The sequence below is a fragment of the Corvus moneduloides genome, chromosome 1 (genome assembly GCF_009650955.1).
Source record: "Corvus moneduloides isolate bCorMon1 chromosome 1, bCorMon1.pri, whole genome shotgun sequence".
NCBI lineage: Eukaryota > Metazoa > Chordata > Aves > Passeriformes > Corvidae > Corvus > Corvus moneduloides.
This window is the reverse complement of record NC_045476.1, coordinates 4,485,345-4,773,702: the sequence shown is the minus strand read 5'-3', so window position 1 is coordinate 4,773,702 and position 288,358 is coordinate 4,485,345. Positions and strand designations below refer to the sequence as shown.

Genomic DNA, 288,358 nt, shown 5'->3' with positions numbered 1-288,358 from the left:
CCCTTTCTCTCAGGGATTCATTACCTGGGCTGTCCCCGAGATCCTCACAGGAAAAGTTTCCAATGGAAGATTCTGAAAAAGGAAAGAGAGAAGAAAAAGAAAACCCAGAGCTGTGCTTTTCTGTCCCTCCTGTCATTGCAGGAGAGCTGAAATCTGCAGCTCCTGGCACCCAGTGGGGCAGGAAACCCCCTCAAGCCATATTTGAGACCACTGCCTAATTGATAAGTCAGTTGTGTGGGTGGGTCCAAATTGCTGCAGCATCAGAAAGTCAGAGTTGGCCCAGGTTTCTCCGACGGAGAAAGGTGGAAGTGGTTTCACCAATATGTACTGCAGCTCAGCAGAAAGTTGCCCATGGCTTTAGCACTGGTGTCTGCTGCAGATGTCTGTGTGTGCACATTTATATTGTGGCATTTATCCTGGTCTTTACTTAATTCCACAATTTTTAGTGGTGTTAAGAGTGAGGCCCTCAGCTTGAACCATCAGTTAGAGAAGAATGGGACCTTCCACTGGAAGCTGGGTCTGTCAGACAGCATTGCTAAAGTGTGTCTACATGCAGAGGTGCTCAGCTTGACTGCCTGGCTACTGCCCAGGGCTGATCAGCTCTTACTTGATGGAAATTGCTGAGAATCTGGAGCAGTAGAAGTCAAAGGCAGAAAAAAACCCCAAAACCAAAAAAGGCAAACTAACCCAAACCTCCCTTTGATTTCAGAGGGCTTTAGATCAGGGCCTTCATTGTTTCACTTCAGAATCCCCTGAGGGTGAAAGTGCATCCCACAAACCCAAACAGACTTGGGAAGGGAGTGGGTGTTGTTCCAGGCTGTCCTGGCTCTGCTTGCATTAGGGGCAGCAACGTTGCCAGAGAACAAGGGGTCAAAATGAACACGAAAATAAGAATATGCTGGAGAACAGGGCAGGGAACCATTTGCAGCAGCTCTGGCTGTGGTGATTCCACCAAATGAAATATCTCCAAGCTGTGGGTCTCATGTCTGTCCCCATGCTGCACTCCCACCAGCTCCAACAGATGAATCCTATGGCACCAAGGCTGGGATGTCAGTGGCTCTGCATTATCTTTTGCTCCCGAAGGCTGCCTTCCCATTTCTGTCCTGATGGCTTAAATTAACATCCCATTAAGCTGCTTTCATCTATAAATTGTCAGAATCTGCCTGGACTCCCTTGGTAAGGTAGGATTTGTGCCTTTGCCAGACGAGCCTGGCACATGCAACAGCCGTGAGCTGCTTGTGGGCACCGGCTTTATTAAATATTAATGGTCTCAGCTTCTCTCCAACAGCTAATAATAAAAAGGACCATTTAAGTTTATTCTGACTTAAGCGAAGAGGTTTAGATTTATTGGGAAGCTGTTCAGTGATGTTCTTTAAATGCTTAAGTCCTGTCTTCCAACAAGAATATGCATCATTTGTAATGTTAAAACACTCTAAGGCAGGTGGTGTGGTGGGGCTGGTCCCAACTCTCCCTCAGCATGGCCAGGCTCCTTCTCCAAGCAGTGGACACAGGGCTTGGGCACAGCCTGTTCCATCACAGCCTACTTGCTCTGCTCCTACACGTGGTCACTGGAAAGGCTGTAGCTATTTCTAATCACCTCTCTCCTCAGCTTGAACAAAATGGACTTTTCCAGTGAAAAAAGTCCACTTGAAATGAAAAAATAGGTTTTTTTTCTTTAATTTGGAGAAAGATTGCAATAATGAATTTGGTTGCTTGACATTTTAGTTTGCTGCGGTTAGAGGAGAAGGTAAAGTCTCTGTTCATGAGGAAAAAACCCCAAAAAGCAGTTGTTAAGCATCTCTGGATTGGAAATCCCAAAGAGTTTGGGAAAACAATTGTGAAGCAGCAAAGTCAGGCTCCATCACACCACAAATCCACCCTGACTGCTGCTCACCAGCCTGCTTATCTGCTGCCAGAAAGGTGCTTGCTTTGGCACACATTTACCTGTATGTTCAATAAATGTTCTCCTAATTCTGAGATGTGGGGAGGAATGGGCCATTCCAGGGCATTAAATTGCCTGCTGCAACCCCACAGCCCCCTCTGAGCTTCCTTGCAGGCCGAACCAAGAGCAGGATGTGACCCCGTGCACTTGCTTGCGGTCCTTTGCTACCGGAGGGGTTATTTCAAGGCTCCCCTTCACCGGCTTCAGATTCCTCTTCCCCTTTTGTACTTTCAAAAGAAAACATCTGTGAACGGCTCGTCACAACAAACCCCTGCCAGTGTCTGATCTCCTATGATAACACGCTCTAATGAGGTTATAGCTCTCCTGTCTCACAAGCGTTTCAGAGCTGCTCGGGCCGAATGAGACGGGAGGTAATTAGAGTGACATGCTTTCGTGCTCAGAGAGAATAAAGTAACACAAATTTCCTGAATGGGCAAGAGCAGTTTGGCCTCAGCTGAGGGAAATAACCAGGCAGTGATCTAATTCACTTTACTGTTAATAGATTGTTATCTGCGGAGCCCTAGTGCACACATGATAAGCTGTAAAGAAATACAGATGAAAGCCAGAGCTCCAAGGGTTGCAGAGATGCACATTCAGCCCAACGCTGGTCTCGTTGGCCTCAGCCCAGCTCCAGTTTCTGCTCATTCCTGGAGCTGGCTGAGGTGATAACACTCCAGTAGGGCTGTGCAATCAAATCTCCTCACGAACTGCAGGATCATTTGGCTCCAGCCTCAGTTTGGGAATTCCATGGTTTGCCTTGTGGAGTCTAAGGCACAGTGGGAAGAGGCAAAAACCTTCCGTGGGTTCAGGCTTTGGCTCTGGCTGCTGTGCCCGATGTGGAGGGGGCATGTGGTGTCAGCAAGCGATGCTGTGGTCCCCCAGTGAGGTCCCCCAGCTGACTGAGCACGTCTGCCTTGGTGCAGCTGCAGTCACAGCCATCCTCTGGCACAGCACCCCTTCAGTATCGTGACTGCAGGCAGAGAGCCCCCCGTGCTGGCTTTGTCTTCCACACCTCTCCCTATCACAGCCCTGAGATACACAGGGGGCTGCTCCCATGTGCTTTGGGAAGACAACACTCCCACAGTTTGTACCAGGGATGAGTTGCAGCTGGAGAACCAGGGTGAAAGTGTGTCTGTGAGTGTCCTCTACTCCACGAACAAGAAACCAGTCCTGATGTACACCAATTTGGCCAAAGCAATTTGTCTGGATTTTGTAAGCATGCCAAGCTGTTGCCAATCACATCCATGATGCTATTCCCTCTCTTCTCCCCTTGCATGGAGCTCTGCTGAGTTTATCACCCTTGTGTCCAGCCAAGCCAGCTGCCAGCACAGACACACCATGCCCTGCTTACACAACTCTCATTGCAGATCTGCATCCCAGACTTCCCTTGTCATGTATGAAACTTCCTACCCTTCCAGCTGTGGCAAGCTCAGGACATCCATGGGGACCTGGAAATTTGCTTCCAGTGCCCATGGTGAGGATGACTTTCTGCATGACCAAGGTGGTGCAGGAAGAGGATCCATTGGGGTCTGCCCAAGCGTGCAATGATGCAGAGTGTAGTGGACAAGCTGAACAAGAGCAGGAGCCTTCCTCATGGTTGTGGGTGAAGCATCACCCTCACACAGCCTTTCTTCCCATAACCTCCATACTGCCCTGGCCTTACATGTAATACACCATGTCTTTTATTCATTTTTTCTTTCCTCAGGCAAGATTGCTGTCAGCTTCCCAGGCAGGTTTGAATGTGTCAAAAAATGTAATCTCTTCAGCCAGATTCAGCCTACTTTTGGGAAGCGAGTGTACTCTGATTGCTGCTTCCCTGACAGCTTCATTAGAGCTGAGAGAACCCCAGCCCTGCCTGCCCCATCTCTCCTCAGCCAGCATCCAGCTATTAGAAAAACAACAGCACAGCTCCTTATGGTCACTCTCTTCAGCATTTCCAGGAGTTTCAGGGTCTCTCCAGGCCTCATCTCCTGCCTTGTTCTATGGAGAACCTACAGTCTTTTTTTTCCAGTTCTACCCAGTTTGATGGCAAAGCTGTGATGCAACTGTGTAGATCCCTGCTTCAGTTTTACACTCCCTGGCATCCCACTGGAGCCTCTAAACGTGCTGCACAGCAAACATGAGTATGCGCCAACCCTCCACACGCTGCTTTGCCACTTGTTCAGTACAGCAACGGGGAGCCAAGGCTGCAGACACGATAACCACTGTGGGGCTACCCAAATGTCACCAAACTTGGTCAGCTGAGGCATATCCCCAAAAGGTCCTGTGATCAGCCAGGCTATTAAGAGCACAGTCCTGGCCAAGCTCCGGCCATTGAACTCTTGACACAAGCCCAGGTTCAGGCTGGTGCTTGATCCTGGGACACATCCTTAATGGGTGGTTTGGATGCAGCCATACTGTCCTGAAGAGGAGAGTCATGTATTGACCTGTAAGCTCTGCCAGCTGCTGTCTGTGCCCATGAGCAAGCTGTTTTATTTATTTATTTATTTATTTACTTTACCTAACCCATTTTATTTAGCAGTATAGACTTAACCCTGGCCACTGTTCAACCCATCCCTAGAATCCTGCCTTTGCATTAACGCCATGCCAAGTGCATGGGGAGCAGCCTGACTTCCACTGCGAGTGCCAAGAGGGAGTGGAGGAGGCACAAACCGGCTCTCACTCAGCTCGAGAGTTTACTGAAGGCTGCAATCTTCCAATTGCTTGAAGAGCTGTCATTAGACAGTTTAAGATGGCAGATTGCTAAATTGCTTTAAGGCTGGAGCCAAGCAGCACTCAATAGGGCCCTCTTTGCTGTGAGGATACGTGTGCACAGCAGTCCTTCGGCTCGAGGGAAGAGGAAAATCATTGTTGTACCTCAGGCATCCTGCGGGGGCTGGGAAGGGGCACAACCCACCGAGGAGATAAGGGGAAGGAGATACAGGGATGGGAAGGAGAGCATGCAAGAACAGAGTCCAAAATCTCTCTGTTACTCTGTGTCTGCTCCATGGTCTTTCACATGTTTTTTTCTGTCAATCACCACCGGCACTTTCCTCCTGTGACAGAAGGAGATGATATTTGCTGTAGCTTTTCCAGACCTGGTGAGACTGACCTGGAGGAAATATCTCAGTGACCTCATCAGGGGTCAAACAAGGAGCTGGGCCAAGGGAGAGAGGCTGGGAGGGAGAGGAAGGGACTTCTTTGAACATCATCTGGTGCAAGAGAGTTTCAGGATCCACCAAGGATGAACCGCCTGCTATGAACCAAAGGAGTTTGATTCTGGAACTACATGTTACTGGCAGGGATCAGATCATCAGCTTCTCCTTAAAGCAGCCAACATGGCCAGTTCCAGTCCCTGCCCTGAAAAATTTAGTGGTGCACTTTCTCCCTGCTTGGGGCTATAGCTTTCTCAAGGGAGAGGGAAAACAGCAGCCAGCACAGCACAAACCTGCTGGCAGGAGCAATAAAGCAAAGGGGACAGCAGCAGGCTTTGGCCGCAGCCTCTTCTCCTCTGCAGGAATACAGAACCTGGATATTTTCTCCTTGACTGCATCCCTTCTTCCACTGCACCCACCCTCTGGCTGTCTCTAAATCCTCAAGTGCATTTGGACACTGTTTCCAGCCCTTGAAGAAGTGTTGGCTGGTCCCACCTCCAGTGCCAACATCTTGGAGAAGAGATACCAGATCTGCTTAGCAGTGGTGTCTAAGGGTTACTTCTCACTGGGGTCACCTGCTGTGGTTCTCACTGTTAGCACCAACTCCACTGAGCAGCCCCTACAGGACTGGGTTTTGCGGGGAAATGCTGATCTGTTCTGGGTTTGTGGCCTCTCCTGGTGGGTGTAAAGGGTGCAGCAGGTCTGTGTTCACAGGGGTCACTGCCTGCTGGGAAACACCCAGTGCTGCTGGAGCTGGTCTCACCTTTTCCAAAAGCTCTTGACAGCCATCCAAAAGCTTTGTGTCAACACAGCACTGAGTAACCAGCCAGTGATGAAACATCTGAAATGTCTCCTTAAGGCACCTGTGACACCAAATTTTGGTAGAACTGGTCAATTTGCCCATGGTCTTGCGTGTGCACTTCCAACCTGTTTGCTGCTTTAAGGAGAGACCGTTTGATCCCCTGGTCCTGAAAGGGAAAAACCACTCAGTAAAGGTGTATATGGGTCTATTTTTTCTCCCCCCAGGAATTTTCCCTTCTCCCCTAAGTGTCTCCACTTCCTCCAGGTCTCCAGACTCCCAGGTCCCTGCCAAGCACACATTCCACGGGCCCTCTGTGCGCACTTCCACCCCTGCAAAATTAAGACACGTGACCTCCATAAATCCCCATCAAAGGCCTTTATTCTTGTGCTATTCTCCTTGCTGTTGTGCACTCTGAACATGCATGTGACAGCCAGATAAAAGGCATCATTCTCGAACGAGCTAATTCAAGTTAACCACTGTAGGGAGAAGGACCCAGTAAAGCCAAAGCACTCTGGTATTTTGATGTGCAACAGGGGTTTGAGCCTCCAGCTCATTTTTAGTTTCTGAAACCTCAACTGTTAGCCAGACACTCCCCGAATGTTTGGCAGGAAGCAGAAATTGAGGAAACCTGGCTTCCTTTGCATCTGTGTCCCAGGATTTTGGTGTAGGGGAGGGAGGTTAATTTGAAAGATGAGTAGTTGAAAAGGTGAGCCTTGTTCCCACTTTGGGGCATGTATTAGGAGTTTAACCCTCGTGGGCCCTTTAGTTTTTCCTTCCTTCTCCTCAGAAAATTTAGGATACTCTGGGACACATCCTGCCGAATTTGGTTGAAATCAGCAAGCGCCTATACTCATAGATACATAACAGAGGAAACTAAAAACCTCATACTTTTAAGTTTTGAAAACTAATTTTTTTTTTGAACAATCAGGAGAAACTATGAGTTGAAAAGCCATGTCAAAATGGTCTGACACTTTTTTCTGTTCTCCTTTGTGCTTGGGTGCTTCTGGGATACATACTAGAAGTGAATCTCCAGCACCCTGAACATGAAGATGCTCTTAGTGCAAAAAAAAAAAGGAAATATATAATACCAGTTTTTTGTCCCATTCTAAATCTTAAAACACAGATGCTAGTACTGACTGCACTGTCTGACTCTTGTTAGATTGTCCACTGTGAAGGTCTGGAGTAACCACAGGAATCCCTGCAGGAAGGGACTGAGGGGATGTCCAGCCTCTCTGTGCAAGGCCCTGATTTAACTCCCTTTGAATTCCACCTGAAATGGTGTGCAGGATCCTAAGTCCTGCTGGGAGATGGCATTTATGACTCAAATTATGTCAGTGCTTTTGAAAATTACTTCCCATCAGGACTAGAGGTGCTGTGAAAAGCCAAGTGATACAAACTCCAGGCTTAGGAGACAAAACACGGTATACTTGCTGTAGCCACCAAAAGATGATGGATAGCACAGCAAACTGAGCAGGAGGAGGGTCACATTAGCAGCAGCTTCAAGGAACACCTGACACCACCCCAAGAAACCCTTGTCCCACCTTGCAGCCTGCACGGGGCAGGTGGCAGTGGAGCCCCCAAGCTCACGTTTCATTCCCCTCACATGGAGAACGTGGGGAGATTGGGAGTGACAACAGCCATGTGATTGTAACTGAGTGGGCTCTTTAGATGTTGTCCTGTTGGTAGGACCCCAGGGATCTCATTTTGTACTCCAGCTTGGTGCCCGGAGCAGCGAGTGCTGGAGATGAGAACTGCTTCCGAATAAAAATGCTGCTCCAGTACTTCTTAGTAGTTTCTCACCGGGCTTGACATTCTCATCTACTCACCGCCCCTGGCAAAGCTCTCTCGTGGTGGCTCTTCATCTCCCAGCTCCACACAGGGAAATTAAAAATCCCTATTATATTTTTCTTTAATCTAGTCCAAGCTTCAGCTGCACTGGGGGCTGTCGCCCGGGAAAGTTTACATGGATGGGGGTGCTCAGCTCACCTCCATCAGTGAGACTCCCTCTCCAGCTAAACTCCTTGAAGCACGCGAATAAAGGGGATGCAGAGAAAGAAACAAAGGAACAAAGAATAAAGGTCTCAGCAGAGAAATGCTCTGATTGCCATTGCTAAAGGGCAGAACAGGGGGGAAAGCTTGGATGTTTGCAAAGGGCAAACACATCCTTCCCGTGGATCGCTGTGGATTTGGAAGCTAGATGAAAAGGAGCTGGGGTGAGTTTGTGTCTTGGGACACCTTGGCTGCTGCCACTGCCTTGCCACAGTCACATGGTGTCTCAACTCCTTGCCTGCTTCCCATATGGGTGCCAAGCACCCAAAATGCTAGTATTTTTATAGCCCAAGCCTCAATCAAGTCCACGTTTGTGCCCTAAGAAGGTTTTTCCTGGAAGGTCTGCAGTAGCATATCTGATGTGGTTTAATCATATAAAAAGGATTTCCACATGGTTTTCCTTGGATAATGCCTGTGTCACAGTTGCCCACAGGATAAGACAATTTAACGGTTTTGTGTGATTCAGGCAATCATAAATCCCCCCAAAAGGAACATATTTGACCCATAAAAGATTTTTCTTCCAAAACTTCTTTTTTCAAAAGATTCTATCTAGAAACACCTTACTACTATACACTGTTTAACATTTTCCCAACCCAAACCGTTGTTCACACATCCTGAGTGAAAATCAGTGCACAGTTTGCAAGCTTGGCAGAGGCTGAAAACCCCAGCACAGGCTAATCCATGAATATAGACTGAATGATAAGTTACTTCAGGGAAGAGTGGCTATATTTGGGTACTTTGCTCCCCCTCTGTTATTGTCAGCCAGCTCTAGGTTCAGAGATGCTTCTGCCCTGCCTGATAAATTGAAGGACTTCACGGACATATTAACACAGCCAGACCGTAGTCAGTGAGCAGACAATTGATTATATGTCAGAAAGTCACACACTGGGCAATTTTGCTCCTAGGCTCTGCCTCCATTTCTCAAAATATATGTTACTAAGTGAAAAAATCAAAAGTGAGAGATAAGAGTCTGCATGTTTGGAAGCTGCTTGGAACAGGTTCTGTCTGTTTCCCGGTTTTGTGCAGCACTGTGTGTCTTGTTGGGATTCTGGGAGGAACAGTCGCTCAGTCAATGTCTTACAATTAAGAGGTTTTTCTCCATGAAATATAGGATTCTGCCAAAACTTAACTTTTGACTCAAAACCAAGGCTTTCAATGGTATTCTCCTATTTTTCACCAAGTCTAAGCAAACAGCTTGCTCTTTTTTTCCCCCTCTTCCCTTTCAAATCACCATTTGTAAATGTTGAGGATTTAGCTGAAAATGCTATCATTTATGTCCAAAATGTTGAAATCTTTCCCCAAGATCCTGTCACCATATGTCAGACTTCATTATTCAGAGAAAACACTCAGGTAAAGCTTGTTCCCAAGTCACCTTTTTCACTCTGTGTCATAGTGAAGCCAATGTTGCAACTTTTTTGGCAACAAAAAATTGCATTCCCAGGGAAGTAAAAAATTCGAGTGTTGAATATCAAGGCCTCTCTTGCTAAAACTGCCAGAAATAAATCATTGTTATCTGCATTTCAGTGAGGGCTGGAGGTCAATGGTGGGTTTTGGTGTCTTCTTGTGCTACACATGAACACACACCCAAGAGGCAGCACCGGCAGCAGAGAGCTCATGGGCTCGTTTGACAAGACGAAGCACTGAGGGGAAAGGGAAGCAGGGAGAGGTGGAGTGACTCAACCTGAACCACGGGCCAGGTTAGAGACAGGAGGAAAACTGGCATGGTCAGATTCCCAGCCCAGAAAAGGCAGGATCGCTCTGATGGCTGCATCAGGGGAGGAGTGGAAAAGTGAGGATGTTTTGCTCAGGTGATCACCGGGAGTACCAACCCTGCCTCTAACAGAGATCCACTCCCCTCCTCCCTGCCCTGAGGGGTCTTTTGGGCCCTGATGGCTCATCCTCCAGCATCCTCTCTGCATCTCTGTCCTCGTGCCTCTGCAGGAACCCTGCAAAGCCCTGGGTCCTGCACTAGGTAGGGCAGAACCACTCTGAAACCTGGAGCAGATTTACCGGCAGGGCATAGCAGATCATGGCAGATCTTCCCCATTACCACCAGCTGGAATGACTTGGCTTCCAAAAATCAAGTGGCACGTGCCCCATGGGGCTGTGCAATCCCACAGGAGCCCTGGGTAATGCTGCCTTGGGTTACTCTGATGAGATTTCAGCAGAAAACCTGGGTTTGGGGCTGTTCAGCACGGGAGCATCCCTTCCTTCCCACCACAGACCAGCCTTCCCTGTGCCACAGAGCACACAAAAAAAGCTCTGGCCCATCTGCTCTAGGGGCCAGTGAGCACAATCCGCCTCCTGCACCTTCCCAGGAGGAACAAAAGGCTTTTTTTCCCCAGCCTGCAGCTGCTGAACACATCAAAGAGGGGGATCAATACCTATCGACCATCGCCGTTTCCTTCAAGTGTCCTCAGCCCCTGTGATTATGTATCTGCTCTCCTTTCCCTGCCTGCTTTCCACATCAGGAATTCACCTCATTCTCCCTAAAGAGAACTCCAAAATTGGGTTTCTTAGAGCCAGTACTAATTCACAACCCAAAACAATGGTAATAGGGATAATGTTTGTCTCTGTTTTACAGTTACTGTGGAAATCCTGGCTTTGTGGATAGAAAATAACTGAAGTATTACATTAAAAATGCTCCTCTGTTTTGCATGGAAACAAAATGATCAGCACCAGCATGTGAAAGGCCTCATGCATCCCCACATGGGGTAGGGGAGATGGGGAGGGAAGAGCTCTCTCCAGATGTGGGGTATTTCCTGAATCTTTAACTCGGCAGGAATCACTGGGAATCCCAGCCTCCACCCCAGTCCTGGCTGGGCATCCCATCCTTTCCCTGTAGGCACCTGCCCTCTCTCTGCAGGCAGCTGATTTGGAGAGCTAAGGCAGTAAAACCCATCCCCAACAAGCAAATAGTTTCCCACTGGTTCATTTCCCTGAACCCACTCACCCCAGGGTGAGCTGTGCACTGGTCCCTGCAAGGCAAGGACTCAGAACTCACAGGTGGAGGCACGGGGACAAGCGGGATTTTGGAGCTGATTTGCATCGGTCTCAGCAGGACAAAATGACTCTGTAACCTTGCTGAGGGCTCAGTCCCTATGGCAAAGGGCCGTGGAGGGCATGTGCACATCTTTGCAGCCAGCAGCCCAAACCTGATGCCTGTTTGCCCTGAGTACCTGCCTGAAAATATTGTTTAACTACAAAAAGCCTTCCTCCAGCCCCATGATACCGACTGCTGAAAAACAAACAAGCAGCTGCTGGCAAAGAACGGAGGGAAAAAGAAATGGAAAGAGCAGTACTCCAAATTTGACACAGGTAGGGTCTCCGGGCCACAGGGCAGCAGAAGCAGCAGTTCATGTCTCTGCCCTCCCTTTATTTGGGATAAAACAGCTTTAGCAACAGCTGAAGAGATGCTGGGACCAGATGCCCAGTAACACCCACAGCCCATTCAGTGGAAGCCCAGCACTGGCACCCACTGGAACTTGTTGTTCACCCCTGGGAGCCAGTGCCTACCCAAAACCCTCTGGGTTTGACCTTTTTCAGCTCCTTCTCTGGAGGGAAAGCACTCGGGCACCACACAGACATGCAGGGGGTGAACAGCACGTCGGGATGCTGGTGCAAAGCAGGCATCTGTGACCAGGGCACATCTTGACTGCATCTTTTGAGATAAAAGCTTGGGTCCCCTCCTCACCCCCATCCTCCTCCCCACCCCCAGTGTTTACTGCTCTCAGAATCTGATTTAGGTGGTTTACTGTGGCTTTCATCTAAGTGCATCAGCATTTTTAAATTAGTCACAGGTGACTCACAGGGTTACAAGAATAATGTTAAATTGCCAGACATACACAGCCCATATACTTTATTACCTCATTTTTGTATCTTCTTTATGGTCTGTGATAGCAATGACCTTATAGTCTGTGGCTGAAGAGCCAGTTAAACTTGTTCTCTGTCAAAACAGTAATTAAAAAATTCCTATAGGGTAAAAGCAAACCTTTATTCTCCAGTATATTTCTCCTTCCAACAAGGCTCCTGAATGAAGCTCTGTGAGCACCAGAAGACAATGTGCACAAAAGTGTCTTCTGAACACACTTATCAGCCAGGCAGCGCTCATTCATCTGCATTAATATTTTAAATAAATATGTATTAGGCGTAACGATGTACAGCGCATGTCAGAGCCAGACACATACAGCAGTTTCCCTTTGGCCACTGAGAAAAATCTGGTCTGATTGAGAAGAAGGAAGGATAAATGTATTAAATACATTTAGCAAACAGTTGGCATTTTTCTCGCTTTTAAATGAAGATTGCAGTTTGATAGCTCCTTTTTTTTTTAATCCCTTTCTTTTTCTAATTTTGCATCAGTTCAGTTGGAGGAAAAGAGAATAAAAAGGAAGGGAAAATACAGAATCTGATGAAATTTTGGCAGTTGAGGTCATGAAAGAGATAGGAATGAAAACAAAATTTAATTATTTGTTGCGGGAGGGAGAGGTACCAATTTTGGGAGACCAACTCCAAAAAGCAGTGGAGACAACTCTGATAATATTTCACCCCACTATTCTCCCTGCTCTGATGTTATAGACATAATCCTTCCTCCTCCATCTCCTCCCAAAAAAACCCCTCAAACCCACAACTTTTCCCTTGGGAAGGTGGGTCACATCCAATTTTCCAGCACACGGACTTCACTGGGTGCCAGGTGCTTTTATTACTGGTTAGAAACAAATTCCCAGAAGCCATAGGAATGCTGGATGAATCTCATCTTTTTCTCTTCTCTCCCCTTTCAAATTCCTTTTATTGGTGTCATTTACAGGTTACTAACCAAGTTGAAACATCCAAGCTGAAAGTCCAGCCGTTAAAAAGCAGCAAGGCATTCAAAGGCTGCTTCCCGTGCAATTTTTAAAGTGCTGCACTAAGGAAATGTTCAGGAGAGTGAAGCTTTGCCTTTTATATATCCCAGCAGACTTACACTTTCTAATAGACCCATCTAAATCAACAAAGTATTCCCCAGCCGGGCCCAAGAGTCGGCGAAAATGGCTCGGAGGCAACTGATGCAGCCACAACTTTCCACTGGAAGTTAATGAACTTTTAAAAACATTTTGGAAAGTGATGTATGTGCAGGGCTCCTCGGTGTATCACAGTTAATATAATGCGTTCCTGTCCCTGGGGGAGATGCTGGCTGAGCTGTCAGCTGTGAGGTTGCTCTTCTGGAGCTTTTTCTTTATATATACAAACCTCTCTCTCTCTCTCTCTGTGTGTGTCTCTCTCCTTTTGTTTTGTGGGGGAGGCAAAAGGCAGCCAGCTCCCTCTTGTATAAATTGTGTGCTTCAAAGTATTTGAAGGGCAAATGAACAGGGGGAAGGCAAAATCCCTGGCTGCGTGAACAGAGAGTCAGGGTGCTGCCCTGGACGTCACCGGTGGTGATGAGCATCCCGAGGATGTGGCTGCACACTCACCGGCACATGAGTGCCTACATGCCTGTACCCACACATGGAAAAGGAACCTCTGGGGTTAAGGGAGCATTGCCTCATCTAAGTGGCCTCCTGCATCACAGCCCAGCGAGTCATGAACTGGGGCAGGGTGGCTGGGAAGCTGCCCAGAGGAAAAGGACCTGGGGCTGGTGAACAGCCAGCTGAGCATGAGCCAGCTGTGCCCGGGTGGCCAAGAAGGCCAATGGCACCTGGCCTGTATCAGGAATAGTGTGGCCAGCAGGGAAGTGATTCTTCCCCTGTACTTGGCACTGGTGAGGCCACAGCTCGAGTGCTGTGTTTGTTTTTGGGCCCCTCATGACAAGAAGGACATTGAGGGGCTGGAGGAAGTCCAGAGAGGGGCAACAGAGCTGGGGAAAGGTCTGGAGGACCAGGCTGATGAAAAACAGCTGATGGAGCTGGGGAGGGCTCAGCTTAGAGAAAAGGAGGCTCAGGAGGGACCTTCTCACTCTCTAGAACTCCCTGACAGGAGGGGGCAGCCGGGTGGGGTTTGACTCTCCCCCAGGGGAGGAGTGACAGGACCAGAGGAAATGGCCTTGAGTTGCACCAGGGGAGGTTTAGATTGGATATCAGGAATGATTTCTTCACTGAAAGAGTGCTCAGGCATTGGAGCAGACTGCCCAGGGAAGTGGTGGAATCACTGTCCCAGAAAGTGTTCCAAAGGCACGTGGGTGTGACACCTGGGGACAGGGTTTAGTGGTGGACACGGCAGCACTGGGGTTACAACTGGACTCGATGACCTTAGAGGTCTTTTCCAACATTAATTATTCTGTGATTTGTCCTTAAGAAACCCAAAGACTCCTATACAGGAGTCCTTCCTAGGACCCTTTAGGAGGGCCTGAAACTCATCAGGTTTACCTTACTGTGGTCCAGAAACAGCTGCCAGATGTGAAAAGAAGTAAGGAAAATGGGGGGTCACAGCCAAAGCCTCACTGGTCCATGAGGCCACCACTGCTCCAGCTCCATCCTTAAATAAGATCTCAGAGATGAGCTACAGCTGGAGAGAGCTCAGTCCATCATCCAGACAGCCCAATGGTCTGTTGCCTCCAGCCTTCGGGCACTGAGGTCTAGTTTGGGGGTGAATTTATTTGATTTCCAAATATGATCATCCATCTCTGGGTGTCTCTCTGAGCTCTTCTTCCCACCTGATTTCCCAACATGTCTGGACTCAGCACAGCTTTCTCCCAAGACTGTATTTTCCCTGTCCCAGCTCTTATTACATACCTTTTTAGCTGCTCTGAAGATTATTCTTTTTTTTTTCTTTCCCCCATGGAATTACCATGGTGAGAGCTCATCTTGAGAGGTTATCATGATGACCCTGAAGTCGTTCCTCAAGACACTGCTTTCAAACACAGAGCTGGCTCTTCTGTAAGCACAGCCTTGCATTCTTCACTCCCAGAGGGATTCCCTTCAATTTAGCTGGGCTAAAAGCATCCTGCTGAACCATGACCAGTTAAGTACACAATCCATATCTCTGAATAACCCATATCTTCCTCATTCTCTAGCCTGCAAATTTCTGTGTCATCTGTAACGCCATAAAGTGTTCCTCACCCCTATATATTCTGTATCACTGCAAAATGACCTGTACAAAGCTTTAAACAGGTGGAGCAAGACCAATCTCTGGGGAAACCACCTCAAAATAGCTCTGCTCTTTGGAGCCATGGCATTAATGGCTTTCAAAATGCAGCAGAGAGCTAGTCCACCTAATTGTTGACCCCTTGATACAGCAAAATGTACACTTTCAAAATCAAAATGTCATGGACTGTCATGGGTGATATTTCTTGAAGGATTTTTATCAACCATATCTATGCTGTGGTTTAACCCTGGCCAGCAGCTCAGCTCCATACAGCCACTCATTCCCTCACTCCCAGTGGGATGGGGGAGAGAATCAGAAGAATAAAAGTGAGAAAACTCGTGGGTTGAGACAAAGGCAGCTTAATAGGTAAAACAAAAGCAAAATAAGGAATGAATTCACTACTTCCCACTGGCAAGCAGGTGTTCAGCTAAGCCCAGGAAAGCAGGGCTCCAACATGGGACTTGGGAAGACAAATGCCATAACCCTGAATGTCCTCCTTTCCTCCTCCTTCCCCAGGTTTATCTGCTGAACATGTCACTGCATGGTCTGGAACACGCCTTGGGTCAGCTGGTGTCAGCTGTGCTGTCCATGTCCCCTCCCAACACCTTGTGCACCCCCAGTGGGGCACTCAAGGAGCAGAAAAGGCCTCAAGGCTTTGAGAGCCCTGCTCAGCAATCACGAAAACTTTGGTGTGTTATCAGCACTGTTTTCATCACAAAGCCAAAACACGTGACCATAAAAAGAATTAACTCTCTCCCAGCCCAAACCAGCACACTTCCTCCAGCCCAGCCGAGGATCACGACACAGCAGCAGCCCCCAGTTCCGAAGGAAGCTTTGCTAATATCTGGCAGGCAAACAGCAGAGTGAAATCAATAGGGGGAATTGAAGAAGATTATGGCTACAGGTCATTTGTTTACACAGCTTTGCTGCTGACCTGACTAGGGGAAAGTTAACACAAGCCTGCAGTTTGGGAAACCAGAAAATGTTCCCACGTTCAAGGAGCGCAGGAGTCAGAGCCTGTGAAAATGGACACATTGGAGGAATGTCCAGGAGAGGGATATTTTGGCTTTCCAGTGTTAACCATTTTATGCTGGGTCAGAGCACAATCCCCAAGCAAGACTTCAGCAATGAACTAGACCCTGCTTGGGGTATTCTGCTTCAAGGGAGTTTTCAATAAGAAAAAAATTCCTCTTTTTTTTCTCTTAGCGGGCCTGTGCAAATGTGAGACATTATTTAGACACAAGAATTTTAATTAAAACCTCTATCCATCCTCCTACTGCATTCACTGCACCACTGCACTCACAACATTCTCCACCTCTTCAGAATGATCACATCCTACTGTGTTTTTCAGAAGTTTACATGAAATCTGCTGTCACAAATATTTTTCTGAATATGAAACATCTGGAATGGACAAATTAGGCAGAGTTATGGAATGTCCCTTGTACAACACACTGTGCAATGTTCCAATAATCTGGGACTTGTCTGTCTCTGAAAGTCACTGGGGAAAATGCAGGGATATGTCTAAAAGCTCATCAGTGACTCAAAGAAGATAAACAAGGGCCAGGTGTCCGTGGTCTCCACCAGTACAGGAATTAGAGACCAACAAGCAAAACTAACAGGCAGATGTCTTAAACAAACACGAGGATGTGGTTCATTAACCCACGCACAGTTGGGCTGTGGAGCTCCTTGCTGCAGGATGCTGTGGATGCTAGAGAGGCACAAGGGAAAAAGGAATTCCTCAAAAAGGAATTAGGCAATTTCTCCCAGATAATCTATCAGCTACTGGAGCTAAAGACACCGTCTCAGAAAGACTCCATGCACCATACTGCTAGAGCCTTCCAGTGTCCAATGGAAATATTATATATATTTTTCCTATTTTTCAGCTTTCTTTTCCTGTTTTGTTTCCAGCTCCTTTCATCTAGATGGACTAGTCTAGCAGTCCTTAAGCATTTTTGGCCTATTTTACTGTTTGAGTTTAATTTCCCAGCAGGATTTTGGTACTCTTAGTGAAACAAATTTCGCCATCACCAAGAGAGTAGAACAAAAATCTACCTAGCGGGATAAGAAATCTCTATGGAGAAAGAGAAGGAATGATATTCCTATTGTTTCCATGAACTCATATGCCAGGGGGCACGAGCTGCTGCATAAGGCTGGAGAAATTTTACAAACTAGACACATTCCCCAAAGTCTATCAAGAGACCTGAAACACAAAGCTGCAGACACAACTCTGTGGATAAGGAACGTACTAATCCACCCATAGCCAGACATCGGGGAGGTGAAAGAGCCACTTCAGAACTCCTTTATTTCTCCTCTCTTCCCTGGGCATCTGCAGGGGACCACTGTGAAAGCCAAGATGCTGCACTGGTGGGCCCCAGATCAGAGATTTAAGCCTGCCCTTCTCCTCAGACTGGAAGAAGATGCCCCCCAAAGGGTTAAGAGTTGTTACTGAGCAGCGATGCTGTTTTGGTGCCATATGGTCCTCATCATCTCCCTGTTACCAAGGCAGCTGCAGCAGAGGCACCTGCATGCTCAGCCCCTCCTGCTACAAGTGCCCAGGGACAAACCTGAGCCTACCTGTCTGCCAGGAAACACAACACCAGGCACCCAGCGGGATAAATGTTCAACCATCACCCCATTGCCACGCCAGGGAAATCATTGCTGTCACCAGAAATTGACTGCAACTCTTCAGGCCAACTTTAGTGCTAAGAAACGTTTGTTACCCTCCTCTTAGGCTGTTCTTCTAATCCCCAGGTTTTGGGGACCAGGGAATCTTGGATAATATTTTCCCCAGTGTTTTTAAGTGAAGTTTGTGAGCAACTAGATTCTCAAAGAGGGGAACCTTGACATTTTGGTTGCTCCACTATCTCTGTGCTGCTCTCTGAAGCATCGTCACAGAAGTTCCATTCAATGGCTTCATATCTTCCAAGGAAGAGGCAAGTTACCATATTAAAAATGCTTAATTATCTCCACAGAGAATCATGTTAATATCAAATCCAGTTGTCTACTCTGGAGAGCCATGAACATCTTTGCAAGACCCCTCTAACTGTTTGTTCACTTGATGTAAAATTTCAAGTTTTTGAAGCCAGGCCCATCATCTGTAAATGGCTCATTCTCGTCCCACTTCATCCCAAGAGAACAACTGCATGGCACAGCACATCCCCTCTCCAGCAAAAGAGCTGCCTGGGCTGGGTTGAAGGTGATCCCTGGGCTGGGATGGCTTGCAGAGGTTAATAGCATAAAAAAACCCAACAGTTGCTGAGGAAATCTAGAGGTCTCAACTTGTCCACAGGAAATCCACAAGTCAGGGGGAAACAGAGGGGCAAATTCCCTGGGAAATTTCTTTATTAAGGCAACATGGCGTTGTGCATCTAGCTTTAGTCCCAGCACAGTGAGCTCTTTCATGGGGCTTGGTTTTGCTGGGAACTTTGTTAAAACCATTTTATTGGTGCTGGAGGGACTCAGGAGAAAGACTCAGGTGCCTGTGTTAGACGGTTCAGCTGGGAGGCTCTAGGCACTGGTCCTGCTCAGCCAGCACATACAGACATGCTCTTCCTGATGGTGAATCACAGCAGGAACCTGAACCAGGCTCTGGAAAGGCTCCCTCCTTGTTGCTGACCTGCCTGAGCTACACCTTGACACCCTGAGACCTTCAGAATTGCCTGGATTGTGGTTTGAGTCCTGTTCTGCAGCAATCAGAGAGAAAACCGTTCTCTGGACATTTAGGCAGGGAAGAGAACTGACCATTTTCAGCTCAAGAAAGCATTACACATCACAGGGAAACACTTCAGAAGAGATTTTGGAAATCTCAAGGTTGCCCACTGTCCTAGCCCAGTGTAATTCCATTTTCCTCTCATATAGAGGCTGATGTCTCTCCAGGAGCCCACATCACTCTGCAGCCGTATTTGCACAGGTCCAGGTCATACCTGCCAGCTCCACTTTGCCACTATGAGAGCTGCAGCTGGGCATCAATGCCAGCTTCTGGTCAAAATGCTACAAACTTTGGAGAAGGAGCCTGCTTTGGTAACCACTGAAAAGCCATAGAATGGTTTGGGTTGGAAGGGACCTTAAAGATCATCCAGTTCCAGCCCCCTGGCATGGGCAGGGATACCTTCCACTAGACCAGGTTGTTCAAAGCCCATCCAGCCTGGCTTTGAACACTCCCAGAGGTCAGGCATCCACAGTTTGCTGGGCAGCCTTTTCCTTTGTCTCACCACCCTCTGAGTAAAGAATTTCTTCCTAATATCTTATCTAACTGTGTCCTCTTTCAGTTCAAAGCCATTTCCCCTTGTTCTGCCACTCCAGGCCCTTGTCCCAAGTCCCTCTACAACTCTCTTATAGCCTCTGTAGGCACTGGAAGGGGCTCTAAGGTCTCCACGGAGCCTTCTTGTCTGCAGGCTGAACGACCCCAGCTCTCTCAGCCTGTCTTCATAGTAGAGGTGGCCCAGCCCTGTGAGCGTCTTTGTGGCTTCCTCTGGACTTGTTTGACCACGTCCATGTCATCCCTACATTGGGAACCCCAGAGCTGGATGCAGAACTTCAGAGGAGGTCTCACAAAAGGAATATGGAGAGGGAGAATAAAAATAGTGACTTCTTAGGGGCTCCTAGAGCTTGCCATTGTATGAAGAGTCTAAGTAACACAAAGTGTAATTAATGAAATCATGAGGGCACAGTTGACAGAGAGGCAGAGTGATACCTTAATGATGAAAGCTGACATTGGGTCCTTCTCTGCTTCACACCATGCTCAGGGTGAGAACAGAAGGTCACACAGCCAGTGTAGCAACAACTGCTAGGAACAGCACAGCTGTTGACTCCTGCATCCAGCTCAGGTTGTGATGCCAAAATCCATGGATGGATTCAATTGCCTTCAGAGTTTGATGTTAAAGCTGTGTCACTCTGATTTTTGCTTCAGGCTGGACACAGTTTGCCCAGGGGTTGACACAACTGAGTGTCTCCCAGATGGCCAGGTTGAACTTCTGCCTGAGTCAGGCTCCGGACTCTGGAACTGCACATCCCACTGTTCAGCTGTGGCTGCTGACAGCCTCACCGATAACAAACCAGTTCACATCAGGGCTGGGAGCTGCACACAGAGTAGAGACTGCTTCAAAGCTGTGTGGAGACCAGATCCCTGCCTCTCCTCCCAGCACTGCACCCAGCCAGGTGGGCTGGGAGACAACAACCCAGCAAGGCGCAATGAGGGTCATCCAGGATCTATCCCTTGGTGTGGAAGCATGAGCATACTGGGATCTCCCAGACTAGCTCATTTCCCCACCGTTCACCATGCTGCAGTCTTGGATCACAAAGGTCTCCTTTTTTCTCAAGGTGTCCCCAAAAGAGCAGGGACAAACCCTCCAGTCTTCACTGCTGAAAAGAAACAAGGCCCAAAGCCAGAACAGCTCTGGATCACACACTCATAGAATCACAGAACTGTTTGGGTTGGAATGGACCTTAAAGTTCATCCCGTCCCAACCCCCTCTGCCATGGGTAGGGACACCTTCCTCTAGACCAGATTGCTCAAAGCCCCATCCGACCTGGCCTTGGATACTTCCAGTGATGCCTTTTCCTGGTCTTAAAATCAAGAGGCAAACACGGTTAGAAGGGAAAAAGGGATTTTATCTTGGTATTTATTTTAAGGATCCTTAGGTGCACACATCCCGGTCAAATGCACCAAAATGCACACCACAATGCACACCCCCAAAAGATTTGGTATAACATTATAGGTGTTACTAATTACCATAGCTATCAAAAATTCCCCAATGAGAGGCTCGAGTGAGCCCCCCTCCCCAAGGAGCCTTCCCCTGGATGGTTCTATCTTAGCTTACAGAATGTGTTCTGGAGAGCACCTTGGTGTCTGGGGCACACTTATCCTTACGTACAAAACCTCTAAAATGTTGAGTCTCTCAGCTTGACAAACAAGTCCAAGAATGTAGGCAAAAAGCACTAAGAATACAGAAGTTGTAAAAAAGGTATAACAGGGGTCTAAAAGAAAAGGCAAAAAATCTTCATGGCATCACCAGGGATGGTGCATCCACAACTTCTCTGGGCAACTTGGATGTCCCAGCATGACCAGACTACCTGTAGTTGGATACCATTGCAAGCCCAGCCACACTCTCATCCCCCTTAACTGGCCAGCTTTAAACAAATAACTTGCTAGAGCTGCCCTGTGCTCCTTGAAGACCCTTTTCTTTGGCAGTGGTTGCAAACCATCCATGCCCACAGCAGAGCGGTGCAGCACAAGCTCACCCAGCACCGTGTTTTGCTCAGCACAGACATTTCCCCCTCGCTGTGGTCTCAGTGTTGGGATCAGTCGGCTCTGTGTGTGTGTTTGTGTGTCTGTGTGTGTGTTTGCACACCACTGTGGAGAAAACTTTGACCTCTGTGAACACAACTGCTGCTGCCGCTGCGGTGGCCGAGGGAGTGATTTGCTATCACTCACCACTTCAAGCACATCACCAGCAAACAAGCCTGGAAAGTGCCAGGGGCTAACAAACCACTCCAGATCCTGCAGGGAGCTCCGTTACCTTCGCAGTGCTGTGCCCCACCACTGGCTCTGTTAAATACTGCACCGAGCACTTCAGAAAAGAGGATTTTTGATGCAATCAAGTGCAGGCAACAGCAACTTGGAGGGGCAAAACAGCCAGGCTCAGCCTGACCTTTCAATCCTGGGTGACTGCAGCTGTGACTCTGGAGCAGGATGAAGCCAAATTAGTGATTTTCAGAAATGTTTTGCTGATAACAGTGATCGCTCTAAGTTGCTGAATGAATGCAGACACTGGTGCTCTGCTTCCCAGATAAAAAGTGATTAAAGTCTCCTTAAGAGCTTCTAAATCTGCTCTTCAGAAATTCCATTAAGCAATCTAATTAGCTAATTCTATTAACTGATTAGGTGATATTAATTAGTTAAGTTAGGGGGGAAATTTATAAAGCTATCGAAAGAAATACAGAAAAAGGAGGGGGACTTTCGGCCAAGAGCTTCCTTTCTTCACCCCCACAGTGCCTTAATTAGAAATTTTAATTAGCCATATGCTGGGGGTAGGGAGTCGCTAATGGACCTCTGCTCCCCCCATCCTCTCTCCTGCTAGTCATGTGTCTACTGGTAGTTCATGGTGTCCAAAGCAACTGTGGAGGTTGGAGGTTTGCATTTTGGGTATGTTTTCTTCCCTTTTAGTCCAGGCTGCACTGCAGAGTGCACCAGACTATTGACTTAGGGGATTTTAAAAAAACCAAACCAAACCTGGTGCTTAGGACAGAGCACCATGGGGACATTCTGAACATGGACCTCTGGTAGCCTCCAAAACCATTTTTCAATTTACAATAAAGGCCCTGGGAAGCTGGCAAGGCTCATCACCAGCTTTACAGGGGAAAAGCCCCAGGCTGGGAGACCCCAGGCTTTGGTTCAGACCACTGCACAGAGTCTCCTGCCAGAGCACGTGGGTGGTTTGAAACAGGGGTGAGTTAGTTTCCAGGCACGTTCCCAGAGGTCCTGGGTGAGGACTCAGTTCTGGCAGCCTTCTGCAGCACCGACCAGATTGGAAACTTGGCCACCACTGCTGCTGATACCATGATTTCAGCTCCTGATGAATACTGGCGGTGGTGCAACTGAGCTTGCAAATCCTCCCGACCTGGGAGGATGTACAGGACCTCCAAACATGCCAGAACAACTCTCACTGTACCCCAGGTACACGTGAACCCAGCATACCAGTCTATCACCAGTTCCACGCAGATCTAGCAGGGGGAGGCACGGAATCTCTCACACAGCTGCAGCGATTTCTCCTGACAGGCACCCATGGAGAAAAGGCTCAGTGTGCTCCAGGCACCTCTCTAAATGTCTGCTCTACCTCTGCTACAGTGTCCTTTCTCCAAACACCGTGATTCATGAAGGGATGGGAGTGGGTACCAGCACCACAGGGTCCCCAAACTCTCAGTGAGATGCTGAGCTAATTGCATCCCAGCCACGTAAAAAATGACTCCCACATTCATTAGCTTTAATAACCCAGGTGGGCAAGGGCAGAGGTTGATGAGCTCAATGTGAGGGGCCGGGTGAGGGTAAGGTGGCTGTGGAGAAGGTCCTGCAAGTCAGAGCCCTTGGTACTTGGATCAGGAGCTTCTCAGGACAGAGCTGTCTCATGCCTCACTTCTGCAGCGCTGTGAGAGACTCTGCTCTGGGATGAGTTCTGTCACAGAGCAAATGCAAATGAAGCCCTGGACCGTAGTGGCTCTGTTAATATTAATGCTGGCAGCGTTCCTGCTAAAAGCATCAGTGCTGCTGCCTGCTTCCTCCCGCGCCCACCCCTAGCAGGTTTCTGAATCCAAGAACTGACAGCTTTTAGTGTAAATTTTGAGGCTTTAAGCTCTCCAATTATGCCTGCACCATGCTTTCAAGTCTTCCCCAGCAACCGTCAGGTTCACAAGTTTTCAAAGGGGAAGGTGAGAATTCCTGAAATCCCAGGAGCTGGGGCAAAGCCCCCAGGGTGGTGTGACTCAGCCAGGAGCTCTGGCAATGTTACACTGCACTGCCTTGCATCCTGATGGAAAAAGGAGGTTTGTGGGTGTCCTGGCAGGGGAAGGAGCTGCCCCACAGCCTCCAGATTCCCAAACTGATCTCCTCTGCAAGACTCATCTCCTTGCATGACTTCATGGCCTCAACCAGAAATTCTTCCTGCAAAGCAGAATCTGCATCTCTCACCTGGGGTTGAAGCAAAGTGATTTTCAAGCTATGGTCCTTCTCCATCCTAAGGCCATCCTGAGACACATATCAGTATGGAGCTGGGTCTGGACTTCATTTGAAAGGTGAGGAGCCACCCCAAGTAATAAATATTGCAGAGGCTGTCTGATGAAACCAATTTCCACCAGCTATGGTTTGGTTCAAGCCAAAACAAGTGGGTTTCAAAAAATGTATGGCACAGGGGCTGTTTACTGCCTCTCCTGAGGGGATTCAGGGATTGTTCTGCTCAGATGGAGTAAGTCCACGAACACTGCTTGCTAAAATCTTGGATAAACCCCTGGTAGGAGAAGCAGTGTGCACATCCCCTGTTTCTCATTGCTTTCTTGGAGGTACCATCCGTGCCAAAACAAAGAATTCCACACCTACAAAGAATGGTCCTGTATGGCAATATACAAACTCAAAATGCACACATGCCATGGCCTTGAGAGCTCTTCCACTCTGAGATACTTCTTACCACTGAGCTGGGAATAAGAAAGTCCTAAGAGTCTCCCAGCTCCTTAAGCAGTAAGATTCCTTTCCTTCCAAGGCTCCCTACTTTCCCAAGGCCAAAGAAATAATATCAGCAGTTAAGAGCTGATTTTAATGTTGGCCTCAAACACAATGAGTACTATCAGGTACTCTGCTGCCAACCCACCAGCCTCCCAAGTGCATCCCTGGATGACCTGGGGAGCGATGCCCACCTTCAGCAACCACCCAATTCCTCCACCCTCCTGTCAGTGTAATGGCAACAATCTGGGGACAATAAGGACAAGGACAGAAGGGCTCTTGCCCTGAACAGCAAAAAGTCAGCAGTGGAGAGCTCTGGGGCTGGCCACACTGGGAGCTACGTGCACAAAAACACTGAGGAGGAAAAGGGCAAATTTCGAGCTTAGACTGTCAAAACTGGGCATCACAACTGAACTCAGCTTCATGCAGAAAGCATCGTGATGTTTATTACTGTTTTAATGCAAACTTGTTGGGTTTTGCCCTGTTTCTTTAGTCTGTGCCACAACCAGTCCACACACCCATCTAGGTCTGCTGAATCTTGCTTTTAGTTTCACAGGACAAACTCTTCCCCAGAGTTTTTGGACACAAGGAGACCCCAGATATGTTTTGTCCAGTCTGCCTCATCCTTCTTATCAAGTCTCACACAGAAATAAGTGCATTTTTTCCAGTGGTGTGTAATTCCATCATCATCCCCAGTAGAGGATGAGAAATGTCAATGGTTGAAAATGCTTTTCACATCTTTATGTCCCACTAAGAGCTGTACCATACCTGTAAAACCTCTGCTGAGAAGTGCCTCAGATTTTGCTTTCTGTGGAAGTAATGGCGGACAGCAAGGATGTGCAGCATTAAGTTTAGGTTATGGAAGGCTCTCATGTGGGAATAGACTGAATAGCTTTGAATTCTTCCTCTGAAAGGAAAGAATTCTCTGAGGATATTATATTAGAGGTTGTAAAACCATGAATAAGAAGAGAAATATTAATATTAAACAGTTGTTCATTATTTTCCGTGCCAGAGGACCCAGGAGCACACTGAAAATTTGCAATTAAGCACATTTTAGGCACAAAAGTAAGCACATTTTCCCAGTGCACATAGTCCATCCACAGAACTCATCGCTGCAGGATGGTGGCTAGGCCAAAAGTCTGTTTCAAAATTCAGCAAAATGGTGGATATACTGACCAGTGGCTACCAAAAAACCTTGGTCTGGCAGCAGCCCTCAATTTCAGGGGTCCTCTACTGCTGATGACAACAGAGGGTGGCTTTTGAGGGAGCCTGGAGAGGGGACAGGGTAGGCTCTGTGGGCATCACCACCCTCTGTTTCTCTGCCTCACCCCCTGCTCAGCCCATGCTAACTGCAGCTCAGAGTGTACTTTTGCGAGGATCCCTGGAGCAGCAGAAGTTGGTACTAAAGTTCAGCTGTAACAGGAGCTTTGTTTAGCGGTGCTGGGACCAGAAGGTCAGCAGCAGCTGCTCTGCCAGCCTTTAACGCTTTGTTCACCTCCACGCGCTCGCCTTGCAGAGTTTCCTGTTCCCCAGGCAGCGCAAGGAAGAGCCTTTTTTTATTTTGTTAGCCCTATTATCCATCAATTTTAGCTCTGTGACAACGCCGGGAGGCCGGCCTGCCTGCAGCTCTGCTGGGCTGTAATACAGTAGCCAGCAGCAGTTTTTCGCTGCTTTTTCTCAAGCAACCCCAGTGGCACCAGGAAATTTCACAGCTTGTATGTTTGCAAAGTGCTGTTCAAACGGTAGAGCTTCTCCAGAGCCACTGGGCTGCACCACTGTCAGGATGTTTAAATCAGGATAAACCAGAAGTACTTGAATGAAGTCCCACTTTGCAGGAGATCGGTGATGCAGAGGGTTCAGCTGCTATTTCCCAGTGCAGATCCCTCTTAGTTTGAATTTTCCTGAGCTTCTGCAGGGCTGGGGAGTGCATGTGTTAACCTGACAAGAGTCGGGGAGAGTTCAGAAGTGACTATAAACAAGAGGAGGAATCTCTAGGAGGCCATTATGTGGAGTGACTGGAGTGCACAATGGATATCCAAGAGTCCTGTGGCTGACAGACCCCACTCTGCACCATCCTGGCTGCACCAGGCAATACGGTGGGCATGAGACCCTTTTTCAACTCATCTATCCCTCTAAGCTGTTCTTGTCAAAGGACATGTCCTTCTCAAAGGACAGCCACATCACTGATGCCTGTTGGGGACGGCTCCAGCCTGGGATAACCCCCAGACTGTGCCTGGGAATTACCTGGGAAATGCCAGTAGGATGATGCCAAGGGCCATTTAACAGCAAGGACACTCTTGTGCTGCTGTGGGAGCCCATGCTCAGGACCTGCATCATTTACCCATCAAGAAGAAGCCAATGCACCCACCTTCCTTTCCCTAAAGGTCTCCCCCCAGACCAGCAGCACTTGCATTTCCTACAGCTCCTGAGCAGCCATCCCGTTCATGAGCTGCACCAGACCTGCCAAAGCTTCAGCCCAGCCCCCACAGCCCTGCTCCCTCCAGGGCAGCGCCATCTCCAGCCCTGGCAGCACGCCATGTCCTGCACACACGGCCAAGGCATCTCAGAGGAGATAAAACTACAGCTTCCCAAGCACTCACCCACCCTGCCAGGCCCAGAGCCACGTGCCTCCCCACTGAGCTGCTCTCTGGATCAGCTCGTCTCATAGCACAGCTCTTCAGCAGCCCCTGCCTGGCCATTCAGCTACAGTCCCTGGAGTTATGGCTTTAAATTATACCACCGTGTAATGCTGATATCCTCTGCTTCCCCAGCCTCATGGCTGAACAGTCATGACACTTTGGCCAGAAACCTCAAGGAATTCCAATTTACTCAGAAACTGGCCCCACTGTTCACCAGGGTTTGCTGGTGTGAAGCTTCTCTGTAGCTTTGCCACTTAGTGCAAGAGTGAATCAGTGCATTTAGACAAGACCATCATGATGCTGGCCATGTCACACACAGGGTTTCTCATGTCACAACCTGGCAGTACTCACTGTCATCTCATGACACAGCTCTGGGACATCTATGCTTTTTTTGTACAATGCTTCAGGACTCTTTGTGCCCACTCAGAAACGGCTTGGAGGACTTGGACAGTTCTGAATCACCAGCAGATGCTGCTTGGCAACATTCCACAGGAGCTCTTGGAGTACATGCCATGCTCAACTGGTCATCGTGTGGAGGCTGCTTCCCCAAGTCACCAGTCTTACTGCTTGTGATCACATGAGCAAAAGGCTCTCATGTGCAAGGACACTTCAGCGTTTTCATTTCTTGTCTAGATTTCTATCATGAGCATTCATCAGGCTGGACTTAGATGCCATCAGTGCATTGGAAAAAAGAGGTACATGAGAGCCTGTTCAAGGGAACAGCCCCAAATAAGCACTGCTGCCAGTCTGGAGAACCTCAAGCAGCGTGGTACAGCAACAGCCATGGGGTCCCTGTGCACCTATATCCCAGAAATCTCCATCTGCCCACAGATGAATGCAAGGAAGAAGCCTTTTATAGTTGGGTGGAAGCTGAAGCCATGGCGGGATCATGTGAAGTGTGATGAAGACATGTCTTCCACCAGCTCCAGCGTGAGTCTCTGTGGCAGTGGGAATTCAAGCTCTGACACATCACAACACACCAGACCAAACTCTCCATGGAGCTGAACAGCATTCAGCTGCACTGGAGTTATGTTGGGAGCCAGTTTTGATGTGTCATCCATGGAGGGCAGCAGGAGAAGGCAGAAGTTCTTAACTGCTTTGAACCAGACCAAGCAGCGCTGGCAATCCCTGATGTGTAATCGAGGGCCAAGCCAAGAAACCCGATCAGTGCTGGGGCCTCCAGCTGTTCTTGCACTACATAAAACCTGCTCCGTACACCTGCTCGTATAACCCAGTTCCATGTGGGGAACAGCCTCCCTGACCATCCCCAGAGATCAGCTTTGACCTGACGAGTGAAGCTGGCCAGCCCCTGTCATTGTAGCTAATATAGTTAATATTGCCTTCCCACTGCTCAGGGTTTGTTAGCACACTTCTAGCTTTTACAGTGTGAGTTTGGAGCCTTGGAGCTCTCTTCTCCTTCACTGTTCAGTGGTCAGTAAATCCACAGAGAGACGCAAGCCACGAGGAGGTGCAGACACACATTTCTGCATGGGCACTCAAGACAGGCTCTTGTAACACCATGAGTTGGGATGGGAAGGCAGCCAGGGCTGAATGCAAGGAACTTTCTCTCACTGTCCTCTAGAAACAGGCAAGGAGACACAAGCACCACTTGCAAAAGCAAGAGTGGCTTTTCAAGAAAATTTCAGGAACAATACTTATCTAGACCCAGGCAAAGGTCCCTTACATCACCTGTCATCACCACGTAGCTCTTATTAATAACAGCCCCTATCAGGACAAAGCCTGAATCCCTTCTGATTTTTGGGGTAAGCAGAAAAAGACTAAGGACCAAATGGAGGTAGATTTCTATCCCACTCTCACCTTTTCATTCTTCCTTTTCCCCGAAATTCACAGGAATGTTTCCACAGCACAGCAATATAAAAGGGAATATGATACAGCGATATCCTGTGGAGAGGCAGCTGTAAGTCAATTATGAGCTACCTTTAAGCCAAGAAAAAGTCTCTGAATTTAAGAGGAGAGACACCAATGAAGTCCTACTGTGACAGACTCTACAAATAAAAGAAAGAATATTTTTGCACAATTTCTTTTGAAAAGCACAGAAGAGCAGCACTGGGCAGGAATAAAGTTTTCTCTGTGATCCACCAAGGGACTCCAAGACTCCAGAGGAAATGTACCCTCCTCCAACAAATGACAAAGAGCCAGTCTTGAGTGCCCATGCAGTTTCCTCACTGGTTGCAGTGAAGTCAAAGCAGATGCAGTGATGGACAGAATGTCAGGGTTTGACTTAGCTACTCCATGACCTAGACATTTACAAGAGCTCTAGGAAGCTGCTCACCAGCAGAACCTTCAGCTGGTCCATTTGTTACAGGTTCTTCTCCTGCCCCCAAGGCAGGCTGGATTAAACAATATCAAGGACATCTGCTGTCTGTTGTTTTTTTTCTTTCATCCCTCCCCCAGGCAGAGACCAGTCCAGCAGGATCTCCAGCTCCCTTGCATTGTTTTGGATCTCCCTCAGGCAAAGAGGTGGAGAGGAGGCCTCCAGGTCACATCCAACAGTTCCTTTTAGCAGCCTAATTGTAAATATTTAGGACAAAAGCCTTCTGGATCTACTCAAACCGGGCTTTTGCCAGTGCAGAAAAAGACACACATGCCAGTGAGTGTTTTGTTTAACTCTGTGTCCTGGCTCTTTCCTAACTCTCCAGGTACTGAGAGGGATGGGAGGTGACCTCACGCCGAGCAAAGTCAGTCTGTGGTCTTTCCCACTGGAACCAGTGGGGAGGATCAAGCCTGAAGCCCCACAGTATCCAAACATGTGACAAGCACAATAAATGCCTTTGCCTTCTTATCATCAGTTGCAATGCACCATTTCACTTTCTTACCTGTGGTGCAGAGTCCAAGCCCTATTCCAGAACTCCAAAAGAGTTCTCCACCCAAAACCTCCAAAATTCCTAAGGGCCTGGCAGCAAGAAAAAGACCCCACATCTCCCTGCCCCAAAACTGAACTGTGACTCTTGCATTCCTGCATGCCACTTGCAAATAGGAAAAAAAAAAAAAAATCTCCTTTTTAAGAAGAAGTGGTTGCAGCTCCTTACCAGATACAGGTGAGCTGTCATGGTACAGGTTTGGATAACAGGATTGGCCTCCCTTAGCCTGAATCCAGCCTTGCACCCTCAGGATATACCATTCCTTCCAACAGGGGAAGTTAAGGCAGCAGAGAGAGGGAGCAGATCCCTGTGCATGTGCTATGTCCCTTTGACAACCAGCTTCAACCCTTCCAATAACTTCCTCCTGCTGTCTTTCCTTGGTGAAAGTAGACCTTGTACCTTGTCTGGCCCTTATCCCACTTGTTTCCCTGTCCCTGCAGCATCAAAAGACATCCCCATAAGTGCTGGCAGGGCAGTAAGAGTGCGTCTTGTTGCAGGGCAATTGATTTCGCTGTCACTGATGCAGACAGCATCACTGGGGACTGAAATGACTTCAAACCAGCTTAATTGATTAAGCAAAGCAGCTGAAATGGATATTAGGACCATGTATGGGCCAGAAGTATGAAAGGCAAAGAGCATGGCAAAGCACATGAATGCCAGCCTCCAGCTGTGCTGAAGGGAGAGGAATGACAGGAAAACAGGGAACTTTTTTCCCTCATTTCATTCAATCTCAGCTTCACAGAACTGGAGAATAATTTGGATTGTCAGGGACCTCTGGAGGTCTGCAGCTCAGTGCCCTGATCAAAGCAGGTCTGGATTCAAGGTCATCTCCAGTTTTTTAGGGCCTTGCTCCATTGAGTTTTGATTCCCTCTGAAGATGAAGACTGCTCACTCTCCCTAGGCTTCTCTTCTAGTGCTTCAGTGCTCTTATGACAAAGATGCTTTTTCTTAAGCCCAAAATGAATTTCCCCTGATGCAGCTTGTGCCCATTTCATCATCCTTTGTTGAATGTGTCTCCTCACTATCCCTCCTTTAAACACAGCAAAAAGCTGCCTTACCCCTTTTGCCTTCTCTTCTCCTGAGCTAAACATTCCCTTTGACCCAGAGTTAAACACTTTGACTTTTAAGTGAGAAAAGCAGCAGCAATGAGTGCTGGATTTTGGTGGGAGGGGTTAATGTCACCTCCCCTTCCAGCCACTCTCCACACTTAGTTTTCCAGCTGAAACTGTTCAGCAGTTTGAGGTTTGAACGTGTAAATGTGCTTCTGATGACCAAAAGTCACATTTCTCATCAAACTGAATATTCACTAGAAAAATGTACCCAAGGAAAATCACTAGAAATTGGGTTCCTTTGAAAAATTTCACCCATTCTCAGCATCCTCCCCCTCAGCTCTCTTGGGTGTTAAATATTAAAGTAAGGAGTTGCTGGCTTTGATACAGAAGTAGTAATTCTCTGCCTGAGGTATTTCCTTTCCCGGCTCTCCTCCCTTTCAACTCAGAGTGATTCGATTTTTTTTTTTTTCAATTCTGTAGTATTTGCCTATTTCCAACACCTCCCCCACGTGGCATGATGTCAAACCAGCAGCAAGCAGGCCAGCAGGAATGTGTGTTCCCATTATCTCCAGCACTAGAGTGGAAGTTTTTAAGACACAGCTGATAAAATCATCGTTCTGCAGGGCAATTGCTCAGCAGAAGTCCCTCTTGCAGGAATGTCACCGTGTGCTTCCCACAGCAAGGCAGCCAGAAGGCTCCTGCTGTTCCCAGCAGATGGTTGGAGGGTCAGCCACCACAGTGCCAGGGCTTTCTGGATGGCTCCCCTGGGATGCAGGTGAGCAGAACTATTGCTGTGTGTTTGGGAAGGAAATGCAAGACCACAGCCAAAATTGGGGAGCCCCTCAAAGCGTGTTTGGAAGGGTCACCTCTGTCAGAGCCAGCCCAATTTCCAGTTGTCCCAAGCCCTGCCCAGTTCTTGGCCTCTCTGCAGTCCTGTGAGAGAGTGAGTTCTGCAGGCCAGTTTGAAATTTCCCCCTTGGAATTTGTTTTTCCTGTACAAATTCCCTCCTCTTATTACTTTTTTTCGATATCAAAGGCTAAGAGAACAGCAGTACCTTGTCTGTCTGAGAAATGAGATAGAGGCACATGTGAAACAAATGATCCCAGAATCATTTCCTTAACCCACTAAGTCATAAATGAAAGCACTTTAGTTTCCTCTTTTACTTTTTTTTTTCAAAGAAGCCAAATCTTTTCCTGCTACAGCTCAACACAAGTGTTATTAAATCAGCCATCAGAAGATGGCCAGACTCAAGGAACCAGATTAGAGGGATACCCACAGAGGTGTTGGGGGACCCCACATTTGTTACAGGCCTAAGCTTCAACTGGCTTCAAGGAGATAAACGTGTAGTTCTGGGCTCTGCTCCCAGACCTGTGACTAAGTCTTTTCCTGTCCCCAGCAACCCAAAACTTTGTGTGCAGCTCTCACCACATCAGAACAACACTTATACCCAGCAAGGCAGAATATACACCCTTCTGCTTCAAAAATTTCAAGTAACACGCATGGAAAATTGCTTTAGGAAGGGAACTGAACATATGAAGACTCTGAACATGGTCATGGGATGCAGAGTCCAGGAAAATGTATGACCTACGAAGCTTCTGGTGTCCTACACCACTTTCCCTGATGCTGGGGACAATGGTGATCTATTTATTTCATTACAGACCTTTGCTGTGTTTTAAGCTGCTGCTAATTAGCAATGTCTGCTTCAGTTGCCACTGTAACACTGATTTAGTTCCATGCAGTTATAAGTGGACTGAAATGTTTCCATCTATAATATTTCTCTCCTGCTCACCTGCAAACAAGAAAGATAAATGCTGATCAACTTGACAGATAAACCAGACACGACTAAGGTGAATTATTTAGATCAACTAGCATTTATCAGGCAGTCATTGCATACTCCCATATTCCTGGTGTGTAGCTTTCCTGGGCTACAAAAAGAAAGTGTATGTCTTGATTTCAGAAACCTGAAATACATTTCTTGCCATAGGGATTGTTACAGGCCTTTGCAAAACAAAGATTTATATCTATAAAAAGCCCTGTTGCCACATATTTTGCAGCAAAATCTAACTGTTCAACCTGGCAGTGGAGAGTCATCTGTATTTTCAGTCAACTTCATCAGCTGCTTCTTGATCTGAGATCCTGACCCACAAGTCTCAGTCTGACTGAGAGGTGGGTGTGCAGTCCCCTCAGCAAAAATGTCCTGCATTTCCATGCCCAGCTGGACATCTTCCCTTCTTCGATGGCATCAATAACCCTGGGCAAGGCTTTCCTTGCAAACAAGACCTTTTAATGTCAGCAGCTGAGTTCCCCTGCCTGCACATGAGCTAAATGTCCAAGTTCCCAGAGTTGTGAGCAGAGATCTGGGCCTTGGTTTGGTTGTTCAGTGGACACTTGGTGTGTCTCAATGTTGTCACACACCTGCACACAGGTGGCAGGTGCAACCTTTGGGAAACTCTTCTGGGGCAGAGTTGGAGCCCATACCAGGGTCTTGAGACCACCTCAAAGACACAAAGGCACTGGGAAGGGAGTTGTGACCCTCCCCATTCCAGCCCCAGGAACACAGGGAGCGATTCCCAGGCTCAGCTGGTGCCTGTCTGTTCTAGAGAAAGCTGATTTTCTTTCCAGACTCCTCTGGCTCTGTTGAATTACTCTTCACCAGCTACAGCGGTGGAGATGCCTAGACCTCATTTGGACACACAGGTCAGACGCCAAATTCCTTTCATCTTAGTTTCGCCCCGAATTGCCTCTCGTGTGCACTGGACCACGTCACATCGCCCTCAAGTGGAGAGTGATCACAATGAGCAGCCCCAGCCAGAGATCACCCAGAGGCTGCTTTCTTTTGAGGACACTAAAAAAAGCAAGGATCTACCCAGTCCTCCAGGGCAATGTGTGCTATGAAAAAGCTGAGTTGCAAGAACACAAAGATTTCAAAAGACAGACCGAAAAAGCTACAATGGAGAAGGCCATCATTCATGCTCTCAAGCCCCCACCATAACTCAGCCACCTTGTACAGTTCCATTATGATACCATCTCACCCAACTCAACATCAAACAAAAGGTGGTAGCAAAGCCAAGACTATAATTCACCTCTCCAGGATACCCACAGTGTGCATTAATCACCAGAGAAAGTGTTTGCTTTATGGCCTGCCTCACTGTCCAACCGGCGTGCTGAGTGAGGTTGGGCCCCTCTGCTGAAATATGCAGGGTCTTGTAAAAAGGAGTCAAAATAGGAGATCAAGCTGAACTGATGTGAACAGCCTGACTTCTGGCAGCTTCTAGCGCCAGGGTGCTTGGCTTTGAAACCTCACTATTGCTCTTGGTTGGATTTTCTCCAGGTTACAACAAAAACAAAAACAAACAAAATCAAAGCAGTGATGTAAGAACAAGAGCTCTTTTATATGGAAATGTACTGACGGTGCCCACTTATGTCTAGAGGAAAATCTGAACCTATAGATGAAGGTACAGATCTTTGCAGCTCCAAGGAATGACTGGTGGTAGTGACAGGTGATTATCTCCAGTTTGGAGGCTCCGCCAGAGCACAGTACTCTGTGTGCTCTGTTTGCTTGCTGGATGGGAGAAGAATGCTGGAAACAAAATGTTATGAATCCTTCACCTGGCTCTGGAAGAAGCATTCTCCAGCAGCAGCAGCAGCAGCAGCTGACCTCCCAGGATACCCAGGAAATGCAAGGCTTGGATCTCTCCCTGGGTGTGGACCTTACGCTGTCCTCTTTCAGCTCAGTTTCTTGCCCCTTTCTTATCTCCTGTGTGGGTGGACCTGTTGCTTGAGATTCTCTTCCTCCTTGTCTCTATTCTCTTCCTCAAAGTCTGCTCCTTCATTCAGTCTCCCAGTTTATCCTGTAGACTTGATCTTCAGCCTGTAGAAATGGTTGAGCTCTCTACCCGAAGTGAGGAGCCCAGATCTGTTCCAGGTTTGTAACAAACTATTCCAGCTGCCTTGGATGTACCAAGAAAATGGTTGGGGTTGAAAGAAAGTTGCTTCTGGAACAAATCTTATCCTCTTAGACTCACAATGAGCACGTTTCCACTGCAGCATAGCCTGTGCCTAACCTTTTCCCAGATTCCCTGTCTAGTCTCAGCCTGGAGCAGCATGTGTGCAGCCCATTTTACAGCACAAGGACCTAATTACATTTTCCAGCTGCGCAGCAGACTCCCGCAAAGCAAAATAAAGCCCAGTAATGTACATTTCTTAGCTACCACTCTTGGCCCTCTTGGAAGCAGTCCATGACTCCCAGGCTGACAAGTGGTCTGAAGGATGCCTGCTCCCTTCCACTTTTACCAAGAGAGCTTTTCTGCTTTTATCCCTGTTCTTTTTATGCATCAGGCCATCCCTTTCCACCCAAGTCCACCTAGCATCTTCTCAGTTTGCTAATTGCGCTCTGGAAAGCACAAAAATGAGCCCATGCTCTGCTGCACCATATCAGCTTTGGCAGCAGTTGGTGGTTTTTGCCCTCCCCATAGCAAGATGCCCTCCTGCTCCTCCATCTCCATCCAGTGAGCCATTCCTCTGGGAAGGCACCATCTCCTGCCAATATGGAGAGAAGCACAGGCACAAAAGGGAATCCAGCAAGGTACAGTTGGTCTGGGAACCAAAGTAGCTGCTCTGAGGGTGATGAGTAGCAAGAGTGCCACCACAACGGTGCCACCACAACAATGTCACCACAACAGCCAAGACAAGGCGTGGTGGAGAAGTGAAGAAGGGGTTTAAATGCAAGAGAGAAGAGGAGCAATGCTCTCCAAGAATCCCTTGTTCATCAAAACCAAATGCAATCTTAATGAGAAATGCGTTCCCCAGGCAGTCACAGCAAGTCTGTTTAAGGGAGGTTCGTATTCTATCCCCTACAAAGTTTCATGGAGCATTTCACGGCGTGTAAGGGATCATCTAACTTTATCTCCCCCTTACTGGCTGTGAGCCAACCCCTTTTGGAGCTTGACAATGTAGATTTAGAAACAGCTCTTCATTGAAAAGGAGGCAAAGGACGTGGCCAAGAGCTGGAGGTACCAAGGCACCACAACCAGAGGTACCTCATGGCCTCCTTCCTGCAGGATGCTGGGGGTTGGGGATCTGCTCCTAGAAAATCCTGGATCTTAAGATCATTCTGCAAACCAACCTCTTTGGCAGCAGAGAAGCCTAAATGAAGGTAGAGCTGAGCTGCAGGGCCCTCTGAATGTGAGCCAGCCCAAGCATGCTGGGCATCACAGCTCTGGCCCAGCCTTGCTCAGGAAACAGAGTGGAGCGAGTACAAGTTGGATCTATCATGACCAGACCAATCTACAAATGATTACCTGGAAGGGCTTTAGACACCCTGTTTAAACCTAACCCTTTTATGGGCATCTTAGGGAAACGTAGCATGAGCTAGTCTGGCCAGTAGGTAGAGCCTGAGAATGTCAAAGGTGTGAAGTGTTTGGGGCTTTTCCTGGGGAAAAGGCTAAGAGGAACAGCTTGAGTGTCATGCAGCCAGGAAACAATTTTTTCCTTATTCAGATTAAGACAAAATGGTGTGATTGTAGCCATCTGTTTCAGCTAGATGAGGATATTTTTAATTATTTCCTAAGAAGTAAAAGAGGGATCTGATGGCCCAATTGCATTCCTGTCCCCAAGCTGGCATTCATACAATGTCCTCCACCAGCAGATGCCACAGCCTTGCACGAAATTTAGTCACAACACTTATGCCAAATTTCTAGTAGTCAATTTCCCTATTGTCCTTTAAGAAAAAAAACCAATCCAAAACCAGAAAAAACAACACTATAATTCCCTTTTGATTGTAAGGTTATACATTTCCTTGTTTTACACTGGGTTTATTTCCATTTGTGTTAGCATTTGCCTACAGCTCCTATCAGTTCCACAAGGAACTTTCCCATGCCGTATCCGCCTTGCTTTATCCTTTGTTTGCCCATTGTAGTAACTGATTACATTGTTGAGCAAAATTTGTTTTAATCTGTCACCATGAAAGCCTAATCATTTTGGGGCAGGCTGCCTGAATTTTTGTGAGTGATGATCTCATGTCCATGAATCAATGGAAGATAGGTAAGTAGAGAATTCTAAGCATCCTGAGGATGCTGAGACTGTACAAACTCAGGACACATAGGGCTGTGGCTGAGTTAGGGTCAGCACCTTAAGAAAATTCGTGGTTTATGGACTCACTATATGAAACCTGCTTTCTGCCCTAAAAGAGGGAAGCCACCCATGTAGCTTTCCCTCTGCTACCTGCAGCCTGCAGTGCCTGCCCTCCTTCAGGTGCCAGATTCTTGGTTCCCAGTGTCCAAGGGCTGGGAGCTCACCCTGGGTGGGCTCAGGCTTGGATCCCACGACTGATCACAGTGGCAACCCCCTCATTACCCAAGCCCTCTCCTCCTGCCAGCAATGACAGCAAAACTGACTGCAACTTTTCCTCCCCTGCCTTCCAGTTCTCTCCTTAATGAGCGATCGGGGCCACCCATGCAGGACTCCCTGGGTTTCCACAAGAGTCACTGGGATGTTCTCCCACTCGCTGTAGGTGTGAGCTCAGCAGCAAACCAGGCTTGCTGACTCACAGGCCCCAGGATGGCTCGTCACCAGCTCGCTCCAGATGAGTCACCACGGTGAGTCACACGCTGCATCTGCAGTGCGTATTTATGGCAGCTTTGCATTGGCCGTGTCAGCGGGGAAATTGTTTGTGTGGAGTAACCATGGGGAGGGAGGAAATGCTGAGGAGGACCGAGAAGTGAGGGATGAGGAAAAACTAACAGGGGAAAACATATTCCACCTCCACAGAGCCCCGGAGTACAAAAGGAAATACTTGCCTCTGTTGGGGTTTTTCACCCTCTCTTTTCCGTGATGTCCCGAACTGGGAGAAGCTGAAATGCTGGGAAAAGCGGCCTTGTGGTGGCACCAGCAGGGTCTGGAGCCCCTGCAAGTCTCACAGGGAAATGTGTTGGCACAGTGGGTTCCGCTCTGATGAGCTTTTCCCAAGAGATGAGCTTTAAGCAGATGCATCAAAGGTTCCAGGCAGGGTCCCCTCACCAGTGCTTTCATCTCACCCTGCACATTCGGTGATCATTTGGCTCAAAAATCATAACGAAGTGATTGCAGAGGACAGACCTCAAAACCTCCCTGCCTTGCTCTCACTGATGTTTTGTGAGAACAAGGGTCAAGAAGGCAGGAAAAGTGATGGCTGGGTCATTTGGGTCCTATCAGCTTGCAGAGAGCTCACACATGTCTTCTTCTTCCCTCCTTCAGTGTGGTTTGTACCATCCAGACCACCTTGGCAAGGAAATAAGAAATAAAAAAAAATTAAATCCCATCATCTTATTCTTTAAAGAAAGGTGAGATACCTTTCTCCAGGAATAGTTCACACCACAGGACTTTTAATAGGTTTTAAAGGATTATGACATTATTATTATTATGTGTTTTCATAAATGGTTAATCAGCCGATAGATACAGGCACCAATAAGTGTTCCCCTAGATGTGGGTTTAGTGTCTTTTAGAGATAACATTCCTATCTACAATATCACTTTACTCTGTATCAAACCACTGGATTAGTCACAGGCAGGGTCAGTTTTTCACTTTTATTATTGGTCTCAAGACCAGAAACACCTTTAAACCCAGGGGTTTTACAAGGCTGCACACCTGGCTCAATCCTGAACATTATTTGTCCACGTGCCTCAGAGAAACAACATCTCTCCCTTCAAACAAGGGGAGGGAGCTGCCCTGCTGGTTGTGACATGAACCCCAGTGAGATGGGGAAGAAAATATCCCTGCTTCTGCACAGGTTGTACCATGAATGTTCACAAGAAATAGGAATAAATTCTCTGTTTCACTGTAATATAGAGCTCAGCGTCTCCTTTCATTCACAGCAAAAGTCAGCTGAAGATGTTCTTTTGGCAAATATAGTGTGGATTTTGTGGTTTTTGGGGTTTTTTAATCACTTAAAGTCAAGAAAGCAGCAAAAGCAAGTGAACACGTTTATGGACTGATCTGTAAGGCAGGAAAAGCTGTACTTTGCACCACTGAGAACCAATGTGCACACAATGGGTAAACACACAATGAGAACAAGCAAGTTTAATTTTCTTTCCAAACAAACTAGACAAGGGAAAGATTATCCCCTCCTTGGAGCTGCCTCTGCAAAGTTTACTGCTGACTGAAACTGCTCTACCTTCCCTCTGCAATGTGTTTACCTTAGATTGCACATAAAAATTAGATATGCCAAGGTAAAAATAGCTGCACATATCTAACAGAGAGAAGATAAGGCTCCTTTTCACATCATTTTATTTAAATATACTGGTACTTTTCAAACTGCTTCGTGCTGGGACCAGTTTCCAGCCAGTCCATACAGCAGCAGCTCAGTCCCTCCAGGCAAGGAGTGAGATGTGCTGGTGGTTACCAGCTGCAGAGGTAAAAAGTGCACTCACGGTGCAGGGACCGAGTGCTGAAAGCAATTAAAGACATTTAGCAGCTCCCTGAATAGTGTGACATCTTTCCAGCCAAGGTCTGTCTCAATTCCCGTGTGGGAGGTTCCTTGCTGCTGCCGGCTAAAACTGTTTCTTCTAACACAAAACCACCTATGTAAGTGTTTCACAACCTCACAAGGCACTCAAAATCCACAAGTTAGTAAAAACTGCCCAAGGTTACTCTCCACAGCCTAGATTCTGGCATGAGAAGTATTTTTTTTTAAATTACTTTCCCAGAAGAAGTACCCTGACACGACTGACTGTCAGGTACCTTAAGGTACAGAAAACCTGCTGGAGGCTCCTTCTCAGAACCAGAAAGCCAGGAGCAAACTCTGTCTGATGAGCACTAAGAAAGGCAGGGATTAACTTGATTTTTTGGCAGAACTGAATTTACAGCTTGTCTACACGATGATGTTATTTCAAACAAACGGAGAATGTGAATTAAAGGCACGGTGGTTGTGCCAGAATGGCTCTGTGTGTGCACTCATTTTTACTTTCAAAATCCCTGCTTCTTTCTGGGAGGGACTGGGACAGAACAGCCGTGCCAGGCAGGTCTCTGGTGACATCAAAGCCTCAGGGACACATGTGTGAAGCACAGGCAATGACTTGCCCTGAGCCCTGGGAACACTGCTGGCCGTATGACAAGGTTAAGGGCCAAAGGTTGAATGGGAAGCCCAAATTCATACATGTTAGGGTTGAGCTGTGTTTGCCAAGGGATACTGCCCTGGGTCTGGGAGAAGCTGGGATATTTTGCCAGCCTGACATTAGAGCATGGAGATGAACTGATCAAACCACGTGGGAATTGAACCAGTGTTACTTTTACATTGGACCAATATAAGTATATTTTTCATTTCTTGGTCTCTAAAATTCTCTGGAGCGGGAGAGCACATCTGGAATGCTGCACAGAGGAACAACTTTCGAGTTCTTCACAAGGAGCATCCCAAGTCTTGCTTGTCTATGGTGAGCTCCTGCTGTCACATTCTCACATGTGACTGTCAGATGTAGCTGTGAGGTGCTTTTCCAGCACCAAATCATGGCATTTTTGGGCCACATGTGAATATCTTCGTGAAAACAAGTTACCATCTGATCCTCTTAAATGTTTGTGATGTCCTGGTGTGATTCTTCTCACCCAAAGCAGATGTTCAAAATAGATCAGGGGAACCCTTCCTGCAAGAAGAAGTTGCCCCATGCCATCCTGCTGTTCAGCCTGAAATAGTGTGGTCCCCCCTCACCATCAGATGACCAAGGGCAGAGAAAATTTCAGCAGATATCTGAAAAATAGCTACTAAAGCAGATCTTCAGGCCCTAAGTCTGTGATAAAGAAATCTTTGTGGTGTATTTCAAGTCCAGCTCCAGCTATCAGCTTCTGAAAATAAAGTGTATTTGGATTCAGGTTTGGATGAAAAATAGACTTAGGTCATAACCTGAATTCCTTAACGTGTATCTCACTCTGGACTTCATTTCCTACTTCTTTAAAGGTGTCTCTTGCTTGAGACTAGAGATTGAGAAAAACGCACAAAATAAAGTAAAAATTTTCCTCAAAGACTAATGTTGTTGAGATCTGGCAGAAAAATAGAAGACAGGTTTTATTTTGTCAACTGTACATAAACACAGGCATTTTATAAACAAGAAATTGATTCAATTGTTTCCAGAGGTATGAGAGCGAGCGAAAGAGCTGAGATTTAGCTATTAAAGACAATCTCAGGAGAGGGAGGGAATTAGTCTCCAGTTGAGCCAGATATTTCCCTCTCCAAAAATAAATGAATCAAAGTCATGCTCAGTCAGCCAAATTATCCAAGCAGCTGCCAGCATCCCTGGTTTCTGGGGTTTATGTGATTTTGAGAGAAGAATGCTGTATTCTCTCTAAATGGAGCTTCCTGAAGGGGGTCAGGATTGCAGAGTGTACCAGTTCGGGGGTTTTTAAATAAGATGAAGCTGGTGAGTCTTAGACCCACTCCATGCTCCAGGTGTATGGATTTGATTTGTAGCTTGCTGTCCAGCTCCCTTTGGACCCAACTCGTGCCTCACAGCTTCCTCTGTGGGTCACTCCCAAAGCCACTGCAGAACCGAGTCCCTGCCCGTGCTGGGAGCAGCTCTGCAGTGCCTCCCACTTTGCCATAGGGGGGTCCCACCCCCTGATCCCCCACTTTGCTTTCATGTGCTCTGCTCTGATTCACACAAAGTGGGCCAAGATGCACTTCATAGGGTCACGGGGCCATAAAATGCTTTGGGTTGGAAGAGATATTTAAAGGCCATCTAGTCCAACCCCCCTGCAATGAGCAGGGTTACCATCAGCTAGATCAGGTTGCTCAACCCCATCCAAACCCTGAATTTTTTCAGGGATGGAGCATCCACTACCTCTCACAGACAACCTGTGCCTGTGCCTCACCGCCTTCACTGTAAAAATTTTCTACTTTATATTTCGTCTGAATCTACCCTCCTCTAGTTTAAGACTATTGCCCCTTGTCCCCTTGTCCTATTGCTACAGTCCCTACTAAAAAGTCTGTCCCCATCAAAATGAAGTCACTTAATTAGCTTTGGGAAGGGTGCTGCCCCACACAGCTCCTTAATCCTCTCCCCATTATGTAGCAGCCACAGCAGCAAGGGCACAGATCAGCATCTGCTACACGACCTCAGCTCCCAGCTTCCCTCAGAATCTCCAGCTGGTCCCATGCAGAGCAGCCAAGAGCTGGTTTTTCACAACCTGGTCCCTGGAAATGTGTAAGTGGCTTGAAACACTTCCTTTTTCTTTCCAAATCTGTCACATGGAGTGTGGTTGCTGAGGTGAGCCAAGGGCTTGGCAGGTCCAGAGGTTCTGTGTGTCCCCTTGGACACCAGATGATGCTGGCCAGCTGGTGTAAGGGTACATGAGCTATCTTTAGCATTCCAGAGAGTGCAGAGTGCTCCCAGACACAGAGGGATGGGATGTAAGCTGAGCTCAGCATTGGAGTCCTTTTCCTGGAGCCGCCACTTTGCAGGGACTCCCAGGACTACAGCAGAGCCCAGGACTGTCACTCAGTGGGGTCATCCCCACCTATAAAAGCCACCTCCAAGCACCACTCACATGTAACAGGAGGCTGTGGAGCCCAAATTTCCCCTCTCAGCATGACAGCATCCCCTGGCTCCCTTCCCCTGCTCCCTGACTCACAGCCTGACCTCAGCACCAGGCAGGGGGCCAAGGAGGAGCCACACTTAACTCACAGCTCCCTGAAAACCTCCTTCAGGAGGGATTTCTGCTGAAGGACGGCGTGAAGCAGCTCCAGAGGCCAACCCTGCAGGAAAGGGCGGCTGGGACCCGGGGAAAGCCTGGCTGCTCGCCCTCTCCTGCTGTGCTGCATCCCGCTCTGTACCACTGCGGCTCAGGTCCCCTCTCACACGCCCTGCAATGAGCTGAGCCTTGCTCAGGCAGAGAGACACGGGCTGGCGTCGAGTGTCCACCCTGGCTCCCTCCCAAGGCTCTCCCTGATCCTATTAGTGAGTGCACAGATGGTGGCAGCAGGCCCTGCTAGCCCTGGGGACCCGCCACGGTCACCTCGGCTCCACGTGAGCCCGGCAGGGGTGGCTCGGCCAGCGGAGCGCCCTTCGCCCTCTGCGAGGGACACGGCGGGGGAACCTGCCAGAATCCATTGCCGACAGCAGCCCTGGCTGGCTTGGGCACAGCAGCATCTCCTCTCCTGGCAGTTCCAGGGCTGGGGGCAGATGGACACTGGGGGTTGCCTGTGGATGTGAGCAATTCCCGTCCGGAATGAGTGCAGGAGGAGGGAGCCGTGTCAGCACCCCTTCCCTTGTTCTGGTAGTTCCCCACAGCCTTTACAAAAAGCAGAACTGGGCAGTGAAAACTGGCAAAGATTTGTCTGAAAAGGATTGTTGGAGAATACCTCTTTATGGGTGAATATTTTATTTCTTCTGTGGCATTTCTGCACAGATACAGGGACGTGGATTTATAAATTCACTTGCAGGAAGAGGGGCTCTTCTTTGTAGCAGTCTGAGCCCCTGGAGGAAAACTTTTCCTGTGAGGAAAAGTCCCACTTCTGGGCAATCTGCACAGAGCATTTAGTCCTAGGATTTGTGCTCTGGGAATGTCTCTGTGTGTCCTGGGCTTGGTGTTCACCTGCTGTATGTCACATCCCAGTGCAACCATCTGGATCCACATCAGTGTCTGGGTCAGTGTGTGGGAGGTTTAGACCTGTTGAAATTAAAATACAAAAAAAGAGGGAGAGAGGGAGACCAAGAAAAAAAAGAACAAAATGGTTTTTATAGAAGGTTGTCTGAAATTTGGATTGCCATCAAAACCAGAATGGGAAACATGGTCAAAACTGAAGGAGACAATTTTGGTCAAGAAGGATCCTGACCCGCCTGGGCCACCAAAGAGACCTATCCCAGACTTGAAACCTGGCATGAGACTCACATATGGAGTGACAAATGCAGAAGCTTATAAGCCACGCCATATAAATAGGGAGGTCTCAGCATCTCAGCACAGGTCCTGATGAGGTGTGAACAGACTCACAGGTTGTGGGAGACAGCATATGGCCTCGCCACTTGCAGTATCAGGGCTGCAATGAGCCAAGAAGGTGGCTTCTGGTCTGGTGGCTCTTTACTGTGACAAATGGTGTCACTGAGTCCTTCAGCTGGATGCCATCTGCCCACCCTGCCTGCAAAGCTGGTCTGGAGCTTTTCAGCAGAGATGCTAAAGAGGTTAGATTTAGGAAAAGGTTCTTCACTCAGAGGGTGGATGGGCACTGAACAGGCTCCCTGGGGAGTGGGCACAGCCTCAAGGCTGCCAGAGTTCCAGGAGCATTTGGACAATGCTCCCAGGGATGCCCAGGGTAGGATTGTTGGGCTGTCTGTGCAGGGCCAGGAGTTGGACTGGGTGATTCCTGTGGGTCCCTTCCAGCTCAGGATATTCTCCGATTCTGAGGAAGTGTAATTCTAGCATTGACCCCTAGAGATATGTCCATGGACAAATGGCTGGGATTTATCTCTCTCCTGGTATATCTACACTGCTCTCAACTGAAACAAGTGGGGAAACACATGGTACTTCTGCCTCTCCCTCTGCTCCTGGCACTGCACAGCCTGCTGCTGAACCCTGGTTGGTGCTGAGCCAGGCACAAAGAACTCACTGTATTGGAGCAGTTCCAGGGTCAAGAACTCCCCTTACAGCTGTGACCACAAGCAGGTGCTCCAGAGGAGGGCAAGAGGCTTTCACAGCTTTTCCTTTCCCCCTCATCCTCACATCTGCTTGCTGTATTCACCACCATCTCCCAAAACACACACGACTACTTTGGTTTTGGTTCATGTGGTTGAACGTGGCCACGGTCCCTAACTGGGCCTGCTGGGTCAGCTACAGCACTAATGTCTGTAATGCTCAATTAGGGAATAACTTGCCCCCGGCAATCCAGCTCCTGTCTGCAGGAGACGGGGTCATGAAGAATCACCACCCATCCATTTCCTCCCGGTCTCAGGTTCCTTCAGAAGTTCAGCTGCGGAAAGTACAATTTTCCAAGATGTGAGTAGCCAGGGGCACTTACCACCAACAGCCTTGACCTAGAGAGGTTTCTCCAGAGCCACCTGGTCTCTCTGGGAAGCTCAAAAACCTCCTTCTATCGCGTTGCATCTGACAGCAACTCATAAATCAGCCGGCAGTGGCTGGCAGCCCCTTTGAGGGTCCCCGTCCGTGTTTGCGTTTGCGGTGAAGCGTGTGCAGGTGCGGAGAGCCCCGGGGGAAGGCAGCCAGCCACGGATGCAGCTGCTGGCTCCAGGGGTATCCACAGATCCCACCCTCACACGTGGGACTTGCCTGGCAGTCACGGTGGGGTGATTTCACGAGGGCTGGACTCAGCCGTGAGTTGTGCACTTTGCTGCTCAGTGAACTCCTTCCGACGTCCCCCGCAGCTGCAGCCACGCCAGGAGCGCTGGCACTGCCCCCCTCCCTGCCAGCCCGGCCTCACCTGATCCTGTCACATGCTTTTTCTGCTCCTTCCCCAGAAAAGCAACCTCTCCGTTTCAGCAGATATTCCATCTGCAACGTTTGGAGATGATTGTGTTTGGAATTGGGAACAGCGCTGCAAAGCAGAGCTGACTTCACCACCACCCCTCTTTTCCCAAATCTCTGTTCAGGAATATAGTTTGATGCAAATCTCTGGATTTTCATATTATGGAAAGAATCACAAACTAAACTATTCTGGACCAGTTATTTCTTTCTTTGAATAAACTGAAGAATTTATTTGTAGAGCTAAAAGTAAAATAAAGTGGAATAAAATAAAATTGAATAAAATAAAATGAGATAAAATAAAAAATGAAATTAAATTAAAATTAAAATTAAAATAATATATAGCAGCTAAAAGAATAAAATAAAATAAAATAAAATAAAGTAAAAGAAAAGAAAAGAAAAGAAAATAAAGTAAAATAATACACAGCACCTAAAAGAATAAAACTCTAAATCTCACCAATATCAGATCCCAGTGGATGTATTCCCATCTAGTACTAATGGATTGCATGTGGACTCAGGGCTGTACCGTCCCTTTGAAGATCATGGGAATTTTGTCATTTATTTCTGTATAAAAAATAAAATGCTGAATACTGAGCAAGAGTCTGGTTGGCTGCTGACTGAAACACTCTGTAAACTGAAATCATGCCAGGCTTTCTGTCCAAGGACTGCTGCCTCCACTGAGTCTCACACGGGTAATGTGGGTTCGGAAAAGTCCGCTGTGTTGGGAAGGGAGGGTTTGGGTATAGGCTGGCAGCTTCATTGCATTCCCTCATCTGCTGCTGGTGACAGGGATGTCAAAAAGATTGGGTGACTTTCTTCTCTGTGGCCCTACTCCATGGGGAAGTGGCTTTGGAATCTTTTCACTGCATGTGGGGAAACTGGAGACAGGGAAGAGAAATGGCAATCCAAAGAGCACATGGGAGACACCAGAACAGTGTCGGGGGCTACTCACTTTCCAGGTTGAAATTGTCTTGCTCTGGATAGAACTGATAATTCTACCACTTTGCTCATCTGACAGCTCAGGTGAAGATGACCTTGAGACATTAATGCCCAGAGTACACCCAACCAGAACTCCAGAAATCAGTGAGAAACCAAGACTCTCTACAACCTCTGGGCCACCAGATCCTTGATCCCCACCCAGTCAGTGGAAAAACCAGTTGTTGATTAGTTAAACAGTGATCTCTTCTGGCTGACATAGGGGTGCTTGCTTTAGCAGTCAGTCTGAATTGCTCTTTTCTGAACATCAGTGAGATCATTGAAAATGTCTCAAGTTCAGCCTTAGACCTCGATGATTCTTGTGCATCCCTTCCATCTGAGCACACCCTGTGATTCTGCGATCGCCTGTCATCTCTTCGCCGATCAACAGTTTGAACACATAAAAGTTCTGCTAAAGATTGAACCCCTCCATCCACCTCCAGCTAATGATTAATGTGCTGGGGGAGCAAGTGGAAGCTGATCTTCAATGAGCAAAGAGTTCATTGCACAACACACCTCCAGCCCTGCCGACTGCCAGCAGCTTTGTTTGACAATTACACCAACTTCACAGTCCTTACTCTCTGCAAGCACTGAGTCCTTGTGCCAGGGACCAAGAGTTCTGGGTGAAACTTTCTTCTGTGTTCAGAAATGATCAGTCCTTGATAACGAAAGTTTGAGCCCAGATTGTGCCACTTAGTCATATATATTGATATATAGCAGCAGCATAACACTAAATAACAGATTTCCATTCCTGCTTTTCCTCCTCTTGGAATTTAAGCTGAAACACAAAATCTTTCGACTTTTGTTATCCTTCTCCAAAAGGAGAAGGAAACCCCATATTTTTAAGCAGCTCATTTGCAGAGGAGTGCTAAACAAGATGAAACAGAATCTCTGCCAAAGGAGTGGAACAAAGATTTAACATTTGCTCAGCAAAAAGCTCCCTGTTCCTTACTCAGCCCCCTTTTGTTATGGGATCAGTAGCTGACATAGCTCAATTCCAGCCACGAGTGACCTGACTAACGTTGATGTCTCACAGCATCCTTCAGATCAGCGAATACCTTTGCACCCACAGGGATTAACTCTAATGCACAACCTTTCTATAAACACCCTTATCTTATGCAAGTAAGTGCTGGGGATTACCCTTGGCAACCCCACCCTGCTTTGTGTCCCATTTTTTGCTTTCCTGCAGCCTTAAAATGACCATCCCCTTCAAACATTTTCTTGTGCACAAAGTGGTATTGAAGCCACAGCAGTGGCTGCCTGGGTAACTCTCTTTTCCCCATAGGCACGTCAGAACCTTGCCACCAATAGTGTGATGTTCTTCATATCAGGTCAGCTGTCCCAAGAGACTAGGAGTTCATATGCTCTGGTTGAAAACAGACTAGGGCTGAAAAGACAGGAGGAAATTCAGTCTGAGCAGAATAAAGTTCAGGGGAGTGAAAAAGATTCAGTGAAAAGGTAGAACTAGGGAAAGGAACAGTCCTAGAAGGCAGCACAATTCAACTCCTTGTTTGACAAGAGTGACAAGAGTCAGAGAAAATGTAGAAGTGGTTTTGCAATGATTAAATATTAAAAATAATAACAACAAGCTGGTGGGTTGAGGAAAAGGGGAATGAGGAGATGAATGGAATTGCATAGATGAAAAATATGGCTGAGGCAGAAGTTTCTGGGCAGGAAGATATCTGATGAACAGGCTAAAATTCAGAAAGGAAAATCCTATGGGGGGAGAAACACACCAAGAACAAGGTTTTCCCTTGGCCCTTCTTCCCAGCAAGGGAGCTCTGAGACGTTGTGGCATTTCCACATGGGCAGCTGGGACTGCTGAGATTTCACATCACTTGCATATTTGGAATTCCTGGTGGAGGGAGAAAGTGAGGATGAGTTCCCTTGGTAGTTCCCTGTCACCTGCCAGGTTGCTGGCAGATCCTGAGGTGCCATCAGACCTTTCTCCAGCTGCCTCCAGCTCTAGGAGTATATATTTTCTTTTCTGTCAGGGCTCTTATAGGTAGATAAACAACCCAATCCAAATAAATCAAGGAGCTCATGCAGAAGAGGACCGTGACTCCTACTGGGATGAGTGGCTGCCAGTGGCCCCAGGAGAAAGTGCATGAAATCTGAGAGGGAACTGGAGACTGCTCTGATCTGTACCCCAAGTCCTTAGGTGTGACAGATCTGGGGCATTAGTAACTCTCACAGCTTCCTCACCAACACTTCTATTAATTTGTGTGTGATTCTGGTAACAAGAAGAAGCAGAGGGGGAACCCTCTATGAAATAATCAATGGAAACCATAATGGGGACAGCTTTATAGGCTGTAAGATCCGTGGAAGCCACAAGCAGTTAATTTACAACAAAAAACACCTTTAAGAAACCTCTTTTTTTAAGTCATTCTAGAAAAGCATAACACAGCAGGAGCTGCACTTTTCATGAAGTTTTGTAACCCAGTCCAAGGGAGCCCATTTTGTACTTTACAGCCCTTATGTTCAATTTTTAATTATTAGCTTTTCCCCCTTGTAAATTTAAATCCGCTTCCATTACATTTAGGGAACAATAGTGAAACCCTCCTGTAGCTAATTTAACACTTTTAAATTCCCATGGAAGGTAGCCAAAGATCTTGTATCCTGAAGGATAGTGAAGAGCCTACCTTATTTTAGGGAAGGCGAGTTCAAATCCTTCTATGGCCATAGCTATTAAAAGAGACTCTTGGTTAACTTTTTGTTGTTTTCCATCAAGATGGCTAAAGAACAATCCTTGTTCATTAAGATAAAATGGCAGTGAAATAAGTAGCAGCATGTCCAAAGTACTTCATGTTCCCTAAAGATCATCTGGGAAAACAATAGCTTGATCCCATAGAAATGAATACACCTTCAGATAAAATGGAAGAGATTTATCAGTTCATTTTTATGGACCAATCTGTGATCTATTAAGCACCCTGATGCACTTACAGCAAACATCCTTCCACACCAGAAGACGCCTTTTCAACCCAAACTTCTACTGTCTTGGTTGAGAAGACCTCAATGCCTAATACACATTCTCCTGTACATTTAATAAACACGAATAAGTCAAATCTCAGCTATATTTGGGGGGAGACACACTACTTGTTTAATAGGTCACAACTTGGTTCATAAAAATTAAAATAATTTTATTTTCTTTTGACGTTCATGTGCATTTTGAGATTGTGTCTGGGTTCATGTGGGTGCCTTGGGTGTGCTGATTCTCCAGAATCAGAGACTGTCTGAAAATAAGTTATCAACATTTTTTTTTTTTTCCTTTTCTGTTTCCTTCTCAGTTTCTGGTTACATTCTAAGAATTTTGCACACACAGTTTCTGGGGAAAAAAAAGAACAAAAAAACCCTTTACCAAATAATTTTGGTGAGTAATTCCTAGACAAAGCTCCCCAACACCACAGTTTGGTCAGTTCCCAGTACTGTTCAGTCTGAATATTGCCTTTATTAAGATCTTGTCACTTGTTAGTACTTGGGTGGTCATGTGAAAACCTACTTGCACTACTTCCTCTGCAAGTGGCATTTCAGTCAGGGAGGAGAGAAAAGTCTATATCTATTTATATGTACATAGAAACAGATTTAAACCCGTACCCCTGAATCTACTGCATAAAAGCAGAGACACACATGTTCTCCTTTATTGCAGGTACGTCCAAGAAAGATGCACACACTAGCAAGTGACCAGATCTGTGTGCAAGATCCCTCATGAGGCCAACCAAAAATGCTGAAATGAGCAAATAAGCTGCCTCAATAAATCCTCTCACAGCCCAGGGAAGGGTTTTCTTAGTTCGTGGATTTTTCTAACAGTTTTGGTCTCATAAAACAATTTTGGTCTAATAAAAAAAAACATCTTACCCTACAAGACTTGCCTCACTTGTTTCCCTTGACCACCAGTGGTCCAAAACCATCATATGAGATGCACCAGCTCTCCAGAAACCAGGTGTGACTCAGATTGCTGGAAAACCCTCCACTTCCTGAATTCAGATCAGTTGTAATAGGAGGTTTTACCCACTGCAGAGGTCACTTCTCATCCTTAGGTCTAATCACCTTTAATTCTGATGATTATTAGTCAGGCTTTTATGCTAATTTATGTATACATAAAGCTTAGTGAAAAACCCTTGCCCAAAAGTGATCCAAAATCACATTTAAGATAACTCAGGTGCTACAAAGGCGGCTGATGATGGCTCTTACTTGATGTTAAGTACAGTATGTGGCTTTCTTTCCTGACCTTATGCACACTGTTATAACGTGCAGCTATTCCACCAGCAGCTCATTAGCCCGTTGTAAAAATCTCTGAGATAATTTAAGGGTGAATATAGTGAGGGGAAAAAAAAAAAAAAAGAGGGGAGAAAGAAAAAAAAAAAAGCTTTGCATGTGAAAGGGAAAATAGTGGGAGGAGGGTAAAATCACCAGGGTGAAGTACAACATGTTCAGCAGACTCCCGTCCCTTGGCTGCCTGCCCGATGACTTTCCCGAGCAGAGCTCTCCTAGCAACCGGTCCCCAGCCGCTTGAATTTTTATGTATCGCTATGTCGGCAGTGATGTCACGGTTTCCATAGCTACTATCAGTTGGAGGAACGATGACACTTATGCTGCTCAGTAACTGAGGGGGGGGGAAAAAAAATAAAATAAAAATTGTCCTGGCTGAAATATTCCGTGGAACTCTGGGAGCCGGCGAATGCGGGGCACGCGGCCGAGCTTTTTGCTGATGGAGCCGCTCGCTCCTCGCGGTTTCGGCTGGGCACAGGAGGCAGGCACATCACAGCTGCTGCAATATTCATCCTCTCCTAAGTGCTCCATTGTAGAAATTAAATATTGTTATTAATTAAACTCCCCCCATCCCACAGGCTGCCCAGCCCTGTCTGGTTAGAGCACACTCGTGAGAAGAGAGCAGGCAATCCATTTGTCATGCGGTGACAACTTCTGGCATCGGGAATGGAGTGTTTCAATGAGAGAAGGCTTTGATCCTATTCATAACAGAGTATTTAAATAATTGCTAACCAGGCAGAGACTCCAGGCATTATCCCAGGGAGTGTTACATTATTGCAAAAAGTTAAACTGAGCCATTGGTGCTCTCGCAAAAAAAAAATAGGAAAGCTGAAGAAATTTGGTCAAGGGATTAAGTTTGAAGGCATGGCTTTGCTAATGTGAAATACAGCAGAGACCAGGAGATGGTCTGGACACAACGTTCTCTGAGAATGAGCCTGGAACATGGCACAGAGGAGAAAAACACAGCACTGGCAATCTCACAGCTGATAGTTCGGATTGCAGCAACTCCCAGACTCACGTCAGAGAGCTTTTGACGGTACTTTGAATTTTACAGAAGTACAAAGTACTGAGTTTTGCCCACAGTGACAATGTTGCTGTCCACCATGTTACCAAGCCTTGCTCACTGTTTTGGGGGGCTTCACACATATTAAGTGATCAAATGGTAATAAACCTCTCAGGCATTGATAGCAAAACTTTGAAAGACAGGGGGCTGCCTTTTCACTCAGACAAACCACATCTTTCTCACTACGGCTATTCTTAGCATGGTCTAGCAAAAATAATCCTCAAGAAACAATCCTGGAAAAAAAGTCCTGAGAATAAATAACCCTGAGAAATAACATTTTGGCCAGTGTTGGACAATGTGTGGTTCTCACACGGGATGGTGACGGGATGAAGTAAGCTGGGGGCCTTCCGTGTGGTTTGTGTTTGTAACTCTTTGGGATATGCCTGCGAGGGGAGAGAGCTGCTCAGCACATGCTGTTCACCAGCCTCACAATGAAAATCACTTCCCCAGGAGACTTTGTCTTCCCCAGTGCTGTGACCACCTCTGCAGGTCTGTCTCACAGTTCTTTATGCTGCTGGGACCAACAGGAACTCCCTGAGATTAAGATAACTGCAGATTCAATTTAAGCACTTACAGGTATGTGTTTGGTGTCTAAATGCCCCTTGCAGTGGAAAAAGAGCCAGTTAATACAGCTGAGACTCCAGGGTGCTGTTCAGGTTCCCAGAGTAAGCATCTGCCTTTGGTGAAGCCATCTTTGAGGTCACCTGATGTGAGGTGAGATTCAGCTTCCAGCCACAAGAACCCCGTGTCATTTCGTCCCATTCAGGTGGGATGCCATCGGGTATTTCCAGTGTCTCCAGAATCTTCTTTCCTAGTTCTCCACAGCCTGGTAGACATCTTCATGCAGATATCATAACCTCTGAGCTGATTTCCCCTCGTGTCTTCTATGGTGGCTGTGGCCAGATTCAGTTCTCGAGTATTGCCGTGCACTGTCACTTCAGGTGCTCTACACATCCTCTCTGTTCTCCAGCTGCTGCTCCGAAACATCACCTGTAAACCCTTGACTCTCATCTCCCATCCCTCATGGCTTTTCCTGTGGTGTTCCCAGAGAGATTTCCAGAAGAGAGGCCACGCCTTTGGTCCCTAATTCAATGCTCACCATCCAGGCTTTGCTGCAGTGCCTCAGCAGCCTCAGTGATGCTGCTCCACCTGTGTAGGATATCCCCATGTGTCCTTTAGCCCAGTGTCCTACCCTCCAGCAGGCTGAGCATGGTACCAGCCTCCCTCTGCCACCCTGGAGGCAGACAGACACCTTCCAGGGACAACTCAGAGGAGAAGGAAGATGTAAATTTCACCCACCGGTATCAGAGGTGCTGAAACAACCACGTTCAGCCCGATGAGTCATTTCACCCTTGTAACACTGTCCCTCTCTGAGCAGTAAGCTGGGAAATCAGGACATGAATTCTCACAGTGTCACCCTTGCTTGCTTTATCTGAGACCCCTCGCAGGCCAAGCCAGCACTAGGTGGGTGATCTTCACATGATCAGACAACTGCACACTTGGCAAGGGCGCTGTGATTCCACGACCTACAGGAATCACAAATCCACATATAATTCCCCTGAATGGTGGGACAATGCCTACACTCGCCTCTGAGCCTTTCACACAGGCACTGGTGCTTTATTTCCCAGGAGATAATTAGATTTGCTAGCGACCGTGTGCCTGCTTCTAAGTAATGCTGGATATGCTATTTTCAGGCACGATTCAGAGTAACCTACAGCAGCAGCTCAGGGGTTTTTGGCAAGTGTTTTGCAACAGCACAGTAAAGTTTTTAATGTGCCATCATTTCATTTCAGTTGTTAACACAGATGTCTGTTGAAAGATAATGTTGCACATTACAATCTTTCAGGCATCGGCACAAGACCACTTTCTCTGAGAGGCAAGTCCTTGGCAGAATTAATCCCTGAAACTCCCTCTGAAAATGTGTGGGAGTGTTTCTCTCAGTCCTGATGCCTGCCTAGATAAGACCAGGCTTGTTAAAAGTGTGAATGTACACATCTGTACATACACAGGCGGGTTTTTCGAGGAATCTCTGTAATTGCACTCTTCATGCTACGATCTGGACGTGGGAATGACTCCCTGCGTATTCACTTTGGTCATTTGCAGAGGACCTTACGAGGAACATACGTAGAACTGTGATTGCTTTTGTGATCCAGAGACGTGACCAGCAAATGCAATCACCAGACAGTCCAAGGCTCATTCAGGAGAAATTAACCATTGATGGAGGATGTGAATGAAAAAAAAACCCAACCAAGTGAGCATATGCACCTCCATGCTTTAATGATCAGCCCAGCCTGGCTCAGGGATGGGGAAGAAAGCTTTCCTGTAGCCTGGTGCCCCATAGAGGGCCATCAGATGGCCCCTGCACATTGCTCTGAAGCCTGACATTGTGATTTTCTCCTGCCACCAGCCATCTCTTCTGTCCTGATGCACAGGAGCAACAACAGAGAGCCGTGGGCAGCAGAAACAGCTGGAGAAAATTTATCCTGGAGCTGATGACTGCAGAAGAGAAGCCACAAAAGTTAGCTGGTGAGGTTCTAGTGCCCCTCTTAGGGTCTATGTGCAGATGCCTACCTCTCAATGGCATAGCATGGCCGGCAAGACTTCATGCCCATCTCTCTACCCTGCTTCTCCATCACCACAGCTGTATTGTGCTGCCCGTTCTCGGTCTCCTCCATCAGTTCACAGAGGAGGATCCTATCCACACCCTTCAGGCATCTTTTCTCCTCTGGGGCATCCCCTTGTCCCAGCCCAGAGAGAGAAGACACCTCTTGCAAAGCGAGACACTCCTGGGCGAAAATATATCCTGGATCTCCCCATCATTCCCACCCCTGGCCCTCCCTGGGCGCCTCCAGCTATCCCACCCTGCAGCCCAGCCCCTCCGTGCGCTGCCAAACAGGATTTCCCCGCGGTGCTGCGGCATCCTGAGGCTGCCGGGGGGTTCCCCGCGGGAACCAGGAGCACCAGGAGCGTGCCCTGCACGGGGCTGGTACCGCCGAGCGCTCCGGAGCCACTCAGCACCGCCCTGAATGAAGCGCTGTTCGCTCACGGGCCTGGCTCCCATTGTCACCCGGTGATGAATGGGGCATCAGCGCGCCGCAATACTCTATTTGTTTTAGAGGTCAGTGTCACACTGAAGGGTATTCTTCACACACCGAACCAGGGGCTTGGTGCTGACGTGACCAGAGTGGCAAGTGCACGCGGAGCCCCCGGTAGTTCCCATTGTCCCCAGTGGGAACAGAGCTCTTTTGAAGACCTTACCCATAAATTATCTGACACCACACACCCCCCCCCCGCTCTCTGCCAGCTCCCCACTCGTGCTCTGATTCAAACACCAACTCAGAGGTGATGGGCTTGTGCCATTGTTTAAGGTTTGCTGCTGTCTGGGACCACAGCTTGGTTCCTGCAGGAACAGCACAGTACCTGGCATGAACCCCCAGCCCCGGTGTGAGGATATCATGAGCTGGGCAGTGAAATTCTTTCTTTGTTTCTCTTTTCTCCCCTTCCTGCCTCTAAGCATCATCTAGTCTGATCTGGCAGCCCACAGGGGAATGCACACTGCAGGGGCAGGGAGCAGAAGCAGGGAAGTTGCATCAAACAGGACAGGAGACCATCATTTTGCCTGGCTTTGAAAAAAAAAGGCTGCTTAGATGTTTCTTTCTTGTTCTTTTTGCTGGTGCTTTTGAGATTTCTACAGGACTTACAGTCTGGGAGACCACATATTGGGCTGGTATTTCCAAACAGGACACACATGGGACTGGCTTTGGCACAGAGGTGTTTAAATCCTCTCTTCCCTCTCGCACAGGGAGGACCTACATGCTGAGTTTCACCTGTCTAGCCAAATTTTGAAGAGGTTCTCCTTTCCCCAAGGTTTGTCTGTCCAGGTATGTCCCTGCAAGGGAATACACAAACCAAGGACCATGGAAAGCAGAGAAGAGGATGTTGCAGAAATAAACCCACTTTTCCTCCTCATTTGGCCTGAATGTAACAAAACAGCCACACAAAATGGAGGCAGAGGTCAATATTTTTGAGGATGGAGTTGACACCCAAAGCCTTCCAGTTGCCAGACCTACATTTCTTTCTTTAATTTTAGGATGATGCAATGCCAAGTGCAGATGCCCACGATGCCTGGGCAGGAATGCCTACAGATGGAGAAGACTCCAGTAGGCTTAAACCTGATTGTAGAACCTATTTCTTAGCACTGACTATACAATCACTTGTCATGACTCTTGTGTGCAGAAAGTCATGAGCCCTTGTAGTCAGCCAGGTCGAAGCCAATGAATTTCCCTGGATTTTTCTGCATATCCCATCCTTGGAGAGGAAATGACCTTGACTGCCAGCAGGACATCCATGGTTCCAGAACATCTTCCCCATTTGGCACAGCATGCCAGGGTTGTTGGAGCTTTCTGCTCCTTTGCACAGTAACATTTGCTGCCATGCTTCTTATTAAGAGTCAGGAATTTGTGACCTTTTGCAGTGCAGAGATCTGGAGATTACTTACCAAAAATGAAGTAGTCTATAAACTCCAAAACTGCTGCATGTGCATTGCTGATAGAGAAGAGCAGAGAGGCACCTCTCAGTCCAGCCTGATAGGATCTGTGGTTAAGGAGGGAGTGTGTGTGCTGCACAGCAGATACTCAGTGTGGGGACCATGAAAAGCCTTTTTTCTTTTCTCACTGAGTGGCTTTTGTTGCTTTATATGAGTCTTTCTGTCAAAACAACCTGGCCTGGTGGAAGTGTGATTAGATATGGCACCCACTCTGGTGAAAATATCTGCACAAGGGATACAGGCTGTGGTGGGAAGGGGAGGGTGTGTGCTAATCCTTCCATTGCTGGTCTCCTCTTTGAGGCCTCAAGGCTGTCAGAAAGCATGGAGTTATCAAATCCATGTCACAATCAAGTCGTTCCTCCTGTGCATGGCTTGCCAAGAAGCAGTAAAATGTCAGTAAAAGTATAATTATGGTTTTTTCCCAATACAAGAATTAGGGGGCATCAAATGGAGGGAGCAGAAGATCTGTTCAAAACAAGCAGCAAAAATTTCTTCAACCTGTGCAGAGCTGGGCTGCAGGTCACCCAAACCCATGAAGTCAGAATAATCCTGTTAAACTAGGGGAGTAGTTTATAATACATCACAGCAATTTATTTAAATTGGGGAATTCTCATCCCCCAGGACTAATTGCAGAAGATGGGACACTTCTTCAGGTCCATGCTCTTGGTGGCTTTAGCACGAATGCAATAAAAAATGAAAATGAAATCACTCCGGATAGCCTGTGTTGAAAAGATTAAACAAACAGATGAAACAGGGAGAGAGGAGCAGATAATTAAACAGACAAATGAAGAGCTCGTGGCCCACTGTGGCTCACAGGAACAATTCCATGCAGGGGCAGTACACGCTGTGCTGGCAGATCAGGGGTGACTTGTCTAAAAGGGGTGTAGGTGATCACAACTTCTCCAGATATGTGGAGGCAGAATGAATTCCCAGTGCTGTGCACTGTTCAGAAGGCAAATATTAACTCTGGGTGCATGAAAAGGGGGAAAGATCTGACAGGGAGTACAACAGTGAGCATGGTGCTACCTGTGCATGAGCAGGACTGATCTGGGAACCTTCTCTTTGCAGAAGCTGTTTCTGGCAAGAGATTAGAGAAAAACTTCAGTGATAAGAAATCTGGAATATACTAATTAATACCAATCTCTTCCATTTATCCAAGACACTAAAAAGTGACTTGGGTGTCCCTTTTCCTTCTGTGTGGGGGCTGCAGGTGAGCACTAGAGAAAGAGCTGGCAGCAGCCAGATGTTAGATAGATGTGTCAGACAGCATTTTTCTAAGTGTAGACAACCACATCTCAGTTTAGTTACTCCAGGCCCTGGTATTGCCAATAGATCCCCAGCCAAGAGTGAGATTCCTCCCAAACAGACAAAATAGGGAAGACAGAAACCATGACCGAGTGCTTTTTTCCCCCTTTGAATCTGAAAGGACTCTCAGGCAACCAGTTCAGCTGTGGATATCTACACTGTAAACACCCAAATTTAGGTAAGATGAATCCCACCAATTCAAGCTAGAAATGATGTACACACCTTCTGATAGCAAAGGTAATGAACCATTACAACAACATATCTATGGATACAGTGGATTCTCCATCATCCAGGGATTTTAAATGAAGACTGAGCATGTTCTAACAGAAAATGCTGTAGTTCAATCAGATGATAAAAACCAAACACAAAGTGGCCCTGGACCATAAACCTCTTCCCTGTGTTGCATGGGGGTCTGGCAAGAACCATCTTTTCCAGTCTTAAAAACATTTTGAATCAATGTCACAAATAACTACTAAATATTTCATCAGTTCAAGATCTACAGATCATGTTTGGTATTCAAATACACCTTGCACAAGGCCACTTGGAAAATTAGTATTTTCAGCCTCTCACACGCTCCTTTTCCTTTTCTAAATAAGAAAGCAAAGCAAGCAAGCGAGAGGACTACTCTGCATAACTATGGCTTGGGTCTTGCTAGAGGCAAAATTGTTTGTGTCTTGTCAAAGGTGCAGCAAAAAGGTAGTGGTGGTCACATAAGAGCCCCCATGAAAAGAGCATTTGGTTTTGTCAACTTTTTCCCCTTGTGCTTTGTTTTCAAGAGTTGCCTTGTTTGAAAGAGGGAAGCTGTTTGGCCGCAAAAAGCAACTGTCACCTCTTGCAGCCCTGAGACTTAGAGCTAAAAACATCAGTGGGAAGAGGGGGAGGGGAATGGAGAGTACAGCCCGATCTTGAAAAGTAGTCTACTTAAATTCTCCTCCAAAACCACAGGGGAAGGGGGCAGCCATCTTCATCCCAACAGTCAGAATTGTGCAGAAATGCTCTTCTAATTTCTGGGGTGTCCTGTTGTGGCAATCACATCCACACTGTGCCTTGATGGGAATTATCTGCAGAATTTTTTACTTGGAAAGTGCCAGTTAATTGCACCTCTGACTTTCAAGGAAGTATTTAATAAGCATGTCCTCTCTGCCAGCATGGCTTGTCCTACAGGTATCCCTTCAGCCTCTCCTCTTGGAACTGCTCCACTGTGCTGGTGGCTCAAAGCCCACTGGAGACAGGACTGGGATCTGCCACATGCTGTGCAGGAAGGAAAGAGGAGCTGACACACACTCCAGCTTTAACAACAAAACTGTCCTCTCCTCCTGAGTTTATTTGTATTTTTCGGAGGTCAAAACCCCAACAGATCCAGATAAAGCAAACTCAAAGGGCCCTTTAGTGTAGCATCAACTCCTGGCTTACAGATAATGTGATTGCCTGTAGGAATCGTGCTTGGCTCACCACATTTTTCTTGCAAGCATAACAAGAACACGATGGTGAGGAGTGACCACAGTGGGATCCAGAGCAGCAACGCTGCGGCAAACAGTCCTGGATACAGTTATCTTTTGAGTCACCCTTCCTGTCAATATTTGTAGAGAAATAAAAGGCTCTGGCTGGAAATGAAGAAGATTATTTTACTGGAACAACAGGCACATTTTGGCTGCTAAAATCATCTGCAAAGCCTTTTAAAAATGACCGCATGCTGTGAATCTGTCACTGCACATGGCAACTTAGAAGCAAGTCCTCCACAGCTTGAACCACTGATGGATGGAAGGCTTTTTTCCATATTAGTGGGAAAAGCTCATTTAAGAGGAACAGTCGGTCCCACATCGCCTTTGCTCTCAGTTTCCTGGTCCCTCACTTGGTTTCCAAGGTATGACTTTCCAATGGCCATGGCGGTTTCAGACAAGACTACCAGGCCTAAAAACTGGCTGAAACCTTGAACACCATGTAATCGTCAAATGATTTGGGTCAAGGGACCTTAAATACCACCCTGTTCCAAACCCTTCTGCCATGGGCATGGGCACCTTCCCACCAACCAACTAGAGCAGGTTGCTCAGAACCCCATCCAACCTGGCCTTGAGCACCTCCAGGGATGGGGCGTAATGTATCACTTTTCCTCACGCCGAGGGGTTCAAGTAACCCTGAACAAGGAAGAGAGAGCTATTAAGATGCCTGGCTGTGACCTTGCATCTTTTCTGCACTGATTACACACCTTGGCAGGCAGGTTCTTCTAAGGTGGTTTCTCAGAATCTTCTTTCAGGACAGTTTCGCTTTGTCTGGCTGCACAGACAGTTTGAATTCAGAGTTTTTACACAGAAACAAAGCTATAAGGTAATAAAAGATAGATATTCCACCACATCATGTGAGAGACAAAAGTGAACAGAAGAATACAAATAGCTCCTCCAAAGATATTAAGTGGAGAACATGCCTCTCTTACCAAGTAAGCAGGAGAGGAGCAAAACATAGGGTTCTTGCTATTTCTGGCTTCATCTGTGGTAGTAAATTAAGCAATGCCAGGAAATGTTCCCTGTTAGTGGAACTTGATGAGCCATACTTTTAGATCACCAGCACAGTCTCTGGCTGGTTTACGCTCATGCAAACAAGCACTGTCCTAAACAATTCCTGGAAAGACCCATTTCCAACAGGCAGCTGTGAACTCCCTTTTCTTCGAATGACAACTGAGATTACTAAAATGAAAATGGGCTGTTCCATGCTGGTAGAATTTGCTATCCAGGTTTGACTGTACGTGTAAACTGCTAAGATCTTTTGATTTCTTGCCCAGATCCATCCCCTTGTGTCAGGAGTGAAGAAAGAACAACACCCAGGTCATTCTGAAGTCTCTCACACCAAGGGAATCCCCTCCAGAAGATGCATGTGGTTTGTGCCCTCAGCATCATTCTAGGGTTAGGAAAAAAATAGAGCAGGACAGAATATCTTCCCCCAAGGTCTAGTAAACAGTGTCAACAAGGCCTGGGAGCTGTTCAGCTCATCAAATATGGGCAGATGTGGGCTCAGCAAAATTGCTCACATGCAACGTGCAGATGTCCAGGGGCACAAACACCACGTTGGTTCCAGAGGTGGATGGAGAAAGTGCTCAGTGTTGGATCACAAGCAGAGCCAATGCACTGGAAGGCTCTTAGCACTCATCTGCTTGTGCAGTTGTATCTCTAAAAGACACATGAATTTAAACTCTTCCAGTTACCAGCTTGATTCCTTTTGTGCATAAATATCCTCATTATAAGAAGGGGGGGGGGGGGGGAAAAGGCGATTTGGTGGTTTGTTTATTCCTGGAATAAATCTGTACTGGTATAACCAGTATTTCATAAGGGAATGCTACTGGCAAAGCAAGAGCATTCTAATTAAACCAGCATATCAGAAAAACTAAACAAAACTAAACAAAGAAAAAAAAAACTAACAAAAAACCCACACCATGCTCATAAGCTGTGGAAGCAAGAGACAGCAGCTGCTCTCTGCTCTCATAACCAGAGTGGAATGAATCATGGCACTCGACCTGGATTTGCATCTAATTCAGCTCTACTTCTCTCCTCTCTCAGTGACTGGGTTGAACCTCATCCTGATCCTACACAGTGAGAATGTTTTAGCTTCACCCAGCAATTCCTCAAGCTAGCAATAAACTTCCGACTACTACAGAGGGCTTTAATATGTTTTTTAAATGATGAACAAAGCTCTGCAGAGCAGCAGCAGCAGCATGGCATCTGCAAGCAGCCACTGTCTTATCCCTCCAGCTCATTTTTCAGCTCTAGTATGTTTCTTGGTGAAATCAATTCAGCAAATGTCCAGATTTATAGAGTTCAGACACACAGCAACCTTTTTCAGGGCCACATGAACAGCTATTATTTAAAGCCTTTTACTGTGTTCGTAGAAAGGAACAAAGTGCACTTTCCCATTAAAGATTTAAAGCCTTTTTGTGGCAAAGCACATGTCACGCTGAAGGACATCTTGGGTCTTGCATATAGATACATCCTGTGCAACTTCCACTGCAGGATGAATGGGTTGGTTCTTGGTAGTGGGAATTCTTGGGAATTCTTCTGATCTTGCCATTAGGTTGTAGGATAAGGTCTTTCTTAGGGGATTAGGAAGTGTCTCCCACACTGGCGTGTAAGGGCATTTTATTCTGCACTAAGCAGAGCAAAGCAAAGGCACCAGAAATATCTTGGGGACACAGAACAATTACCCATGTTAATGCAGTGCTCTTCCCAAGGACTCAGAGCTCAGCAGCAAGGCACAGACAGATATTTTTGGGCACATATAGTTAGGAGGCATTAAAGTGCTGTCGCTTTTTCAGCAGTTTGTTACACCTTCTGCTGAAGGGCACTGCTCCCCACCCCTGAGACCTGTGTGCGCATCTTTAACAACATCTCCTGGATTATCCTGGCTGAACAACCTTTACCCAGGTCAGCCCAAGGCAAATGGGAAGAAAGGCAGCTGGGCTGGCCCTGCTCAGGAAGAGAGGACAGTGGCACAGCTCTGCTTTTCTGGGACTGCAGGCAGAGTTTGAGCCTGCAAACTTGGCCTGAGGCAGACTTTCAGCTCACCTGGGCTTGAAGAGCCTGTCAAGGTGGGCTCTGGGGGAGAATCCAAGGATGGATTCTATGCTTGGCAGAGACAGCATCCCCCTTAGGAGCAAAGCTAACTTAACCTGGGAAAGGGGAAGAGGAGGAAAAGGGATTTGGGCAAGGATAGGTCGGCTCATCCTTGCTGTTTATTTTGCCCCTCTGTGTACAAGCATCCCTGCAGCTCTCCTCATTCCAGAGGAAGTTGCTGGCAAAGGGAAAACCTTCCCTGCAGTCTGCTTCCTCCCAAGGCATAGACAGAAGTAAACCACACCCCGCACACCACTCCTTATGCTTTCCACCGCCCATTCCACAGCATTTCCTATGACAGCTTGATGGGAACGGGGAGGGGGGGGAATGTTTTTGTAGGGTTTTTTCCCTTGCAGGCAGCTCAATCCCCGTTTATCTGCCTCCCCTGGGCTTTACTGCACACAGTGCTAATGGAATGCTTCCACGAGGAGCTTATTCCCGGCTCTGCACGGTGAGCACAGTGGGGCAGCAGTAGCAGGCACTGGGACAGCACCTTGACTGATCACCCCTCTCCCCACGCCGTGCCGGGGTGGGAGGGTGGAGGGGAGAACTGTGCTCTGCTATAAACAGACTCCCTGCCATGCCAATAGCCCGCCACCGAGTGATGCCAATAGGAGAGTTTTAGTGATTTAAATCATGTGCGTGATGGGGAACAGCTTGATTAATTCATATGAATTGTAACTACTTAGGGCTCCATTCATCCGGAATGATCTGTGGTCCTAGCTGCCGGCAGAAGTCACAAAAGGTGCCTGGCTCCGGCTGCAGGTGATGCATCAGTCACCCCCTCCCCAGGACACGGAGCACTGAGAGCTGTTTTGTTGCTACATCAAAGTGACTGAGAGCAAGACAAGCACCAGCGAATCTGCTCCATCAGCAGAGAAGGATGGGGAGCCCCACCAAGCTCCTCTCCAGGGAAGGGGCTGCAGTCTACGGATGTCTAACCCCAGCTGGCTCCTTCCAGGGTGAATGGTTTTTCAGAAACGCTGCTGACTTTATCTGAAAAATCAGCTGGCAGCATGTACATCGTGTGTGAGGACACCTGGCTGAGACTGAGCCCTGGGCCAGACATGGCTTTGACACAGTGGCTCATGGGATCATCGAGTTTGGTCTCATTTTTCCTGCACATGATGGAAGAGTTAGGCCAGAGACCCCAAGCTAGGCATGTGGATGAAGGACGGGGCTGTTTGGTGGCAGCTGCTTGGGTGAAGAAGCCAAGGTCACACACAGACCCTCACCTCTATCCAGGAACTGCTTGGCCTTTTGGTTAAGAGGAGAAGACAGTATCTTCATCCTCCTTAAAACTTAAATCTTTTAGCAGCAGCAAAAGGAGCAGTGGGCACGCCCTGGTGAGCCGCTGAATCCAGCATGTGCCTGCTGTCACCTGCAGCATTAGGAAGATGTGGCTCTTGCTGGCAGCACTGGTGAAAACAAAGCCAAGCCCTGGAGAAGGCGGGTGCCTTGGTGAAAGGTGGAGCTGGGATTCCTGCTCCCTGGCACGCTGTCCAGCACGGCTCAAGGCTCGTGCAGACAGGGTGAAGCTGTCCCACACAAGCCCTGCTGCCGGATTTGTACCTCCCAGCGCCCTGAGGCTGCTGGTCACGACCTGTCCCCACAGAGAACAACAGTGTCAGTCCAGGACGCTGGGTCGCAGTGCCACCGTGTGGGCTCTGCCAGCTCCCAGAGCGCTGAGAGAGGGACCTGGGGTGTTCTGACATGGACCTGGGTGGCTCCAGCTGGTGACTGATGGACCAGGGAAATAAAAATACCGAACTGCAAGCAGACATCCCGGCCTCCCTGAGGGTGCAGCACTCGTTGACTGAGATCACTTTTCTCATTCAAGTCCTGGGTGTTAAGGTCAAACATTTGCTTTTCTTGCACGTTTCTTTAGAGGGTCCTTAAGGCAGGACCCTCATCAAGCTCTCCCAAAATGTTGCCACCCTCCTCACCCACTGGACTCGGTGTCTGAGGGGCAAAGGCCCTTCCTACAGCACCACCTTCCTACAGCTGTAGGTCAGCATAGAGCCAGGCTAAAGGAAGCACAAAGCCCCTCCTGCCCTTCAGTGTTTGGGGCTCTCATGTTGCCACCCCATCTGCATAAAACCCATGCATGCTCTCAGGCAAGAAAACCCTTCCCGTGTGTATTTTAATACCAGCCAAGTAAAACCATGTGGCAATGCCTTCAAGCTGTTGTGCTGCTGCTTAAGGAATCTGCAAGAGAGACTGGGAGCAGTTTTCCTCCCAAACCTTCCAGCCCCGTGCATGGTGAAATCCTGCTGTGAAGCTCAGCACCTCTGGATGTGCCTCAAACACCCTTCAGAGCTGACACCCATCTTCAAAGACACCACAAGGCTTGAGTCTGCAGAGCTGTGGATCAAAACAACAAAATTCAGCAAAACAGAACTGAGCAAAAGAGATGAATTTTTTAGGACATTTTTTGGTGACAAAGGATTACTCTCCCCTGACTATTGCCTTCCTGATGGATGGCCCTTCCCTTCCTAGCCCCCCTGAATACACAACCACTTCCATCACCAGGACAGGCTGCAGAGTGCTCTGGTCTGCAGCTTATCAAGGACCTGTGTTCCCTCTTTGGAGCCATAAGTGTGAAACTGTCCAGCCTGCTGCCTGAGGCAGCTGTAGAAGCCTTCAGCCTTGGCGATGGTGGCCTTGGTGGAGGGAAATGAGAGGAGATGAGAAGGTCCTGGGCAGGAAGGTCTCCTGCCACTCTACACATCCTTGCTGCAGCAGCTCTCTCTGAGCCTGTCGTCACTGGGATTTTGCTGGAGGGAGTCTCTGGAGACTGGAGCAACCCTCCCCATCCCATAGCACTGAGTCACCAGCAGGATTCCCAGCCAGGGCCTTCCAGGGGACACGAAGCTTTCCTTCCTCAGGGCTTCCAAATGTGTCAGCTTCTTGGAGACTCTCAGGCCTGGAGCTTTCCCAGGAATTTCCCAAGGAGCCTGGCTGGGCTGAGACTCAGCGCCTTCAGATGATACTGGCAGCAGAAGGGTCTCTGCAGCTCCCCAAACACCACTTGCCCTCATTGCCACAGGCACCTGAACAGCATCAGTGCAACCACCAGTGAGGAAAGAGACAGCAAAGGCAGATCTTACCTCCAACCCATCCTACTCCTGCAAGAATTAAATAAAAGTCATGTGCTCCATGGCTGACACTGCTTCTGTTTGTGCTGCACCCCTGGGAGATGCTCCCTGGAAGATCCACAGGGCACGGCTCCAATCATTGGGTGTCTCTGGCCAGGTGGCACAGGGAAGATGTTCTGACCCCTCAGAGCTGCAAAGACCTGCCTGGTGCTGACCCTCTGTTCTCATGGACAAGCTGGCTGGTCCCCAAGGACCCTGTGGAGAAATAGAGAAGTGGAATTGGGGATGTGTCAGCAATTACTTTGCTTTCTCACTGCAAAACAGGCCAGTGAGTAACAAGAATGAGCACTTCTTGGAGGTTTGGACATAGATGGTGTGAGATGGGGCAGAAAGTGAAGGGCAGGAGGACACTGAACTGGGAAATTGAGGACTTATGCTAATATTGACTGGGTGTGGAGTGTCCAAACTCGTGACCCCTTGAAACTCAGGGCTGAGGGGTTTTTCTTGTGGCTGGCTGTCCAACATGCCTGGGGCTACCAGCATCAAACACAGCACTCAGAACAGCTCCCCTGTGCCCATTTTCTCATATTTTGGCATCCACCAGAAAATTCCCCACTAGGGAACATAGTAGGGTGTTTTTTAAATCATGAAAAAGTATATTGTGGTTACAACAACCATGACTTAAGACCTCAGCTCTCCCCGCTGGGGCCCTCTGGTGAGCTGGCCCCACAGCTGCCTTGCAAAATTGTGTCACATAAAGTGAGCTCTCATGAGCAAAGAGGTGGCCTTGAGGTTCTTGTGGCCAAGTTAAACTCAGCAGCTGCCAAAGCCCTTGGCATCCACAGCTGGACCCACTACAGGTGAGCCTGCAGCAAGCCCAGAGAGCTCTTCTGGAGAACAAGCAGGCAAAGTGTGGGATGTGGCAGAAGGCACAGCACAGACACAAATGGCACCAGTCTGTCAGAAATGAGAGCAGACTTCATCTGACATTTGCATTCATTCAGCTCTCTTTTCCAGTAACTGCCCTTGGAGAGCTCCACTCACAGACCAGGGCCCTGTGGCTTTTTTCCCCTTGTCCTCTCTGCTCTGGAGTTCTGTCCCTCTCTCACCTGCTCACAACACGCAGCATCAGGCACTTCTCCCTTGCTGGAAGAGGGTGGCAGATCCAAAATAACTTTCCCCACACCTTCTGGCAACAGCTCTCAACTTATCACTTAAGCCTGTCCATTCTCACAGTCCTTGCTAATTAGCCCTTAATCAGGCTAAACATCAGTTCCCATCCTCACCCCAAGACTCCATCTCCCAAATTTTCCTGCCCATTTCTCTTCCTTGTGTCCACCTTATCTGCTCAAACTGCGAGTGTTGCAAGGGTTGCTGACAGCTGTGGCTGTGTGGAACTCACCAGCGTAGAGTTCAGGTGCTTCTTCTGCAAAAATATGGGTGAATAATTGTTTTGAAGTTACTGTCTTGTTATCACTTTTACAGCAGGCAAATAAACTTCAGAGTGAAGCACAAATAGGCTTTAAAGTGTTTACAAGCTTCTGCAGGCAGCCACCGCTCTGGCTCCTGTATGTCACCTCCTCCTGCTGGGGACAGGACTGTAGGGAGGTCTTTCACCTGTTTGGGTGGCTTTTCTCCAAGGAACAGAGCAGTTGCACTGAACTAGGGCCGTGCAAGAAAGTACTGCTGCAATAACATATTCAAAACCCCCTCTCTCTGGGACCTCCTGAGAGAATATTCCATGTTTTACAGTGACTTGCAGGCCAGGACTAAGGAGACATCACACATGGTTGGAACCACTGGCCCTGCTGCCACCCAGGACTCCTGGCAACCCTCCCTCCCTCTAGCAGTGCAGACAGGAGCCCCAGTGCAGTATTTTATTAGTAGAAAGGAAATACGCCTCCAGAAAACTTCCAAAAAGCCTAAGGATTTAAGATGCTAGAGAAACCATAATTCATAGGCAACCAATGCTGGCAGACTGAGTGCCAGAAGTGCCATCTAAGAGGAGAGTGATGGAGCAACTGCTCCCATTCCTCATCTCCAGCACCCAGGGGCTGTTGTGTGCTCTAATTGAAAATGTGAGTGTAGAGGAGTTTGCTCTGTACAACCTTCTCAAGAAAAGGCCCATTAAGTTTAATAGATCTCAAATGCTCCCAAAATCTATAAACAATGAGTCCTCAGGGAGCAGGGGGAGGAAGGGTCCTTTAAAGCTTTGATCACTGGAGCTGTAAACCACAAAACACAAAATGAGTGCATTATTTAATTGCATTCAACTATTTGGTAGGAGGAGGTTTCACTGAAGAATTGTGCCCACAAACTTACCTGTTTTTCCCAGTGGTATCAGACGGTGTGAGAAAAACCTGTCTATCACTTCTGTCTCTGTTGTGTGCTTTATCAGGAACAGCACAACCCAGTGCTGAGCTTCCCTTAGCTGCATCCCCACATCCTTGTGTCACAGCCCGAGAGCTGAGTCCTCCAGGAGATGGTCCTTTGCACCCGCTGGGGATGTTGAACACCTGAAAGTCTCCCAGGAGCTCAGCAGACCTTGCTTAAAGCTCCCACAAAACGCTAATTTTGCCAAGGTTTGGAATGATGCTGTGAGTAGCAGTGGTCAGGGATTAGCAGGTAGAAAATGCTGAGCTACACACAGTGTGGAATCCAGACCAGCACATGATACCTGCAACTTTCATGCATCCAGGGGTCTTGCTTTCCTCCAGTGGTTGCATCATAAATGAGGTTGTTACGGGTCGTGAGCTTTGCTCAAGCTGTAGCTCCCTTCAAGGACAACTGAGGAGTGCTCTGGGTTGCAGGATGGAAGAGTTAATGTAGAGCTGGCTCAAAAGAATCCTTTTCCTTGCCTCATTTGGGAAAATGAGCACTAGTTCTACTTTAAATTTCCCATTATTAAAAAAAAATCCTCTCATTTAATTTACAGAACAATGTTCACAACTCTTCACTGGGAGAGCAAAAAATGCACGGAGAAAATGGATAGAAAATAGGCTGTGTTGCCTGTGTTATCACACGGACTGTGATCCCATGATCCCTGCTCTCCATAGCTCTGCCAGCACATGAATATCTACTGATCAACTTCAGGGACTCACACCTCGAGCAAAGGTGCTTTTCACTATGCCTGACATGGGTGAGAGGGAACTTTCACAGCTGGAACCAGGGAAGAGCAAACAGAAGGGCAGGAACACCATGATTTGGGAGAAGACAGCTGTGCCCAGCCTTTTATACTGGGACATTTTCGATGGCATGTGCAGCCATGCCTTTTATTGACTGGGAACCCAAAGCTAAATCAGCCCTTGGGAGTCCCTCCTGCATTATTATAGCAGTGCAGGCTACTGTTTGAAGCAGGAGATTGATGAAAAGGCTAAAATCAAAGGGCGGAAAAACGAAGAATAGTGGGAAATTGCCTTATTGAGAGATTTTAAAAGAAATAGGTGCTGAAACATGAAGCACTGTAAGGGAGCTGGCAGTGTCACCTTGGCAGAGCAGGCTGGGCAGGGAGAGCTCTGCCTTGGGGAAGCTAGGTACCAGCTGCAGAGACTCTCCTCACTCTTCCCAGCACCAGGAACCATGCAGGGCTGCTGCCTCCAGCCCTGGTGCCACAGTGCTGGGCACAGAATGGATGGAAAACAAATGGCAAGATCATTTATTCTGAAAAGACCTCCCAGTCTAAATGCCCGGAGACACAACAGGGAAGAAATTCCTTGGCTGAGCTGTAATCCTGTGTATAGGATGTGGCCACACAAATGCACTCCATGTGGCAGTGCTGTTTATGAAAATGATGGATGTCGCATCCTCTCCTCTCCAACACGCCAGAAGCAAAGCTCAGGTGGATTTCTGTGCTGGGAAATCTGTGCCTGCTGCCCAGGCAAGAGCTGTACCTGAGCAGATGAGCTCCTGCCATCCCTCACTGTCAGATGAGAAGGAGCAGAGTTGTGGCTGAAGTGTGTTCGCAAGAGGACTTTGCAGCTTGTCCCCAAAGACCTCCCTCATGTCTTTGTGGCTTTTCCAGGGTGGGACATCATTGTTCCTTACAGAAAGACGCCTCCATCTCTGAATTCACATATGTACCATATATTTGCTTGGTGAGCAAAGACTTCAGCTTCCCAAGGCCACAACTGTGTTGGACACAGGGAGCTGGCAGGGAGGAGCAGAGGGCTGTGTGAAATATGGCCATGGTGGGAAGCATTCTCCACCAAAGCAAGCCCAGAAAGGCTTCTCAGGCACCCAGGCACTGCTGGGCACTTTCAGAGCCTGGGGACCCCATGCCAAGACCCTGCTCTGAGACCACAGCACCAACATCTTCCACAGGAGGAAAAACCTCTTGGGTTTTCACTCTCTCGCTTTCAGTGCCTTTAAAATTCTATGGAAAGGGGATATCCAAAGAACTGATCATGTTCCTGTGTTATCACATATTGTGGCCAGTGTGTAGCACTATCCTTTTTTTGGCCTGTGCTGGAACTTGTGGTTCTTTCCCTTGTATTTCTTCCAAATTTGCATTCTAAAATCCCTTCACTGAAAAGACTGGAATCTGTTAGTCAGGCAAGGTTATGTAAATCCAGCAATCCCCTCTTTCATAAGCATCCTTGCCCTGGTGCAGCTGCTTGGACCATCACCAGTAATATGTCCCTGTCTATTTGGATCACAAGGGAACGTGATCTTTCATGTTGTAGGAGATTTACATATGGCATTTTCTCTGCAGCAGCATAACAAAACCCCATCCAAAGTCTCAAAGCTTCCAGGAAGTTCAGATACCAATTTTACAACTTGAGACCTATTTTTGTTTGGCTTTGTATTTAAAAACCCTTTCTTTTCTCCCTTTGATGATTTTCCCTGCTGTTGAATGAAAAGCCATCAGAGACAGCACTGTGCAGCCTGGAATTGCTTCCCAGTGCCCTGGTCCAGCTCTGCACGCAATCCACACCCCAGCTGTGTGCTGGGAGGAGGCAGGGGGTGACATGTCCCCTTCCCCAGATGGTGAGATGCAATGTGTCCTCTCGTCTGGATGATCAGGGGACCACAATCGCACTTACCCTGCACTCTGGATGCCACTACTGTGCAGGAAACCCACTTCAAATGGGAAAGCAGGAGGGAAATTACGGCACTTTCAGGAGAAAAGCATCCTTCACCCTGGCAGGGTAGCACAGGTCTGAGCTCATTTCCAAAATATACAAGACACAGAGAAAACTCTCAGGCCCAATCTGTGTCAACAGTTTCATCTCCAGAGCTCTCCAGAGAGGAAAAGCCTCAGTGTGAGGATGTTATGACAGTACTTCACAAGAGTCAGGCCAAGATCAGGTAGTGTGTCCTAAACCCATCCCACCTGCAGTTATCCCTGGCTCAGCATCACCTGGGGCGGTGCAGGACCCTCCAGGCTGGGGTGCAGGTGTGTGGACAGCCAGCAGGAGATGCACACCTGCCTCAAGCTGCTTCTTCCCCCACTTTGCACCCCCTGGAGCAGGAACAGCTGTCATAGGGAGAGCAGCTAATTTGACACAGAATTAAAGTGAACACAGAAGTGTTCTCTCCCATCTCCTCCTCCCTGAGGCACCTCAAAGACTGGGACTCTCTGGAGAGGTGATGAGAAAGGGAGCTGGTCCTTCGCTGTCTCAATGAGAGCAGCCCCAGGAGAAAGAGAGGTGGGGAGTCCAGATACCTGACACTTGGTGTGACTTGGCCATTCCCCTGTGGCCTGGACATCAATAAAACTCTTTGACCCATGGACGTGGTGTCCACAGGTGTCTATTCTCAAGTGACAGGATCATAAAAATGATTCACAGGGGTTTGTCGACAGTCTGTGAAACCTCAAATAAGCCCAAACCTTGGAGACTTGATGGCTTCATGTGACTTCCCTCCATTCACAGAACCACTAGGATTAGCTCAATAGTCAGGCTGAACCAGCCCAGAGCTCTGCCTGGGCTCTATGTCAGCATAGCTGTGGAGAAAGTGTCATAAAGTGCCATAAATGCACCCACAGAGTAGAACCATCTATCTAAACGCATGCACACACACCCACAAAAGATTTTTTCCCCTGACATCATATCTGTACATCATCAGCATTTGGCTTATAACAGGATTTCTGTTATTAGAATCTCACTTGTAAAGTAATTTGTCTGACCATCGGGTTTCTGTGGAGAATAAAAATGCAACTTGGGGAAATGAGAGGGAGGAGGCAAAGTGTTTTCCAAGTGATCTCAGTGGCTGCTTTTTTTTCCAAACTCAGTAATGGGTACTGCTATGGAGAAACCTTAAAGAACACATGAAAATGTTAATGAAGGCTGGAATGATGTCTAGTATCCAACCCAATAATTCTGCTCACAGTAATTTCTTTAAGCCTCATACTTTGAGTTCAGTAGGTCATAAATTTTGCCTGCTCGGAAGTTAACTGGATCCACAAGATGCAAATGTATTACTCATACACTGGTTAATTTGTATGCTCATTGCTTTCCAACCTTTCCACAAATTGATTTTTAGATTCGTTATTTGAGCCAGGAAGATATTTCCTGGCTCGTCCCTCAGAAGGTCACAGCACAACATGGTGCTGCTGACTGCCATGGGGAAGCAGAAAGTCAAGCAGAGGGCTGGAGAACAAGTTTCCCCATCTCAGGCTCGAGCAAAAGTCAATCAAGATGCCAACTGCACTTGACAGATGCCTGTTTGGAGCTGTGCTCAGGGCAGGGAAGAAGAACTGCAAGGGTTGGGCTGGGCAGAAGGGAAGCAGGGCAGTAAAAGAGCTGAGCAGCACAGGCCTGGCTGAGAGGGTGCAAGCTGACAGTTCCAAGTGCCTCCTTTCCTCTCACTTTCATCCCTCTGCATGCTCTGGATCCATCTGCCACCTTGAACCCCACAGGCTGGTGGCTTCTGACCTCTCTCTTAGCAGGGATATACTGATTTTTTAACCCAATTGAAGGATTGTCCAGGCTGTCAGTGTCCTTGCTGGCATCCTGCTGTCTCCACAAGTTGTCCAAAGTCCCTCTCTGTACATTTGGAAGCTGTCTTGAGATGCTGCCAGGCACTGAGGTGAGATGTCAGTGCTTTTCTCAGGCAGGGACTGGGACCCAGAACCATGGTGTGACTGACCACGGGGTTAGCTCCAGGGCTGCCAACTTCCAGAGTGCCTTTCCAAGAGAAGCTGTCAGCACTTGGAAACGTGCAAGTCCACCAACTTGAAAGCAAGGCTGGAATATGGCTCCATTCCAGTTCTAACCTCCCTGGTTCTTAATGGTGCTTTGGGAAGATTAACCTTCACCTGGAAGCAGGAGATCATAACAAAAGGTCCAGAGCATCTTCAGACTTAATAAACTGAGTCATTAGCAGAGATTCACTTCTGATTTGCCTCAGACACAGACCCCTGGAAAGCTCTCCTGCCCATCCCTTCATGTTCCTGTTAAAGAAGTTCCTCAAATCCTTTAAGGAGCGAGTTTCACCTTCTCACAGGTTCTCATTACATTCTTCCCTCTCCCTCTCCAGGGTGTCACATCCATGTCGTGGTCTCTGCTTTTGCTTTCTTTTTTCATCTGATTACTTTTTGACAGTGATTCTGCAGTCTTTATGTACTGGCTCCCGCTCTGTTTGTATTCGAGGAAACATTTACTGCTTGTCTGGCTTGCCAGCACTAGGATTGCTCACCATCCCTTGGGAACAATGAGAAATGATGTGTCAGAACTCACTCGCTTCCCAGCACTCCCTGTTTACTACGAGGACCCCATGGGCAAGAGAACAAATAGATTACTACAATTTATATCTCTCTGGATAATGTCTTGCAGCTTCTTATCTTCCCAACTGGGATATTGCTCACTCTGTTGGGCCCCTTTCAGCTCAGGAATTGTGTGATAGTGGCACCCACAGTGGTGAAAAATTGCCACTCTGACAGCATTATGGGAAAACCAAGATTCTCCCCCTTTTTCTATTCTCAGATGTGCTTGTGGTGGAAATCTGGGCTTGGCAGGAAAAGGTTTCTGGGTCCCATTAAAACTTTTTATGATTTCCAAAGGCTCCCCATTCCTCAGTGAGACAAAGGCCACAGCTTCCATCCTTAAAATGGAAATGAAATTATCCTCTTGGCCAAGACACGCAGCATGGTGGCAGGTTGCTTTTGCCCCAATCTGGGATGCTGGGGCTCAAGTCCCTGTTGCTGATAACATCCAGGCCAAACGACAAAAGGACCAGGGTGTCTTTTGGCTGTCCTGAATGGTTCTGCCTTTTAAACTGCCTACTGGAGGTGCTCCATTCTGTATTCAAACGTCCTTTTGAAACCATGACTTGAAGCTGGGATTTCCACGTCCCTTAGCACTGAAGTTTTGGAAAAATTATAACCTGGTCAGTGGTATGCAGATCTGAGGAAGCTCCTGCCTGCCACTAAAATAATTTCCCAGGCTGGTTAAATTTGCAGTTGGACTCAATGTTCCTAAAGGTCTTTTCCAACCTAAATGATTCAGTGGGTATATGTTTCTAAATCTCATAAAAAGTGTTTTTTGACCATCTTTATTTTCTGCTGAAAATAGATTCGCCAAAAAAATTCCCAACCCACTCCAACAACGGTTTAGCAAAGAAGCAGGGCACGTGTTGGATTATTAGCAAGGAAGTCCTCCTCTCTTTCATCCTTTACCCGCTGTCTATATTTTCCAAAATCTTCCTAAAACGAAATCAACAATCACTGTCAGGGTCCCCTTCACCTCTCAAGATATCTTCAAGGTCACCAAGCAACCACCTCCTTGTGTCCTGCCCTAAACCTCCGTGGTGGTGGCCTCAGGAGCCAGGTGATGTCACAAGCCAAGTGGCCACAGCTCTTTTCATCTCAGACCCCAGTTTGATCTTTGGCTTTTGCTGACTCCATGGTAACCAGAGTTGGGAGTTCTTTGACTGAGGACTTTTTAATTAAACTCATCGTGCCGGCCAAGACAGGCAGTTTGAAGGCAATGGTGAGGAGGGAGGTGGCTCTTTGTGCTTGCAGACACCTCTGCTGCTTGTTTAGCCTGCGAATCCCATAAAGAAATTTCACTTGGAGAGCTCAGATTCCCATTGATGCTCAGCCTGTCCTCAGTGAACACCAGCACACTCTGCACCTCCCAGCCTGCACAGCTCAATCCATCCCTCCCCACATTCACCTGGAAAGGCCTGAGCATCCTTGTCTGAAGCCTCCTGATGCAATCAGTTGGCTCGAAACCCTCATTCATCATTCCCCCTCCTGCTCACACGGGAAGCCTGTCAGACCCACAGCCCTGTGTGTCACTGAAGGGCAGCGCTGCCGCGAGGAACCCTCTGTCCCAGAAGAGCCATCTCCTCTGGCAGCCTTATTCACTCTGTCCAATCAATCCCAACCCCATTCCCAGCAAGGAGGCCTTATTAATCCTGGCTGAATAGAGAGGGAGGTTTGTGGTCCAGAAGATTTTCCCGTAGGAACAGGAGCAAGACCACCAAGCCTTCCCCAGTGACCACCCAGATGGAAATAACCTTTGGCCAGTGTTGGCATGGGCTGGCCTGGATGCTGGACATGGCGCTGCTGAATAGAGGGGTTGAAGCTGTCTGGGGGCGAGGATGCAAGGAGACTGTGGGGAATTGTTTAAGAGAGCTCTGAGAGATATTGGTTGAGTGCTTCCATTTAATTATTCACTCTGCTTAATTTGTTCTTGGACAAGATGAATCGTTCATTGACTGTGCAGTCTGGAAGCAAGTCCTTCCTGACTAAACAGACTCAGCATTAAATGGTAAAATAAATGAAGGCCAAGCAAAGAAAATTCCTCTTCTCCGATTGATCACGTCAGGGCAAGATTCTTGTAGGGAAGCCAGCGCTGATAGAAATATAAACACAAATTCTACCACTTGGCAGAATAACTTTCTCCAGTTTTCCCTTTTTCTCTGGTAATAGTTTTCTTTCAGGCAATTTTGTTTTTTCAGAAAATACTTCACTGACAGTGTCATCAATGTCACTGCAGCTGATATCAGCTGGAGGCCTGGGTGGGTGAGCAGCACAGGCAGAGCTGGTCTGAAAATGCTGGGATTTTTTTTGGCTGGAGTGTCAGGAGGCATGGTGGGAATCACCTTTACCTGCTTCAAAACCCTGGAAAGTAGAATTTTCAGACTTCAAGTCCTTCTGTCTTCATAGTCTTCATCATCTGTGTTTACAGAGAAGTAGCACCACTATGAGGCACCTCATCTGGCACTTCCACCTCAGGGGTCTGTCTGAGGACAGGAGGAACCACCTTCTGGCTCACCTCAATGATCTCAGCTGCAACCACACAGCGGCAAACATCTGGTCCAGCCAGCCCTGCTTTGGGGCTCCCCACCCGGATCAGGCACTGACCACCCACTGGCAGGACATGGGCAAGTAGATTCCCTTTTCTGCTCTGTCCTAAGGAGGTATGAAAGGTTTCAGGGGGTTTGCTGAATAGCTGCAGGTATTTACGGGCTCTCCAGCCCAGCAGGATCCCCATCTGCATTTGGCTTCAAAGCAGTAATTATATAAATAACGGATGGGTGGATTTACACAGGAGTAAAGCAGCAACATCTTCAGCCCTTGATTTTTAACCACTGACAACCAATAAAGACTTCTGGCAAAGTGGAATTATTCATTTACTAACCTCAACCCTTGAACTAAATGACTGGCAGCCATAACTCCAGTGTGAAATTATTCAACCCTCATTTTCAGGTTTTAAAAATAAACAGGACCAAGCTTCACACAATAAAGATGTGAAAATTCTTCCAACACAAATGTCTGAGACCAGCACATGCTACATTAATTTTATTTTCTTTCTTTCATCCTGATTAAACTGTCCACTAGTAACTCTTTGCCTCTGGCCAAATGCAAACACAGCTCTGCCACTAATAGGAATTGAGTATGTCTGCATAAAAATACAATTAAAGTAACAGTACACTTCACATTTCATGCCACTCAAATTCTCAAGTAGGTCTGTTATTACAGGGTTTCTCATGCATTGTTGGAATTTTTTTGCATTACACTCTAAGCAACTGATTTTCTTCTCTGGTCAATCAGCATTAAATATAATGTCATGCCTTATCTTGGCTTGAAATAATAACAACAAAAAAACCCTGTCCCAGATGTTTAAGATGTTTTTTCCTCTTCTGAGAAGGATTTATAGAAGTGAAAGATTTTCCCACCCAGCATTTCAAGGGACCCATGGATTTTTGCATTTTTTGGCAAAACCCAGAATGACTCAGATGGTTACATACTAAGGAAGCTCTGCTGAGGGGAGTGAAATTTTCAAATCACTGCTCTGAGCAAGACAGGGAGGAGGTTTGATCCCAGCATCTGTAACTGGAGAGGAGACTGCTTTCAGCACTGACCCAGTTATCACACCACAAGAAGGAAAAGGGATGAGCCTTTTTGTCCAGCTTTAATTCCTACTATGTTGCCAAAGCCAGCTGGACTTGGGAATCAAAGCTTTGGGTTGGAAAACAATCATTTCTTAATGAAAAAAAGGCTGTTCAGAAAACTCCTGCCCATCACTACTGGAGGCATCTGAACTGGGGCAGGCAACACCAGCACACCCAAGGGTCAAGCCTGTCCTTCAAAGCAAACCTCTCCATCCACCAGGCAGGAGAGTTCAGCCTTCAAGGCTCTTCTTCCTGAGTCAGTCAGGATAATTCAGCATTCCCTGGTGCCTTTCCATCACAAAACCATTTGCACCCTACTAAAGTGCTGCCACTTGGGTTAGGGACAGCCCTGCACTGACACTTTGCAGCCGGGACAGGTTGATGTATCGTGGACAGTTCTCATGTCCTTCAGTACAGAAAAAGCTCCATCTTTTGAGGTTTGGGAAGGTCTTTCTTCTAAGAGTGTTTTAGACATGACATTGAACAGGTGTGAAGGAAGAAAAAGAGCTGAAAAACCAAGAAAAGGCTGGTTGAATGAGCTAAGTTGTAAGAAATCTTTGGATCACCTGCATGAGGTTAAAGGCCAGAACCTCTGTGATGTGTATGTCAGCCCGGTGTGGTTTAAACACTTGTGGAAAATTGTAGGTTTATCTGCACTGGATGTATTTTAAAAAAGCCTTAATGCAGCAGTTCATCTCACAGTTCCCTCTAAACAACCTCTGAACCTCATTCTATAGCCAATTAATTCAATCACTTCTTTAATATCTGCTGGAACCAAACTTGAGCAAAAAAAGCTCAGCCACCCTTTTTATCGCCTGCCAGCACTCAGCAGTCATCAGAGAAGGTTCCAATAGGTCATAATTTAGTCAATATTTTACTTTGCAAAACACATGAAAACCCTTTGACATCAAAAGCAGTAGATTTACAGATGCTGGGCATTTACAGATATGGTTGTTCTGCCAAACTATGAGCGTGATCACTAGTTCAGATTAAACTTCTGTTATTGCCTTGGAATGGAAATTGGCACTCGTCCATCAGCTCCCCAAATTCAATTCAACAGCTCCTATAGATTGCAGCTGTGTTTCCTCTCTGGCTGGCCTGTACCAGGGTCAGGGGTACAGAAGCAGGGGTCAGATACCTGCCAGCCCTCAGCATCACCCAGAGCCGTGTCCTGTCCTTAGCTGCTTCACAAATGCATTTGTGTGTAAGTTCACATGTCATAGAGTAACCTGGAAGGATGCCTTAACTGGAAGCTGGCACACAGTTATCTGTCCTCATGTCCCCAAGGACAGACCAAGTGTCTGGTGGTGGTGGGGAAGTCTCAGGGGACAATGGAAGAATGTTTCTCACCACATCAGGAGCTTTTTCTCAGTGCATTTCTCAGAATGAGGGTGAATAGGATGGGGAGGGATATGGATGGCCATCGAGCACAGCCCTTTACTTACTGCATTTCCATTAAGGCGTGCTATCAAAGAGTTTTAATTTTATGGTGTCTGCGTGGGGGACAGAAAAGCTTTTCATTTCCCCTTCTCTATTGATATTGTGTCCATGAACCAAGCAGTTTCATTAACAAGTAGGTTTTGCTGAAGATGCATCCACCAGTAAATTGCTCTGATACAATGTGGGACTAGAGTGGATGGATTTCAATTTGCAAGACTCCTGGCTCCTGTTTCAAAATCTGCATTAACTCCTGCGTTGACCCTTGGCCTATCATTAGCTGAAATATTCTTATCTTATTGAAGTGGCAAGGAAGAGGGTGCCAGTCTCATTAGACCCTTTCTGAAGTCATTTACTTTGGGTTCTGCCTGCAATATTTCTCTTAAGTCTTTATTTTCATTACATTAAATTTGTCTTGGGAGGGAAAAGCTCCTTTTATTCCTCACTCAGCCCAGTGTCACTGGGCTTCCTCTCGTCAAGGAGGACAGGGGATATTCCAGGTCTTTGTCCCTGCTCTTCAGCAGTCTTGCCTACCAGCTTTGTTTGGGGAATGATCTCAGAAATGTAGCTCTGTCAGTGGCAGCCCAGCACCACTCTTTGCCCATGGAGGTTTTAACGATGCTTCTTTGAGCCTGTCTTCTGCTTCCAAGGAAGAAGAGATGCGACCAACTCACCAGCAAGATCCCAAAATACCCTTCTGGGCGCCTGCTCCTGGCACTGATGAAGAAAGGCAAGAGGCTTCCCCTCCAAACACTCAAAAGGTACAGAAATTCCTAGTCCACCAACTCCTGCAAAGCTGAAACCCTCATGTTTCACCTGCAGGTGTTACACCAACCAAACCCCCTCTGCCACCACTACTGCGAGAGCTGAGGAGATGCTGCTTTCCAGGGATGGGCTGCGTGGTGAGGTACAGACTGCTTTGCCTGGTGTTCAGTGGTTCAGAAGGGCTTGTGCAAAGCTTCTACAGGGTTTATTCTGCTCCGAGTTTGTTCTCAAAGTCCTCCAGCCTCAGCAAGCGGGATGCCTCCCACCTCTCCTAAACTCCACGTGCCCATTTCCCACACATCCTTTTCCTCGACTGCTGCCCAAGTCCCACCCAACCCACCAGAAGAGCCCCTCCATCCCTTGAAAACCTCCCGGTCCTTTAACAATGGGTCCAACGCGCGAGGCACTGTTTGAAACGCTGCGACGGGAGCGCGGTGCCGGCGGGAGCAGCGGAGCAGATGTGCCGCGGGGAGCGGGCGGGGGGCGGCGGGGCGGCACGGAGGGGATGGCAGCTGGAAGACAGACGGCCTCTCCACAGCCTCGTGCCGGGGACGGGGGAGCCCCTTCCAGCCTGTCCGTGCTGCCGCTGCACGCTCGCATCCTCATTAATAACATCCAGCGGATGTGATGGATGGATAGTGCCCGGGGATGAACCGCGGCCAGCTGCCTGGAGCTGCCCTGCAAAAGCCTCGTTTCGCCAAAAGCCCGTCGGGTTTTTTCTCCCACCCTGCCAGGTTTAGGAGTACAAGGGACATCTTCGATTCCCTCGCTAAGATGAAGTTACTTGAATCGCCTTCTGTTTCCCGTGGGGTGATGCTGTACTCCAGAGAGCAAAGAGGGATGCAGCTGGAGCTCAGGGAGGGCTCTTTGTGCCAGAAAACAGGGAATAGCTTCTCTTGAGTGGATGTGCTGCTGTTACTGAGGTGTTTTGCCTTTCAGTACACAAAACCACCAGTTAACCGGGAAAATAACCCCTAAATTTAGATATTTCTGTTTCAAGATGTTTGCACCTCTGATTTTTGAGCTTCAGCTGGGGGTGGGGGGATGAAGACCTGGAAATAAAAGCAAACCAAGCAACTAAACCCGCACAGACACACAAACTGGAAGATGCAAGCATGAAAAATATAGAAAATAAAATCCATAAAGGCCTTCTTGGTCTCACCCAAGTGTGCTATGTCATGGGTGAGCATCATCCTCCTATGGGTCTTCCAAACAGGAATTTTTGTAAAGTTCAGAATTTCACATGAGAACTGGATGTGATGCCAACATCATGTCAAATTGAAAAGACTCATTGAAACAGCCTTAAAAGTTTATTTGCTTCCCTGAAACAACTCTGAGGATATGCAGAGTTATTTCTGACATGAGAGTATCCCAGATTCAAGTAAATACAGTCCTGCTATAAATAAATAAATAAACAAACAAACACAACAACTGCATCAAAGCTCCCCTAAAATAAGAGCTTTTTACAGGAAATGGGCCAGATCTTCCAGTGATGTAAATAATTGTCTGCCCGCTGAAGCAAACCAGCCTGTGCTTAGCTGAGAACTGGCTTTAATTTCAACATATTTTATATATCTGAGTGGCAGACACTGAAAATAGCTGCCTGCCTTTAACCAGGGGCAGGCTTTAAGGGGTTGTCGTTAGCCTGGGCAGATGAGAACAAGCCAAACAGTGCTGCAGAGCTCATTGTTCCCACCTGATGGGACAGGCACAGTCAGACACAGCTCTGGGCATCAGCTGGGGTGTTCTGGCATGCTGGGGCTTGGGTGGGAGCCCTGGAGGGTTTATAAAAGCAAATGGATGTGGGTGACATTGGGAATGCCATGATGTAAATCACCTTCCTAGCAAAGCTGCTTTAATTGCTGCTGAGTCTCTGTGCTTTCTCTGTATTTCCACAGCCCCTTGCCAAGGGGCTCTGACAACCTTAGCACCTCCTCCGTGGAGCAAGAAATGGTGGAGATCAGGACATGATGTCCAGAGCTGGAAACAATTCCCTCATGTTGGGATGTTTACAGGACCTTTTGAGGAAGGAGAGTGTCTGTCCACTCTGAAGGTTAGGAAACTGAGGCAGGGATGTGTTGTGCTTTGCAGGTTGACCTGCCAGAAACCATTGCTTCCAATTCCCAGTGACCCTCTGCCTTTGCCAGGAGAAGTTATTTCTTATAATGTCATCCCTGCTGTAAGCCAGATTTTGAGGGAGAGGCCAGGGGGTTTGATTTCATGGGAACATAGGACAAAAACACACTGAGATTTGTATTTGATGCCTTCATTTGCGTCTGATTTTGAAACCTTCAGAGTTGTATTTCCAGGCTTTTCCCACAGAGAGCAAAGCTGTGAGTTTTCTTAAAATATATATTGCACAAAGCAAGGAAACAGATAGTCCTCAAAAATCTGAAGACTCCAGGAGGTGGGGATTGAAAAAAGAGAGGAACACTCCTTTCCTACTGTTCTCTGAAAGCTCACACTGTAACCATCACATCTGCCAAAACAAGCAGCCCTGCAACACACACTTCCACCACCCCATCTCGGGGATGGGGATGATGCTGGGGGCTGAATGCTCTCCCTAAACCCAGCTGGCAGCTTTGGGACACTCATTTTACCCAGACAGAGGCTGCCAAAGGTGACAGGTTTAGTGACAGCACACACTGGGTCAATCCCTTTCTTCCTTCCCCTTCCACCTGTGTGGAGTCACACACCTGCACCCACCTCTCCACCGCAGCATTGTGCAGAGAGTGATCTAAAATTAGCTGGGTGGATTTCATCTCACACAGCTTCCCTCTGCTTTCGAGCACTCGGCTCCCTGCTATATTTAAACCAAAGGCAACTGGTAAACAAAGGTTTGGTGTGCTCTGCTCTGACAGAAATAGGCACTGCAGCTATTTTTATCCTGCAGACTACACACAATGCATGTCCAAGTTACAACCAGCAGCAACAAAAATATCCCAAAGAGGGCCAAGATGCCGCTATGAGCAGTGAACAGTAATGAAACCACTCTGCTCCCTGAATGGCAGTGAGGCAGCCTTATCTAGACCCTAATTTCTCCCTTTGAGGCTCATCACACAAAAGCCTCACAGAAAGCAGATGAGGTTGTATGTCATGCTTTGCATGTATTTCTTTTCCCTCCAGGTTTTGTATTTTAGCTTAAACTGAACGGGGCAGTGGAAATATCAAAGCATCTTGATCACAGGCTGGATGCATGAGGGCTATTTCTGTTCTCTCCAGTGCTGACACACATGGATGAGATGCTCAATATGAAGAAAGAGGTTTTACCTTTCAGGTGACTTTCAGGAGAGGCTCTGAGGCTCAGATGCTCCAAAGCAAAAGCAGGAAGTGGTGTTTATAGCACTCTTAGTGTTGATGATGTTTATTCTGCTAGCCCTGGGGTGGCTGCCCTTGTGGGCTATCACAGGCAGTGCTGGGCAGGACAGAGTGCACTTACCTGGTGAGTCACACACAGTCACCTGGGCCTGTGGCAGGAATGGACACTGGATTCAGAGGGCACAGAGCACTGATCAACAGGCCAGGACTTCACATCCTCAGAGTCTGCCCTCCTGTCTCAATCCCCACAAGGTTTTGGTGTCATGCCAAGGTCAGGCACACCCCTGGCCTTCAGCAGGGCTTTGTGGAGCATTGCAAAGGGGTCAGACCACACAGTGCTGTGCATAGTTTTTAAATTTTCTTCCTAGCAGCTGGTATGGGGCTGTGTTTTGGATTTAGGATGAGAATAATGCTGATAACACACTGATGTTTTAGTTGTTGCTAAGCTGTGCTCACCCTAGATCACGGACTTCCCAGTGTCTTGTGCTCTGCCAGTGAGGAGGTGCACAAGAGGCTGGGAGGGAGCACGGCCAGGACACTGACCTGAACTCCTGAACAGACCAGAGGGACATTCCCTACCACATCCTGCTCAGTGTATAAGCGGGGGGAAGTCAGCTGGGGGACCCTGATTGCTGCTCAGGGTCAGGCTGGCACCAGTCACTGGGTGGTGGGAAACTGTGCTGTGCAACACTTGTCTTCCTTGGGTTTTATTTCTCTCTTTTTGTTTTCGCCCTTTTCACAACAATTACAATGACTATATTTTATTGTTATTACATTTTATTTTATTTCAATTATTAAACAGTCTTATACCAACCCATGGATTTCACCTTTTTTGTTTCAATTCTTCTTCTCCCCACACCAGTGGTGGGGAACGTGAGCAAGCAGCTGTGTGGTACTTAGTTGCCAGCTGGAATTAAATCTCAACCCCACCTTGATTTGGACCTGCCTCCAGAGCCAGTTTGCAGGCCTGCTGTCCCCAGCCAGCAAGCCCACAATAGAGCAGGGATGGCTTCTCCCTTTCTCAGCCCTTTCTTCCCACTCTGGAGACCAACCCTGTGCCTGCCACGGGGGAGCAGGCAGTGATGGAGGGGTTGCCACATCTGGCAGCAGCTGGGAGAGCAGTGCCCCACAGCTGGCACATTGGGCACAGCTCAGAGCTTGGGAAAGGAGAGACCTGGGTCACCAGGCAGCCCTGGCTTCTCCCTTGGCTCTCATTTATCACCAGTACAGGCACAGCAGGGCCCTTTTTTTATGCAGCAAATCATTAAAAAGAAAGGAGGGAGGGAAAAAAATCTTTTATAGTAATAACTGTAAAAGAAAAGGGAGCAGGGGGAGGCAAGCAGGCAACCACAGACAGATAAATGGAGTCTGGTTACAGAACACTGGAAGTTCAGCTTCCAGTGAAGGAAAGGCGACCACAGGGAGGGCGAGGCTTAACAAAACCCCCTGGTGTAGGGCTGGTCTGGAGCCAACAAAGAGACTCAGTCTCCTCCTGGGGCCCAGCACCAGCGATCACAGACACAGGTGAGCATTTCCATTGAGTTTGTGTGGCCTTTCAAAGGAGCCCTGAGCTTGTCAAGCCCTGCTGAAGGCACACAGGGAGGAGACAGTGACCCACTGAGGATGGCTGGGTCAGCATCACTCTGAGGCATTTGGAGTGGCTTGGGTTGCTCCAGCAGGCTCAAGGTACGGGTGTGGGTACCTGTGTGAGTCCATGGGGTACCAAAGAAATATACCCAGGTTTGTTTGCAGCAGAAGATGCTCACCCATCTGCAGCAGGGTCCTTGCACAGGGCTACGTGTCTTCTTCACTGTCCTAAAGGTTTAGCAAAGTCAGTGTCCTGAGAAGGGCTTGCTGGGTTGGTCTTAGAACATCCACCTCCTTGGGACAGAAGGTTGGGGTAGGCAACTGCCAGAATCTGTCATTACCCTCTTTCTTGCTCCTTGCCAGCTTTATTTTATACATTTTTTTTATTCTTCAGTGTAAAAGCTTCCCTAACTTGTCATTAACCTCAGTCACAGGACACAACCATTAAACATTATTGTGGCTGTAACATGGTACATTACTTGCAAGCATTTCCTCCAGCAACGGAGAAAAAAGAGTCCTGCATTAAGGTCAGGATTCTCCTGCACACGTGTTAAATCAGCATCTGGCACTGCAGACCTGTTGCAAGGAGTGTTTTTGAATGGAAAGGACATTTTACAGGAAGAGTGCCTCTTTCTTAATTAAACACACAAGTGGGGAAACCCATCTTCAGTTTCATCTCAGAGAACAACCCAAGCATTCAGAGCCCGTACTCAGCTGTCCCCGTGCCACCACAGCCCACTGCCAAGTGGGTGATACATCCCTGTGGAGACGTCCTCGACCGGCTCAAAACCTTCTCCACGCTCACAGCCCTGCCTGGGCTCTGGAAATAGCAGCTTCTACAGGAATCAATTTGGTGAATGGGATCTGGAGAGGTCCCCTGTGCCACACACTGTTTGTAGACGCGAACTGAGGGAGGAAAAACTGCTTTGGAGCTTACAGTAGACACGACTTTTGCTGCCCACCAGTGCTGCAAAGCCCCTAGGTTGGATCTCACAGTCCTGAAACACGAAGAGAGGGAGGGATGGTCACTACAATCATTCCCTCATGCAGCGCCCTGTGCCAGCCGACACGGCAATCAGCTGTCTGGGAATGTCCTACATTATCCAGGGAGCCTTCCTGAGAGGAAGACAAACCTCCTGTGTCTCAGTTCAGGAGGGAACACAGCACGTGACCTCCTCAAGTGAAATCTCTGCAGATGCAGCCCCGGGCTGACAGGGAGAGGTTGCGATGGGTCCTGCCCGTTTCCATCCATCAGAGGACCCAATGAGACATGACTGATGTGAGTGGAGCTGACAGAGGCTGGAGACCACTTCCCCATCTGGGGACATGCCACCAGGCTAGGGGGGGAAAGGCTGCCTTTTCACACGTGGGGGCTGTTTCATCCCAGCAGCTCCCTTTTGACAGCGCAGGGGTCCTACAGCTGCAGCACCTGCCTCACAGCCTTGGTACGAGCTCGCCTTCCACCTCGCTGCTTTCAAGAGCACATCCTAAATTGGAAGTGGCATGACATGAGTAGTCCCCCTCTCTGAAACCAGGCTGACCTCCCACCGCAGGGTGGGGATCCCCCGGTGCTTCTGTCACACATCGACGCCCGGCAGGGGACACGGCCCCGTGATTGACAGGGTTTAATGAAGACCTTTGATGTTCAAGGGAAGCGATGGCTGCTGGGCAAGGTCGGCTGAGTCAGAAGAAAGGGCAGGCCAAGGCTGGCCAAGCTGAGCCTGTTGTGCTGGTGAGGCCCCATCTGGAGCACCTAAGAGCTGTCTGGTCAGGGCCAGGCAGGTTGGAGGTGGGCAGCTACGGGGGTTGGTTTCACGCCAAACGCCGGCTGCCTCCCCAAGTTACCATCCCCAGCACTCACCTGGTGCCAGCACTGCTGCCTGCAGGTCAAAGCCTGGAGTCCTCTCTCATTCCGTGTACCCTGGGGCTGAACTCACATTTGCTTTACAGACAGAAATGGAAAGGTTGGTATTTAATCAGGGAAGTTGTTAACAAATAAGAAATCTCTTCAAGAAAGACCTGGGAACTGCAGATAATGACCCCACAGTTTCAACCTCTCACTGGGGTCATTGACATGGTGAGGGAAGCACTCATCCTCTTGCAGTCTCAAAATACATCTCTGTCCAGTGAAATTAAACAACATCACCTATGCCAGTGGTTGGGCACCCTCCATGCAGGTGTCCAGGTCAGTGTCCATGTCCCCACAGACATACCCCACCCCCAGAAGTGTTTAAGCCTGGGTTTGTTGGGGCCCTGGGCAACCTGATCTAATGGGTGTCATCCTTGCCCATGGCAGGGGGGGTGGAATGACATGAACTTTAAGGTCCCTTCAACCCAAACCACTGTAGGATTCTATGATATATGATTTAAGGCTCTTATACAACATGAGCAGCTTCAGTGGGAAAACAAAGAAAAAACCTTGTTTTGCCCAGAAGTCTGGGAGTTTTTCCAGAGATGAGAGGGCAGATGAAAAATTCCTTTAAACAACAGGGAATTTTGCTTCCTTAGAGCATGAAGATCCGGTCCATTCAGAAGTTTGGATCAGTAGCTGTAGAAACAGCCATCTGGATGTTTCAGAACTGTGTCATTTTTGTCTACCATAAATATTTTTTCAATAAGAACAAAGGAAAATTAACAAAAGATACAACAGCACATTTTTGTCCATCTCTGGTGGTGACATATTTCAAATTTTTACCCAGACAGAGTGTGTTTTAGCTACCAATTGCATTCCCACATCCTTTCTAAATGGCTTTTTTTTTGTCACCTGTGATACAAAGGCAGTAGTTTAAGGTGGAAGACCAGCCCAGTTTTACCATGGTGGCCCAATCTACAGGCAATACAGATCAGCAGAACAGGATCTTCTGAGAAACAGCAATATTTGCAGAGAAAAATTTTCAACAAAAGGAGAGGAGCTGAGACAAGCTTGACCAGGACTCCAAGCATGACCTGGTCAAGCCAGTGATTGTGGGTCTGCACATCCAGAGCAGGAAGGAGAGGGCAGAGGGAGATTTCTGAGGTAGTGAGTTTTGTCTCACCTTCCTAAAAGGTTTTTCCAAGATTTTCTGCCCAAGTCCACCACATGGACAGAGTCACTCCTACCCAAAACATCCCCAGTTTAAGGCAGCACAAACAAGACCCAGCCCCACCAAACAGCAAAGGACCGTGACTTTCCCTGTTGAACTCTACACTACTCCAGTGAACAATTCATTTCTCATTTAGAAGGAGATTAAAATATCCCTGTAACTCCTGGTGTGGTTCAGGCAGTGTCTGAGCACCCTTTTTGATGAGTGTTGTAGAGGAAGGTGGTCACTGCTCAAACCACTCCTCCTGTGGAGGAGGCAGGTTGGGGTTTTTCTCTGAAAATCTATTTTTGGGGGAATGACATGGACATCAGCCACTTTTCCTGCTCCAGAGAAAGGGCTGAATGCTGCAAAGATCCCAGGGAATTCCTCCACTCCTATTACCAACCTCATAGGATAGAAGGAGGAACTGACAAGGATTTGTCTTGTAATTTCTGCTTTGAGAAGTCATGTCAGGGTAGCACTGCACTAAAACCACCTCCAAGACCTTTCTGGAGGCTTCCTTACAACCTCAGGAAGAATTTTGGTCTAGTTCCCAGGGGCAGTGAGGCTTTTGTGACTCTAGTACCTGTCTGTGCACATCTCAGTCCTGGCTTTTCCAAAAACTTCCAAAACTCTTGAGCAATTTTGGCCATTTGACTACGAGTCCACAAACACATGAGATTGCCACCAGGTTTTAAATGCAGGTGGGCAGGGAGAGGAGGAAGGCACAAGAAGGCTAGAGGCACAGCAAAGAGCAGAGAAGCCTCTTGGGTGAGAGACAAATGCTCTGAGGATGTTTCAGTCAGAGCTGGCACACCATGAGAGGTGTGATACTCTCTCCACAAGGCAAAAAGCCATGGCAAGACGACGTGAGACCTGAATTAACATCTTCCTCGCTAAAGATGAGGGAACCTGGCTGGCTGCTCGTGGTGGTTTGGGTCTGAGTCCCTCAGACTGGCCCCACAGGCTGATGCAGGAGCTCTGCCCTCCTCCCTGCACAGGCTAGTGGACAAGTGATTCATGTCTCAAGAGGGGAAATGCAAGAGCAGAGCAGAAATGAATCACCCTCTGCCGCAGGTCATTTAATTCATTCTCCCTCCAGGAGGCAAGTGCTTTTGCACACTAATTAGATAGTTCATCCTAATGGCAGCTACATCTTTTTCCTTCCTTCTTTACAACTTCCAGCAAAACGGCAAAAAACCTGATGGATGTTTAAAAGAAGAAGCAGTGCTACCCCGGAACAAGCCCCATGTGCCGTATGGCTGAGACAGGACAGTTGCAAAATCCCACAACGTGCTTGCTGCATGGATTGTCTACACTGTAGTGCTCTCTCTGCTCACTGCCTCCTCTGCCCTAGTTCCCAGACTTTGGGGTATAATTATAGAAGAACAGCAACTGAAGCTGGTTTAAAAAAGATGGTCTTTTTCCATGGGAAAAAAAAACGAGCTCTGAACAAAATAACAAAAAAAAATTTCTTGGCAATGTGTTAATTTTCTCTCTCTCTCTTTTTTTTTTTTGAGAAAAAGAGAACACAAAATGTTCTATCTTCTTCTCCCTCCCCACCCACCTGTTTTTGGGAGAAAGTGAGGAGGAAAGAGAAGGGAAAAACCCTATGTGTTTAAGCTTGCTGTTTTCAAAAGTATTAAAACATTTCTACCAAAGATGACATTTTCTAAGGAAATTCTCATTTTACCTGAAAATCCCCTTTGAATTCAGGAAAGTACAACTGCTTGTCAGAACAAAAAGAAGAAGATAAAAAAGCCTAATTTTTAACTTTCCTCCCCAAAGCTATTGCAAGGTGGCATTGAAAACACAGACATTTGTGGGTGAGGAGCCTTGGAATGCAGATTGTGCAGCCTGGGAGGTGAGGAGTATTTTCCCTATGGATAAGATCTGTTGAAACATTGCCATCATGGTGAGACTTCTGTATGGGGGCGGGCGAGCCTCAGCCTTTATGATTTGAACCATATTTTGTTAAATTAACCACATGGGGATTTGAGGCAGAGTCGGGGTTCTCATGACTGCTTGAACCTCAGTCTGGGAGGTTGCAGAGCCATCAAGGCCCATCCAGAAGCTCACAGGGGGTGCAGAAGCTGCAGGACCTCACTCCTGATGAAAGACACCAAGAAATGCCCGGGTGTAGATCAGGTGGGAGGAAGGCAGGTATGGCCCCACAGGTATGAAAAATACCTTGATTTTCCAGAATAAAGGGTGTCTGAGCAGCACTGTATGACCCACACAAGGTTTTGAGACCCCTTCAAGGAGAGTTCAGTGCTGCAGAAGGGATTCACTGCTAATTCTGAGTGCCAACCCATCATACAACAAGAAAAGCCATGGGCTGCAGAGCCTGGCTCTTTCTCTGCCATCTCTACCCTTCCCTTCCCAGCAGAAGACAGAGGATTCTTGCTGGTACCACCCCTCATGGAGGAGATCTCAGCCCACCCCTGGGCTACATTTACATTTCTACCAAAGTGATGAATTTATTGTGGGATAAAATGAAGAATGCAGAGAACTGGAGGCCAAATCTCTCCTGTATGAGCCATGCCCTTGTAGAAGAGGACACAGCCTTTTCCCACACCTTCAGCTGGGAAACAGGTGAGTGTCCAACCCTAAACCCACCACCACCAAACCCCACTGCTCAGAGGCCCCATCTCCTCCATCCAGGTGTGAGCTAGGAGGACAAGAGCCTTGCAGTGCAAACAAGGCTTCTTGCAAAGGCCTCCCCCAGCAGCTCCCACACTTGGAAGCACAGCCTCACTCTCAGTGCCCTCATCTCTCTGCCTTGAGTCCTGGCCTGCCTTTGATAGATGATTTTCATTAACATTTCCCTGCTGAGGCTCCCACCGCAGCCGCTGTGCCAGTGGCACAGCATGAGAGCTCGTAGAGAGGCAGATGACAAGTGATGAAATGCTGCTGGTCAGGCCAGAGAAAAGCTTTTTTGGGACTGCCCAGTACTGTCCTGTGTGTGCTTGGGTGGGACTAATATCAGCCTGTCCACAGAGCAGTCTCAGATGGGAGAGGGAGGGGTCATTCTGCTCCAGCTCCGGCTGTGTCCTGCCTCAATCCTTCCCTGGTTGATCTGATGCCTCCTCTTCACCAGGGGAATTGTCTGTAAATCCTCTGGGGATGATTAATGCCCTGCTGTCTGCACATGTCCTGCATTTCTAATGTCCTTCTGCCCTCCACAGACAGAGGATGTGCTGCTGCCTCTGGGTCACTTGGAGGGATTGTTGCTCCCTGAGGAATTAAGTGTTTTACAGCATTTGATTTGGTTTATTCTCAGTTTTTGTATCACCAATTCATCCCATTCCAATGAGAACAATCAGCCATTGGCATAATCTCCCCAGGGAAGACTTGGATTCCCCAATGTTGGACACATTTAAGATTCAGCTGGGCCATCTTTTGCCAAGAAAGGTTGAACCAGCTCATCCTTTAAGTCCCTTGCAACCTGGTATTCTGTGATTCTATAAAAATATCCTCGTAGAAAAAAGCAGTAGGTCAAAACACTGCATCAAAATATACTTATTTTTTTCTTTTTTTCTTTTCTGTTTTTTTTTTTTTCCTCAAGGGACTCCCAAGGAAAGCCTATATTTATGCATAAAAACTTTTTTTTATTTTTGAAACATTTGGAAGCCAAAAGAACCTTACCAAGAAGGTGCAAAGAATGTGTTTAGGAAATAAGTCAGAGCCTGTGAGGTCACAAAAGGCCCCTGAGCCACACTGAGGCACACAGGAGGCACAAAGGAAATGCAACAGCAAAACCCCAGCCTGTTTTACAACACCCTCTTCAATGGCTTAGCACCCATGTCTGACATTTCACACCTGAACCTGAGCCCTCCAGCTGAACGGGAGGAAAAAGCCTTTCAGTGCAATTACAGCTCCTAAAAGGCTGATTATCACACACCCCCAGGCTTTGATCCAGACCTCCCCCAGCCTCCCAGGGGACAGGCTCCCGAAAGAGCCATCTCTCCCCTGATGGGCATCCTGCAGGTGTCATATCTTGTGTCACCAACACTGCTGTGCACACGCTGCTTGCTCCCCAAACACGAGCTCCAGAAATCCCAGCACAAAGGCAGGATTCCACGGGTTGAAGCAAATCCATTTGGGAATGTGCACCTGGATTGGACATGCTCTGTGCTGATCACAGGAGTGACCGGTGCTCCATCCATGGTAAACGCTCCCAGCTGACAGCCTTGGCCTTGTACCTTCCCCTCAGAGAGCCATCCCAAAACTTAAAAGGCTAAAGCTCTCCCCTGGGAAGTTTTGTTTCTGAAACTTCCAGAAGTGGCATCAGTTCATGTATCATCCAGATTTCTTCCATTTCTCTACTACAGCAGTGTCTCAGCAGCAGAGCAAAGAGCCCCTGAATCCCCCTGGAAAAGCAAAAGGAGAGAGATGGGAGTAAAAGAAGGGCTGATGGTAGGGCAGGAGGGTCTGGCATTTTCCCTGATCCAGAAAACTCTGATTCCCTATGACTTCGTTAGGAGACTGGAAGCTGCTGTTTAGTCAGAACTGTCAGACAGCGGTGCTGGCAGGAGATGGATGAGCTGGTGCTCTGCAGAAGGTGCTGTGGAGAGAGGCTGCTTTGAGGAGCAGCTTGGGGAGAAAGCAGCAGGAGAAGGCTGAAACAGGACTGAAATGCCAGGGAAGGGACTGCCTGGCATAGCTGTGTACAAGAGCCAAGACCATGGGGCTCCTCAAACAGCCACGGAGACAGCAGAGCTCTGGGATAATCTTCAGGCTGAGCTGACAGCTTGGCTCCGAGGGGTCATGGGACCAGCCCTTGGTGCCTCAGGATCTTGGTCCTGTCTCCTGCCAGGTGCTGAAGGGCTCTTGGTTCTAGTTCCCAGTGATCCATTTGGTCTGTTTGAAGAGAAGGGAGATGTGTCCTCCAGCACCTCCCAGCAGGACCCCACCACGCTGCCTGCTGCCAAACCTTTATCCCAAACACCAGCACTGCAAGGCAAACCCACAAGACAAAGATGCTGAAAGTTTTGCTTTATTTTTTACTGTGCAGTATTAATTATGAGTTTATACTTTGACATTCACTGCGCTCCTAGGGCCAAGGATGTGATTTCCTCCTGCCTTGGACTTGGGTACAATCCTGCCACTGCTCTGATGCAAATCTGGAGGTTGCTTTATTGATGTCCTGTGATCACTCTCAAGACATCCAACCCTGGCATTCTCAGCTCTGCAATGATACTCTTGTCACACTGCTGGTCTTTGCAGGACATCTGCAACTGCCCTGGTGCAAGCCCAAAGGAGTCAGTGATCAGGGACAGTGTTATTGTGGTCCATGAATCCTCACTGAAGTGCCTGGACTCTTTTGTGTGGCTGTTTCTGAAGCAGAGGCTTGACTTTGTTTATTCCAGATGTTCACAGGCTTTGCCCTGTCAGTGTCCCCAGTCTGTTCTGGTCAGGAGAAGACCTCCTGCATGGACACTTCCTAGCTGGGAGAGCGAGTGCTGACACAAGTGTGCTTTGGGATATAATAAAAATATTTGCCTCTTTTGTATTCAGGGCACACACAGCCCCCTCCCACCCCCAGGACCTCCTGCTGCAGAGAGAGCCCTCAGTCCACATCTGAGGCAGCCTAAAAAGCTGCAGCTGTGGTCCTGCACCAGGTCCTGCGGTGGCACATCAGTGGGGTAGACATTCCAGCTGAGAAGTAAGAGAAATCTCTGGCTAACACCTGCCCTGGGATTTGGGAGATTTTGTTCTCTGATGCGCCAAAGGTTCCCAGTCACTTAACGCCTCAGCTCCTGGTCTGTAACAGAGGTATTGGTGTGCCCATCCGTCTCTGCCTGGAGAGGTGGGTGAGATGCTGAGGCAGCAGCCACAGAGGCACTCTGAGCAGTCTGGCAGAAAGAGACAGCACATGCCCAAGACTTTGGTCCTGCAATGGGCTTGTTGGTAAAAATTCAGCCCCAAACTGCTCAGAGGTGATCTGGCCTTGGCTTGATCTCATCTGATCCCTGCAGCAGGGTTTGTTGGCATTTTCTGTTTGGCCTCCCCCTAACACAAACAGGGCTCCTAACAGATGTTTTTAGTTGGGAAGCTGTATCTCCAGGACAGTGGGTTATGTGGTCCTTTGGTTTCACAGTCAGGATTTTGCTGAACAAGGAGACCATGTCTGTACCAGTAAATAGAAGGGGCTAAGAGCAGTTGTGTGGCCAGATGGCACAACACAGGCCTGCAAACCAAACCCCCTTCTCCTCTCCAAACCCTAACCAGGGTGGTCTCACAGCCATGCTGACAGCTGGGGCTGGTCCCTGCCCCATGCCAGCCCTTGAAGAGTCTCCAGGCCCTCTCTGGGAGAGGTGGATGCTGTGCCAAGGAGCTTGATGACAATTTAACAGTATGGACCATTGTGAACGCCTGGTGCCTGGCTTAGTGCAGAATTATGAGTGTTGCCTTAGAGATTTGGGGCTCCCCATTGGTGCCTGCCCTCTCGTGACACAGAGGTCCTGAAGTGGGCACACCCAAGCATGAACCAAGCATTGGGGTCCCACCTTTAAACCCCCTTTGTGGGTTTGCACAGAATTCCTGCATCGCAGAGCAGCAGGATGCAGACCTTTTATCCTGACAGAGTGCAATGCAAAGGGATGGTGTATCCCCACTGACTTTGCATCCCACTCCCAGAAGGTTGAAACTACAGGACCAGGGGCTGTCACACACAGTCCAGGAGCTGGATTGAGTCTGGCAAACACTTCCATAAAACCCTGCCTCCCAGCTCATGGTACAGAGCTGTGCTCCACAGCTCCAGGTCTCTGCTGCTTTATATCATCTCTCATACTACTTGAGAGGTGCTATTTTTTCCTGCTCAGGGTATCCAGGTGGGGTCTGGAGGGATTATCCAGGATACCCAGGATGTACTGTCAGTGTACAGATTGCCTCATTCACAGAATCACGGATTGGTTTGGGTTGGAAGGGACCTTAAAGATCATCTCATTCCCAACCCCTGCCATGGGCGGGGACACCTTCCACTAGACCAGGCTGCTCAAATTCGTGCAAACTTATCCAAAATGCACCTCCTCTCTCAGGGTCATGGCACGTGCATTTTGCTGTTCCTCTCCACTCATCCAGCAACTGTTTTTTCCAGGAGAATCCTGGGTGGACGTGGCCAGGAAAATCTGGATGCAGAGAAATCCAAACAGAGACAGGCACCTCTTGGAGTGCTTTACAATCCGTTTGCTCAGCTCGGAGGGGCACGAAGCAAAGAACAGGGATCTTGATATCTCTCTTGGATCAGATACAGACAGTAGCCTGTCTGGTTACAGAGAGCATTTTCTTTGATTAAAAGCTAATAAATATTCACCCTCTCCTCCCCTGCCATCCCTCCCAAATACCCAGAGACAAAACTTAGACAAGCAAAACTGGTTCATTTGTGATGTATTCCAGTGCATTGCTCCAAAACACTTGGAATCCTTCCAGACACCAGTGCATGGCTGCAAGGGCTATGGATCATCAAGGAAAGGGCCAATACTTTGCATTCACTTAAAACAAGGCTCAGGTCATAAAGGACATGCTCATTATTAATGGTGGGTGTTGGGAAGCAAAGTATAAAGTGTACACAGATCCTTATCCCCAGCTAATTCCTCAGTAAATTGGCAAAGATTCATCACTGCCTGCAGAGCAGGAGACAGAGAGGAATTAGATGTTAAGGCCAGCTCAGTTTCCCAGGAATACAGATGTGCCATCAGCTGATGAAAACTACAGTGAGGAGCAAGGGAAGAAGATGTATCAGTGGTGAAGGCTGTCTCCTTTTAAGGCAAGGAAAACTAAACTCTCACCAGGAAAGAACAGATCCAAACAGATGGAGAGATCGTAGCCGGTGTTAGAGTGCAGGGCCTGCTGAGCCAGCCCTGGGGAAACACAGACTGCCAAACCGAGCCACTGTCACCCAGGAGGAGATCAGAGGAGCCAAGGGCTTATTCAGCACGGAGATGTTGCTGGAGAAAACCAGTGCTGGCATAGAAATACAGAATAGATGCAGTACTGTGCTGTCTCAACACAGATTTAAGCCACAGCCCTGCAGGGAAAGTCCCCTGGGGGCACTAGACTGTGTATGGAGAAGAACTTTCCATCTCTGGATGGAAGCTTATCCCATAGTTCTCGCTGAAGTTGCTATAACCCTCTGGTTTTCCGCCTCTTGGCTTCCAGTTGGAGTATAGAGCAATTATTTCTTGGGGGAGGGCTGCCTTCAGCCTGTATTGGTAAGGGGTCCAGAAGTGATCCCACAATTATTAGTAAAATAGTAAGATTAGGATATTAATTTATATACAAATAGTAGTCATAGATACCAGTTATAATAATTTATAACTACAATTATTATTTCTTACTGTTATTACATCCAAGCACCTGCATCCTCCTGCATCCTGGGGATGTGGTGCTGGGACCCCAGGCTTGGTCCCTGCTCAGGGTGAGCAGTAGCATGTTATCCATGTGCCTCTGCTACCCACCAGCTCTGCACAGCACTGAGCTTGTTGCAACTCCACCAGCATCACAGTGCTCAGCAGCCCAGAGACAAACCTCCACCCCACGATGTCCATGCCTTTTAAGCACAAGTAAACCTGTGTGTGCTGCCTGGCCCTGTAGAAACCAATCACTTCTGCCTCTCCTTGAATGTTAAGGCTTCAAGCTAGAGGCTGACAGCAGAAGTGGGTAGAAGATGAAGTATTGCAATTTTCCAGCTTTTCTTATGGCAGCCCCCAGCTTTGTGGGGGCTGTTGGGCAAACAAGAAGCAAGCAGCTTCATGGCTGTGTTTCAGCTGGCACGAGCATTGCAAAGCCCATATCATGGGCCATTTTCTCTGCTGAGCTGAGATTTGCTTGGCACATGCCTGTGGTGAGTCCTGAGGGAGCCCAGGGCTGCTCTCTGATCCTCCAGCTGGGTCCCAGCCAGGCCCTGCCAAGCCATCCCTACCATGGGGGGAGCACAGCCAAGTGGGGCCAAGCCTTGTCTCAAAATCAGCTCAGCTGATCAAGGCAATGGAGAAGGAAAAAAACAGTGGGAAACTGGGGATCCTCATCATTGAATGGAAAATCCCTCTCCAAGGACAGTGTCCAAACACCCAGGTGATACTGGAGAGCACCAGGGCACCACATACATGGCAAAGGGACTCTGGTCCTCAGTTTGCAGAGATCCAGGCTCTCGGATAAGAGCAGGATGCTTTTCTTTAAAAAAAAAAAAATTTAAAAAGGGAAAAAAAACACAAAACAAAACAAAAACCTCCCCTGCCCTTTCATCTTCCCAAGGAAATGAGGTGCTTGTAGTGATACCCACATAAAAATCTCTTTTTCCAGAGCCCTCATGTCCCCTTTGCCTACATGAGCTGGAACGGGTCTCAAGGACAGCAACAGCCCTATGAAATGCATGGCCATGCCATCATTTTGAGATTTAAAATGTTAAGTGGGAAAAGCACAAACTTTGGTTTTTGCCACTATCAATGTTCGCTGTTTCAAACCCATTTTCACTTTTACTTCCCCTTCCTGTGTGGGGTCAGTCAGATTTCAGCACTTTTAGACCTCTGGTATCTTCTCTTCATAGGGATGTCCTACAGCACAGACCTCAGGACTCTTGGAGATGCTCTGCATGTTTCAGGGACTCAAGGGTGGGCCAGATTTTCTGCACCAGGCAGAAAATCAGGTACATTGAGAAATCTGTGCTTTTCATTTCCTCTGTGTACCCCAGGTTAGCAGGCTGGCAAACTCCCTTACTCCTTTGCAGGACTCTCCTTGGTGAGGCAGAAGAAAATCTTGGAGCGACTTCAAGAAAAGCACTAAAGGCTCCTCTAGGGATGCCAGAATGGGTACAGTCAAACCTCACGCTTGACTTCATCTTCAAGGTCCTCTTGCCATCGCAGTTCAGCAGGAGATAACAAGGAAAATCCTTCAGTAAATCCAGCAGGGAAAAAGATGTGGGGGGGAAAAAACCTGTATCATCTCCTAGCCAACATCTTTTGTGTGGAGTCTATATGTGCACATGTAGGTGTGCATGTATATATATATATATAGATATATAGATATATAGATATATATATGTATGTATTTATGTATGTCATATTCCAGGCTGTTAGGCAGGTCAGATTAATTCATATGAGTAATTTGCACAGCTTTGCCTAACAGAAAATATTGTGCTTATGCACAAGCTTAAAAAAAATATATATACAGCTTTTGATTGGCAAAAATTAATCTTGGATGGGGACAATTTGCTGAAATATTCTGTAAACATCCCAGATGTATTTTTGCATTTGTTTGTTGTTTTGCAAGACCCTGACTATGGTCCTTTTGTGTTCAGAAGGTTCAGACTTCACAAATAGCGTGGTTTAATGCACAATTGTTAATGCACTTATTCAGGATTTAAACCAGCACCAGAATCTGACCCACTGCATCTATATGCAAATACACTCTCAAAAGTACTGTGCAGAAAGTGACCTGCTTCCACTAATGCCCAGATAATGAGGAAATGAGGATTTATGCCACCAGAGACACTCCCCCCTTGGAGCACATCTTCTGAGACATTCAGTCGAGGAATTGCTTCAGCACAGTCTCCAGAGGGAAGCCTGATCATTAAAAAATGGCAGTTCTTTTCCGTGTGATGAATGACAATTGAGCTGGAAGCTCAGCTTTCATCCAGGCTGAGGACTCATCCCACCAGAGCACTGATGTCCAGAGAAACAAACCCTTCCATTTAGGGTTTGGGCCAGGCTTCAAATGCGGGCACTGAGGGCGAGAGCTTGGTTTCCTGGGAGTCCCAGGCTCTGTTGCAGCACATCCTCAAAACCTTTCCACAAAGACATCCCATGGTTTATCTTCTTTGAGTGTCTTTTCACTGCTCCCAAAGCAGGCGTGTCCCAGGCTATCACAGGTCCTAGCAGTGTCAAATCCAAAACCACAAACCACTGTCCCTTTGCACCTGAGCCAAGACTCTTCCTGAAGGCAAACACTGGGGTTCAAGGGTGTCCTGCTCAAAATCTGTATGTTCCCCACACCAGGCCTGACGTATCCAGAAGGGCAGTGGTTTGATATAGATCCCAGCTAGGAAACACAATCATTCCCCAAACCCAGATTTCCTGGGAGATGAGGACAAGTTTATCCTTCACAAGGGAAGAAGCTGGAGCACTGTTGTGTTCATGTTTCCTTCCAGTGGCAGAGCTGGGTCTTCTACAACTGATGAGTTGGAAACCAGGGTGGGACATGAGTCACCCAGTGAAAGACATCTGGGCTGATGTTGTCTTTCTGAACACCTCACGTGGGACTCCCGCTAGACACAACAGGAAAATCAGATCCCTGCAAAAATGCCCCCACTTTCTTCTGCTTTGGTGCCTATTTTAGACGAGAAGAGTCACACTTTGGGATGGACTTCCACATAAAAAGGGCTGAGGACACCCACTCCAATGCAGAGCTTGTACCTACCCCAGAGGTGACTATGTCTGCACATCCCACCTCAGGCTCTGAGCTCTGGAGGTCCTTGTCCCATTTTGGAGGCCTGTCTAAATTCCCCACCAAATCCAAGAACCAGCTGATTCTCTTCTTGTGTTTCACCCCAGCTGGGGCCCACCAGACTTGCTTTTTGTCCCAGCAGTTCCTCTTCATGACCCTGCACAATGAACAGTGCTGAGCTGCCACCAGAGACTCCAAGTGCTGAGATGTCATAACCAGCCTTGTCTCACATCCTAGGCAGGACCATTCCGTCTACCCAAAGAGTAAGACACATAAAAGTGGGAGGAAAGGGGGAAATCCAGATGTAGTAATTCTGGAATGCCTGCAAAAAAAAAAACAAACCCTGAAACCAATGTAACTGGATTATTTAAGGCATTCTTAAACCACTGTATTTCTGCTTTCCTTCCATTGCAGCTGGGGGTGCTGGATCCCATCACGTTTGACAGCATGCAGAGCAAGGTCTGCACTGTCCCAGGAAATTTCTTTATTGTCAATACATTGCAGACCCCCTTGGAGATTCCTGGGGTGATTAACTCAGCCAAGGAGTGATATATTGAAGAGTTCTACATTTTTAATTGCAGGTCAGCAAGAAGAAAGGAAAAAACAGCCTGCAGCCACTGAAGCTCTCAGTCACTTTGAAATGGAAAGTTTCCCCCTTTGCACAATCTCCCAAGTATGGCATGTGGCCTAATTCTATAATTACAAAATAGATCCGAATTGCTTCAAAGGAGCTGTTGTGTTCCAGCAGGTACATAATAAGTTTATAGTATCAGCTAATTGCACTGTTATATAAAGGTTCAGAATGACTTTTGAAACCAACAGACAGACCCTCAAGGTATCAAACATATATTGTTTTGTTTGGGCAACTTTTTATTAATACCTCATTATGAAGGCAACCTGGGCTTTCTCCATCTTTTCCAGAGAGGATATAAATGTTCATGCTGTGCAGAAAGTGCTGGGCTTGATACTGAGCTGGTGCACATCATCTCCACTGACCTCAGTGGGTCATTTTAGACACCAGCAAAATCCTAATAACACATATAAGTCAATGGCTCTGAGCTCATGGCAAGTAGAGCTGTGGGGACACCATCAAATGGGAAACACAATGGTTTAAGCAGCTACTGCCAACTGTTGTCCATCCTGTATCAGGCTTGTTTGAGCTCACTTGTTCAGCCTTGCTGGTGGGAACAATGTAGGAGCACACAGCTGGAGGGGACATCGGGTCTGTCACAGCAGCTCAGTCACACCCAGTTGTGACTTTACACCCCCTCACCCAAAAAACATGGAAATAAAGGTGGGGTTTGCCACAAAGAGCCTCCTGCTGTTAACCTCTCTCATGGATGAGACTCTTGAGAGCTCTGGGTCTCACAGTTACAAAAAAAAGAGTTTTTTATAAAGAGCATCAGTGCCAGGGTCGCTCAAAACATGGGCACAAGTTCATCATGCAGCCTCAAGGGTAAATGACCAGAATGCAGCAGAATCAGTGAATGCAGAAGGCCCTGGGAAGATTCATAGTACTAGATGGGAGGAGGGACAGCTTCCCAAACAATTTCCTGCCTGGCTATCCACATGTAGAAAGTTCCCTATCCAGCAGTGCCTCGGCATTACGTTCAAAGGAACTAGAATTCCTTCCCAAGCCTGAGTTCCCTTCCTGTCCTGTGACATCCAGCATCCAACCCCATTAGTCCCCATCTCTTAACACCTCACAGGGCACTTGCCTGCTATAACTACTGCCTGTCCTGGCAGTAAAGGAAGGTGCAATCAGGAATCACCCCATTCAACTCCTCAAAGCTGCTGTGATGTGAAGCCAGCACAATGGGGGGAACCTCTGATCCAGAGCACACATTTGCACTTTGTTGTCAGCTATTCACCCTTCGAGGGCAGCTGGGATTCCCCAGCTGCAGTGGGACTTCTGTGGAGCTATAACTTTGTAAACTCAGCTCAGCCTTTCAGGAAGAGATTTCTAATTTTATCCAGGCCATTCATCCACCCTTAATTTGCAAAAAAAAAAAAAAAGAAAAAGAAGCTGTTGCAGGGTTATTATTAACTATTGGCCAAGACAGAATGAACTCCAGGCTTGGCTGACTCCCTCTTTGGTAGAGAACAAGTGCACAGACAACAGACACATTGCTGATTTGCTTCCCAAACGTTTCTGCTCCTGAGTGAGGATGTCTGAAAGCCAAAGCAGAAGGAGAACCTTTATTTCACAGGTGTAGCTGCATTGTCCAGGCTCCACCTCAGCCAACTGGGCTTGGAGATTTTGGCCAGCCTGCAGTGCTCAGCCTTTCTTCCCTTCCACACGCTCAAAATGCCCTTGCCCTGCAAAAATGAGTGGGAAAGGTCCCCACTGGCCTCAGTCAGGCTCTGCAATCAGATCTCAGACACAGGGAGGAATGTTTTTCACCATCAACTTGTCAGGTTCATGTGTCCCCACTCCCCCCAAACACTCACTGAGAGCACAGCTCCTTGCAGTACAGCAGGACGTACTCAAACCACTCCATCCAGCACAAGAGGTAACCCTGGGCCTTGGTACGAGGCCAAGGAAGCAATGATTTAGTCTTTCCCAGCACTGCTTGCCAGCACAGAGATATAAAATTCCCTAAGCTGGATACCTAGAGCCAGTCAGGGGAGGATCTCCAGCCATACCCTCATATCCAGCTATGCCATTATTCAGTCTGCCTGCAGCATGTTGGCAAGAGGTGATTAATCACAAGTGTTCAGCCACGAGAAGTCTTTTTAATAAAACAGCTAAGGTAACAAATAATAGCAGAAAGAAAAGTCAAGAAATCCACATCCTTATTAGCTGGGTTAGTAGCCCAAGGATTCAAGAAAACCCAAATGATCTTAACCACAAAATATTGCAAAGGTTGTTACATTTTCCCTAAAGTCTCCTAAAAACCCCGGTTATTCTTATGCCCGTTGTTGTAGGATCTGCCACATGCTTCATACATTTGAATTTGATGGGATAGAAGTTTAATCTATATTGAGCTTTTAGAATATAATGAATACTCCAAGAGAGAGAGCCTACAATTTAACATTTAAAATGCACTGATCCAAGGTCACAACAGTTTATCTTGGAGAAATTAATGCAGAGCTCCCTCGATTTTATGTATTTTTGTAATTCAGGTTGCCCTCAACTGACCATCATACTTTAGGAAATGTGTATCTATTTATTGCAAACATAAAACCCAATATAATTACAATTATAAATTATTCTTTCCATACAGCTGCAAGAGTTTGTCTGTGACCAAGTTTTTTTGACAGCGTTACTTTCCCCCAAATTCACCCTGGAAAAATGTTCTTGCTAATATATCAGGTATCCCATTGCTCCACCTGCTCTTGCTTGCTTCAAGAGAGGACCCAGACAGCACCCAAGCAACCCCTCACCACAAAAATAAATCAATTTGTACCCAATATCTACCCAAGAACCTCATGCCAGAGCTTCCTACCAACAAATGAGAGGGAAGACAAATCAGAGAAGTCCACCCTGGATATGCGAGTATGCAGAGCTGTGGGCCCTGGGGACTTCCATGGTAACTCTGTGTATAAACAGGACCAAACAGCTTGAAGTAGCTGCTTTCCTTGCAAGGCCGATGAACAAAGTATCTCTGTAGCTTGGCCAACACAGCAAGCTCCAGCCAAATGTAAATAGCCTGCGGGGCTTTTTGGCACTTTGCACTCTATTTTGCATACAGCTGGTAATGTTTTAAAGGCCAGGCCCAGCCAAGGGTAATGCTTCCAAGAACAGAGCAGGAAACACTTTGTGTACAGAAAAGAGTCCCAGGAGAAATCAGTGAAATCTTAAGGCCTTTTGTGTTTCTTTCTCCCCCCACCAAATCAATCAAATCATTTTTATGTTAAAAATTTCCAGAGCTCCAGGTAGATGCGGCCGCCTCGCTCGGTGCTCTGGGTGCCCAGTGGGAAGGGGAGTATCTTGGCTCCTGCAGGCACACAAACACTTGCTGCATGTAGGCAAGTCCTGCTGGGCACATCTACGACGCCTTTCAGGGCAGAATTCCTGGAGCTGGCTGGCGGGAGTGCCAAGCATGAGAGACAGCATCAAGGGAGGAGGAAGTTTGTACCAAAGCATCTGGTGACACTCCTTGAGTCTTCCACAGTAACAACACCAAGGAAATACCACAATATTTCCAATTATCTGGATGTCACTCAGCATTTTGGTAAAAATTAGCAGGACCTAGGGCTTAGGATGAGTTGATGTGATGGAGTGAGGCAGTGACTACTAAAATGCTACTAAATTCCTGCTCTCTAGGGGCTTATCCCTGCAGGTGGGATGGGATTTCCCTCTTGATAGAACGCTGAGGAACCGGGATTCCACTATTTTGTCTTATCACCTTAACACCCACTATGTAGGGCATGAAAAGGACAAATCTGGCTCTCCTGCAGCCTCTCCCCTGCTCCTGTGTGCAGAAGGCTGGGGAGGGGATGCAGATGAATTGGGCAGAGCAGAACCACACTGAGCATGCAAGGCTGAAACAGGCAGACACGAGGATTAATATTGCAGCAGAAATTTTGTTATCATGTGTTTAAAATCACACCATACCAGCACACACATTTTGCCCACCTGGCCCTCTCCTTTCAACCTCGTGTGTGAACACATTTGTACATCAGAACCATCGTGTCCTAGAGGGAGTCTGTCCTTCTGTTAGCTGTCCCAGTCACTTGATTATTCAGGGCTGAGAGATGAGTGCTGGCTGACTTAGCAGCAGCCGTCAAAGCTGGCAGCAAAAGGGAATATATGTCAATAACTCAGAAAAGGGAAGCAGAGACAACTTGGAGAGGAGTCATGGCTACACCCACATGAAGTGAAATCGAAAGCCCTGTTTATCATAATTTAGTGTCCTTTACTTTGCATCTTACAGATGTCTGTCTTTCCACAGGTAATTCATATGTGCAAAGCCAAATCACTGCCCTGCAGACAGGGCTGGAGCACAAAGGAAGGGTCACGCCGCGGAGGGACCCTGGGGGACAGATGGGGGACTGTGTGCTGCTGTCAGATGGCACAAAGGGCTGCGCTTTCATGTCTTTGTGTTGCGGCTGCACATGGTGGGCCAGCCAGGGAACAGAGAAATGGGGGGGAAACAGAGTTGGGATCTATAATGAAAACCATGCATTTGACCCCTCTGGCTGGGGACACAGCCGAAATCTCATTGTTGGCTTTAAACTGACAGAATAGTGTCCTCTCCCCTCAGTGCTTAGTCCCTTTCCCTCTGACCGGATTTGACATGTGGGTATTGGAACTTCCATGGGATGCAGAAACTCTGGTGCTGCCAGATTTCAAGGAACCAAACTCTCCTAGGTCATGGGGACACGATGATACACAAATATTCAGCCAATCCCTTCCTTCCAGAGCAGGTACCCATGGGCTGCACCAGTTATGCTCCAAGATCTCAGCAGGCTGCTGAGCAGGTCCTATCCCAAACTGCTGAGAGAGGTTGGGCTCAGCCCCGGGCAAGGGCCTGCAGTGCCATGTGGCTTGAACCTATAGGAAGCCAACATAAAGCTCAGTTGTCCCTCACCGATGCCAGAAGAACTTTTTCCTGGATGTCTCCAAGGAGCTCCAGTGATCCCCAGGGTGAGCTGCAATATCAGAATTTATCCCTTTGCTGGTCTCAGGGAATGGAGGTGGGGTGGCCTTGCAAGACAAGCAAGCACAAACAGCTAAAAAAGCAAGATAAATATGGGACATAAATATGTGATGGTATAGGAGGCGGTACCATAAACTTGTTTTATTGCCACTTGTCTGCAAAGGCCAGCATAACTCACTCCCTTTGCCTCGCAGTCATTCGTGAGTAATGAGATGGCCAAAACACACGCCAAGAAAAACCTCCTCACACCCCACACCTGGGTAAGGAATAAAGGAATGGGGATTTTTAATAATGATCACTGCCCTGCTCTCCATATCGTGCATACCTGATGTTGTTTGTACTGATTACCAGTACAGTCTAATTATTCATGGCAGCTCCTCTCCAGCTGCCCTCTGACTAAGCCCCTATCTCAGGAGTTCTTCAGGGGTGATACAAGTACATCAGAGCCCAGATTCTGCAGTCAGAGGATCACAGTGTCTCATAAACAGCTCCCAGCCAGTGCAGCCCATACTGTGGGCTGAGCAGGTTTGTGCAAAGGCAGCACATTGCACAGTGGCAATTCCTTCCTGGGGCTGAATTAGCCCATCCTGCCTCTCCTTTGGCTTGTTTTGGCTCACCACAAGCCATACAGGAGTACTCACAGAGCCAGGCTGTGCCCAGAGGTGCTGACAAGGGCTTGACCTGTGCCTCCAGCAGGAGCAGGGAATCTGCCTCGTGGTTTTAAAGAATTGTAAACACTGTGCTAGTCATACTGGCAGATGAGAAATTAATATTTACTCCCATTTAGCTGAAAATCATCTTTTTCCTACCTGCCCCAGGGGACTGTGAATACAGGTGGTGTTCTCCTCCGTCCCTGCCCTGGCCAGCCACATCCCCACAGCCTGCTCCAGCCTCTGCAAAAGCCAACATCCACTAGGAAATGTGACAGGCATGTGTGGGATTGACTGTGCCAGAGCCAGAGAGGACAGAGATGGGTCAGGCTCGTGGCTATGCAAAGCCACAAAGAGGTTCCTGGTGCCTGTGGTGGGGCTGCACTCCCCAGCCCATCACTCTGGCACATGGATGTGTGGGCATGCCAGAGCCCACATCCACACAGCCTCTGGCTCCCAAGGGTTCAGAGACGGGATGGCTCTGCCCTGTGCTCACAGCCCGAGCCTTGACAAGCAGGAGGAGGAGTCAGAGTCACTCACCCTCTGCCAAAGGGCAAAGCAAGAACAAGACAGTGGAACAGGAAACAGGTCAGCAAAGACAGCAGAGTTTTTTTCCAGAGCACACGAGGGAAAACTGCTGTAACGCCATGCACAGGACATCGATGGGCAGAAGGATGTGCTGGATGAGGCACAGGCAGAGAGCTGGTCCCCAGCACTAATCCTCTTTCCTCCTGTTACAGTCCAGCACTTCTGAGCCATCATGGTCCCAGGGGCAAGGGAAAGCAGACAGTTCTTGCTGCCATCCCACTAGTGGCTGAAAGCAGCAATTCCCCAGCTTACTCAGGCTGCATCACCTGCTCCATCTGGGCTGAGAGCTGGAAGCTGTAAATCAAGGTGTCCAGTGGAGGTTGTAAGGGGATAAAGCATCCTCAGTAAAATTTCTCTGACAAGTAGTCACAGCTGAGATATCACTTGATGAATGGGTGCAGAATTCCCAATGCAAGGTGATGGATTCTCTGTGGCTGTGAGCAGGCTGAGCTCTGTTGAGGCTGACAGGGCTTTAGGACATCTGTCACTCGAGCAGGTACATGTGAGGATGCACCCAGTCGCACACCCCTGGGATGTGCCCCTACACCCCTCAGCAGGAGCAGCACAGGTAGCTTTTCTCTTCCAGTCACTTCCAGCTAGGGAGGGCTGACTTTGTCATTAAGCCACCACACATAGAAGCATTAGTATTACTCCTATCTGGAGTACTTTTCTCTGCTCTGCTTCATGGTCCATGTAGATAAAAAAGGAATAGGTAATTGCCTCATCTATCAAGGGTGGTTTCTCCAGAGCAGAGCCTACAAGCAGTGACAATCAAAATGGACACCTCAAAGTGGTTTGATCTCTCTAGATTGGTTTATAACAGATTGAAATAGTGCTAAAAAGTGGAGATACATGGACCATGACACCCACACCAGGACATGGGGCTCACACTTTAGCAGATTATGTCCCTAGAACTGGAGCCAACACCCCAGCTGAGCTCTGCCGTGATAGGAAGGTTCCCAGGGGCGAGCCCAAGAGATACAGGAGGAAGTTCATGTCCTGATAAAAGCCAAGCACCCCAAAGGTTATTTTCAGGATGGTGGGAATGTCCTCAGTCTCATGGAACAATCTCCAGCCAAATCAGGATGTGCAGCCACCCTGCAATAAATCCTCATCCCCATTTATGACATGATTATAAATGTTATAGCAGGAACTGTAACAGAGAAAATAGTCCCAGATATGGCTTGGAAAAACATAATCAGGGCAAGGCTTTCCATTTCTCTTTGCTTTCCTGGAGATACCAGGAAATTCAACAGATATGGTACATCTCTGAGATATTCTGATACTCAGCCTGCTGAGCAAGATCCTTAAAAACTATTTGGGCTGTACAGAAGTGAGGTTGTCATAGGCATCTTCCCAGAACTAAAGAATTGCATTTCAACTTCAAAACCACTTATAGTATCTCAAAAATAAAATACAGGTGCCTAAATTCACTCAGCTGGAGCACATATTGGGTGGGGTTTACTTTGTTTGTTTGCTTTCTACCTTCAAATTTTCTCTCTGCCAGCTTCATGTGGCTCAATGTCCTGACTCTTAATCCTCCATCTGTAGGATGTGTAGGTGGCACTGCCTGGACAGAGAGGTCCCACTAAGAGCCAGCTCTCACCTAGAGAACAGTATCATGACCCTGATCTACTCATGACACCAATATGCCCACACTGGTCTTATCAGACCCAACACAGAATTGCCTCGTATGTTGGGGAAGAAGATTCCTGAGGGGTGAGGCCCATTTTTCAGCTCAAGACTACAGTGCTCAGCAGATGTGCTTAATGGAAGAGGAATTTAGGCAAAAACACTTGCTTCTCAACAAAAAAGCAGTATGTTTAAACCTCATTTATTCTTGGGAAAGGTCCAGTGTCAATTTTTGACTGGCTGTGGGTGATGCATAACTCAAGCACGCTGGAAAACCAGTCTGGTTCGCACCAAGGGACAAAAAAGTGCATTACAACTGAGGCCTTTCCATCCATATCTCCTTTCTGCCAGGCCCAGCCACAGAAACTTGTTCAGCTGAGAAGGGGAGTGACAGAGCAGCTCTGATGAGTGTCTGGCATCCAGTCAGGGTGAACAGGGTGAACTACAGGAGTCAGGAGTCAGGGTGAACTACAGCGTGCTATGGTGATGCTCTAGATAAAACCTGCACTTGGCAAAAGTCTGCGATAAAAACCACTGAAAGACAATCCCTCTCATTTCAGGGAGACTCTTCTCAAAGAAAGCAAAAAAATATTAAGATCCAGAGATGAAGGAAGGAATACACATGCTAAGATGACACTTGGATCAGGTCCTATTTTAGGTTCTATTAGCTGGAGCAGAGATCCAGGCTGTGTTGTGGGATGTCCAGACCTCCAGGTGAGGGACCTCTGGAGAGCCTGGAAGTCGCTGTTTGAGTGCCATGAGCTGCTAAGCAGCATCTGGGAGCTACAAAAACTTACAAAGCCCCCTAAACTCTCTTCTTTCTTCCTTTTCTGGATCAAGAGAAACTTTTTGGAGGACTGAACTGACCTTGTACTCCCCTCCCTTATCCTTCCACTCTCACTGTGCCCTTCCCTGGGTTTGGTACCAATCTACAGTGACAGCACATCATTTAAGTGAGGGGAAGGGTGACATTTCCTAAGCACTGGGACTTTCTGAGGTTTGATAGAGATGACAAACTTCATCAGGATGAAGAGCTGAGCTTTCTCGTGCACGACCCTAGACAGGGACCACAAGAGATTCACATCCTTGGCAGAGGGGACATCAAGGTGAAATGGTTAGCTGGCACCAAGTCCTCAAATAGTCCCCACTGGTGTGACAACCACCTCCTTGGGGAACACCAGGGTCTGCTGAGGAAGCTGAGATGTATGAACATCTAAAACAGGGGTCATCTCAGGTGCTCAGGAGGATCCCAGCTGTGCTTCCTCGCAGGTGATGCTCAAGAATGACATCCTTCTGACAGACACTGAGTTGGACCTGTAATTCAAAATCTGTCACTGCTACAGAAACTGCCACACAGGAAAAAAACCTCATGTGGCTGTTACCCTTAAGCACTTTGGCTTTATCTTCACAGTAAGTTGCCCTCCTGCTGATACAGATTAGATTAACACTGACAAGGAACATGATGGAGTCTAACCATGTCAGACAGCTGGAGAGCTGCTCTGATGATGTTTAAACCAAGCAGTACATTTTTGGAGGGGGGATTGGTTTAATGTGGAGAACAGGACCTACCCAAGACAAGGGCAATAAGGGCTACCTGATAGTTTCCAGGCATCTTTGCCTATATCTGTATTTTCCCCATGCATTTATATGCCCTTGAAATCTGCAGCCGAAGTGAGAAATTCCTAGAAATGCCTCTTACCTTTTAAGAGCCTCTATCTCCAGGGTCACATCATCAACTGGAGTACATGGAGCTACACTTAGATACTCTCAACAATGAGGGTGATGAGGCCCTGGCACAGGTTGCCCAGAGATCCTGTGGCTGCCACATCCCTGGAAGTGTTCAAGGACAGTTGGATGGGGCTTGGAGCAACCTGGGATAGTGGAAGGTGTCCCTGCCCATGGCAGGGGGTGGAATGAGATGGTCTGCAAGGTCTCTTCCCACCCAAACCATTCTATGATTCTGTGATTCCATTGCAGATGCAGCTTGGAGTCTTTGCAACGGCAGAGGTTGGTGTGGAACATTTACATCATGCAGACTGGATGCCAAAGAGGGAGAGTAATTATTCCTGTGGGGCATTAAAAGTGTCCTGGGCTCCTTGATGGGATCTGTCTCTCCTACATTAGGTCAAAACCCCTCATGAATTTAAACAGTTGCTGTTTTCAGAAGAGGTGACTGCAGTAACCAGCTTCACAGATGCAGCTGCCACTTCCCAGCTGGTGGGAGAGGTTATCAGAGATGGTCATCTTTCAGAGTCCAGGGATTTGTCTGAACCAACATCTGAAAATCTTTCAGTGCTTTCCTTGGACTTTGGCCACTACAGGCAAGATCCAGGTTGGCAGTACTGCACTGCATTTTGTATTGTTTTGATGGCTGGCTACAGTCTGCTTTGAATAAGCGTCCATGAAAGATGCAGCCCTGATCATATGTTGGAGTAATTTTGGTGCTGGCCAGGGGAAGGAGGATTAGAATTGGCCTTGGAAGTGCTACTTTTTTATCCCTCTTACTCTTCTTGTGCCGAGTGGCCTTGGTAAACTCACCTAACACTTCTGCCCCGTGTCATTCAGAAGGGGAACATTGCCCTACTCCATCTTTACAAGACGTGTACTCTTTCAGCGTTAGGCTTTATTATTAATATTCTTCCTGTTTTCAGGTAAAATACTAACAGGTTACATCTTGGGGGGAAAAGTGTGAGGATCCTCTTCTCCTTGGGTTTATAACCTCTTGCATACTCAAGGATTGGTGTAATTTAAATAAAAAAGGGGGTTGGAGGAGAATTCCAGCCTAATTACACATTACAATGGCGTTGTGCTGCTTCTGGGAGACCAGCCAGGCATCTGGAAAGAGGTTCAGCTCCCAGCAGGGGTGAACTGACAGGACAAAGGAGAGAAGGCTGGAGAGTAATCGGACACAAAATACAACCAGAGGAGGGTGGCCCAGCTTCAGCCAGGAACTGGCAATATTGCCCTCACCAGGCAGCATGGACACAGCAGGCACATGGCCAACCTCAGAGGTAAATCTGGGTCACAGTGGTTTGAATTCAGGTGCCCTGGGCTGCCCCTTCACCTTGCTGAAAGCCTGGCACCTGGAGCACACTCAAGTCACAGCTGAGCCTCTCACTTGCCGTGGGCCACCTTGGAGGTTGTTTCAGTCATCCCAACACAGTTCCTAAGAGCTCTACTCCCTTTGGAACGGTTCAGAGGTTGTTTCAAACAGTTATCCCCACACAGTGCCAGAGAGTTTTGCTCCCTCTGGAACACCTTGGAGGACCTTTCAAAGTACCCTCCTAACACAGTGCCCAAGACCTCTGGCTGCTCTCTCATCAATGCAGCAGCTCTGCACGTTCTGTCAGAACATCATCCACTTCCAAGATGTTGTGAAAATTATCTCCCAGCTTACCCCTCTTGAGCAAATTCCCAGAGCAGGGTAGGACTACAGGACCACCTTCCCCACACTTTCCCTACATCTATGAGCTTTCCCTGGCCAAGGCCGGCAGCTGAGGGTGGTTAGTAGACACTGAACTCGTGTCCCTTGCAGACAAGTGTTGGTCTGGACTTTCTCAGCATACAAAACCAGAAGAGGGTACCCTGGCAGCTGCGTTTGAAAGCTCTGCTCAAGTGACTGTGAAGGGCCAGATGGACTCCAGCCCTGAAGACTTGAGTGCCCTATTTAGTGGGGATGCAGTGAGTTTTTGTGTGCAGGCTGTTTCACTGCTCTCCAGCCCTGGTTTGGAGGACTCCATCCAGGCTGGATCTCCAGATCCGTTCAGCTCTGCCAACGGACTTAAGGAACAAGTCTGGGGAGCTGAACAGTGAGGAGCCAACCCATTTCACCAGCCCTTCAGATGGTAACAATCCTTTCCAGCCCACAAGCCCGCAAGCAGAAAAGGGGAAAGACTCCAGATTTCATTCTTAATCCTGAAAGTTATTCATCCTACCCCCTTTCCCCAGCATTAGGAAGGACAACACTCCCTTATATGGTGAAGAAGAAGTGGGGAATATGTGCAGTACGTTCTCACATCTGTGCTCAGCTGAGCCTGGCAGCGCGTCCTTGGGAATGCAGAGGTTGGAACCGCCAAGAGCTGAGGAGCAAAATGCCTCCACCCTGCTGTGAACAGATTCGGGTGGAAACACGGCAAAATGGGGCACACTAAGCAATGCTTCTCCATGGGTCTGTGGTATCTGCTCTGGGATGTTTTCCCATGCAAGTCTGCAGCCCAGTAGGAAAAGGCAACTTGCAAATGTGAAAACAACAGTAAGAAAACACTGCAGGGCCAACTCCTGGAGAAGCCACTAAAATGGGGCATGTAGATCCCCAAAGGACCCAGAAGGAAACTGATCCTTACTAAAACAAATAGGTGCAGGTTCCCCTAACGAAATCCTTCAATGTCTTCTGGTCTGATAGGAAGGTCAAGGTTTGAAATTGTGGAGGCTCAGGAGGAAGAAAGAGGGTTCAGACAAGTTCTCCATGGAAAAAAGGACAAGACCATTGGAGAGATCCTTCCAACAGATAGCATTAGGAATATAAAGAGGGAGATGTTGCCACATTTCTCTGCTGATGGAGAATTTTAGAGTTTTAAATACCAATACCTCATGCACAAGACACATCTGAAGGGTTGCCCAGGCAGCTTTTGCCTAATTATTGACAAAGCTCTTCACCACATTAATTACTCACACACAGGTGTCCTTCCTTCAGAAAGGATCAGCTATTCACTAGATGGGTTTAAGTTTTGCAGGACCCTTGTATGCACATTAAAGAGACCTAAGCATGTTTTTAAGTGCAGTGCATGAGTTTGAGAGCCCTCTGGGTTAATAAAAAGCCAGCCTGTGGTCCTGAATACATGGCACTTATGCCATCCATAAAGTGGAACCCAGAGCAGTGTGGCCACATCCAAACCAGATTCAAGCGATGCCTTGGGTCATTCTATCCCAGGACAGAGCAGTGCCAGGTGTGTGCTGCTGATGGAAATGAGCCTGGCTGTCACCTGCTGGTCTCAAGAAAGGCCCTTTCCAGGATGCCATATCCTGCTCTGCCCTCCTCCTATCTTGGCCTTGGCTCTGCAGCCAGAATCCCTCAAGGTAATGGTGCAGAAAGGAGGCCTTTAGGCACCAGGACAGCAAGGTGGGCTCAAAGATACCTGGGTTTTCCTTCCTGCCTCCCACATCCTGTCCTACCAGAGGATGTCCCAGGCCCAAGGACCAGGATGAGATCAGAAGTTAGCAGAGTTTTTCTGGGCTTGGAGAGGAGAAAGACAAAACCTCATCTTGACTGCCCCAAATTTCTTTCTTCTGATGAACATTTGATTCAACCTGGAATGGGACAGCAGAGAGGAATTTCTGTTTAAGCCACTTGGAGCTGGCTGAAAGGGACACACGCATTTTCAGAACCCAGCAATGCTGCCCATAAGCTCCCTCAGCACCTCTCCCCCAAGGATCTATGGATGCTCTGGAAATCGGAGCCTTCCTGTATCAAGCTCCATATTTGCAAAACTAAACCGAGGCACTCTGATTTTCAAAGGTGCCAAGCACTTTTAGTTTCTTTTTCTCCTAATGGCCTTTGCTGCTTTTTTAAAAGTAGAACACTTGAAAAAACCCTGTAACATGTCACTAGTGTTGGGGAACATCCTGTTCCAGAATACAACTTTACACATCAGAAAATGGTCTGATTTGCAGGAAAGACCTTTCCTCCCACAGAGCAGTTGTTGAAAGACAGGCATCTTAAAAGTAGCTAGATTCAACAGCCTTTAAAAAAAAACTAATACCAGGCAGTAACCCATCCAATGTCACCCAGCACAAAAACCCACAACCTCCACATCCTGGAGACTGTGCAGCCCCAGGAAAACCTAAAGCCCTACTGTTGTGATGAAAAATACCCCAGCACTCTGATTTTGCCCTGCAGGTTGTATGAAGAGACGTGTCTGGCAGCACGCCCTGTGCCTTCTCCAGGTCAGCCCTGCTCTGGCTGTAAATGCTTTGTCCCTTTCTGCCAGCTCTGTAGCAAAAACATCCCTATCCAAACACCTGGATGGAAAACTGCTTTCCCTGTGTTTGAACTGAAGTGATAGGACAAGGGTGCAGAGGAAAAGTTGGGTGCTGGCTAATTAAGCTTTATTTACAAGCAGGTAATTAGGTGTAGCTGCAGTAGTGATAGCTGCAATGAGAGATGTGTTCCTATTGCATGGATGACCCTTAACTCTGTGGCTCTCTAGGAACAGCCTGTCTGGAGACAGCCTTGAAGGGTGATGGAGGAGGAAAAGCAGACTCCAAGTCCCAGGAGTGAGCCAGCACAGGAAGGGAATTCCAAGACTGCCTGTATTTTACCACTGTCGTACAGCCTGGGCTTTCAGGCTGTTGTTCAGGATCCAGGTATGGAGCTCTTGGATAGAGCAGTGAATAAAAAATTCCTTTCACTGCCAGTGCCATGATGTGGGTGTGCACTGCAGGTCAGCCTGGGGGTCAGGGGTCCTGTGTTCTCCATCTCTAGAGCATGGCTGGGATACAGCCACCAGCAGGTAAAACCTTCTCAGGAAAAGAACACTGGGGAGGAAATAGCCTGGATTAAATGGATTCAGACAGGTTCCTCAACCTCTGGCAGTTTTCTTACCAGTTCTGCCTCCTCCTTGGTGGGGGGATGTCAGATGTGTGATGTGCTCACCCTCTGTGATGTGCTCACAAAATCCATTCCCTCTCCCTTCGCAGGCTCCCAACTCTTGTTTTTAAACCAAATTTCCCCTGGATCCATCAGTTCTGTTACAGTCAGAGAGGATCCCAGCAATGATGCCTTGACATGTCTGCTTCTCACAGTGAATAATCAAAACCAATGACATATCTCAGTGCTAAGATCCTCTGAGACATCCTCTGAAAATCCACCAGATCCTGAAGTGGAACAATCCCTGTCTCATGCACATAAATATGATTTAATTTGCTCTGTGTGAGGCTCTGGGAATGCTGCAAGGATGAAGCTCCCCTCATCCGAGTGCCTTGTAAACACATATAGAGACCAATTCCCTGCTCTAAGGACCTTCAACCAACCTTCCACGTCTGATGGGGTGAAGGCGAGAGAAAATCCTGCTGAAGAAATGCTCCCCAAAAGTGAGGTGGAAGCGCCCTCTTGTGTCCTCGGAGGAGGCCGTGTGGGATGGTTATCCAAAAATAGGTGGGTGCACGCTCTCTGCAGATCGTTTTGCAGAAGTAGGAAACACCTTGGCTACCTAAAGGATAGAAGGTAGAGGACAAGGAGTGCTCACAGCGTGACACCGAAGCTCCATCTCTTACTGTAAATGCAGTGGGAAAGACCGTGCAGAGGTAGAATGGAAATGGATTCTATCACAGCATCGAGATACGCAGCACGGAGCCCACCACACTCAGGCAGAGAACCGTGGGCAGGAAAGTGCCAGATGGGGGACAGCAGTGAGGGGGTTTGAGGAAATAAACTGCACAGAAAGTTAAAATAAACTGCAATTATATATTAAGTGTATTTTTGCCTTCTAAATCCTATCCAGAGTGGGATGTGGTTAGGAGACTAGCTTAGGACATCTTCTAAGGAAGATTTTATGCTCTGAACAAACTAAACGGCTCTAGCTCCTCCCACTCCCCACTCTCTGTTTGGCATAGTGCTCCTTCAAGCACAGGGACAGCAGGGAAGTGTGCAGCACTGATGGCCTCTAGCCATGGAAACAGGCTCTGACCAAGGCTCTGCCTTGTCCCTGGACACCTTTGCAAGCAGGACCCTCGAGCATCAACAGAGGAGCCTTGGGCTCTGCCCCCTTTGCTCACTCAGCTGAGATGCATCAGGGAGAGCAGGTGGATGCAGGTCTCCATGAAAAGGCAGAAGCAAACTCTGGGCAGGTGGTTCAGGACAACCCCCATAGTAAAAAATCTATTTGGAAAAGACCTGTCCAGAAACAACACTTGAGAGTGTCAATCCCAGCGTGACATTTTCCATTGTCTGCCTTCTTTAAATGGACAAACTTCCCAAATGCTCTTTGGGGTACTCTTGGCTAATTCAGAATAGACCCTCTGAAGCCAGGGGAGCAGTGAACCGCAGCCCTTTGAGGTGGAAAAACTGCAACAACCCAATATTGATCATGGAAAACGTGCAAATCTCATGCCAAACACCCTGTTTAGAGTATATGCCTCTGCAGACGTGAAAACAAGACAGAGAACAGGGCTGTAAACAGAGAAACAAAGCTCAGAAATGCAGAGGTCACAAGCAAGGAGAGGGGAGAATGAATCAGGGCTTTGAGCCTCTGCAGTTGGGGGTTTATGCACAGCATCTGTCCACAGGTAACCCTGAGTGCCGACAGCAGAAGTTTCTGGTTGAGCAGAAAGCAAAGCCAACCTTCCCCCTGCCGTGTGTGCTCCAGGCTCGCTGACTCCTCTCCAGCAACAGCCCACAGATCCCAGAGGGTTTTGACTTGTCAGAGGCACGACAAGCTCCTGAGGGCACACGCTGCACACACCTGCAGACACACTCCTCCCTATGTCCCCACATGGCTGCAGACAGACACCCTCTCCCCTGGTGGGAGCATCCCCGGGGCTCCGTGTGTTTGGCAGATGCAGGGAACCCCCCCCAGGCAGCCCCCGAATCCCTAAATGCACCATTTCCTGTGGCCAGAGAGCACTTTCTGTATTTTGGGTAAGTGGTGGCACCACAGGCTGGGTGGTTTCAGGCTTCACAAATCTATTTACAGAAGAAATGAAGAGCTGGAAGCAATCTCTTATTTTTACCTTTTCTGCCTTGTAGACACTCACAGAAGCACGCCACTAATAACAATAATAATAATGCTGAATAAATCTCATTCAGAGCCTACTTTGGAATGCAAATGCTCCCTCCTCATTTGCATCTTTCCAAAGATGCATGCAGATATGAAACCAGATCTATTCCTTAACAGTTGCATAAGGTTGGCATGTGAAGACCTTCAAGATAATTACATGGGATTCGGGAATACAGCTCCTCAGTGAGGACTTGCAGACATTAAAGTGGAATAAAACTGATACCCAGCCAGTTCATCTATATTCTGCAAGCCCTTGCAGACCACTGCAAAAAAACCATCTGTACCTTTCAACCTTACAGCTCCATCTGATGTCTGATCTTGAAGGTCAAACTGGGCTTAAGGGAAGAAAAGAAAAAAAAAAAAGCTGTTTTTTAGGCTACCATGAGCAGTTTGGAGTCCTGGCACATGGAAGACTGATGCAATTCCGCCCCTTTTCCCATCCCCTGGCCCAAACCCTTTTCCCTGCTCCTAACCGTGCAGCAGGAGGGAACTGAGCCTGAGGACCAAGAGGAGGGAGGCAGTGACAGCTGCCAAGTGCCCCAGCCAGCTGGAGGGAGGCTGAGGATAGAGCAGGGCTGCGTGAGCCGGGCCCTGGGGAGCTGCCCCAGCACCTCCCAGCATCCCTGGATCCTGATGCTGTGCTCCAGATGCACTCAGGGCCAGACCCCAGCTGAGAGCGATGGAGAAACACACATTTTCCTCCTCGTGAGACAAGAGAAGCTGGGTTTGCTGTTGGGATTTTGGGAGCAGTGCAGTGATGCAGGACTTGAGCTGCTCCTTGGCTCCTCACCCACTTGGCTGAGCTGGGCATGGGGAGCATCTCCCTCTCACCCAGATACAGCCTCACTCACATTCCCCAGGCAGATCTTCACAGATTTCCCACCTCTTTGCTGCAAGGCTCGTGGTCAGGGCTGGCAGGCAGCAGCTGTTCAGCCAGATCCCCCAGAATTGCCCCCTTTCCACTGAGTCTACATTTTCAGGTACGAGAGTTTGTGCTGCCCAGAGTTTTAGTGCAGGCACAGGGGAAAAAAGAAAAAAGTAAAAGACACACTCGTGGTCACCAAACCTTTGCACACTTTTCAAACAACCCAAAAATACACTGCAAACTGTGCACAAGAGCATGTTTACCAGAGGTGCTGAGAGGTTGCTGTTGCCTTTCCCCTTCCTTTAGCATCAATCAGGGCAGCATGTATGCTCCAGGCCCTTAAAGAAAACAGGAAGAAGCCTTATATTGTGGCTTTTGCCCCATATTTGCCCACAGAGTACAAGAGCACAGGGTATGCACACTGTGCAGTTTGCAGACACAGAGCCCCCACAGTGTCTTAGAGGCAGCCAGGAAATATTTCCTCCTCACAAGAAATGTATTCTTGCTGGTTTTAATTTTCAGAGCTTCCCAGGGGGGAAATAAAAAAAGATACTTTTCAATGAGAAACTGAAGCCTGAACAATCTGTGGCTTCGCGTTTTGCTGGGTGGAAAGAGGGTGGAAGGAACATCCACCTCTGAACACTTTCATAAAACCACCACAGGCAATCACCCCTTTTCACGGGGAAAAGCCAGTGAAACAAAAACATGATCAGCCCTAAGGGACACTGCAGCCCCATACAGTCAGAATATGATGCTTTATACGCTAAAGATTGAAAAGATGATGTTTTCCCTTGAGAAAAAGCAGTGCCTGAGATGAGCAGAGCACGCAGCAGAAGGAGAGTCACCCAGCTTTTAGCTGCGTGGGCTTATTGTATTCAGAATTAAAGGTAGCTCTAATTCTTCCTTTTTTTCCTTCTTTTCTTCCTTCTTTTCTTCCTTACTTACACATAAACAGGAGGTTTCCCTGCTGTGATAAAAGAGTGAAGACTTAGAGGATGTGACCTATACCCATGGAAAGGTGAGGGAGAAATCTGGGGGATCTGGGGGATGGTCATTTGACTTTGAAAACAACTCATGGAAGTCTGGGGTGTTGATCCACAGACACAGCTGCAGCAGTGTATCCTGGGGGATAACTGATGTTCCCTTCCCAAGCATCAGCATGGGGGACCCATGGTCAATCACTGGATCCAGGAGGGGTGGATTCAGCTCAGGATTCCCCCAGATGGAGACAGCCATGGGGATGGGCACAGAATCCACCTGGGAGCAGGGCAAAGCAAGGTTTAAGCAGCAGAATTTTGGGGAGATGAGTCATGTTCTATGAAGGGGACCTCACACCCCTGGGATTAAGATGCACCACAAGAGGTTGGGAGCATTGAGAGGAGCCCATCGAGGTGCAGCATCTGGCTGTGGTGGAGATGACTGATGACATGGAAGGAGAATGTAGAGAGGTGGGGCCTGGTCTCTTCTCCCAGGTAACAAGGGATAGGATGAGAGGAAATGGTCTCAAGTTGCACTAGGGGAGGTTGTGGTTGGAACAATTGCTTCACCAAAAGGATTATCAGGCACTGGAACTGGCTGTCCAGGGAAATGGTGGGGTCACCATCCCTGGAGGGCTTTAAAAGGTGTGTAGATGCAGACATGTTTTAGTGGTGGACCTGGCAGTTCTGGGTTAATGACTGGATTTGATGCTCTCAAAGGTCTTTTCCAACCTAAATGATTCTCTAATTCTCTTTTATGCAGAGGGGGATGCTCTGGTGTGGCAAGGAGAGACATCATCAGGTATTGCTCGAGGCCAGCTCTGGTCCTCAGGCAGGTGGTGGCTGTGTCTGAGTGCAGCCTGGAACCATCAAACACCAAAACCCAGCAAACACCAAACTGACTTGCTGCTGTCCCTCAGCTTGGTCCTGTGCACCACGAGACAGTCAAATGTGGGCAGCATTTCAGGGTGTTTTCTACTCACAGACCCCATCAGGTCCTACAGGCTGTGCCAGTGCTGTTCTCAAAATCAGAACCCAAAACTCTAAATGAAGGCCACCAGAAGCCTTCTCTACTTTTCAGTGTATTGGGACCAATGTTTCATTTCCAGAATAAACTTCGTCTTCACACACCCTGAGGTGGTGGGTGAATCTATGGTAACACTGATGTCCTGAGAGCCACATCTTGGCTCCACTGAAGTCCAAGATTTGCTTCATTTCATGCACTGAGGCCAAACAGGAGCTGGAGTTGGCCTGGGGTGTCCCCATACCCTGAGCCCTACATCCTTGGCCACCTCTGCAACTCAACCACCACTGAACTTGAGAGCATGGAGTCCAAAAAACTTCAAAATTTTTATCTTTTCATTTCCTTGGGGAAGCCAGGGGCTTCTTGAAGGGGAAATTGCCACCACAAAACCCAGAAGCTACAGAATTCCCCCTGAAAAAACCAAGCTTTCCACCCTGAATGCAAAAACAAAAATCAGAAAAAAGACTTGGCAATCAGGGAGTATCCAAAGGCAATATGCATTCATGAAGGCTCTTGCAGCAGTTTTCCTGTGCTTCCCACAGACCAGGCATTTGTGTTCCCACATGTTGGGGTGAAACTGGAGCCCCACAGTCCCAGGGGGCACGGGGTGAGCACACGTGAGGTCCCTCCCCAGCATGTGCCAGGGCTGTGGAAGCTCATTAAAATGGACCAAGAAATGTGCCAGCTGCAAATGCAAAGACAGGTCTTTTCAAATAAGCCCCATTAGTTCCACATGTGTGTTTGATAGATAATTTTTTTTCTTTTTTTTTTTTGGTTATGTAACATGAAACTAATAATTATGGAAATGACTGTGAGGATCCAGATAGTCTCCACAAGAAGAAGGCAGAGAGCAGGAGAGCAAACAATACCAGAGACTTTGCAGGGATTTTTTCCTCCCCTAATGCACCCATCCTTAGCAAACTGCTTGTGCAGAGTCCTACCCAGCAGACCAAAGGAAGGGAATTGGCTCTGGGAGCAGCAGCTCCCTGGAGCTGCACAGGGCCTTCAGCTGCAGGATAAAAGGCTGGCTGTGCAGTCAGATACACAGCCCTGAGGCCACACAGGCAAATGGCTCCCCTCACCCCCAAAAAATGTGGAGAATGTGCTGGAAAGAGCGAAATCTGGTTCTTCCCTCAACTGCTTGTAGCTAGTTTGCTGTAAATTCCTTGGCTGGGGATAGAATCTGGAGGAAATAAACATCACAACCAGTATTTTTCAGAAAACCGTTTATGCATCAATCTGTTTATAACAAATAGCAGAGCTCTATTCACACCCAAACTGATTTATTCTCTCTCATGCTTGCTCACACCCCACCATTCCCACTCACACTCCTCTGACAAACAGAGCACTAATCTGCGTGCAGCGAAGCTGGGCACCTGGGGAGGAAAGAAAGAGGAGCACACAGGTTTTTAGTGGGAATACAGCTATCAAAACAACATTACACAATTTGGGGAAGAAAAGTTTAAAAAAAAAAAAAAAAGCAGAGTTGATTATGTAAACTGCTGTCCCTCTCTGGTCAGCACAAAGCTCGTGTGGGCTTAGGCCAGTCCGTTTGACACAGCTAGAAATAATTGTCTGTGTTAACCATTAGCAGCTCCCAGTCCAAAGTTCCCTGAGAGCTGTCCCTGTTCCCTGCCAGTATTCCCTATGTCTGCCTCAGGTAAGATGCAGGCAGCACTGCCCACCCCTGTCCATGTCCATGTTGGAGAGTTCAGCACTTCAGCAGGGAATGAGACACCAAACCTCAGCTTCCAGCCTGCATGCTCCTGGATGCTCCCCAAGGAATGTCTGACCACAGCAAGCAAAAACCAGAAAGCAGAGCTTTTTGTTCCTGGGGAAGTGGGTCAGGAGATGTCCTGAGCAGGCAGTGAGGCCTCAGAGTGCCTGGAATAAAACTCCAGCCCCTATCCTGGAAAAGTCCTGGGATGCAATCACAGGACAAGGAAGGGCAGGTGGTTCTAACAGGTAAAGGTGTGACCCCAAGGAGGAGCATGGCAGTGGCATCATTTGCTGCCTGTGGAAGCATCTGGAGGACTTTCTGCCTCCCTTCTCATACTCTGCAGGGAAACTCCCCTTGCTTGAAGGAAAGGAGTGTGATTTGGCTGTTTGTCACTAAAGGAGACAAAAGGAAGCTTGCATTCTTAAAACCTCTCGGCCGCCTTTTCTCCCCAGGTGACATCAGGATGGAGGCACACACAAGTAACGTGGTTGTTCCCACCTTTCTGTAGGAAAGAGAGGAGGTGTTTGAGGCTGGCTGCTCCTTCTATCTTGGCCACCAGTTTTTAATTAACATTAAGGACATTTGGAAAGGCTCCTCCAGAGGTACAGTCAGTGCTGAACTGTTTGCTTCCCTTGGAGAACAGGAGCAGAGCAGCCAGAACACAATCTGTGTCCCAAATATGTCAAGGGTTGCTGGAAAGAGGATTTGGGGACCACAGGGATGCTGAATGATCCTCAGAGCACTTCTTTACCCCTTGTCTTCCACCTGGGGGAACTGCTGAAGCTCAAAAATCACATCCCATCAAAGCTTCCAGTTTCTACAAGTGATCTTTTCCAACTTCTCACAAGGCAACACACGAACCCCAGGAGTCTTCAAGAGTGATTATTTCCCTTCCTTGGTTGTTGGAAGAAAAGTTGTTTTGGGGACTGGTACATCCAGTCTCTCCATCCTCTAACTAGCCCCCAACTGCCTTGATTTGCTGCCTGGAGGCAAATCAGTGTGATTCAGGCCCCTCTTCTTCGTAACAGCTCAGCATGAAGAATTCCCTCCCATCTTCCCACAGATCCTTGCCAACAGAGCGAACCCAGAGAACTGCTAATAGCGAAGGCTGAAATCACTGTGAGATGAGCAAGGCCCCCAGCAGAGACAGTAGCTGAGGAATCAGCCTCAGGCTCTGTAATCCTGGCAAAAAGAGTTTCAAAACACACTTTATCTAGTGGGGGTGCCTCAGAGCTGTGGAGGGAATTGTTTCATGCAGCCCTTTTATGGAGAGAGGATCTGGAGAGCAGTAGTCCCCAAAATAATTCACGGGGCTTTTAGCAGCCTCTGTTACTCACTGTTGGAAGGGCTGCAGTGCTCATTGTTTCATTCTGGCGGCCAAATCCTCCTCCACTAAAATAAATAACTGGCAAGGATGCATCCCAGATTCAGAGCTTTGGTTTGCCCACACAATTAAAACCCTTCTATCCTCCATCAGGTTTGTCTCTTCAGAGTCCAGCAGCTGCTACAGTCACAGGTATTTTCCCATAACCATGCAGGGCATCCTGCACAGCCCTCCAAGAATTGAACTGTCCATCAGTTCAGGGAGACCCTGGGAGAACATCTGGCACAAATCTGAACATGTACAAAGCCAGGGCTGAGCTCCAGGCAGGTTTTTTAGGCACTGCTGCAAGGAACTCGACTGACACCATGACGCGAGTCCACCATGTGGAACCAAACTTGCTGTATCTATCCACAGAAGAGAGAATTAAAATCATTAGTGCCTCTCAGTTGTTTTAGATGCTGAAATAAAAGCTCAGTAAGGAGGTTTGTTCCAGTAAGAGCTGAATCAGAACAGATGGAGAAGTGCAAGCTATTATTTCACATAATGATACGGACACTCCGTTTGTTTATCCAGATCTCTGCCTTGCCCTGACTCACTGGCTTCTCGTCTCAAAGGTTTCTTGCTTAGCTTAGTCATTTCTGGGTAAATTATTTTCCAGCTTTTGATGTCAAATGTAGCTTTTCTTGTTCATTATAAACCAACACAGTGATCTGCTCTTATTTGTGCACTGGCTTTGCTGCTTGGTCAACTTTCCAGCGTGAGCAGAATAAAACCCAGGGAGAACTTCCAAGTAACCCACTTACTGTTAGGTGCAAAGAAGCTCTTTTAGTGGCCATGGTGCTTTTTGAGAGGGTGAGGGGGCTACTTTTGCCAGACTCTGACTTTAATCAAACTTAGGTTTTGGCTAAATCAAATCTCCACTGACAGTCCTGCCCTCTGTTTCCCCTAATGGTGAATTATTTCAATTCATTTCATCTGGACCCTGGCCTGCCTTTCATTTTTGCCAGGAGGAGCAGTGTATTCCCTGGAGCTGTTAACACTCCAGAGAGATGCCCTCTCCTGCAGCTCATGCAGAACATCCTCAGCAAAGCCACAAGCCCAGGGGACCACAAATTGAGCTGAAAACACTCTCAGGTTCGGAGTATGGCTATATGACCTGTGCCAGCAGCATCCATTTAAAAATCCCCTTACAGTGGAGCTCATTCTGAGACAAGGGGGGATTCCAGCAGCTTCCCACCTAAATCAGGCTCCAGCTTTGGGTCTTGATGGATGTGGGTGCCCCAGCCAGGATCTGAACTTATCTGGTGATTTTATGGGGAGAAATGAGACCTCAATAACTGGCAAAAAGCTGACAGGAGGAGGGAGGAGGCTTCATCTCCTCCACTCTTCAGTGCCAGCTCTCTCATTCACACCATCCCCATTTGCACATCAGCTTTTAATATTTAATTGCAGCTCTGCCGAGGGACTTTGCCTCCTCTCTCGCATAGGAGGGGGAGAGGAAGGAGTCAGCAGAGTGGTGCTGGAGAGCCCCAAGGAGACTATCAAATGGCAGATCTCGGGCAGAGGGAAGCGCTCTAGCATGTAAGTGATTTTACACAAAAACCCCTCCCAGATCACAGGAGATGGAATCAATTAATATCAGAAAAATCCTGTAAACCCTCAGCAACTGGGGGATGCTGTGCTGGCTGTGGGAACTCTTCAGGGTGGGCTGAGAAGGGTATTTCCATCGACTGCCTGTATTTAAGGGAAAGGAGGGATAGGGAATACTTCCCTCCTAACAGGCTCATTTTGCCACAAAATAAATCCCTGGAGGGCCCTTAACCTGGAATTGTTTAATGTTAGACACCACCGCAAGAACAGGAAACAATCCCTGAATTGTGGGAGGTGGGAGCCTGTGATCTGACAAATCTGTCTCTTCTCTAACACCATGGGAAATGACGTGGAAAACAAAAAAAAAAAGGAAATTTTTAAAGCAACTACTGAGAAATATATTTCCCTCCCTCTGGTCTTGATTTCAGACGTCTTAGCAGACACAAGAGAAAAGAGGCAGAGATTCACAAGCTGCTGAATGACATTCCTATCCCCCCGAAAATCTGTCCCTTTTGAGTGCATCTGGAAGTGAACACCCAAACACGGGTGGACAGTGACACTGGACACTGAATAATACTCAGGCCAGAGCCACAGAAACTGCTGATGAAACATTTTTTACAAGCAACGTGGCTTTTAGAACAAATACTTTCAAAATATAAATACAAGTATTTAATAATCCCATAGTTCAAATGTCTGTGTCAGTAATTAAAAAGCAATTACATATAACTTGTGGGTCCCCAGAGCTCTGTCTACATTCAGAAAATGAACCCCAGATGACCTAATGTACTTCCAAGTGTCAGATCAGTCAATGCAAATACAATGCCTGAGACTTCTGCTGCACACTGCTGAAGTCTGGAAAACAAGAATATTTTTGGCAGAAGAGGCCAAGGGGTGCTTAAATCTCCAGTAACTTTCTGAATCCAGAGCTGGTTCAGGTCTATGTGACACTGGGAACATCAGAAAATTTTAACTAATGATGCATATACAAATTCCATTAAATAACTTTTAAATTATTTAAAGCTAATTTTCTTCGCGTCTTTTCCCTCTCACTGTCATAGAGATGAACTTGGGATCTAAGAGAATGAGATAAGTGGTAGGCAGAGTAGAAAAGACCAATGCCCTGCATTAAGTGTGATTTAATTTAACTTGTGTCTTCTTTAACCCCATTTTGTTTTTCAGAAGTGAATTTCAGTGATGAGGTTTGCAGATGTATCAGTGGAGACAGCATTTGTTCCACAGCCCTTTACTGATGCACTGGTCCCCTGAGCAGAGATGGACACACTGATTTTTGGCCTCTTTTCCCTGAGTCTTCACATCCAGCACCATAACCTTTGCTCTCTTGTTTCAGTGCCAGCAGACAGAAAACATGGAAAAAGCCGAGAAGCTGAGGCCAGCTCAGTCCTTCCCTTTTCTGTGCCATTCTCCAAGGAGCAATCCAGAGCTCAGGGCAGTTCTTCTGAGGAAAGCTGTGTCTGTCTCAGAACTGGTTGCCAGGTGGGTGTTTAGTCTGTGGCTGAAGTTCACCTCAGATCTGAGGGGTTCCAGGGAGAACTCCCCCTCTCCCAGCTCTGTAACAAACAGATCTCACTGAGATAAGATCTTTCCCAAACACAGCATCCCAAATTGCCAGGTCTCAAGTGAGAGGTGGGTGTTTTCTGCCACCAGTGCTCCTATTTGTTGTAGATTTCCAGTGCATGATCATGTCTTGGAAGACAAGTCCTGATTTAAAATCCAGGCACACTCGACAATCTTCACTAAATAAAATTATGCAGAGGAATTTGCCCTTGACCCTAAGGACTGGAGCATTCCCAGGTGGACAATTAAAGCTTTTAATCTCGGTAGTTTGTAAGGTGCCACTAGGGAAAGGAGCAAATACTGGAGAGATGAGCTGATGGGAAAGAAAGAGGGGTATGGGCACTGTATCCCTTCCTGGTTTCTCTCAACTGTCTCTCACCAAAAGGCTCCAGGGAGAGTCACATTTCAGCCCAAGCCTCTTAAGGGCTGATTCCTCTTCTTGTTACAACCCATAACTGAGGTCAGACCGAAACACTGCCAAGCGTGAGACGAATAAGATTAGGAACAGAACCCAAAGTACATCTCCCTCCATGTAAGAGTGACAGAGCAGCTGTCAAGTCTGTCTCTTGAACTTCCCAGTGGGACAGTTTCATTCCAAATATCCCATAACTGGTTAGTTTCCACTGCAAATAGCCATCTCTCTGGCAGGGTCTCTGGAGAAAGCTGAGAGTGCACTCCCCAGAGCACGGAACAGAAGGAAGGTGGTTTCTTCTGCAAAGGTCTCACTCATCACTGGTGTTATATTAGGTCAGGTACTGACTTGGTAAATCCCTCTACATTAGGTTAAAGCTGAATAAATTGAGCTTCTGGAAAGCCTGACTTCAGCTCCAAGCTATAAATCAGCAAAGTGCAATAATACACCTTGTTCAGGCAATGTAAACCCCCAACACATCCCCCACCAGTGGGGACATGGATGCTCCAGGGACACATCTGCATGGAGTTCGGGAGGAGAGGGCTCACTCTGCATCTGGCAGTACTGCCCTGAGCTAAAACCAGTCCTCTTTGAGAGATTTCTCACATTTCTGTCACTCTTCAAGATTGTCTTTGGATTCTCTTGACTTCGATATTTTCCAGAGGGTAGGGGAAGGCAAAAAAAGCCTGTTCACAATATGCAAAAATATATTCGGCTGAAAAGGGACTGAGGTGCCATCTCCTGTCTTCCCTGCAGGTACCAGCGCATCCTGAATGGTGAAAGAAACATGACCAAGCAAGAGCATCCCAAGGTGAGAGCCAAAAGCTCAGAGCTGTTGGTGTGAGTTGTCCTCACGACATAATGCTCCAGTTCTTGTCAATGAGAGACAAACAAAATCCCGGCATTTTCTGCAATAACCACTGCACCCCAGGACAGCTCAGACCCAATTGCCTCTTAGTATGTACAGATGCACTGACATACATAAGATGCTCCAGGATGGAGATTTCATGTATAATATTCAGATTGCTATAGAGTGAAAGGTGGAGGTAGAATCTAATGGAAGACCATCAGAAATGGAGGACTTGGCAGAGGATTTAGTACTGGCTTGAAAGTGAGGGAAGGCTCCAGCCTGAGATAAAAGGTGCACAAAGCCATTAAAGCACCCAGAGAGCCACACTGAGCTGGCAGGGATGACACTGGGGCATCTCTGCCCTCCTGCACCACTAGCTTGAGGTTTTTTGGTGTTGCCCTGTGTGTCTCAAATTAGGTGCTGGTGTCATTTCTGTCATCCTACCCTGCCATTCTAGCACTGGCTTGGTGCTTTTGACTATAATGGGACTTGGACGTGAAGTTCATTACTAGATTTTGCTCACAGCTCATTCAGGTGTCTGCATTTCAGCATCTCAAATGGAATTCCCCCGGGCCAGAAGCTGTGACTGCTGTTCTCACATCATGGCAAAGGGGCACCTCCCACCTACCAGTGTCCCTCATGTTTTGCTTACAAACTCATTGGCATAATGTGCAGTTCTAGCTCTGTGTTTGCTCATTTGACCCTGCTTTGTGATAAGGGGCCTCTTACAACCTGGAATAAAAAAGATAACATGCCAGAAGGCAGATACTCTGGACTTTATCCAGCTTTTCTGCAAAAGAAGGGGTTGATTCCCACTGACCACAGAAAGATTAATTCCATCTAATTAAACAAAAGGTAGAATCAGAAAATTTTTATTATCAGTGCCGCTTTCTAAGAAAAAACTGGAGGTTTCCTATGAAATGACAGAGGGGTGGGTGTTTCCAACTGTTTGGAAACACATTTTCAATAGACTAGGACAATGGAGATGGGAATAAAACAATGATCCAAGAGGGAAGACAACCACTGGCCATATTTTTTCTACTCCAAGGCTTCCTTGCACGCTCATGGACAAGTCAGGAGGGCTCACTGGAAACAGGCAAGACAGAAACTTCAACTCTTCAAAAACAAACTAAAGTTTAAATTGTGTCCTTGACATTTATTTCGGAGAACATAGAAAGCGGTGGGATACTCTTTCATTCCACAAAGATAGAAAATAACAGATGTGATGCTTGAAGTAGAAGAGCAGAAAATAAAAATTTCACGTGATTTGTTATTGAAATTATGTAAGAACCTTTTTCGATGTTTTGGTTGGTTTTGGTTTTTTTTAGCTCATGGAAGCGAGGTATCCATCACAGAACAATGTCATTCCAGTGGGGAAAAACCGTGCCTTACCTCAAAGTCATCCCTGTGACATGTGCTCAAGCAAGCCCATGGAGAGTGCTCCCATCCCTAAGACTGACACTCCAGCAAGGAATTTCAGAGGACTCCCAACCAGCTCTGACACCCCTAAAATCACCCCACACTGTAAGAGTTCACACTGTGCCCCACTGGAGGCACCATCTCCCAAAGGGTCTTTGAGGAAGAGGGAGGTTGATCATGGCAGCATCCTGACAACGATCCAGCCCCTGAGCATGGAGAGCAAACCCCACGGAGACCCAGCCTTCCTTTCCCCTCTCCAGAGCATCCAGAGGAAGGCACGATGGAGTCCTGCCACCAGCACATGGAGCGAGTCTGCTGCAAAGGTCAGTAGGCTCTCTTCTTCAAAAGGCCCTGGAAATATATTTTACCCTTATATATTCCTGGAGTTCGTGGTGGTGCTTCATCACCCACTGATGCCAATCCCTAAGAACAGGGAACCGGTTTCCCTGTGGATGTTTACGTCTAGTGCCACCCAGCTCTGGGTGATTTAATGGCACCAGAGGCAGAGGTCAGATGCTCCACAAACCATTCCTTGTGGTAATCCTCTTCCTGGAGGGAAGGACTTGGTAGGAATGGGCAGCCTAGAGAAAGACCTACATCAAGGAAACATGGGAAATTATACCAACCATGTTGGCATCATCTGGAATATTAATTATGGATGAGATCCTATCAGAAGTTATCATATTCATCTCTTTGCTGTTGATATCAGTCCATGTGAGGGACTGGTCCTTTGCTGGGAGTGCAGCAAAGGGCGACACCAATCACTGCTGTGTTTGAGACACAAAAATCTTTGTGGGAGTTGGTAAAGGAAATGGACAGATAGTCCTGACTCTGAAAGGTGGCCTCAAAATCAAAGATGGGTGGGGGAAATTCCATTTAGCTCTGGAAATGAGGTGAAGCATCAAAAACTGTGAACCACAGCCCTTGGACAGAACAGAGCAAAGCCAAGACTGGGTCCTATAGGAAAAAAAGCCACCTTTGCCTCTGGAAAACCTCTGGTGCTGTCACTTTCCCCACACCGGGCCTTTGCACAGCTCCTCTCCTCTGTTTGTGGGAACTTACCTGTTTCCCTGCTGTTGTTCCCACACAGGAAGGGAAGCAGTCCCGGGACAGGCAGGGGAACATCTCCTTGGTGCCAGACACAGCCGATGACTCAGCCACGGGCAGAAGCTGTGAGTTGGATTTATTTTGGTTACCAGGTGTCATTGCTACCCTCCTTCCACCTCTAAAGCTGCAGCTGGGAAGGGTCTGCTGGGTCCTTACATGGAGTTGTGCTTCCCACAGAACCCCGTAGCAGACACTGATCGGGTGATGCTGGCTGGGGACATGTGGGTCCTGCCAGGACTGGACCTTCAGGAGTGTGACCAAGGATAGGGAGCACAGAGAGCAGACAACCCCTTGACTGCAGCCCTGATCAGTCCCACCACACAGAGCTGGCAAATCCCAGCACAGCCAGGATCTGGGCCAGTGATGAGTCCACAGAGCCATGCTGGCTCTCCCTGGGCTCTTATCCCAGGAGTTAAAAATAGCTGCTATTAAATACCAAGGCAGAAATACATCCATGTTTAGTTTGGGACTAGTAATATCTTCCTGCACCTCAGCCTTGAGGAGAGGAAGAGGGAGAGGTTCCTTTGTACCTAACTAAGGAGCCTTGGCTGGGCTCCTTTTGAATTTGGCAGCAGTGGTGCGTCAGAGAGAGTCATCCTTGGCTTAAGATAGAGCATGTAAGTGATCCCTAATGTTATGATATCATCGGGACTAAAGCAGGTCAGGGATAATTCAAGGCATGAGGCATCTGTCAAGAGTGAGAAATTCAAGCTTTGAATGGGAAAGAGTTGAATTTTGCCAAACTTTGCTGTTTGAATTGGGCCAGAAAAAAAGCAGGTCTCCAAAAATCCCATAATGACTGGATTAGAGACCACTGGACCATCCCACGATTTTTGTCCCTGGATCAGGAATCCAGGGTCTCCTTAAACCATGGATTTAGGATTTGTTCTTTTTCCTTCTCATTTCTTTCTTGCCTGTCACACAAGAAAGGGAAAAAGGATCACACGCTGCCTGGATTTGAGACCTTGTATTTAATTACCCAGCTGCATGGGAAAAGAACTCTCTTACATGAGCACACAAATGATGGAGCTGAGGTTTCCACAGCATTGCTGGGATTTTTTTTTTTCTTAGTATCAGAGCACATGATGTCACCACTCTATCTAGCTCAACACTGTCACAGTGTTGTGTGCCTTTTCCAGCACCAGGAACGTCTTTTCCTCTGGATGGTGAGGGGTGAATCATGGCCTATCTTAGAGCCTTATACCACTCCCCAGCCCCTGACTCAAAGGTCTTGTAATAGCCATGGCTTCATATGGTCGTTCTTCATTGGAAGGGCTTTGTGTGAGGTCCTTCTGGGGAGGCAATTCCATCCAGGGAGCTGGGAATACGACAGCTACTGCTGAGGTAGGTGCTGGATTTGCTCAGAGATGGGAGTTGTAATGCTTCCTAAAAAAGCCCAGGAACCAGCTGTCCAAAATTTCTCAGGGACCAGACACATCCAAGGCTGTACCTGTGCTGTGTTCTGTCATTCCCATGGAGTGAGAGAGATGGTGGTGGTCCACGGGCCCCAGCAGTGACCAGGGCAGATCTTCTACGGGAGCCTCCTCACCATCCCACAGGGACAGCCCCACCGTCCTTCCTGAGGGATGAGGAGGGGATATCCCAGACTTGGGATGGGGAAAGCAGTGTCAAGTGGTTTTGATGCCTTTTCCTGGTCTTAAAATCAAGAGTCAAATATGGTTAGAAGGGGAAAAGGGATTTTACCTTGGTATTTATTTTAAGGATCCTTAGGTGCACACGTCCAGGTCAAATGCATCAAAATGCACCCCGCAAAAATGCACCCCCCAAAAGATCGGGTATAACATTATAGGTGTTACTAATTAGCATATCTATCAAAGATTCCCCAATGAGAGGCTCAAGTGAGCCCCCTTCCCCAAGGAGCCTTCCCCTGGATGGTTCTATGTCAGTTTACAGAATGTGTTCTGGAGAGGACCTTGGGGTCTGGGGCACACTGATCCCTAGCTACGAAGCTTCTAAAATGTTTAGTCTCAGCTTGACAAACAAGTCCAAGAATGTCGGCAAAAGCACTAAGAATACAGAAGTTGTAAAAAAGGTATAACAGGGGTATGAAGGAAAAGGCAAAAAATCTTTATGGCATCAGTTTGAAGCCGCACACTAATATAATTTAAGCACAGACCACAGGTCTCAGGGGCTGGGATGTCTGATATAGAAGACAACAGCATGGCAGTGTTCAAGACAGCTCTGCTGACTGGAGTTGGGTTTATCAGCAAACACATGTCAGTTTGGAGCTGAATAACAGCACAGAAAGCCAAAGCACCAGTGGCTGCATCTCTTTCTAGGCACAGCACAGTCGCACCTGAGACACTGCTGCAGGCCTGAGCATTGCTCAAAGAGGACGGCTGCTACACCCCAGAGAAAAGTACATTCCCAGGCAGCCAAACCAGCTGGGCTGTGCCCCTGGTCGTGCTGGTGATATCAGATGATCCAGAGGAAGCTGCCACCAAAGACGTCACCAAGTCACTAATTAAAGAGGTCCAAGCAGCTGTAGTCTGCAGTAATGAGATTAAACTGAGCACTAGAAGATTTACACAGCAGAACAAAATTCTTCCTAGGAAGGAAGACGGCAAATCAAGGGACAATTTTTCCCAACGGGAAATAGTTGAAAGCTTGAGTACTTTAATATTCAGAAGGAGAAGGCACCAGCTAATTTACTTCAGGTAAAGTCTCTTGAGTACTCTGGAATTAAAAATCAACAACTTCTAGATGAATTTTGGCAATCAGAGAGAGGTAATTGTGGCCAAGGAAGAGGGAAGAGGGACATGCACACTGGTTTGTGCATGTTGTGTTAATACACAATTAACACTGCTCCATTATCCAGGGCTTCCAGCTGAAGAGCACATGGGGATGTTACCTCGGTGCAGAGCAAAGATGAAACAGAAGCCTGAGGTGACTGCAAACTATGGAGCATCCAGGCAGCCTCAAAACCACCTGCAAACCCCTCCTCCTTCTTTTCTTTTCTTTTCTTTTCTTTTCCTTTTTCTTTTCTTTTCTTTTCTTTTCTTTTCTTTTCTTTTCTTTTCTTTTCTTTTCTTTTCTTTTCTTTTCTTTTCTTTTCTTTTCTTTTCTTTTCTTTTCTTTTCTTTTCTTTTCTTTCCTTTCTTTTCTTTTCTTTTCTTTTCTTTTCTTTTCTTTTCTTTTCTTTTCTTTTCTTTTCTTTTCTTTTCTTTTCTTTTCTTTTCTTTTCTTTTCTTTTCTTTTCTTTTCTTTTCTTTTCTTTTCTTTTCTTTTCTTTTCTTTTCTTTTCTTTTCTTTTCTTTTCTTTTCTTTTCTCTATTCTATTCTATTCTATTCATTTCCACCTCTACACAAGGGGAATTTTCAAAGCAAGGAGAGGAGGCAAAGGAGAGGGCAGGAAACAGTGGAGTCGCCCATCCTGCACGCAAGGGGACCCAGGCTTGGTTCGAGGGTTTGCTTGCCAGGAGAGGTTTCATCCCCTGCTGGCTGCAGCCCCCGCGCGTTCTGCTGCGAGGGGGTGCGGTGCCATCTAGTGACCGCGGAGCTGCCTCACTGCCAATCCAAAATCGGGCTTCGCAAGGATGCTCCGGGCACTGTGTCCCAGCCCCAGCGGTGGGGGGAGGCTGCCACCCTCCCTCTCGCCATGACCCGGGGCTTTGCAGCCATCATCCCGCCGTCTGCGCACGCTGTTCAGCAGACGGGCTCGGGAGAACATCGCTAGTGAACTGGAAAGGTCTGAAAGGCGGGGGGGAAATGCTGATTTAAGATAAAAGGCTGTGCTCAGGCTACAGACGGCTCCGAGTTCAAGGAAGCTCTGGCACTTGCCGTGATAGAGGCTCCTGCAGTCGTAATAATCCTTAAAACTCATTTCCCTTTCAGCAGTTTTGGTTTTCTTGGGCATGACAAGCAGGAGTTGAACGTCAGGACTCCTGTAAGGACCCAATCTGCAGCTCGGGCAGGAGGGAAACTTGGGGTGTTTGAGCAGGAGATCCATCTTGACCCCGACTCAAACGCCTCACATCGCAGAAAGAAGGGGCAGCAGGACGTGCCACACATCCCCTGTCACATCTCCCAGCCCCTGTGACAGCTGATTAGGGAAACTGAGATCACAGGCATTTTTTGGGGAGGCTGCCATGGAAGCATGCAGCAGTTCCCAGGCAGTCGTGGAGAGCAGGGGAGGGATCAGCCTCTGCTGAGCCTGGCTGAGCTCTGCCAACAATCAAAGCAGACAAGCTTGTCCCTCCTAATTGGCTTTTCCTGCAAGCCCCAGTCTCTGCTTTCACTCAATCTAACCTACAGAGTCTTTCCCTTGCTAAGACCCTCCTGCCCTCTTCACTGGGCTTCCAGCAAGAGCCACTCCATCTTAGTCAAGGGCTCAGGTCTGCCCTCTGCTCCAGATCCCCAGGATGCTGATCCCTCCCATCACACCCTCAGTGCCTCTCAGAAAATCTAAGTGCCTCAGTAATCTTTTTTTTTTTAATTTCCTCATTTCCTGCCTTCTAATTAGTTGCTGTCTGCCAGACAGGAGGACAAAACCCTTTCCCCAGGAGCTGTGCAGAGCTGTCAGGTAGCTCGGATTTCTTAGGGCTGCAGGACCTGTTTGCAGGGGCACTGACGGGGACACTCGTGGGAGTCACAGCCCACAGCAGAGCAGGTCCTTCACCTAGGGATGGAAAGAGACAGGGGGAGTGAGAACAACCAGCCATGTGTGCAGGCAGAACACATATTTGTTGCAGATGAAAAGAGAGCTCCACACAAATATTCACAGGCAGCCTGTGTGTTCCTGCTGGGCACAGGCAGGCCACGACACACAAATACCCACTGTGAGCTGCTGACTGAGCTGATTTGCTCTGCCCTTCACTTCGTGTGTTTGTGTCCCTCCATCCACATGGAACGAATAAGATATCTCAGTCCCCAGTGTGCTGCTGTGTTTGCAGACCCCATTGCCACCCTGAGCAGGTGTGTGTTTGCTGACAGCCTCTGCCATCTCCAGCCTTCTGCCTGGCTGGACATCAAGGACATGTCCAGCACCCTCCTGACAGCTCTTTTTCTGACCCTCATTTATTGAAGGAAGCAACAAAGAACGCAGAGACCACAACAGAAGGAGGGGTGATGATCTCCTGAGGCACCGAGCTTAACACAGACAGCAGGGGAATGGCAACTCATAGCCCTGCGGGATGGTTAAAGAAACTGGGCTATGGTAGAGAGGAGCTGGGCCCTTCCAGGAGCCCCAGTGAAAACAGATGGTCATCTGCAGCTGGACATGATGTAATGGGATGTGATGTTGGCAAGGAAACCACACCTCATGCTGAACTGCAGCCTGGGAGATGTGTAGCATCCTCTTCTGATACCTGCAGACCCACAGGGAAAAGAGAGGGGCAGCAGCCCCTCCAAACACCCCTGTAAAAGTCCAGCAAAACTATTCAGGAGAAGTGCATGAAAAAACTTAAATGTCTCAGTACTTAAAGGGAGCTTACAAAAAGAGGGAGAGAAACCTTTTACATGGCCACATAGTGAGAGGACAAAGGGAAATTATTTAAAACTCAAAGAGGAGAGATTTAGACTAGATGTTAGGAAAAAAAGTCTTTACTCAGAGGGTAGTGAGGCATTGAAATGGGTTGCCCAGAGAAGTTGTAGATGCCCCATCCCTGGAAGAGTTCAAGGCCACATTGGATGGGGCCCTGAGCAACCAGATCTAGTGGAAGGTATCCCTGTCCATGGCAGGGGGTTGGGAACTGGATGATCTTTAATGTCCCTTCCAACCCAAACCACTCTGGGATTCTGTGAAACTGGAAAATCAGCATCAGTTGCTTGGCACTTTGGAACAAAAAGCATGGAGTGTTTTATCTCAGGTGATGGGCACTTCTGGTACTGGCACAGCCAGCCCGCATCTTCCATTGCCATGGGGTGATGTTCTCAAACATACACTCTCTAAAGGTGACAGAGAAGCAAACCAAAGAGAGAGCAGCTGGGACTGGTTGGACATTACTGGGTACATTAGTCATATTGGTATTCCAGCCTGCTAAAGGTGGACTCTTAAAAGCATGCTCAGAGCTCTTGGTTATGTTTGCATTTGCAAATTATCTTGTCCAGGCAGCATCCCCAGCTCTGGCATACAGTTTTACCCACCATCAACATGCTAAAAATAGTACCCACTGCCCAGCTGGACTTTGAGGGCATCAAAAGTCCTCCACAGTTGAGTGTTTTATTATTATCCCTCTCCAAACACTTCCCAGAGCAGAAGCAGATACCTGTGACACCACACTGCTGCAAGGATGGGAGCAATTCCCTGCTTACCATACGGCAGGTAGAGTGGTTGTCCTTCTTTCAGTCACTTTCCCAAAGTAATTTTTTTCCTTCTTGGTTCTAAAATACTGGAACTCATGAGGGAATAGGGAACCAGAAAATGTAGGTAATCCCTGTCACCTTCCCAGCTTTTCTCTTAAAACTTTGACTGTGGCCAGAGGTGACAGGGGGGCCTGGCTGTGTGGGTCACAGCCTGAGGACATGACAGTGAGTCAGGGAAATGCCTCTTCCCCTTTGCACCATTGCCTGGATGCATCCCCTGTCCCGTACCAGGTTACACCAGGGGTATTTTGAATGAATAAATTCTGAAAATAAGCCAGGGCTCCAGCCTTTCCCAACCCCTGCGCGGGACTGCTGGGACTCATGATTGACTCAGCCTGGTGGAAGAGCAATTTCACTGTTCCCTAAAAATAGACCAAGTGGTTCATCCTCTCAACATAGCCCAGCACTCTGAGATAAAACCAGCTGCCAGAGACCACTGGGAGGCAGTGAACAGGACCGAGGGTGTGGGGTGTGGAGCAGGGCTCCTTTTGGGATATTCGAAGGGCTGCCTGGCCCTGGGTTTCACGCAGATTTTCCACTGGGGCTGTCTGAGACGTGACTCACCTGTTGGGACTACAGAGACCTCCCTGTAAGTAATTTTGGGTTAGATTAGAGCGGGGTGAAGGGTTGCATGAATACAAACCTCAGACTGATCCTAAAATGAAGGGCAAAGGAGGATGCTTAGTGTTTCACACTATGGAAGCAGTGTTGCAGCTCATGAAAAGCCATGGATTTTATTCTGCTGGCCCAAAGCTTGGTAAATCCTGCTCTGTGCTGCAGAGGGTGTGTTCCATGTGTGGTGGCTTTGGTTTGGTTCAAGACTGTGGTTTAGGGCATCTGGGCATGTTCTAGCCAGAAACAGAGTCTTGTACCTGGGTGCTTTTCCTCCATCCTGAAATACCGAAGTTCACAGTTTTGAGGCTGAAATTCATGGGGACAGGGGTCAGTGTCAGCTCTCTCCCAAGAAAACACTGTTATTTACCATGACTCTGGTCACTCTGAGCACAAAAAAGGGAAAAGAATCTGTATGGGATTCAGTTGAGCCAGAGGGATGCTGGGGGGGAGGGGGCACCTTCCAGACCCAAACTGGGCTCAGGACTGGTGATGGGCAGACAGCAAGACATGGACTGTTCAGAACTAAATGAGCTTTGCTTGATCTTACATCCCTAGGGAACAGGAGGCAGGGAAGGATTAGTTAAAGAGGGAATTTCTTTCCTTGTCTCCTCAATCCCTATCGCCAGAGAGGGCTGAGAAATGTGTTTGTGACCCTGAGCCAAACAAAGGGCTCCAGGAGCCTGTGGGGTCAGCAGCATTAATATGGCCATACCCCACTCCCTATTTGTGCTCACGTGTGTGGAAGGACACTCCAAAAATCTGCGTCACTCTAAGATGGAGCAGAAATGTGCCCCTGTGTGTGCACATGTGTCTCACACCTGATTATCCATTTGCCTTTTGGTTCTAAGGGCTGTCTTGTGGTCACCAGGAGAGCCAGGATTGCAGGTCCGGCCCTGGGGCTGCCCTCAGTCGTTGTGTGAAGGGCCTGGCCTGAGCTGAAAGCAGTATTTTTTTCAGCTCATGCATTTGTCAATGCCTGATACTTCCTTCTGAGATTCACGTCCTTCTGATGGCTTTGAGAATAACAGAAATTCTGTAGCTTTCCCCAGTTCCTTCCAGGTCTCTAGTTGTCACTCAAATCTTTGTATCAAAAAAATATGTGAAATAGCTTCAGATTTTTGTTAGAAAACAGGGATTTGGGGAAAGAGAGGTAGAGTTGTCTTTCTTCCCCTATGCCTCAGGTACAGATGTCACTTCATGAGAAGAGGCAAAATATAAAAATCCATATTCTTGACCAGGCAAAGTGGTAGATGATTCACTAATGGCAACTAAGGGATTCAGCATGGATAAAAATTTGTAGGAACATCTTACAAAGGTTGTTTTCAGCCCTTGAACAGTATTTTTTAGGATACAAACACTTCCTTTTGGGGGCAAACCAGGCAAGGATGCCCTAAACCAGTTACTAGGAGAGAGGAAATCCTTCTTCAGCACTGGTGAAAGTCCCAGGTCTGGGTCTGAACAGAGTAGTAGGAATCTTTTCTTGAAGTACTGTACCTTACTGGTACCTTACCCTTTCAAGCCAACCATTTCTCTCCTCTCCCATATTCTCGTTGGCAATTTGCCTTACCCAGGAGCAAATGGAAATTTCCCAGGAATCTCAGTAGCTACAAGTGGGTTTGGGGTTTTCTCTTTAAAGGATACTGCTAATTTGGTTTGGGGTGTGACACTTTCATCCAAAACAGTATTCAGTTTTCTGGCTGCTGGTGATAAAGAGCCGACAGCGGCATGGAAACACCGGGACAAGAATAGAAAGCCAAGGCATGGCCTTGCAGCTCCTCAGGTCCGTGGCATCCCTGCAATGCCCCCACGTAAACACCATGGCATGGCAAAGAAATGCCTAGAGCTGCACGCCACAGCCTGATCCCAGCTGGGCCCCGCATCCCAGGCAGGATGTGAGGCCGGGGATGCTCAAAGGGCTCGTGCCTGCACGCACATTCCCAAGGTATCTCTTCAGAGGGGTGAAAGAGGGCTTCCCTTAAAAGGTCTGGTATTTGTGGCATGCCAAGATGCCCTCTCCCCAGGCTGAGGCTATTCCAGTGGGGAGCTCGGTGTTGCTTTCCCTGGGAAGGGGATTTTAGAGGGAGGGAAGCTGCTATCACGAGGGGTCATCCTGAACTCCGGGCTGCAAGGGTTGAGAAGCTGTGCTGCAGGAGGGAAGTTAGGGATAAAAGGGAGAGGGGTTAGGGATAAAAGTAGTGCTGATGATGGGATAGGGGAGATAGAGAAGCCGGGGAATGGATGTCAAGCAGGGGTGTTTATCACTATTCCAGTGAAAAACACCTCTGTGAATAGCAGATAAAGAGTCACTGGAGGGTACGAGAACGGTGTGAGGAGGGCGTGACCCACGATGTGTCAGGGGGCAGTGCTGGACACCCCCACTGACACACAGCCAGGGACAGAGTCACTAAACATCCACTCGGCCTTTATTAACCCTTTATTAACTTAGCAGAGGAACACAGAGAATGAGGCAATCCCGAGGGGACAGGCGGGGCTGCACCCACCTCCTCCAGGCCCTTGGTACCCAAAACGTGGGGTGATGGGGCGATGCTGGAACCCTCCCTAAGGAAAGACAAGCCCACAGCAGTTGGCCCACTCGGGAAGGCCATGTCCCCAAACAGCAATGCCACTCGCAGCTGTCTCTCAGCAGAGCTTCTTGGCATTTTTTTGGTGCCCAGAATAGAGTCCTCCACATTCCTGGATTTTTGCAAAGCCCAGAAATAGCCCTAAGCTGCCTTGGGGCAGATACTCAGCTCTGCCTGAGGCTAAATTTTCCCAACTCTTCTCAGAAGCTCTTTAAATTACCTGTGGGGTCATGATGCTGTTCCTGCAAAGAAATTCCAGCTGACACCGAAGAGCCAAAAACATTTGCAGAAGTGATCAAATATCACGAACCTTCTGTTTGGATGTGCTGGAAATTGCAAAGAGATCTGATTTTGACAATCAAGGGCAGGAAACAAGACACTTTTTTTTTTCCTTTCACCTCCTCTCACTCTCTAAGATTTGCAAATGCAACTTTATACATGTACAAAATGTTAATTATTTCACTATAATTAGTAGGCAATTCCTAAAGCATGAAATGATAATTTAAATCTTATTTCCTCTTCAACACAGCTGGTCTTTAGTTACATTATTTTATTTTACTTCTTTGTCTAGCACCTTCTTCTGCTTCTGGTGGTTTTCTTTTCAGCCCATTTCCCACCCCAGAATTCACCTATTAACTCTATGTACCAGAGCTCCTCTAATAATTGCAAGATATGGCTTGCAGACAGGGAAATCTCTCTTAAACCCTTTCAAAAGGGAATGATTTCTATTTATTTGATATGTGTTAGTCATTACATTTATGTTCTATACCAGCAGTGCTCCCCACCTCCAAATCAGGGATCTATTGTATGTGATGTTGGACAAATTCATTTGAAAGGACGAGGGGTACTCATGAAAGTTTGGAATCAGAAAAAAAAGCCTTTTTAGGTCGTATGATTTACATTAATCATCCAACTGTAATCAGTGCTGTTCTTACATCTGAGTTGGTAGGTGAGCATGTGAAAATCTCAGTTCTCACTTTGAAAAGTCGATTCCTAGCCCATACAGTTATAACAAACAGGTACTCTTGGATCAAAACTGTAAAAACCCACATGAATTCTGTGTAAAAAGAACATGTTTACAGTTGCCACTCTGCCACAGAAAGGGCCAATCCGCGGCAGAAAGAAAAAGCTTGAATTTCAAACGCACAGTCCTTTGTAGGACTGAAAATGAGAGAAAGTACTGCAGTTTGCAAAGAGAACAAAGTGTGATGCAGGCATCAGGAGGGAGCACCTGTGAGGGTGAGCAGGGTGTTTTAGAGCATGACTGGTCCTCAGTCTTTGCTAGAGCCTAAAATCCCATCAATGCTCCCCGTTGCATCTTTGTCCCATGGGTTTTTCCACTTCCTTTGGAGAAACCAGATAGCATTTTAGCATTCTCTAAAGCCTCACAAATGGGTTGTGAGGGCAATGAGAAATAAAGATGCTCTCCCCTGGCCAAATCCTCACCCTCCCAGGACTACCCTTCCCTGCCCACCCATCACTGAAGCATCCCAGGACCACTCACCTTTTCAGCAGCCTCCGAACTGGGGTGGCAGGGAGCCTGCCCTGCTTCCCACACCTCCTTCAGCATGTGTCGCCTCTGGCAGAGCTTCCCTGTGGACCAGGGCCACGGGCAGAGGGTTAGGGCAGAGATTTAAACCTTTCCCCACTGACTGAGCACCCCCAACGGGCTGCCTGGCTCCCGGATTAAGCAGCAGCACTGGTTTCCCAGCCAGCTTTTGTGGGTGCTCACCCATCCGTGCAAATTACCCCAGCCCAGCCGTGGAGCTGTGCCGGTATTTAGGAGTCACTTTTGTCAGGGAATGGATTCTCTGGGGAGAAAAAATGGGAGGAGGATGGGACAGATGTGATTCTGCATATGCAGCTGCCACATCCAAGGGCAGAGGCACTTAGGAAATGGGGTTCCCATCTGCAGGGATGTACTTCCAGCTTTGGGACAGGTCAGTGAGCTGCTGAAGTTCCACTGGAGTGAACAGCAGGGAAAAGCAGGTGGGAATGGGGACACGTTCAGTCACACAGGGGTGACACACACTTCTGGGTCAGGAGGCTGAGCTGGTAGTGACTATCTGATGGGGGTAAACCATGGCTGATCCCAGGCAGGGAGAAATGCCAGCCCCAAATTTCCAGGAAACAACCAGCCCAGAGCGTCACAAAGCAGCATCTCCTGGTCAGTTTACCTCCATCCCCTTGGAAAAGAAAGTTGCTTTCACAGTCTGAAGAAATCAGTTGTTTTCCTGCCCTGATTTCCCTGGTGCCAAGGAGCTCCAGGACATGGCTCCCTTTGCTCTTCCTGGCCTTTGAGTACTGGGTTTGGGTCCTGCACCATGGGATGAACCAAATGTATCATGGCACCCAAACCACGGTGTAGCCAAGGCATAAGACCACAACACATCTGTGCTCCATGGCACAGGACATGCCAGGCCCAGCAGCCAACATGGCAAACCCAAAATTGACCTGCAGAGCAGCAATGTCAGTCAGCCACGGAGCAGGGGATTGAGGATGCCAGATTCAAGAGGAGATGCTCTCCCCGGCACTGCTCCCTTCAGTGAGCCATGGAGAGGGACAGGACCCTGGCAGAACTTGCCCCACAGGGCCACCCCTTTCCCCTGACTCGTGCAAGCCCCGTGCAAGCCCCCCTCCGATCCCAGGCCCCGTTACACAACCCCCAGCTCTCGGAGCGCCGTGGGGCGCGCGCGGCGACACAAAGGGCTTTGCTTAGCAGCTGTGTTTGCTCAGGGCGGCTGATTTTGGGAGCACAGCTGATGACATGTGGTTGGCCAGGCGACCCGGGAGACTGGTGCTGAGCTTGCAGGTTCCTTTTTTAATAGGTGACTCAGGCGCTCGGTAGCTCACTGGGGCTGGTGGTGGGAGCCGGGCTGTGAAGCAGTGCCAGCGGCAGAGGTGGTGGACACCAACAGGTGGGTAGCATTGTTTATTCATAGGATGAAGTAGTTTAAATAGAAAGCAGGGTGAGACAGAGCTGCCCTGTTACTGGTGAGATGGGGTTTTCTCAGGGGAGGGAGGGGGCAGAGGTCTTGTTGGTGATTTGTTCTCCACTTGTTAGGAGCTGGCTGCCAGGTGTAAGATGATTCTGGTTCAAGAGACCTGCAATATTACCTCCAGCAGGAGACAGAGAGTTGAGTGGTTTATGGGCAATAACTGGAGAGGAAGTGAATGAAATTCTGGATTAATATTTTAGAGCCTCTTTCCCCCATTGCCTTGTCTTCTCCCCCTGTGTTTAGAAAGATCAGTGAGTACAAACGAATACAAGGAATTCTTTTCCCCTGTTGCAAGTTTCCATGTCCACAGCCCTCGCTGCCTGCCTGGGGTGTGATCTACAGGACAGAGAGGCTGTAAACCAAGCCCGACCTGCACAAACGTGGGGCAGGGGAAGAGCTCAAGAAACCCGACAGCTCCTTACAGGCAATCCTAGCATTGCAGCCCCTCACACAAAATGTGCAGATTCATCCGGCGCCAGACACTGGCACGAAGGACATTTTGCCGACAAACGCCAGCAGGGAAGAACATTCCCTGTATCCTTCATTTGGACGGCAGCGCCGTCGGCCGCGGTGCCAGCCACTGGGTGGGACGGGAGGAGGGGGTTTTCAGGAGATTTTTCCTCCTATTTTAGCTCTCAGGGGATGCTTTAATGCCCGAAGGATCATGTTTAACACCCCTGGGGCTGCAGTCCGTGCAGTCAATCAGCGCGGCTCGGGATGCATCACTCAGCGCTGGAGCGGATGCCAAGCGCGCCAGCGGAGCCCTTGTGCTCAGCGAGGCAGAAATGTGGAGCCCGGCACAAGAGACCTGCAGGGCTGGGCTTCCACCTCACCCACAACAAATATCACCCTAAGCCTGGTGTGCACGGCGACCTTTAGCTGTGCTTCAGCATCTTCAGCTGGGAAGCTCCCCGCTGCCTCCCAGGGGATGCTGTGAAGCGGCACCTCGCTCCCAGCTCCTGGGATGTCCTCGGTGCCGCTCGGATGTCGCGATCCGCGCACACGTGACAACTCAGCCTTCCCGTTAGCGGCACAAACTGTTGTTCTTCTGCTCTTATCTATAATTAGCGATTTAGAGGGTGGCAGCAGCCTGTTTCTTCAGGCAGAGACCAGACTTCGTGCAAGCGCAGAGCCAGCCCAGCGGGTTGGAGCAGCGCCTCTCCAACGCAGGAGGCTTTGTGAGAAGTGATAAGCAAACACAGGGCTGTGCACAGCCTGTGCACTGCAAAAAAAATATTCAAAAATGAGAAGGGAAGAAGAAAAAAAAAAAAAGAAAAAACAAAGGCAGTGATAAGGGGATGCCTTCAACAAAAGCCTTGTGTCTAATTATATCTGTTGTTAAAACAAGCCCTGTGACATTGTGTTACTTTCCACTGCCTGAACTGGAAATCTTCCTTCAGCTGCATTATTTGTTCGTGGCTGGAGGGGCACATTGCTTTTCTTTATGCAGTATGTGAACCTACAGGCCTATAGGTTAGTACAAATTATATCATCTCAGCAGTAATGCCCATAGCCTGGGGTGGGAGGAGACCATTAAACATCACCAGCCCAGCTCACGGACATGGGGATGCTTTTGCTAAATGCTTCAGACTGAACTGGTTAATCACAGGAACACTCACATCAGCCTAGGCAGGGTCCCTGCCTTTCTATGAGGTGCTCCTATCTCCTAGAGGTGGTGTTCAAGACAGTCAAGGGCTTGTGTTCATTTTCCCAGCCAGAAAGGCTGCAAATCTGTGCTTGGTTTCCTTTCTACCTTGAATCTAGCAAGGCTCACTGTGCCCAGTGTTCCCCATTGCTCTTACTGCAGGACTTCGCCAAATCTCATTACCATGCAGAGAAGAAACTCTCTGTTTGCCAGACTGATTGGACTCCTTCTTGCCTTTCCAGTAGGTAATTCAGCAATATAGGAGGAAAGAAAGAGATTTGCAGACAAGATTTTTCAAATTCCTCAAAAGGAATTTTTTCAGATTCCACAAAGCTTTCTGCAGCTAACTCAGCACATGCTGCAAGAACCCTCCTGATGACCTTAGGACAAAGGGGAACAATTTTAAACTGAAAGAGGAGAGATTGGGGTTAGATATTAGGAAGAAATTCTTTACTGTTAGGGTGGCGAGTCCCTGGCACAGGTTGCCCAGAGAAGCTGTGGCTGCCCCATCCCTGGAAGTGTCCAAGGCCAGGCTGGACAGGGCTTGGAGCTACCTGGGATAGTGGGTGGCATCCCTCCCCATGGCAGGGAGCTTGGAATGAGATGTTCTCCAAAGTTCCTTCCAACACAAACCATTCTATGATTTCCAGGATGCTGTTCACCTCAAAAATCCAGAATCTAGACAAAGTTTGGGGTGTCTTGAGAAAAATGGGGGGAAATGATGCAACCAGAGGGTGGTTGCCACCTCACAGCCTATCTCAGGATGCAGCAGGTCTGCCCCAGCCTTGCCACCGGCTCCAGTGGCTGTAGACAGATAATTCCTTCTGCCTCAATGTTTAAGCTGTGGACAGCAGAAATCAGGGAGAAAGGTGCTATATTTACATGGAGATTTAGGGAAAAAAAAAAAAGCCTTAAGGAAATCTCTTCTTCTGTTTCCTCCTCTGGTGCCCTACTGACCTCCAGCAGAACTGGGCAGTTAAATCTGTATTGCATCCCACTGCTTCCCCATGAATCCAGCCTTGGTTCTGCATCAAAATGCCTGCACACCTGCAGAAGCAGTTGGAACGAAGGACAACAGAAATCTTGGGGTTTGGCACCTGCCAGCAGCACAATTGGCAGGGTCTGAGGTCCCTCTGCTCTTATCATCATGGCTCTTTTGTGCTTGTCTGTGCCTATAGAAACTGGTATTTCATTTGAAGTACCTTTAGAGCACAAAGTTGCCTCTTGTCGGTTTAAAATAAAACCAGAGTAAGTTTCTTTCAGTATTTTAAAGAAAAACTTGGAAATCTGAACTTAAATGCAGAACACAAAGAAGAAGAGTCATTAGGTTTGTTGTTTTGTAATTCCCGTGATTTGGGGGCTGAGGTCTGAGGGCAAAGAATGCTGGAATGGCTGCAGTGCTTCTAGTGTGCACGTATTAAAAAATATATCAGCCCTTTCCTGGCTGTGCAATAGCTGGATTTGTGGAGAGAGAGCCCATTGTTCAAACAGAAAGCATTGCAAATACCTCACTAAATCCAAATGCAGCAGTGCAAGCCCTGCAGAGAACGGGAGAACCTTCTCGTGTTTTTACAGTGGCAACAGGGAAATTGCAGCCCTGACTAACCTGGAGGGCTGAGATGCATCCTGTAGGTGTAAAGCTCTATATATTATATATGGTTGTGATGGGAGGTGGAGATGGCCATCCTCACACCTGGCAGATTAACGCAAAAAGAAAGGTCTTAGCTACATTTTGAAGTTGCCTCTTTCTTTGAAAACTGAAGCTCCAGTGGGGACCCCATGGGAGCTGGTGCAGCTCAAAATATCAGGTCTGTAAATTCAAGAGCAGGGTTTGGTCCTCTGGGTCTACCAAAGGCTCCCTGCTACATCCTGGGGCAAGTCTCACCCTTTTCATCTCTCCTGAAATGAGCTCCCAGGGGAGAGGCAAAGATAAATGGACATAACTGCTTGTGAGGCACACCCATAGGAGAGTGCTGTGGCCACGGAGCAATAAAAGTGGGAATTGGCTCGAGCTGGGTATGTGTAGCTCCTCCATGTCCTCTGACTGGCTCATGTTTGGTGATGGCCTTGCCCAGGGATGCAGGAATCAAGTCACTGCCAAATGTGTTACTCTCATCCAGGCTCAACATCCACCTCAGCCATGAAGGAGATGAGAATGCCCATGTTTTCTCCCTGAACCAGAGGGGTGTGATGTTAAGTTTTGGGGGACAGGGGTGGGGCTGTGGGGGGACTCGGTGTGTGGCGTCAGAAGCCTGGCAGAGCCCGTGGACAGCGATGCTGGCGCTGCCCTCCCGCCTGTGGCTCGTGGCTCACCGCACGCCTCTGTCCCTGTTTCAGATGATCGGGCACGGTCATTTTTAGACCCATCAGGCAGCACCAGCCACATATTTCAGCAAGGACGAGGGAGGTCCTCTGCACCTTCCGTGAAGGAGCTGTCGGCTCTGTATCTGTCCCAGACAGCTGCTGCTGCTGACGCCAGCCCCGCACAGCCGGTAAGAACCGAGTCCTCCCCCTCCCCAGCCGCCCGCGGCATCCCAGCAATGTCCCGGCCCGGCAAGTGCCTGTCAGAGGGTGAGAGAGAACGTCTGCTTTTGTAAATCTGAAGAAACAGGGTTTAGTTTCCCAAAAATGACCATTTTCCCCTCGTCACTTGCAAATATAAGATAAATGTGTACAAACACACACGTGTATCACATACTAATTAAATTCACACATGCACGCACACACACCAAGCACATACACACCCCCTACATTCACTAGACTATACAGTTTACTCATACATAAGATTTCCATTTTATTTCCACATTTATATTCACGTACATCCATGGAGGAAATATTTAGAACAGAGTAACATGTACATCTCCATGCTATCCTCATTCGGACACACCCCCCCCTATATACTATATACTATATACATATATATATATATATATTATATATATATATGTGTGTGTGTGTGTGTGTGTATATATGTCCATAGATGCCACACTCAAGCATAACATTATAGTGCAACCTCCCTGTGCTTCTCTTTCTCTATCCCTTATTCTGGGATCCAGAGATTTAATCCCCCACTCCAGGCTGATCATCAGGCCACGGGATAATTCGGGTTATAAGGGTTATGAGGCACATTTTTTCCCATTTCTCTAGTTCCACTGGTGATCCAGGAGTAACGTGGGATGGGATTTAATACCTGGACCCTTCCTGCAGGCACGCTCATGTTTCCCCACACTCTCAACCTTTTATGGGGCCCCTGCTCAGAGATGCAGTCTCTGGAGCGTGTATCAGGGAGAGGTCCAGATGAAGCAGTCCCAGCTGAAAATAAATAAGTGGAGACTGCATTTGGAAAATTACAACTGGTTAGAAAACCAAGAAAAAAATTTTTTTAAATTACAAAGCATTAAATTACACAATTCATAATGCAATTACAAATGTAGATCAGTTTTAATTTTTGAAATATTGAAGTATAAGGAAAAATATTGGCTAAATCAAACTTTGGAAAAATCAGTGCTAGTTTTGTTTATCCCTTAACTTTGAAAAAATGGGTTTGGGGTTTTATTTGTTGACTGGCACTTTAGAAGACATATTTCTGATCAACCTGGAATAAAATTGTTTTTTCAACTGTACAGAACTGCCAGTAAACCAAGACAGAAAACCACAACCTGCATGGTTTTCAGGTGTAATTGATATACACATTACTACACATAAGCACATAAAAATATATATGCAGATAATGTGTCTCCCTGTGCAGTTTGATGGCATTTCTCTTCATATCTTTTCCAGAGTACTGTGAAGGACAACTCCATTCACACTCCCCACAGACAGAAAAAAAGCAAGGTAGGAAATGTTTAAGATAAGCACCATTATCTAACCAAATATTTGTGGCCTGTGAGTGTGATCTAAATACCCACACAAGGCAGCCAGGAGCACTTTCATACTGAATATAGCTATCAGCTGCTCGGTTGCCCTTCCCCACATTCAGAAGTTTTTCACAGATTAAAAAAAAAAACAAACAACAAACCTTTGTTTTAAAAAGTGCATTCCAAGTACGTTGGCGCATGCAAAAGATTTGGATTTTTCACTTGCTGCAAAATATGCTGATTTTGGTGTTCTGAGTGTGGGTTTCTTTTACTAATGTTCAAAACTTATTTTTAGCCAGAACAATCTGTGTGTAACAGAGTGAAATAACACTGTGCACCCTTGCTTTGAGCAACAACTAATAATATTCCAGGCATAACTCTGCAGACGTAACTGCACAGGCATGCCAAGGGTCAGCAGATCTGTTTACTGAAAGAAAAGCCACCAGGATTACTGTCTCTTTTAGACAATCATTAAAGGCTTCAGCTACCTTCCCTGCGGATAAATGCCCAGGCAGTGCAGGCTGCAGGTATTCAGTTGAGTGTTCAGTGCCCAGGATGCACAAACTGAGGAGAAAAATTGCAGAAAGAGAGGTTCAAAGCGAGGCTGGACAACCACAGTCCACTCTGTTCACTTCTGTACCAACACTGCTGTGAATTTGAGATGAGCTCAGTCTGACTGAGTATAAACAGGTCTAATTTTCCTGGCCACCACCTATAGGAGCTACTCCACCCTGTGGTCCCTCACCCTTGCTTTTCCCTCTAAGGCAGCACAGATTTTGGCGTGCTGATTCCAGCAGTTTGCAAACCTTAGTTAGCCTCATGCCTGTACAAGTCTACAAGTCAGAAGAGCTTTATTTAAGTCTCCAGCTATGTAAACGTGCACCTATTCTTGTGCAAATGGTAACATGGAGTACACTCCTGAGTGCAACAGAAGAAGTCATTAATCAGATGAACATCCTTCCCCAAGCCCTCCCTCCTGAGCAGTGGGCACCCCATAATGTCCAACCTTATCAGCTCAGTTTGACACTTTGGTTCCCTCTCCCCATTTTCTTCTTGAGATCTCTTCACAAATAGCTCCTTGGCTTTCTTCTGTACCCAGATCCTTTGTTCCCAGACTCTTCAGGTCCTCAGCTGGGGACACAACAGTCCTGGACACTGGGCAGCAGGAGGGAGAAGTTAACTTCTAGCTGACTTCTCTAAGTCGGCCTTATCTTTCTTACGGTTATTCTCTCTTGATGGCATAGTCCAAATCGGGCACCTCTCTTGTGCTGTAGCTGGACTGAATCCAGGGAATTGTAGACTAACCACCTCACCCGGATTAGAGACCTTGCTTTGCTGTGGAACCAGGGTTAACACCAAGCCTGGAGCGTGTGCAGTGATGTGATGATTTGGAGTGCTGTGTGCTACTGAACTAAAGGTATGGAGCTTACTGGGTGCATGGATTTCCCCCGTTGGCTTTTCCCTTTGCCGTTCACTCCATTAACGGCCGTGGGGACGGGGGGTGAGAGGCGATGCTGACGTTTAAAACTGTTTCCCCAAAGATGTCAGAAGCTCAGAAATCATCTAAAGTTGCCATCAAGAAAATGGAAGATGACTTGCCTCCCCCTCCAGCCATTGGCTCAGTCCAGGTCGTCGCTCCAGGGGGTCAGGATCTCAATGCACTCCCTGTGCCTCCTCCAAAGCAAGCCTTCTCCAAGTTCTACCAGCAGCGCCAGGTGAATGAGCTGAAGAGGCTCTACAGGCACATGCACCCCGAGCTCAGGAAGAACCTGGAAGAAGCTGTGACTGAGGATCTGGCAGAAATGCTTAACACCGAGGATCCCAATGCACAGGCCTCTGTGAACCTGGATAAAGTTCTCCCGGGAGAGGTTCAGTCCATGCGCTGGATTTTTGAGAACTGGGCACTTGACTCCATTGGGGACCACCAAGCCACAAAGAAGCTGACAGAAGAAGAGGTCATTCCCAGTGGGGATGTGAAAAGCACTTCCCTGAGGTTTGAAAGCCAATCCATAAATGGATACAACCTGTCAACATCAGCCAAGGTGTCAGAAACAGACCTTGCCAGAGGGGATGTTCGCACTGCCCGGTGGCTTTTTGAAACCCAGCCACTGGACACATTAAACAAACTGTATTCGGATGAAACCGAGGTGCAGGAGGCAGTTCTCAAGGAGCCTGTCCAGGGAGGTGACGTGAAAGGGACCAAACAGCTCTTCGAAGCACAGTCTTTGGATGCCATAGGACGCTGCTCCTCAGTGGAGGAGAAGAGCATCCTACAACTCAAGTCAGAAATCCAGGAGCTTAAAGGCGATGTTAAGAAGACTGTCAGGCTTTTCCAAACAGAGCCCCTCTGTGCCATCAGAGATAAAAGTGGGACTATCCATGAAATCAAGTCTGTCTGTCGAGAAGAAATTCAGAGCAATGCAGTCAGGACAGCTCGCTGGCTGTTTGAGACTCAGCCCCTGGATACTATCAACAAGGACACTTCCAAAGTGCAGATAATCCGTGGGATTTCTCTGGAAGAAATTGGAAGGCCCGATGTCAGCGGCGCAAGGTGGATATTTGAAACTCAGCCTTTGGATGCCATCAGAGAAATCACAGTTGAAGAACAGGACTTCAAGGCTTCGACAGATTTTGTCACAGGGGCAGATGTCACTAAGCAGCGATTGCTCTTTGAGACCCAGACTCTAGACTCCCTGAAAGGAGAAGCTTCGGAAAGTGTTGTAACCAAAGAAAAAGTCATCGGAGGCGATGTGAAATCTACACTCTGGCTCTTTGAAACGCAGCCAATGGAAACACTGAAAGACAATTTTGAGGTGGGACGTTTGAAGAAAGTAGAGCTTTCAGCAGATGAGAAGGGAGATGTGAAGCAAAGAAAACACATCTTTGAGACCTGTCCCCTTGGCAGTATCTCCAAGGCATTTGAGGAAGAAATTCCAGCCACCAGCATGGAAGAGGTAGTGAAAGGGGATGTGAAATCTTTCAAGACCCTGTTTGAGACTCTCCCCTTAGACAGCATTAAGCAGGCTGATGCTGAGCCCACCACCAAAGAAGAGGAGGAGAAGATTCCAGCTGGCAATGTCAAAGCCAACCAAATCCTGTTTGAGACAACACCCCTGTATGCCATCAAGGATAGCTTTGGCAATTTCCACGAAGTCACCTCTGTAAGCAGAGAACAGATCATCAGTGGTGACGTCAAGAACTACAAGTGGATGTTTGAAACAAAGTCCCTGGACCAGTTTGATGAAAGCATCAAGAAAGTGGATATAATACGGGGCATCACAAAACAAGAGGTGGTGGCTGGTGATGTCAGGACAGCCAAGTGGCTCTTTGAAACACAGCCCATGGATGTCATTCATCTCCAAGCCATGGAAGGCGAGAAGCGTCCCTCAGTGAAGCGAGAGATCTCCCAGAAGGGGGATGTGAAGACCTGCCGGTGGTTGTTTGAGACCCAGCCCATGCACACCCTGTACGAGAAGGCTGAGAAGAAGCAGGAGGAGGATGGCAGTGTGCCCCAAGCTGATGTGAAGTCCTACACATGGATGTTTGAGACTCAGCCCCTGGACTCCCTGAAAGGCCAGGAGGAGCAGTATTTGCAAGTCAGTAAGGCCTACAGTCAGGAAGAATTACAGGGAGTGGATGTCAAAACCGTCCGGCACCTGTTTGAGACTGAACCCTTGGGCAGCAGCACTGTCAGTGAAGCTGACCGGAAAAAAACCATGCGTTATTCCAGTCGTGTGGAGTTCCAGTCTGGGGAAGTGTCCAGAGTGAAAGAGTTCTTTGAAGCCAAGCCCTTGGACACAGCCACCAAGCCAAAGTCCCAGAAGGATGCCGGAACAATTGAAGCCGGGTCCGTGCACAAGTTCACGTGGCTCTTTGAGAACTACCCCATGGACACCCTGAAGGACAACTCTGAAGGTATCCAGGAAATCCCTCCAGAAAAGAATGTCAAGGGGGGAGATGTTGGAGGAAAAAGGTTCGTATTTGAGACCTATTCCCTTGACCAAATCCATGACAAAGTGGATGAGACAGAGCTCCAGAAGATCCAGAAAGACACCATGAGCAAAGCTAATGTCAAGTCCTGCACAATGCTATTCGAAAGCCAACCTTTATACGCTATCCAGGACAAAGAGGGAGGATACCATGAGGTCACCTCAGTGCAGAAAGAAGAAATCATGAAAGGTGATATGAAAGGAGCCCGGTGGTTGTTTGAAACTAAGCCCCTGGATCAGATCAAGAAGGAAGAAGAGGTGTTTGTGATTAGGGCTGTCACCCAAGAGGACATCAAGAAAGGAGATGTCCAGACTGCCCGGTGGAGGTTTGAGACAGAGCCTCTTGACTCCTTCTCAGGGGGAAAGTTGTCTGTGCCCAGAACAGTGGATGATGTGCAGAAGGGAGATGTTCAGTCCAACAAGCAGCTCTTTGAGTCCCAGCAAGTGGGCCAGAAGAAGTATGTGAGGATGGTCAGTGTCAGTGACGTGCAGCGAGGTGACGTGAGGACATCCACTTGGCTCTTTGAGAACCATCCTGTGGACTCCCTGTATGGGGATGCGGAGAGAAGCTCATCCATGAGCACAGTGCAGAGAGAGGACAGCCAAAAAGGGGATGTAAAACGCTGCACCTGGTTGTTTGAAACCCAGCCCATGGACACCCTTAAGGACACAGAGGTGACAGCCAGTGCTGGGGCCCAAGAAGAGATCCCTCGTGCAGATGTGAAAAGCACAACGTGGCTCTTTGAGAGCACACCCCTGGATAAATTTAGTACTTCTGAAGGTAGCATAGAAATAGAACTGAAAGAAAGAACCATGAAGGAGACTTTAGAGACTCTCTGCACTTGCCAAGCTATCCAGCATGATGGAATCCTCATCGAAGCTAATGATATGGAGAGTGTGAAGATGGTGAAGTACCAGCTCAGCAGCCCAGGAGCTCCAGAGATCCTGAAAGAGGAGATTGTGGGAGGCCACTTGCAAAGGATTATGCTGCAGCTCCTGCACAGAACCAACGTGGAAGCACAGAGTGTGCTGGTAGAGGAGGACAGAGAGGGCAAGATCAAAGTAAGCCCATTGCAGCTGCTGGACCAGAGTGAAGCTGCTAAAGGCAAAGAGGACTTGAGTGGAGATGTAGCCAAGGCCTTACAGGGTCTCCTCAGTCAAGATGCTTCCATCAAAAAGGGGATGGTCCTACAAGAGACAAAGTCAGGATCAGTGAAGATGACTCTCTACTCCCTCCTGTTCCATTCTGTCCAGCAGAAAGTTGTCAAGGGGGATGTGAAGTCAACGATTGGGAACCTGTTGGCTTCTTCTCAGGACCAGAAAGCAGCAGCTACCATCAAGCGTGAGGACAATGAGAAGGGAAATGTACAACTTTTTGCAAGCTGCATTGAGAAGGGAGACCTCAGCTATCTGAAGAATCTCCAGCAGGAGTCAGAGATACAATCCCTCATCTCTTCCCAAGCAGAGGAGGGGGCAGATGAGAGCGGCCCATGGGTTGTGCAGGGGGCTAACGTACGCGTCTTGCCAAATAAAGAAAAAATAGAGAAAGTAATTGCAGGAAGTGAGCCAGGGGCTATGGAGGGAGCAAAAAAGGGATTTGTATGTGCAAGCACAGGCAGAGAGGGTGTGTTACAGAGAGAGGCTGTGCATGCAGCAGGTGTGACTGGCACCACTGTGCAATGTCTTGGGAAGCCCCTGCCCACAGTGATGGGAAAGGAAGAAATTCTGTCTGGAGGGCTTAAGGTGACTACAAAGTCAATCCAAAGGGTTGCAGATGCCAGCAAGAAGGCAGAGAAAGAAGAAGCCACCACTGCCCATTTGAAAGAACCAAAAACTATGATGCAAGGCACATCTCCGACCCCAGTGACAGCTCAGAGGGCAGAAGTGGATGGGAAACAGCAGAGTGTGGTGACTGGGGAAGCCAGCCAGACTCAGAGAGAAGAAAAGGCCCTGGGGAGTGATCTTCAGGCTGCAATGCAAAGCCTGAGGCTGGCGACAGCAGAAGCAAAAAACATTCAGCACCACGTTCAGAGCAAGTTCCAAAGGAACAGGGAGGAGGTCCACACAGCCTGCAGGCAGCAGACAGTCAGCTCACAGGGGACCATGACCCTTCAATCCACCGTACACCAACAGGACTCTTCATCCACCAAGCAGGAGAGCAGCAGCACTGCCACCAGGACCACCACCACCAGAGTCCAGGAGGCATCCAAGACCCACACAAGCGTGTCTCAGAAGAGCATAGCATCACACAAAAAGGTCAGTGCTTCTGAGGAAGTACAGGGAGGACAACTATTGAGCCAGGAAATCCAAGTTGTGCCCAGTAGAGATTTTAGCATTAAGGATGGCCTTTATACTGCCACACCTGTGAAAACCTATATAAACCCTTGTGTTGAGTCTGATTACAAAGAGCAATCAGTGCAAGAAGAAAGAGATGTTGGTGTCAGAGGGGATGTGCAGACAGCTATCAGAGCACTGCAAAGTGCCGCCACAGAACAGCGCCTGGTAGAAAAGGAGGACGTTGTCCGAGGTAATTTAAAAGCCACACTTCAGTCGCTGGAAAAGTCTAACGTTAATGTCTCCAGAGGGGATTTTAAAGCTGCCATGATATACAGAAATGCAGGGCAGTCCTATTCTGTGTGTAAAAAGAAAAATGAGATTCAACTCACTAGTAACGAGGCTGCTGTAGTGGCTTCAGGGTCGCAGGCTGATAATGACTTTCCTCCTCCTCCCTCAGTTGCTGTGATGAAAGCAGAGCATTGCCCACCCTCAACTAAAGCAGCAAGAGAAGGTGCCCTTCTATTACCAACCAGCAAAGATGAAGCCCCAGGATGTTCTGCACTACTCCAAACCCCTCTTCCCACTCTCCCTTCTCTGTCCTGCAAACCCAGTGATCAGAGTCCTGCAGAGAAGCCCAGGACTCCTCCAAAACCAGAAACTACTGCCCCACCCAGGAAAAAACCTGTTCCCCCTCCAAAACCTGAGCACCTCTTACACGAGGCATATTCTGCCTCTGCAAATAACAGCACAAGCATATCAACCAAACCCATCCCTCCACCCCTGCCTCCAAAACCTTCAGGCTTGAGGGAGATTAGCAAACCAAAGCCTTCCCCCACAGAGCTGGGATTAAGCTGCATGGAAGTTCATGAACAAACAGGGTATGAGGAGGCTCAGGCAAAATGCTGCAATTTGGAGACATCTGTGAAGAAGTCTGTCACAGTTCAGTGTACAAACCCTGAGAGAAAGCTGCCAAAATACACTGCCAAAACCCCTCTTCAAATAGCAGAAGAAAGGTACAAGGCCAGCAAAGGAGGACAAGGAAAGGTAGAATCAGACAGTGCTAAGACCTCAAAACCAATGAATAATGGAGTCATTGGTTTTGAAGTCAAGCAGGGAATGATGAGTGATAAAGCAGCTGCTCCAAGGAGGTGTCCAGGTGAGGTGGCTCAGAGGCAGATAGAGCTGTGCCAAGAGGAGAACGGGTGCTCTTCATTGTCCTCTCCAACCTGTCCTGGCAGAGCACAGACACAGAATGTGCCAGGACAAACTGAGCCAAGCACCTCCCCTGTGGGCCACAGCACCCCTCCGAAGAGAGGAGATGGCACTGCACAAAATGCTTTATCCAAGGTGGAAAGAGAAAGTGTATCTAATTCTTATGGATTGTGGGATAGTCAGAGAGTCATGCAGCAGGTGCATGAGAGGAGGCAAATGTCTCATTCTATGTCCTTCCATCAGCAGTCAGTGAACTCCTTTGAGGAGCACCAGCAGGGGAATAGCAGGCAACTGAAATGTCCTGATAGGGAGGCAGAGACACCTGCCCAGGAGAAGCCAGGGGTTGTTATGAGAGAAAAAAAAAAGAGAGAAACAGAAGATGAGCGTCGGAAGAGGTTGTCAGTACACAAAGAGGAGATCATGAAAGGCAATGTCAAGGAGGCTATGGAGATCTTTGAGAACCTCAGGAGACAGGAGCAGCTGCAAGAGATCTTGAACCGAGTGAGGGAGTTTGAGGAGGAAACAAGCAAAGTGGATGTGAAAGCTCTCAAGAGCTTCTTTGAGAAGGTCCCTGAGTGGGTTGTGCGCCAGAAGGCCAAGCAACAGGACAAGGCTGCGGCAAAGGAGGATGTTGACAGTGTCTCCTCAGTGGATCTGGTTTTTGAGGACCTGGAGCGAGCAAGTGCTGAGATTCTCCACCTGAAGGAGCAAACACTTGCCCGCATCCAGGATATCGAGGAGGCCATCAAGAAAGCTATTTATTCTGTTTCTAGTCTCAAGTCTGAGTCAGACATTGCTGGGCTCTCAGGGTTGTTCAAGGAGTCTCTGGGGAGCACCCAAAGCTCTGTGAGCAGTAGCAATATCCGTAAAATCAGCATTGTCTCAAGCAAAGCCAAGCAAGAGGAAGTCATGCTGGAGACAGGGGAAGCAGCATCTGTGGAAAGTGCAAAGGTGGCAGAAAAGACCGAGGCAGCCAAGGCAGAGCTAGGGGTCCCCCGCCTCATTCAGTCTCGTGTCAGCTCTCCCTCCTCACCTTCCTACATCTCCATTGAGTCTGCTGCCAGGAAACCAGCAGAATCACCCAGGACAGCACATTCCCCCCAGGATAGCCCTTCACCAGACTGTCTTGACTCTCCAGGAAAGAGGGATGCTTTTGCTCAGAACAGCTTTAGCTCGTTTAACCACCCCTCAGCAGGGTCTGCTGGGCATGACACAAAACCCTTAGAGAAGAGGCCAGACCCCGTCCAAACAAAAGCTGGGCTGAGCTCAATGAAACAGCACATGCTTGGCAATGCCAACCATCCAACCAGTGACAAAGAGAAGTGCTCTCTGGACACCTCCAAAGACAGCTGCCACTGTGGGATGAAAGGCAGCTTTTCAGAATACCGCTCCCTGAACGTCCCCAGCCCACAAAATCCACGGAGGCAGAAAAGCATCCTGGAGCTGCAGACAGGGCCCGACGGGTCCAAGCTCTACGGAGCCACCCGGACTGTTATGGAGCAGTATGAGGAAATGGACCAGTTTGGAAACAAAATCATCACTTCATCCACCACAGTCACCAAGCAATCTGAGACACAAACATCCTCCACGTGCGATGTGGTTTCTCATCCCCAGTATGAGGTATCTGCCTCACCTGTGTTTCGGAGGTACTTGAAGAGCCCAGGTGAAGACTTCCACACCAATGGGACTTTTCAGGAGCCAGGAGTGGTCTTTGTCACCTTTGGCAACTCCAAGCCAAAGAAATAGGAGATTCTGGAGAGCAAGAGAGGACTGTATAAGACAAAAGAGAAGGGCCACGATAAACATTTCTCCTGTTTTATCCACATTACACACAGGGATTTACCTTCACCCTAAGGACTTCTCAGGGTCATCGTCTCGGTGTTTGCATACAGACAGGACAAGTGCAGCCTGCCTTGACGCTGGAGAACATCCCTCACCTGGCCAGCCCAACAGACTTGGTGCTGCACCACAACCCGGAGTCCTGGCACTGTTAGAAGCACAAGGGAAAAATCCATCCATGGGCACCTTAGGGTACTTCCCCCTAGAAAGTTTGGTGGGGGTGGTTGGAGGTGTTGGATCGGGCTTCTCTGAACCACTGCAGAAGGAAGGATAGGTAGGATCAATTAAAAAACCAATCAATCTGGTCATTGGAAAACAAACACCTTTATGGTACCTTCTTTTTCCAAGAAGGGCATCCTATACACACACACATATATATACACAAGTTCATATTGATGAGTGGGTTGGATAGATTTTCTCTTAGCCAATAAGAAAAGGAAAAAAAAGTCTTGAATTGTTGTCGCTCTTGGACTTGGGGGAGTTATTTATCAGTTTGTTTTTCAGTTCCTGGAAAGTGTTTGATGATACTGGAAATTGTAAAGCCAAGACCTACAGCTACTATCAATGCCATTCCCCCAAAGAAATATGCTATGAAAGATTCTTGAGTCAGAATGGTTACTGCTTTCTCTTCTTTATTTCTAGAATTCTAATTTATTATTCAGTATACACAAACTCCTTATTTTAGATTTTCCATGCTTTCCTACATGTTTACTGTTTAAATTCATTTTGAGAATTTGTAAAGCAATTTTTCTTATTATTATGACTTTGTTTTGTACATTCTCAACTCAAGATTTTAGATATTTTGTGGCTTTTTTTTTTTTTTTTAACTTCTATTGCTGCATTCTGACGGTAAACATTACCTCTAAAAATACTTTGGTCTGGTAGAGTTTCTTTTATTCAGTGCTTGTTTCCTTTCAAAGTGCCTAGAAATTATATCTTGATGGACCAGTTGAATCACACACTGATAGCACTCTGTGTCACTGGAGGGGTTTGGTCTACATCTTCTTTAGAGTGTGGGCGGATCACCAGCCCTTCAGCAAAGAGTGTTCATACTCTTATCTGAAAAATGAGTCCAGGATGATACAGAACCAGGACTCTGTGTAGGCATGTGGAGCCTGGGTAGGATGTGTACACCAGGAAAGGTCTGGACACTTGTGTGTACCCATTTCCCCCACGGGAGAAGGCAGCTGAGGTGTTGTGCCTCTACAAGTCCTATGAGGAGGAGCAGCTGATGAGCCAGCCCTTACTCACTGCTGTGCCTCAACTCACCTCACACTCGGCTCTGGGATGGGTGGGTGAGCAAGGAGTTCACTCCAGGTGTGGGGGAATGTGAGGAGCCTATGGAGGGGCCAGATGGTTTCTCACAGAATTACAGAATATCCTGAGTTGGAAGGGACCCTCAAGGACCATTGAGTCCAGGTCCGGGCCCTGCACAAGAAATCCCCAAAATTTCCTCTGATGCCTTTTCCTGGTCTTAAAATCAAGAGTCAAATATGGTTAGAAGGGATTTTACCTTGGTATTTATTTTAAGGATCCTTAGGTGCACACGTCCAGGTCAAATGCATCAAAATGCACCCCGCAAAAATGCACCCCCAAAAGATCTGGTATAACATTATAGGTGTTACTAATTATCATATCTATCAAAGATTCCCCAATGAGAGGCTCAAGTGAGCCCCCCCTCCCCAAGGAACCTTCCCCTGGATGGTTCTATCTTAGCTTACAGAATGTGTTCTGGAGAGCACCTTGGGGTTTGGGGCACACTGATCCCTACCTACAAAGCTTCTAAAATGTTGAGTCTCTTAGCTTGACAAACAAGTCCAAGAATGTAGGAAAAAAGCACTAAGAATACAAAAGTTGTAAAAAAGGTATAACAGGGGTCTAAAAGAAAAGGCAAAAAATCTTCATGGCATCACCTCTATGCGGCTGAGAGCATTGTCCAAACACTTCTTGAGCTCAGGCTGGTGCTGTGACCACTTCTGTGGGAGCCTGTTCAGTGCCCAACAGGCGAAGAACTGTTTTCTAATATCCAGCCTAAACCTCCCCTGACACAGCTTCAGGCCATTCCCTCAAGTCTGTCACTGATCACAGAGATTGGCACATGCCCCTCCACTTCCCCTCATGAGGGAGTTAAAGACCATAATGAGGTCTCCCCTCAGTCTCCTCTTCTCCAAGCTGAACAGACCAAGGGCCCTCAGCCACTCCTCATGCCTCAAGGCCTTTCATCATCTTTGTTGCCCTCCTTTGGACACTCTCTAATAGTTTAATGTCCTTCTTTTATTGTGGTGACCAAAACTGCACACAGGACTTGAGGTGAGGCTGTGGAGCTGTGTCCTACAGCCTGGCTCAGATTGTAGACTCGTTGAACTATAGCCAGCCACCTCATCTCTCAGTGAATCACTTTATCTTTCTGAGAATGGGACAGTAACCTCAGTGAAAAAACAAAAACTCAGTAATTTGCTATGATTAATGTTTGCCCTTTTCCTCTGAGGAAAAAGAGCCCACACTAATGAATTAGGAGCAGGACACTGGAGAGGAAGGGACTGTTCAGAGTCTACCACTCCACATCCCTGAGCCCATAGCAAAGCTTCTAAATAGCAGTTGTCATCTTGCATCACAAAGACCTTGTTCAAGGTGCTCTAGACCACGCTGGATTTCTGCTTCCTTCCCAGAAAGGATGTACATACCCAGATCTCATTGATTTACATCCAGAACCCCATAAATTTGAAAGACATGCCAAAAGAAGAATAGGAACATAATTTTCCGTTGCACACTGAAGGCTGAGCTGGAAGAGCAGATCATAATAAACTGAGCATAACTATTTTCAGGCAACCTGAATAAAATAACCACTTACACTCTCCCAATTCCTTTAGTAGGACCCACTGCAGAAATAAGGGAGAGTTAGTTACCTGGAGACCCTCTTCAAAAATTTTCCAACACTCCTTTCTTACCCCTGTTTGTTTCCATCTCGGCTTCCATCACATGTTTGTTTCATTTCTCTTGAAGGACAACTGTGGAGCAATTTTAGTAAGCTGCAAACAGGTTGCTCAGGCAATGAAAATTATTCCACATAAACTCAAATAAACCCAAACATCCTGCACTGCCACTGCTTAGAAATACCAATCTTATTGTTTGTGTTTCTGGTTTTACAGGATTTCTAAATGTCTCAAAGAGCCATTTATGAGACTAAGATCATTTAAGACGTGCTTCTTTCGTGATATTTCCATCATCTAGGAACTGAAATATGATGAGGAGACACATGCTGCACTGTTTCAGCACCATACATGGCTCTTTGGGACACTGAAAGAGCTGGAGAGAAAAAACAAATGCAAAGATTTGAAACTCAAACACAAGCTGAAGGATCAGCTCATATTCTCCGTGCTTCAGACTTTGCAATAATAAACCAGCAGAGCTCATACAAACTTTCAGATCCCAAATTAGCTGTCACAGTTTTTCTGTGATTTTTAGGTACAAGACATGACATTGTTCACTGTTCTTTACCCTGGTGGGTATCTGCATTCTCACACAGTAGATGTTTTCAAAAGTAAGCAGGCTGGGAGAGTTACCTGCACCAGGGGACAGGGGACAGTTGGTATTATCAGACCTACATCTCCTTGAGGGGTCAAAGTAGAACTTCAGCTGCAGATCTGGTTCTCTTGCAGCAGTGGACAGGAAATAGGCCTCATTTGAAGTGTCCACAAAAAGTACTGCCCTTCCCAGCTCTGTCAGTCACTGGCCTCCCTGAGGACACTCAGTCTGCAGTCTGAAAGATTTGTGCTTACCATGGAATCACAGGATCATTCAGGTTGGAAAGATCGTCGAGTCCAATCATTACCCCAGCACTACCAACACACCACTAAACCCCGTCCCCAAGGGCCACATCTACACATCTTTTAAATCCCTCCAGGGATGGTGACTGCACCACTGCCCTGGACAGCCTGTTTCAATGCCTTGCAAGCCTTTCTGTGAGGAAATATTTCCTAACACCCAGCCTAAACCTCCCCTGGCACAGCTTGAGGCCAGGTCCTATCACTTGCTACTTGAGAGAAGAGACCAACCCCCACCTGGCTGCACCCTCCTGTCAGGGAGTTGTGGAGAGCCAGAAGGTCCCCCCAGAGCCTCCTTTTCTCTGGGGAGGCTCAGCCCCCCCGGATCCCTCAGCTGCTGCTCATCAGCCTTGTGCCCCAGACCCTTCCCCACATTCTCCCCTTATCAATAACACAGGAGTTTTCAGGCTGACTTCTCCTGCTATATAAAGGTTTTAATTCACACAGGGAAAAAAAGGCAACAACTGATAAGCCATAATCCAGCTGCAACTTTCAGCACTGCAGTAATCAGCGGTGTGCTGGAAGAGCCTTCCAGGAACACCCTGTAACTGCTTTTCACAGAAGCCTTAGGATAATTTCCTTGCCCACAGAGCCATTCAATTGCTTCTAATCACCTCTGTATCTTCCAGACCATAAGGAAGGCTTATTCCTGGGGCTGCCAAATACACCTCTGAAGGCAAGAGTGTTTGCCATGCATCAGACAATGAGCACTGAAAATAAGTCCCCCCATTAAAGAGACCAATACCCCCTATAAAAGGTTATCCCGCTGTGGAAACACCCCAGGAGTACAGACATTCATCCCCAGTTCAGAGGAGAGAGATCCTGCTTGTTTGCTAAACAGCTCTGCTTCCTTCTTTGGTCACGGTTAAAGGAAAGCATTTTCTTCTTATACAACACAGACATGTTGAGTTACTCTCTTCTCTGCCAGGACACAGAGCCTTGTGCTGGGTGAGAACTCGTCACCATCAGAGGAAGTTCTACAGTCACACTGGTGAAATTCACCTTGCAAACAGATCAACTTTGCACAACTACGTGGGCCTGTTTCAGGGTAGATGTATCACCCTTTAGATTGCCTTAACTGGACCTCCACCAAGAATTCTGGGAGTTTAGACATCCATTATTTCTGTACTCACTTACAGACCCATGGTCTGCTCTCTGCAGAGGACTGGAAGAGTGGAGGGGTGCTGGGATCATTGCAGACTGAAGGAAAGACAGGGATTTTGTTTGTATGCTTCCCTGTAGAAGGAAGGAAGAAAACTCAAGATGCTAAACTCATCTTCTTGAAAGTGTTGTCACAGGAAAACAAAGATGACCTGACCTTAATGATATGATCAGACAAAATGAAATTAAAAGTTAAAAAGTTAAAAATTGTTTCCCCAGGTGTGTGTTGCAAGTAAAAGACAGGGTTCTTGTTCTGTGTCTTGTTCTTGTTTGTGTCAACTCATCTCTTTAGATACAGAAACACATTCCTGTTTCATAGAAACACAGTCATAGAATGGTTTGGGTTGGAAGGGACCTTAAAGACCATCTTCATTCCAATCCCCTTGCAGAAACACCTTCCACTAGATCAGGTTGCTCCAAGCCCCTTCCAACCTGGCCTTGAACACTTCCAGGGATGGGGAATGCCCAACTTCTCTGGACTACTGTTTACTCAAAGCTAAAATCTGGCCATCAGCCCACTCAACATGAGAGCAGAAAGTAAACTTGTCTTTTCTGTGAGCTGGAAATGCTGCAAACCAGGGTAGGAACACATGGAAAGAAAGCCAGAGGGATCAGAGACCACCAGCAAAACTGTGGCAAATAACCCCTGACAAAAAGGCAGAGTTGCCCTGATGTGAGGGAGTGTCAGTACTCAGAGCACTGACCTGTCAGAGTTAGGCTGGGCTCAGCTGTGCTCCTTCTGGGGCTTTGGAAAGACCTGAGTTTTCAGATTAATTTGCCAGCTAAGCTGAACCTCTGCTTTGCACCGCAGTGAGGAGTGCACAGAGGCATCCTTACTGCCACCTGCACCCTCTGGGTCACTTGACCATGCAGAGTACCTGGACCTATTTCTGCAGCTGGGCTGATAGCCAAGATTCTTTTCCCCCTCTCTCTCTCCACTAAAAAGGCTGGTGCTGGCAATGCTTTCCAGAGAGATTCTCTGGGCTTTTCACATAAAGACGTGTTTGAGGAATCAGGTCGTGGCACACAACACAATCCAGACAGTAAACATAGTGGAGTAAACCACCAGATTCATGGAGCTGTGGAAGCTTTATGCTGATATGAGCTGCCTTTCCAGGGTTTGGACTATGTGTCTGTGTGAGCAGCCATAAGATACTATTGATTCCAGGAGCTGCACAGAGTTTTTGAGTCAGAGCAACATTTCTCACCTTACTCGAGGTTTTTATATTATTCAACTGAATGAATCATTTACTCTCAATCAAACGAACATATTTTTTCTCATCAGAGATCCAAGGGTGCTCCGTCTTTCTGTTCTGACTGAAAATTAACACTGACCCATCCAAGCTGACAGGTAAACTGGACCAGACAGGAATCTGAACTCGCACGACAGATCTGCAAAAAAAATCCCAAGAAAATTACCTTGCAGATGCACTTCCAGGTGGTCATGATTCAGTTATTTAACCTCAGTCTCTCCTTCTTCAGCCCATATTGAAAGAAATGTGTGCCTCCTGCCTGAAGCCTGTCTACCCCATGGAGTGTGTGGTCACTGACAAGGTCTGTGTGCACCGCTCGTGTTTCTGCTGTCAGGTTTGCGGGAGGAAGCTGAGGTGAGTGGCAGGACACAAGTGTGTTTGTTTCTAAGGGATGCCCAAGTAGTTTCCATCTAAATTGCCCAAGGGTAATTCTGAGAGAGCAGGACTCAGGAAATGAGAAAAAGGGCATGCAGTTTCCCTGATTCCATCTGCCTCTCCATCACCAGAGGCTGAAGTCTGCCCACCTCAAGATTGCAGACCCCCGTGGATTAGGAATCTGCATGGATGGTGGTGCAAGGGTGAGCTGAAACTGCAATAAATATTTACAGTTTGGGAATACTGATAGGGAATGTGATTGGAGGAGCCATTAGGGTGCTTCCTATGGTCATAGAATCATAGACTCATTAAGGTTGGAAAAGGCCTCTAAGGTCGTTGAGTCCAACCGTTTACCCAACACTCTCCACCACTAAATCATGTCCCCAAGCATCACATCGAGTCAGGTAGGTTGGAAGGCACCTCTGGAAGTCTCCACTCAGCCTTCTGCAGGCCTAAGGAGAGCAGGAGCTCAGGAACGTGTCCAGGAGAGGTGTGAATGGCTTCAAGGATGGGGGTTACACAGCCTTTCAGCTGGGGCCCCTCTTTGAACATCTGACCACCAGTGAAAATGGTTTTTCTTGCCACTCATCACAATTCCCTGTGTTACAAGTTGTTCCCATCGCCTCTCATCCTGTCACTGCCCCCCTCCAAGAGCACTCCAGCCCTGTCTTCTCTATGACCTCCCATAAAATAGACACACGCAGCAGTGAGTTTCTCCCTCTTAACCTTCTCCTGGTAAGACCTGGCCAACTCATCTCTCAGCCTCTCCTCAGATGACACAGGTCCCTCACCACTTTGGTGGCTTTTTGCTGAATTCCTTGCTGTGAGGAGCCCAAAACTGGACAAAGTTATCCACATGGAGTCCTACAAAAGTCAAATATAGAGGAACATTCACTTCTCTTGGCCATGCAGCTCAGGATGTAGTTGGCTTCCCAGTCACCAGGGCACAATGCTGACTTGTTTTCAGCTTGTCAGTCACTGAGACAGCCACCTCCTGTGAGGCTGCTTGGAATCCTGTTACCCCTAGCTCTGCAGACACTTCCTCCCCTCCTGCAGTTGTTGTATCATGGGAGCCCTGGGCACTTTTACCCATAAGGTCCACGCTGTGAATACAGGGGCAGAGATGAAGTACTGGTATGAAGCCTGGCCTGTAAATGAGAAAGGGATTGCACATAACCTGGGCTACAGCCCCCGGAGGCATTGCAAGGAAATGTTTAATTTTTCACGTGTTTTGGTGTTTGAAAGAAAAATCAAACATATTCTGAGAAAGCCAACACTACTTTTGAAAGGTTTCATTCTTCAACCTGCTCCCTCCCTTCCCCACTGAAAAATGATTTTGCTGAAAGCCTGTCCATCAGTGCTACAGCTCCCCTCCCACATAGCCACTGACAGCTGTGCCAATGTGTGTTTTCCAGCTTGCAAAACTATGCTGCCCTCCACGGGGTGTTTTACTGCCAAGTCCACTACAAGCTGATGGCTGGGGCTGGAAGCAGAAGTGAGATGGAAAGGCTGGAGCACCACCATGTTCAGCATGGACCACAGCCCTGGGAGTGGTGTAACAGGGCCAAAAAGACTGAAACGAGAGAGAAACCCGCATCCTTCAATGCACAGTGTGATCTGCAGCTGGCTGAGCACAGGAACAGCAGGTCTGTCCTCTTAGGGAGCAAGCTCAGAGCAGTCTGGCCACCTTCAGAACCAGCCTTCACTGTCAATGGAAAAGCTGGCAATGGAGTGTGCTCCCAGAAAAAGCCTGCACTGAGCCTGCAAACCTACCAGGCTGCAGGCAGCAGGGCAGGAAGGATGGTGCTCAGGGGTCAGGAGGGAGCAGGGGAGAAGGGAAGATTCTTACCTGGCATCACCTGCACGAGGGAAAGAGAGCAAGTGTGTTCCTGGCCCAAGAACAGAGAGCAGAGAGGCCGTGAAGAGGCGGAGGATGGGGATGTGCCTGAAGGGAAGAAAGAGGGGAAGGTGTCCCAGCGTGTGGCTGCAATCCAGCAGGGCCAAACCCAGCTGAAGAGAGGACCTGCCTGTGCCTCCCTCCCTCCCGTCCTGGAGCCTGTGAAACCCCTGCCTCGTGGCTCACTTGCTCCCCACCCCACATGCCAAAGCACTAAACCCACCTTGTGGATGTACCTGGGGGGCACAGGTGGCTGCATTCTCGCTGACACAGAGGTCCCAGTGACAAAAAACAAGGCCTGTGGGTCTCTGAGCACACCCAGCAAAGGAGGCACAATGACAGATAACAAGCCTGAACCGACTGTAGCCAGCCCAGATACTGCAGGGGCCAAGCATCACCTTGGAGAGGGAATGAGCAGCACACAGACCATTCATGTGCCAGGAGAGCCCGAAACCAGAAACACCACAAGTACAGAGCTAAAATGTGTAGCTGAGGGTGTTGATCGCCCTGAAAATGAAGCTGAAGAAGCCCATTCCGCCTCTGGTGTGTTGAGGACCTCTTTTGTATCTTCTGGGTCCCTGGAGCCAGGAGGGCTGGGTGTGTCACCTGAGATCACTGAAATGTTGAATGAGAAATCAAAGGCAAACACCAGAGAGTTCCCTGGGAAACAGATGCCAGTAACTTTGGGGGAAGTTATGCAACCATCCAGCAGAAGAGATTTGCCTGGAACTGAGAGCAAAGAGGCAGAATTTGAGAAGACAAAAGAAGAGAAACCAGTAAGTGTGTCAGGGTCTCTGGAAGAGCCCAGTCCTGAGCACACATCTCAGGAAAATGAAGCTGCAAAGAGCAGAGTCTCTTCACCTGGTTCTCCAGACAGGACAGATGATAACAATATGCCCTCTTTACAAGAAACAGAACCTCAGGACACATGTGGCCCATTGAAAACTATCACTCATGAGGGTATTTGGAGCCATCATATGAAATCACCTGGCAAGGGTTTTCCAGTATCAACAGACACTCCTCTGAAAGGAACTTGTGCTACTTGCCCCTCACATGATGAAGTCAACAACTCCAAGTCAAAGGATTACAGGGAAGTTCTTAGTGAAAACACCTTGCACATTTCTGAGCATCCAGCCAAGACATCAGAATATTCCAAATCAAATATATCCTTGGACAACTCTGGAGGCCATCCAGCAGGGGAAGAAAAAGTGGATCTGAAACTCCCAGAGGAAAGCACTGTGCCTATGTCACAGACTGCTGCTCAGAGCAAGGAGGCCAGAAGCAGCCAAGCCTGTAGAGAGACATCAGGTAAAGGTTTCAGGCTTGGGAAAAACCCCTTCATTACCCTTTTTGGCTCTGAAGACAAAGGCAGAGCTCCCAAGAACAAAGCAATAACCCAGAGGAAACCCACAAAGTCCCAGTCAGCCCTTGCCACTTTGTTTGGTCACTCCTCAGAGAAGAAGCAGAATGCACAAGAAAAACCTGCAGGATCCTCAAAACAAGCAAATATTGATGGCAGGACAGAAAAGGCACAGGGCCTCCTCAGCTCTTCCAGCCAAGCAAAGCAAAAGGCCTCCAAGAATGATCACCTCCCACAGCCTGGAAAGACAGAGCTGTTCCCTAAACATATCCAGGAGAGCTCTGGAGGATTCTCAGGCTCTACTGAGAGCAAGGAGACTGATGTCCTGTTGTTAGCACCTGGCACAAGTATGTCACACGATGATAAACGTGAGAGAACTGAATTTGACATTCATGACCAAGAGGTTTTAGATAGTCAAGTTTGGCAGCAACAGGACAGCTGTTGGCCCCCTCTTGTGCCCACACAGGAAAATCAGAAAGAAGCTGCAGGAATCTCAAATCATGGAAAAATCCCTCTACAGCCTCCTCCAGAGCTTATGCCTGTAGTTGACAACAGTGAAAATCTCACCAGGGGAGGGAATCACCATGATGTTCATCTGCCAGAAACCCAGAACCTGTTGAGCTTGGCTGTCCAGGGCACAGTGGCACAGGATGGGATATTTTTTTCACCAGGCAATTCAGAAAAGGTACCTAAGGAGGCTGAGCTTCAGTTCAGCAACATGGATTTTCTGGGGGACAGTAACTTGTTCTTTTCTGGAGGACAAGATTTCCCCAGCATAGCAAGAAAAACTCCAAATTCAGATTTGCAAAACTCAGAGGCAGAAACTCTACCTTTCTTCGATCCAAATCCTTCAGATTTATTCCAGGAAATCTCATCAGAAACAAATGCCTCACTGGAGCTGTGGTACACCTCCAGCCTCTCGCTTCTCGATGGGCAGGATGAGATGAGTATTAGAGACCTGGAAGGGACTCAGAGCTGTGAACTCCTGATGCAGTTGGATCCACAGCGCCAGGCTCCAAAGGCAGCAGAAGAAATGTTTGGAATGGGTCTCACTGCTGAAGGCTCCACAAAAATGTGTTTCCCTACACAGGATGACAATTTTCCCTTAACATACATGTTCAGCAGCTATGCTTCTGAAACCTCTAATCAGGGTGTCTTTGATCATTTTGATGTTGATTCAACCAAAACGGGCCAGGAGGCTTCTGAAAAAATGAACAGGAGCAGGAAAACATCAGGAGCTGAAGAAGATGATGACAGTCTGTCTTCCGAAGACTTGGAGATGTTAAATTACGACCTTTCAGAGAAGGAGTTCTTTATATAGGTGAAAAAAAACAGATTAAAAAAGACACACAGCCCTCTGTGCAGCACAAGTTAGCTAATATGGAACCAAAAATTATTCTTGAAATCAGCTGTACAGTGATGAGAAAAGTGAAATGACCTTGCCAAGGTCAGAAGGGCAGAATAGAGAAATGAACCCTGGTGTCTTGAAGTCTAACGGTGTGGGGACATTGCTACATCTGCTCTCCCTATGCCATTGCACTCTGCTCCTCCCGGGCTGCCCTTTGCATAAATATTACATAACATAAATATTACAGGAGTTAACAATTATACCAATGATAAACAAGCACATGAAAAACCCCAGAGGGTTAAAGCATGAACACGTGCACTATGAAAAGGGTCATAGAGCACATCAAATCACATGTTTTAATCAGCTGTCTGTAAAAAAAAAAAAGATAAAGATGTTAGAATGATTAATTTTTAAAATAGAACAAAATGAAATAAAATGAAATAAAGAAAATAAATAAAATGAATAAATAAAATAAAATAAAATAAAACACCCCAACAACCTCACTGCCTCACCAGTGCCAAAATAACCCTGGCTCTGTCAGATCTGCTGGAGGAATAAAGCTGCTTAATGACTGCATCTGCAGCAAAAGCAGTGTCAGTGCTCTATGCAGGGAAACTGCTCAATCAGCATAAATTAGGGAAAACAGGGATATCCTTGACATTTATATGACTCATCAAATGCTGAAGACAGTCTCACCTTGGGGTGAGTCAAGGGGCTCAGGGTAAAGGAGCTGCCATCTCAGAGCTGTGCCTGAAACCTGGGCAGGCTGTGCTTGGAGATGGAGAGGAGGCTTGCAGAGATCAAACCCCTTTCACTGGAGCAGTGGGAAGTGGGTGGCCCTGTCACTTGTGCAAAAGGTGCTCAGACTGATGCCCCTAGATGAGTTTTCACTACCAGATGACACCTATAAACCTGATCTCTCCCTGCCAGCTCTGAGAGGAGGAGGGAAAATGCAGGAGCACCACAGTCGGTGGGTATAAATCCATTTCCCCACAATTCACCCCAACACAGAGGCGTCCAAAGGGGTCTCCAGGCACTGTCACTCCTGATGTACAGAGGAAAGCTAAGCCCATGAATTAATGCGTCAATGCTCTATTTCCTGCACTAGACCTCATTCCCAGGCTGTGGTTTCTCTTTCTGAACTTCTCTCTAGGATGCTTCCCCTCCCTTGTCCTTGGACATGGATGTACAGGTTTCCAGCTGTCCATCCCAGGCCTTCCCTGAGACCTGCTGGTTTCTGATGCCCCTTGACAGAGGCTTCCCCATTTTCAACAGACTTTGCAAGCTTTAGTAATCCACCTGGGCAGAGCTGCTGGACAGACAGAAATAAGCCCAGAATTCCCATAAGTGCGGCTCCAGGAAACAGAGGTTTGCAGGGCTGCCCCAGCCTTTGTCCCTGAGAGATCTCTACCATGTAGGATTGACTCACTCAGCTCCAGATGATGGAGACAGTTACAAAAACAACATCTTTCCATGAGAAATGTCATCTGAGGGTGACAAAGGGCTGAAGCTTCCCCAGGGCTTCAGAAAAGCCTGTCTGGTCATGGCTGGAAGAACAGTGTTAAGGAAGGAGTCACATCTGCATTAGCATGTGAGACTCACTCAAGTGTGGGTCACCCTCAAGGAGGTTTTCTAGTCAGAAATTGGACCTCTGTCACAGGAGATACTAGGTGCTGAGGATTGAGAGAGAAGACCATGAGCCACATACAACAGAGTGATCCTGAAGACTTGAGTTTGTTGCACACTGATAGAGAAGACAGGACAGGGTAAAAATGTCTCTGCCAGAGCAGATCTCCTCAGACAAGTCATCCCACAAAAAGGTCAGAGATAGATTTAGGGTAAAAGGAACCTCTGGAGGATGTGTAGCTCAACATCCTGCACAAGGAATGTCTCTGAATAACAGTAAGTCCTCCCATCCAAGGATGTGGATGCAGAGCCGAGTGATGTTTGGCTGTGTGGTGTGTGCAGATGATAAATGCTCAGTGCTGGTGTGAATTTACACAACTCTAAGTAACATTTACTCTTCTCTTCCTTTACTCCAGTAGCACTAACCAATATGATCTCACTCTCCCACTCCAGATTAGGGGGTGATGCTTTAAAATCCAGTATTACACTTTTTTTCTCACTTCCATAAGCACAACAGAGCTATTCCCACTCATGAAACACTAACACAGGCTTGTGCAACCCAGGAGTGACTTTGTTGGAGGCTCAGATGTACTATGGACATTGAGAGTGAAAGAAAGAATATGAGAGGAGACCTGGAATGAGAAAGTTAGTGACGTGTTCATAGCTCTGGTAAAAGCAGCCAGGAGCTCAGGTAAAACCAATCTTTGCCAAATTGTGCACAAAATTTCACATGCTGAGGGCAATCCAGTTATCTGGTTTACCAGGAATAAAGACACAAGCCACTCAGGGAGTCTACCCAGGAGGCAGCTCAGATGTGCAGCAGAAATCAGCTCAATCTGCTTTCCAAGTGATATCAGAACCTCAGGCAAAGCCAAGTTGCTGTTGTTTCCCAGATCCTGTGTGCTTTCTATGTCTGTGTGTGTAACATGCTTTTTTCCCTGAGGGTACTCTCTAAGCCAGCTCTCCTTTAGGATTCTCCCCAAGACACTGTAGTTTAAATCTAGTTTTAGATTTAAACTACAGTGTCTTTAGATTTAGATTTGCAGGGTTTCTACAAGTGAAAACAGACAGCTTGGGATACAGCAGTCAAGACCAGGTCTACTGGACTACCAGCCATATTTCCTGGTCCAGAGGAGAAGTGTTCTTCACTTACATATAGTCTCCAGGATGCGTTAGATAGCTATTAAACCATTCATGGGAGCAGAAAATTTACTCCTTTTACTTCACCACACCGGGTAAAATAAACCCGCATTTGTAGAATCCCAACTTCATGCCTCAGACAAAAACCTTGTGCTGCAGCACAGTTGCCTTCAGGAGACCTTGAGACACATTCCAAGCTGGAAAAGGATGAGTTGTCACTGTTCTATCTCCAAGAGCGGCAATGTTCTGGCACCTTTGTTCTCTTCCACGGAGCAGGGAGGGAATGGTTGGTGACAAAGTGCAGCCTGGAGGACTGCACTGTATCATCATAGACTAGTGTGCCAGTACAGGTGCTGATTTTATCTCACTGGATTAGGGCTTTAGTGCTTGCACAGTTTAAACATTAATATTTACCTACTTAAGCCATAGGCACCAGTGCAGCCTGGCCATAGAGGTGCTCGCCATGGCTGAGTTTGGAGATCTTTTAAGTGCTCTGGGGGAGTTTGGGCTGTATCAGAAACTGCTGATCCTGCTCCTCTCCCTCCCACTACTTCTCAATCCTTTCCAAATGATTGCACAAGTGTTCATGGTTGTGGAAGTGCCTCACCACTGTGACACCAGCTGGATCCGCGCCGTCGGCCCCAACCTGACCGAGGAAGAGCAGCTGAACCTCACCCTGCCCCGGGGCGCCGACGGGGAGTTTGAGCAGTGCTCCATGTACTCCCCGGTGGACTGGGACCTCGACTCCATCATGGCCTACGGCCTGAATGACACACAGAAGTGCAGCACTGGCTGGGTGTACCCCTCAGAACCGCCACCATCCCTGCTGACCGAGGTCTGTAATCGCCGTTTGATGAGACGGGGGCGTGGAAAGGAGGGGATGGGAATATCCTGGCCTGTGGTTTGGTCAGTCAATGCCAGCTGTAGTGCAGTCAGGCTAAAGTTTACTGCAGGATTTTGTCTCCATCACACAGATGGCAGCTGTAACCCTTGGGAGGTTGCTGCAGGAAGGCCATGATGCTGATACCTGGGGATGGCACAGCCAGTGACCATGGGGGTGTGAGTCCAGCACATGTTCTGCCCACCATCTGTCCCCTTTCCAGTATCCGGACCCTTGAACCTATGATGTGTCTGCTTGGAGGGACGTTTTGGGTGTCCCTGCCACAGCTTCCCCTGTTCTTCAGCCTGGTTCTACTCTCATCATCTCTGTGAACACATTTTGTAGGTACAAAAATGCTGTTAGTGAGGACTTCTTGTTATTTTTCTAAGTCCATGAGAGATTTTTCTCTCTCACAGAAGAGGTAGCAGGGAATGTAAACAACCAAGCCACCTGCAACCTTGGAAAGTCTTGTTTATGGTATAGTAGAAAATATTTTGATAATGGATGTTTTAGGATTTTGGCCAATCACCCCCAAGGGGTGGCTGGTCCTTGTCCAATTAGACTATGAAGAGAAAAGTCTATAAAGAGTTTGTAAAATAATTAAATAAATCAATCTTGCTGCACAATTCCTGCCTGTTGGATCTTCTCCTCTTCCTCCTCCCTATGGCTGCGGGACACGGTGATATACCGTAGGAACCAGGCCTGCGGTAATAACATTTACCTTCCAAGTGTTTTTAATTGATATTTCTGTCATTGATATCTCCAGAGACCTTCATGGCTGCAACAAGACATCCCATGGGCCATGCAGTTGAACAATGCCTTATCAGCATCCTCAGTTTCTCCATTCTGCCTTACCTCCCACCTTCTAGCTGGAAAGGTGGTGGTCAGTCAAAGGTTGGACTTGATGATCTTGATGGAGGTCTTTTCCAATGTAAATGATTCTGGGATTCTCCCTCTGTGGACCTTTGTTCCTTTCGAACTTTCCCTCATTCCTCCCTTCCTCCTCCCTCCTTTCCCAGCTCCATCATTTTCTCACAAGTACCCTCCTCTGAGCTGGAACAGAGGAGAAAGTCCAGCCTCTGGTATTTGCAAAGGCTCCTTGGTGTCCCTGAAGCACCAAGTCCATTTCAGAGAAGCCTTCTCTGGAAGTTCCAGCAGCTGCATCCCTTCCCATTCCTATGCTGGTCCTCCTTTACCAGAAAAAACCACTGCCCTCCTCCTCTTTCCACCCTGTCCTGCCTTTTCTGCCAGAGAAGAAAGCTGATACAGCTCTCACCCCCAGGTCCCACTTTTAACAAATCTTGCCAAACAGGAGGCTTCCTCAGGGATGGTTGGGCTGGAGGGGAATCCTGTAGATCCCAGCACCCAGGAGGTGTGCACCAGGATGCAGAGGTGTGCTGAGCACCTCATATGCCTTTTCCACCATTGATTTGTGTTCTAAGTGCTCACCATGAAGGGCTCAAGCCCTTGTGAGGGGTTCTCTGCTCTCAAGTGCTGGAGCAAGAGCTCACACACCCAGATCCTGGACCCACTATGGACCACAAAGGCTGCCCATCCCTAGAGAGCAGCTGGGCTCTGTCGAAAGCAACAGCATCTGTGTTTTTCTTCCTCCAGTTTGACCTGGTGTGTGACAGGGCAGTCCTGAATAACATCTCCCAGTCCATCTACATGGCTGGGCTTCTCATAGGAGCCATGATCTTTGGGATCCTAAGTGACAGGTGAGAAAACACAGTTCCTTCCCAGAGACACTGCCCAGCACCCAGGGACAGCCCAGCTGAGGGTGCAGACTGTCCGTGCACTGAACAGGAACTGCTCACTTCACAGGACTCAATCCCCTTGCCTGAGAAAGGGCATCTGGGGCCACCTGATATGTCTGTAAATGTTGGAGGGCTGAAAAGAGAGGCAGATACAACCTTGTGGGGGGGTTCTTCAGGAATCACAAGTTTAGCCCCTGCTGGTGTCACAGGCTTTACCAGCATCATGATGGGTCAACAGTGGAGACACTGATCTTTCTGCACATTATTTCTTGGGGTGTGTATAGAGGAGCTTTGTTCACATGGATGCCAAATCTCCTTTGGTTCTCAAATCACTTTGCATCCTTCCTGGGCTCTTCCTTCTCCCCATGTGGTCTCTCCAGATACTGACTGTGTCTTCCCTCTTCTTCCACAGGATAGGCAGGCGGCCAGTCCTGCTCATCTGCATCCTCATCCAGAGTGTGTTTGGCCTGGGAATTGCCTTTGTGCCCCATTTCTATGTATACACGGCATTCAGGTGTGTCGTGGCAGCGGCGGTGTCAGGAATTATGATTACTGTGGTGTCCCTGGGTGAGTGGGAGACCCTTGCACTGAGGCAGCAGAGTTAGCCTCTCAAGACACAATAACCAAAGAGAGCCCAACGTGTTTTGGAAAGGTGACCCTGAACCTTTGTTTTTGCTCTCAGCTACAGAATGGGTTGGTGTCTCCTACCGGCCAAAGGCAGTGCTGATTGCTCACACGGCTTTTGCCATCGGGCAGATGACGGTGGCTGGCTTGAGTTACGGAATTCGCAACTGGAGGCTGCTGGAAATTGCAGGATCTGCTCCTATGTTTGCCCTTTTCTTCTACATCTGGTAAGCAAGAGCAGGGCAGAGCTTCTGGAAGACATAGCAGTGATGTGAGGGGTGCGAGTGAGGAGGCAACAGCAGTGCAGGACCAGGCTGCGTCTTTCCCTCTGACATGTAGGTGCTGCAGGAGCTGCTGCAGAGCTCAGCAAATCTCCCTGGGGCACTGAACTTCTGAGAGCAGCAGCTGCTTTGCTGAATCAGGTCTCCAAATTTGGAGCCTAAATTTAGGGTATTTAGACCCATTGACCTCATGGGCCATTCACTTTAGAGCTGGACTTGATGATCCTTGTGGGTCCCTTCCAACACAGAATACTCTGGGGTTCTGTGATCTGATTCTGTGGTGGCCATGGCTTGCTGGACGTGGTCCCAGAGAAAGGGGCTGTGGGGAGCTCAGCAGGTCACAGCAGCATGTCCTGGCCTCCCCTCCTGGCAGGGTGCTCCCAGAGTCAGCTCGCTGGCTGGTGACCAAAGGCAGAATCGAGGAAGCCAAGAAGGTCCTGCAGAAGGCGGCAGCCGCCAACAAGCGCAGCCTCCCGCCAGGGCTCCTGGAGCAGGTACTGGGGGGGTTCTTGTCCTCAGATACTGCCCTGGGCCTTGCAGCAGCCCCTGGAGCTCAGCTCACCCCGGAAACCTCTCTCCATTCCCACTGGGGATGGTTTGGGCATGGACTGGGGGGGACTCCAGCTCCAGCTGAGTTACAAGGGGACAAGGTCAGGGAAGAGGCCCAGCTTCTGCTGAAGCTCAGCCTGGAGCTTTCTGGAGTCCACCTGGGGATTGGGAAGGACTGCTACGCTTCCCTGGCTTTTCTCCTCTGAAGATTCCAGGAGTGCGACTGATGAACACAAGGTCTCTGGTTAGTCTGTGCGTTTCCATGCAGAAAGGCCTGAAGGGGAGTTCCCTCCTTGCCCACCCCAAAGTTCCTACACTGGGGAAGTGTTCATCCCCAGGAACCTTTCAGTCACCACCCCGCTGTGCTGGGCACCCAGAGCACAGAGGCACAAGCCCAGCCCCACTGGTTTCCCTCCCTCCCTCCCTCCCACAGCACTGGGTGTCACAGGCCTGTCCCACCAAGGCTTTCCATGGTCTGCAGGTGGAAAAGGAGCTGGCCATAGGTTTCCTTTTCCTGCTTTGACTCTTTGATTTTCTGTGTTTTGAAGTTGAAGCCTGAGCAAGACGTCAAATCTGGAAGTTTCCTGGATCTCTTTCGGAAGAAGGACCTGCGGAAGGTGACTTTAATCATGTTATGTGTCTGGTAAGACATTCCCTGGTCCATTCTTTCCACAATCCTAGATGAAAGATAAGAAGTTGATTGTTGACAAGAACTCTAAATTCACCTAATGCTATTTTATATGTCGTCATGTAGATGTGTGTGTTTATCTGCTCTCATTTTACCTCCACATACTGGATCAGATTTACCTTGTCTGGGCATGGGAAGAAGATGATTATCCATGATAATGAGGATATTGTTAGAAAGGCTTGAGTAATTCCAGCTTTTGGCAATCCCTGGGCCTTGGAATAGTTTTGTGCCTAGAAGTTTTGGGTTCAGTCTAGAAGTTGCTGACCATATGAGGATCCATTCTGCTTTATCTCCTGCAACTATGTCCCACAGAACTGTCACAAGTGGTGACTAGAACCAAAATAGAGGTTGTTGGGAGTTTAAATAAGTTGTGTATGCTCTAACTTTTCTAATTTTTGATGATAGACCCTCATAAAACCATCTGGTGACATGTTCTATTCCACTTCAATTTCAGGTTTGCAGACAGCATTGTCTACTATGGGCTGAGCCTCAGTGTGACAGATTTTGGTCTGGACATCTACCTGACACAGCTGGCCTTTGGGGCAGTGGAGCTTCCAGCTCGAATTTCCTGCATTTTCCTGCTGGAGTGGTTTGGGAGGAAGAAAGTGCAGGGCATTCTCCTGCTGCTGGCTGGCCTGATGTGTCTCATCCTCACTGGCATCCCTGAAGGTGAATCTTCCCAACCTGTGAGCAGAGCTGGGCAGAGCCCTGGTCATCCCTTCCCTTGTTCAGACCCATCCTCCCATGCTGGCAGACCCACTCTCACTCCCACAGGCTCAGCTGCCTCCAGTGCCACAGCCCAGGGTGCTTCATCCCCAGCATGCTGGCTTCCTCTCCCCTTGGATTCCTTCTCCCTCAGGGCTGTGCCTGGTTCTTCCACAGCTCCTGGCATTCGGCAGGCAGTATCCATTAGACACCACCACCCACTAGACACCACCAACTCCTGGCAGAAAGGTGTAGCAGAAGAGGTGCTTTAAAAGCCACCATGTCTCCCTTTCTTAGATTAAAAGGAAAAGCAAATGCCCACTCTCCCTCATCTCTTTGTGCCCCAGTCCATACACCACCCCTGCTGCTGTGCCAGTGCTGTGAGTGAGGCTGAAGAAAACAGTGGGGTTTCCCGATGCTTTCAAGGTCAGAGATGTGGCATTTCCAAACAGGCACTCCCCAAACCCTGTGGTGGCTCAGCAGCTCACTTCAGCTGCAGATCTAGAAGATGCCCAAGGCCTCAGGAGAAATCTGAGTTCTCTTTGCCAGAGGGTATTTTCCAGGTAAGGTTATGCTGGGGATAATTTCCAATGGGTGAGGTAGTAGGTTTGCTTAGCAAGTCCACCAGAAAGGGCTGTCCCAAGAAATCCCACTGCAGAGAGTTCTGGTCCCAAATGAACCATCTCCCTGGAGGTTACAGTGGTGGTCTCTCCTTCTCCCCTCAGACCAGCCCACGGCAATCACCGTCCTGGCCATCATCGGCAAGCTCACAGCCACAGCCACTTTCTCCACCTCCTATGTCTATGCCGCTGAGCTCTTCCCCACGATCGTCAGGTGAGGAGTCCCCACCCAGCAGGGCTTCCTTCTGCCGTGGCTGGCAGTGGAGATGGGGCAAGAGCCCAGCTGTCCTCATGATCACACTCAGTCCAGGGATGCTGACCCCTGCCTACACCTCTCGCTGCCCCTCTCTCCCACAGGCAGACAGGCGTGGGGCTGTGCTCGACTATGGCAAGAGTGGCCGGGATCCTGGCCCCGCTGATCATCCCTCTGGACCAGTACCACCGGGCCATCCCCATGGCCATCTTTGGGAGCATCCCTGTGGTGGTGTCCCTGTTCTGCATCCTGCTGCCCGAGACCCAAGGCATTGACCTGGCAGATGACACAGGGAAAGACCAACCTCCAGATGGGGTAGATACAGGGAACTCTGAATTTAAGGAAAAAAAAATCTAAGACTACAAATTGATGGCAAAGAAAAAATGTCAAAATCAGAGATGAATATGGTCTCAACTCTTCTTCTTTCCTCCTTATCTTCAGGAGCAGAAGACTGGAGAGTTTTTCTGAGACACCAGGGAGGATGACAGGGACTTGGAGAAGGATGTCTGCAGATGCTCAGAGGGTGAGCGATGACTGGACAGGCACCTACCAATGATCTAGTCCGATTCCATTGCTCTTGAAACAGACCAGCGAAGCATTGCTGCCTGGAAACTGGTCTTTCAGATGATGAACGCAATATCCACAGTCACAGGGAGTGGAGATTTGTGTCACTCTGCCTTTGGAACAGATGCACTTCTTTCCAAGTGTCCCTGAAACCCAGTTTGGTCATGCCTGGCTGGCCTCCCAGTGTGTTCCCCAGTCCTTTGTAAGCTGGTACCCGTGGAACCTCCCTGTCATGTTTTACAGCAATAAAGAATTGCCAGTAGAGTGGCTGTACTGGGCAAAAGCGGGCGCTGGGCTTGTCCCTCCTGCACTAAATCCCTTGGGTCGTCGGGCTGCGCGTCAGCCCAAGCCTCGATCTTTGATCAGGATGTCACTGCACCCCTGTACACACGTATTTAGCTTTTCTTTCCATGTGGTGTTGAAGTTGAGTTTCTACATGAATAATATAAATTATGCTCTGAGTTTGATAAGAGACACTTGTAATGCAATATGTGAATAATAAATGGTGTTGACTCTTTTTTTTTTTTTTTTCCTACTGTTTCACAGTTGGCCTTTGTAACTGCTCTTGGCTCTGGAGTGTTTTCTACACAGAAATTGTAAGTCTGTAATTTAACACACAGATGGAAACATGCTTTGTTTCCATCAGACACAAACAATGCAAAAACAGAGTCTTAAAGCAGAGTGGCTGAGTTCAAAAGGGAACTTTTTCTTTTTTTAAAGTCTTCCAATGAACAATCTGCATTTGTTTTCTCTGCTAGCAGCTCTAGAAGTTTTCTGAATTGCACAGGAATGCTGAAATTCCATGGCATACTCTGTGGGCATTTGGACAGCTTTCCCCAGTCACCGTGAGCCTTTTACAGTGATCTTTGGTTGGCTGCTGACAGCTTAGTCATGACATTTTAGTGTCATCTAGTGTCATGTAAAAGAAAGAGTGTGTTCCTCTCCTGTGCTCATTTGTTTGCATGCAAAGGACATATTTCAGTGCCCTCTGATGAATCCATCTCCTCAAACACATCACTACTCTCAAAGGAGGAGAAGGCTGCTCACTCAGCTTTGATGCATCTTTCGGTTTCCAATGTCTTTGTGCTCTAGTAAGTGGTGTTTTGAGGGCTGGGGTGTCCCAAGTCCAGGCCAGACATGCCTGGAGGTGATATTAACTTTGTGCTTTGGCTTTGGTGCACAAAATCACCCCAGAGTCACATGGCTGGCCGTGGCTGGAAATGGGGTGGGGAGTTTGCAAGATCTGTGCTTTGGCACTGAAGGGAACGGAGCTGGTGTCTTGGCTTGAAACATAGGTGTGTGCCAAGGAAAGTGGGAACCTCCCTTGGAATGGAAAAATTATCACCCCCTTCCCTCCGTAGTATTATAACTTTGAAATTAAGGGCCTTCCAGGAAAAGATGTGGGACAAGGAATAACAGTTCCTTACTAGTATATATAACAAGGCAAACAAACAACAACACCGGCAGCAACAACGAACAGAGCCAGAACCCAGCGCCAGCCTCTCTCGGCCGTCAGGCCCTTTCCCCCCGGGTGCAGTTCCGCCCACGGCCGGCAGGGGCGCTGGGGGCTCCCGGCCGGGCAGGGCAGGTGCGATGGTTCCCCCGCGCCTGCAGGGGGCGCTGTGCCGCGAGCGTCTCTCCCTCACGCAGTAATGGCGGGCGGGCTGGATGGCGAAATGGGCTGCAGCAGGAACCTCGGAGCGGCGGCTGGAAGGGCAGGGACGAGCAGATCCGGGAGTGATGAACGAAATGTATCAGAAACTCCACAGCTGTAACTGGAGCCGCGGGGTGTCCCGGCAGGCAGTGGGTGCGGTGTTACCGTGTAGTGAAAACCCAGGGTAGTGGCAGAGGCATGGCGCGGCTGGGCCGCGGCAGCCCAGCTCCTGAATGCAGCCAGGAGAGGCTCCCTCAGCAGGGGATCGGGGTCCTGGGTTTTCCCCTGAGGCACCCAAGTAGATGGTGTGGGTCCTTTCCAGTGAGGCTGGATGTCCATAAGATCCCAGTGCAACGGCCACTCTTAGGAGCAGAGCTTCACTCACGATAGGAGAAGACAGCAGGAGACGGAGCCTCAAAATGGTGGCAAATTCTCCCCACAGCCTGTCTCCCCTCTGATGCCAACAGTGAGAGAGCAAGAAGAGCTGAGCCCAGCCCCTCACCCCCAGCCAAAAGCTCGGGGTATCTCTGACCTTCCAAAGAGAAAATCCCCCAGGTAAGAGAGTAGCTAGCTTCACCCTTCCCCCTCCTCCTACCAGCCACATCTTTTGTTCTCTTAAGTATAGGTAATTATTGTTTCTTACCAACAGATGGGACAAAATTCCATGAGAGAAGGAAACAAAAGGAAAAATCCTAACCCCCAAGAGCTGGGGAAGAAGGGGCTGGTGCACCTGGAGCAGCTGAGGGAGTTGGGGGAGCTCAGCCTGGAGAAAAGGAGGTTCAGGGGATACTTTCTCTCTCTCCAACTCCCTGACAGGCAGGTGGGTCTCTTCTCCCAAGTAACAAAGCACAGGACAAGTGGAAATGGCCCCAAGTTGCACCACTGGGAGGTTTAAATTGGATAATAGGGAAAATTTCTTCTCTGCAAGGGTTGTCCAACACTGGAACAGGCTGCCCAGGCCACTGGTGGAGTCACCATCCCTGGGGGTATCAAAAAGGCATGTAGATGTGTCATTTAGGGATGTGGTTCCGTGGTGGAACGGATGGGTTGATGGCTGGACTCAATGGCCTTAGAGGTCTTTTCCACCCTAAATGAACCAATGATTCTATGGCTTCTTGCACAGTCAGGAGATCAGGTTTAATGCTCATCTCCTCACCTCCTCAGCCATTCCCTGCTGGGTCCCCTTCTGCAAGCTTTGCTCTTCTCATTGACCTGGGGCTTGCCAGCATGGGGTCAGGTGAAAGGAGACGGTCATGTCTTCTGGGTAAAGGGGGATTTCCAGGTTCCTGACACCTCTGCCCCACAGCCAGAATTGGTGTCCCTGTATGACAGTGTGTTGGTGTCACTGACACTGACAATGTGCTGATTCTTTCAGTGGTCCCTGTGGGGCTACTCTGACAACAGGAGCTGGTTTTGCCCCTGCATCTGCTCTTCCCAGCTAAACCATGCTACCCCATTTTGTCTTCACCACCTCTTTAGCGTTTTGGCTCCCTCCCTTTGTTATGGGGTCATCCTCTTTGCCTTAGTTATCCTTTAGGTCACTTTTTACCCTTTGCCCATGGCCTCATAATCATGAGAGCCCAGAGCACCCCACTGTGTGCATGCAAAAGTGTGTTTGCATTCCCACAGGTTTATGTTTGCATTCCCACATGCTGTTCCAGTACTCCTGGCTCCACTTTATGCTGTCAACTCTACTCGTTGCAGGGCAAGGCCATGTGTGGGCTGGCTAGGAGTGACGTTAAGGCACAGCAAAAACATTGGACATCCTCCTACTTGTGCTGAGCTGGACGAAACATGAGTCAAGTTATTCAGGTACTCTTCAAGTGTACAGTCCAGGGGTATTCAAACTAACATGGTCCAGTGATCCAGAGAAGAGCAGATAAAATGTAATACAGAGCTGTTGGAGTGAGTCCAGAGGAAGCCACAAAGATGATTAGAGGGATGAAGAACCTCTCCTATGAGGAAAGGATGAGAGAGTTTGGATTGTTCAGCCTGGAGAAGAGAAGGCCCCAGAGAGACCTTAGAGCCCCTTCCAGTGCCTAAAGGGGCTCCAGGAGAGCTGGAGAGGGACTTTGGACAAGGGCATGGAGTGACAGGACAAGGTGGAATGACTTAAAACTGACAGAGGGGAGATACAGATTAGATGTTAGGAAGAAATTCTTCCCTGTGAGGGTGGTGAGGCCCTGGCTCCCTCAGCCCTGGCTGAGGTTGCCCAGAGAAGCTGTGGCTGCCCCATCCCTGGAAGTGTCCAAAGCTGGGTTGGACAGGGCTCGGAGCAACTTGGTCTAGTGGAGGGTGTCCCTGCACGTGGCAGAGGGGGATTGGAATGAGATGATCTTTAAGGTCCCTTGACACTAAACTGTGCTGTAAATCAAGTCCCTCCTGATGGGAGAGAATTTTCTGAAAGTCCTTTCAAGGAGTTTCAAAGATAAACCGAGACTTTTCCTGGAGTTTCAATGCTTCCAGATAGTTGTTTATTAAGTCTTATCAGAGGAACAGAGCCACTAGCGTGACCCAGGTACAGCATAGAGCACAGAAAAGCAGGAGTGAAGGCTCTCTATCGAGATTTACACAGCCTTTTAAAGATATTTTAACCAATAGTTACTGAAAACATATATTATTTTCACTTTCCTGCCAATTATTCAGTAACATGACCAGGAACTGCGGAATTCTCTATCCAATCATTCCAAACTACTTTTACTGCAGAACATGGAGTAGTAGAAGAAGGAGAAGAAGGTTTAGAGAACAACAACAATCCTCCATTTTGATATTTTTTACTCTTATTTATTTACCACAAAGAGAAGCCCAAAACCTCTAAATTTTTCACCCTGTGACAATCTTACATAGTAGTCTATCACCTAATTCACACCACTGTATTTTCTAGTTCTTGTCTGATCATTGGTAATTCTTTCCAAGGTTGGATATTAAAACAGTGTTGTTCAGGGGGGTAAGAACCCTTAAAAACAGGCAGAGAAATATTCTTGGCACTCTGGGTTCCTGCAGTCCCTTCCCACCCAAACCACTCCAAGATTCTATGAAATGGATCTTCAGCCCACTAGGGGCATGAATGAGATGGAAGCAGAAGTACATCAGCTGTGCTTGGATGCCTGCATTTATGAAATGAGCTAAACCAGAGAGTCTCAGAACACAATTTCCAAAGTGGTTCCTTCAATAACTGTACATTTGGCTCCAAGCTCTTCCCTCAGCCTTTACCCTAAGTGCCTTGTTTTCCATAAAAGCCTGAAGGAGGCACTCCGCAGCCTTTCCAGGGAAAGGATAAAGGACTGAGCTCCTCTGTTCTCAGGGTACGGAAGAGGAGCACCACAGAAAATCCTCTGAAAATCAGTGCCAGAGAGACGATGGCATCTGTTATGATCCAGTTTTCAGGTCCTTAGAAATGCCTCTGCCCAAATTAAGGTGCAAACGAGACCATATGCCAGTAACAATAGTAAGGATTTTATTTTATGGTAAATATGAGAGAGAGAGAGAGAGAGAGAAAGAAAGAAAGGAAGAAAGAAGTAGAAGACAAGTGGGGGGGACAGAAAGAGTGACAGGGACAGAAGAAGGAAAATATCACCACTCCGTGGATCCCAATGATGTTCATTGATCCTCTCCAGCTGGTCTCTTGGTGGTGAAGGTCCCGCAGAAGGCACAGAGTCCCATGGGTGTACATGCTCAGGCTGGGTGGGCATGTCTGGCCATGTCCCCCTGGGGTGGGGTCAGTCTCTCACAGCAGACTCTGGGTCTGCTGCATCACGTGCAGCCCTGTGGGGCCAAGCCTCTCATGTGAATGTCCCATGGATGTGGCCTGTGGGGTTGGGGGTTCCACAGCTGGGCCAGTTTGTGTAATTTGAAGATGGGTGTTTACTGCCTCTCACCAGAGGCTGCACCACCCAAAACCTCCTCCTCCCCCCTCAGTTGGGGGGAGTCTGTGTAAACCTGGCTTCTGTGAGCTGTGCTCTCTCCCCCCACCCCAAACTCAACCTCGCAGCTGGTGGCTTTGGTCTTTTGTGGATGCATACCTTTCCCTCAGCCTGAAATGACTGAACAATGTGTTTCCCTTTATCTAACCAACGGTTTGACTTTCAGTTCAAAGTCCCACTCTTCAGGGAGGCTTCTTTGGTAGTAGCTTCTTTATAATGAGCAAAACTTTGTATCAGTGTTTGAGGCATGAACTATTTTCAGTCTCTGACAGCATCACAGCCAGTCCCTCCTGGCAGGGTACTGTCACATGGCACTGATTTTATCCAAAACTCTGTCTTCATCAAACTGAATATCCATGAGGTACTTTGGTCCATGGAAAACATACAGGCATGACAATAGAGAGAAAAAATACTCTGGTTTAAAAGTTTCTTTACACTACCAGAAAAAAATCTTTGAGCTGTACAGTTAAAGATGAAGAACCACCATGTGCAACTCCCAGGCTTCAGCTGTACCCATCCAGTGGGAAAAGAAAGGTGGACTGAGGGACATGAGATAATATGAAGGGAAGCAGAGGAAAAACACGTTTTTTTCTTCACAGTGTAAGACAAAAGTGGTCCTAAATCTTTAAAGACAAAATGGATCCAGCAAAAAAGGAATAGACTAGAACAGAGTAGAAAAGACTTGACATTTCCCAGAAAGATTTGCACTTTTTTCTAAGAGACCAACTGCCACATCCCTCCATTTCCTGGAATCAATTTGGTCCCACACTGCAGCCCAACAGCACCATTTTCCATGCCCACAGCATCATGACAGGCATCAATTCAAAGCCACCAGCACTTAGCTGAAAATTCTGCTGCCTGTTAGACATCCTTGCTCCCTGCATGCTGTTTCTTCCATCACATCTTTTCTTTTTCCTCAGCTGGGCATCTCAAATTTAAAAAAAAAAAAAAAAAAGGAGTGTTTTTTTATGAGAGAACGGGATGATCTTGCTAGACAGCCACAATAAATCACTCCTTGCAAGTGTGAGATTATTTTCAGTGCTGCATCTGCTCCAGCTCTCCTGTTAGTGAGTCCAGTTCTCTGTTGCAAGTTTATTCAGTGCTCTAGTGGGTGTCTCACTGGACAAAGCTTACAGTCTCACCTTCCTGGAGACATGACAGGAAAAACAAAGAGAAAGTTCCTCCATTCTGATTCTTGATTTCTTCTTTCCCTCAAGTAAAAAGCACCCAATTTTCTCCAGTAAGAGCACTGTTGGACACCAGTGACAGACTCAAGTGCCTGAGGACATGCTACAGAAGAAGATACAGGAAGGCAAAAAAGACAAGGAAACCCAAGAATTGGCAGTGATGGCCTGAGCAATGGTGGTGTCCTGTGGTGGAGACCCTGCCTGTCCTCAGTGCCCACACAGCACTGGGCTGCCTTTATCCACAGCCACCTGCAGACTCAGCTAGAAGTACGTGGTCTTTGTGCTCTCATTGTCTTGCCCACCATCTTTTCCTTTCACCTGCCCATTCTGAGAGCTGCTGGTGGCATTTTTGCAGACCTGGTGAAAGGGAAAAGGGTGTAAAAGCAAGGAAAGGTGTGTGATGAGCTGAGGGCAGCCGTCCCTGAGACGAGCAGCCTTCAGCAACCTGGATCCCATTCCTTACTGTTCCTGTGGACACCCTTCTCCCAGCAAGACAACAGAAGTATTGGGGTGCAATTCCACCTGGTCCCATGGGGAATGAGGGCTGGGAGCAATGAGAGGCTGAAAGCCAGAGGATGTGGCTACAAGGCACCAGCCCTTCCCTGAGGAGGGCAGGGGGAGGAAAGCGGAGCACTGGCTGTTCTATCCCATGGACAGGAATGAAGGGATGACCACCATGGGCAGGATTATGGGGGTCTCCTCCCCTCCCTCCACAGCAGGACAGCCCCATTCCATGCCCTCACACCCCTGGAACTTCTAAAGAAACCCCCAGCACATGCAACGCCAAGGGGCTCCCCACATCCCCACCCCAGAGGCAGCACCAGGAACCCACCTCAGCCAGGCGGTGGCCATCCCCCGTGTCATCTGCCAGGTCGGTGCCGCGGGTCTCGGGCAGCAGGACACAGAGCAACCCCCCCAGCACGGGGGCGCTCCCAAAGATGGCCATGGGGATGGATCGGTGGTACTGGTCCAGGAGACGGACCAGTGGGGCCAGGATCCCGGCCACCCGCGCTGACATGGAGCACAGCCCCACTCCAGTCTGCCTGTGGGAGCGAGGGGTAACGGGAGATGTGGGCAGGGAGCAGCACCCCCTGGCCACCACGGGGCTGAGCATGGCCATGGGGACAACTGGGCTCCTGCCCCATCACCACCGCCAGCCACAGCAGAGGGAAGCCCCAATGGGTGGGAAGACCTCACCTGACAATGGTGGGGAAGAGCTCAGCGGCGTAGACATAGGAGGTGGAGAAGGAGGCTGAGGCAGCAAACTTGCCAATGGTGGCCAGGATGGTGGTTGCCATGGGCTGGTCTGAGGGGAGGAGGAGAGACATCCGCTATGGGATGGGGGAGGGCTCAGCAGCAGTCACGGATGGCAACTGGGGATTGCAGGGACAACTGTGTCACCTGCAGGGAGCCATTGCCTCTGACAGGGCCTGAGCATGAACCAGGCTGCTCTGGCCTGGTGGCCACTTTCAGTGCATTCTACATCCATCATCTCACCTCCCCAGGTATTAATTTTCCCAGAGCACAGCTCTGCTGACGGGGGGCCCACTGGGCTCAGTTTTGCCCTCTTCTATCATGACTGGCAAGAAAAAGTTTATATTTTTGGAATGGGCCCTGGGGGTTCAGCCAGGCCCCTGTGTCCTGGCTCAGGCCTAGAGGGATGTGAGCCACCCTGGCTGGGAGGACAGGGCCAGCAAGGGAAGGGTTGGGGCTCTGTGCCTCCCTATCCCAGAGGATGTCCTCTCTGTATGGGATGAGGTTGTTCACCTTCAGGGATGCCGGTGATGATCAGACACACCAGGCCACTCAGCACCAGGAGAACGGCCTGGGTTTTCCTCCTCCCAAACCTCTGCAGAGTGAAGATACAACCAACACGGGCTGGGATTTCCACTGCTCCAAAGGCCAGCTGAGTCAGGTAGATATCCAGGCCAAAATTTGTCACATTCAGACTCAGTCCATAGTAGACAAAGCTGTTCACAAACCTGAAAGCCAGGCAGGGTGGCACTGAGCAGCTGTTAGCCATGAGGAAATGCAGCATTGATCTCCAATGACAACACTTTGACCAAGCCACAGCATTTCCAAGGAGATGTAAAACCAGAGGAATACCACAGGCCTGCCAAAGCTGGAAGTGCTATAACCTTTCCTGTCTTAACATCCAGAAGCATCTTAAACAGCCAGAAGCAGAAACACCTATCAGTAATTTTCAAAACGCACAAAGTGAATTTAGTTAAGAATAACCATGAATCCCTTCTTTTCTCCACCTAGAAGCCTGCAAATAAGGGACAAGGGAATGTCTTACCAGGCACATGACATGATTAAAGTCACCTTCCGCAGGTTCTTCTTCCGAAAGAGATCCAGGAAACTTCCAGACTTGGTCTGTTTCTCAGGCTTCAACTTCAAAACACAGAAAGTCAAAGAGTCAAAGCAGGAAAAGGAAACCCATGGCCAGCTCCTTTTCCACCTGCAGACCATGGAAAGCCTTGGTAGGACAGGCCTGTGACACCCAGTGCTGTGGGAGGGAGGGAGGGAGGGAAACCAGTGGGGCTGGGCTCGTGCCTCTGTGCTCTGGGTGCCCAGCACAGCGGGGTGGTGACTGAAAGGTTCCTGGGGATGAACACTTCCCCAGTGTAGGAACTTTGGGGTGGGCAAGGAGGGAACTCCCCTTCAGGCCTTTCTGCATGGAAACGCACAGACTAACCAGAGACCTTGTGTTCATCAGTCGCACTCCTGGAATCTTCAGAGGAGAAAAGCCAGGGAAGCGTAGCAGTCCTTCCCAATCCCCAGGTGGACTCCAGAAAGCTCCAGGCTGAGCTTCAGCAGAAGCTGGGCCTCTTCCCTGACCTTGTCCCCTTGTAACTCAGCTGGAGCTGGAGTCCCCCCCAGTCCATGCCCAAACCATCCCCAGTGGGAATGGAGAGAGGTTTCCGGGGTGAGCTGAGCTCCAGGGGCTGCTGCAAGGCCCAGGGCAGTGTCTGAGGACAAGAACCCCCCCAGTACCTGCTCCAGGAGCCCTGGCGGGAGGCTGCGCTTGTTGGCGGCTGCCGCCTTCTGCAGGACCTTCTTGGCTTCCTCGATTCTGCCTTTGGTCACCAGCCAGCGAGCTGACTCTGGGAGCACCCTGCCAGGAGGGGAGGCCAGGACATGCTGCTGTGACCTGCTGAGCTCCCCACAGCCCCTTTCTCTGGGACCACGTCCAGCAAGCCATGGCCACCACAGAATCAGATCACAGAACCCCAGAGTATTCTGTGTTGGAAGGGACCCACAAGGATCATCAAGTCCAGCTCTAAAGTGAATGGCCCATGGGGTCAATGGGTCTAAATACCCTAAATTTAGGCTCCAAATTTGGAGACCTGATTCAGCAAAGCAGCTGCTGCTCTCAGCAGTCCAGTGCCCCAGGGAGATTTGCTGAGCTCCACTATCTGCATGCCAATGGGAAAGACGCAGCCTGGTCCTGCAGTGCTGCCACCTCCTCACCCATGCCCTCACACTGCTGTCATGTCGGCAGGAGCTCTGTTCACATCCCACTTACCCAATGCAGAAGAAAAAGGCAAATATAGGAGCAGATCCTGCAATCTCCAGCAGCCTCCAGTTGCGAATCCCATAACTCAAACCAGCCAAAATCATCTGCCCGATGGCAAAACAGCAGTGAGAAGTGAGCACTGCCTTTGGCCGGGAGGAGGCACCGATCCATTCTGTAGCTGAAAGGAAGAAGGAAGGCTCACAGTCATAGAAATTATTTTCTCTGATGCAAACAGGGTGCGTCCCTGGAGAAGAATTATTCTGGAGGTGAGGATTAGACTAACCTCTTGAGATGGGCCACTGTCCCCTTGCCCTTCTCTGAGCACCGGCTGGGGAGAAATGCTCCCCAAAGCTCTGACTGAGGGCTGAGAAGATGCCAAAGTACCAAAGGACAGTGAAGAGCAAGACCTGTCCTCGCCACGGTGTTTTTCTAGTCAAACATGAATATTTTTATTTCTTTGCAGAGTTTTCTATTGCATCTTGAGAAGCCCCAGGGCAAGGGCACACTACTCACCTAAGGCCAGTATGGTCATGGTGATCCCTGACACAGAGGCCCCCACGACACACCTGAAGGCCATGTACACATAGAAGTGGGGCACAAAGGCAATTCCCAGGCCAAAGAAACCCTGGAGGAAGACGGAGATCAGAATGACTGGGCGGCGGCCAATCCTAGGGAGAAACAGGGAAGACACAATCGGTGTCTGGAGAGACCCCACGGAGATGGCAAGGAGCCCAGCAGGTTATACAGTGATTTTTATCACCCTGGTAAGGCTCAGACTAGACTGTGGGGTGACAAGTGAAGCATTGTACACACATGCTGTGTCTCTCTCTCTTCCCCTCCCCGTGTGGCCATGTCCTCATGGGATCTGAGGACTTTGGTCAGGGTCCCTATTAGTGAGAAGTGGTGACAAAATGCACAGGGTGCAGTGTCCAGACGGGCTCACACCACCTGCTCTGTGCTGGGCTGGCTTTGCACAGACCCTGGGCAGGGGGTTGCGGCTCCTCACCTGTCACTCAGAGGCCCAAAGATCATGGATCCCAGGAGCAGCCCTGCCATGTAGATGGCCTGGGCAATGTCGTTCAGGTCCTTCCTGTCACACACCAGGTCAAACTAGAGAAGGGAGAAAGAGATGCTTTGGGATCCCCCCTTCCAAGGATGTGAATCCCCACAGAATGCACAGGGCACACAAGTCAGAGGTAGGACAAGCCCTTGGGGCACTCAGTAGGGTCCCTCTTCCATGCACTGGGACGTGCCCCTTGTCCAGCCCAGACAACCCAGGGGAGCCTCCTGGTCAGAAAATTTTGCTCTAGGTGGGCCTGGGGTCAGAAACAGCATCTTCCTTCCTCTCAGACCACCTGACCTCCCAGAGGAGACAGGATGAGTGCAGTGCTGATTCCTGGGACAAGCAGTTAAGGAGATGTCCTGCAATTGCCAGCATCCAGAGGGCATCAATGGAAAGAATGACATGGGGAGGATCACAGAACCATAGAATGGTTTGGATTGGAAGGGACCTTAAAGATAATCTAATTCGAACCCCCCTGCCATGTGCAGGGACACCTTCCACTACCCCAGATTGCTCCAAGCCCCATCCAACCTGGCCTTGAACACTTCCAGGGATGGGGCAGCCACAGCTTCTCTGGGCAGCCTGTGCCAGGGCCTCACCACATTCACAGGGCAGAATTTCTTGCTAATATCTAACCTAAACCTACTCTCCATCTTAATTTAGCTTCTTTCTCAGCAGTTGTTACAACTGTGATGTTAGGGGTTGGACTAGATGAGTTTCAAAGGACCCTTCCAAGCCAAATCATTCCATGATTTTAAATTGGAAGGTTACCCCCTGTATACAGCGAGGTAGGTAACCCAGGGGCAGGAGGTCTCACCAGGAGTGATTCATCTCCCCACTGGCTCTGCACGTGGCCCCACTGACACCTCTATCACAGCCTGCACCCTCTCCAGCACCACACCTGGGGGCTGTGTGGTGGAGCCGAAGTCCCCAACACACACCTGCTGTAAATGTCAGCCCACCCCAGCTGATCCGTGGTCAGGCACCAGCTCTGGGGGAACTGCAGCCATTTGGGTGTCCCATCCCTTCCACATCCCAGCACATCAGCAGGCAAATACCGACCTCGGTCAGCAGGGATGGTGGCGGTTCTGAGGGGTACACCCAGCCAGTGCTGCACTTCTGTGTGTCATTCAGGCCGTAGGCCATGATGGAGTCGAGGTCCCAGTCCACCGGGGAGTACATGGAGCACTGCTCAAACTCCCCGTCGGCGCCCCGGGGCAGGGTGAGGTTCAGCTGCTCTTCCTCGGTCAGGTTGGGGCCGACGGCGCGGATCCAGCTGGTGTCACAGTGGTGAGGCACATATGGGACCATGAAAAGTTGGCAAAACTGGTGGAAAGCCACACTGAGGCAGGGGATCACAGAGAGCAGCACCAGGCATTTCTGAAATCGCCCAAAATCACCAACTGCTTTCAAAATTTCCCCGACACCTGACATTTGGCGGCTGTGTCTGGGACAGGACAGTGCTGGGACAGACTTCCCAGAGGCCTGGAATTAATGTTTAAACCTCAGATAAGCTCTGCAGTCATAGGCAGTCACTACAAGTACACCATGTAATATATTAATCATCCCTGTGCCACCCACCAACATCCAGTGCTGGCTGGAGCAGAAGGACCCCTGTTTCAGGGAACCTGGGCCACCCCCTCTGCCAGGGCCAGGTGGCACTGAAAGGGAAGAGACTCTTCTCCACAGTGACAGCAATGGCTGCATTTGTTGAACCACTCAGGAAAGCAAGGCTCAGAGGGGCCAAAACAAGCCCAGTGTGATGCAGAGCTGGGAACAGCCCAGAGGAATAAAGGGAGCTAGGTTAATGGATGGGCAGAGCCAAAGACAAGGAAGGGCAGCCAGTTAGTTCATTGTGATTCCAGGTGATGGGAGTTGCCATTTCCTTCATCTTTTGCACCTTCCCCTGTGCAACACAAGCAAACTGGGCACAGGATGTCCCCCCTTCCCACCAGTTCTGGGCCAGTCTGCAGGCTGCTGGGGGCTAAATGCAGGGAAGACCTGGGGAAGGAGTAAAGGGATGGGAGAAATTTTGACATGGGGAAATGCTGCTTGAGGCTCAAATGCCTAAAATGATCACCAAGAACATGAGTCCAGCACTGTTCAGCCCATCCCTAATGTAGGAACAGCATTTGCCTGAGGCCCCCGTTGAGATGTCCATGAGGTGCCCAAAGGCCACTTCTCCTGGCCACAGATCCATGAGAAGGGCACCGTAAAGCATGATGGAAAACAGACCATTGATGCCGCTCTGGGGTTGACCAGTGCACCCACAAAGAACAATTATTGTGGAGGTAGAGAGGAGGGAGTGCAGTTCATGCTCTCACCGCTTGTCAGGGCATAAATCCTCCCACTTTCACACCAACCTGTGTCATCCCGAGGCATTCCTGGACACGGGAAGCTCATTCCCAGCTGCATAGGGCATGCAGAGCTTGGAACAAACCTCTCAGCTGGAGACAAGCTCTCAGGGCACCATCCCAAGTGCCCTCCTGCTCTGTTTCTGCACACAACTCCTGCAGAGTTGGACTTGCGGAACAGTTTGGGTTGGAAGGCACCTGAAAGCTCACCCAGTTCCAAGCCCCTGCCATGGGCTTGGACACCTCCCACCAGACCATGTTACTCAGAGCCCCATCCAGCCTGGACTTGATCTCCCTGTCCCCCTCCTGGGGGCTGCCAAACCTCCCACCATCCCAAACAGAAACACCCCAGGGGTTGCAGACACCACTCAGACAAACCCCTTCCCCAAGAAACACCATCCAACCCAATGACAAGCAAACCACATATCAAACACCTGGCAATGGACAATTTGTTCTTTATTGATTAAAAATTAGACACATGCAGTAAAATACAAAGTCCAAAAAAGGAAAAAAAGCCTGACTATTTTACATCTTTCATTATAATCTACAATACACCAAAGTTGTGAAGAGGATCCGTTTTCATTAACAGAGCATTTTCCTTAAAAGTAGGAACTAACTTAAAATTACCACCTGCTTCCAGGTTCAGATCAGAAATTTGCACAAAAACCAAATTCTTAATGACACTGGAAAACAATTATGAACAGCATTGGCACTTACTGGAACAACATCAGAAAAGACAGTTGTCTAGCACTGTAATAGCCCAAGTAAATATTCTGGATCCCTACCCAAAAGATCTGGAGATCTAGAGAGCAAAACCCATCAGCTTCTTCCTCACTTAGTTTCTCCATTAAAGAACTACGGAACCTTGGGTTAGCGTGAGCTCAAGCTCTCTAAGTCCTGGCTTTGGGAAAATGGGGAATAACAATAAATAGATGCTGCATTGTTCCATTTGAGCAGTTTGAGTCCTAACCTTCCTCAGCACCAGTACACAAATGAACGAGGAGGTCCCCGGGGCATGCAGGCAGACGGAAAATAATACTGTACCACAACTACCTTATCTCTGTATCCTAAAGGTTCCCAACACATCCACACTGAGCACAGGGTGACGGGAAAATCTCTTCCCAAGCCAAGAAGCTCAATGGGGGCCACCATAGGGAGTGCTTTGTGACAGGCAACAGGGAATGGTGCCACTCACACTCGGCCAAACGCAGCCACCACCAACTCCCTGCTATCGGGCACGCGCTTCCTGGGCTCTTGAGAGCGACAGCTCAGCACCTCGGGATGATCTCGCTCCCAAATTGTCATCCTCCTCTCCCTTCCCTTCATACTCACCAGCCACGGGGCTGCAAACAGCCCATGGGGACACACCCAATATCCACCCAGAGGCTACAAGCAACAGGGGCGGTATAAAAAGAACATGCACAATTCAGGAAGCTTCCACAGCTGCTCATAGAGAACAAGATGTAAATACAGATTGTTCATCTGAAGACTTGGAAATTTAAAAAAAAAACCCAACAGAACAAAAGTCCTAATTGAACCTAGTCATTCCGCTCTGTTTCTGCATTGTTTGTGTCTGATGGAAACAAAGCATGTTTCCATCTGTGTGTTAAATTACAGACTTACAATTTCTGTGTAGAAAACACTCCAGAGCCAAGAGCAGTTACAAAGGCCAACTGTGAAACAGTAGGAAAAAAAAAAAAAAAAAAGAGTCAACACCATTTATTATTCACATATTGCATTACAAGTGTCTCTTATCAAACTCAGAGCATAATTTATATTATTCATGTAGAAACTCAACTTCAACACCACATGGAAAGAAAAGCTAAATACGTGTGTACAGGGGTGCAGTGACATCCTGATCAAAGATCGAGGCTTGGGCCGACACGCAGCCCGACGACCCAAGGGATTTAGTGCAGGAGGGACAAGCCCAGCGCCCGCTTTTGCCCAGTACGGCCACTCTACTGGCAATTCTTTATTGCTGTAAAACATGACAGGGAGGTTCCACGGGTACCAGCTTACAAAGGACTGGGGAACACACTGGGAGGCCAGCCAGGCATGACCAAACTGGGTTTCAGGGACACTTGGAAAGAAGTGCATCTGTTCCAAAGGCAGAGTGACACAAATCTCCACTCCCTGTGACTGTGGATATTGCGTTCATCATCTGAAAGACCAGTTTCCAGGCAGCAATGCCTCGCTGGTCTGTTTCAAGAACAGACTACATCTAAGATGCAGAATGAAAGCAGCAGGAAGGACTGCTTAATGTAAATTAAAAGGTTCAGCCCTCATGCCATGCCTGGCACTCATGTGGAGAGAACCAAAATGATAAAGAAAAAAAAAAAATTAAGGCAGTTTACAGAGGGAAGCTGACTTCTAACACCTCAAAGTCGGGGAACTTCTCAAAAGCACAAACAAAAGGGAAGGCGGCTCTCCCTCCTGTGGGTTAAGACTCTGCTTGCTTTCTCAGGTGCAAGCATTCAAACCAGCAGTTTTAAAACACACAGCCAAAGAGAAGCAGATTTCTCAGCACTCCAGGCGACCCAAACAACATGTACATTGGTGTTTCCAATAGAAGGAGAAGCAGGTAAGGAACCAAAAAAAAAAAAAATCCGTTCAGTATTAAAACTTGTGCAAAAATAGCAAGTGAAAAAAATGAAACCACATGTAAGCAAACACTTAGGCAAGATCATCAGAGCAGTGGAACCCCCTGCTTCGTACTCAGTAGTATTTTTCTTTAAAGTAAGGCAATAATAAAATGAACATGCAGGCAATGACGTGTTGGGTCTGCATGTTTGAGATGACAGATACAAAAACATGAGAGTTGTTTACAAAAGGTGTAAACGTCATCGGTAATTTCAGGAAGGTTTGTGATCCTATTAAGGAAAATGTTAAAGCTTCTAGGAAGGGGGCTGTAGTTCAATTCTTTGGCAGTAGTGGTTTTTTTTTTAGGCTAACAGAAGCATTACGAATATGCACATGTGGGTTCTCTGTTGGGAAACATCTCCTGGGACCAATGTTTAGCTGATGCTGAGCTGTGCAAATCCTATAAGTTTGCCATCATCCGGAATTTCTGAGCCATCAACACCAGATGCCTGAAACAAGAACAGAGATCCAAATAGCAACACCCATGCTCTACCTTTCAGCACAAACCACAAGCAGGTGTATCAGACACGGCCTGGGGAGGAAGCAGACACAGGACAGCTTTGCACTGTACTCAGCAGTTTGCACTACCCAAAGTTAAAATTGAGTGCTTTTATATTTTTGCCTTTTTTTTTTTTTTGAAGCTACAAAGGGCTGGTACTGAATGTCTGCCAATGTCTGCTCCAACTAGACATTTTATGTGCAATAACTGGGGCAAAACAAGTGAAAACTCCTTACAGGAAGAGTAAAAAATAAGAGCACTTACTCCTTCACTCCCAATAACCTGGTTACAACCTTTGCTTTGCCACTCCCCGAGTTCTACCACCTCTGAAAGATTCACCTGCTCTGCTCTCAGTTTTGGCTCTCTTTTTTGGCCCACCTCTCTTATTTTCCTTTTTTCTTCTTCATTTCCCCATCTCCTCCTCAGGGACAATGAATCTGTACCCTCCCTCATTCTCTTCCTCTACAAAAGCAGTCTGTGGCAATTCTTAGCCCATCCACCTGCCCTGAAATATTTCTGCAAGTGCACATCCCAAGCCCCAAAAATACCCCTTTGCAACATTTTTACATGTTTATTAGCACATCATCTCATGCTTATTTATCTCAGGTGCTGCTCAGAGGATACAAGCAGGGAGCCTGAAGTGCCTACGGTTATACAACCAGTAAGAAGCTTTGGGAAAGAAGGGAGGATTTAGAGTGCATACATCAGATGCCTGCAGTAGACATCTACATGCAATGCCTTCTCCTTGCAAGGGACAACTCGATCAGTTAGGGAACAGGAATAAATACCAGTCTGAAAGTGATGGATCTGTTTGCCTGGGGCTCTTCCACAATTTTCTGCAAATTAGCTGCAACTGAAATCACACAGACACAAAGAAAATGGGCAAGTATTAGCACAGGCCGGATAAAAACATCCCAAACTCATTAGTCCTCTTTCTATTACGTAACAAACTTTGAATTTTTACACTGATAAGGAAAGATTTAGGTCTCAATTAGACTCAGTCTACTTAAATCTAAAGCTTTGAACTGTGAAAACAATGTTATTGTTACTACACTACTTTTTCAGAGGTAGTTATTTTTCTCAGGATGTGATGGGATCAATAGTAATAAATGCCCAACTGCACTTGGAAATCCAGTTAATTTTGCACTAGTAGCTGTCCTGTGTACAAGGAACAGCTTTGCTTGCTGCACTTGGAATACACAGGCAGTGCTGACAGTTTAAAAGTCTCACCTACTGCACAGTAGGACACATTTATTTAGCAAAGTGTTGTCTGAGGCAGCTGTTCTCCCCATACAACTCGTGCTGCTGCCCCAGGGCATGTGCACCTCACACTTCCTTCCCCAGCCCTAATTAAACCCAAAAAGCCTGGCTGATTCCAGTCCCAGAGCTCTGTTGCACAGGATCTGTGAGCAGGACAGGCTTGTGCAGCAGTTTGGTAATGCATCTCTGTCATGATTTGGCTAATGCATCATTAGACTTCTTTCTGCATTACAAGGAACATTTGCTTCACAATGTTACCAACTAAATCATCACCTTGTGAACTGGGGGTTGCCTACATGTTGGCACAGAACTGTCACCAGAACTGACAGCAGTTGGGCAGACCCACTGGGGTAGAGAATCAAGGCCACAAGAAATTTTCTTATCACCCACTAATCAGATCATTTTAAACATGCAAAAGGTAACTGAAATGGTTAGAGCAGAAAAAACCCCTTGTAATTACCTATTACCAGATCTCTGCCATCAACAAGACCTGCTGAAATGAGCTCCTGAGACACACCATCTGCAGTATCTGTTGGGGAGAAACCCAAGAACCATCACCACAGAGCAGAAGTTGTCCAGCTGGTGAAGGCACCACACAGAAACATGAAGGAGCTTGTACAAACCAAACAGCAAAAGTGTTCTCTACAAAAGACAGATACCAGGGTGCACACCAGGTGCTGTGAATTCACTTGAATTCACTGAAGGGCTGCACTTTGGCCACATCCATGAGTTTTACAGCAGTGCTCCAAGCCCAACTACATCCAGCCCTTTAGGAAGGCACTGTGGACAGACATTCACACAACCGCACAACACCAAACACAAAACTTCCCCTTCACACATTGGAATTTCCCACCAGCTCACCTTTCCCTGGGGTGAATTCAAACCGAATATCATGGAGCTCTTTATTTGAATTCCTGTGGAAAGAAGAGAATTTTATATAAAAGAGACCATTTCATGGCACTGATAGGTGCCCAAAAGAAAGTGCTGTTGTTGAATAATCAGTCTGCAAAGTGAATTCTCTGCATTCTACCCCCTCAAAGGCAGAAACTCATCACTTGGGTGTGCATGTGGAAGCAGCACAGTCTGCCTCCCAACCTGACAGAGCCTGGGCCACTCCAGGATAGGTGAGTGCCGCCTCTGTGGTACAAGGCCATGTTGTTCCACTGTCTCAGCAACTCATATCCCTCAGCAGAGGTATCCCTGGAGTGCATGTTTCAGAGGAGGGAAGTGCTCACTGGCTGCAGATGCAAACCCACTATGGAAGCGATGCTCAGAATCCCCACTCTAACACCTATCAACAACCAGGATGCCTCCAGAGATGAGAGGCAGGTTCTTTTAATGAGAAACAGCAGTTTGTGCAATGAGTGCAGAAGAATCCTTTGTTCTGCCTATTTCTAGTGACACAGACCAGAATCCACTCCCTGAACTGGGTAAAAGCTCTTCACTCTCAGAACCGGCTGAAGTCTGAAGTTGTGCATGAAGATTAAGATCGTTCAGCACAAGGCCAGAACCCCTGGATCCCTGAATCCTCTAAGGGAACCCAGCTAATATTTCCTTCCCACTCCATTAGAGTTTAGCAATGTTTACACAAATATGAAAACCTCTTTCGATACACAGGTTTTACCAAACTGAAGTGGATGTGATAAACTGCTTTCCCAGGTCCCAGTTTCGGAAGAGCAGATGAAATCCAAGCTGACAATGTTTAACCCAGTGTCCCTCTCTGCAAAGGTTCATGTTGACAGAACAGGACAGTTTTGTGCCCTTACCTTAACCTTAATACAAGGTTGATGGGGACTCTCACGTCTTCCTGTACCGGAGCTGCAGCAGGGGCTGCAGGTGGAGCCTGCAATGGGATTACATCATTTTAAAGCAGGTTAACAATTCCTTGCTCTGGCTTTAAAACTAGAGGTAACCTTGATCAGCTGTAGATGAAAGTTTAACTCATCGTTGGAATCATGGCACTACAGTGAGAAGGACAACAGACCAACGAACCAGGGAAACTTCACACTTGAACAGGAGGGTCTCTGCAATTGCCTTGAAAAGAGTAAAAGCTGCACAACTTTGAGAAACGCCAAAATGGCAGGAGACTTCAGAAGTGCTAAATGTAAAATGATTGCTTGCTTTGCATTAAAACTTAAGGTTTTTGGATATTCATGGCAGCTTTAAGACCTCCTGTGTTTTAATCCCTGCCCCAAATACCTGATTTAAAAACCTGATACAACTCTATCAGTAAAAAATTTAATTTGCAGATTAGCATGTACTCTCCGTTATCTTTTTTTTCCCATGAAATCAAAGACTTTAAGAGCATCTAGCAGCAGTTTTATAGCTGCCTATTTTCAATTCTAAATTACTTCTGAGTAGTTACTGGAATGTGTAATCAAAGCATTTTATACTTGTCAGCAGTAGATTTCCAGTAGGGAAGATCCAAGAGTTGCCCTGCACTTGTTACAGCACTTGTGATATTTCCAGTAAAGAGCTACGTGTTAGTCAATCTCCACCAAAAAAACCCAAATAAAACAGAGAGGGGTCGGTCACTTGTACTGCCCATGCTGAGGCAAGGGTTTTATACCTGCAGGAACAAGACAGACACAACACGAGGCTGATAATTTAAGCATAGAAGTCTTGACCAAGTGTTTTGCATCTAGACCACTTGTTTTTTCACAGGAGAAAAAAAATAACCTTTCATTTAAGACTAGCATTTTACTCCAAGGTGCTCTTGGCCCAGCAATGCAGCTCAGGGCTTCTGATCACAACCTGGTTTCTGTTGAAGCTGAAAACCAAGTCAGTGAAAACAAACAAGGGTTCATGGAGAAGTCCAGAGCTCTGCAAAACAGTAACCAGTGAGAGAACAAGAACCAGAGGAGATAATGCCATAATGGTAACACACTGACACAGAGAGCTCTGAGGAAGAACATACTGACACTAAGAGCTATAGAGACGAACACACTGACATAAGTTCATGAAGTTCAGCTTAGGACAAGCTACCAATAAATCAGGTATTGGGCACTAGTGGCAGATACTCTGCTAGTGCAAATCCAAAGTGTCACTGACACCAACACTGCTCCAGCCTTCACTGATGCTGGTGTTTCAACTGCTGCATAAAATTCAGGGATTAAACACCGGCCTTTATTTAAGAGATTTGAAGGGGTTTGATTTAAGTATTAAAGCCATTTTAATGTTGCCAAGAATATGTCAAACTTCCATGGTTTCAGATTGTCCTAGCACATCTGGAATAGAACAGCTAAGGGAAAACCTGAACGCTGGCAGGAGGGGTGTTTGCTCTTACCTGGGCTGCTGCTGGGGCGGCTGCTGCTGCTGGGGCTGCTGCTGCTGCTGGGGCTGCTGGAGGAGCCTGGCTGGGTGGAGGTACAGCAGCTGGAGGTTGTGCAGGTGCTTGTCCTGCAGCCTGAGGTAGTTCAGTAGGTGCCTGTGCTGGAGCATTGAGTGAAGGACCTGGAGGCTCAGCTGATGGAAACAGCTGCAAGCAAAAAGGAGTTTTAATGAGAAAAGCAACTCAGAGAGTTCTGATTCAAGCACCAGCTTTCCCAGAAGTGCTTGTCTGCCACATAAATCATTTAGAGAAGTTCTAATGCCAAGGGCATTCCCAGGCCTCCAGGACATTAACGCTGATCCCAAGTTGGTGTTCAGGGGTTTAACGTGTCCTTATGTCCAGGGACCCATTCTGTCCTGACATTTGCAAGTTTTACTCATCAGTAAACCAAGATACCAGCATGGCTGTTGATCTTGGACAAAAATTCCGTGCTGTGGCAGGGCTGCGTGCCTTGCTATCCTATCCAGCTGGGATGAGAGCATCCTATCTTTCAATCTTCCTCTCTCCTGGAGTCTGAGTCCTACTTATATTTCCAAGTAGCCACGCACTCAGAGCAGAACAACCCTGCTTTGACTTGTAGTTCCTTTCAGAGAACAAAACCCAGCAAAGCAGTGAGATAACTATCGACAACTAAGCCTTTCCAAGCAAATGTCAGAGTTACTTGGGTATCGATGGAAAGTGAATTCAGAGGTCTTCAAATCACACTAGAGAAGGTTTAGGATTGGACTTGACTTTGGTCTCTTGCAAAACACAAAATCAACTAACCAAACAAAAAAAGCCACTCCCCCAAAAAAACTCTATATGAAACTAATTTGAGGGTGGGGAAAAAGAGCTAAATGGAAGTTTAATCTCTTTTTTACCTCTTGTTATTCAGTACAGAGAAACCAATTTTGGCATGGTAGCCAAAGAACTGTCAGTTTGACAACACTTCAGTGTGCCCTCCAGCTCACTCTGACGGGTTGTAGGAAATATAAATCATCTTCAATGTTGGAAACCTGGACAGGAGACTTCCAGTGGGAAAACTCACCCCAAAGGGATTCTGGTTTTCAGCTTTTTGTTTAAATTTAGAATTTATGCCAAATTACAGTGCCAGAACTGTGGTCCTTCTCAAGATCTCCCTTTATAAACACTTCTTGGAAACGAAGGAAGAACAGGACAGCCCAACTCAAGACTAATTTCTAGGAGACAGCTCTGTTTATCTTTCAACACAGGTAGGGAAAAGACAGACATAGCACAGCCTCTGGAAGATAAGCAGTCCCTATCACTGACAGATAAGATATACTGATATTCCTAATGTAAGAAACAGTTCAGAACTGAAGAAAGATGATAAATTGCAACTGAAGTTTTGTTTGCTATCAAATACTACTACAGATTTCTTTTACAGTTCTGAGCACAGGTTCCAAAGCAGAGAATCAGAGAATGCAAACCAGACATCCTAAAGTTGTGTTCTGTTGGGTTTGTGTTGTTTGGGGTTTCTTTTAAGGAGGAAATGAGAAGACAGTTGTTTTGCTTAGATTATTCTTGTGACCAATTCATTACCTTACAACAAACAGTCTTTTGCCATAGCAAGCTGACAAGACATACAACAAACCTCAAGAAGAGCTCTTGGCATTACACAGCCAAGGATTCCTTTTATAGGGAGCTCTTCAAACAGAGCTCAGCTAGATACCAGCTTCTACTTCACACAGTATTGTGTACAAAGGCTAATAAAGCATGTTCCTTAAAACAACAGCAGTAACAAGGAGTCATCTTTTCAAGAAGCCATTTGCAATTATAACTTACCTCGGAATTCTGTACAGGTTCTTTCACTCTGGGAGACTGAAAAACAGAGAAGAAGATGTCATTGCCTAGACCAAAGTGAAGCTTACTGACTAGGAGGACTTGTCAGAACCATACTGAACACGAGAACCCTACATAATTGTTTGAAGTTCCATATGTGTATTAAGATGCACGATAAAAGGGACACCACACGATTTGTTGTCATATTGTACCACCCAGAAACACCGTCACATTTCAGAACTTGCAGACAATATTTCCACAGTGGCACACAGTACCCTAAGATGCTATCACGGTTACCCATTAGCAAAATCCAGGACTCCCAAAGATCACTCAGATTGGATCAAACTACTTATGCACCAAGAGGGGAAAATACATTTTAAGCTACTCAAATCTGGCAGAAAAACACACACACAGACCTGCCTGGCAGAACTCTGCTAGAAAACAAATTCCCCTCCTTTACTTAGGGAGGTGGTTTCCACACCAGCTTGCTCAAAACATACAGACCCTTTGTAGGGTGGGAGGCGGGAATCAGCCTTATTTGTGCTGCCTTTTAGAAGGAAATCCCTGGCCTGCTGTCCCTGCCCTTGGACCCTGCATTCTGCTGTGCTCTTTGTGAGAGAAAGCAGAGAACTGACAGGTAGGTGTACACTCAGCCATGAAACAAAAAGACCAGTTGAACATAGAGGAAAGTGCAGGCAAAGCAACATGACCAACCTTTGCTTATCAGTAAAACAAAGATAATACTGCACTAGCTGTTTCACACGGCCAGGGAGGAATTGCCAAGTACTCCTAGAAAGCCCTGCAACGTAGAGAGCCTGCAGCTTTGACTTCCAACAAGTCCAATTACTGTGTGGAGATAAGTGGAACGGTTTGGTCCATGATGGGAATAAAAAAAATACCTGTTCCTTCTGCACATAATGGTCTAACAGGTTGCTGTTTGGACAGTACAGGCTGGACAGCAGAACATTAAGTGCCATCATGCCCCTACTCTGAGCCAGTTTCTGCACTAACCAATGCCACTACCTTAACAAGTGCAGATCAGAGCAATTTGTAACATATGGCTCAGAGGCTTCTCGTGAGAAAAGGTTAAGAAGTCTTACTCTCAGAACAGCAAGTTTCAAAAAGCTCTCTGGACAGGGGAGACGGAACAGTTCCCTCCGGATGACTATGTGCAGGCAGTGTCAGGAAAAAAGTCACACAGCCGGAAAGGTAAAGCCTGAAATCCATCTCAGTGTGCTCAGCCTTCACTTGACAGTTACCAGGTGGGATGAAAAATATGGCATTCCTCCCAGAGCCCTGCTCCACATCTGCAGGCCACAGCTGCTGCAGTGCTCTTCCAGGAACAAAGCTCACATCCAAGTGTACCTGGATGTCTCAAGGAATTACGTAAAAGGAACTTGTCTGAGAGATCAGCGTGCTAAGCACTGTACAGATGAGTACAGAAACACTGGCCCGGCCCCTGAGCTGACAACTGATCCAGATAAATGAAACACAAGTGGTGAGAGCCAGTTGAATATGAGCCAGGAGTGCCCAGGTGGCCAAGAAGGCCAATGGCACCTGGCCTGTATCAGGAATAGTGTGGCAGCAGGACCAGAGCAGTGATTCTTGCCCTGTACTTCGGCACTGCTGAGGCACCTTAAGTGCTGTGTGCAGTTTTGGACACCTCATGGCAAGAAGGACATTGAGGGGCTGGAGCAACTCTAGAGAATGGAATGGAGCTGGGAATGGGTCTGAAGCACCAGGCTGACAAGGAGCAGCTGAGAGAGCTGGGGAGGCTCAGACTGGAGAAAAGGAGGCTCAGAGGAGACCTCCACACTCTCTACAATTCCCTGACAGGATGGTACAGACAGGTGGGGATCAGTCTCTTTTCCCAGTAACAAGGGAAAAGAGGAAATGGCTTCAAGTTGCACCAGGGGAGGTTTAGATTCTATATTAGGAAAGACTTCTTCACTGAAAGGGTGCCCAGGGAAGTGGCAGAGTCACCATCTCTTGAGCTGTTCAGAAAACATGAAGAGGTGGCCCTTGGGAACAGGGTTTAGTGGTGAACAAAGTGGTTCTGGGCTAGCAGTTGGACTCAGCAACTCTGAAGGTCTTTTCCAACCTTAACAATTCTATGATTTTATGAAAAACATGGTCAGGAAGAACACAGCATAAACATTAAAAAACATTTACCTAAGGCAGAAATAGGATGACTTTGGGGATTAGTTCTAACTAATTTTTGCTTGTGTAATCAAAGATGATGTGAGTAAGCAGTGAAATGTGACTACACAACTCACCACCGCTCAGATTTATTGGGTAACAGAAGGTGCACTATTTAAAAGCCCCCAGAGTGCAACTGCTTTAATTTGAATTCAAGGTTTCAAATGTAGAGAGGAAGGAAGTTTAGAAGGTCTTTATATCCAAAAGGTAATGTTGACCCAGGAAGTCACCATAATCAATGAATGGAAGAGACATTTCTGGCTCTGGGTGTAATAAATATTTACCTGCTGTCAGATGCAGTCCTCAGAAAAGACTTTTAAAATATACATTTGCACATATTAAATTCACCCTATTTTTTAATGTAAAGTGGAAACAAGTAAAAAATACCAACACCTTCCATTTATGTAGATGATTTTATGCAGGTTAATACTTCAGTATTTTGGCACATTAAGTCAATCTGCAGGGCCTCCTTTTACTTTGTGGCTGACAGCAGTAAAATGCAGGTACAGATGGAATCACAGAATCACAGAATGTTTTGGGTTGAAAAGGACCTTTAAAAATCCTCTACTCCACCTCTACAGCAACGGGCAGGAAAAAAAGGTGCCACCTAGTTAACACAAGTTATTCTATCCAACAGCTTGGTTAAAATTGCAGAGGGATTACAGGTGGAATTTACACCCAGTGTTTGAAATATGGCCAAAAACACAGGACAAACACTAGTCCTCAGTAACACCACCATATTCATGGCAAAAACTGGCAGTTTGGATACAAGTCTTAGGACTGCTTGAAAATTAATCAGATTCAAGTACCCAGGCAGACGTGTAGTGAGGTCTGAGGTGCCACATGCCCTTCCTGACATCACAAAACATATAGGTGCCCCAAAATACTGTGTTACATACCCATGGGCTGCCTCCAAAATAGTAATGTACATCTGCAGGGAGGTAACTGAATTAAGACCTACTGCTCCAATGTCCATCCTAAAGCTTTGCTGGATGGGAGACCTACAAGCAACGGCCAAGCACAGCCCAAATGAAAGCAGTCAGGACAGGCAGCAGCACAAGGAAAATGTATCAAAGCATCAAGTAAAAAACTGTCTTGAAAAGGAGCTTGTAAACATGTGTGTCAATCTGCTTTTTTCTGCCTAAGAGGAAAGAAACAAGTAAGTACTGTTCAAAACACAGTAAACAGTGTGAAGTCACAGTGCCCTGGGCTTTGAGACAAGATACAACAAGTTCTAAATAATCTCTGAAACAGAATTAGGGTCTTTTACAAGAATGTTTCTTAAAATGTGATCATATTCTAACTTACAAAAGGAACTTAGAAGAATTCAGCTTATAAAGCATCAAAGAATTTCAGTAGTAGCCACCTGGTACCAAGAGATCTTCCTTGATCATGTATAATACAAAGCTGGACAAAATAAGCCCTTTTCGAAGTCACAAGAGTTGCTGTCACAAAGTATGGAATTACTGTATCATGTGGTTTTTAAAAATCCAAGCATTTCAAAAGATGCAAAATCTTGCATTTAATATTTAAGTGTCTATTCACAACAGCAACAGAAGCCAGACTAATGAAAGAGAAATGAGAAAAGTTGTAAAGGGATAAATGCTTCAAGCCAATACTACTTTTTTCCCTTTCCTATTGAAAAGCTTCCTCTAAAAATCCTTCACTGTCTCACTAATTCAATTACAGGATGATTATAACACAGAGTCCGCTTCCAGCCACCTGCTGTAGTGAAAAAGGACCAGGCAAACCATTACAGAAAAAACCCACACTGGTGACTGCTGGGGGAAGACAACCTGAGAAACCATTGTAATCTTTAGCTGATCATTATGCACTACTCCTCTGAGTTCTTGGGGGCTTTGTGTATGTGCTGGGAGAGGGGAAAGTGGTGTTTTCTTGAGGATTTTCAAGCACTTCACCAATCACTCCTGTGACTTCAGGGATGCTGTGAGGTTTTCTACCAGGATTGATTGATTTCAGTGTAACTGGGGGGGGCAGAACCAGACCCTGCATGTTTCAGCAATCAGCCATAAGAACAGGCCCTATTGATTTCAGCTCCATCCTGGAGAGGGCGGTAGGATAAAACCTCTCCTGACACTTCGAGAAGAAAGCGTCTCAAGCAGTCAGCATCCTTAAAGGGAATCCTAGCTGCAGTAAATTAGTATGCTGAGCTGGGAGCAGGCTGTCTGAATTAACATTTCCAATTATGCTGAACAGCCCTGAATGAGACCAGCTGTGCCCCACCACAACGACACAAAAGATCAATACAATTTCTTCAACCTTCAATCTGCTTTCTTTCCTTCAGCTCCAAACTCGAGGGAAGGGAATATAACATGCTGTTTATCATGCTTAAGGCCACATGCTCCCCAAATATATTTAGATGTACCACAACTGGAAAACAAAACAGGGACAGTGGAGTTGGAGGACCCACCCTGAGCTGTGAAATTGCTGCTCTGCCTTCCTCACTTTCTTCATCGAGCTCATCATCACTCCATTCCCAGCCACCATCTTCAGTCTTATGAAGCCGTCCACTGGAGCCTGGGACTCTCCGGACCTGCTCAGCACAAGGACACAGAACTTACACCTCAAGCAGTTTCTAGAGTTGACTTTTTAGAAGAAATAGCACCAGAATGTCTTCAGGTTCCATCACCTACCACAGTGTCTGATTATTTTATTGAAATAAATAGCTCTATCTAGAAAAAGCTGTACTGCACTACTTATTAAAAATGTGAGTACAAGCACAAAAAATTAGTACAACTGTAACAGCAAGAGCCCAGGAGGTTTTCAATACCTTTTTGGATCTTTCAGTGATTGTTGGTGCTCTCTGCAACATCTTCTCTTGTAAAAACTCTTTATTCTGCAAAGGAAAAAATACCAAACAAACATTTGCATTGCTGAAAATGCCCTTTGATGCCTTCAGTGTCTCTGATAAACTGTTAAGCTGTTTCTAGCAGAAAGTTGTTTACATGTTTCATCCCTATTTCCCCAAAGATATTAACCACTCCCCTACTCTGGGCTGCAGTATATGATGTTTCATCCTAAATACCTTTTCAGTTAACAGTGCCACACTCCCTATGCAAAGTGACATGGAATTAACAACTGAGGAGTTGGATATTATGCTGATTTCCTTGGAAATATACATATTATACTGCAGTATCTGATACCCTGCTGAGGTATTTGGCATTCTTCCACTTGCAGATACTACACCACCTGGATCCAAGCCCTTTGCTTTATCTTACTCCTAAATTTATGCCTGTCCAACTGTCAAAGGCAAACCTCAGATGTCAGACAGGTTGGGATGCAGGAATCCCTCTGTGCTGGAGTAAACAGAAATTGGGGCAGCAAGATTTGAAGTGGCTGAAAAAACGTACAGCATTTATGTTTAGAGAGGAAGCAAATGCAGTGATCACAACAGATTGAATATTGGGAAACTGCTGTGATGCTTTATTGTATTAAATTTCCCCTTCAGCAAGCTGCTCCAGACTGGCCAATATGGGCTCCTGAGAATATAATTTTCTGACTGCTGAATTGTGGGGCCAAACTTCTGGCAGCAGGGGAAGCAGGACAGTCCAGACAGGCACCCTGGCATTTGGCTGGGTATTCCATACCACACCAGTTCAACTGGAAAGCTCTGCTGTCCCTGCCCATGCAGAGCTCCCAGAACTCCCCCAGAATGGCTGCTTGCAGGCAGGATGGAGAGTCTCAAGACACACTCTGTCATTCCTGGTAAGTGGCTCCCAGCATTATCAAACCATACTTTTACATAACCTAGATGGTATTTAAATATATGACTCAATATAGCTGTATAGAAGCTGCACTCTTCAGCCCTCAAGTTCCAGCTGTCAGTCTGGCAGTGGCTGATGTGTGACAGTAATTTAACCCCAAGTGTGAACTGGCACACATTTGCACTTCAGATGCCGGGTTAAGCATTGCCTCATTTACAATAATGTTAATTTTCTATCACCACCCATGCTAATATGTTACTCTCCAGCAGCTTAATGAAAGCACGAAGGAGATTTAACACACAATGAAGTATAACGTGAACTAGAACTCACATAACCAAACAGAGAAAGGTCAGCAATGTGTAAACCATCCTGTCACTTTGGACACCAAGTGTGCATCCAGCATACAGAGGCAGACTAATCAGCTGCCAAAAATCCAACTATGGACAGTAAAACCCCAGTTAATACTGTCAAGAGCCCAGACATCAGTTAAACTTGCCCTAAAGCAAACTGCTGCATTGCATCAACTGGATCACCCTGCAGACTTCCCTGGTTCACAGAATTATCAAACCACACAATACCCTGAGTCGAAGGGACCTACATGGATCATTGAGTCCAGCTCCAGGCCCTGCACAGGACACCCCAACAAACCCCCCTGAGAGTCTTGTCCAAATGCTCCTGGAGCTCTGGCAGCCTTGGGGACATGACCATTTCCTGGGGAGCCTGGGCAGCGCCCAGCCACCCTCTGGTGAAAGAACCTTTCCCTAATATCCAAACTAAACATCCCCTGACACAGCTATAGATCATTCCCTCAGGCCCTGTCACTGGTCACCACAGAGATCAGCACTTGCCCCTCTGCTTCTCCTCATGAGGAGGAAGTGCAACTCCCCCCAGTTGCACGTGTTAAGATTCCTGTCAGCTTTAATAGGGTATCCAGCTCCTGTACAGATACCTGATGTGGCCAATTCCACTTAAGGATCTTAATCTGGGAGCTGAAAACGGATTAATTGGTGATGCTGCTTTGCTAGCCCAAGTATGCAGTCTCTTTTTGACAGTTTAATCTGCATTCTGCTATAAATCCTGTGCATTTTGATCACGAAAAAAATAAGCAGAGAGAAAGTATTCTCTCATGCCCATGGAAATACAAATCCTCCCCTGTGTTACTGCTGTCTGTCTCCTGCAGTAAGACCGCGCATGCTGCATATGCACTAATCTCCAGGCAGTAATTACATAATGATTGCTGGCAGTTCACTCCAAGGCTAGAAATGGGAGTTTCCTACTGTTTTGTATCACAGGATCTTCACTTTTCATAAGGCAAAACAGGGTGAAATATCTTTAGGAAGGTCTTACACAGTGGGCCTCATTCAGCCGCTAGCACACAGACTGATTACAGACTTCACTAAAATACAAGTTACACTTGCTGCAGCAGAGACCTTTATGGTTGGACAGGCAGCCAGAATGGCACCATTACAAGGGAAGAACAAACCCAAAAGGCACTGAAAGATAGTTAAATGCTCAAGAATTCCTAGATAATTTCTGTTAACAACAGCATACACAGGAGGCACAGAAGGGGGATTTTATTCTATTCCTTCACAATGACCCATTCAACTCACTCAACTCTGCTGGCTCCAAGTGAAAGAGCCCACACTCCTGCCACTAAAGCTGTCACCCACACCTATCCTGCTTCTGAGAAGTCCTTTCCACAGCCTCTGTATAAATCAATGTTTTCTTACCTTTGCTTTTGTGAAAAATTTGTGTCTTAGGAGTTCTGCTGCTGTTGGTCTGTCAATAAAAACAGATGTAGAAAAGACAATTATAAATGCTCCCTTTCAACCCAATGGTCTTCCAGGCTGCTGCAGCTTGTTGACATCTCGTGAGGGCATCAGCTTCTCCTGTACAATTCCCCTAAAATCAATGTATTCCAAGTAAATTTTACACCAGCAATCTTTTAAATTACTCAGTGTATTCTGAACTAGGCCTATTCTGTTCAAAAGCAATGAGTAGCTGGGGACTGGTGGGGAGAATTTGCTCCTGTTTTGATGCTGAACTTGAGACTCTTAGATAACAACAGGATCACAGAAACAATTTGCTCAAAATTGAAATCACAGAATCATCACTGGAGTGCAGTACTCACCCTGTGCAAGTAACAGTTATTTCAGAGATACCTGATTAAATATGTGTAATTGGTTCCATTAAACATAGGTGGGATGATCAGTCTTGGTCTAATACAAAATGAACAAGTATAAACTATTTTCCCCTTCAAGTCAGACTTCAGAATAAATACTGGAAACTAAGAGATATCCCTTGGTCAGTTTAGGAGGAGTTTCCTAAAGACTCAAGCCTAAATGAGAAAGCTTACAGCATCTCCCACACTGCAAATGATGCTTAAATAGTAACAAAGTTTAATCAGTGTCCTGCAAAGGCCCCTCATCCACAGGGTTTATTTCATCATAGACTACTCCAACAAAAGGCATCCTCCTTATAGCAAGGGAGCCCCTAAAATAATGAAAAAGCAATTGCACTGAATTCTCTTCCCATGCAATATGCCAGCCTCCTGCTCCCACAGTCAGAATGATGCCAGTGGTTGTCAGTAGTGCTTGAGGAGAGAGAAGGGGTGTGCCAGATTCAGGGTGATCACATATAATCTGATCAGCACACATCCTAGCCTGCAAGGATAGGATATGCTTTAGAAAGATGAAAAAAATTCATGCTGGAAAAAAACCCAGCTATCAACTTTTATCAAGCACTCCACTGGATTCATTAAGCATTTCAAGTGTAATGCTTGTTAGAAGAGAGAGACTCATTGCACAGTGTGTGAGAAGCCTGTGTTCCTGGATCTGACACAAGAGGGAACTGAAGAATGTCTTCATTATTATTATTATTTTATGAAAGCATTTTTTCCCTTCCAGAATTAAGTTTGCTTACTGAGGAGAAAAAAAAAAAACAAACAAAAAACCCAACCTAAGAGGTATTAAAAAATGGCACAGCACACACACCATCCCCTTGGTAATATTTCCTGTGTCACTGAGTAGTCAAGATACTGCTCAAGGAAGGCTGAAAGTGTCATCAGGTCACTTAAGCAATCTGTATTGACAAAAACATGTTGGTAAAATTTGCCACTGTTTTTCCTGATTTCCCATCCAAACCAAATATTACATATAATTAAACAAGTCAAAATTACACTAAAAGCCTTCTCTGCACTGGCAGATTCTAAAAAGTTTATTTATGTAGTTTTTGCAAGTAAACACGTATTGCCCAACCTGTAATTTCTGATCTGTAAACACAAAGCAGTTCTGACTGGGAACAAAACATGAACTGAAGTCACCTGCTGGAGGTGGCCAAGGGAGAATGGCCCTACCCAGGCAGTGGACTGGGATGCACTCTCATTAACCCAAATGGAAGATGTGTGCCCTGGCCAGGCACAGTGCCAGACATTTATCCATAAAAATAAGGACAGCCAAGAGAATTTGTTGCCACACAGCAAGATTGCTGTGTTCTTTGTGACTGAAAGGTTGGAGGGGCAGAGAGTATACCAGCTTCAAAAAATAGGGAACACAATGACGTTTGTGAGTTTGGGGGTGGGTTTTGTTTGCTTGTTTTAATTTATTTTGGTGTGATCCATTCTTACCTTTTTTCAGGGTCTTTTTGTAGGCATGATGAAATCATCTTCCTAAATGATTTCCCATATTTCTTCAGCATCTCCTTATCTTGCACACCAGTTTCCAAACATGGAGGATCGTTTTGTAGCGTCAGCATTAAAACCTGAAAGAATTATTTCTATTGACAAAGAGATTTTCTCTGGCCTTTGTTAGAGACAGACCTTGGGAAAAATGTATTTTAGACAAGCACTTTCATGAAGCATCTGAGTCAACAAGGATATGTTGACAACAAACACCCACAATTTAAGTTACTGCTTTCCATCCCATCTCCTGGCCCCCCTGCAGTCTGTGGGCCAAACACAGGGTTGGAATGTGTTTTCAGGTCTGTTCTGTGCAATTAAAAGTACAAGCAGAGCAGAACTTCTACGAGCTTTCCTCATTCAAGATGAGCCATTGTGCAAGGCTTTTGACTCAATATACCTCCCTGAGGTATTTCTCAGCTAGAAATCAAATTAAAGACAGAAGGGCAACATAAAAAACACAACAGTTCACTTTCATGTACCAATGTGACAGCAGGTGAAGACATTCCTCACATAAGCACCCATCAAGCCGAACTGATTTCCCTCACATCACTTAAATATTCTGAAGGAAAGGAAGAAAATTACTCGTTTCCATTTCCACTTGTCACCTACATACAGATGAATATCTATTTTTAGAAAAGGAAACAGCACATAGCACATTTAAATAGCTTTCAACAGCTATATTGCTTAGGGCAGCAAAAGCCCATCAATCTAGCTGAAATTATACAGCCCATGACAGAATTCCCTGCTTTCTTCCCCACTCCTTGAAGGGTCACTTAATGCATGAGTAATTTTGCTGCATAACAAAATTAATCTGCAGTGCAATACAATTACGTTCAATAAATAAAATAGAGAAGTCTTCTTGCCGGCTGCATGACTGGAACCCAAATCTCACAGAACTGGGGACTCAATTCTATCTAGCATATGACAGCACTAAGTAGGTGCTGTTGATAGTAAATAGGTCATGTTGGTATTCAAAGCTTCATCCCATGCATTCAAACCACAATAAACAGAAGTACAACTTGCAGAAGCTGCTGCAAAATGCTACCAATAATCACAGCCCAGAAGAAAATATCAATGAAACCAGCAGCACCTAAATCAGCAACACATTCCCTGTAACTGCTCTTTGCTCTTCCACAGCCACTGATATTGAAGGAAATTTAATGGCATTTCTGAACTCTCAGCCTCTCAACAGTCCCTGCACGTAGATGACAAGTCTTAAAAGTAATTCTGTTCTACAAGAGTTAAACCTGTGCAAGTCCTGGCATTTAAAGGGATACATGGATGTGCCTGTTCTGAGTTAGGAGTTGCTGGATTTCCAAATGCCATTGTAATTGTGGTGTGGGAGGGGACACACCCAGGTCCTGAAGAAGTGACTCCCAACTCCCACAGCACTCCAGCAGTTAAGACTCAGAAAACAGAAGTTTACCCACAGTGTCATTGAGTGGTTTGGGTTGGAAGGGACCTTAAAGATCACTTAATTCCAATCCCCCTGCCATGGGCAGGAATAGCCACTAGCCCAGGTTGCTCAGAGCCCCATCCAACCTGGCCTTGAACACCTCTAGGGATGGGGCACCCACAGCTTCTCCAGGTAACCTGTGCCAGGGCCTCACCATCCTCACAGTAAAGCATTCCTTATTCCCATCTAATCTAAATCTCTCCTCTTTTAGTTTACAGCCATTGCCCTTTGTCCTATCACTATCTGTCTGTGTAAAACATCACTCTCCCAATGCAAAAAACTGAGGGACTTGACACCCACAGGCCTCATATCCCAGATCACTGCTCTAAGCATTAGCTTTGGGGCTAGAACAGGCTTCTCCACCCCCCTGTGTTTGATCCGAAGAACCACACACCCCAGGAGGAGAACCAAAGTGACCTTCAAGAGGGTGGGCCAAAGGGGCTTAAAGTTTTGTGATTGAGACAAGGCCGCATCAGATATTACAGAGGAGATAAGGAAAAAGATCTCAAAGCTCAGTAGAAGGACAGGATGCTTCAGACCTCAACTGATGGATGGGTGTCAGCTCTTAACTTTAAAATGTACCCTCCCCCTGAAAGAGCTGCATGTTAGAAGCAGCTCCTGGTTCAAGCATCAGGAAACAGGGAAAGTTAGCCAAACTCATAAGGCAATCTAGGGTTCAAGATACTTGAAAAAGAATTTTGAAGTGTCAAGGTTTAAACAAGAACATTTCTTTCACTTCATCCTTAATAAAATACTATTGTTGCCAAACCCACAGTTTCATACTGATGTGGTCCTTTGAACTGGATCAGTGATTGACAGGACTGTGTCAGTGTTAAACAAAATTAAACATTCTTTCGGATAACTGGTAACACAAGAGGTATCAAGAGAATTTCTGAAAGGTATCAAGAAGGATTATCAGTACAGGAGAAAGAATGACTCGCCATCCCAGTGTCACTGGATGCCCATAAGGCATTCTGGATCATTATTTATAACCCTAAAAACATCTGCTGACTTCAGAGGTTTAAAACAGCACTTTCCTTAAGAACGATGAGACTCAGGATCTAAATAAAAACTGCAGTTCAGATAATGCTGATGAAGTGGCGTATTTTTAAAAGGTGACTCAAGATACATCCAAGAACATCATGATCCACCAGTGCAGGTTGAAAGGACAAACTCTTCTATGCAACGTGCTAAGTTGAGAGGACAAACTCTTCTGTGTAACATGCTAGTCAAATTCTTGGAAACATCCACAGAACACACTGATCCCTTATCTTGCACAACTATCTGGAAACCTGCTCACCTTCATCGGCGGGTATTTATGGTAAGGAGCTGCTCCCGTGGCCAGTTCAATAGCAGTGATCCCAAAGCTCCAGATGTCTGCCTTGAAATCATATCCTCTGACCTGAAAAACATTAGAGGATGTTATTATGTGCCTCTTACTGTCCTACGCTACCATCCCTTTCACACACCCTTCCCCTAGAATTTGGAAAGACCAGCACTATAGGGATGGAAAGAACACTTTCCCCCTCCTCTTCCCCCAGCTCCTTATACCTTCAAGGAGGTGTTTTAGAAGTCACAGTCTGATAAAAATCATGGTTGTGCACTGTACAACCAGGACTGCTCTGCCATAAAACTCTGCTGCAGAACATAAAGGGGCACTGGGCTAACCAAGGCTCTGACTTCTACACACAGACACAGAGAGTCATTACACAGTGTAATAAAACTCTCATAGTTAATAGATGGGCTGCTACCCCTTGGGACACCCGCCTCACTACACTTTTAGTCAACCACTTAATCAATCTGACTGCAAACTTGCTCCATCCTGGAACTTCACGACACACCAGCCCAGGAAAAGCCCCTCATTCCTGCCTACAGACTAATGTTTCCCTCCACTAATTAACAGTAGCTTCTGCACTTGACATTAAACACAGGCTTGTTCAAGAAAATTTATAGCATTTACGTCCCCTCCTGCACAGGAAAAAATATTTCATATGCCAAAGCGGTTACTTCCTCATTATCATTAGGTAATACTTTGGCACTTGCTTTCTCCGCTGCAGGGGAGAGACATTATGTACTAACTTCAAGAGCAGCTCCGAAAATCAAAGCGTTTTGGTTGCTTAGGATGGTTTGTGTTTCTTCTCGCTACACTATGGAAAAATGAAAATTGAATCAGAGCAGAGCTAACAGGGGTATTGTGCTCAGCTAACCTAGCCAGCTTTAGAGAGACAATTGTGATGAAGCCAAAAAGCATTTCCCTAACTACCTTAAAGATGATCTTGAATCTTGGCAAACTAACAAAAACCCCTACTGCACTATTTGTCATGTAATACTAGAGCTGGACTGTAACTTGTTATAGAGACAGGAATTTATGTCTTGTACTGATTTCTTTCACCGTGTAAGCATAATTTTCATGAGCTCTAAAAGTCTGAACTGTTTCTTGAAGTGCCTCAGTTTATGGATGCCACGACTTTGAACAGATTTCAAGTCAGTTAAATGAACAAGCACAGATATCTAATACAATTTAAAAGAGCACAGGGCACAAAGAAATAGGCTGTAAGGGTGATTTTTAGTCCTCTCACACTAATTTTAGGTTTTGAGAATAACTTTTGGGCATTTCTTAGCTCCATCTTTTAGTTACTCTTGCAGCACACCAAGACACTGTACAACTCTCCATTCCCTGACAAGATTTTAACTGTTTAGTGTGTGGGATTTTTTAAAATTATTTCACATAATCCTGCTTGCAAGTGAAAGCTATAAAGCTCAAAACTGTCTGCAGCAGTTCATCTTGACATCTGTCCAATACATTAGTCACCCCCCTGCAGTTAGTTTATATCAACTACATTTACTTTTCTCATCAACTTCTTTCTTTCGCCATAAATCAAGTGACCATACATTAAAAGACAACGTTGAGTTATCAAATATTAACATTCTAAAGGAATTTAATGGTGCTGAAATAAACCAGATGGAATTGGGTCGACAATATCTACATGTGAAAGGCCAACCTAGAGCAAGCCCTCTGTCCCTTTTCCCGGCTGGATCCAGTGGCTCAGAGTGACACCTGCTGGAAGGCAGCAAGATGACCTAATGGACATGGAAGGATTTCACATCAACATCGTCAGCGTCCCGAATACTGCTTTAACGTGGTTACTTGCAACGGGTTAGATGTGCGCAGCCTTGGCGGAGGTACTGCACTCCCCAGAAAACTTACCTCCTTTGGAAACACGTTTGTGGGGAACCATCCCCCACTTTGTCACTGAAAACTTTATTTCCCCTTTTTAGCTCCCTCCTTAAGATATTTTTCCCTTTTGTCCTGAGCATTGCAGCTGCAAAGAGCCTGGAGCAGCACCATTAGGTCCTGGCCAGGCTGCTGTGCCCTGGCCACAACACACAGGACAGAAAAGCAAGGGACAGCTCTGATCTAGCTTTGGAAACACTACATACTCTATTTTTATTTATTTTAAATCAGCATTAAATTAAAAAATCCAGAAGAATGTGACAGCAAAGCAGTTCAGAATCAAGTCTGCAAAGACAATCCTGACTTGGGAAGTGTGGCTTTATTCTGCACTGTTAGATCTGCACTCTGAGGAGGCTGCAGCAGTGCTGGAATGCACCAGCCCCTCAGTGCCACCATGGGGAGCCACTGAAAAGGGCAAACATGGAACAAGCCCTTCACCAATAATATATTTAAGCTACTCCAAAATTATCTCCATTCCTCAGGAAGTTTTAGATCCTGGAAAAAATGCATTAAAATGAACTTTAATGTGCTCATATTTAGCTGCACCTAATTTTAGATAAAGATATCCATGAGGGTCTTATTCAAGTTCCTTCCAAGCTTCAGAATATTTTACTGTGAGCAATAGCAAAGAGAAATGCATCAAGGTGGATTTACTGCAATAAAACAATGTTTTCCTCAAATATTTCTGGTTTAAAAATTTGGAAAGAAAAATGGAAACCTATTTACAGCCAGTTATACAGCACACCTGTCAGAAACCCAGCCCCCCTGTCAAACTGACTTTAAGGGGATGATGGATAATTTTGGAATGCTCATGGCACTGAACATCAATGCCACTGACAGCTACTGCAAATGTCTTGGTAAGACTGTGGTGTGATTTTCTCTGTGGATCTTCCTCAGCAATGGGTAGCAGCTTTACATTAAACAAAGTTTCCAGGTGTCCTTCATCAGAAGTCACACAGACAAAGCTTCTGTAGTTTAGTCTAGAAGCAGTGGAGGACAAAAAAATGACATTTCTCCATGCAAGGCGAAGAAGTACGACATCTTTTAGTGAGCCAAAAGAGCAGAGGAAGAAGGGGAAAATGCAAGCATTCCTTAGCATTTAGAGCCTGGATACTCACAAGCCAAGTGAAGTTAAAAACCTGAATGAAGTCGAATGCTACTTTACTGAATTAACTCCCCACTCTGACATGTCACAACTAACTACCCCGAATTCTTATGTTTGCAGATGCAGAAGAGCACGTCACTGAGCTGTGTATGTGCATATTTACCACGTGTGAAACTATTTATACTCTATCTCACATTTATGCAAAAGGGAGGGGCAGGTTAATCTTCTTTATGCAACAGCTGAGCTGTCCCATCCTCACCTTAGGCAGGAGCCTGAAGAGAAGCAATGGGGCACAAACCTACTGAACATTTAACATTCCCCAGTACTAGTCTGGCTGTAATAGGCAAGTCAAAGAAAATCCTGTGGTTTTAATAAAACCCTTCAGGATGTCAAATTATCATCTTAGTTTGAAATAAATATAGTCATTGCTGATAACAGGGAATTCCAGGTGCAGATCATCTCAGAGGACACTGGGAAAAACAATTCACCTGCTCCATAACTTCTGGTGCCATCCAGCAAGGTGTGCCCACAAAAGTTTTCCTGACTTTATTCCTGGTAATGTCACCACCAGTGGCCAGGAACGCGCTAACACCAAAGTCTGGAAAGAAAACAAAAGCAGAATTTATTAAGAACACACATCCTGAGCAAACTGAAGGGCTGTCCCTTCTTTCCCCTCATATTCCCAGCCACCTATTAAGTACCAGACCATGCAGTCACGCATGAGGGGTTTCCTAATAAAGGAGGAATGATCAACAGTTAGCTAAGAGTGCTGGTACATGAACTGCCATTCAGCAGTTCACCATTCAGTTCCTGGGGACAGCAGAGCTTTCAGCCCTGGCTGGCAGAGAGGAAAATTCCACTTTCCCTTACAGCCCACTGGTCACATTAGAGGCTGCCCACACTCCCCCAGCAGCCCTGCTGCTGTACAAACCTGCCCTGCCAGCCAGAGCTTTATTTACATTTGCATGCACACATAACTGTACTGACCCTCAAGCAGCATCCTGTAATGTCCACAGCAATCAAGTTGGGTGCAGAGAAAGGCCCTTGAGAACATTTCACTGTCCTAACTGAGGTATCAGCCCCTTAGTCTGGATGCTGTATTACCAGAATATGCTTTATTTGATAATCCTCCATGACCCAAATGCTCAGTGCTTTAACAGGACCTCGGACTGGTTCCTGATGATACTGAACATGCCACAGTCCAGCACCAGCATCCCAGGGAAGCCTCACAGACAGTGATTCACACCCTGCACAGAATCACTCCACCTGAAACACCTTTCACACACCAGGATGCTCAAAGATGCCCTTTGCATTCACTGGTAATTGCATTTCTTGGAATAAATCACTCTTTTATGTGAAAACTATGCTGTAACCTCATGTTTTATGCAATTAAGAATGACATGGAAAACAGCATCTGTCACCAGCAGCAGCATACAGGGATAGCAATGGGATAAAGTATGTTTGTTCAGAGAAGAGCATTACAAAAGATCTGGCACCCAGGTCATTCAAGAGAGGATGGCACTTTGTTTGGAGGAAGAAAACAATCAAGTGACAGGGAAACTGTTAACACAGAACTGTGTAAGTATTTCTTCCCAATCTGCTCCAAACTACATTATTTATGCACTGCTGAATTACAGGCCAGCAACAGGCCTATAACTCAATTCCTCATAACTTTATCCACACATACTTTTTTTTTTTTTTTTAAACACAGTACAAGCAATCAAAATCTCAAATGCCATTTTTGAGGCTGATGACAGGCTTGGGGGGCAAATCTCTGAAACTCCAGGGCTATTTAACGTAAAATCAGAACATAATTGATCACAACTGCTTTGAAAATTCTTGAAACTCTGCTGACAGTTAACTGTAAATGTAAAAGCCTTTGCCTCTATGGCCAGAGGAGCCAGAGTTACTGCATGGCTTAAGGATGTTATATTGAAGAATTAACTGCAACATAAGATACCTCCTTACAATTTGCAAGTCATGGCATTATTATGAGGACTGTCCCAAGTTTCCCTCTGCATCACACCAGCAGTTCAATGAGTCACTTCTCATCAGTATTTCAATATTTGAGAAACACCTCTGAAGTTATCACTCAGAAGAAGATGCTGAAAGCTCACTTCAGTTAGAGACTTCCAGGACAGGAAGTTAGTGCTTACTCAAGTACTAGGCATGGGTAACTGCAAGGTGACATTAAAGAAAGTTGCATAGAAATCACAGGGTTAAAACCAGCACTAACAAAAGCCTATCATTAGGATTTAGCTCTTCCAGATGTGCTGTCCTGTTCTTTTCCTGTTCCTAAAGGCATCCTTGGCTCCCTGCTACCCTTGAAGTTTTAGCACACCTAGATGGATCACTGTCCCCATCAGCACTGCAATTTGTATTTTTCTGGAAACCCACATTTTGCAACAATGATTTTTGCTTTGAGATCTTCTATGTGACCCTTGCTTTTCTCAGAAACCGAACGAGCTTCCTAAAAGACTCAGAGTAAAGTTGCCTTTTACTGCTCATTACAGGAAGTCTCGCAAGATCTATTGTTCTAAACACAAGAGCAATTGGAAGTTCTTTTAAATAAGATAATACTAATAGAAACTTGTCCAAGTGCCATCAGCATTTTATTGTGATGTGCTGTATTTGAACTTGCACATATTATCTTACCTCAAGTTTCCATGCAGTCATTTTGAGGGGAAAGGAAATGCCATTCAAAGCAAAAGCATTCCAGCAGTAAAAACACAAGTCCTTTACACAGTATTCACCACATCTCACATCAAACATGGGTTTATAAATTCCAGATGGAAATCAGGCCCCTACATCTGCCATCTGAAGAAAGCTTAAATGGAATTAAAGTTTATTTCATTACATGGTTGATTTATTTAATGTTTTCCCAATTAATTTCCCTCATTTCCAGTGGGCTAAAACAGGCTCACACAGCCTGTGCTACTCTGCTGTAAGGAATAACTTTGAGACCATCTTCTCAAATGTCATCTTACTAACTTTATCCAAGCCCCAGCTATTCAGATAAGAATGCGCCTGCTCTCAGGAAATATCTGCAAAGCAATAAAACACAACCCCAACCACAAGTTCAGGTTCAATTCCTACTTCAGAGCACTTGGTACCATCTGCGCCTCAGTCTCTCTGCCCCCAGAAAGGTTAAAACAGAACTAGGTTATTGCAAATGAATTTAACTCTAGAAAATGGGAAAATCCATGAAATTCAGGATAGCTCTGAAGTGTTTACACATTCATACTCTTCCTTGGCAGCTCGGAGTTTACATTGGCTCACTACAGTGATAACTGGAAAGGACTGAATCACCAGAGACAGGGAGGAATTGGAAACGGTTGGACCTGGCTTGCAATACCAGTAACCACCACTGCTGGGGATCCACCGACTGTCAGATATCCTAAAGGAGCCCAAAAATTGCAGACCTCCAGCAATCTGATAGCAAATAAGTCTCCAGGGTGTCTGGATCTTTTTTTTTTTTTTTTTTTTTCCTGAAGCAATGTAGAAAAGATTCATCTGTTGGAGCTGTTCCAGTCATTTAAACCAAAGACTACTAAAAAAACCCCCACAAAGATGTGTATCTCCAGACTCTCCTATCACAGCAAAACCAATCCAGGATGGGAATGTCAATTTTGCTGATGCAGGCTCTGCACAAAACATGGCCAATTTTGTCTCTTCCAGCAGAAACATGTGTTGCAAACTACATACCCTACAGGACGCTCTACAGTGGCAATGAAGTTGCAGAGTAGTGTTTGAAAAAGCATGGTATGAGGCAACAATTCCTGATAATAAGGCATCCAAACTGTCAAACTTAAAAACTACTCTGGCCACTCGGGAAACATAGAAGATGGAAAGAAACACCCAGTACAAACAACTCACCAACACAAGAGTGCTGTGGCAGGACCACATCACAACAGGTGCCAGTGCAGGTGTGTCTCTCAGGAACATACATTTCTACCGTATTCTAGATTGTTCTATCCAAATCTAGAAGTCAGCTGTTAAAAATCAGCTCTCCTTGGCCATCTCATATTGTAACATTACCTTAATTCTAAAAAGCCCAAGTACCTGCTACTGCATGTAGCTACCTACAGGTACATAGAAGGGAAAGAAAGGAAGAATACGGACTAAGGGCCAGGACCAAAGCCTGCTGATATCAGAAGGGCTCCTACAGAGTTTGACGGGCTTGGATCAGACCCTAAAGCAGTTTTCAACCAACAGGGGCAGAAAAACATAATAATTCAATCTTGACTTCAAAATCACTCAGAGCTGTCTTTAAACAAAAAGTATTTCAGAAGACAGCACTAAGTGGTTTTTTCACCAGTCACCTTCCTTCTTGTTCAGTTGTTCACCATCAGAAAATACCTGCAGTTGTACTTAGTGCTTTCCTGCAAATCTTAAAGCTTTTAGAGCACTGAAGATGAATAAAACTGGCAGCAAGAAGAGGAAGGCAGTGATAAATAGCAATTTTGTGCTGAGAACGCAGCAGGTGGTAGGACACCAGATAAAAAGAAGATTAGTGGAGAACAAGAATCAAAGGCTTCCTTCCTTTTAAAGTCTAGATGGATACACAGTGGTATTGGATCTGTAAATGCACACTTGTCCTCCTACTTCGCAAAATAACTTCAGGATGACAAAACCCAGGCTGGGTGACGCCACCCATCGCCTTCTGAGACATTCACAAGTGGTTTCAACAATCAAATAGTGCAACATCTCTTCAGGAAACACAGATAGTACAAGTGACACAAAGAAAAAGTTATTTCACAACATGCTTCTGCAGGTCCTAAAAGTCTCCACCAATGACAGAGAAAAATACTTTCGGCCCTTTTTTTGAAAGGGAGAAGAGGCTCTGAGGTGTTCATGATACAACACAGACTCCTCGAGTGAGCCCTGCAATCAACACTTCCCTCCCAAGTTAGATTTGTGCGTTGCCCCTTGTTCAGGCAATTTAATCTCCCAAAGTTAAGAGTTTCCTAAGGGAAAGTGGGGAATGACACTGCCTGCATCATAGCTCGATGTTTATGTAGAGAGCTATTTTAGTACAATGAATTAAGAGCAGTCAGGAACACAGCGAACCGGTGACAAGCTGGCATGGATTTGTGGAAAGTTACACAAATTCAGTTACACAAGTTTTGCCTGGCCTTAACTATCCCCGTTTTATAAATAGATAAAGAGAGGGGTTAGGCACTTTGCCCAGGATCAATTAGCAAGTCCTGAACGACTTAGTGAAATCTCAATCTACTTCAACTGCTTGGCAACATGGCCTGCCCAGGCCATGGCTGACCCTCCAGGCACCTCTCGGGAGTGCGCATTAAGAATTCTCTGGTTTTAAATCCTGAAGCCATTGTGTGACTGTCTCCACAACCAAAAAATCTACACACGGAGGGATGCATGCCTCAGCCTTCGGCAGACACTTCTATTGTCACATTCAATCTCACAGGGGTGGGTGACAGCATTATTTAATATCTCCGTGGATAAAATCAGGGGGAAAAAAAGATTTCGTCTGCATTCAGTCTCAGTAGGATGCTCACATCACGCCATGGCTGGAGCATGCCTCATACTGAGCAAGTCTCATACACCCTGGGAGAGATTCCCCTCAACCTCTCCCATCCTTTCCCAGTCTATCAAGACATTCACTTCATTTCACACTAATTTGTAGGTCCTGCATTATTAAATAAACTGACAAATGCAAAGCCTTGCTTACTGTGAGAAGCCATCTCCTGGTTTATGCAGCAATATTGGTGCCAATACAGTTTTATGTTGACAGAGTGTTTTTATCCGTGCACTTTTAGACTCCAGGGAGCTGATAAATGCCAGGGCTAAGAGGTTTTATGCTCTGATTAAAAGAAATGAAGTAATTGCCATGGAGAGGCTGGAACACAAAAGAACATGGCTATCTCCATTTACATTGCAACCACTGTCAGCACAGGCCAGAACAACGGTATCTGGGAAAGAGTCCTGCTCTCTCCAGAAGACAGATTAATCCAGTGTGCAGGAAAACGCTTCAAACTGAGAAAGCGACACTCTGAATTGTAACAGGCTCCAAAAACTTGGTGCCAAGCCACAAGCTCAAGCCAGTGCCCTTGGGGAAAAAAAGAGGAATGTTAAGATAGAAGCAAACTGCCTCACTTTAGGTCTCGCTGCTCAGCTGGATCTGTTAAAGGCAATTTTCTCCTTGGTTCAGTGGATGCACTTTTTGAAAGCCAAAGGAGCGACAAGAGTTAAAAATAGAGTCATGAGTAAAAATAAGACTTGGGGAGGAGTTCCAAGCTGGGAATTTGTGCAGGCCATTAGAGGAATTTTTAGAATTCCCACTTCCAGCAGATGCCCCCAAGCTCACAGATTTCTCCTCCATCTCTTTACCTGCAGCCGCCTCAGCTCACAGTGCTCCCACAGTGGCTTTCCCCATATGCACAACCACAAATTCAGGGTTACAAACAGAACCTGAGAAAAGTCTGACACACCTTCATCAAGCTGCTTCTTCTGTTTAGCCTTAACAGAAATCGCACAGCCAAAAATTCACAAAAGAGGCTTTAATTTTCACTAGTTAGAATGGTGTAATACTGCAGCAAAATTACTGCCATGAATTCCATACAGTGAAAGTTTCCAGCAATTAAATTCACTGACACACTGTGGAGGTACAGTCCTGCAGTGCCGTTTCCACCACTCAATCTCAAATGCACCTTTGCTTTTTTCCTCAAAGGATGTCCAGATTGAGATGTACATTCCTCATTTACATTTAAGAATTACATTTCATCTGGAACAAGAAACAGGAATTGTGTCAAGCAGTAGGAAACACACAGGAACATAAGGTCACGAAAGTCAAAGATTGAATAAGACCTTCTTAACAACTGTTCACAGGCAGTTTAGATAGAGGAATGGCAGACAGGAAGGAGTCATTATAAAAGAATGGAAGTCTTTCTTCCCTGCTACATGATTTAAATTTTTCATGTATACCAAACCAGCTCCTTGCAGGGAGGTGCCCCATTCACTCCAACCCTCAGGCTACATTCCACAGCTGATCAATCTTTTGGTTTTTATCTCCTGGTGTAACTCTCCAGCGAAACTTAGGAGCGTTTGTTTCATGGGAACGCAGTGATGTCATCCAGCTCATAATTGAAGCACTCAACAATCAACAGAATTATTCATAATATGCATTAATATTATTGTCAAAGGCAAGTGCTTTGATCTCGCTGAAACAAATCTCTTTTTATTTGGCTTGTTTTGCTTCCAGCATTTTCTCCTCGAAAAATTCCCAAGAAATTTTGCTACTTCATCCTGGGTCAGGAGGCAATGAAGTTTAAGTGTCAGAAATTCCCACAGAAACAAAATCTCACGTTACGACCAGGTCAGGTTCTTCTCTATTATTTATTCATTTACTTCCATTTCTTCAAGTCATCAGCTGCCTCTACAGAAACGGAAGTGCTTCCTGCCACCGTGGTGAACGCTCTGACCTAGGTTTAGTGGCCCTGCTGTGGCTGATGAAAGGTGTAGGGTTGGGCCTTCTGCATGTTGGAAGAAAGAATTTGTAAAGAGAGAATTTTGCACATCTCACAACGCTGCTTTCGCAGGATTTGCAGAGAGATGGATTTCATCATTTAAATGTTGCACAGATAAACCACGAGTAGTTCAGTCTAGGGGAATGTGTACAATCACAGACAAAATAAATCCTCTGAAATTCATAGACCAGTCAACCTTAAATCTATTTATCAACTAAAAACTGCTCAGCAGAAAAAATACACGAACAGGTACCTAGTGCCAGTGAGCCTTAATACAAAAAAGCCAATCCCTGGCATCCTTGTGGGAGAGAAACACAAGCAGCTTTCTCTAGGCTGGCAGAAACACTTGGAGTTACAGCTATTTGCAGCCTCTCCCAGAACAGCATCAAAAGCTCCATGCAATTACAAATCCTAAGTGTTATCTTGGCCCCATTATGGAAAAAACTGTAGGATTTCACCGTATAAAGTTTGCTCCTTTGAGCGTTTTAGGAGCCACTCCCTACCTTCCATCAGCTGCCACACAACTGAATTATTTACACCTCATTTGAAATAGAACAGCAGGCATTAAGGGTACCAGGAAACTTAAAAAAGGAAACAGGGCAACTTCAGATTTTAAACAGAAACAGGTGTTATGTCCTGTAAAAGGGCTTATTGTCCTCTGCAGAGAGGAGAGCTACCTAGAAAATACTGCTTGCAACATGTTCTACCTCCTGGTGGAAAACCGACACCTTTCATTCCAAGATGCAATGCCAGGCATAGATATTCCAAAATAATAAACAATGCTACAGGCACTCCTCCCTCACACAACAGTCACTGCCTCATCCCTAAACTCCCAGCACACTGGCTTGACCCACTGCTGTGCCTCTACCAGCAGGACAGGGCACTAAAGAAGAGACGTCATCACACACAGATACGGCTCTTCCCAATTAAATATGGGATTGAAAATATTACACATGTATAAGGATGTTTGCCAAGCTGGCAGGACTGGACAAGAGCTCTGCCCCCAGCTAGAGGTGGCACAAAGGACTGGAAAGGCACTACAAGATCCACAGCAAAGGCACTACAAGATCCACGGGAAGAACACAATACTGAGGGAAAGGAGAACTGGAGAAAAATTGTACTCAGGATAGGAAAACAGCACACTGGGAAAAGAAGGATAAACAAATATCACAAGTTCTAAATGTACTCTCTAAAAGTCTTGGCTTACTTAATAATCTGCAATAATAATAGTAATAATCAAAAACTCAGAATAGTTTGGGTTGGAAGGGACCTTTAATGGTCATCTTGTCCAACCCCTGCCATGGGCAGGGACACCTTCAACCAGAACAGGTTGCTCAGAGTCCCATTAAACCCTGAATGTTTCAGGGATGGGGCATAATTCTTGATTTCTGGAAAGAAGAGTGAAGTCTGCAGGAACATGTATGAAATAAAATACTGCAAGAGGATCAGGGGGGAAACACACCACACAGTACCCTTTTCCCCATGGTCTATCCCCATGCAGGACTGTTTCCAGGACACCTCTGTTGCTGCAGCTCCTGTCAGCAGTGACTGCAGCAGACATCTCCAGACAGATCTGTATGAGCTAAAGCAACTGTCTTAACAGCTTTTCTTTGCATGACTGCTTCCAAGACTTCCAGCTCACCCCAGTTTGGGTTGGGCCAGGGCAGCCACTCAAACACCCTCTCTGCCATCCAGCTCAACTGAAGCAGAGCAAGGAGCATCCACAGGAGCAGTCTGACCGGCTGATCTTTCCTTAAATGACTTTTACCATCAGATATGCCCATTTCCTTCTGATGGATCTGTCCACCCTTCACCAGAGGCCTTTCAAAAACCACCTCACACGTCAGTGATAAATCGGTGAGGTCTGTGCACTCCACTTCCAAGCCTATAAACTTGCTGATACAAAAATCTGACTAGCTGATGCCAAGAACTTTATCTGATCTATTGATTCTGAGGACTTCACAGACAAATGATTTATATCTGCTGATTGTCATTATTCCAAGTATTTTAAGATAACAAGACATAATACACTCTGGGTTGGTTTTTCATTTTGGTTTGTGGTTTGTTTATTGTTGGGGTTTTTTGTTTGTTTTATGAACCGTGGAGCTTTTTGAAGCTAACATTTTTATGTAGGTTTCTCCTTGATCATTAAACTATTTCTTTGGATATGCAGTTATGCCTAAAGTTTACTCAAGGCTACCAGGAAAGTTACCTGCAATTTGCACTGAGCCATCTTCTCCAAGAAGAATATTTCCTGCTTTCACATCCCTGCAAAAAGATAAAGCAACAGTAAGTGTTAAGTCATTAAATCTTTCCTTCAACCTACAAAAATACATTAACAGGTTATTATTTCTTATACTTTGTTTCTGACATCAGTACTTCTTGCCTCAAATAATGCAGAAATAGTAGGGACTTAACATCAATTGTAACTTCAGTAGACAGGCACTAAGTAGTATTTGTATGATTTATACTTCAGGTACTACACACAGAAAAAAAAAATTAAAACTGCAGAAGGTACCCTTAAAAATGCAAGGAAACCTGGTTTGTCCCAGGTTCTTAGAGTTAGCTAAAAAAGTGAAAAGTGAACCTAGTACTGGCTGGATACTCATGTACCCCTTTAGGAGGAGAGACTTCAAGAGACAGTGAATTGATCTTGTCTCACTTCCACTGAATGCATCCTGTTCTCCCCCAGCCCCACATCTCACTGCTCTCCAGCCCTGCCCAGGAAATCAGTATAGCCCCATACACTAGTCAAAATCCAGAGAGCAGAAAAATGTTGTTTGCTCCTAGCTTAATGAGCAGAACCACATTATCCTGGTCAGTGAAAAAATGTCTCCATGTTATCTTTTTTTTTTAATGAACAAGCACCCAAGAGCATCCAGTATGTGCTATGAATGTTTTGTACTATCCTCTTTCTAGCCAGAAGCTCTGGTTTTCAGGTTAACAGCAACAGTTTTCCATCCTTGAGGGGAATGCTACTTTCACTGCAAACACTTTGAAGTTTTCCAGTTTGTTTTCACAGGCTGCTCCCCACGCCAAGCCAAGAGCAGCACTTCATAGTTGACACTCCTGTTCATCAGCATGGCTGCTAAGCTTGCACTGCCCAGGAGCCCCTGTGAAACAGGAGCAAAAAGAGGAAAACAACCCCAAAACAAGCAGATTTTCCCTCCACTGCCTTTGGCAAATATTCCAAATCCTTTCACATACAGAAAAGTCCAAAGCTATTTTTTCCTCTCCTCCCTAGTGCATCATGAGAACAGAACTGGTGAGATGGCCTGGCCAAAGAGCTCCAGTCAGGCCCTGGAAATCTCCTCCTTCCTGGCTTTGCTATTCTGAAGAGGAGGCTGGGCCACTGCCAGTTCCAGGCCAGGATAATTTTAAACACATCCTCTCCAGCACAAGCATTTGTCAGATTCTTCCCAATACTCAGTCTAGGACAATGGCATGACAAGGCTTTTCCCCAGCACACTGCAGAACAAAAACTGTCCATAAGACAGTCTCACTAAAGATGAACAGCAAACTGCAGCTGACAGCACCTTTAGCCTTCTAACAGGTATTTCAAATCCTGCCAAATGTACATGTCTTGCTACCAGTGCCCATCCTGGAGCCTAATCCCAGTTTGAAGAACAGGTGTGAGAGCAAGTACAGGAAAAATTCTAATTTGCTTTGATAATGAAGATGTGTCATATAACTTCACAGTTTCATACAGATCTGATAGCCTCAAGAAGCTGACTTTCCCTTCCAGAAGCATGATTTTTGCTTTCTTCCTGCAACCAGCACCTGTAGCTGCTGCAGACAGCACAGCATCCGTGGATGGAGGCTCTTAAACACATGAAGGACCTAAAGGGATTAAATGCAGAAGTCACCAGGTGGCTACACCACCCCCTTAGCATCTATTGGTCAAATCCAATATAATTGGTGCTGTTGAACTAATTGTCATGAGAGACACAAACCTGACTGAGCCCTGCACTCCCACAAAGTGTTCATGGACCATAACAAGGAGGAATGGAAAAGCTCCCTGCCAATATTTAGGTAGAAGATGCCTTTGGGATCCAGCCCCAGGAGCACAGTGCCAAAGTCTGCTGTGTCCTAGGCAAGGAGCTGGCTCACACGGTGTGAAATGTGCCTGGCACAGGCACAGCCACCTCCAGGAATCCCCCAAACACCAGTCCTAGTTCAGAGGGAACACAGGGCGTTCAGGAAACTCTCCAATCCTACTGGAAATGTTTACCCACAGCTGATTCTCCTGTGACAGCCAGGATGCACGAGGCCCTGCCAGTTCCAGGTTACAGGGAAAGAAACAGCATGCACGAGGTTGCCTGTTGAAGTTATTAATTGTCTTACTGGAGTAAGAGTAATTTCCTCTTCCATCTGTACTTCAAGGCAGCCCAGGATGCTGGACCATTTCCCCAGTAAGCTGGGCCATGCAGTATTGTGTAGCCTTTCCAAACTTCCCCTCTGGCGGAACTGCACGTGTGGCTCACCAAGCCCCCACGACCGACCCCACTCAGCCACGAAGGAAGTGCCAGGGAAGATTTTAAGCAAAACTATGGATGAAGTCTCAACTATCATGCACTTCACAGTCCAAAACAACTCAGGCAGGTCTCCCTGGTGCAGTAACAGCTGCCAGAAACCAGCAGGCATTCCCTATCACAAAACCATCCCACCACAACAGAGCAAGCTGGACAGGCTTAGAATGCCAGAAGTAGTGAAACAAGCTCTCAAATTGAATCTCATAGAAAAAATGAGCCCAAGGACTCCAGGCCCTTAACCCCCTCAAATCAAGAGGCTTGTTTTCTTTTTAATGTCAGCTTGGATTAATTAAAATTCACATATTTTCTCATTGGAAACAAAAGTCAGTAAATATGATGCTTAAAGCTGGTTCAAGAAATTAAAACAAGTCACAGCCACAATATGAAATCCGGGAGGCCAAAACAGCACTGCCAAATATCCAAGTCAAACTGCAGAATTAAATCACCGCTTCATGTGGCACTTCCTCCCAGTGATCAGCCCTCTGCAAAGGCCATTACTCATCCCAGCCCAGCACACTCCACCCCAGAGCAGCAAAACTCATGGGGCAGCAAGATGTCTGTGGACATTGACTCCATTGAGGAGTCACTGTGCCATAGAAGCAATTCCCAGCTTTCCCATTCCCCACCCCAGTGTAACAGGGCGTTACAAAGGCACAAATCCCTTTCTTTTAGCATACACTGGTGCAGTGGCAGCATCTTTGAAGTAGGTTCCCCTATAAAATCATACTTAAAATTAATTAACTGCATTTAAAGCAATGGGGCAGGGGAAAGACGATCAGTGCTTTCCTGTTTATTTTCATCAGGAGATGCTTATAAACTTGTGAGGTGAATGGCGAGAAGTTTGTTACTCCAGGATATAGTTATTGCCAAGTGTAACAATTTGAAGGCACTTCCCCTTAATGTGGTAATGGCCATATCCTGGGCTGATACACTGATGGTCTGCCTCTGGCATAATTACTATAGTGGAAACAGGAAGCAGCTTTAGGCTTTAGCGTAAACAATAATTATATCACATTTTAAATGAAGTTACAGAAGGCCAGAGTAAGCTTTCTTGTCAATAGCTTAACAAATGCTACAGTAGCTGTGGGCACTCCTGCTCCACAGCTGTCATCTTCCTCTCCTCTAAAGCCTCCAAGAACCCTTCCACAAAATAACCATTATGTTTTTATTTACCTTGTACTCCACAGCCAGAGTGGGAAGAGCGGTTTGGACTCGCTCCAGTGCAGAGCTGGCTTCTGCACATCAGCCTTGAAAAGTTCCACAGCAGGGCAGAAACCCTTCTTCATCTGCATTCCAAACTGTCCCAGTTTGACCAGACATGAGCTACATCACATTAATGCCTCCAGGTTGGGGCTGGGCCATAGGAATGAGGTGCTGTATGACCAAATCTCATCCCAACAACAAAATTACAGCTGAGCTCCAGCTACAGGAGACTTGGGAGCACAGGAAGGCAATGAGATGATGCTCCCCAGTTTTAAGCACCATGTTCCCACATTCCCCACGATTAATTTTGCAATGGGGCACAGGGAAACTACATGAACTGTATCCTGGTGGCTTGTTCCCACTCTAAAAAGAGTCCTTAAAATCCTCCTAAATTATCAGATCTGCCCTCATCTGTAGCCCTCAATCCTTGGCCCCACACCATAGTGGTTGTTACAGCCACTGCAAACACAATAGAAGGGACCTGAGCAAAGAGTGTCAACCCCAGGAGCTCTGCAACCCAGCAGTGAGAAGAAAACTGTCACAGGAGAGGGGAAACAGATAAGCTGTTTACTCTATCTTTGCTTCCAACCTGCTGGCATGTGCCTTTAGAGCACAAAGCTGGCTGTAAGCACAGCCGTGAGTCATTTGCCCATTAGATGCAATTTACATCAACTGCAACAATAAATTTTCATGGACTGAACTCTATAGTGCATAATTTGGCATGAGGAAGGAGTGGTTGGTCCTGCCAAGTTTCATTTAAAAAAACAGAAGGTGAAAGATGCAACAATTACTGTTTTCTGTTAATGGTAATGAATAACTCAAAATATTTATGCTGAATGCCACCAATTGCTGGAGTTGACATGGTTCTGAGTAATTTGTAAAATACTTCCAGGACAGTATCTCTACATACAGTTAAATATGAGGCAATCTGTGACATTTTAAACCAAATGAGTGCTATTGTCTCTCTACCAGCAAACATTCCTCTTCCTTCAATAATATGCTGTACCTGTGTCACCTCTTCCCTTTGCCTTATAAGCAAAGATATAAAAAGCTGGTGACAGGCAAGAGCTTTACCATTTAGAGCTGCAAAATGTAAACTAGGCTTGGAGCGTGCAGGCAGATCAGTATTTTTACACCCTCAAACGTCAGCACGTTCAGTACAACATAGGAGAAGGCATTCAAAGCCATTGTATTGGAAGTGCTGTGCATTAGCATGTCCTTGTTCCTGCTCAGAAAAGCTGTGTGCACCAACATTTTCATGCCACAGTGTTGAACATAAAATCCCAAACTCTTGGGTGAGGTGCAATTACTGCCTGTTACAGTGTTGTACGTAACTGCAGAGTTGGACTCAGAAACATCTTCCAGAGCTTGAAGGTTTTCCAATGGCAGAGAGCTGGCAGAGCAGCTTCCATACTCCCTGCTGAGCCAGGCATAAATAGAGGGAAGAGAGGGCCAAGTCCACAGCTTGCTTCATCCCTGCTCATCCACAGCCCTCTCAGCAGGTCCTCGTGGCCACTGGCAGCTCGGCCCAGCAGCAGCAGCCAGGCTGCCATAAATTCCAGCAGGGACCAGCCCAGTGACATGCTTTATTGCCCAGGATCAGGGAAGCACAGTGACTGCTTCTTCCCTCTTCTCCGAGCTGCTCTGTCAGCTGCTGGGCTGTGGTAAAAGACCAGGACCTCGACACAGGAGCTGAGCCAGTAGCACAAGGCAACTCATAATTAACTTCAAGGCTCAAACAGTAGAAGCATTTATGAAGCTGCAATGTCATGGGGGCTACATAGGTGGAAATAATTAAAGGCTTTTGAATTATCATTTTAATGGCTGGACAAAGTTAGAAGAATAATCCAATGTTACTGGGAATCTTAAAATTTTTGGTTTTTTTTTTTTTTTTTTTTTAAAGCAGTCTGAAGCAAGGCTTGAAAGGCAGAAGTGACTGACAGACAGACTGTGGCTTTGCAAACAGAGCCATGCATAGACAAAGCCCACTGGAAAGCACTGTCAGCTTCTGTCACAGAGAGCTTTATGAGTACAGCAAGTACTTGTTTTCTCCCTGCCCTACCCATAAGATCCAGGCAGATCGCTCTGAGTGCAGCAAAGAAACTTCCTGGGAGAGATAACTCCATCCTGTCGCCTGGCATAGGCAAACAGAAACCCCAGTAAGGGCTGCATGAGAAATTCATCTCCCATTGCACTTCATTGTAAAAACATAAAACATCTTTCAGAGGCTCCATAATGTGCTTACTTGGTACAAACCCTCTCAATTTTCTGCCCTTTAGTGCTGTAGAAGTGGACTGCTGCTTTAAGTAGAGGGTTTGAGGCCCAAGAAAGCATGACTCAAATTTGATTTCCTTTAGGTTAACTCGCTGTGTCAGCTCAGACAAGGGACAACTCACTAAAGAAAGCTGCAGGAGATATGCCTGAAATTCACTGTCATCTTGGTTGTCTGAATAGCTATGGGGGCTGGGAAGATGCTGAGGCAGTACAGAAAGAGTTGCAGACTTTGGGCTAACTTGGTGCAAGCCTCTGTTATGAAGGGAGACAGGCAGCAGTGTGTCACATCCCTCACTGTGTCCCTGTCTGTCACACAGCCACCGTTATCGCAGCGCCTGCAATTTTCCTTTATCTCAGCAAATTACATCCAGCTCACACTTCTCGTTCCTGTGCCAACTTTGTTTCTGATGGCTTGGCACTCTCATTAATTCCTTCTCTTCCCACGTGGTTCAATACTAACAGAGGATTAAAGAGAGGTGTGGTTTAAGGCCAGATCCTGCCTGCCTTGGACTCCACCTCCTATCCATGGCCAAACCTCCAGCCCAGCAGCAGTGCTCAAGTAACCTCAACGTGAGGCAAGTTGCTCCAGCTAAATCCAAACTCTCAAAAAACAGTTTTCAAACACATCAGCTCCTTCTGCCAGAAAATAATGCTACAAGCACCGGACCTCCAAACGTGGAGATGATCTAATTACACCAATCCTCACAGCCCCACTTCTTCCTCCTGCAAAAGAGGCCTTTGCTTCACCCATCCACCCCAAAGCACATCACTGCTGTAACATCAGCTCATGGCAAGGAGGATTTGCCACACAGCCCATGCTTCTGATTGCCACACAGCCCATGCTTCTGATAACCTTCAGCAGTTAAGGCAAGAGAGAAGCTACATCTCCAACTTCATACACCACATTTAAAGTTTCCCCTATTCTGTCAGAACTTCATGTTTTTTCTCTTGTATAAGGAAAAGACTCTGCCCAGCAGGCTTTGAAATCAAGCTTTTATACACTGAACAGCAGCTAAAAATGTACCAGGACTTCTTCCACAAATTCATCTATTCAGCCCTTCCATTTCCTGATCCTACCTCCTAAGGACTGCAGTGGGGACAAGGCACAAAGACCCTTTAACGGCTGCTGCCTGAAAAGCAACACACAGAGCAAGCTGTGGAGTCACAACGTCTGTTCCTACCCCTGGAGGCCCAGATATTTTTGGGATACCCTGCCTTAGTCATTGGTAACAGAAAGAAAGAGTCAAGTTATAACATGGTCTTATTTCAGTATTTCATGTCAAATTCTTTCATGTGGAAGGAGGTGGGTTTGCTTCACGTGGCAATACCAGTGACACCACCATACTGCAGTAGGTCTTGGCACGTCATAACATGTTCCTAGTGCTCTAAGAAATAGCAATTTCCAAAAAATTACCATGTGTACATCACCCCAGTTTGAGTACAAGCTGCATCAGGTGGCAGAAGAAACAGGAATGTCAGTGATTCACATATCTCCCCTCCATGACGGAAAGATGAAAGGTCATTCTGGTAAATATAGAACCAACTTGGATCAAATTAGACCCCAAAAAATTGACATAGGGGAGCTCAAAAAGGTCTCCATTTCCCAAAGGCAGTAAGCACCCTGTTCTGGAGAAGCAGTAAGTATATCTCTATACACACAAGGTCCAAGGCATTCCCCATGCAGCCAAGAGCTGTCCCTATCTACATAGCCACCCACAGCTCCTGCTCAGCCATGTCTGCAACGTGACACAGGAGGAGAAAGTCAAGACAGCCAGAGCTCACAAAAGACCTGTCAGCAAGACTTCCTTCTCCAAAATCTGTAATATGACAGTTTTAAGCATGACCAGCATAGGAAGAAAGATCTCTATTTCATCCAGTTATTCCCATAAAATGGAGAAAGCAGTTATTAAATCAGGTATCTGTACAATGGAAACAAGTCCTCTCTGCACTCCCAGTCTCCCTTGGTGATGCTTTCCAGACTACCATGAAGAGATAGATTTCTCTATGGCAGTTCCTTGTTTGTTGTCCTAAATGTGTGTGGATTTTGTCTCACCTTTGTTTTTGAAAGTATTCGCTTTACCTTTTAATATCAATGCTTTATTAGAACTATGTAAGGCAGGATATAATTCAATTCAGTAAACATACAAAAATAATTTCTGATGCAGCCTTGCAAAGTTTTCAAGTGTGTTTAATATGTTACCACACAAATTTAGCAAATGGTCCTTTTCTCCTGCTTTAGCATAACACACAAATGAAAAGACTGCAGTGGTCTGAAGAAATGTTTAAAGCATTTCCACATATGCAGCTTTTAGGATCTATGAAGGCCAGAAATCTTGGTGCACCAAAACAGGGAACACTATCCAAAGGCATCTTTTTGAAGTGAGTTGTATTCACATCATGTATTATTCACAGTAGAACAGATGAACAAGACAATTTAAACAATTACTTTGCTGCTGGAGAGATGCTGCAAGAGCCTGTACTGGGTGACCTAGTCTCAGCAATCTACACCAGATTAAGGCATTGACACGAGAAAGATGTCACAAACAGTGTTGTACATGTGTGAATGGCACTTGGTTTCTTCAGAGTAAAAGCTAAGAGTCTGTTACATTTTCACTTGGTACATGTAATGCTGCAGACAGTGAACGATTATTCCCCCGGGAAACACATCAAATTCAAATACTCCTGACAATTTGAGAATTGCTAGAAACCACCATTATTTGAGTATACAACTCAGTTATGGATCACTGACCAAAAACCTGTCAGTGCTGTTGAACCTTTAGATCACCCAACCTCTATTTTCCCACTCTTCATTGTATTTTTCCTGCTTCTCATCTCCATGTAGCAAGGCGGAGAGAAAAACCTAAAAACTCCCCTCCCTTTTATAAAAGGCCAGAGTAGTTCTACCGAACAGCTGATTTTCCTTTGGACTAAGCCAAACTTACTTTGAGTAACTGCAGGACACCCAGTGATAAAGTTCAGAGGTAGCACCTGGGTGTGAGGGAAATGACAGTGGGGCAAACACCTGATTGCAACAGCCACACCTTCAGGCATCCCCCTGGAGCCCACCTGGACCCTTGCATTGCAGGGAGTTGCCAAGAGTTGGGGCATATCCTGGAGACGTTGCAGGCCCCCAGCACCCCTGTGATTTCAGCAGCCATATCTACCATCAGAGGTTGAAATCCCAGGTTTTTAGACTTCAGAGTAAAGACTGTCTTTATCCACTTTGAGGAAAACTGTCTCCACAGGAGTTATTGTTTCTGGCTGTCTGCAGGTTTGGGATTTACATCTGGTTCATATTATCTCTCTGCAACCACAGGGAATTTTCTTTTTTTTTTAAACAATGAATTTCTGGATGATGCAGTGGAAGAAACAGCCACCAGGAAAACGTGCTGGTTTGCCAAACCACCACAATACACTCCAGTTGGACTGTACAGAGAGTGGGGGTTCAGTGGTCCTTGGGCCCTTGCCACTGCACAGCAAGGTGTTTATTTGGGAGAACAAATCACCCAGCAGAGTCTAGAGCAGCATCTTGTCCTCCTTCCCACAGAGACACACAACAGTAACATTTCTATTCTTCTGGCTTCTGAATTGTTTACAAATTAAAGCTCTAAAATTCATATTAACTACCAGCTCTAAAGGTTATTTCTACCCATCCCATACTATAGAAGAGACTAAAGTATCTCTCTGAATAAAAAATTCCACTTCCCACAGCTAAGCAATAGACAACTTTCAAATTACTGGTGTCCTGACTTAAAATCAGACTGGCAATTAGAGGTGGAAAGGCTCCACATCCTGTTATCCATTCCTCAATCCTCCCCTACCAAACTCCACTTCCAAAACATACTCCCCAAAGCAAGATTACAGCACTGTGGGGAGGAGAGGCTGAAGTTCTCCCACAGTATTCCTACAGAAACATGAAAGTACAGCATTTCAGAGGCACAGTGGAATCCAGTTTAACCACAATACCTGCCAGCATGGCTATCAATGCATTAATCAGCTACATGAAAATTAAGCTTGAATCCTGTACGACAGCCAAGTTCTGCCAAAATATATCCATCAGCTCCTTCATCTTAAATCCAAACCTTGCTGCTGGAGGTGAGCTCCTCCAAAATCCCACATGCAAGTATTGGTGATGTGTATGTACTCACATAGAGATACCCATTTTTCAGAAGTTATATTTACTCTTATTATGGGTAAAGAGGCAAAGAATTAAACTTTTGATTCTCTGTCAAAATCATGCTAAGGTCCAATAAAAAGAGTGAATCTATTTGGCATAAAACCACAGGAAGAATATTGTTTCCAGGGTCTCTTCAAAGCCACAAACAGCTGTCCCAGCACCCTGCTGCCAACACTGTGATTTTGAAAAGACACCAAAACTTCCCCAAACATTGTGTATGGAAGCACAAGCTGATCTAACTCAGCATATCAAACATGCTGCTGCTCCTTTCACCCTGTAAGAAGTAGAGCGGCAAACAAACTAATAGCTGGATTGCTGCCATGCCAACAGTTCAAGTGCATGCAACTCTAAACCACTTCCCAGGTTTTTTTTGTTTTTACAAAAAGACAGGCCAGTATCACTTTTATTGTCCTGCAATTGAAGAATCTGGTTATATTTGAGCAGTGTATTATTTCACCTGGACTAACTAAAATATTCAGTTACACAACAGCTAATCATGAACAGAAGATAAGCTCAGAGATAAAAATAGGGAGAAAGACAGAGAGACCTTGTAACAGTTTATCAGCATGATTCATTTGTCAGCCTGCCATACACAGCACCACCTGAAAGCCTCGAACTTCCCTCCAATAAATCTTTTTAAGCAATAAAACCTCTTGGGTTGGTTTTGCTTTAGTTTTATTTCTAAGTCATTCATCAAACTGCTGCTAATCCCCAAATACACAGAGGAATCAGAGTCCAAATGGGGAAGAGGTACAACATACCCTGAGTGTCACCCAGCCCATATTAGCCCAGCAGTGACCCCTCATAGCATGTCAGCCGTGCTTGACTTCCATAAAGAAATGTGCCCGAGCAGATTCCTGCAGGACAGCTTCATCCGAAGGCTTCCGAGTGTGGCCCTCTGTCCTCAGCGCCCTGGCTGGTGCCCAGGTACTTAACTCACTTTACATGAGCCGGATCACTGGGATTTCAAAGTCTCATTGGGATCACCATGCTACACAGGAAACCACAACAGGGACAGGAGCAGCTGCCATGGGAGAGGCGGCCAGGGACAGGCACAGGGCAGTGAAGGCAGGGAGCTTCCAACTCCCAGGAAACGGAGGCACAGGTGATTTTGGAGGAAGATGGGGACCCATTTGTAATCAATTGTTACTGTGGTATAGAGTGTTTCATGAAAATAAAACTGGTTTTGTCTTGTCCTTTGTCTTTGCCCTAAGGCCTCAGACACTTCCCAACAGCCCTTGCAAGATGAAAGCAAAAAAAACCCATCACTTTGGGCAATGTGGGAGACTTCAGCATTTGTTCCTGAACAATGGTGTCTATTCAAGTCTCAGACTCACTCTGGCTGTTAATTAGGAAAGTAAACAAGAAAAAAATCATAATTTAAGCCTTCACTAGATATTTGGCTTTCTAATCTCCTCTAGAGAATACTGTCAAACTCCTCTCCTGTCCAAAGCAGGGATTTACACTTCCACGCCAAGCCAGCTCCCCAAAACTTAATTGGAAGTGGCATTAAGTTCAAGGCAGGCATAGGCAGAGCAAGATTCAGCAGCAGCAAAATTTCATTAAGCCAGTTTTTCACGTGTTAACTTCATTTACCCATTTAAGATGATGCATAATTTAGAAGTATTGAGCAGCTCTGCTGACAGAAATATGTTCTCTGATCTCACCAATGATTTACAGCCCCACTTCTGGTCTACAGTGCCCACAAAATTACATTTGGGACCCAATATTCATCCTTTGGGCTGTGACACTGGCCTGGCTGTCCAACTTCAGATGTGGGAATTACAGTCATTCACTCATACTGTGTCTCTAATGTTATCAAGTTGCTTTCTCCAAGGTGTAACATGAGCAGAGTTGGGATATTTAGCATAACCAGCTGAACATTTTTTCTGCTGGATAGCTGCTTATTTTGGGCTGGCTGTTCCAGGTCTTAACTAAAGCCCTTCAATTTTGAATCAAGCCCTTCACAGCTGATCTTGCTCTGGCCTGAAGTTCACCCCAAGCACAGCTGCCCCACACTACAGACACAATATTTGCAGTTCAGCCATCACCTGATGTGCTTTCCTTTAGAGCCAGAAACTTTAAGCTGACCCGTGGGACCAAAGTTCAGTTATTTTAAACACTTCCTCTCAGAGCATCTCAGGCACGGCTGCAAGATTTCCACCTGCCTTTCCCATCAGGCATGACCAATATTATGACCCCTAGCATTAAGCAAAATGGGAAAACCATACAGATATTCCTACAGATGAGGAAAGGTCCCAGCTGCACTACAACTTTAAACTGTGTTTTCCTCAGCAGCAGCACACACACATCTGGATAAAATGGAACGCAGCAAAGGAACTCTATTAAGGAAACATGTCTCATCCCTCAAAGGTATGTCAGCTCGCCTTCTGCCAACAGCCAAAACAGCTTTGCATCACAGGTAGGAAACCACACAACTTTCCTTCTGTATCCCAGTTCTCCAGATTTCCCAAACCGCTGTGTCCAACACAATGAGATAATCCAAACCCTTTTCTATGCTAAAATTTTACACAATTTTTGGAGCAGCCCCAAAACACAGGGATGAAACACATGCAAAGGAGCTGATGCACAACCACAACCTTAAGCTGCAGCAATGACACAGCTTTGATTTCTTTGCTGAAGCAGGATGAGAATGGTCACAGCAGGTTTGATCCAGTTCATTTCCAAAGGATTCAGTATGAATCATATTTTCTTCAGACCAAGCAGTTTGGATTTTGTGAACACAGTATTTTTGCTGAGTGCAGTAAAAAAAAAACCCACACCACACACATAAATATTCTCTCTAATCTTCACCACATTTACTAGTCTGCCAGCCAGCCAAATAGTGAACCACCTCTCTTCAGTGCATAAAACATTATGCAGTATCTTCCAAGAAACTGAGATGTAACAGGTTTCTGCTGCTTTAACATATATATTTCAATTTCACTAGACCAGAAGATAACTAAATCAGCCACGCAAGCCAACTGCAGGTCACAGATGAACACAGTTCTGTCAGTTACTTACGGCAAAGTGAAAAGTTACCACAACCGGCAAGTAAGGTGGTTTATTACTTTACTCTAAATTCCCAGAGCTGCCTCAAGTCTTATCTCTAAAAAACAAAGTTAAGCAACCAGCTATGAAATCAAAGCTGTCTCCAATGAAGACAATGATTCTTGTTAAATCAGAATTTTAATTGAGACTGGAAACCGAAATTTGAGACTTCTTTAAGGGAGAAGAATTCCACCTGAATTATTTCCAACTGTTTCTTTCCTTTTAATCCAAAATAACCTACAAAAGCCAGTCAGTTTGATTGAAAAGATGAAATAAATACCTCTTGTATTTTCTAATTAAAATAATGTGCTGGCAAAAAAATTACCTCTTCTTGTGCAGCTATAAGAGGACAGAAACTTACTCCAGCACAGCAGCAGCAATGCTTATAATGGCATTGTACCAAAAGAGCCAAGCTCACCAATTTCCCAAGAAAGAAGAGGCTGTTCCAGCAGCAGTCTGTGGCTGGGATTGTGTATATTAACCACAAGCAGCATATTCTATTTTCAGCACATATTTAGGATTGCAAATCTCAGTCTTTTTAACACAGAACAGACCAACTTGGGATCTTCTCGTACTGAACTACACCACACCTTGACACCAGGAGAGAGGAAAATATGATTTAAAAACATATCCCAAACAAGACAGCAGCACAGAAACCCATGAATTTCAGTGATCTGTCAAATCACAGGCCATTAGTTAGTTAACTGGGCTTTGCCTACAGAAGAAGTTTTTCCATTATTTTTATTTCCTTTTTTTTTTTTTTTTTTTGGTAAGAAATTACTCAAATTCGAGTTTCATGATGTTGATTTTGCAGTTAAACCTCAAAAAAAAAAAAAAGAAAAAAAATCAGAGCTGGAAGGACTTTTTATTAAATTGCTCCACTCTGCCTATGCCGTGCTCTTGGTAATTTGTAGCTCAGCAAGAAACAAAACCAGTTGAAGTTTTCCAGCTTTCCATCAACTACACTTTGCAGCTGAATGATGACATTTAGAAATAGATTCTCTATATTAGAATTTTCAACACCCCGAAGTTTACCCAACTTTGGCCTACTCAGAATATAGACATAGTATATAGAATAGAAACATTTGAATTCTGCATTTTGATTAAGCTCCCACCTTTACTTTCCTCTCTTTATGCCCTCACAGCAAGTTGTGGGATGAGATTGTGTGTGCTCAGCTACTCTGTTTCAATAACATTTTATGACAAAGTGAGAAAAACATAAAATACCTGTGGATTTGCCCGTTTTTATGCAGGTAGTCCAGTCCCTCCAGCACCTCCTTAAGGATTGTGGCTATACAGGCTTCATCCAGGACACCAGTCTTGTGTTCTCCTTTGGCCACGATGTGCTTGATAATATCCAAAACAGAGCCTAGAGAAGAGTTAAACATCTTAGTTTAAACTAGAAGAACTGATTCAAAATTAAGTGTAATTTATCATCATTTAATATACAAGGAATTCACTGATGATAGTCCGGATCAGAGTCAGAAGTTGAAGCCTTTGCTGCAGGAAAGCAGAGGCAACAATGCACCCCCGGGTGCAGATTCTCAAGGCAGGCTGTGAAACCCCTGTGATCACAAGTAATTGAGAAGTTATTTGAAAAAGCCAAAATGTAAAATATACACACACAGGACTCTTGGAAGGTTTTTAGGTAGATACTGATGTTACAAGCTGGTTTAGTGCTGAGTACTGGAGAAGCTGAAGGGGGAAATGGAAAAAGCAGGGGGCTGCCAGGACTCACAAGCTGAAGGCAACAAGCTTGATAAAATTAAGCACTCTTTTTCAACTCCTACAAATTCTGTGCAGAGCAATAGCATGAAAAATCTAATTTGTTAAGGGCTGGTACAACCCTAACAGGGAAAAAAGTGAAAATCACTAAATAGAGAACAAATGAGCCTGAATTCTGACAGTAAGTCACTTCTTCACTGTGCACAAAACTGGAGTAGCTTAGGTCCTTCCCTAGAAGCATGTTTAGTCTCTCCCCCAAGCATGGTGTGAATTACATCGTCTTCCATGACAAACCCTGCTTTAGAGAGCAAACCACTTCTTCAAACTGCACCCAGGAATAAACGGAACCCGTGACTCGCACCAGGCCTCTTGTGCAAGGCCCTGCTTTTCATAGGCACTGGGTACTGCCCTCTTTGTATTTGCATCTGGACTGAAGACACTTCTCAGAACTTTTATTGTTCCAGCATGGGACGGCTAAGCCTCTTTTCCAAAGCCTGTGCCATTTAGCCCCTTCAAACTTGGGTTTCTATGGTTTAATGACTGGATAGGGACTAGCACGGTTTTTACAGCTACGGGCACAAAGCAGTGTCAGCAGTACTGGGAAGTTCTTAGAGAATGAGAAAAGCAGGCACAACTGCACAGCACAAATTGCAGCTTTGCCTGTCTTTGAACAGGAAACTTACAGGGAAAAAATATCCCAGTATTAACTCAGCTAGCTTAGAGAAGCTGGGTTCAGTTTTAGAAAAGCTTAGGCAACTTCATTCTTCCTAACTCACAATAAAAAAAGTAAGAGAAAATTATTTTTGGATCTGAAGAACAGAAACTTCCTCTCATGAATTTGGCCAGGGGGAATTAGAAGTTTCACCTTGTAAATTCTTGAAGCAAGTGGAAAATACAATGGAGGTTTTTTGTTTGATTTTCTTCTCACCCTTCAGGTTCAGGTAGACAAAAAAACCCTCTCCTTTTTAACATTTATTTTGTTAACTACCCCAACTGAATTTCTAGGCCAAAACAATTGTGCAGATCAGTTTTCACTTAGAAGAGTATTTTCCTTTTGGACTCTCCTACAAAAGCAGAGGCTGCAAGGTTTGAATACAAACACCGTGTGGAAACGCTCATTTTGCACAATTCAAACTGCAGAGGAAACAATTACATGGGCGCACAGTGTCCCTTAGTTTGTGTAAAGCAGTTTATGCTGAGCTCATCTACAAGCTTGCTGCAGCCAGCAGACACACCATTTCTGACTTTCCATCTCCTCTGGCCCACTGGCACCAGCCTCACCTGGACACCAAGACATCCAATAAACCCAGTGGAAATAAACTGAGGGATAAATTGGTTGGCCTGAATGGCAACTTCAGCATCCTCTTACCAAAAAAATAATCTTTGCTTGGTTCAATATATTTGCAAAGGACACAACATTAACACAGCAGACTCTAACAAAAATAGAAAAAAAACCCAGAGGAAAATGGGAAAAAAAAAATAGAAATGAGGTTACATAACACCCCCCCAACATTTTATGCAAGAATACTCAGTGTTCAGCCTTCCTTTACCCCACCCAAGCAGAGAAACACACTCATGTTTAGTGAATTTTGACATGGGTCTTAGCCAAAGGTTTCACCCAGGGCTAACTCAGGTTGTTCTGACATACACTGGACTTCCTGCAATAGAGCAAGAGTATCTTTACTGAAGAAAACTAAAATTTGAGATGTTGGAGATGAACCCCTTCACTGAAATCTCACCTTTATGTTCTGAGAAAAGGATCCTCTGTTGTATTTCATGAGGACTCACCTGGCCTTCAGCCTATCACGTTTTCACATTTAATGAGTACATGCTTACAGACTTTGAGGGTTCTTATTCTGGATGAGAATTTTTGTGATATCAAAATAAAAACCCACCAAAAAAGCCCCTCCACTTCCACTGTTCAGGTCTTTCCTCTCAAATGTGCCTTAATCTGGAGAACAAACTGTCACTTGTTTTAGAAGTCCAGTGAAAATATGTGGTTCTTCACATACTCATTTTGTCCTCTTTCCACCCACGACTCCGTTAGCAGACTTTGTTCACAAACATTTCCCTTCTCCTGCAAAGGGTTCAGGGAACATGAGGAGGCAGATCATATGGTGCTCAAATTCATTTGGTCAAAATTCCTCTATTTAGCCAAGTTAGAGGTTGCATTTAACCCTGAAAAGGGGGTGGAGGGTAGACAGACGAGAGCGCACGCACAGAGCCAGCCCTGGTTGTGAAAAGGCTGATTCACACCCAGGCTATATCTGCTCCCAGTCCTGCCTGCCACTCTTTAAGCACATTTATTTTAAAACCACTTTCACATTGAGATGTTCATGGAAGTGGGGGAACTTGCCAGTCCTCTGCAGAAAGGAGAACAGCAAAAAGGGATCAGCAAAATGCTCAGTGCACATAACAGCAGAAAAGCAACCCAAGAGTCACTTTTCTGTTGGAGAAAGTGTTCTTAGGATCATCCCCCTTTGTCTGCTCAGGGTTTGACTACTGGCACCACAGCACCATGAAGCTGTGATTTTTCCACCTCACAAATCAGTAAGTTTGGGAGTTGGTTCTGACTCACAACTCAACTGCAACTTAATTAAGCACAGCACCATGGAATACAAAGAACAAAGCCAAGCTCCACTTCCAAGCATTGCTCCATGTCATGTTCCAGCATTCTGGCTCAGGAAGCCTGGCATGGAGCAACAGAATAACCAAATCCCTGGAGAGAAACCCACAGCCAAGGTAGAAGCTACTTTGAAAGCAGAAGTCATGGGAATTTCACTGTTAAGGAAAACACCTCCTGCTTGAAGGCCAGGATTGGATTTCAGCATTAGGCTGATAAATTCAAGGCAATGTTGATCCCAGGGATCTCAGTTAAGTGTGTCACACACTCACTAAGTAAGACATCCACTGCCTCAGGATACAGCCAAATTCCCACACCAACTCCATTATACTGGACCAAGAGATCAGCAAATCAGAATCTGAAGGGGAAAATGACTGTTTTGCACAGTGACCTGTTCCCAATCCAGCAATATAATAACTGCTAAAATTAACTGGAAACTAATTCAGCTGAACTGGAACCAGGGCCTAAACCACACCAGAGCATGTGCTTTACAAACTGACCACACTGCTGGAAAACACCAGCATGACTGCAGATACTGCCAGCTTCTGACCCAGCCTCAAACCAGTTTAGGAGTAACTGGGGAAGAGAGAGCACATCCAAACACAGCTGGATCTCTACTCAAATGCAGTTTCACTATGGATTTGTGCTCCATGTGCAAACTGCTCAGTCTCACTGTAAGACAGAATCTAGTGGCCACAGGATGAGGTTCACACTGGAAATAAGGCACCCAGCTCTGCATTAAATAACAGTTACAAGATTTTCAAGGAGAAAACAAATCCACTACAGAGTCTCCAGAAAAGAAAAAAATATCTTTGACTCCTCCCTAAAATAAAACCTCTATTTTAGACAATGCTATGAAGCACTCTGGTGTGTATTATACATGGCATTAGGCTTGATTACACAATTTCCTCATGATTTTTCTCACTAAAAATGCACAAGTAGCAAGTACAGACTCACAGTACAGAAAGGTGAGCCCTAAATCAGAGAAAGAAAAAAAAAAAAGAAATTAAGTTTGGCTGAGGCTGACTGGAAGGCTTTTCCAAGCCCAGAAGGGGCCACATACCAAGAAAAGACAAAACAAGACACAGACAAAAGGCTCAGAACTGGAGTCTAACCATAAATATAAATAATGCTGTCATTAACAAGGATGTTTAAAGAAAGCTGGTGAAGAGCAACTGATCTCAAACCCCAACAGAAGACAAAGGAAAGGAGACAACATTTAGTGATTGATATGGAAAAAATGCAGCTAAAACAAATTCTTGCCCATCAAATATACACTTTGCAGCACATCAACAGGAAGCCTACAAGATACTGTGCAATCTGATAAAGCATTTAGCATGACTTGTCATTCATCATCCAAGTGTCTCAGTGTACTCTGACACCAAAGGCCATGGAAAGGCACCTACTTAGCAAAGAGCAATCTCTCAGCACAGCACTTGAGAGGGGAGTGGTTTTCTGCTCAAAGTCACAAGCTTCCTAGTCTGCTCCAAAAGTTGATAATGCAGTAGCTCCTAAGGACAGCACAAGTCAGCAGGAACTACCTGTACACAGACTTACCTCAGCTGAGAGAGCCCAACCTGTAACTACTTGTAAGAGAAGGATATTGAGTTTTTGGATATTGACATCAGGCAGACCACTTGCAATGGACAGTCCTGTCTTGCACCCCACACACATATCCAGTAAAACTGACTCTTTCAACACCATGAACTATGTGTTTCTCCAAAGATACTGGGTTACCTATGGCAAGAAAATGAGATTGGAGTTCCATGGTTCACCACCTCACTGCTGTGCCCCTGCACCAACTTACGAGGCCATACTGTAAACGGGATCACTGCAGTAACTGGAAATCCAGTTTTCCAGGCAGGGTGGAGACCAAACAACCAGGAACTCCTTAAACCAGCTTTGCTGCTGAGGAAAACTTCCGTGTAATCACACCCTCGGGGCAAGGAGTCCTAATTGTTCCACTGATTCAACAGCAAACCACCACAAACACTGAGGCTTCCTGTTCCAAATCCAGAGCACGATTCCTTGACCTCACCTACACCAGCAAGCCTGTGGAACGGCATTTAGGAAGCCTGTTTCTGACGTTTCTCCTCAGCAGAGGAAGAAAACATCCACAGCCATCACTGACACTGCTTAGTGCTTCAGCACATTGGGGCTGAAGCAGAGAAGAGCATGAAAACCTGAGCAGAAAGGAAAGCTTGTTTGGATCAAGATTACAGATAAATGCAGGAGTATTCCAGCTGGAATTTTACATGCCCCCAGAGGCAGAAAAAATGTACAGCAGAGCTGGTTGCTGTGGGAACCATATCTTGCATGTTATATTATAACTTAAGTGACAGAACCAAGATACGCTCTAAGTTAAATGCAAAAAAACCTCCTCCTTTAACTTTGTCTGGGAAGCAGAATGGGAAAATTTAATACTCTAATTTCCAACCTGGGAAAAAAAAAAAATAAAAAAAAGCAGGTAACAGTACCTGCATTGATAGGCTGGAAAACAGTGCTGGGGATCACTACACAACTTTGTGAGAACCAAAATCTGCCCCAAACCTGACAAACACTGATGCTGAACAGGCTGAACCTTTGAGAAGGGGGTGTTGGCAGATTCACTGCTGCTTCTTTCAAGACATCACAGTATTAGCCCGTGGTTTCAGTGAATCTGACTCTCATCAGAGCCAAGAATTAAATCTGCACCTTGTCAGTCTCTGGCAAACAGATGAAAAAAATGCAGAAGAAGGAAGAGCTGCTTGGATTCAGTACTTCTGGGACTGAGGAATATAGATACAGCAGGAGAACAGCAAAGTAAAGGAAACAACAACGTATACAAAACAAAGGAAAAGACATTAACCCGGGTTAAACCTCAGAGGGAAGGCTAAGGAAACTTCCACTTCTTGCCTCCTTCCCTCTAGGGCATGTGCATGGATGCATAAGAAATATGAAAAGATTAAGGCAGAAAACTAAGTAATACAATAAAGGGAGCAAAACAGCCTATTGCTGTTGTGATCAAGACATTTATAGGAGAAAATCTGAAGGACAAACTAATTTTTCATGCTTTTCCTATTACAGTTAGGAATGGCAATGTATCTACAGACTGCATTCTGCAGTCACGTACAGTCCCTGCCATCTCCTGCTTCTGACTTATCCCATCCTTAATTGTTTGAAATTGTGTTTCTACAAATCAAATTAAAACTCCTCCAGATGAATTAAAAATAGCATATCTGTCTCCTAAGAAAATAATTCAACATAAACATGAGGATTTCTAAAAACCTGTGGTTTATGCTTTGATCATAACTCTCTGTTGGAATTAGGAGGGGCCAGATCAGAGACTAACACAGCAGAAGCAGAACAAGAAGTCCCAACTCCCTGGTAGAGAACTAAGACTTGCCTACCTCTTTTGGTCTGGCTTTCTGAACTTCAGATCAAAGGTTGAAGCTAGAAGTTGATTAAATAATCTTAAAAACTTCTGGAAAATAAAAGGTTTAACTATTTCAATACAGCAATCTCCTTAGCAGATTTCATTAGGAGCCTTCAAGAGGGCAGAATATCCAAGAGCCCTGTCTGGAAATGTTTCAGTATTTAAAGGATTTGCACAGTTTAAAAATACTTTGGTGGTTTCCACTGCTGTAGGCTAGGACAGGAAAAATTGTTGTGTGATGTAGCAAGCCACCAGAGCCAGCTGTTTCATAAGAGCAACTGTTTTATAGCGTTATCGACAGCCTTGGGTCACCTGTGAAATGAGAGCTCTTGTTAAAAGCAGGGAGAATTTAGAAGAGCAAACAGGTCGAAGCCAGTAAAAGCACAAGAACAAAAGCACAGCTGCTCCTCTTCCTACTAAAAAGCCACAGGAGCTTGAGAGCAGGACTGGGCTTCAGCAGGCTTTAAAAGGGCACGAGTAAAATTCATGACAGGAGAATGCCAGGGAGGCAAAGAGCAGGTCACCAGTTGTCTAGAAATAGCCATTGGAGTTTAGTTTGGAGTAACACCGGACCCAAAGGCTGGGGTGTCGAGTTCACACTGCTAAGCTTAGAACCCTACAAAACTTCCATCATTAGAGAAAAGGGTCTGCCATTTCTACTGAAGGGAACAGAAACAGCAGACACTTCACAAACCTGACACAGACACACATCACGAGACCTGCAAAAGGGTGTCAGTAACTGGACACACCAGCACCTCCTGTCTCTACCAGTTGCATCTCATCACAGCCACGTTTCTGCCATCAGCAACTCCACACCTGTTTGGGGTCAGTGCTGCCAGTTCAGACTGCTCCGAGCAGTGACTCCCACCAGCCTGGCTGGGCTCTGATGCACATCAGCTCCCCATTACCTCCTGGCTGCTGACACCTTTCAAATACAGAAATCTCCCATCAACACAGTACTTGTGGAGACAAATAGTTCCGTTTCAGTGACAATGTCAGTCAGGTAATTAAGGTACCTTTGAGTGCACCCTCTGGTTGTTGAGGAGCAAAGCACTATTAGACAGCAGCAATTAATGGATTTATTTTCCCTTGGAGACATTCCTAAAACTCTTGCATGTATGACCAGGTTAGGATTTCATAGAAAGACTGCAGCCAGAAAATAAATTAAATTGCACTTACAACAACAACAGCAAAAAAGGCTTACATTATGGATTGGGCTGTCTTATGGGCTGCTTATCAAATTAGTAAGGTCAGTGTTTGTAGGCTGAAATTAAAACCAGTTTCAGCCTGAAATCACACACTGACAGAAAAGACGCAATAAAATTCTGAACTTTTACCCAGAACAAATTCTCAAGTACAAAAGCCATGATCAAGATACACAATGGACATCAGAATGTATTTCATATGTACTTACTGAGATGTACAAATCTCTTTGAACATCTAAACAAAATTAAAGTGTTAGGCTGTACTCTGGTTTGGGTCTGTTTTGGTGGAGGGCTTTTGTTTGCTTGTTTGTTTTTGGTTTTGTTTTGGGGGTGTTTTCCTTTGCTTTTTTGTTTTGTTTTGTTTTCTGGTTTAAAAACCAGCTCAAAGGTTTTTCCTGTTGAGAAACCCAGATCATTATTTTTCCCACTGGATGACAGATGACTGCAAAACGAGCCACTTTATTACTGATAAGAACTAAGCTCAAAGGAATGAGAGACAGTTTCAGAAGTGTCTCTTGTTACATAAATCACTCAGTCTAAGACCAACTGAAAATAGTCTCGTTAAAAGTGAATGGAAAAGCTCTTCAGTCAGAAAGTGCCAATCACAAGTTTCTTCCCCCGTCCTTAAGACTGTGCTGTAGAATTTGCCTATGAGATATGAGATTCCTGAAGCACAGATAGAAAAAAAAGTATGAAGTAAAAAGTATATAAAAGAAAACAGCTGAAAAATACCTCACAAGGTACCCTCCTGCTTAGAAAGTGACAGGTCATTCTGAAAGTCTTTCTATTTACTTTAGCAATTCCTCCAGCCTTCAAATGATTCCTTTTAAGTGAGAAAATGTAACACTGACTCACAGAAATGTTGGACAGAGGGAAGAATTACTCTTACTAGTCTGTCTTCTACTGTATGACCCTACTCTTCAACATATACAACAGAATAAGAAGTGAGATTTCCTAGCACTACTTTACTGCAAGTCCCCCACTAAATGCCAGAGCTGCACATGGGTCAATTATCAGGCTGAAGAACATAAAAGCCCATTCAAAGGGAATATTAAATGAGAAGCAGGTTGTCACTCTCACCAGCAAGAGGCTGGTTCTGAAGCAATGATTATTTTTCCAGAAATTTTCCACTGTAGTCTTTACATCTGTGATGCCTTGATAATGATGGTCTGACTTTTTCCCAGCTTTACATAAAAAAAAAAACAAAAAAAAAAAAAAAAAACAAAAAAAAAAAAAAAAAAAAAAAAAAAAAACAAACAAAAAAAAAAACAACAACCAAAAAAACCCCACCTCCACACAAAATTGAGAACAGACAGAGACAACGTTTGGAGGTTCAAGGATGACCCTCATTGTGACTTGATTCTGACAGAAAACTGCTGTGAAGTGACTGAGGCAGCTGTGCATTTTCTTCAAGAAGGTTGTGTCCTCTCCTGGAAAAGGCCAAACCCCTTGCTGCTGACTCTCCAGCACCCCCTGAAATGCCATTTCCTCGTGTTGTGGAAACTTTCCCATAGATACACCTTTTATACACACAGCAACACTGCTTGCTCTAAGCTGTCAGGGGATTCTTTTCCACACACACACAGTCATCGTATCTTTAATGGCCTGTTACATGTCCCTCTAAGAAAACAGAAGGTATTGCTTAATGACACATGAGACATTAAAAACCCTTTAAGACAGACTTAAGGTTGGCATGGAATTTGATTTCCCCCAAGAGGACTGCTAAAATTCTCTAAAGAACACCTTCAAAGAGACATGTTTTATGGTCATTGTTGAGCTCTTGAGTAAAAAGCAAACAGGTTTAGCCAGATTTTTCCACATCATCTTCTGGCATTTTACAGTCCTCAAAATTAAGCCAAGAACAGAGAAGCCAAGTTGGGGGTTTTTTTTTTTAAGCAAGAAAATAGGGATTTTTTTTTTTTTTCCCCCAGTTTTCAATTCCTTTTCACTGCAGTGCCAGGAAAATGAAGTCTTCCTAAACACAGGCCCAGGATTTAGCAACAGCCCTTTGTGCTATCATCCAGAACTTGATTCCATTTCTTGTCTCAACTGTAACTTACACAGGGTTCCTGGAAAATATTATGACATCAAATAAAACACTACTGATAAAAAATTTTCAAACTCAATTCTCTCAAAAAAAGCCATTTCTCCAGCATCTGAGAGAATAAAGGGAAGTTTCCCTGGCTCTGTGTTAACCAGACAGTGATTTTAAAAAGCTAGTTAGGTGTTACTACTGATGGACATAACATGAGAAGCTATTTCTGACCTGAATGAGTTGAAATCAAATTATTACTGTTCATACGGAATTGCTGGAAAGATGCTTGGTGGGAAAGGACCTGGGGGTGCTGGTTGACAGTGGCAGAACATGAGCCAAAGTGTGGTCAGATGCGCAAGAAGGCCAATGGCACCTGGCCTGTGTCAGGAATAGTGTGGCAGCAGGACCAGGGCAGTGATTGTCCCCCTGTGCTCAGCACTGCTAAGGCACCTCAACTGCTGTGTGCAGTTCTGGGCCCCCCACTACAAGAAACAGTTTAAGGGGCTGGAGCAAGTCCAGAGAAGGGAATGGAGCTGGGGAAGGGGCTGGAGCACCAGGAGCAGCTGAGGGAGCTGTGGGGGCTCAGCCGGTAGAAAAGGAGGCTCCATGGGGACCTTCTCACTTGCCACAACTCTCTGACAGAAGGGTGCAGCCAGGGGGGGGTCAGGCTCTGCTCCCAGGGAACAAGCAGTAGGATAAGAGGAAGCTGCGTCAAGTTGCACCAGGGGAGGTTTAGATTGGACAGTAGGAAACATATCTCCATGGAAAGGGTTGTTCAGCATTGGAACAGGCTGCCTGGGGAGGTGGTGGTTAGAAGATGCATAGATGCGACACTTGGGGACAGGGTTTTAGTGGTGAACTTGGCAGTGCTGGGGTAATGGTTGGACTTTCTGATCCTAAAGGTCTTTTCCAACCTAAACAACTCTACAATTCTATGAAATGTCTTAATTCACAGGTGGGATGCTTAAGAGGTAAACAAGGGAGAGAGGAAGGAGGTAAGACAGGTTTTTATGCTGCCTTTTAGGGTAAAGAAATTGGACCACTCACCTCCACTAAGTAACTTCATCACCAGCCAAAGCTCATCTTTCACCACAAATGATGTGTAGTAAGATACAATGTTGGGGTGATGGCATTGACTCATGGCTTGAATTTCTTTCTGTAGAGAAAAAAAAAAACATTAGCAGTTGGACACACACAGTGATTATTACTCCTCAGGCACAGAGGTTATCTCCCTCAAGACACAAAGAGGGTGCAAAGAAAAAGGATACCTAGAAGGTAAATGTAGAAAATCCAGAAATACTCTAAACACTCAGGCTGCATCATACTAGAGCCAGAAGGTATTTTAGGATGTTATTCCTGTCTGTCTAGAGGAAGAAAAAGTTACCCAAAAAACCCTTGGTAACACCATCAAAGTGGTGGCAACTGAAACACCTGCATGCAGCTATAATAGAATATTCCCAAAAATTCACTCCAGTTTGTGACCTAAGAAGTTCATGCCGACACGATGCAACAGATGCTTAATCTGTTGAAGACGATCATTTGGATGAGAAAGGGAAATACTGGCCTCTGGGAAAAAAAGGCCTCTTATTCCTAATGTTTCTTCCCAGCAGGAAAGCAGATGGCTTAGCTCAATCAGGTTGAAGGCACAAAGGACAGCTGCATCCTTTGTCATACTGGAAGAAGAGGGAGATCACTTTGAGATTAGAAAGTCAATAGCTACTACTGATGGAGGACAACATGAAATATGTTGAGATATATAAATTGTTTCGAGTTTTGACTGTGCTTAGTCTCAGTTTTGGTTATGGGTTCAGGTTATGGGTTGAGGCTTCCCAGGTTATGGAGGGAACACCACAGAAGACACAGACTGATTTCACTATGCAAGCACAAATCACCAGTTTGGACAGGCAGACCCACAGTTTCTTGGCTGTCCATAGACAAAAGCCATCCACGGAGCCAAGCCTGGCACCCTGCACCGCACCCAGCTGAGCCCTTGTGCTCCAGCCAAGTCCCCCAACCTGTCAAGTTGTACCCTCCAGCAGCACCAACCCCAGACACTCCTCCCCTCATACCCTGAACTTCTGCTCTCAACTACAACATTCCTTCACTGGACGCAGGGAAGGAGGAGAGCACGGGCCCTTCACCCCCTGATCCTTCCCTCCCTCTAAGCACAAGACTTCCCTGGTACTGAAGTACAAGAGAGCTCTGAGAAGAATTCACTCATGCCTAGGACGCCCCACAAATGCAGCACATTTTCCTCCTACTCCTGTACAAAGCTCTGCTTGTGACCGAGTTCAGAGTAAAGCCACTGCTTCCCCTTGGCAAGGCCTGAGCTGGCAATCACAGCTCCAAAGGAACAGGCTCATGTTGATTTATCCACTTAGCACTGCTTTTCAGGGAGTAGGTGCATTTGAGGAATCCAAAGCAATTGGTTCCTCTTTCTGCTTCCCCAGGAGAGGCACCAGCTTTCCAGGAAACTTAACAAGCAGATTAAAGAAGAATCCTTCTAAACAGGAAAGCATATTTGAAGAGTGGGGAATAGGCTATTCATCTCCATGTAGCATACTCTGAATAAAAAACACTCTGTGAAAATAAATACAGCCTAAAACAATATATTCTGCTTACTCTGACAGCTCCAGCTCCCTTCCTTGCAAACTTTCACTTGTGTCAAGTCATTTTTCAAAAAGGAATAAATCAGCAACTTCAGAGTTTTCTGTGGCTCTCTGTAGTTCTCTCTCTGACAATTAAAATATACTACATGAGCACAAGTGGCACCAGAGGAAGCCAAGATGGAAAGCTGCAAGCAGGACTGGTAATCCATCTCTTCAGCCAGACCTGCCCCAAACCCACCACTCTCAGATATTATCCAAAGGAGCTGGTTTTATATTTTCTCAGCTAGACTGCTCAAAATATTTTGAAGCAGTTCCCTGGGAGATCAAGAGAGTAATATGAGAAATATACTCAAACACTGCATATTTGATACACACTTGTGTATCCTACTGGAGTACAGGAGGCAATGAGACAAAGCCTGGACCAAGTTTACTTAACAGCCTAGACCAGGATCAGATCTTTGTCATTTAAGCAGCCCTGTACTTCAGAATTTTTCAGGCGTTCTGTGACACTTAGTTACCATTTTATTATTTTTGAAGAACTTCCTCTCTCATTCACTACCACAATCTGCTCCCTGGGCTGGGAAGCACAGCTTAAAAAAAAAAAAAATAGCTCAAGTCTGTCATGTGCACCAAGGTATAAAGAGGGAAAATAAATAATCACAAACCTGATCTGTGCAATTAAACACCTCTGTCAGCCAGTGGATGTATAACACAGGCAGATTAATCCATTTTTCACACAGTGTAGCACAGCTCTGAATAATTAATTGCATCACAGCCCACGATTTTTAGTGGTTTTACATTATTACCAATCAGAAGGAGCAGCAGACTTTCCCTTCCACCCACAAACCCCCACTCCATTTTCAGCAGTTTTCTAGGCTAATCTCACACTGGCTATATCAAAGCTTGGTTCTTCTTCTCCCCCAAAGAGGGTACCAACATCCTGAAAGCTCAACCCATACAATTGTTATAAGTGATAGTGGCAAATCACAGGGGCTTTGTGGTTAAAATGCTTCCTGGCATAACTGAAACCAAGCCAATTCTGTAATACATCCACAGTCTGCTCCAGCAGTACAAATGCAGCGGCTGAAGGGCTGTAGCTAAAGCAGGAATCCCACTCAAGGATCACTGGGAAGCTCTCCTCAAAAGCATACTTACAGAAGGAGGGGATAAAATGCAGCAACAGCCATTCTGTGTGTAGTAAGCTCAGCTTTAATACTATTCCCAAAACCTTTGGGAGAGTTTGCTGCTCTTCAAACACAACAAAGTCATAGCCGGCAAGGGTTTCCTCTTCATACCTCCCTAATAAGACTGCTATCCCCAGATAACTGAGTTACAACTGTGCTTCCCATATTTTCCCCAGCATGAAAACTATATTGGAAGACTGCTAAAAAAAATCTCAGTGATTTCCACACCTCTGTAATAATTTATTTGGGCTGCTCTATACAAGCTTTAAGGTGGAAAGGTTGCTTTATTCCCTCTCTGCCAACAGCCATGGGTCATTTGATACAGACCTCCATGCCATCCACAGATGCAGTGGGTGATAAGCAGCTCTTCCACCCAACACCCCTCACACTCCATGGCTTCAGTGATGAGAGACAGCCTTCCTGCCAATTCCCATAAATTGCTCCGCTTTTTGTTTAGCTATGGAGAATGAATTCCCGACAAAAACATGTCTAGACACAGGCAATGGTTTGGAAATGGTTACATGCTCACCCTGGGCAAGATATTAAAAATATCTGTATTGTCAAATACCAAAAGCAAATAGACTGGGATTAGCTCTAAATGTCTCCATGGCTTCCATTAAGGGTTCTGACAAATGTTTTCAGTACTTCTACAGGCAATAAAAGAAACTTTTCAAGGCTTGCAAAACAGCAATAAAACTGCAGTGAAGTATAATCTAGAATCATAAGCAACCTGCTAGTCTCCTGTAAGTCAGACATACTTCTGGAGATCCGCTATTTTGGATGAGGGTTTATTTGCCCACTGACACACAACTGAAGTTTGAATTAATGGGAGCAGTTAAGGCTGTGTTTTAGCTACCAGCTCAAGTTTCTTAATGGTATTTTATTTTCACATCATCACCTTTTACTCTGTTCGTCTGCCCCTGAGGCTTTCTTCAGAGACGCTCTCAAATACAGGGACAAAAATTGTGCTTTATTTAGTTTTACTTTCTACATGTTGACATGAACTCAAGAGATACAGCACAGCAGCGGAGTGCTTTCATGTGGCTACCCGCAACTTCAGAGTCCAGAAAGCTGTCAACGTGGCTACCCTGTTTGAAGGCAATCACAACCATAAGAGAACTGGGGAGGGAAAGCATGGCTAGGCAGAAATCAAAGCAGGTCAGGTGTGATCACCCCTTGAAAACATCAATGCTTCAAGTATGGCTGGTAAAGATCTTACACCATGAGATTTCAGCTGAGAGATAAGGCATTAAAGCTGCTCTTCATCCTTTTAAAGCAGGATTTAGAGCTCCAGTCCTACAGGCAGCCATAACCATTCATATTTCGCTCCAAGTGGAATTTTAACCGTTTAGCTAAAAGGTTGGAAAATTGACAATAATAATTCATTTGCCTTTTGAGGTGGCAACATAACTAAAAACAAAAAACAAAACCAAACATGTTCTTCTACCAAAATTAACTCAAGAGACATTAAGAAGGTGGGGAAAAAACACTAAATCAAAGATCCTGATTCACCTCCCACTCCTTGGATTATCCAGTTCAACTCCTTGCCTCAAGTGGCTACAGGACCTAAATTGGCACGAGTAAAGAGGGGTTAGATTAGCCCTAGAACAACAGTGAAAGAGAAACAATTCTGAAAGGGATAAACACACTTCATCCATTAAATAATCTTCAGTGACGGGAACAAAACAGTCCCATGGCAAGTCATTCAGCAGTTGCCCATTTTAATGGCTAGTCTTCAGCCTCAGTCAGTGGTTGTTCCCTCTTTCAAAGTCTTCAGCATTAGTGGAAATGTACTGAAGGAAGCAGGTGTTTATAAACTGTTGTTTGTTTATAATTGTGGTGTAGCAATTCCTACATGGCCATTTTTTATTGGTTTCAGCCAAAAAGCAAATGGGCAAGTGAATGCCTCCTCTCACAGATACAAGCAAGCCAGCTTTACCCACATCACCAACTAACCTATTACTGACCCTTACAGTTGTTCAGATCAATAGCCAGTGCTTACAGCTCAACAATGCTTTCAATGTGATTAGTGCCCACAGACAGCTGCAAACTCTAAAGTTCTTTACATGCACCATCTCATGCTCATCCAGTCCAAGTAAAGGAAGACATTCTGTGTTCAGGACTTCACCCACCATTAACACTGATGATCATAGTGAACTCTACACAAAAACAACCCCAAAACAAAACCAAACCAAAACCTAAACCAGTCCAGTAATTAAGACTTCTGTTGTTCCTGCTTTGATAAACAATACAACCAAGCTGTACTCAGCATAGGTTTAAGTCTTAAGATGCAATCCCAACATGTAACACAGCAGATCAAATAACCATGCAGAAACCACGTATCATACGTAAGACTCCCTGGCACTGACACTGGGGACTTTTTTCCCCTGGAGTAAGTGTAAAGCTCCTCAGGCCTGGAAATGGAATTATAACAGCAATTCCCATCAGATGACAGGCATGGATGAAACATCTGTACTACTTCCACAGCAATCTGCTGCTTTGTTCCCAACAACCTTATAGTCTGGTTAATCCACTTGTAGGAAGTGCTCCGTCAGATCAAAGGCAGTTCAATATCCTGCCCAAGTCTTCAAAAGAAGGTGTAAAAACCCTATAAAAAGCAGTTACACAATTATCTGCCCAGAGGGTAGACTTCTTACTAAGCCTGGGCAGTTAACAGTTGGCTTATGCTTTAAACCAGGGGAGTTCATAATCCTTTTTTTAAATCCTATCTAATTTAACCTTCTAAACTATAGGTTGATTTATTTAATCTCACGCAATGTTTGATCTCCATTATTGGCAGCAAGTTCCCCAGGTTATTTCCATGAAATTCTAGAGGACATTTCTGTTTAACTGCAGTTCAACTTGTTCCCTCAGCCTCCTTAACTGCCCTCTGGCCACAGCAGTAAAAGAGTAGTACCATCACGTCTTGAGTGCAGACCTGTCAGACCCAGTCCTAATCAGTCTCTGGAGTGGGAAGAATTTGGAATCTCCTTCTAGGAACAGCAACACCACATCCCCCATGCTCTTTCCTGAGCCTGTCTCCTGTTGAATCATCTTAGGGAATAAACAGGCAGCATTTCGCCCTAGCTGGGAAAGCCCAATGTGAAATATCCCATAGCTTATGCTTCCCTCTCTGCTGTTCAACATTCCTGGTAACTGCTAAGCTGACAACCCACGTCATCTGCTACTCATGGAGAAAAAAGTCTCCATCTGGATGAAAGAAAACTCAGCTTTAATTGCATGAAAATGAAGCAGAGTTTGTAGGACAGAGGGGGGATTTAAGGCCTTTTACATCAGTAATTCTTTAAAACAAGAAAACGCTTATACAAGAAAAAAGGCTGGAGGCATGGTTATTTTGAGGCAGATGTTTCACCACTGTTTCAAGGATTGGCAACAGCAGTAAAGCAACCAGCATCCCACAATGGAAAAGAGTAAGAGCAAAACACAGCACTGAATGGTGTGCAGCTGTGACATACAACACATGAACAAGCAGACTGTTTGCAAACCCACACCAGTGTGGTTGTTAACTACCACGGGTCGCAAGACAAGTAAAAACTGGAATTGAATAAATTCCACGTCAGTAATAAATCAAAAAGTCCAAGATAATTTATAGAAAACACTGTATTTGACCAGCTCTCCTTACACTCCACTCCCAGTCACACCCCTGAGCAAGAATCATTATAAGCTACACTGTACTTCCCTCTCAGCTGAATCCCACAGGCAGTCTAGGAAGGATCTGGGAGCATTCAAAAACATACAGGGGAAAAGTAAAAATGAAGCATGGAAATAAATTCCTGACAAACATCACCCCTAATTCAGCAGCTGGGTTAGAAAGAGGTACATCTCTGCCCAGCACTACTCTTGCTGTCTACATTCTTTACAGCAATTAGCACTCCAGCTGAAGAGCTGAATGCCCTTGACTTGGCTTACTCATGATTCAACAAAACTGGGCCTTCCTGCATTTTCCATACCCCATAGCAGCAATAAATAAATACAGTGCATTAACCTAGAATGTCACACAGTATATGCAAAGTGTGCAGTTTATTCCTGATCACCCACACGGCTCAAATGTATATTGAGCTAAAAGGATCAAGATCAATATCTTTAATGAGCCAAGTCATAGCACTTACTGTGCTTAGAGTGAGTATCTCCAAAGCAAGGACATGGTCCCAGATTTCCTGGCCTCTGGACACCTGCTAGGCTTAAAGGAAGCTCAAGGCCACTCACCCATCCAGCTGGTCATAGAGCCACTTGCTCTGCATTTCACACTCCATATTAACCTTCCTCTTCTCCTCTGTCCCAAGAAGTAGAAGGGCCAGCCACTAAGCAGCACAGACATTGAAAGAGGTATATAAGAATCAAATCATCTTTTTAAGGATGACAGAACTGTTTGCTGGTCTTCCTAGTCTCTCATGAGCAATGTGACACTGTTCTACCCTCTTAGCTAGGCAGATTCTGGGATGAAAGAAGCTTGCTTCAACAGAGAAGTCTACAAGTCTGTAGAAAAATAATTATAAAATAATTTAAGCACAATTTCCCCCTTGCTATCACACTGCCCAATGAGTGGGCAGTGCTGTAAACCAAGAGCACTCTCCTGACCCCAGGCAGGAAAGCAGAGTTTACCCTAAGCTGACTGTTGTGCTCAAATGCAACAGAAGGATAACAGAGCTCCTGAAGGCCCCAGTTTGTGATTCTAACTGTACTGGGGGAAAGGAGAAAGCAAGGAGGGGGTGTAACATACCCCAGTGTGAATTCATCATATTTGTCTTTGCATTTGCTTCTTAAAGCAACTGTAACCTGCAACCATCTACAGTTACCTTTTTTTTTTTTTTTTTGGTGGGGAGGGAACACCACAATCCTGCAATAAGAAGCAGTTGCTCAAAAAAGTTAATTAAACTAATTGGGAAAACTGCCATGAAGGGAGACTACAAGAAATTTGAGGATATTTACTTTAGAGTAGAAGCAGATATGGAAACAAGATAAAAATAAGTGAAGGTAAGAGCACACAGAGCTGGGAAATCAGGAACTTCCATTCTTTTGGCTCTTGCACTGAGAAACAACACTGGTGATCCAATAGACTGACAAATTCAGAACAAGCCCAGGGAAAACACTTTTTCACACAACACATCTACCTCAGCAACCCCTGCCCCAGGAAGCTGCTACAGCTCAGAACCATCTTTGTGCCCCTCCACCGCTCTATGACTTTTAAATTCAAGGATATTTACAGCTGCATACCCAAGCCCAGCGAAGGACCCACACCAGATCTGGTCACAAAACTGGAAGCTCTGGAGAGCTGATAACAGCAATACATTGCAGGCCTACCCACAACAGGAAAAATCATTGTGATGAACACGTCAGCCAGAGACCCAAAACGTGCAATTAGAAGTACTTATCTAAAATTATACATCGTATCTCTGCAGTATCTCTTTCTGAACCTAACCTTCTTTTGCCAGAATTGGCAATTACTCAAAGACTCAGTCTCAATTACTACATCCTGACAATGCAGGCAGGAATACCACTGAGGCAGGGTAGTATGAGCAAGACATGTAAGAGGCTCGAAAAGGATACCAAGGGTTGGTATAAGGACAAAAAGACCAACTGTGAGAGGAGATCTTGAACTCCTACACTAGCATGAACCATAAGAGGATTTGAACACAGGCCATCTTGAGTCCTTCATGCAACCCTCCACAGGAGCACTATGACAGACTGAATGGAGCCTTTACCTCTTTACCAGGGCAGATTTGCAGATGCCTATAATGACAAAAATAGCATTAGACAGAAACTGGAACTGTGGTTCAGGTGATTTGCTGAAGATTGTACAAATGTAGAGGTAGCAGGACTCTCAAATTCTCTCTGTTCTACCTTGTAATTGCAAGCACCAAAAAAAGTGCCTGAAGTAAACTACAGAAGCTGTCGAGATGCAAGTGGACAGACAGGCAAGGTAGGATTATAAAAATCTTAGAGAGTTGCTTTAGAAGAAAAGATAGTACCAAGACTCATCTCCTTAATGCCAATATTTACTGTGGAAAAGCTTTGCCCCCAGAGAGCTTTCTCATTTTAGTGGAAACAACTCAGTGTTCACAGGAATGTCTATTTCTACCTGGTTTAAATTCAGGGACCTTCCAGATGTGAGGCGAATGTAACAACCACTGCACTGCAGAGGCACCAGCTCACACACACACAAAGAGAAGAAAACCAAGCCCATCAACACAGGGGCCAGATGAGGAAAGGGAAATTTCAGTTACCACAGCTACTGCAAAAATCTGTTTTTCATTGAGATAACCTTGAGAAAAGAGGCACAGAGCAGCAGAAAATGACAGAGCTATAGCTCCAAAGGATTCTGTCTCCTGTCCTGAACTCAGAATTACGGGGATTTCCATACGGCAGCCTGCAATATGTCAGTGATCTCTTTAGCTGGCATCAGTACCAGAAAGAGATTAGGAACAACAGCTAATTCATTCAGTTTTTCTCTTTACAGGTGAAGGGAAAAAAATGTAAAGAACTGAAGGAAAGGAAAAGAAAGCAAAGCCATTCCCTTAAATTTGAAATGTTCTGAAAACAGTTCTGGATCCCCCTCAAACTTCAGAGCTCTTGTGGGTACAGCTGAGCTTCACACTTGCACATTAACTCAGTTCAAAACAAAGGGATTATACAAAGTGCTGAGCTCTAAACAAACAGTCTGAAGTTTTGCAACAGTTGATCTTTTTAACATTTTAAGTACCATGTCCCACAACCAGGACAACTAAGCTGCCTCTAATGAAGTCAGTCAAGTTCCAAAACCTTCATTCCACCTCAAGAAAGGTTTTAAGGCACTTGGCAAAGAGATATTTCAGAAATAACAGAAATACAACTCCCCAGACAATTCTGATTGCATACCAGGAGCTCATCCATGCTTGTCTGACACTTCTCAAGATTGATCCGTTTAATCGCCACCTTCTCTTTCTTCGGAGCGCAGAAGGCTGCCTGGACCACTGCAGTCGCTCCACTCCCTGAGGGGGGAAAAAGAGAGAGTTACCAACACCTTACAGACTTCACCAGGAAGGGAGGGAGGCCAGACAACAAAATTCTGAGTGCCAGGTAGTAAAGACAGCAGAGCCAGGTAAAAACCCAGTGAAAGCCCTCTAGGCACTCCCCACTGTGCAGCTCCATGGGTTGGCTCAGCCGCCACATCCAAGTGCTGGGCAAACTGAAGGAAAACAAGTAGATCTTTATGGTCCCTTCCAGGGATCATTACAGCTCTGCAGACCAAAAACCCTCTCCAGATTCCAGCTTCCTTATAGAAGAGTGATTCTACTCATGTATTTTTAAAAGATATGCCACTGAGGTCACACAGACTTTTAACCTGATGTGTTCACCCAAAGTGTCAAAACAAGCCACTCTTTGCTGCCGACACTAATGAGATTTTTCAAATATTTTTAGACACTAATTGCTGTTCCCATCTCTCCTGATTTTATGCAAAGACAGAGGTAGGTTTCATTCAAGCAGGTTCAGCTCCAGCTCTCACACTGCCTCAGTTTCTGGGTTGAAAACCATAGCCAGAGAACATTTAAATTCCAATGGGGAAAAAATACCGTATTTTAACATACGGTCCTTCAAACTACTACAGGTAGGGAGTTCTGGATTTAACATGCTCAGCAACATCATATCTTTTGACATGAGAAGGAGTTTGCAATACTGAGACATAAAATCTATTTGATGCTCATTTTTGCTGGCCTCCAGAAGCTGTTGCAACATTCACCTCTCATCAATAGGACACCTTGTTGCTTTACCTTCTACCTTCATCTTGGTTCCCCACATTTACACATTTCATTGGAAAGGAGTAAATCCAAATTAATAAAAAAAGGGGTAGGATATGTAAAAAATAGCTCCAAACTTCCTATTGCCAATACCTAAAAAATGCTAATAAAAATAAACCCACAGCTATTTTGTTTATTATCCCAGGCATAACTCTTGAGCCCATTTGGGCTGAGAGAAATGAGAACAACTATTCTGCATTTTGGAGTAACACCTATTTTAGCAGATTCTCCTATTTTTAACACTATAAAAACTACTTCCAGAATCTGCAATTCAGGTAAAGCACGTTTTGCAAGCTTTGTGATTTTTTTTCTAGTACATTCACATAAACTGGGGGCTAAAAGTTTAATCTTTAAACAAAAGCTACTGAAGCTCCCTACAACCACCATCAAGAATCTTCTCACACCAAGTTGTACCAACTCGAAGTTCCATGTGGGAGAAAGAGCTTGAAACCCAGCCCTGAAAGATACAGGAAAAATGCTCCATTCCAAATCACACTGAAATAAATTGAGAAGCCCTGAACTGTGGGACTCTGCTCCTCTAATCTTCAACCAGTACCTGCTACAGTGGAGCTACAGGACTTTGACTTCACTTTATATGGCATGGCCAGTGCACCCTGGACAACAGCATCAGCTTGCCAGGAGTCCCTGTACTCAGGAGTTTATATTTTAATGGCAGAAAGTGAAAGTGTGCAGAACACAAAATGCTAAGGTTGCTAAAGCTTTATTATTTCACAAAGCAAATGGGTTTTTAAGAAGTTCAAGACTAAGGCCATTTATTACTTGCACACATAATGCTTTTCAGAGACTATTCACAGCACAAGGCAAAACAAAGTTATGAGGAAAAGGACAGCAATAACAGCAAGAATATTTACAAGGGGCTTTGAAAGCAAAGTTTGAGTGCTGTAAGCAGGTTCTTGAGCAAATGAAAGATGATGGAGAGGTCTATGCAGATATTTAAAAGAAAGTGCTCAGAAAGAGCAAGGGATGGAGGTTTTGACAGCAGTTTGGTTAGACTGCCAGGAGCAGGGCTGAAATACACAACATTAAAAACAGGACAAACATCCTGAAAGCAAACCTCCACATACACTCCCTGTAGTCACTCTGCCCAGCAGGTGCAGGAATCCAGCATGAAAGCAGCAGTCCCAATAGAAATTAATTCCCACTCACTGGGAATCCTGGGTGGCACTGACCTACTCTCTCCACCCAATACCTGTTTCTCTCGTTTTGTTTCTGCTGTTTCTTTGGTGGGGGAAAAAAAGTAAAACCACAAAGGCTCAAGACAAAGAGAGCAGAGCACACAGAAGTGGTGACAAAAGGCAGAAGTGAGTTTGCACTTCCTAGAACTGCTGGTCTCCCTACAGCAATAGCCTTTTGGAAGTCAGAACAAAAAACAAACACTGTATCATTTCTTTGGAAAGAGTTAGATCCCAGAAGAAATGTTGCTGCTGACACATTCAAAGCACCAGTATTATGATTTCTTTCTTTGGATGTCTTGGTGCATAGTAATAGAGGCTGAAAACACAAGCCAGATGCTGGAAGAATATGACTGTGCACCTCGGAGGACTGTCTTGTCCCAGAACCCTTTTCACTCCCCAGTTAGTTTTATAGTGTGTATTTTTACTTCTAAAGCTACCTGTCTTCATCAGCATAGGTATCTGTGTTCAAAGACTCTTTCTGGATATCTCAGACACTCAATAGTGTCAGCATACTGCTTCCCCCCACTGCATGACACCCCAGGATTTCTGTGCCAGTTAAACCCAGTTTGTGTAAGCACAACTGGCAGAGGTGCTTCTCACAATCCAGATGCAACATCACTACTATGAACCAAATCCTTCACAAGATGAAGTCCAGGGCTTTATAGAAGTCACCACTCAAAGAATAGCTTTGTGTTTTATTCTTTCAGGATGTCACTACCAGAAACAATAGATACAGGCTAATTAAAAGCAGGACCACTCATGCTACAGCTCCTTTCCAGTCCTCAAGTCTGTGGGATCAATGCTCACTAGGACTTCAGGGCACCTTTTCACTAGGTGCTGGACAATGTCCCAGCCTACAGGGACCCGATCTGTTAGGAGTGTATGGCATTATCTGAACAGTAATGAAATCCCAAACTAAATCCTTCTGGGCACATGGCAGGGAACCATCTGAACTCGAGACTCCTCCCATTTAATTCCCTGCTGCTCCTACTTTTCTGGCAGCTCTCTTTAGTTCGATCACCACCTGCTCTCCCCACTCCCCCCTCTCCTGCTAATTCGTCATTTCTTTCAGCTCCTCTGTAGCACTAATTATAGAGAAACAATGAAATCTCAAAAGCGTATCAAGCGAGGATTAAGCCAAGCTGAAGCACGATGTGCCACAAGCAAGCTGCTCTTTGGTGGCAGCAGCAGCAGCAGCGTGCCTTGCTTCTGGGACCAAACAAAGACAGGTTTCCATGCTTCTTTGGAGAGTTCAGAAAACATGGCAACACGGGCACTTCAGGGTTTGCAGCCACACAGTTTGTTTATTAAATGCCAGGGTGGCAAGAGAAAGAAAGGAGAGAAGCTGCAGCCAGGATGCTGAACACACTGCTAAGCGTAAAACAAGTATAGGGAGAGATGATACCAACAGACAGAAGAAGAAAAAGCTCACCAAGAAAGTTTTGTGAAGTTTAAGAGCGGTTAACAAATATACAGGGAACATGGAAAGAGATTTCCTGGGCTGCTGTGAACAGCCTTCAATGAGGAAAAACCCCAAGGGCAGTTTGTGCCAGGGTAGCACAACTTAGACAAACCAACTCTCCCAGCAGCCACAGATCTGCTGCGCTCAGAGCCAACTGCAGTCCCAATGAGGTGGGCAGCATGGGGTTAGTGTTCCTGTGCTGGGTTCCTGCTCACTCCCCCACTCACTCAAGACACTCTGATCAAGGTCAGTGCTGAGGCTCTTCCCCCGCCTCTTTTAAGATCAGCTTTCGGAGAAAATTTGCTCCCTGATTAATCTCTTCCAACATAATGGCTTAGGAAAACAATGAAAACCAGGCACAGCCAAATGCTTGCTGCTTTATTCCTGAAAAGCAGGAGATCATTTCATTGAAGGGTGATGGGGAGGAATGGTTATTAGGATCTGCTTAATACCCTCTGCTTTTGCCTCTGTAGGCTCTCAGATATAGTTCCAACCCCTAGGATAGCAGCTGCAAAATTCCTGCATAAGAGGGTCATGACCTACTTTAGAAAACACCGCCTTAAGAAGAAAACATACCCTTTCTAACCCCTGCTTCTTTCATGTTTCTACGATTAAATGGCTCTTTCTGACATAAAACCAACCTCTGAAAGGATTAAAATAACCCAAATAAAAAAGTCCCCAAGCACTCAGTTACTGAAGCCTGATTTTTCAGGTTATCTCCTCTAGACCCCTGGATCCATGCTCCCTGTACCTTCAGCACCCACAGCTCCAGCCTGAACTTCTCCTTGAGACAAACTCCCCATAAAAGCCCAGCATCAGCCTTTAAGGCATGCTGGACACCATCTCTTCTACAGCTGCACAGCTTACATGAAGCTTCCATTTTTGAAAATGAAGACAAACCCTCTGAGATCTCCGTTGAAGTTAATGGAAATCAATTATTTCAAGGCTAATTGGAGGAGTGGAAAGACAGGGGACTGACCAGAGGACACAGCATGTTCCTGTACACTTTGTCTCCAATTTAACTGAATCTTTGCAGCCATATCAGGACATTGAAGCTCTACCAGTAAGACTGGGATGAACTGCACCGATGCCTCTTCCCAGGCAAATGCAATTGAAGCCAGAGATCCCCTTGGCAGAGAGATCCGCTTAAGCAATGGAACAGTCATGCCAAACCGTCACAAGACAAGCATCAAATCCTGGCCCTAGGATAGTATTCTCCTACCACATGCAATAGTGATTTGAAGTAGTCACATGGAAGGAGGATTCAGAAAACAGTGTTGCACGAGCTTTACATTTACTTCGGGCACCCTGGGAGATGGGACAGTTTCCCTTCACTGTAACTCAGTTGCTCACAAAGCTACAATCAACGGGGGACATGTTCCATACTAGTCTTGGAGCATCAGTCCTTATCCTACTGCAGTATCAGATACCCTCTGTATTGGAAATATTCTTTCCCAGGGTCAAATGAACATTACAAATCACTTAGGTTTGAAGGAACCTCCAGTCCGTCCTCCTGCTGAAAGCAGGATCAAATCCCAGCCTAGATAAATTTCCTCAGCATCGAATTCAGTCTAGTTTGAATTTTCTTTAACAAGAGGTATTTCTACAACCTTTTTGGCTGTTTCTGTGTTTGACCACCCATGTGGTACAGCTTTTTTTCCCCCCTTGATTACTAATCAGATCTCCCAGCTTTGCTCCCAAGCTTGGTCTTTCACCATGCACCTCTGTAGAATCCAGCTTCATCTTCTCTAAAACTTCCCACTTATATAGCTGAGGACAGTAACAACTCTGCTAAGGCTGAAGAAATCCAGCTCTCCACACCTGCCCCCATAAGTTATATTCCCAAGTCTCCTTCAGCATCAGGCCATGCTCAGCCGAACACCTCTGCACAACCCTGCCCTGTGCTTCCACCCTTCCCTGCACACACATGACCTCTCCACTTTTAAGCAAGATCTGGAATCCATCCTCCACTATCTGGAGTGCGGTGCCAGAAAGCTGCTCGTGACGCAGGCTCTGTTTATAATTGTGCCCACGGGTTTTCCTCTTATGAACAATGCACACAAAACACTTCCCTGCAAGGCTACTCTGGACCAAGCATTGACTTTCAGGTTCCAGGTACCCCAAAGCCCAGGAGACCTTTAATGCTTTACAGCCAAGGCTCAGTATTTGTGTCTCTGCAGGCTCGCTCCATCTCTGGATGCTTCAACTCTTTGACAGCCTCATGCCAAAGAGCTGTGGGAGCCCTGCTCTGATTACTCATTCCAAGGACAATACAGCTATAAAACAAGAAGCTACAAGACTGGGAATAGAACTTCTTATGCGTTCTTACAGAGCACAGGGCAAATACAGATCTAATTAAACCAGAAATTAAATACCAGATTGCAAATTCAGACTGATCTTGCATTGTTTGGTCCATGTGCTATGAAGGCAAAGTGATGCCTCTGTTTTCTGCACCTCATTTGAGGCTTCTGGTAAGAAGAGTCCTCTTGCAAAGAATGAACTGCTTCTAAAAACAAGCTAGCAAAAAAAAAAAAGCCTACTCTCGGATTTCCAGCCAACTCAGCATGGGGTGGGAATACTCCTTTCCCCAAGCAGGACTTGGTAACAAGAGTCTACTGAATGTCAAAGTCTTGCTGGCACAAGCCCCACAATTCAGGAAGAGTGAAGTAATGCAATGTTAATGGTCCTTGAGTATGTTTTTCAAGCTGTCTCCCCACTACATGTCATGTTCTTACTACAAAATGGAAGATGCAATCTACAGCAGCTACAAATAGCATTAGTAAAACCAAATGGAATTCGTAACAGGACTCGGACATAGTCCTAGTACTGCCACAGAGGGAGCAAAAAGTCTTCTTACCTGTGGAGACGAAAAGGTTCTCACAACAAAGTGTCATCTACTCAGCATGAGACTGCAGGAAGAGTGATAACAATTCTAGAAATGGAATTACAGTCCCAAACCAGCAGGAAGATCACTTGGGTGCTTCTAGCACTGCTCAGAGTGAACCCAGCCAGCAAACTGGCTGTGAGTACTGCTGCTAAGAGACACTGGGAGCAGCAGCAAAACCAGTCAGGGAGAATTCAGTTGGGTTTGCTCTGTGCCTGATTGGGGGACCTGTGGGAAACTGAAGCAGCAGCAGAGCAATCCACAGACAAGAACAAAAAAAGTTACAAAACCACAGGAGTGAGCACAACTCCCCTCCCACAGCAACACGGGAGTGCAGACATGCACCTACCCACAAGAAGCTCCCAGAGCTGCACCAGCAGAGCCACACTCACTCCCAGACACCCTTCCACCACTCATTCCCAATACAAATTTACTATGAATAGTATTTCCTATTGAGAGAAGAACCAGGGCTTTACATTTATTTCTTTACAAGCTGAAGGATGACACATCCACAGCACAAGCACTTATTTAAAACTCTGGTAGAGGTAGTAAGAGGCCAGGTTTAACTAGGTGCACCTTCTCCCAACTCCAATCATACAGTGTTTGATCTCTGGCAGACATGGAAAGACACTGTGTGGAGAAGAAGGAAAGAAACACTTGCTAATACAGTGCAAGGAAGAAATAAATCAGAGAAGCATAAGCAAAGGCAGAAAGCGAAAGCAGATTTAACTGGAAAGTTGTGAGGGAGCCAGATTTAAAGCTTATATCGGGGGGTGGAGGAAAACCAGCAATTCCCCACAGACTACAAATCACAGCATAAGTACACACTACATATGAAGACACCTGCACTATGTGCATGCAACAGTCCTGCAGGCAGCTTAACAGCTGACCTCTCACATTTACAAGACAGTGGCTACCCTCATATTTGTTCTGAAAAGGCTTTAGGAAGAACAGCTCAAGCCTGGTTTAAATAAATAATTTTAAAACTTTGCATTTCTGTGTGGTCAATGACAAAATGTCACCCCACCCTTCAGCCCAGCCTAACTCACATCACTGCATGCAGCAGGTTCATTCCTCGCTCAGGCTCACCTTGAGCACAGCCCAGCACTGGGAACATTCAGCTGGGTTCAAGCCAAAGGCAGCTGGAGGTACAGCAAGACACAGGGCATGGGCTGGACAACACCCTGAGAAAGGGCAAGGATAGGGAGGTAACAAGTCCAGGCAGAGAACTGAGACATAAATACAAGTGACTTCTATTTCACACCAGCACATCTGAGGACTACAGTCTAGACCTTTTACTGAAGAATTGGAAGGAGGAACTGGAAAAAGCAGAGTTTTCACTTGTGAATTCCTGTTGTTTCATTTAAATTGCAGGTGTATCACTTGGCAATGCTCTCTGATCATTTATTCCAGTACAGCCAGAGTTCAAGTAGTTCGAGATTCTGTGCAAGTTGTGAGGCCAAAGATTTCCAACAGTGCTCACAACACAAGGGATTTCTGTTAAGACACCATTATGTGTCTTCCCAAAGCCTGAGAGTCTTTGCTCAATTTATGTCAGCACCTGCAGTGTCCAACAGACAACTGATATTCCAGCATTAATCACGCATGCTCAAAGAATTTCAGAAAATAAGGAGAAGCATATTTTGAAAGTCTGCAGTCCAGTTAGAAATAGAGCCAAAACATTTAACAGCACATAAACTTGCTGACAGTGAGTTATTCACCATCTTGACGAGAGCTCTCGCAGTTGACAATACCACTGAAAACCACACATCCTGTCCAGAGCTCAGATGTTTCTGCCCATGTAAGACAATGTACTTCTCAAGATTCCTAGTGCTCCATGTACAGTGGAGCTGGATGGTAAGCCAGCAAAGATCATGCAGTGCTGCCAGCGCTCGTTTAAACACACTTCCCATCCAGTGGTCCATCAATACAAAAACACTCAATGCTGCAGACTTATTGCCCAAGTCTTTAATTCACATCTCAGACTCAGAGGAAGTAATATAAACCCAAATCCAATCACTTGTAATAAGTCCAGTATTATTTCCAGAGCCATCAGCAACTGATGGGCAATACCCACAGATAGGTACATCTTCCCATGGCCCCACTGAACTCTACACTATAAATAAATAAATGACATTGATTTCTAAGCTGGAGAGAGGTTAGCTACTGTAATCTAAACGACTCAATGCCAAGGTTTCTGCAGAAAGGAAAGGGAGTCTTATGGAAGTTTTCACCCCACCCCACACCACATTGTTCTCTCAAAAATCTTTCAATATCTCATAGGCCCTGAACACAGAAAAATGTCATCTGTTTTCCACCTTTGGCAAACATTTAGGCTGAGAATCCTCACAGACTAAGGAGGGAAGTGACAGGCTTGGAGAGAAAACGGTCAGCCTGTCAATGTAAAACAGGCCAGGACTGGAACAGAGGGCGAGGAATAGGGCTGGCCATGCAAAGCATGTCAGCAAGATATGTGACAAAGTTGTCACCCGGTCACCTCGCTGTTTGATTTCATCTGCAGGCACCAGCCCACAGCACAGGCAGCCAAGGCAAGCTTTCCACTGCCTCCCTATGACAGAGCTGCAGCATCAGACTCCACACCAGAGCAAGGGATGCAAGAAAAAAAAAAAAAGACCAGGGGAAAAGCCACTGGCCACAGAAGGTATCAGCAGAGAGGATTACCAGGGAGGAGTATCAGCCCATCTGATAGTCCTCCAACATTTCCACTGCAAAAACCAAAGCATGGAAGAGAGGGTGGCAGAGAGTGCTGCTCTTGGCTGTATGCCTAACCTCCCGCAGCCCTCACATACCCCAAATGAGTCCAGACTAGCAGACATTCCCATCATGTTTTAAGAAAACACCCTCCAGCTGTCCAAGGTACCCAGGTGATTTGGGGAACACCTCTGAGACCATTTTCCCCATGGCAGTAACTACAGTAAGCTCAAAGGGCTAGTTACACAAGTCCTGCGTGACCTGCCACATTTACTTAAGATGCTATTAGCATGCCTAAATTAGATTTTCAGTTTGAAACCAATTATATTTATTTGATTTTGTGCCAACATCTCTGGCTAATTTAAAGGGCACTGCAGCTATGCAGTGTTAGTTCTACAGGACGGAAAGCAGGCTCAAACATCTCCAAACACAGCAATTTTAGTGGAGAAGGTTCATCGTTCCCTTTTAATTACTGTCAGTTGCCTTTATGGTATATGCAGCAATGTAAATATCATGCTGGCTGTCATCAGGTATTACCAAGGCTCAAAACACAGCACTGGTACAGTAGCCAAGCCAGTGTTCTCCTTTCTTCCCTTCCAATCTTTATCTCTGAACTCTGTCTCTCAAATGTAATTGTCAACTGTAGAGGATATTTTATTTGGCCGGGGTTCCACTTAACAGAACAATCTGTCTGCTTACAGTGCAGATGTTTGATAGTACCATGGTTATTTTACGTAAACAAGCTTTTAAGTATCAGATATATCCTCTCTCAAAGGCTATTATCCTTTCTTTTCAGCAAATATCTTGATCTAGTAAATATTTTCTGCATCTATTAGTCTGTTCAGCACACAAGATTAGCCCATTGGTTAAAAACTACATTCTCTAACCAAGAGTAATGAGAACCATCCTGAGCCTTAGTATCTGGACAGATAACTGAGCTGAGGTTGCCAGTTCATCAGGCCTCTCAGCTGTTCAAACAAGATTTGCATTGGTGAGTCGTTCAACAGGAAAACTGTTCATGCTCAAGATGCTTTTTCCAGTGAAATATAGTTTGCTGCAAGTCAATACCAAGGTATTTATTAGCTGTTAATACCAAGCTATTTATTAGACAGCAATTGGCATCCTCAATGACTATTTTTACTTTAGTGAAAGGATGGAACTTATGGCTTCACCTTTCAAATTGCTTGGTGCTCCTGGGGGGGACCTTATTGCCATCTACAACTCCCTGAAAGGAGGCTGTAGCAAGGTGGGAGTCAGACTCCTCTCCTAGGTAACAAGTGACAGGATGAGAGGAAATGACCTCAAGTTGCACCAGGGGAGGCTGATATTGGATATTAGAAAAACCTTCACTGAAAGGGTGGTCAGGCATCAGAACAGGCTACCCAGGAAAGTGGTGGAATCACCACTGAAAGTGTTCAAAAAACACTGGATGTGGCACTTGGGGACAGGGTTTAGTGGTGAACACAGTGGTGCAGGGTTAATGGCTGGACTTGATAATCTTAAAGGTCTTTTCCAATCTTAATGATCCCATGACTCTATGATTTTATAACTACCTCACATGGTGAGAGATAGAAAGGTTCACAAAGAAGTGGCCTAGGAAGTAAAGACATATACACACAAGACATATACACATCAAATTTCCAAATAACTCCATTTCCATTGGTAGATCTTGAGGAATCACAAACTGGAGACATTTGCATCAACGCCTTTAAGGTTTGGAGACGGCACAAACATCAAGGTTCAGCTTCCCTGTGCCTCCACAGGGAATTGTCCCTGCAGATACAGCCTGAACATAAAGCAAGTGGTGTAAGAAACCACCAAGCCTCAGCCACGTGCTATGAAAGACAAGGCATTGTTACTTCCCACTGTCGTGGGGAATCCATTAAGCAGCTGTTTCATCCAGCAATGACAGGGTCACAGGGAGATTTGAGTGTTTAATAGAACGTGTGTCAGTAATTCCCCCATGTGCCATTTCCAGCACAAGCATTCATTAATTCGGTATAGGGATTATACAATTTGGCATCAGCCAGAGCAGGGAACTGAACTCCACGACCCTGGGAGTCCTCACTAGCTCTGTGTCTCAGCAAAATAAGTGACAGGAGCTTTCCGGTTTTGTCCTGAAAATTGACATCATGAAATCCATCCCTGTGGATTTTGCAGGAAAGGTGTTTACACTCCACAACAAGAAGCGCTGCCTTTAAATGACAAGTTCTCAAGCCATCAAGATAACCTAATATTGTGTTGCCTGCCTGAAGATGGAGACAGCCTGAAATTCCCAACTGCAGTTTCAGCTGCCCCACTTACCTCAACAGGTATCAGCTCAGAGGACAGCTGAGCCCAAAATTTTGTTAAGAAAAATATTCTGTAAGTGCTCTCATCCCACAGCCATTAATGTGCTCTCTCACTTTTCAAATACCATCATTTTCCAATACCCTCTGCACTGTTTTCACGGCTTCCTTCTCAGAAGAGCTGGAATGAACCCCAGGACCTAAGGACATGGACTTAAAATCCCCTGAAGACTGAAAATGAGCAAGGGCGTAACTGGGACTGAACCAAATTTGAAAATGCACAACCTGTCCAATAGTAACTATGGAGCTTTCATCCAATGTTTAGTAAACCATCAGTTTTACAAAACGCGTTGAACTGCCCCAATATGCAATAATCTCACATCCTGCCACAAGTACCTCAACACAATTCTACATTCACAGATAGTTTTTTAGACATCTTCCTACTTGACAACACCCTCCCCTCTAAGGAACTGCAAAATTTGTCAATTAACTCTGCAATAAGACAAAAGCCAACTTCAATTCTTCCACACAATAAGCCACCAGAGGATACAACTGGACAGATCTCACCAGAAGTCAGGTGGGTACTTAAGGTCAAATTTTCCTTCTGCTGTTTTAACTTAATTCAACTCTGTGGATGGATGAAATGGGAACAGCATCCTCCCACACAGCTTTATTAATAGCAAGGTGCTAGCAATAAAAGTAAAGTTTGTCCTTAAATTACCATTCATGACAATAAAACAGTAAAACTGTGGCAAAACCCAAGGAGAATTTACTACAGTAAGAGATGATCACTGAAGTATTTCAATTCACGCTATTCTTTAACAGCTGCTTGTACCTTCTCTTTACAGAATGAATTTACATAGGCTCATTTCCTGCCTGAAGGAAATATCCATTGGGGAGAATGCTATAAAGTCAGTTTAGCATGGAACAGTGAAATGAAAGAAAACAAGAATATTTTCTCTCCCCCGCCCCAAACTCTCAAGACAAAGTGGTTGGAGCAGAAAATTGAAATCTGGCAAAAAATTAAAGCCTCATTCAGAAAAGCTTTTCTGTATTCACTCACAAATGCATTTTAATTCAACTGAGTTATCAGACTTTGAAGGTGTCATTTCACAAGCATGCAGTACAAACTGTATAAAACTGTAAGGGATGGGAGGTGGAAGGAAGATTTGCCTAACATGGTAATTTGGTGAGAAAGTGAATCTGTGCTCTGAATTTATTCTGTACTTCATTCATGGATGGGATGTGAAGCCTCTAAGAGTGGAAGACAGTCATCCCCTGCAGACTTCCCAGTATGTAGAACCAAAAAGGTCTCAGAAATCCTGGCAAGGCACATTAGACCCTAGCTTGATGGAAGCTGATACATAACCAGTATTTTTTCCAGGATGGAATTTCTCCTAATTACAAGAAAATTTGCATTAAGCAAAAGTTCTGTGTGCAGTGGTGCACACCAGAAAACAGCAATCTTTAAGAACCTTGGGGAGTGATGAGAGAAAGGACTTGGAAAAAAGCTTTGCTGGTTGTTGTAGCTGTTGAGTAGTTGTGAAAAGAAGTACTGGATTTTTCGTTTGTGCACTTGTATCACCACAAATCCCTACCTGCTTGTACAATGTGACAGGACCACCTAATATGGTTAAAACCAAGGAATATGCAGGCTGTGATGACTAACATGAAAACCCCACTCATTAGCAGTGTTTCAAGGCAAACAACATGCTCAGACAAGTTAAGGGATCAAACTTAGGGCTGACAGAATCCCACACTAAGTCAGTCTCTTCATCTATGTTCATGTACACAAGGGACATGAGAAATTCTGACTCAGTACCATGGACCCAGTCAGGCATCTGTATCCCTGCTGCCATTCAGCTGTAGTTACACCATTTGCTAAAGTGATCTTGTCTTGCTCAAGCCAGACAAGTTGGATTTTGTTCTTAAGTCTGACTCCCTTCATTAGTATATGCATTATTCTGCCTCTACCAGAGGTACCCTATCTCTTCCCACACACCAGGAGCTAAGACCTTCTGATTAAGAGCCTGGACTGCCTGTCTGCCGGGGACCTAACCCTGTCTCCAAGACTTTCCCGTGTGGCTGCCAGGAAGAGAGATGGAGTTTCACGTGTTTTTTAGAAATGTCAAGGCTGAACTCCCTTAGGTGAAGTCACAGGAAACTGCAGCAGCTTTGAGAGCCAAGTCCTTCAGATCTGCATCTCAGTTGTTTGATTCTAAAGGGAGTGCAGGATAATAGCTCAACTTGTCTGGAAAGCCCCAGCATCCTGATATTTGAAAGATTTTGCAATGCCAAATTCCACTGTTCCAACAGCTATTCTTCTACACCCACAAAGCCCTCAAGTCTGTCTCTCCCTATTAAGAAAGTTTAATAACACCAAGTTTACAAGCACTCCATTATCATGTCCACAGCTAAATTTACGGCTGCAGCAATTCATGATGGATATTGTCCATTTTCGGGGAAATCTTCCAAGAAAATTTGACCAAGACACAGTTTGTTGCTACGCACTAATACTATTAGCAATAAGTGTTATTGCCATCATTTTAAAGAGCTCCAACTTTTATTAAAATATTACATCTCTAGACTCTGGCTTAGTGGGCAAGCTGCTAACACTTGGAAAGAAAAGAGATGCTGCCAAGTTTAAATAGACAAACGTTCTGGGGAAGAGTTGATTCTCTTCAAGATTTCATCAGCTGAAGAAGCAAGAAGCCTCCCAGGTATGCATTTGTCAGGCAGCACGTACACCCCTCAGGTGTGTTCAGGAGCACAGTACAGACACACTTCCCAGCACCAGCAAAGATATTTGCATTAAACTGAAACTATTTAAATGGATTCTTGAGAAATGGAAGTGTTAAACATTAATCGGTCCAGGTACCTAACAGTACTGGAAGCAATTGCTACATAGAAACTAAACCCAGGAAAGTGTGAACTACTTCTACATGAAACACCCTGCATGCTGGCTTTTTTCTTAATACCCCAGAATAGCTGAAAACAGCAGGATCTGTCCCTGCTGTCCCCTCAAACCAGTAGGCAAGGCTAACAACCAGGTGTTCTTCCCAGCCAGCCTCCTTCATCACTGCTTGGCTTTGTAAGTCCTCATTCAGCTGCCTTTATCCTGCCACTCTGCTGCATTTTATCCTCCTTCCTATCAGGGCACAGACAACAGAAGCACTAAACAAAGGCACACGAACAACCAAACACCTTTTGCTTTCACCTCCCCATGGGTGAAAAGCAACTCATTTCAGCTCTAATTCTAGCAGGGCAATGGTATCAAAGGTCTTAAAGAAACGAGATGTGTCAAGTGTCCAAAGGCAAGGTAGCCTGGATGCAGGAGTAGCTTGGCTATTCTGTTGCACTCAGGATCACACAAGACATACTTGTCTACATCCAAGCAGCTGAGAAACTGGTACTGAGCATCTCTCACTTCAATGCCCAAGCAGACTATGAATGACTGCTCACATTTTTTTAACTTATCTATATTTGCCCAAAGTCAACTTAATATAAGTTTTAACATAATATAAAACAACTAAGGCTTTTCCACCAACTTTATGTGGAAAAAATGAGCACACAAAGCAAGTCTTCAAATGAATTAACCAGCCTGAATACTGGGAATACAGTGTAGGAATCAATTTTGCTCAGCAAAGCTGGGGGGGGGGGGGAGGAGTGGGAATCCACAAGAAAATGCTAAAACAAAACATATGGCACCAAGACTGAATCCTAAACACTCCATTTAGAGCTCAGGCAGTTATATTTTGTACAGTGTAACATTTTTTTGAATGGGTTTTAAATAATCAGGCGTGTGAAACTGGCTGCAGCCAGCACACAGGCACCACAGCTAGCAATGAACACCACCACGCTCGAAGGAAAAAAAAAACAATCCCTAAAGTTATCATTGGACAAGAACCTCCCATTCCAGCCTGGTTTTTACATCCAAAGACCCCAATCGCTCCTGGTCAGCACCTCCAGGCTGCTCTTCTTCAATGGCACATGAGACTTCTACAGAAGCACCAGACAGATGACCACGGACACTTTGATAAAATTTGGGAGAGCAGAAATCTTAATTCTAAGAAGGTCCTCTGTACCTGTGAAAAAAAATTTCTCCCACACAGGGCTGGGATGAACACAGATAGAAATCTAAATATTCAGCCCCAAAAGATCAACATGTTCACAGGCAAAGCCCAACTCCAAAGCTACTTAAACCGCAGTCATTAAAGAAACTAATCATTCCTTAAATGGTGACTTCAGTTTTCAATTTAGGCTTGATTTCTGATGGGATAAGAAACTCCCACCACATCTGTTCATGCAGCCTGCACTGTCCTCATCGCTGCAAAGGAATCTGTCAGGGGAGAGAGAGCACAGGAACAGAGCATGGGAGCATTCCCACCACTAATTTATCTCCTGTTTCTGGCACGGGCTGTTTGCAGCAAAGGGGATGCTCCTAAATCAAACAGCCACAGTCAGCACTGCTCTCATCTTTCCAAAAAAGTAGCAAAATGAGAATGACCCAGTTCCAACCACCTTCACTCCTGCTACCAGCATTTCCAAGAGGAATTGTGAGATCCAGGGGAACCTGCCTGTGTATCTGATCAGCACAAGCAGCATGAGGTCGAATTTATTTCAGGCTTCAAAAAGAAGACTGCAGTAATTTATATGCAATCCACGCTCAGAAGACCAACCACCTTCACAACCACCACCACGGCACAGACTATATTCTGCTTTTTACATCAAAATTGCAGTGTCTCCAAAGGCCCTATTCACCTGCAGAACTCTCACTACTCTGGGGGTACAATTCACTGAAATGCTTTATAAATTGCTTCCTCTACCCCACCTGCATTTTATCCTTTCTTAAAATGAAATTAGGTTCTCATCTGATCAAAGTTCCTTGATTCAGCATACTGGAAGTTATTTAAGCCTAAGGAGGCTACTCAGCAGTTATTAACACTAACCAAGCATAATCAACATGGATATTAATCCATACCTTTATAATGAGTCATCCCCGGTGCCGAGTAATCCTTTTTTATTTATATATAGTATTAGCCAGAATCAGGGGGGCAGTTTTACAGTACAAGTTCTCTTTGCAGGTAGGAAACTTGCTTTTTCTATTCCTGTACTTGAGTGGTATGGAACCATCCACATTCAATAAAAGCCACATATGGCTGTTTTCAGGCAAAGCAAGTACAAATTAAAGAATTAGACTACAAATGGATTTTCGTTATTCCATGTGAAGAAACAGCTGAGCTGGTAATCTCAAAATTTACTCTATATTTTAAGAGTTATGTTTTTTTTCATCAGGAAACAAGTTAAATCCTTTAAAAGCACCAGTGCAAGGTTCATCTCTTTCCACAGGAGAATGTCTCTTTGTTCTGTGCTGAAGGACCTTTACAGCTCTTCAGTTAAAAAGAGAGCTCAACAAAAAAAAAAAAAAAAAACAAAAAACAAAAAACCAACAACAACAACAAAACAAAAACCCTTGAGGTTTACAGGAGACATGAAGCAGGAGGCAAGGCAGACCAGCTCAGTTAACACAGTGACATTTTGTCCCACAAATCATATACGTGCTAGGAAACTTGCGTCACATCTCCATCCAGGCCGCTGGCAGACACACCAGTGTTTGAAATGAGTAAAGGGGGGGCGGGGGACGGGAAAGTTAAAAAGAGAAACCATATGTTTGCAATATACACATCTCAGTGTACACTCCATCACATGCCAAAATGCCAACACAACCTTTCAGTGAGCAGGCGACATCCAGAAACTCAGTTTGCAGAGGGACAGGGGATAGAGAAGAAATTAAACATTTTTTCCAGATTTCTCCCCAAGTTCTGTCAGTTAACACGAGACAACACGTCTGTGCTCCTCCTCACACTCTGAGGCTGTGGGATGCGCGTCTCCAGCAGCAAGTTCTCCCAAGAGCAGAAGTGTATTTACATTCCCTTTTGTTCCCATCCCACCCTGCTCCCCAGTTACAAAGAGGCATTCGCTCCTATCCTTGATTGCTCAGGTCCAAATCCTTGCTTTGTGCCACCACAAAGCACCCCTTTGCAGGCTCTCAAAAGAAAAGGAAGTATTTCCTACACAGAGAAATGCAGTTCTCTTTCCCCAGGAAATGGGTGGCATGTTCTCCCCCTTCCGCCCCACACCTGTATCTCCTGCTCCTCAGGGAGGCTAAACATCCTCCTCCCCAGGGCACATTTTCCAGGAGATTTAAAGGGTTGGTCTGAGGATTACATCTTCTCTGTCTTTACAGGTAGTTGGTCTCCTTCCTAAAGCACTGCTGCTCCCTCTGAGCAGAGGGAGAGGACAAAGCCTGATCCCACAGAGCAACAGGGATTTCCAGAAGGATTTCCCCCACTCCACAGCTTTAGTTCCTTCCTACTTTTAAACAATGCTAAGAATTTAATCTCTTAAAACAGCATTTTCACAGACTCTCCCGCCCTCAACAGAAAACAAGCCTCCCGAGGAGGCAGAGATGCAAAGCCTGGGCATGACAGTGCTACGTCATTTAGAAACTTCAAATGAAAGCACTCCACAAAGATTACTCAAAGAATTAACCTCCTTCCTAAAACCCTCTGGCCAGGAGCCACCTCCTGCTTCATTCCGTGCCTCCGGAGGGTGAGACGGGAGGTACTGACCTTAGAGTCACCTGTGGCACCACCTCTGATGTGTCACACACTCGCCCTAGAGCAATATATCCCTCAAACACACCCCAACAAAATGGTCGAGATAGCCAATAAATCAGTACAGCGGGAGGCCTTTGGCAACTGGGCAGTTTAAAGGCAAGAGAGAGTGAAGAAGGAAAAAAAAAATGTTTAATGGAGAGAGCAAGGGCTGGGGCCTCGAGCTAAGGACAATGAATGAAAATGCACGGCAGCAGCAAAATTCCAGGATAAAAGGCTCATTCGGCGGCTCTACCAAGCCCTCCGTGCAGGGACCAAAGCAGCGCGGGGCTCCGAAACTGCTGAGAGGTGTGATCGCCCCAAAACGAACGGGGGTGCCCCAGAATGAGAGAGCCCACGCAAGCTCTGGAGTTCACTCCCGCTGACCACTCACATTCCAGCACATCCAGATCACACCGTGATGGGAAGAAAAGCACCCCGAAAGCGTACCCCGTCCCGCTCACCCCGACACGAGACACAGACCCTGCCCAGAGGTGCGGGCAGAGGCCAGGGACGAGCCCCCCCTGCCAGGGAGGTGTCCCCGCGACCACCGCAATCCTCTCCTGGGATGGGGCAGACCTACATCACCTTCCATGGGCCCCACACACAGATGAGGAGGGGCAGCAGCCTCAGCAGGGGGCTCACACAGACCCTCACGCCCCTCAGAGTTCCCCGCAAGGCGGGGGGACAGATCCTCTCACATCCTTCCTACCTACGTGGCTGGAGAACGGGGCGGGGGGGGGTGGTCACACAGTCCCAGTCCGTGACGGGGTGTGTGCGACGGGACCCCTCCCAGCTGAGGGGTACCCCGACCCTCACACCCATCAGAGCGGGGGGACAAACCCCCCTCAGCTGAGGGGTCCCCCAGACCCTCACACAGCTCAGTGTGGGGGAACGGATCCTCCCACACCCTCACACGGCTGAAGGAGGGGGCAGCCACACAGTCCCACTCCTTTGCGGGGTATGTGACAGGATTCCCCTCAGCTGAGGAGAGTCGGACCCCCCCTTCCCTCAGCCGACTCACACCCCCACATCCGAGAGGCACCCTGCACCCCCCCCCCCCCCCCAAACCCCGATGACCGCTCACCGATGACCTCCTGCAGCTCGTAGTCATCCTTGTTGATGGACCAGGGCAGCGCGCTGGACTCCTCGGCCATGGCCGCGCCGCGCCCGCCGCCCTCCGCGCCGCGAGGGGGAGCGTCCCAGAGGGGCGAGGGAGCGGAGAGGAGGCGCTGCGGTGTCCCGGCTGTCCCCGAACCCCGGCCGAGCCCGAGCCCCCTCCTCCTCCGCCTCCTCCTCTCCCGCCGCTACCGCCGGCCCAACTCCGGCCGCCGCCACCTCCTGCACCTGCCCATGCCCGGAGCGCCGCACGTCACCCGCGTGCGCCCCGCCCGCCACGGCGGGGAACCGCCCGCCGCCATCTTGAGCGTGGCTTGGCGACTCCCTGCCCGCCACCACAAGGCGACTACGCCACGGTTTGCTCGGTTATCACCACCGGCCACAGGGGACGGGCCGGTAAGGAGGGATTCCAAAGAGAAGGGCGGAGGAGGAGTCCTTAAGGAAAGGGCGGGGATGCCACACACAAGATGGCGGCTGCAAACATCGTCCCCGCCCTCAAGCACAGGGCGGGAGCGGGTGCCGCTTAAGAGCGGCAACGATTGGCTGCCCGCTGCCAGATCCGCTGCTTCTATTGGTCGAGCGGCTGCCAATCATGTGCCGGCCTTTCCCGGGTCCCTGCGCCCGCGGGCCTGGGCCTGATCCTGCCGTGAGGCGATCCGGAGCCTGCGGGTGGCAGCGGAGCCCGGCCCAGGCGCTCCAGGGATGCACATTCCGTGTTTAAAAATAGCGTGTGGGTGTGAGGCATCAGGAGGCCTGGTATTCTCTCAGCCCCCGAGGACGGGCAGTTCTCCGCTCCACGCTGCAGTTCTAGCGTTCGTGGATATGTCCAACGCCCTCATGGAGATGTCCTGTGCGCTCATCCTATGGTTTAAGGCTTTGCACCCGGAGCTTTTTTATCTGGATGCATTCAGGTACATCTGGTGGTCATTGAGGAAAACAAATTAAAAAGAGTGAGGAATACAAGGCTGAGTGGCACCATGGACCCACAAAGGCTGATGTTTCTGTCTAATGTATATACATTTAAATTGCTTGTAGTTTGAGGATTTTTTTTTTCCACCAACATAAAAAGAGAGAAAACAGCATCTCACTATTACAGTGCAGGACAGTAACCATCAGGAGAACCGACTTGGAATCTCAGTATCAGGTTTCATCCTTCTTTGCTGATCACTGTTCTTCTTGTGGCTTGATGTCAGGCTCTTCTGCGGGTCAAAGAGAACATCAGTTACATGTATTTTTAGTTTATTAAGACAAATTCCTGAGATGCCTCTGGTGAACCAGGCTTTGTGGAGGGCCACTGCCAAAGGCATAGTCTGACCACAGTGCTTTCACTTGAGCTCTAATGCAGGACACCAACTCCTTGCTTCTACTCTTTTCTGTGTCCCACAAAAAAGCCCCACAGCCCCATCTCGCTTGCTGCTGCGCAGGCACTCCGACACTGTCATAAGGCAGAACCTCCAACTGAAAAGCTGTTTGTTTTCCTGCTTGTCTGTGTTAAACATTCCCCTGCTGAGCAATTTTTAATATTTGCTAAATAGGCCTTAATTACTGCTTGGAACCATCTCTGTGATCTTTTAACCATGTTATAAAAGGAGTTTATATAGCAATTAAAAACAGGTTTTACCCCTAGAGCAGGCACCGGGGTAGCCAGTGTCATATTTCTGATAGCTAACAGCACGTTAAAAATGGATCTGAGCCAGGCACCACCAACAAAAAGAGACTTATACACTTAATTTTACCACTGCAGTTTTAAATTCAGAACCATCTTTTGGATTCTCTTATTCTGGGCTGAAAATCCTCTTCCTGAAGGCAATGCTAAAACTTACTGCTTTAGACCACTGGGGCAGGATTAGGCCCACAATGAGCCTTGTTCTTTAAGAATAACTACAGGCTTTGATCAAAATTAAAATTTAAAATGTGCACTGGCAAGACCACTAGTGGCCACGTGGGCATAGAGAGATGAGTGCTACATTTTAGTTTTCCAGCTCTGCAGTGAAAAATGCATTTCCATATTTTTAAACCCAAATCTCTCATTCACTCAGAGACTCCAGGTCTCATAAATTTTGCATTATTTTTTTTAATGAAGTCAGCATTTTGAGTCTCTCAAGTCAGGGGTTGCTATTGCACTCATTCATTCAGTAGGTTGTTCCAGCCTGAGTCTGGTGAGGGATGAAAACATGGAGCTGGATTCCACAAAGCTTTTATTCCTTAGCCAACTTCAGACCTCCAAGCTGTACCTTCTCCTCTTTCATCGCTTCTGCTCATCCTCTTTTTCCTGATTTGCGGTATTTCGCCTGTCTCGTGTAGGCTGTGAGCTCCTCAGGGCAGAGGCAGTGCCTCTATTTATAAAAGAGCTGTGAAGTGCTGCTGCTGAATCAAGTGCTCTGTTGTAATAACAAGAAATTTTAGTGGAAATCTGAAGTGGAAAAGCAGCTTCCTGGTGTATCCACCTCCACTCTGGACTAGGCTTTAGGGAAGACTGAGAGTGGAAAAACTTCAGATATCTTTCAGGTGGGAAGGCTGCAGCCTGAGAAAAAAAAAAAAAATGCCCTGAGAAAAAAAAATTCCAGAGCTGGGTTTCCTGAATTTTTTTGACTTCCAGTAAAACACCACAGATCAGGGCAAGCAGGACTCTCCTCCTCCATTGATTCTGCAGCAGAATGGAGGCTGTCCCCTGACTCCTGCATTTCACTGATATCCTGGGGCTGGTGTTCCGCTGCCAAAGCCTTGGTACACCAGGCACACAGTGCATGCTCTCACACAAAATGCTCCCCTTCTCAGAAGGCACATGGTTTCCTGCATTTCTGGGCCAACTACTTATTGTTTCAGTGAAACTTACTGGCACTATCCAGCTCTTTGCTTGGTTTTTCCATCCATGTAATATTGTAAAAATGATGCTTAATGCACACACTGGTGATTCTGATGTCCAGACATTGCTACCTTTAGTACCTGGAAAGGGTCTTTGATGGTGGATGGATTTTATCAGCAGGTCAAGGGAGGTGATTCTGCCCCTCTCCTCTACTCTGGTGAGACCCCACCTGCAGTGCTGCATCCAGCTCCAGGGTCCCAGCACAGGAAGGACATGGACCTGTTGGAGCAAGTGCAGGGGAGGCCACAAAGATGCTGGAGCACCTCTGCTATGGGGAGTTGGGTTTGTTCAGCCTGGAGGAGGCTCAAGGGAGATCTTACTGGGTTTTTTTGGTACTTGAAGGGGGCCTGTAATAAAAATGGGAACAAACTTTTTAGCAGGGCATGTTGCAATGGGACAAGGGGGAGTGACTTTAAACTGAAGGATTGTCAGTTTAGATGAGATATCAGAAAGAAGTTTTTTATCACAAGGGTGGTGAGGCACTGGCACAGGTTGCCCAGAGAGGTAATGGTAATGCCCCATTCCTGCAAATATTCAAGGTCAGGTTGGATGGGGCTCTGAGCAACCTGATGTCATTGAAAATGTCCCTGCTCATTGCAGGGAGGTTGGACTAGATGTCCTTTAAACGTCCCTTCCAACCCAAACTGTTTTATGATTCTATGATCATCATCACAGTTGTGAACATAAACTAACTTCATTTACACTTGGGTCATAGAAAACTAATTTAAACTCCCATTTGTGTATCGAGGCCCTGCAGATTTAATCTTTCTAGTCATGCAGCCTCTCAGATATATAATTGTCTTCTTGTTAGAGTTTAAGCCAAAGTTGCTCTTTCAGCAAAGCCACACAGAGGCATTTGCTGTCACAGTTCAGTGGTGTTCAGAGCCAGGGCATTTGTTGCCGTGTTTATGGTTTAAGGCTCTTTAAGGCACCATAAACCTCTGTGTGGAAGTGCAGTGGCTCCCAGGGCTGGTGCAAACAAAGGCAGTAATGTGCCTGTGGAGCTGCCTGGTACAGGCCTGGGCTGAGGGAAGCCCAACAATGCCCGTTTGATTGCCTTCAGAGCTGGGCAAGGCGCTGTCCTCGAGCAGAGTGCCTGACCTTGTTCCACTGCAGAATTTGCCCGCTGTTCTCTCTTCATGGAAACGCTTCCAGGTTTATTGAAGGGACCTTACTCTATCAAACTGCAGCTGATTACTTAACTAAGTACAAGGCAGTTTCCTCTCCAACAAACAAAGGCAGGCACTGCACTTGATCTCCAGGGGTTTCTCCTGGCAGCTTTGCTTTGGGTTTGGAGAAATGAGGTGAAGACCCTGCAGTGGAGGAAGCAGCAGTGATTTCAAACCCTCCAACTGGAGCAAGCTTTTAATAATAGTTGTTTTCAAACCACAAGCTAAATTCCAGTCTAAACCACACCGGCAGGTTTTCCTAAGTGATCCTGTGTGCTACCCTGTATCTCCACCCCGTCACTGAGCCATTTTAAATTCAGCTCTGAGGTCACTTTGAAGTCAAGTAGCTGAAGGCCCGGTTTTAACAGGTGAATTCTGGTTCTCACAGGGTGTTTACTGAAATCGGCTTTTGCTCTTCAAACACACTTCTCATCCCAACACTCTGCCTCTCAGTAGAAACTCTGTGCTGCTCTCTTACTTCCTCCATTGAAAATATCCCCCAGATTTTAAGCTCCAGGAAACAAGCAAAGAGTTTATGACCAAGACAAGTTTTTTTCTTCTTACTCTTTTCTGCTAAGTTTGTGATTTTTTAGTACATAAATTGAAAGCCATTTAACCCTCTCTGTAACAAATTAAAGCTTTGCTGCCTCCTTCCAATCTAATATAAAATCAATGCCAGGCTTGAGAAATAATTATAACAAGATCTTGATTAGCACATACCTGAATTACCATTTAATTATCAGCCCTTGCTCTGCTCTGGTTTACAATAATGCTTTCTTCATACCTCTTTGTTTTTACAGAAGCCAATGAAAGACACTTCACATGCCTGTACCTCTTTGCACCCTGGGAATGTCACAGCTTCTGAGGACAGAAAGGTTTTCCCACTGGCCTCTTCTGTGGAGGGTAAATCTCCATCATAAAGCATTTTCTAAGCAGCTGACCAGGACAGCGGATGAGAATGTGTTTCAGAGCATTTTCCCTGATTCTTGAACGTGCAAAATAAGCCTGCTGCAAGCAGCCAGACCCTGATGGACAAATGGACACACCTGGCCTGACTCTTCTGCAGCTGATGAAGGGTGGCCAAGGTGGTACTATGATGTAAAGCTTTGTGTGTGTATTTAAGACCATTCCAACATTTTATTACTCAACAAAACTCTTCTAGAAAAAAACTCAGTCTGGACATAACCCCTGAGAGACCCTTGGAAGGAAATTGGAGTATCCAGGGACACTTGGGACTTCTCTGCTGCAACAGCAAGTGGCAGGGAGCGTTGGCCATGGCAGGACTGAGCACAGAAAGCAGCTGTTTGGAGGTGATGCTGCTGCTCCCAGATGATACAGCATGGATACTCTCTCAGCTGGGAGTGCTTGGACCCCAATTTACATCTGGCAAACCTTGAAGAAATCAAATAAAACTTCTTTTGTAACATTAGAGTGAAGTAAGAGGAGTTCTCTTAAGAGACACCCTAGGAATAGAAAGATAGGATTGAATAATATTTCATTCACTTCTTGTTGCCTGGAATAAAATTTGTGAGAGAATACTGTTCTTATCCTTGGCCAGTATCTTCTCAAACCCAGCAAAGCAGAGGGCAGACAAGGTTTATAGTTCACATTTGCAGATTCTAGTGACATAAGTTTACAATAATGGTCTAATAGTTCAGCGTAACAGTGACTCATGGCTTATTGCTGTGGCAATAGGAATGTAAAGAGATCTCATTTGAAAAAAAAATATATTTGGATAGTTCACATCCTTTCCTCCCTACTCATGAATTCCTGTGCCATTGACTGCTAGCTGCTAAAAATAGGATCCTTTTTGTGTATCTAAAGGAAAACCTAGTATCAGAGAGAGTGGGAGGGGACCAAGGCCCTTCCACACAGAGCCTTCAGGAAATATTTGTAATGAAAGCCCTGTGAGAATGCAGGAATGTTTTTAAAAGATGGGAACAATCTAGGAAGGTATCTTGGAAGGAAGAAGGAGAGGAATTAATGAATGACAGCAGTTCCCAGCTTTGGTATTTTGCACCATAGGGGTGGGAGGTACAGGACCAAGTTGCAGCTTTGTCTTGGAGAAGCTGTTCCACTTCAGCAGCAGGAAGCTCCAGGGAACAGCCCAGGAACAGCCCTGTGGGCTGATGAGGAGCCAGAGAGGAGCCACAAGAGGAGAGACTTCGCTAGGAGTCATTTGAAGTTGTACAAGTCCCTTAAGGAGAGCAGCAGGAAGTAGGATCTGGAAAGACACAAGTAAGGTATCTGCAAAATAAATGGATTACCACCACCACTCCTTCGAAAAAGAAAAAACCCACATGGCACCTCAGAAACAAACCTCTGAAGTGTGAAATCATGTGGCAGGGAAAGCTGTCACAGAGAATCAGAAATTGATTTAATAGACACAAATTGACTGCTGCATAATTTGTGCAGATTGCTGCTGGCTGAGAGGGAGAGAGATCCACAGCTCTGGAGAGCTGAGCGCAGGCACCGCCTGGCAAAAGGTGTGGAAAGCAAAAATTTCATCGTTGGTAATAGTACGTGTACTGAATGCTTCCTCTTCAGTAGGGAACAATTAAAATCGATGGCAGGATGCAAGGTAACAAAAGGAAATGACTGATCAATATGCATGTCTTGGAGCTGAAGACAAGCGCGTCTGCCAAGAGCAGCATGCTGATGAGGCGAGATTCTGAGAGGGAACCTGAAAAGCTTCCACTCCTGATGCTCAAAAACACAACCCAGCTGAGCAGATGCCAGGTGCAGTGCTAGGAGAGGTGAAGGCACCGAGGAGGCAGGAGAATAACTGTTAGGAAAACCAGGGAATATTAATTTTAAGACTAAATAGATTTAAAGTAAAAAATGTGATGCTTCTCTTCTTTGCCTTTCTAAAGATCTCAAAAGCCCTTTAGTGATATTGAAAAATTATGGTCTTTACATACCTGGGCAAGCTTTTAGAGATATTTTAAGGCCAATGTCCAATTTATTCCTCTGCTGAAAGCACTTGAAATCTCATTTCCCTGTATATTTCGCTGGGGGGTCTCTGCCAAGTACTGCCAAAAATCAAACACTAAATCTTCTATGATTCAGTAGTTTTAAATCAGTCACCCAGATTTCTGAATACTTTAAAAAATGTTGCTGTAAAGCTGACTGCAGGGTCTGCCATGGCTCCAGTGGGACAGGGAAGAGCATGTGGAACTCCAGGTTTGTTTTCCCAGTTCTTCCCCTCCTAAATGGTATTTGTTTCTGAGGCAACAGTCCACAGACTGGCACATGAGCGGTTAAACACCTCAGGTCTTGCAGCTCATACATCTCATTCTGCTGACACAGACAGAAGGCAGACACAGCTGAAGATCAGAGCCAGAAAAATGCTGCAAAAACTTTGTGAAAGTTCACTTCATGGTAACCCCACATTTGCCTGAACATATTCCCCGTGAGTTCCTGACTAGCATCCTAAACAGTGGATAAAGACCTATTTTATCACCTCATGACTTGGATTTCATTATGAAACCAGAGAAGATGGGTAACATTGAGCCTCCACGTTCTCACTGGGGTTGGAGCAAAGGTTCTCCTCGTGGTCCTGCGTTGTGTCACCCCCTGCCTCCTCTGCAGAGCCCTCCTGCTCTCTTGGCAAAGGTGAATGAGCAGCCACTCCGCTTAGGAGCCAGCAGGACCCACGGCATCTTTCCCTGGAGGCTGGCACCCAGCCAGACATGCTGCTTCGCCCTTTCCCTGCGGGAATGCATGGAAGGACAGAGCTGTGCAAAATCTGTCTGGTCCAGGAAGGGTTTGGATGCTTGGCTGTTGAGGAAACGCTGGCATGCTCCTCCCAGTGCCTCTGTGCTCCAGCCATCTGCCACCTGCTTCCTCACTGGGGGTTCTCCGTGTTTGCTGGGAAGGGGAAGCTTGGAAGCTCAGGGTGGAATAGCTGTGCTGTCCTTGGGCTCAGCTGGACACATTGCACATTGTCCCGCTCTCCAAGGCAGTGGGAAGGTGTGTGGAAACAAGAGGAGGAAAAAGTTGCAAGCAACCTTTTTTAGAGAGCCATAGTTAAGTTAAGAGCTAACACAGATATGTTCATTCCGTCCTTCCAGTCCATCCCCACCAAAACCCACCCTAAGCAAGACTAGGAATTGGGGAAATGGGAATCAAAACCCCTCCACTGGCTGTGAGGTAGGAGAAACTCCATGTGCAGCTGATACAACCTTCATGCTCTGAACTGCAGGGATGCATCCCCTGCCTTTGTGGAAACCATCTATCCAGCTGAGATAGAAGGATCAGGCTGCCTGGTGGGCAAGGACAGCCCTGACCTCTGCCATGGCACGAGCAGCTTTATCACTGGGAGCAGGAGGAAGGAAAGGCACTGCTAAGCTGGGTTCTGCTGCAGAACAGACAATGCATTGTTTGTAAGTCAGACTTTGAAACTGCTTAAGACTTAAACACAGCTTCAATTAATTAACCTTTTGCAGAGCAGCACAGCCTCAGAGTGAATACAACACTATTCAGTCCCCTGACTGCAGATTTTGTTGCAAAATAAACAAGTTTTTCCAGGGCTGGGCTTGATAGTGCTGATCAAGAGGTTGGATTGGGTTCAAAGTCATCTCAAAGTCCTAGTGGGGCTATGGAAATGGTTGTAACACCTAGAGAAAATTATCTTTAGCGAAATATTTGTACACAGGACGTTGTAAAGCCCCAAATGGTCTGACAGAGGTGCTCTTTAATAAGCCTTATGAGCATGTTTCCCAGCAGTGTGAACCTTGTGGGGTTTGTTTTTTATTGCCTTATTAAGATCTGTTTCCAGGATGTTCAAGCAACATTTTTCCAGCTATTTTTTATGCATAATTAGACTTTCTTCCCTTGCTAATGTTATTCCTGTAAATGTGCCCTCTGGACCAAGCACTGCCTCCCTCATGGTAACACAACTCTTGTCACGTTGGTGAAAATGAAGGATGGAATTTGATCCATCGAGGTCAATACTTGACCTCTCACCCTCTCTTTATAAAGCTAAGAACATTCTGCAGCAGTTTCACCAGATAGATGCTGACCTCCAGTACATGAGGAAATGGCACCAACATTCTTGCACCAAAGTAAAACTGGGAGTATTTCTTCAGTATAAGGGGAGTGACAGCTGAAAAAGAGCCACTGCAGCTGGACCCCTCAACCCCACCTGAATCAGAGCTCAGGCTCAAATACGGGCAAGAATCATTAACTGCTCCAAACCACGGAACAGGGGAGTGTGTGAAGATGTACTGGGAGTGATGGGATGCCAGCACTTCCAGGGAATGGAACGCTCCTGGCAGGCTGCTCTTGCCAGCAGTTTCCATCTAGAATAATGTATCCAGGGATGGTTTGCACACTACTGTCCATATGTTCATAGCAGCCATAGCAGAGACACGACTTCATATGCTCTGTAGGGAACGTGGCCCTGCAAGTGGCTTAGTGTATGGCCCCTCCCATTGGGAAAAGCAGCTCGGCCTTGACCTCCAGGAATTCCTTCCAACCAACCTTCCGTGATTCAGTGATCCTTCGTCTTTTCGTGTAGCAGGGCCTTGGCCCGACAGCTGCTGGGTTTGTAAGTTATTTCCCTGGCTGGGAACGACTGCGAGCCAAAGGAAATAAAGCTGGCAGAATCCCCCAGATCCCTGCGCTGTAATAATCCCTGCTGGGGTCTCCAGAAAGGGTGTGGAACAGGAGCAGCATCCCAGCAGAGCCCTGGCTCCATCCCCTCCA

At 46.6% G+C, this 288,358-nt stretch overlaps 5 protein-coding genes across 7 annotated transcripts; 3 read left to right on the top strand and 2 right to left on the bottom strand.

The window, feature by feature from the left end:
• Positions 1-144,624: 144,624 nt before the first annotated feature.
• Positions 144,625-156,250, top strand: XIRP1 (xin actin binding repeat containing 1). Of its 2 annotated transcripts, XM_032098316.1 has the most exons (4): positions 144,749-144,779; positions 146,068-146,121; positions 147,686-152,389; positions 152,868-152,956. In XM_032098316.1, the coding sequence occupies exons 3-4, from the start codon at positions 147,686-147,688 to the stop codon at positions 152,874-152,876; spliced, it is 4,713 nt and encodes a 1,570-aa protein (XP_031954207.1). In that variant the 5' UTR covers positions 144,749-144,779; positions 146,068-146,121; the 3' UTR covers positions 152,877-152,956. The 2 variants fall into 2 exon arrangements, with proteins under 2 accessions (XP_031954215.1, XP_031954207.1); XM_032098324.1 differs by having other exon boundaries at positions 144,625-144,779; positions 147,686-156,250.
• Positions 156,251-161,933: 5,683 nt separating this feature from the next.
• On the top strand, positions 161,934-167,091 carry LOC116439144. Its single transcript, XM_032098294.1, has 2 exons — positions 161,934-162,053; positions 163,490-167,091. Exons 1-2 carry the CDS (start codon positions 161,944-161,946, stop codon positions 166,650-166,652), a joined length of 3,273 nt encoding a protein of 1,090 aa, XP_031954185.1. The 5' UTR covers positions 161,934-161,943; the 3' UTR covers positions 166,653-167,091.
• A 2,778-nt stretch (positions 167,092-169,869) lies between these two features.
• LOC116439147 (solute carrier family 22 member 13-like) lies at positions 169,870-176,911 on the top strand. Its single transcript, XM_032098308.1, has 10 exons — positions 169,870-170,280; positions 171,940-172,043; positions 172,495-172,649; positions 172,765-172,933; positions 173,361-173,481; positions 174,085-174,179; positions 174,679-174,893; positions 175,655-175,763; positions 175,907-176,117; positions 176,244-176,911. The coding sequence occupies exons 1-10, from the start codon at positions 169,909-169,911 to the stop codon at positions 176,268-176,270; spliced, it is 1,578 nt and encodes a 525-aa protein (XP_031954199.1). The 5' UTR covers positions 169,870-169,908; the 3' UTR covers positions 176,271-176,911.
• A 5,926-nt stretch (positions 176,912-182,837) lies between these two features.
• Positions 182,838-189,199, bottom strand: LOC116439137 (solute carrier family 22 member 13-like). Of its 2 annotated transcripts, none has more exons than XM_032098282.1 (10): positions 188,776-189,199; positions 187,657-187,760; positions 187,164-187,318; positions 186,660-186,828; positions 186,128-186,248; positions 185,430-185,524; positions 184,898-185,112; positions 184,328-184,436; positions 183,963-184,169; positions 182,838-183,487 (listed from the first exon to the last, which is right to left on the bottom strand). In XM_032098282.1, the coding sequence occupies exons 1-10, from the start codon at positions 189,145-189,147 to the stop codon at positions 183,445-183,447; spliced, it is 1,590 nt and encodes a 529-aa protein (XP_031954173.1). In that variant the 5' UTR covers positions 189,148-189,199; the 3' UTR covers positions 182,838-183,444. The 2 variants fall into 2 exon arrangements, with proteins under 2 accessions (XP_031954173.1, XP_031954164.1); XM_032098273.1 differs by having other exon boundaries at positions 183,963-184,173; positions 188,776-189,198.
• A 2,348-nt stretch (positions 189,200-191,547) lies between these two features.
• OXSR1 (oxidative stress responsive kinase 1) lies at positions 191,548-278,796 on the bottom strand. The gene is made up of 18 exons (XM_032098258.1): positions 278,583-278,796; positions 259,378-259,490; positions 249,756-249,864; positions 238,933-239,074; positions 224,681-224,736; positions 215,464-215,573; positions 211,936-212,037; positions 209,126-209,259; positions 207,231-207,279; positions 204,567-204,632; positions 204,207-204,329; positions 199,580-199,615; positions 197,753-197,944; positions 196,233-196,309; positions 195,328-195,380; positions 194,927-194,995; positions 193,995-194,059; positions 191,548-193,156 (listed from the first exon to the last, which is right to left on the bottom strand). Exons 1-18 carry the CDS (start codon positions 278,650-278,652, stop codon positions 193,082-193,084), a joined length of 1,641 nt encoding a protein of 546 aa, XP_031954149.1. The 5' UTR covers positions 278,653-278,796; the 3' UTR covers positions 191,548-193,081.
• Positions 278,797-288,358: the final 9,562 nt, after the last annotated feature.

Bases quoted from the DNA above. Each gene is read 5' to 3' on its own strand.
- XIRP1 (XM_032098324.1), top strand. From the start codon at position 147,686: ATGTCAGAAGCTCAGAAATCATCTAAAGTTGCCATCAAGAAAATGGAA.
- LOC116439144 (XM_032098294.1), top strand. From the start codon at position 161,944: ATGTGTGCCTCCTGCCTGAAGCCTGTCTACCCCATGGAGTGTGTGGTC. The intron at 162,054-163,489 runs GTGAGTGGCAGG...TGTGTTTTCCAG, and splicing joins GTTTGCGGGAGGAAGCTGAG to CTTGCAAAACTATGCTGCCC.
- LOC116439147 (XM_032098308.1), top strand. From the start codon at position 169,909: ATGGCTGAGTTTGGAGATCTTTTAAGTGCTCTGGGGGAGTTTGGGCTG. The intron at 174,894-175,654 runs GTGAATCTTCCC...TTCTCCCCTCAG, and splicing joins CCTCACTGGCATCCCTGAAG to ACCAGCCCACGGCAATCACC. The intron at 176,118-176,243 runs GTAGATACAGGG...CCTTATCTTCAG, and splicing joins AAGACCAACCTCCAGATGGG to GAGCAGAAGACTGGAGAGTT.
- LOC116439137 (XM_032098273.1), bottom strand. From the start codon at position 189,147: ATGTCAGGTGTCGGGGAAATTTTGAAAGCAGTTGGTGATTTTGGGCGA. The intron at 186,829-187,163 runs GTGAGTAGTGTG...TCTTCCTTTCAG, and splicing joins CATGACCATACTGGCCTTAG to CTACAGAATGGATCGGTGCC. The intron at 186,249-186,659 runs GTAAGTGGGATG...CCCTCCTGGCAG, and splicing joins GCCTTTTTCTTCTGCATTGG to GGTGCTCCCAGAGTCAGCTC.
- OXSR1 (XM_032098258.1), bottom strand. From the start codon at position 278,652: ATGGCCGAGGAGTCCAGCGCGCTGCCCTGGTCCATCAACAAGGATGAC. The intron at 259,491-278,582 runs GTGAGCGGTCAT...TTCCCCCCTCAG, and splicing joins CGAGCTGCAGGAGGTCATCG to GGAGTGGAGCGACTGCAGTG. The intron at 193,157-193,994 runs GTATTTATTCCT...TTCTTGTTTCAG, and splicing joins GATCCATCACTTTCAGACTG to GCATCTGGTGTTGATGGCTC.